General features: G+C 37.8%; 14 protein-coding genes across 27 annotated transcripts; 8 read left to right on the forward strand and 6 right to left on the reverse strand.

Moving 5' to 3' along the window:
* Positions 1 to 6208: 6208 nt before the first annotated feature.
* On the forward strand, positions 6209 to 39537 carry bahd1 (bromo adjacent homology domain containing 1). The gene is made up of 8 exons (XM_057343085.1): positions 6209 to 6380; positions 11984 to 13576; positions 19688 to 20061; positions 21450 to 21609; positions 21839 to 21918; positions 25602 to 25693; positions 25805 to 25992; positions 39518 to 39537. Exons 2-8 carry the CDS (start codon positions 12004 to 12006, stop codon positions 39535 to 39537), a joined length of 2487 nt encoding a protein of 828 aa, XP_057199068.1. The 5' UTR covers positions 6209 to 6380; positions 11984 to 12003.
* A 1625-nt stretch (positions 39538 to 41162) lies between these two features.
* On the reverse strand, positions 41163 to 48218 carry prlh2r (prolactin releasing hormone 2 receptor). Its single transcript, XM_057344369.1, has 2 exons — positions 48083 to 48218; positions 41163 to 43051 (listed from the first exon to the last, which is right to left on the reverse strand). Exon 2 carries the CDS (start codon positions 43045 to 43047, stop codon positions 41953 to 41955), a length of 1095 nt encoding a protein of 364 aa, XP_057200352.1. The 5' UTR covers positions 43048 to 43051; positions 48083 to 48218; the 3' UTR covers positions 41163 to 41952.
* An 864-nt stretch (positions 48219 to 49082) lies between these two features.
* Positions 49083 to 51107, reverse strand: ccdc32 (coiled-coil domain containing 32). The gene is made up of 4 exons (XM_057344752.1): positions 50973 to 51107; positions 50508 to 50731; positions 50263 to 50416; positions 49083 to 49828 (listed from the first exon to the last, which is right to left on the reverse strand). Exons 2-4 carry the CDS (start codon positions 50722 to 50724, stop codon positions 49663 to 49665), a joined length of 537 nt encoding a protein of 178 aa, XP_057200735.1. The 5' UTR covers positions 50725 to 50731; positions 50973 to 51107; the 3' UTR covers positions 49083 to 49662.
* An 84-nt stretch (positions 51108 to 51191) lies between these two features.
* pcmtl (l-isoaspartyl protein carboxyl methyltransferase, like) lies at positions 51192 to 55560 on the forward strand. Its single transcript, XM_057344751.1, has 10 exons — positions 51192 to 51252; positions 51470 to 51547; positions 51684 to 51818; positions 51906 to 52010; positions 52117 to 52148; positions 52289 to 52393; positions 54100 to 54220; positions 54414 to 54499; positions 54608 to 54777; positions 54867 to 55560. Exons 3-10 carry the CDS (start codon positions 51701 to 51703, stop codon positions 54877 to 54879), a joined length of 750 nt encoding a protein of 249 aa, XP_057200734.1. The 5' UTR covers positions 51192 to 51252; positions 51470 to 51547; positions 51684 to 51700; the 3' UTR covers positions 54880 to 55560.
* A 780-nt stretch (positions 55561 to 56340) lies between these two features.
* On the forward strand, positions 56341 to 60333 carry rpusd2 (RNA pseudouridine synthase domain containing 2). Of its 2 annotated transcripts, XM_057344609.1 has the most exons (4): positions 56341 to 56779; positions 56904 to 57059; positions 57155 to 57451; positions 58655 to 60331. In XM_057344609.1, exons 2-4 carry the CDS (start codon positions 56976 to 56978, stop codon positions 59462 to 59464), a joined length of 1191 nt encoding a protein of 396 aa, XP_057200592.1. In that variant the 5' UTR covers positions 56341 to 56779; positions 56904 to 56975; the 3' UTR covers positions 59465 to 60331. The 2 variants fall into 2 exon arrangements, with proteins under 2 accessions (XP_057200592.1, XP_057200591.1); XM_057344608.1 differs by having other exon boundaries at positions 56341 to 57059; positions 58655 to 60333.
* A 108-nt stretch (positions 60334 to 60441) lies between these two features.
* On the reverse strand, positions 60442 to 72353 carry disp2 (dispatched homolog 2 (Drosophila)). Its single transcript, XM_057344607.1, has 8 exons — positions 72116 to 72353; positions 67630 to 68031; positions 67506 to 67535; positions 67057 to 67180; positions 65221 to 65348; positions 65025 to 65116; positions 64814 to 64911; positions 60442 to 64628 (listed from the first exon to the last, which is right to left on the reverse strand). The coding sequence occupies exons 1-8, from the start codon at positions 72205 to 72207 to the stop codon at positions 61167 to 61169; spliced, it is 4428 nt and encodes a 1475-aa protein (XP_057200590.1). The 5' UTR covers positions 72208 to 72353; the 3' UTR covers positions 60442 to 61166.
* A 2022-nt stretch (positions 72354 to 74375) lies between these two features.
* Positions 74376 to 79650, forward strand: pkdccb (protein kinase domain containing, cytoplasmic b). Its single transcript, XM_057344344.1, has 7 exons — positions 74376 to 74989; positions 75149 to 75265; positions 76536 to 76807; positions 77060 to 77139; positions 77247 to 77354; positions 78106 to 78282; positions 78801 to 79650. The coding sequence occupies exons 1-7, from the start codon at positions 74444 to 74446 to the stop codon at positions 78902 to 78904; spliced, it is 1404 nt and encodes a 467-aa protein (XP_057200327.1). The 5' UTR covers positions 74376 to 74443; the 3' UTR covers positions 78905 to 79650.
* An 8888-nt stretch (positions 79651 to 88538) lies between these two features.
* On the forward strand, positions 88539 to 132873 carry eml1 (EMAP like 1). Of its 9 annotated transcripts, none has more exons than XM_057343779.1 (25): positions 88539 to 88699; positions 113723 to 113905; positions 115187 to 115240; positions 117128 to 117257; positions 118011 to 118052; positions 119065 to 119196; positions 120160 to 120188; positions 121517 to 121543; positions 125193 to 125322; positions 125907 to 126056; positions 126326 to 126395; positions 126584 to 126694; positions 127658 to 127753; positions 127834 to 127968; positions 128564 to 128663; positions 128957 to 129108; positions 129215 to 129340; positions 129429 to 129560; positions 129739 to 129806; positions 130090 to 130178; positions 130276 to 130373; positions 130583 to 130670; positions 131055 to 131150; positions 131562 to 131692; positions 131777 to 132873. In XM_057343779.1, the coding sequence occupies exons 1-25, from the start codon at positions 88672 to 88674 to the stop codon at positions 131900 to 131902; spliced, it is 2523 nt and encodes an 840-aa protein (XP_057199762.1). In that variant the 5' UTR covers positions 88539 to 88671; the 3' UTR covers positions 131903 to 132873. The 9 variants fall into 9 exon arrangements, with proteins under 9 accessions (XP_057199762.1, XP_057199765.1, XP_057199758.1 ...); XM_057343782.1 differs by lacking the exon at positions 88539 to 88699 and adding an exon at positions 89177 to 89247; XM_057343775.1 differs by lacking the exon at positions 88539 to 88699 and adding an exon at positions 97732 to 98161.
* Positions 132874 to 133293: 420 nt separating this feature from the next.
* Positions 133294 to 166797, forward strand: evla (Enah/Vasp-like a). Of its 4 annotated transcripts, none has more exons than XM_057344135.1 (14): positions 133294 to 133705; positions 151383 to 151551; positions 153039 to 153216; positions 158663 to 158720; positions 159402 to 159463; positions 161039 to 161812; positions 163338 to 163615; positions 163828 to 163931; positions 164229 to 164265; positions 164355 to 164415; positions 165072 to 165132; positions 165665 to 165725; positions 165846 to 165903; positions 165979 to 166793. In XM_057344135.1, exons 1-14 carry the CDS (start codon positions 133701 to 133703, stop codon positions 166014 to 166016), a joined length of 1944 nt encoding a protein of 647 aa, XP_057200118.1. In that variant the 5' UTR covers positions 133294 to 133700; the 3' UTR covers positions 166017 to 166793. The 4 variants fall into 4 exon arrangements, with proteins under 4 accessions (XP_057200118.1, XP_057200117.1, XP_057200121.1 ...); XM_057344134.1 differs by lacking the exon at positions 133294 to 133705 and adding an exon at positions 136229 to 136572 and having other exon boundaries at positions 165979 to 166794; XM_057344138.1 differs by lacking the exons at positions 133294 to 133705; positions 161039 to 161812 and adding an exon at positions 136380 to 136572 and having other exon boundaries at positions 165979 to 166782.
* A 96-nt stretch (positions 166798 to 166893) lies between these two features.
* On the reverse strand, positions 166894 to 174858 carry degs2 (delta(4)-desaturase, sphingolipid 2). The gene is made up of 3 exons (XM_057344139.1): positions 174623 to 174858; positions 169884 to 170626; positions 166894 to 167776 (listed from the first exon to the last, which is right to left on the reverse strand). Exons 1-3 carry the CDS (start codon positions 174702 to 174704, stop codon positions 167633 to 167635), a joined length of 969 nt encoding a protein of 322 aa, XP_057200122.1. The 5' UTR covers positions 174705 to 174858; the 3' UTR covers positions 166894 to 167632.
* A 616-nt stretch (positions 174859 to 175474) lies between these two features.
* On the forward strand, positions 175475 to 179305 carry yy1a (YY1 transcription factor a). Its single transcript, XM_057343858.1, has 5 exons — positions 175475 to 176123; positions 177175 to 177337; positions 177778 to 177838; positions 177930 to 178088; positions 178239 to 179305. Exons 1-5 carry the CDS (start codon positions 175616 to 175618, stop codon positions 178419 to 178421), a joined length of 1074 nt encoding a protein of 357 aa, XP_057199841.1. The 5' UTR covers positions 175475 to 175615; the 3' UTR covers positions 178422 to 179305.
* A 905-nt stretch (positions 179306 to 180210) lies between these two features.
* Positions 180211 to 184876, reverse strand: tpp1 (tripeptidyl peptidase I). Its single transcript, XM_057343894.1, has 13 exons — positions 184773 to 184876; positions 184387 to 184455; positions 184121 to 184260; positions 183898 to 184048; positions 183633 to 183754; positions 183315 to 183493; positions 183036 to 183234; positions 182737 to 182925; positions 182530 to 182602; positions 182309 to 182429; positions 181583 to 181741; positions 181360 to 181485; positions 180211 to 181135 (listed from the first exon to the last, which is right to left on the reverse strand). Exons 1-13 carry the CDS (start codon positions 184775 to 184777, stop codon positions 180998 to 181000), a joined length of 1671 nt encoding a protein of 556 aa, XP_057199877.1. The 5' UTR covers positions 184778 to 184876; the 3' UTR covers positions 180211 to 180997.
* A 2663-nt stretch (positions 184877 to 187539) lies between these two features.
* Positions 187540 to 193220, forward strand: gdf7 (growth differentiation factor 7). Its single transcript, XM_057344685.1, has 2 exons — positions 187540 to 187892; positions 191208 to 193220. Exons 1-2 carry the CDS (start codon positions 187574 to 187576, stop codon positions 192176 to 192178), a joined length of 1290 nt encoding a protein of 429 aa, XP_057200668.1. The 5' UTR covers positions 187540 to 187573; the 3' UTR covers positions 192179 to 193220.
* A 4597-nt stretch (positions 193221 to 197817) lies between these two features.
* Positions 197818 to 235871, reverse strand: ldah (lipid droplet associated hydrolase). 2 transcript variants are annotated; one of them, XM_057344687.1, is made up of 7 exons: positions 235804 to 235871; positions 234669 to 234857; positions 226664 to 226798; positions 218469 to 218638; positions 211848 to 212088; positions 201971 to 202053; positions 197818 to 199635 (listed from the first exon to the last, which is right to left on the reverse strand). In XM_057344687.1, the coding sequence occupies exons 2-7, from the start codon at positions 234826 to 234828 to the stop codon at positions 199444 to 199446; spliced, it is 981 nt and encodes a 326-aa protein (XP_057200670.1). In that variant the 5' UTR covers positions 234829 to 234857; positions 235804 to 235871; the 3' UTR covers positions 197818 to 199443. The 2 variants fall into 2 exon arrangements, with proteins under 2 accessions (XP_057200670.1, XP_057200669.1); XM_057344686.1 differs by having other exon boundaries at positions 197820 to 199635; positions 235734 to 235860.
* Positions 235872 to 245453: the final 9582 nt, after the last annotated feature.

Consider the following 245453-nt stretch of genomic DNA (forward strand, 5'->3'; position numbering starts at 1 on the left):
GTTTTTATCATTTGTGGAGCCTTTTTTCCACTACAATAAACAACACAAATGCGCAACAGAAAGTTTCTGTGAATGTTAAATGTTGTTTATTAAAGGAATACTCTACCTAAAAATGAAAATTCTGTCATCCTTTACTCACCCTCAAGTTGAATTCCAAACCTATATGAAATTACTTTGTTCTGCTGATCACAAAGAAAGATATTTGGAAAAATGTTAGCAACTGATATTTCTGGGACATTAAATTATTGTATCTTTTTTTTTGTTCTGTCTATCACAAAATAAGATATTTTGAAGAATTTAGGGGGAAAAAATTTCTAGGGCACCTCTGACTACCATTTGAATTTTTCCTACTTTGGTAGTCAATGATATTTCAGAAATGTCAGTTGCTAACATTTTCCCAATTATCTATCTTTGTGTTCAACAGAACAAAGAAATTTAGACAGGTTTGGAACAACTTTCATTTTTGGGAGGAGTATCCCTTTAACCATAAACCCCAACAAGAACTTTTTAGGAACCTTTATTTTTTAGAAGTGTACAATCTCAGCAAAGGTACAGTATACAGGACATAGTATTCATTTGAGAAACAACATATTTTAAAGCTTGCTTATTACATTAATAATAGGGAGGGAAGTTGGACAATATGCCATAGCTTTATCACAACCCTTCTTTAGGGAGGTTTAATAGCTTTACGCACCATACATGAACATCTATTTACATAGTTTTTGCTCAGAATTGTCTAGAGGAAAATCTGTTTTCAGTCTTATTCAGTCTTACTACATTAGTTACAATACACTTACAATTACAATGGTTTACTTCAGAGATTTCTGGCTGCACCCTGGACTTCTTAATTGGTAACTCCGTATCTCACTAAAAAAAGGAAAGACTCATCATTTTTTGAAAATGCGACCAGTGTGTGCTTGTGAGATGCTTGGTTGAATGTTTTGTTGGTTTTTGATTTATAATCTTTTTTTAAACTCTATGGAAATTTGCTGCGGTGAACAATATTATGGAGTTATCAGTTGGTAATTATTTTGTTATCAATGTGAGAACCAATGGAGGCTATTTACCGACCACTGGTAGTAAAGATCGAAAGTGTCTTAATAGTGAACAATGTTCAGTTTGCTTTACTCAGTAGATTAATGTATTAATCTGCAATTGACTTTTACTGGCCCTAATTATTGTTATCAGCAAAATGATGATTGCTCATTCTCCAGTTGATACAATCTTGATTAAATATATTACTACCAGTGCTTCACTTGAATTTTGATATACAAGCATTTTAATTCATACATTTTGTGTGCTTTTAAAAGAGTTTTTGTTGTAGAACGCCAGCATGAAACCAAAATATAGATATTTAAAGTCGCCATGAAATGGAAGTAGCAATGGTCTTTTTTTAACATAATTATAACGTAAATCCGAGTGAAACAACTTCTGAAATGAGAAAAGATTTAAGGCGGGACTTGATTTCGTTCATCGAGTACTGATTGGATCGTTGAAAGTTGGGCGTTGCCAACAAAATGGAGTCAGATTTATAAGCCATTTTCAGTCAGTCATTGAAGCCCCACCCTTGCGCCATTCCTGGTGACCAGAAGTGAAGAGAGGTCGTTTCGAGGGGGGGGGAGGTTAACGTTTTGATTAAAGATTACAAGTGCAAATTATTAAAAACACAGATAAATAATTTATAAATTATGCAACAATACTAACTGATAAATACTGCAACACTGTGTTAAACAATTAGACTTATCATTTTTTATTTCATGCCGACTTTAACAAAGTCACTGTCTTTGTAAAATACAAAATAAAAACATTTGTGTCCTCATGCTGAAGTCTAACAAAAAACCATGACAGTCAAATTTCTACTGTGGGTGCCACTACACACTATATACTGTATAGTCATTATATACTCACCACAAATCCTCAGTGATGGGAAAATGTTAGAGAAGAGTAGCCAGGACACTTTCAGGGAACGTCAGAAAGCTTCACTTTAGTTCACTAAAGTGATTATTGTGAGTGGCTAAACTGACAGAAGGTTGCACAGTGAACTCATGTGTTAGTGTCAGTATCAGACCGTTCTGCTGCACTCTGGGTGCGATGACTCAGTAGGTTCACATTAGTGCTTTTTCAGCCTGCAAATGAACAGAATGGTTTAACCAGTATGATCATTACCACCTGATTCTTCAATACAGGAGAATTTATTTTCTCATAAAATATGCTCAACATACTGACAGTCTGACATACTGTGAGGTATTGTTCAATATCATCTAGAGTTGAAAAACCATGGTAATGACATCTTTAGAAAATGTTGAATGTTGAATAAACGATGAGCATTGCTCATCCATCAGCATAAAGATTGCCAAACTCTAGCTGTATATACAGTATATCCAGTGGTGTAGTCTACATGATACGCAGGTATACGCCATATACCCACTAGAAAAGATCAAGGATTTCCGTAAAAAAGCACGAGAATAGATAACAACAATTTTGTGTCAGAAAAGTGTGAAACACTGACTTTTGGACCATTGGTGCAACCAGGAGATATGAAACAAAAGGAGATCATGAAAGGCAAGCATTTAAATGACACTATTTCAGTGTTTTCGCAAGCCTGCCCCTGAAGCTACTGCCGCTTCGGGTGACGCTGCAGCAGGTGTTACAGAAAATGAGCCCGACGAGGCTCATGCTACGCTGTACACCGGGTCCCCCTCCGCCGCGATAGCATCCCGGGGTCGCAATCGCGTTTCTCTGTTAGCCGGTGTATTATACTTTCTTCTGATAACTCAGCCCCACTTTTAAAACCACTGCGTATTCTTTAATACAGTGGTCACCAACCCTGCTCCTGGAGATCGACCGTCCTGCAGACTGCAGCTCCAACCCTGCTTCAGCACTCCTGTCTGTAATTATCAAGCAAACCTGAACACCTTGATTAGATAGTTCAGGTGTGTTTGATTGGGGTTAGAGCTGAAATCTTCAGGACGGTCGATCTCCAGGAGCAGGGTTGGTGACCACTGCTTTAATAAAATGAGCATATTTGTTTTCATTAACATAATTGTAAGGGGATTCTTGGCATATTAAATTGTATCTACCTAGCCAACTTCACAGAGCTTAGTTTGTGTGGTGAATCAATAAATGAGGGAGAAAGGGAGAGAAAACTTATACTACGATGTTCATAATTGTTTTAGATGATAAGAGATGAGAACTCCTGGCCAGCCTTGTGAGAGTCAGGCTAGAGACACTGCCAGCAATCTATTAGTGCATCGGGTGCTTGATAAAACTGCACAAATGTTCATTGTTAATTATTATAGTTAACTATCAATGTCAATAATAGGCGCAACTTGCACTCATAAGTGTGACCCAATGTGTGAAAACTATAGGCTAAAAATCTAGTTATTAGTGACAAGCATCAGAGTTTGATTTTAACCATTTATTTCAATATAATTTAGTCTTTTACATGGCCTTAGTCGGTCAAAATCATTAATGCCCAAGACATTTTTTTAAATTTTGTAATAGAAAAATATGTGGTTCATAATGGTATTTTAATGGAAACCACTATAATTTATGTAATGGTTTATATTTTTTAGCTGGGTGGGTTTATGTAGAAATAGTATATCACAAATATATGACTTTATAGCGGGGGTTTCATATAGATCACAAATGTGCATTGAAAATTGCCAGCTGATAAAACCTGTGCTTTAAGGATTGTATACATATACCACCTAAGGCTAAATGTAGCTCTTAACTGGCTGAGTTAGACAGTGATTAACAAAACCAGCAAGTCCCCCCAGCTGTTATTGGCTATTGAAATCTCAAAAAATCTTTCAGAATGCTCTTGATTACATAGAAAGGCATACTCTATGCATTCTTGAGTGTGATGGTGCTCATGGGTTGTTGATCTGGGACGGGTGAGTAGGCTGGGAGAGAAAAATCAGAGTATACTCACTACAAAATAGTATATCCCCTTGGTCTGATTTATCAAAAGCAATGAGACTATGTGAAATTAGACTGAATTATATACATGAAATAGACTGTTTAAAAAGTCTTATGTCTTTTATGTCTTAAGTCTTATTACTTTAAAAGTATTCATGAAAGAGACAATTTTAAGGTTATTCTAAGCTATTAACAAGTGTAAAAAAAAGGTGTCGCTCAAGTGCTAATTCTTACCTACGTTCATTTGTTTTTTAGTTGTTATAGTGTTTCCACTTGTTCAGAAGTAAGATGGATATTTGAGCTGACTGGGTACACATTCATTTGCCTAGCATTTTACATGATTCATTCATAAAGGAGAAAATCACTGTTTCATTTTCTAAAGATTTTGTCCACTCAGGACACTAATGGACTCTCATATAAGGGCCTTATATTTCCGCCCACTTTGTTGCTATGTTGATACTGTAGCTCGGCTGTTTGCCTTCCTGTCAGAAACATGTTTTAAAGGCTCCCTCGTTATTTCGTAAGACTGACTGTATAATCCATAGGATGTGCAGTCATGCACTGTTCATTTAAATTAAACGAATCACTATTTGATACTTCCTTTACAGTATTTGATTCATTGCGAGCTCTGAGAATGTTTGAGTATGATCCTCTTTAAAATCCTTTTATGTATGATTTGGCATCAAACAAGTTTTGTGATAATTTGTAAGAGCTTATCCATTTGATCAAAAGAGCAGCTTATTGGTCTAAATGTGGTGTGTTTGTGGTTTTTTTTATTAAATTGAACGTGTCATATTTAGAAATGGCAATTAATGTGCAAAATGAAGTTTTTGAATATTTTCTAATGAACAGGTTTGACCTTAGTCTTTTCCATGAGCTCAAATCTTGGTGCTACAGCATATAATGCATATTCTAAACAATTGTGTGCTTTTAATTTTATAGCAACTGTTTGGGCAGGGCCCTTTTCTATTCCAAGATGACAATGTCGCTGTGTACAAAGCAAGGTTCAAAGAGAAATTATTGATTTAATCTAGTGCGGCAGAACTTGACTGGTCTGAATAAAGCCCTGACCAGAAACCCAGCTGAACCCCTTCGAGCCAAACACTCATCACCCATACCGATCCATGGCTTTTACACAGAGGTACAGTCATTTCCTAAGTACCTTCCAAAAAAAGCCCTTCCAAAGGTGTTCTTTAATATGGAATTGTGTGGTATAGCATTAATATTTGTTTTGATTGGAATTACTGGAATTGATTAAAAAAAATGATTAACAGGGGAAGTCCCAATACTTTTGTCCGTATACAGTATATCCGGTTCAAATCTAGGGTGTATTGTCTGGACATTTGATCTCGTCACACCCTATTTTTGTGACATCTCTCATCTCTTCATCACAGGTCACATGTTGCGTTTTTAAGCATGAATGCGTCATCCCTCATTTTCAATTATGACTAACATTTAGTTTGAGGAGAAAATCAGGCTTGATGTAAAACATGATATTATTTTCTCAAAATTTGTATCTGTTTTTTATTGTCTTCATCTATGTTTCTTGTATTTACTGCATGTTCGAAAGCTGTATATGTTTTCACACAGCAACGTTTATGTAGCCTTACATTACCTTAACTAGCAGTGTTTTTAAATTGTAAAACTTCATAGGAACAAATCAGGAAAATATAACACAGTAGTTAAACATAATTTTACACATCGCATATGCTTCCATCCGTTTCACTTTACTTCAATATAACTAGAATGCAATATTGAACATATTTTGGTATGTTCTTCAACAGACATTGGTGAGTGTAAGAATACTGCAGACATTTTGCTGTTTGTTTTGATGATTTTTAAACCGTTGTCGTTTTCAAAATTGTAACTTCATCTGTTTTTTCAACCTTTACTGTTATAGTTATCACCCTTGGTGTTATCGGTCCTAATCTTGACCACCATCCTTTAATGTAAGGTCAAAAATAAACTATTATATTATATTATATTATATTATATTATATGCACTGTTCTTATTGTTGACTCTTAAGGCTAAATGTTGAATTCACCCTCATTTGTAAATCACTTTGGATAATCTACTAAATGAATAAATGCAATTCTAGTTCTTGAGAATAATTACAAGTAAAATATTGCCTCGGTTAACCTCATGCAAACTTTTCCACCAGTCATTTATTTTATTATTCAGCTTCTGAATGTCGATGATGGTGAGATAGTCCAAGGCTGTCAATTATGTAATAGCTGTTGATTCAAGCCACTTGCTCATGGCATGAAAAAAGCCCTGACAAGCAGTGAGTGTAAACGAGCTGTACCTTAATCCGCACTTTATTCACTGTAGGTCATTTATATACGTTTATCATCACCCAACTACACGAGTGATGCCAACGAGACCTCGTCCCAGCGCAACAGCGGCTTTCACGAATGCAGCGCATGAATATTATCTCGAGCAGCACGCTACTTCGGAAGTAGGTCACCGATTAAACGTGTCTTGTCAGCTGTGTGTTCTCCCCTCGTTTCGTTTCACTGTTGAACATCGATATTATTGTAATAGCCCAACAACAGGAATCTCGTCGGTCGCGGTATGTGATTATTGGAATACAGCGGAGTGAGTGGATGACGAGGTAAATGAAGGATTACTAATCTGTTTTATCTTTGGTTATGCGCTTCTCTCGCGCTCTCTTTCCGTCTCACTCTCTCTCCGGTGGGGAAATAGCCCAAAACATTGCATGATCCGCCAGCATTGCTTTATTAATTCGGTTCGGGAATCGCTTTTTAGTTAGACTTCTAGTTAGACGGTTCTTTCATCGTGCTCATGACACAATCGCGAGGCTGGGAAATTTGGCAGTTCGGTAGGGACCGACCGAACGCGCTCCGCTTCGGCGTTTGATTTTCACGGTCGGTCGTTTAGTGTCATTTTCAGCACTGACGTTAATGAGTCGTGTTTGAGTTGACCGTGCTGGTTCAGCTGGGTCGAGATATGCGGTGGCATATATCGTAGGATGTAAGGCAAAGAGCGCTGCTTTGAGGTGGATTTTTAGCGTGTGATACGCCCTATGAGCTGCGCGAGCTCCTCTCATCATCATACACCTCCAGCACGCGATTGTCGCGTTTATCCAGGATTACTTTAATCGCGCTGCAAAAGACCGTCTGCGCTGTATATTTTTCTTAGTCGTGTTTCTTTCTTTCAAGTCTGTTGAATACACCACCCGTTTCCCGTATCTGCAGTGGAGAACAACGTGTATTTGTTCTTTACAGTGAGTGAGTTGGGGGTGAATTTCGATGTACACGGAGATCAGAGAAACTTCTTTCTTCTCTTCTTGTGCCAGGTAACGCGTTAAAGCGCAGACGGAAACGCTGAAACGTCCATTTCTTTATAACGTTTTCATTTTACGCTCGAAACGCCAGATGGCAATCCGGTTAGTTGCCAGAAAGTCATGGGCTGATACCTCACCTCAAGAAACGACGTTGTGGTAAATCATGGGCAGCAGTCCATATGCTTTCTCCCTAAACTAGAAAGGAAACCTTTAATTTTCCACAAAGTCTTGAACCCGAAGCCAACTATTCATCCTCCAGCCACATCACACTGTGGAGTTTGGGTTTTGTCACTCAATTGAATGTGCAGCAGTTTGTATATTATTTTATGAGACCCACGTGCCTCCAGATCAAGTCATTCGTGATGTAAACATAATTATGCAGTTGATTTAGTGTTGGGGGGGGCTTTCAAATGTTAGGCTATTTAAAAAGTTTCTCATTTATAAATACACATCATGTTTAAGTTGTAACTGTTTTGCTTAGAAACTAAAAGGGACGATATTGACCTTTCAAGCAAAAAGAAAAGAGTAAACTTTTAATCACGACTTTCTGGGTGAATGTTGACCTTCTGTGAACGTTGATGATTGGTTATTTACATTTGAATGTGGGTCAGTCAGTGCAGAATATATAAAAAGTCCCTTTAGTGGCTTGTTTAACCGCAGAATAGATCGCTCTCTTCATCTGACATGGCTGAATGATTTTAAATAGTAAGGAGCAGTAGGACAGCTAAAGAGGATTGTTAGAGAAATGAGAGAATGCTACAGCTGTCATTTAAAATGCTTCTCTGTGTCCATATTATAAAATTTGGTTTTGGGAATCTGGCATAAACTCTTTCTTTCACGGGTGCTGAACTCGCTCAGTTGGGTGTAAAGGAGAGCTCTGCCTCTGAGTTTGACGGATGGTGATGATGACCCCTTTTATTTGACAGATGGAGTTTCAAATACAGCAGCTGTCAAACTTAATAACTGAGCCCATGAATAAATGAATCTATTCACACAATCCTAGCATGCCCATTTATTCAGATTTTTTTCTAAGATCTGAGTAATATGGACAAACAATGTGATAGTAATAATGATACAGAACATAAAATGAAAAATCATGGTTAAAAATAGCACTGCCTTGATCAGAAATAATACCTGCTAGGTCAAAATGCATCAAGCGGAAAGACTCAAGGACTTTGGGTCCGTTAATAGGAAGAGGTAGCGATCTCTAAAACAAGTCGATAGGTCAAACCAGTGAGAGTTAAGTTTCATACGGAGCCCAATTAATACAGTATGTGTCTGTGTGTGTCTCCTGACCTGCCTCTGTTTAATCAATAGGTTCAGGGCAAATGTTGGACATGTGTTGAAAGTGTGATTGAATGTGATTCAAAATGTCATCTTATCTTGAGGAAATATCTTTTTTGATCCTTGTCTCATCGGACTGATGTCTGAGCATGACAGACATACACACTGGAATGCAAACGTACTTTTTTCAATTTAGAAGTGTGCTTATGGCACAAAAATTGCATGAAACAAATACTTATTTGTTCGGAGCGCAACCATGTAAGACACTGTTGCAACCCGGTGTCACACCAAGGCGTGTAATAGACACGCTGGTCCACTCGAAAATGCATGTCAGTGTCACACTTTGCCTCCTTTAGGCGTGAACTTGACACACTCAGTTATTTGCACTTACAAACTGAAACGATTTTATAAATAGGTATTATTTGTACTTATATATAAAATAATAGATATTTTAGAGCACTTAACCCCACTCCTACCCTAAACCTACCCACCTCCCGACGATTATAAAACACGCAACAAGCAAATAGAAGTCTTAAAGAAGCATTGTTACTTCCCCTTAAATAATTCGGGACGTCATTGTAAACAGGAAACATGTTTGACTCAGGCTTAAGACACTTTGGCACTTAATCATCAATCGCATTAATACACAGTGTAATAATATTATGTTTTGTTTCTCTGTTTATAATTATGTATAAGCCATTACATCCTCATACATTTGAATTATAGACACAATTATGGTAGTGTACAAGATCTTGTAAAGAAAACATAATTCATTCTTGCGCTTCTAATGTACATATGTGCTAAATGAATTATTACGTTGTAATGAATATTTGGTCAGTGTGATGGTGTTTATTAAAGATGAGTGAGATAACAAGTCGAAATCTCAAAAGTGTTTTTAGCCTGTTAAGATAAAATATTAAAAGCGTTTTTAAGAAAGAATGAACTTTTCTTAAAGGAAAAGTTCATCTCAAAATCAAAATTGTGTTATTTTACTCACCCACATGAAGTTCAACATGTTTTAATTAGTGTTGTCAAAAATATCGATATTTCGATAAGTATCGATACTGAAGAATCTGAAACGGTTCCAATACCCATGTCCCACGTATCGATATCAGCTGCGCGTTCCCGCTCTCTTTCTCTTTTCCGACAGTAAGTTAACACACACTGCACGTGAACGCATAACAACAGAGCCCCGCCTCCGCTCACAGACTTGACTCGTTTGTGTCAGTTAAATCGTGTTTATGTTAGAGAAAAGATGGCCAGTCTCAGTAACACATCTGGCGTGGTGCACGCTCGTTACGCTTCTCGTGTTTACCGTAGCGATCCATGTATGTGAGCTGATCAATAATTTTATCCACTCGTTTCATTCGCCCTGGTTATATGTTGTTTATGTTAGTACAGAGTCTCCGCAACAGTTCTCATGTTTAATGCACGCGTTTCTGTCTTTATGTGCGCTCATCAATGATTTCATCCACTGGTCTCGTTCGCTCCGGTTAATTTGATGTTTGAAATAATGCTGGTGCGAGTAAAGTCTCCGCAACAGTTCTCGCGTGTGATACACGTTTGCACTTCCGTGTTTACCATAGCGCTCTATGTATGTGCGCTGTTCAATGATTTCATCCACTCGTCTCATTCGCTCCGGTTAAAAGTTGTTAATGTTAGAAAGATGTCCTGTGCGGAGTCTCTGCAACAGTTCTTGCGTTTAAGTTTGCGTTTCTGTCTATATGTGCGCTGATCAATGATTACAGTATGGGCCTATGTGAATAAAAGCCAATTTAGCCAAATAAAAATGTAGGCTATTAACTAACATTAACGAACAATGAATGAGCAATACATTTGTTCAAGTATTTATTAATCTCTTTTAAATGTTAGTTAAAAAATACAACTATTTATGTAAGCTCCCCTGTTGAAAAATCCAGTATATGCTGGGTAAGGTATGTTTTGATCGATGCTGGTTTGATCTTAAACCAGCTAAGAACCATCTTAAATCAGCATATGACCATCTTAAACCAGCACATGAACAGTTTAAACCTGCACAAACCAGCAAACCAGCATCAAAACATACCAAACCAGCATAGGCTGGTTTTTTCAACAGGGTCTGGTCCATTAATACTGACAAATACAACTTTGATTTTAAATAGTAAATGTATTCGTAAAATTAACATTAGATTAACAATTAATAAATAATGTAAAAATATATACCTCATTGTCTAGTCTTGTTCAATTTAACTTCAAATAAAAATTAAAAAGGCCTATATTGCTATTGCTTATAAGGGCCTTATTGCTATGGCAGTTTATTCCCTGTGGTATCGAAAATGGTATCGAATATCAATATTTTTTTAGGTATTGAATCGAAGTTAGAAATTCCAGTATCGTGACAACACTAGTTTTAATAACTCCCGGCGTCTTCGGAACACAAATAAAGATATTTTAGGTGACATCGAGAGATTTCCAGGCCTCCTCATAGAGATCATGGTTATAGTTGTTGTCAAGGTCCAGAAAAGTACTAAAGAAAAGTACTCGTTAAATTGGTCCATCCACTCCTAGAGGCTCAATTGAATTTTTTTAAGCAACAACAATACTTTATGTGCGAAAATCAAACCAAAATAATGACTTTAATCGATATATTCTCCTCTGTCGTGTCAGTTTATGGTGCTTGTTCACGAGAGCACTTCGACGCATGCGCATTCGGTTTGCACGGTTGGGCAAAAAAGTCTGCTTGTAAACACACAGTTGTGCTTCCGGGTTGTCAGTCAGAAAGCCGGCGTCTGCCCCCACCGAATGTGCATGCGTCGAAGTGCTCTCGTGAACGCGCACCATAGACTGACGAAACAGAGGAGAATATATCGATTGAAGTCGTTATTTTGTTTTGTTTTTCGCACATAAAGTATTGTCGTCGCTTCAAAAAAATTCAATTGAGCCACTATGAGCGGATGGACCAATTCAACAATGTCTTTAGTACTTTTCTGGACCTTGACAACAACTGTAACCATGATGTCTATGAGGAGGCCTGGAAATCTTTCGGATGTCACCTAAAATATCTTTATTTGTGTTCCGAAGACGCCGAGAGATCTTAAAACATATTGAACGTCATGTGGGCGATTTAGATTTTGAGATGAACCATTCCTTTAAGTGATATATGCAGTTTGTTTATTCAGGTTGAAAGATATTTGTTGCAAAAGACCAAGACAACAGATGCTCATTAAAAATGTAAATGTTTATTTCATCTTCGCCGTTTAGTAACTGCTTTATTCCCTGCCCAATTAAAATTCCTTAAAATGTTACCAGCCCAGCAACCCAATTAGAGTCGTATTATGCTGATTACTCAACATTATTTCACATAGCCAGACACATTCATATGAATTTGCAAAGGCTATGGAAGTCATAATAGTTCCTGTACACACTATGTATTTTATGGTTATGGTTACAGCTTCAGTGGAAATTGAACATGTTTTATATTTGCTTTATAGGTTTTGCATGGCACAGTGTGATGACCCATGCGCGACAGAGGAACTGTGGATATAAGAGTGAATCTGTGGACCAGGTGAGCTGTCAGACACATGCTGAAACTATGGACAGAACTTGGCCAGAGCGCCCAATGCAAAAGAAGGCTAAAACATGCCCTTCCAAAAGAGGAAAAGGTAAGGAGATAAAAGGGAAGAACACAAAGAGAGACCGGAAGCTGTACCCCCTCAGAGGAAGACATGGATTGGGTGAAGTAGGCACGCTTAACTGTTGTGTCGTACTAACACGTTTGGACGAAAGTGACACTTGTAAGAACAGCATGAAGGCTCTGCGTAAGACTGAAGGAAAGCAGGCGAGGAAATTGCAAGGAAAGGCAAAAATCTGCAAGTGTCGCAAAAAAGCCTGTAAATCTTGCCGGTCAGCACCTGAACCAAAAAGCAAAGTGAAACCAGATAAATTTGCCTTATACACAGAATTTATCCCAGAACCTCGCCAGAGGCGACTGGCCTCTCTGAATGCAGAAGCTGTTAACAGTCTGCTGTTGGACAGAGAAGACCCCCAACAGAAATCAAAACCTTCAAAGAAGCAACAACTGACAAAACGTGACGGCTCTCACACTAAAGATTCACCGAAAGATAATGATTCTACTAGAAAAGGGAAAGACAACCGAAAGCGCTCGAACGCTGGAGAATCAGTGCCGTGTAGAAACCCAAAGAAAAAAGCGAAGACTGAGGGTATTGATTTACAAACTCTCAACGCTCCCACTCCAAAACGGCTCGCGGGTTTAAACGCGGCCGCCTTGCTAAAGCTGACCAGCATGTCCGCGGGAGTAAAACGCAGAGGTAAAACAGACAACAAACCGAGCGGCGGAGGAGTGCGAGGAAAACAACTTCAGGCTAAGTCACGTAAACAGCAGCACAACTTGCCCTGTCAGTCCAAGCTGAAAGTATCGCACCAGTGCTGCAGCCTTTGTGAGAAGCAAGCCCTCCACTGGGAGGGGAATACAGGAAGCCATGGCTTCATTAGCCCCGGATATCAGTGCAGATCAATGCTCGGATACCCCCTGAAGCCCATGAAGGAAGAAAAAACAGAGACTGAAGTAAAACCATATTACTGCTGTTCCCAGGAGAGATCAGTCGAGTACTGCCACAGACTAGCCCTGTTCCTTGGTCAGAAAACCTACCCTGAAACAGACGAACATTCTCTAAAGGGATTTCTTCCTGCTCCTCATACCCTCACACATCCAGGAATGCCCATTGGTGCCCATCCTTATCCCTGTTACCCGGGTTACTATGTCCACATCGCTCATCACGGGACTCCGACACTTCCTGTTAGTTCCAATCCGGGAACCCACGCACCCTCTTCTGTGACCCCGCTGACAATGTGCCCTAGTGGGGTCCAGAGACCCAAACTGATTCCCTCTTCAGTATCCCATCCTACAGGGATCCCTCATCCGGCATATTGTAATTCTGTGGGGACCTGCTATGGAGAACCCTGCAGGCTCAGCGGCTATGCTTACAGACCCGCACAACCCATCGCTAACAGAGCCTGCTCGTACAATGCAGGATGCTCGGGCTGCATGCACAAAATGGAAACAGGTAGGAAGGAAAATAAAATGAAAGTTTTTTTCACGTTGTCATGCTGCCATGAAAATAACTTTGCAAGGAGTTTGAACGGTTGAATTGGAGAAAAGATTACTTGCTTTTCAACTCAGATTTTTGTTTCTTGTGATTGCGTTTGAAGCATGGGGGTGAGATGGGCTAGGCTGTGCCAGTTTTTAACTCGAGACTATGTCCACACTAATCCGGATACATTTAAAAGATGAGTTTTTGTTTAAAAACGTTCTTCGTCCACACGACAAGTGTTTTTCAAATGGTGCTCATCCACACAAAAACATCTGAAAATGCTCACATCCGTGTACTGCGCATTAGTAAAACGTAAAACACTTCAGCATGTTTATTTGTGACAGACATGTATTTACTTTTTGCCTCTAAAATGATGCAGCAATGTAGAGGAAAAACCAGGACATACAGGTGTACACGACATACAGATCATTTAAATGTAAGAAAAATATAAAAATGAATAAACATTTTATGAATGCAAAATTATTTATACAGTACACAGACATATATTACGTAAACACAAATTTTATTCTGGATGTGATTCATCGCGATTAATCGTTTGACAGCCCTAATGAAAAACTAAAAAAAAAATTTGTCAAATGATCACGCTAAAACAAGACACTATTGTCCGTTAATTGTCCAAATTTCATATTTTTAACTGAAAAATCCATGCATGCTCAAGCGCGCCACACGGTGTTCAATGAAGACATGTACAGAGATGTTGCACCGAGACACTGGCCGCGTGCGGATCCTCTCATATCGAAAGTATTTATCTCAAAACTCAACAGTCACTTTCATTTTGATATGCAAGTCTTTCTTTATGTACGATGTTATCTCACATTGTCAAAACAAATGCAACGCGGAGACTAAAAGAAGCAACTAAAGAGACATACACGTGGTGGAAAAAGTAGGAAAGGGAGCGAAAATATTTTACATGCACTTCCCAAGAACATCGTGTTCCTTTGCAAAACTTTTGCGTTTCTCCAAGAATATTTTTCTTTCCCTCAGAAAACTTTTGCATTCCCCATAGATTATTTTGGGCTCCCTTCTGCAAACATGAGCTCCGACTTTGACGAGAAGGCCACCCTTCTGCTTTTGCCCAAACGAATGACATTAGTATTTCTTATTCTGCATTGGTTCATATACTGTACATTATTTTCATATAATTGATCAACATTATCAGTTGATCGCGCAAAGGATTTTTTTATTAATATTCCAAAAAAAGAACAGCACTGCATTACAATAATATAAAGAACGAAGGACAAGAAAATAAATAAATAAAAAAGGAAAATAAAAGGAATGGAAAATCTCAAATAGTAAGAAAAATGTCATCATACATTTTTCTTATTGATATCAACGAGTTTAAGAGATTTTACTAAAAGCGAAATCTCGAAAGACATCAAACCTAGGCAAAATCGTAAGACATTTTTTGTGTGAATAAAAAACGTACAATGCAAAATAAAAAATAAAACAGCAAGATCGATAGCACAGTCACTGCAAAAAAATAAAGAAATATATCTTTCAATCTCTCCCTCATCTTTTAATGGATTATCAACATTTTAGGGACATTTATGCGTGTAATGTGGTCAAAACTGTGATCCAAACTATTGATGCTTGTACTGGCAGCTCCGTCTATTTTTTTTTAGGGCTGGTTAGGGGACCCCCCAAGAGCTTTAAAACAAATTCGAACACTGTAGAGGAAACATACTGATAAATATACAATAAATGCACTCTTAAGTTGCTTTGGATAAACGTTTCTGCCAAACGCATAAATGTCAATATGATTCTTGAATATATATTGAATATAATCTTGAAAAATGCGGTGACACAAAGCTATGCATTGTCAGTGGGTGGGAGTATGTGAACAATTTACTTTTTTCAAGACAAAAAACTGTTTATGCATTATCCCTTTCTAAAGCTTTTTTTGCTACTGAAGATATCCACAAATCACGACAACTGGCACTAGAGCTGAAAATCTTTGCCCGAACCCGACAGACCCAACGTGACCCGACGGTTTCGGTCGGGTTCGGGTTTAATTTCTATCATTTTACACGGGCTCGGGCCGGGCTCGGGCTTGCGCGGTAAATGAGCGGTCATGTGATGCGTTCCGATTAGCGCGAGAAAGATGCGAAAATGGATGCTGAGGTGAAACGGAGGCTTGCCTCTGGCGATTACGTTTTGGTTGCACCAGCAACTAAAGCAAAGTCTGAGGTGAGGAAAAGTTTTGACCATGTGCGTAATGAGAATAATGAGCCAGTGGGATATGTGAGATGTTACGATGTTACAGAGGACTTATTTTACTTCTTTGTTCCAACTTCCAAGTGGCCTATAGCCTACATTAGTCATTAATAAATTATGTTAAAACATATATAAATGACGCATTCTTGACAAAAGCTGTGTGCGTGCGTACATTTGAATAGCCTAATGTCGGGCTGTAAACGGGTTCGGGCTTTTAAAAAGCTGTCAATCAAAATGTACTTGTCGGGCTCGGGCCGAATTCTGTCGGGCTCGGACCCTGTCGGGCCTAACATTTAAGGCCGATTACAGCTCTAACTGGCACATCTTTCTTCACTCTCCTCACCGATTTCAGAGTTTTTGTTATGCATAACATCAATCTGAATGTTTGAACAAATTTATTTCTGAAATGAATGAAATGACTTCCACATCCATCAATCCACGTCAATGTTGGTATCCTCAGATATGACCAGTCTTTGTAAATGAACTCATACAGACTCCAATGCAACTTATCTAATAGTGTAAAACACAACAAGTTCAATGTGACATGACGAGATGTGAAAAAACCCTTTGTGTTTGTGTCAGCGGTTTGAATGTGAGAGAAACCTACCGAAATTCTCTTCCCCAGCCACATCATTGTGGCTACATGTTCCCTGCAGTCTGTTCACCACTGGTATAAATGTGAGTAATTGTCACAGGTGGGGAGGGTGCTGGTTATTTTCATTGGCAGGGGACTTGAACTGTCTGTTCATTGTGAGGTGGCAGCTGTGGTTTCGCAGCCGCCTGTGAACCTCGGCACAGGCAAAAAGCTCTGCAGACATGCTCCCATGTTGGTTTTTAACCGTATGGCTGCGTTACGCACTGTAATTGTTTTACCCACCGTAATTCCAGTTAATCAGATGGTAATCTGACATTCTGTGAGCTTTTCGTAGGTAGGGCATTACTTTATCGTGACAAGACAAACAAGGCGAAGGCATTTCAGTATTACCTTAAGGCTGCTGCATTTGCTTTGGTATTACATTAGGGGTGAAAATTGCATAATGCTGGAAACTGTAAGGCATCTGTTGAAAAAGCAGTATATTATCACAAACATTATCCACTATGTATTAAACAGTGACTAAATGAGAATAAGGGGAATTCAAATTGATTAAAGCGAGCTCTTTCTGCAGTAACACAACACGCATGAGTGAATCTACAATGACTGCAGTTTTCTCAAATGCTTACCCTACTCGCCAGAGAGGCTGAGAAGTGTGAACAGTGTTATCTTAAGTATTGTTATTCTTTATTTGAGTTGACAGAATGCGATTACAGCGTAAACTCGTGTTATTGTGTGCTCTTTGTCTGGGGGCTTTTTGAGTTGCTCGCAATTGGTGTTCAAATTAAGCAGGAATGTAGGAAGGATTTGAAAAGTGGAGGGGACACGTTATAAACCAACCAACCAACAAATCAGCTTGGCTTATGAATATTAAACAGTTGATGTAACATTCACATACTGTAGTAGTTCTGACTGATTTGCTGAAATCAATGTGAGAGAACACTAGTCACTGAGGATTACATGTTTCTGACGCAGGTTTCATGACTGTTGAAATTAAAAAAGTCATTTCTAAAAGTGTAAAACTGACTGCGTTTACATGTGCACCAATAATGTGATTATTCACAATAATCAGAGTTTACATGACGTAATGTGATCAAACCTCTTCCATTTCACTGAAATGTATATTATTTGAACCGCAGAAAACATAAACTCAGATATAGTTGGCGTGTTCCTGGCCACTGCTTTAATATATTTCAATTCGAAACCTTTATACGGACATATTTCACAGTTATTTAGTGCCACGTTGAATAAAGAAACATAATGAAAATGCCTTTGAAACAGTTGCAGGGCTCCAGAATGTGCCTAAAACGGTCGCATTTGCGATCAAAAAATATAAATTTGCAAGTGATATTTTTGCAGAGATCGCCACTGGCAAACCATCTGAATGTATTCATTTTTCAAATGTTTCTAACGGAAGCGCCGCACTTTTTTCACGCACGCTCAGCGCTAGCGCTCTGCTCTCTATTTTTGCCATGATTGTTGTAATGCTTATGAGGCTGCACGGAATAAGTGCCCGCTTATCTCCACAAAAAAACTCTGTGAAATTCCAAAGTATATTATTTTTACTTTAAATTATATACCATATATATATGTATATATATACCATAACAATTTGCAATAATACCATAACATGCAAATAGACATATACATTATATGTTAAAGTTAAATGGGCAAGTTAAATGCAAGATGTTTATGTTTTTGGAACATAAACCCAAAGAAGCAATATCAGCAGTGAATTAAGCCAGTGGTGATAGTGGCAAAAAAAAACTCCACTAAAAATGTATATACTATGAGCTTAAATGCATTATTTAGACTGAAGAATTGCATTTACATGAGATCAGGTTTAATTACAATATTGCCAAAATCTCATTATAGTCGTATTATGAAGGTGCATGTAAACGTACTCACTGCTAGTTTGTAAAATCCTCACGTCCAGATTGGTTAGCATAACTATTTCACTAGGGGGTAATTTCGTGTCAATTCGTGCAATTGGAATCGTACAAAAACAAACAATTATTTTTCAAATGCAATACTAAAGCCTAACCCCACGTCACTAGCTTGAAAACACGTCGTACTAAAATGTACGAATGAGATTGTACGATTTCATACACATTAGCCACCTCGTAAAATTGTTACATTGGACTGTCACAAAATGTGTGCACGGATGGATGGGTTGATAGCCGTTGATAGTAGTCGCACAAGAGCCTTTTTGCTGTTAAAGACAATTTGTCTAATCATTTTTCCTCCCTTACTAAATTACCACAGTAAAGTGGGCAATAACACGGTAATTACAAGGACATTAGTAAATGAAATAACATGACTTGTCAGATGAGTCAGTAAGTGCCATCATTCACTGACCTGTGACCCTGTGCTCTTTTGACCTCTGATATCTAAATGACTGAAAATGAAACTTTTCACTAGTCTTTATATGGGATTTTCAGTTCATTCAAAATAGAGTCTGTGTTAAATATTAGATGCAGTCTTTGCAGACCTTTGCAGCAAGAGGTTGACGAATAGAAATGTCTGTTCTTGAATCACAATGTTTGTGATAAAAAGAAAGTTCTTCGTTTTAAAAGTCAATTTCTGAATCATTCAAAAGCTATTGTATTTCTTTTGATTTTGACAGCTGTCATATTGATACACTTTAATTTGTCACTCCACTTTTGCCACAACTAGTTAAACATTTTGGATTTTTAACTTAACCCTGACTTAAGTTAAAAAAATTCACCAGTCCAAAATTGCACTCTTGTTGTCATTTTTATAAGTTAACAGAATAATGCAATGCATCACATAAACACACACTATTCACCTCATATTTTCGTGACTCCCACTGTTTCCACATCACTATGGGAACCACAATTGACAGGAGGTTTCCTGAGATTGGCTCATCTTCCTTGAAATTTGGCGATCTTTGTTTTAAAATACCCAAACAAACACTGCATGGATCGCCACAGTTGGATGTTTCTGTCTTTGTGTGATATAGCAAATTTTGGATACATGTTAACAATAAAGTTTCTTTCTAAATTGATTTGTAATTTCCATCCTAAAATGTAATACCCTCAAGGCTGAATATAATTGTGGTTACATGCACTTAGCTCTGTGTCTGACCACAGCATGTGGCACATCTCTCCATTAGCCTGCAGTGTTGTGTTGTATTCAATATGGTGCATTACATGTTTGTTTATGGTTATAAATACATGTTCAGACATTAGCCATTTCAAAAATCAATCGTTTTTTCCTCCCTTCACCCCCTGCAGAAGACTACTCTTACCCACTGGATGACCACAGCTCATCTATCAGCATCCCTCCCACCCTGCCTCTCTCCATCTGCCCCATCTCTAATGTGCCTCCTCCCACCCCGCCAGTACCCCACCTGCAGACACCTCTTCCTGATGCCGGTCGGCCACAGGTGCAGATTAGAGTGGGTCGGGAGTGCCCTCAGAGGGCCAAACCGCCCAGCGGCTCACGGTCTGGGGTGCGGGACTCTGCTGTTTGCCCCCACATTAAGGATGGCCAGCTGGGAACAGTCCATGGCAGCACAGCTGCCAAGCAGTCTAAGATCAACCGTCGCCGGGCAACAAACGGCTGGCTGCCAGTTGGTGTGGCAACAGAGAAGGAGGTGTTCATCGTGGTACGTACTCAAGTTCTTTCTGTCCTGGGATGTATCAATACAGAACAGCTATTCTTGCTGTATTAGAAGTTTCTTAAAGAAACAGTTCGCCCAAAAATGAAAATTCTTGGCCACCATTGACTACCATAGTAGGAAAAATTGCTTTATAAATGTATTTGTTCTGTTAAACACAAAAGAAGATATTTTGAAGAATGTAGGAAAGCAAACAGTTCTGATGCACTTTTGACCACCAAGAACTTTTTGGCTACAAGCATTCTTCCAAATATAATTCTCTGTGTTTATCAGAACAAAGAAATGTATACAGATTTGAAACAACTCGAGGGTGAGTAAATAATGACAGAATTTTTATTTTTGTGTGAACTGACCCTTTAATAATACATTTTGGTGTTGGGCGGCTTGAAGCGAGGTACTGAAAATCCTTCATCTTAAAGCAAATTTAAATACATTGTGTTTATTCCTGGCAAATGACAAAATGGTCCACACGGCAAATTCCCTGAAACAGCTGTTGCAAAATGGTAAATGTTAGTAGTAAACATTCTACTGCATTCATAGGAAAACACATTACTATTAAATTCCAGCAAGGTGCTTTAAACAAATAATTTCTTAAAGTCTTTCAAACACCCAGTGGGTAAACCTTTTGCAATACAAGGGAATGCCGCGATCCCTTTGTGTTTAATTACTTTCTTTAGTATTTTTAAAACAAGATTGAGTTTACATGCACTTCAAGAATCAGCAGAGATCTAGAGAGTTGGCTGCACTCCTGCATGGGTCATTTTTAAGTCTTAAGAGTAATGATTAAGGTATTTAAACAGTCCTTCCTTTTTCAAATACTAAACTTAAACAAGTCATTCTGTTAAATTAAAAACAGTAAAAAAAACATACTGTGCATACTGCAACATACTGTGTTTGGTGCCAGCTGCCAGACCGTTGCCAAGTCTGCATTTTTATATTTTTAAACTAGTTTTGAATGGCCATTGGGCTGATTTTATCACGCAGATCTGGCAACCCAGATGCATCTGTGCAGTGCCAAAGCGCAACACAGTTAAGGCAAACTCAACAAGTAACCAGCGAAATTAAGTTTCAAATAGAGATGGTGAAAGAGGCAAAAGTCACTGATTGCAGCTTTAAAGGAGTCGTTCACTTAAAAATTTGCCGCCATTGTATTGAATAAAAATTACCATTGAAAGTGAATGGGGGAAAATTTTGAAGTGTACTGCTCCTTTAATGAGATCAAATGAAATGTAGAAATGTTATAACATATAAAGCTACTACTGTATATACATACACTTTTGGAGTACTCTCTTATTTTTTTCCATGGCTATAGTTACATTACATGGGCTGTTGAAGGTCATTGTTTTCCATTATCTTTATTTTGAATTGTGTTAAAGGGTGAAGAATCAACATCCTTGCGTAGGTGCTACGAAGGAGTTCAGAGAGACGGGGAGGTGATCAGGGTCAGAGACACAGTGCTGCTGCGCTCAGGTCCCAGGAAGAAGTCCTTACCTTATGTGGCTAAAGTCTCTGCCTTCTGGGATGACCCTGAGTCAGGTAATCCCATTCTCAAATCACTGTTTTCTCCAACACTGTGCAATACGAATGAAATGGCATAATGAACACAACAGCACTCATTTAAAGTGGAGTCACAGTTCTTAATATTGAAGAGACACTAATGTCGATGGAGCATCGATTGCCAGATGACACATAGCACTTCTTCCACATTAATTGCTTCTAGTGACTGCTAACCACGAACCTATTTTCCATGTAAATACATTTTTAGGGGAGCTGATGATGAGCTTGTTTTGGTACTACCGTCCAGAACACACTCAGGGGGGTCGCAATCCCAGCATGCACTGTGAGGTGAGTCTGCAAATTGTCCATGGCACTGCATGGTCCTCCAGGGAATAGCAATGTCAACATTTGACTTCCTTTGATTATGAGTTTTGGGAGGAAGTACTGTAGGCAGAAGTTTCCTGTGTTCAGTAAAGCTCAGAAACAAGGCCGCTGCACAAACAAATGACTCACAACAATCTCAAACATGTTATGAAATCCATCACACATACAGCTGCAGAGAGACCATTCCAAAGTTTCATTTAATCAGCATTTCTAGATGTATTGTGGCCATTCCAGACCAGTATCTGTTGAATTTCAACAAAACCAAACCTCGGGAGTGACAAGACACAAAAACTGTGATATAAATCAAGGTTATTGCAAAAATATATATTTATGAACTTTTCCTAAATACAAATAGAAATATTACTGTTGTATTGCTTAAAAGTATAAGTATGAACTTGTTCCCTATCAAAAGCTACTCTCAATGGTTGTGAAGCTCGTGTGCCAAACACGCAAAAAATTGTCTTAAATAACCTCGGTGGGTGACGTAATTAATTACACACACTGGAGGTCTATAAATACGCGTGAAATAGACATGTCCTCAGGTTCTTTTGTCTTCAAGGACTGCTTTGTGTGTGTATCTGTTGTGGGAAGAAGTCTTCTCTTAGACTAGTTGTCTTTAGATTAAGCTCTAAAAATATATATACTGTATATTTACAACTACTCATGGCGGAGTCAGAGAAGAGATGTGTCCCTCCTTGCGACAGGCTCCTCTCTGACTATGACTCGCATTAGTTTTGTTTCGAGTGCTTGGGGGCTGAACACGCTGCTCTCGAGGGAGAGTGCGAACATTGCGAGGCTTTTGACATCAAAGGTCTTTGCGCTCGGCTCGTGTCTTTTAAACGGGACAGAGCCGCCTCTCCCTCGTTAGTCTCCTGGGGATTGCATCGCGATATGGCTGAAGCCATCGCGAGGTCCTAGAACCCGCCTCTGAAGCGTGCCCCGGCACTTCTTCGGATCAGGCGGAGGACCTGGCTTCTGCGGAGTTTGAGAGCACCTCCTCAGAGTGTCCCGCTTGCGATATCAAAGCGTACGAGGACGTACTGGGGGTGGTGACTCAGGCAATCGAAAGGCTAAATCTTGACTGGCCGCAGGAGCAAGAGGTCCCCAAGCACTCAAAACTGGATGTCAGTTTTAGTCAGGTGGCTTTTGGGGAGGGGCATTTTTGGTGACCTCCGTGACGAGTTAACTCGTTCATGGAGTAAACCCTACTCGTCCCGCGTCTTTGTGCCTGTATTAACGCTGTTAATACCATTGTCAGAAGATTCCGGGAGGCGAAACACCTTGAGGAGGCATTTGTGAGGTTTGTCGGGATTCATGCTCAGGTGTCGGGATTGCTGGCCACCCGGCTCCTTCCTGGCATCCTCAGGGGACCCCTACGCTATCTCCTCCACCAATGGCGTTTCGGGGGCCAGCGGTCCCTAACAAATTGTTACGTGTCCGGTTATCTCCTGCCACGATTTGGGACGCCGGACATCTAACACCCCCCCCCCGACAAGACGAAGTGTCAAAATGAATACCCCTTTCAGAGAAATTGGCAGCATGGAGACTACTGCCAGATATCTCCCCTTGGGTAGTATGGACTGTAGGCACAGGCTACAGGATTCAGTTCGCATATTGTCCTCCGCGTTTCAATGGCGTGATCTCCACTTCTGTGAAACCGGAACGAGCACATTTGTTGACACAGGAATTGCAAGCTCTGCTGGACAAAGGGGCCATAGAACGTGTTCCCCTGTCAGACAGAGATGCAGACTATTACAGTCGGTATTTTCTGGTTCCCAAAAAAGATGGGGGGTTGCGTCCGATTTTGAGCTTCGTGGGTTGAACCGCTACCTGACAACATACAAGTACAAAATGTTGACCATCAGGATGATCGTATCTGAGATTCGAGCAGGCGATTAGTTCTTCACAATCGATCTCAAGGACGCGTATTTTCACATAGAGATCTTGCCAGAACACCGGAAATTCCTGAGGTTCACTTTCGGGGGCGAAGCTTACCAGTATCGGTATCGACGTTGTGTCGAGCCGACAGATGGGGTTCCTATGGAAAACGCCACAACACTGTGCCCTGTCACAATCTCTAGCGAAGCGACGGTGACTGGCCTGGGCGTGTCAGCCGTGAGCGCTACCGCGAAATTGTAACCTACCAGCGGGTAGGTAGGGGGTCCCAGAGCTTTTCTTGAAAGGTGGGAAGGCCCCTGCCTTCGGCCTCACAGGCGGCGGCCTTGTTTCTCTAACAGCGAGAAGCCGCCCGGTACCGTAAGGCCACTGGGTAAGTGCTACTTCCTCAAATGGGGGATGCGCTACAGAGACCACTTCCTACTGCAGGGAGGAGTTTAGTGGAGATACCAACATGGTCTCACCGTTAGGGGAGAACTCATGGGAGGAAAGTGCGGACTGAAGGAGTTAACCGCAAGGTGGAGGTCCACCTAGGGAAGGTCATGGGTTACCAAGGTGGGAACCAATCATGAGGATACATCAGACGGAACCGCCCTGCTGGGGGGTTACAACGTCCGGTAGCACTAGGTCCGGTTAGAGCTATGTTGTGGATAACTCAGTTGGTACCCGGCCTAAGGGGCAAGGCTGCTCTGCCCAACCCGCCCGCCCTGTTCTTTGTGGACGTTGCTCGGTGGCTTTGGTCGGGGTCACTGAGTGCAGCTATGACACGTCAGAGGGCTGTAAAGCCCATTGAACATCTAGGCTAGAGGGACGAGCAAGATCACTTCTTCTCCAGAGGGGTGGCGACCTCGGCCCGAAACACGGGAGCATCCTTGCCTCTGACTGAGGTTGAGAGGATGCCCCAAAACTTGGGCGGGCGTCTGGGGAGTTGGACCGCGTAGTCGAGACAGATCGTATCCCGTAGTCACCGTGACAGTTTGGGAAGCCTTGTCAGGCTCCCAGGGACCGATCCAGGGAGGCTAGGGGTACGTTCTGCTTCATCGACCTCCCGGGGGGTGGTTCGATGGCCGGCAGTGCAGATCCCTCGCCGTGGGGGGGGGAGAGGAGATCGGCTCTGCTGTTTTACCTGCCTATTTATAGACCTCAGGTGTGTGTAATTGAGCCAGTTTTTGGCGTGTTTGGCACACGTGCTTCACAACCGGTCTAACAAAGAATGTTCCCATAGCGTTTTAAAACGCAACATCTCATTCCCGCTTTTTAAGGGAACAGGGTTACAGCCAAGTAACCCGAGACGTTTTCTTTGTAGTATTTGAGATCTGAAAAAATACAGAGAATTTTTTCTTTTATTTTGACTTGTTTCTCCAGTTTTCATTTTCTGCAAATAAATGCAAATAGAAACAATATTTTTATTTGACATTTAGGAGAAATATTGTTAGTAGTTCACAGAATGAAACTAAACACATACCTATAAATAGTAAATTCAGAAAACCTGAAAATGGTCTTTGTAATGGTCTTTTTTCTGCGGCTGTATATGGCCACCAGTGTTTGTATTATTGACATTTATTCCCAAAGGGAACATTAAAATTAAAAATTTAACATGTTTACATGCTCCAACTTCCATTTTTAGTTCATTATACATTAACTGAAGATTGTATTTATTTAATGCAATTTTTATTGCTTACATTTAGTGCATAGATTTCCTCTGGTTGTAATATATAGTATAAAGTATTAATTCAATGTGAATTTTTCAGAATGAGATTTTCGCCTCTCGGCATCAGGACGAAAACAGCGTGGCGTGTATCGAGGATAAGTGCTATGTATTAACATTAGCACAGTACTGTAGGTATGTTCTGGTTTTAAATATATTATTTCTAAGCATGTGTCAAATATATCATCTCCTGTATAATAAAGCATATGACATAGTTTTATACATTAGCTGATCTTAACATTTCAGATTTTGTGCCTTGGTGAAGTGTCGTGAGGAAGGATATCCCAGACATAGCCCTTTGGTCCCTCCCTCTAACTACAAAATTCCAGCTCATCGCTGTGTTCCCAGCGACGTAGACCCCGAACTTGTGTTTGTCTGCCGCCATGTTTACGACTTTCGCTATGGTCGCCTGCTGAAAAACCTGTGGGGTGGAGGTATTGGGGGGGTTGTAGGAGGGCCTAATCGACGGAGCCATACACTGAAAAACAGAACCCAAAACGTCATGACACAATCAAAGCCCTATCAACTGGATGCCGCAGGGAACCGGGATGTTGTTTTACATTTTCCCTTTAGGATAAATGCTTTCTGTGTAGAACTCTTGTAAAAGCTGCAAGTTTATATGCGTTTTCCCTTGTGACATCGTAAAATGGCATTCTGAGCACAACGACCTTGAGTTCAAAGGTACGCCAAAATGTGATTTTTCACTCCATGAGTTTGAGTATTTATTTTTCCAGTTATCTTTTATATTTGCTGTATAAGTGTAAAAAGAACAAAAAAATTATAATGCAGGTACATTAACAATTACCTTAAATAGTGGAATAGAGCTTAAATATTCTCTCTTTGGTAGTAAATGCACCCTTACTTAACCTAATTTGTAGAATTAAAGTTGAAAATATTTATTTTTAGATAAATTGAACACAAGCTGCTTCTTTTAGGAGGCATCACAAGTTTTTCTTCCTTCAATTTATAGGCCAATCATTCATGAAACTGCCATAAAAGGGTGTGGAGGATTTATTGTGGTGGACCAAGTATCCCACAATGCATTTGGCTACCAAATGTATGTGGTTAGCTTATCGCTCTGTTAATCGACCAATGAATAGGTTTGTGTAACAGGTCGTCGTCCTCTTGTTTCCCTCATGACTTGCCTTAGAGTTTCCCCTCGCCCGATTTTCTGCCTTCCCAGCAAACCAAAGGTTATCACGCCGCTCCTTAACATCCCGGGCCGCCACCTTAGCTTCTCCATTAATTTGCACTAACTATCATTTACAAAGTCAGCAGTTTGACTGTTTCAAATGTCACCTGCTACTGATCTCCAATGCAGGAAAATACTGTGTATTTGTTGTACGTGTACAAAGAGAAATGAGAGAACTCTAATCTTGGCGCAGGAGGTGTTCAGTAACTGTCGGTTACGAATGTGAACGGACAAATTTAATCTCATGCGCACAGGCCTGCTTTCAACGTGAGCCCTTTGCTTCTCGTCCTACATGATGATTTTGTTACAAGATCGCTAATTGAGAAATGAAAAGCTGTTTTGTATGGTCTGTTCGTGCCTTTAATAGTTAAAAGTCTGCTATGTGAAGACATCCTGGTGTCAGAAGTTTTTTTTTAATCAAGCTTCTTTACGTTTTAGGCCTGCTTGTTTTGCACCACATTGTTATCTGTGCTAAGAAGCATCGATAAGATTGTCTGATCGCACTATGCTGACCTTCACGCCTCTTTGAGCTGTTACAGTTTGTTCAAACATTATAAATCATCTTCGCAAAAGACAGAAAGGTTCATTAGGTTTGAGGTGATGATGTATTTACAGGGTCTCTAATAATGATAACCTTTTATGGATGGGGAGACCTGTTATATATATATATATATATATATATATAGTATAAAGAACGATTGTAGTAGGTTAACAACCTTTTTATGTTAAAATGTGTTTTGTCGATGTAACCTAGAATCCATTCCTTTTAAAATGATATGTTAATCAAAACAGATGTTATCATTGTACTCATTGTGCTAAGATATGATTTCAATAGTTAAATTCCCCATGCGTTATCATGCCCAACAACATACAGAAACAGAAATTGAAATAATCTTGTCACAGTATCTTCCTGATATTACTTCTGTTTTCTCAGTTACCACAGTAAAAATGTTGTCTACCTATGGCAAGCCGAACTAGCTTTTAATCATTTTCAGGATATGAATTTTTAATATCAACAATTCAATTTTTACTAGTAAAAAATATCATTTTTGATATCAAGAATCACGCCATCACTCGCAGAAATGTGTATTCTTGATATCAAAAATTTAATTTCAACTAGTAAAAAACTTAATTCTTGATATCTGTAATTGCATCTTTACTAGTTAAATATCAGAATAGGCTGCCATTCAAATTTAATTTCAGATATCAATAATTGATTTCTTACATGTCAAAAATCTTATTTCTGATATCAGAAATACAATTCTTGAAAACCATATTTTTTATATAAATAATTGTGTGCTTACTAGTGATATTGTCTATTCTTGATATCAACAATTGAATTACTAAATGTAAAAATTCCAATTTCTGATATCAATAATTAAATTTTCACTAGTGACAATGTTAATTCTTGATATCAATAATGTGATTGTTACTAGTAAGAACCCCATGTTAGATATCTACAATTACTCTCAGATTTATTGATATCTGAAATCTATTTCCTGATATCAGAAATACAAATTGCAACATGTTAAAATTCATTTACAGATATCAAGAATGAGCATTTCAACTAGTGAAAATTGAATTCTTGATATCAGGAATTTTACATTTTTACTAGTAAAAAGTTAATTGTTGATATAAAAAATTATGGTTTTTACTAGTAAGAATTGCATTTCTGATATCTGAAATTAGATTTTTAACATGTAAGACATGAATTATTGATATCTGAAATTGAATTTGAATGGCAGCCTATTGTGATATTTAACTAGTAAAAATGCAATTACAGATATCAAGAATTACGTTTTTTACTAGTTGAAATTCAATTTTTTGATATCAAGAATACACATTTCTGCGAGTGATGATGTCACTGTTGATATCAAGAATTCACATTTTTACTAGTGAAAATGTAATTACTGATATCAAAAATAGTAATTGTTACTAGTAGAAATTCTATTCTTGATATCAAGAATTATAATTTTTACTAGTAATAATTGAATTGTTGATATCAAAAATTCATATCCTGAGAATGATTAAAAGCTAATTCGGCTTGCCATAGTCTGCTAATGTCAGATATACCAGTTTAGACGTGGTAATGCCATAACGGTTTCGCGGATCATTTAAAGCAGAGCTCTTTTTCTTTCGCTTTGGTTTACAGTGCGGTCGAGTATTCTGGTCGCTGTTTGTGTGAAAATTAAGTATTTTGGAAATGTATGCTTCTCTAGCAGAACGTTCTGGAAATGAAATTTGTTCACGTGCACCAAAAGGGGGAGAGGATTAAGTTCATTCCTCTGTATACAAAACTGACCATGAAGTTCTTTGCTCCTTTGAAGTGCGGCTGTTTGTGTGTATGTGGGCGAGCGTGTCTATACGAATATATATATATATATTTCAGTGCAGCATGGAAGTACTGGGCATTCTTTGAAATGATAGATCTAGCACAGCGCATTTGTATTATTTAAGATAGAAATGTATATTATATGAGGAAAATATTTAAAAGGAATAAATAATATATGAGCATCACACTCTTTGTTTTGGTTGTTTTTCATGTCTTTTCCTATTTGAAATGAAGTGTATACAAACCACAGGCAACAACAAAACAGTTCGTGCAGGTTTGCTATTATTTATTTTCTTACGTATTTTACTCAAATCTACTGTTTTTATCCTCAAGGCCCTGACTCATTGTGCGTAACATAGCTTCTTAGATTTAGTCTGGAGGCATCTGTGTAAAAAATACAAAAATAAACTCTTACTTTCCTGGAGGCTCTGTTTGTACTCTTACCCACTTGAAATCAGTGTTCTAGTAATTTACGGAACATTAAAATAACGTATTAAAAACATTAAAATAGAAAAAAAGTATGTGGTTTATAATTGATAATATATAGTCAAACCCAAATTCATAAAACAAACAGAAGTTATTGTGGTTAATATTAAGTGATAGTTCACCCAAAAATAACCCATTTACTCATTTAATTTCATCTAGATTGTTATTTCAAACCTGTTCAAAACTTTTTCTTTTGCAGAACACAAAAGAAGATATTTTGAAGAATGTTGTTAACTGGACCCCATTCACTTGCATTGGTTTTGTGTCCATACAATGGAAGTGAATGGGTGTCGCTGCTGTTTGGTTACCAACTTTCTTTAAAATATCTTCTTATGTGTTCTGCAGAGTCATAAAGGTTTGAAATCACAAGAGGGTGAGTAAATGATTACACAATTTTCATTTTTTGGTGAACTATCACTTTAAGTGGCTCCCTTGGTTATGAATAATAGTTTTGAGAATATAAGGTGCACTAAAGCACAGTGACCACAGGGTGTCATACTGAACATGCCTTGACCCTCCTCTACCCAACAGCAACAAATGAATCTTATGAAAGAATCACACTAGCTGGCAAACACTTAAGATGACAGATGTTTGCTTCATATTTCTTTGCATGATGTATATTATCATGTTTATGTATGTTGATTGTACAAAGCCCATGTGCAAGTTTTTCTGTTAATCTTTCAGGTGAGCCTTTACTGATTCGTTTTGTGTTGGTTTTACCACTGTCTAACTTGGCTGTAGTAAACTTTTAAATTAGTTTTTCTAATTAAGCATGCTCAAGTTCTCAGTCATTTCTCTATATCATTTCATATGCTTTAAAGGCCCTTTATCTCATTTTAATGCTTCGTGCTTCTTTTCTGCACCTTAAAATCAGATACATGCACTTAATATGATGCCAAGAACACTTGACCAAATAGAATTACTAACAGCGGTGAAGTATTTCTGGATTATAGCTATTAGAAGGAATATAGAACCTTCTGCTCATTTACTACACCTGAGTGCCGGAGACAGAATGAATGACACGGTGGGCTAAATTAGATCCTGCTGAAATCTTTTGTTTGCATTATTAATGATCAGTGTGAAAAATGATGTTGTCTCGCAAGCAATAATGATTTTTTGTTCTTTGGTTATGCTAATGTTAGATAAGCACACTTTGATGTTGCTATCTACACACTGAACAAGTATTCATTTCATTACTGCTTGCCTAAATTTATGGCCGCTCAGCTGGATTCAGGCCAGAGTCAATACGGAATAATAGCTATTTAACCTAAATAGCAAACTGTTGCTCGATATGTCTATCATTTCAAAAAGTCTGTATCCCTATATGATTTGAGAGAACACAAACATGTCAGAGCCATGTACACTCAAGATACTGCTTTATAAATGCTTTATACATTGAGTGAAGATTTGTTCATAGATCGACTTACCTGGACAACTGATAATCAGCAGATAATCGTATGACAAAAATCAGGGTCACGTGGTCCGGTGTCTGAACACACACGTGTACACGTATTTTAACCGTTTTTATTAATGCATTAATTAATACGTTAATCATTTTCTATGGGGATTTCGGATTTTACACTTATGCAATTGAAGGACCCTTTTATTCATTTTTCAGTGCATGTAGGCTATTTGTGTTCTCTGAGACTTGAACCTGCAACCTTTGCGCTGCTTGTGCAATGTTTTACCAAGTCTGTCATGATTCTGCCCTCTCTTGTCATGCTTTTTGAGCCTTGAGGCAGAATCATGACAGACCCACATGTTATGTGTGGAGAGAAGCATATTATTGTCTGTCAAGACATAATATGCGTCCCGCCCCCTCGTTCCCTCGTTAACTTCCCCTTAGTGTTTAATCCCAGTCACCTGCCAGTCACCCTCCCTATGTAATCATCCCTCGTTAGTGGTCCCCTTTATGTAGTCCCAGTCATCTCTGTCCCTTGTTGGTTCATTGTTCCTCGTACCTCGTTCGTGCGAGTCCCCGTCTAGCTTGCCCTGCCCTGCCCTGCCCTGCCTTGCCCCTTATTGTGAGTTTTGTTTGTTTATTGCTTTAGTTCTTGTTTTGCCCCCCTAGAGGGAAGTTTTTGTTTGTCTTTTTGAGAAGTCTTTGTTATAGTGTTTGTTCCCCCATCGTGGGTTTTTGTTTTTTTATTTTAATAAATATCCGTGTTAACCCCTTAATTGCTGCCTGCGCTTGGGTTCTTCCCCCAAAACCGTGACAAAGTCCAACTGAACTAAAGAAACCGATTTTATCCCATGATTTGCTGTGGGCAAAACATATCTCCTGCCCATACAGCATTATTTATTATACCAAGTCTAATACGTAAACAAATCCACAACATATTCCCCAACAATTTCACCGCTGAAATCAAATCTGCAATAATACAAGCAAATAAAAGGGCATAAACCGAAATGAAATTTTGCGACTCGTCTCTTATCAAGCCAATGCACGCAGCTAGAGATTCAAAATGTTTCCATGGCATTTAAACCTGTAAGTTAATTGAGCGGGTAAAGATCATTATAAATATTCATGAGGCGTCTCTGGTTTATTCGCGTCGGTTGTTGTATTCCATCTCACGTATCACTGCGAGGGTCCCTGATGGTGGACCTTATGCTCAGTCCCACGAAATGAGATCAGTGACTTAAATAAAAGCTCTAGATATGAGAAGCAGAGAATATCCCCTTTGCTCACATCAGCGGTTGTCAGAATGAGAGGGCGAGTAAATGATCAAATCATCAAAAAAATCGTCATTTTATCTTTAAAGGTCTAACACTTTGATGAGACTCAAAGTATCAGTTCATGTGCATTTCTTTGTCAGCTTTGCAATTCAGCCAAACTTCAGCAAAGATTAAAGGGACAGTTCACCCAAAAATTTAAATTCTGTCTTCATTTACTCACCCTCAAATTGGTCCTAATCTGTTTACACTTCTTTGTTCTTTTGAACACAAAGGAAGATATTTTGAAGAATGTAGGAGAGCAAACAGTTCTAGGGCACTTTTGACTACGATTGTAATTTATTCTACTATGGTAGTCAATGGGAGCCAAAAACTGTTTGGTTACAAGCATTCTTCCAAATATAATTTTCTGTGTTCATCAGAACAAAGAAATTTATACAGATTTGGAACAACTTTAGGGTGAGTAAATGATGACAGAATTTTTATTTTTGGGTGAACTGTCCCTTTAAAGTCAGGCAAAATCATTTTTTCTTCATTGTGGTGGGAGAGAAATATCTTATTAGCCTACATAAGACTCTACTCCTGTTTTTGGCCATTGTGACATTTCTGTCTTGAAAAGATCTGTATTTAAAAAAAGCTCTGTATAATAAGCCCTTTTCACAATGACGTCACTTAACTTCCGCCTTTTCGCAAAGCAGTGTATCATAACATCCGTCTTGCAACAAACAAGAAGAAGAACTTCAGTTTTACCGTCGCGCTGGAATTTAACAACAGTGAGAAAAAAACTGACAGAACACGTATTCGAGTACTTATCCTAGCACCTTCGCTAACACAAAAAGAAAACAAAACACTTACCTTCATAATCAAACAGGTACCGTTCAACGAAGAATTTGTATCCTTTCTCTAGCGAAAATTTGTCTGCAAGACGTTGGACATCATCTAGCCGTATTGGTGGCAGATGTGCAAGGGACTTGGTAAACTCCATTCTGAGGCGCAAGCGGAAGACAACTTCTTCTTCTTGAGTTTTACTGGCGGTTGGCAAACCAGCTTATAGGTGCGTTACAGCCACCTTATAAACTGGAGTGCTAGCGGAAAAAACGGTACACTGCTTCGCGGCAGAATGGAAGATGCGTGAAGTCATGTGAAAAGGACGTATTATAATAGTTGAATTACATCCATCTTGAAAAGTTTTAATCCCTATTGGTTATTGTTTCTCAATTTTTCTTTATGTCAGTATGTGTTTCTTTGGACCAAAGTAAAGTACCCTTTCTATGTTTGTCTCCAGTGTGACGATTCCATTGCTGTATTTAGTTCTAATTAATTATATCTAAGAAAACAAGTGCCCCCAACTGTTTGTTAAAGAGCCCAAATCAGCAGTTAACCCACAAGATACTATATGAATGAAACTGTGAAGAATTTTAAACAGGGAGAAAAAATGTAAAATACCAAGAACAGAGTGATCTTTTGTAACCACAGGCTTTTGTATGATGTCTTAAAAATAAGACACATCATGTTCTTAGCATCCCTCAGAATATTACCATTTGTGTTCTTTTAATACATTACAACAAAAACATATGAGGCATGTGATGACGGTATTAAACAAACATAAAGTGGCCACATAGCAGTAAAGCTTTGACGTCTGCTGTTTTTAAACTACTATTTTTAAGCTATTTTGTTCAGACAATTTGAGTCTATAGAAGGAACTGGGATATCTTACCAAACAAATTCAGTATGCTGCTGATGGCTTCAAGAATGTCAGATAATAATATGATGGATGTTGCCAAGAAGGAATTGTCCTGCAGCTGTTGTACCCTAGACATACTGCACCTGTCTTAGTTTTGGAGTGTGCATGAAAGCCATACTAATGACCAGTATTGACATATTATTTAAACAGGCCCCTGTTCATCAAAACGCTTAAAATCAATACAAAAATGCAGTATAAATACAACACAATCAATAAAATAATTAATAATTGTAAATACTTAATACTTATTATTAAGTAACAGCATAACCGCGTCAACGTCTGCCAAATGAATAAATGTAAAGTAAAATGGATCCTTTTTGTTGTTTGTTATTAGGTGGCTTTGATTTATTTGATTTTATGTTTTTGGTGTAATTTGAATGTGTTCTCATTTTATTTTACTTGTGTAAGATTACGTGTTGTTTACATTATGCACGTACACTTACCACGTGCAGTTCCGACATGTTTTAGCACTGGGACCGCTCCATCTATCAGTTTCAAACGATCTGCAAATCCTGCGTTATATCCACCATTTATGTAACATCCATCATTGAAATGCCGTGAACAAACAAACACACCTCAACTTCTCTCACTATAGCAAGAGTAACGAGCTGCAGCTGCAGGCCCACAGCACAGCCAATCTTGACGCAGCGCAGGCAGTCTTGATAAGCGGGTCTTCCTATCGCTTGTCGATTGGCACATGGGTGGGCTATTTCTTTTGCCTTGTTGTGGGCGTGCTTTTCCAGGAGAGTTGCCCAATAAATGGAATAGGATCCCTGTTACGAAACAGGGATCCAGACTTATAAAAAACTTTCCGAAACAAGTTGGAGTGCTGGGGGTGTGTTTCAAGCACATTAATACTACGTCATACGTCCAACTCGTTTTTTGACAAGTTGACCATGTTAAGCATGAGAAGCCAGCACGTTCAACAGTGTAAAGAAGTCAGAATGCATGATATAGCATGTTATCCCACCTTTAATGTGTTTGTTTATTTGAAATAAGTTTACATCAAATTCATGTGGTTTTAGACTTTTGGACACTGTTGTGTATAATATACATTACTATATAAGAACATGTCAAGCACATACAGGTACATTATATGTGTATCGTGAAACCCAGGTCAATATTTTTTGTCACTCATTTCAGAAAGTGAAACCCATATATTATATAGATTCATTACACAGAGTGAAATATTTCAAGCCTTTATTTCTTGAAATTTTGATGATTATGGCTTACAGATAATGAAAACCCAAAATTCTGTGTCTCAGATATTTATATAATGTTTATATAATATTATTATATATAATATTACATAAGATCAATAAAAAAGGGATATTTTAAACAGAAATGTCAAGCTTCTGAAAAGTCTGTTCATTTCTATGCACTCAATATTTGGTTGGGCCTCCTTTTGCATGAATTACTGCATCAATGTGGCGTGGCATGGAGGCAATCAGCCTGTGGAAGCCCAGGTTGCTTTGATAGCGGCCTTCAGGTCATCTGCATTGTTGGGTCTGGTGTCTCTCATCTTCCTCTTGACAATACAAAGGTTAAGGTCAGGCGGGTTTGCTGGCCAAGCACAGTACCACCATGGTCATTGAACCAGCTTTTGGTACCTTTGGCAGTGTGGGCAGGTGCCAAGTCCTGCTGGAAAATGAAATCAGCATCTCCATAAAGCTTGTCAGCAGAAGGAAGCATGAAGTGCTCTAAAATTTCCTGGTAGATGGCTGCGTTGACTGTGGACTTCAGAAAACACAGTGGACCAACACCAGCAGATGACATGGCAGCCCAAACCATCACTGACTGTGGAAACTTCACACTGGACTTCAAGCAACATGGATTCTGTGCCTCTCCACTCTTCCTCCAGACTCTGGGACCTTGATTTCCAAATGAATATCAATGAAAATTTACTTTCACCTGAAAAGAGGAATTTGGTCCACTGTGTTTTCCGAAGTTCACAGTCGACGCAGCCATCTACCAGGAAATTTTAGAGCACTTCATGCTTCCTTCTGCTGGGCTTACGTTGTGAAGAGTAGATGAACCCGAAAGCAGAAATTCTAAGCTTTACATAGATACCAAACTTAACTGGGTAATTCTCAAAGAGCGGGCAGCAGCGAGCGATGTTTGTAGGCATTTCCAGGCATTTTTGTTAGCGATTTGGCTGCATCCATTCACAAAATAAAGGTTTGATATATTTACGGGAGGAAATTTAAAAATATTTGGATCATGGAACATGATCTTTACTTAATATCCAAATGATTTTTGGCATAAAAGAAAAATCGATCATTTTGACCCATAGCCTATAATGTTTTGTTGGCTTTTGCCACAAATATTCCTGTGCTACTTAAGACTGGTTTTGTGGTCCAGGGTCACATATTGTTGCCAGTTCATTCACCCAGGTTATTTCTTTTACCTTCCAAATAAAAAATGTTTTTTTCACATATGGACGAAACGAATGTTGGGTTATAAATTAACCCCTGCTGGGTTCTTTCACCCATGTCTGGGTAACAACCACTGCTCTGTCCATATTTTACCCAGCACTCGAGTGTATATATTCACTTATGATGTTTTCTCATATCATCTTTATTTGTATGTCATGCTGAAGACATACAGCCCAGAATCCTCTCTTTTCTGAGTAAAAAGAAAAATATGTATGAGGATACACTGCTGGCTTCCTTCTCCCTCATACAGAGAGTGGCTAAAAGTAACAGGAGTGTTTGTCAACCAGACACCGATATCTGGTGCTGAATAAAAATGAGACGTCCACCCAGTGAATTAAACATGCACCAAAGCTAGAGGTCCCTGAACTCATATGAGTCATGCATTTGCATGGTAATGAGAAAAACTAACAGGCCGGTTTCATTTCATATTACTTCATCCAGTAAGAGGGCATAATACTTTTGTATCCATGTTTCAGTGCTACTTAACAACCTCTGTGTAATAGCTGATCTGCTCTTGAGCTCCATTTGTGCATTTGAATACAATTTCAGTTAAGGCTTGTATAATAGCCTCGTGGCCTGCATGCATCAAGCTCTGCTTTGAAGTATAGCGGTTCAGTGGCATTGCATGCTTTAAAGTATCACTTCTGACGCTCTACTGGTGACTAATTCAAATAAGTGTAGATTGATAAGCTTTACCCCCTTCTGCCTTTGGTCTCGTTCACCCGCTCGCTCTGGGTTACTCATTACGGCCACCTCCAGCCGGCACAGATATAGTGAGTCAGGCTAAATGTGTTAGCCACTGGAGCTCAGGTGCACATTGGTTTTCTTAGAGAACCTAAGCCATTATGGAGACCTTCTCCTGAATCTCACGAAATAACGGCTAAGCAAAATCAGTTTAATTGGAATAGGAGGATCATCTACACCAAAGCACATGAAGCAAGATCAAAACAATGTGGCATGGTTAAGGTGGACGAGGACACAAGTTTCGGTTTCAAGCAGTCATTGCCTTGAATAAGCTTAAAATAAATGAAAAATAAATTAGATTACATTTAAATAATTAATAAATTCAAATGTTTGAAAACAATAAAGTAAATACAAATGATATGCTATTATAGGCCTATAGACCAATTCGTAAAACGTAAACAATGCTGGTCCAGAAGAACTTCTTGTTTCAGTTTTTTAATGCTGAACAAACGTTTGAACGAAATACAACCAACACAACATTTATAACCAAATCAAAATGTTAAACGAATATCTTTAGTATTTAATTTAATAAGTAAGATTTAAAAAGAAAAATTAAACCAGAAGAGTTTACATCTGGCGAAGTGGTCGCATAGGGCAAAGTGTAGGCTTCCATGTTCATCATTTTCATTTGAAGAAAAGTGAGAAAATATTTTTTACTTTGGCAAACAAAACATCCTAAAATTCTGTTGCTTCTTGAGCGAAATGAGTAGCAAGTTTAAGTTACGAAGAATGTCTGTTTCTACAGAACTTCTTACAGAAAATTCTTTCCTCAAAAGAGGAACAATGTGTTACACATTAGCAAAAATATTGGGATTAAATACAAATTATTTTAATGTTTTCACAGCCATAGTTTCTCATAATAAAAAGTTGAATGACTAACTAGCACCTTTGGATTTATTTCAGTAGAAGCACAAGAGGAAAAATGATAGCATATGCAAACATTGACAATTTGTGTTAACAAAGTTACCAAAATTAGGAAACACTGATTTAAAGCAAATGATGGTGACCAAACATGAAGTCTGATTTATGCCTGATGATTTTTTTTAATACAGATTTAAAATTATATTTATAATGTACTTGGCTCATACATGAGGCTTCTGCTGGGAGGGGTCTCTGTCTTTCAAGTAGACAGTAAATTCGGTCAACCACAAAAGAATGGCATGAATGCATTATGTCTAACAGAATGTAACATTTGACTGACGTGTGAATAAAACACTTCTAAAGTCATTTAATGGGCTAAATGCATGCGTGACTTCCATGTTTCACGTTCAGAACCCTCGGCAGTTTCCGGTTGGGGAGACTTAAAGCAGAGAGAAATGGAAAAATGAGAAAATAGTTCAATTTAGCAGATGCTACATTGCGGCACACAGCAGTGGTATAGAAGAGCTGTTCTACTGTATTTGAATGTTATAACGAAATGTTAATTTATGAAAGTATAATTTACAATACGGTAGAACAGCACTTCTATATACCAGGATTCTGAACGTGAAACATGGAAGTCAAGCATGCATAGAGCCCATAGCTTCTGATATGCATGTTGTTATGCACTTGTATCATCAGCACCAAATAGGAAAGTCTCCCGTTCTGTCCACATAAGCTGTATTATGTTCAGTGTAATGAAATAATTATATTACTCTTGTCTCCTCATATGCAAAGTCTTATTTAATCACATGAGATAAAAGCATAACATTTGATACGAATGAATAAACCCTTGCTGTGGTTTTAGTCTTTATTCTATTTCTGCATGGACAAACAAGCAAATAGCCATTCTGTCTACTAACTGATTAAATCATTTCCCATAAAACTTTGATTGCGCATCCGTCCATATGAAAATGAACATAAATGAATTGTAATTACCAGTCATTTATGTAATTACCCACATTTGACTAAATTCTGTTGAATCCAGCCTCATACTGTCAAATTTTGGTGACCAATAATAGTATATATATTTAACACACCTACTTGACAAAATGAATACTGTTTTGACAGTATCTTTTTGGAGTGCGTTAAATGACTTAATGAGGATAGGAGATTGTGCCACAACATAAGGCTTTAATTGTATTGTACAGGGTCAAATATGTAAGTGGAAAAACATTTGTATTTGTATTTAATGGAACAGTTGTGGGTCTCAAAGTTGTTTAACATAAGTGCACATAATGGGGAATCTTACAGTGTTATAGGAAAATAAAGGACGTGAATATGTTATTAGACACCTGGTTGATAGGGCTTTAATTCTCTCTTAATTACTGTCTGGTTTGGCAAACATCAAACATGCACTTGCCAGAAGGACTCTGAAATGATAACTCATCTTGTTAATGTGTTGTACTCATTATTATGCCTTATGTTCTTGTAGCTTTCTGGAACAAAACTTAAAATTTGATCATTTTAGTTTAGTTTAATACATAATGTAATGGGCTTGTTCATATAGTGTAAGTGACAATTGCATCTGCAAGCACCATTAATAAGAACTATGGTTACACAGCTGCTAATATAAAAAATATCATCTGTGTATAAAGAAGTACAAAGAATCGCCTACGGAATAAATCCCGTCCAAAATCGCAAACATTGTAAACGCGCACATAAATTAGGAGACAGGCATTTATTTTGGTACAAAATGAATGAGTGCAAGTTTGGTTGGCGTTATATGATTAATAGACGTTGAAAAGAGAAACTAAAAATATCACGCTGAAGCTCCTTAAAATATTATTTAAAAAAACATTGCAGGTCTAACATTTGTGCTTCATCTGTTTTCTGCTTTGTAACAATATGAAAGCAGCCAAAACAAAAAGGACAAATTTGAACAGAAGGTTCAGCAGATGAAAGTACCTTCATAATACAGTAGTAGATAGTCCAGAAGCTTTTTATGTAGCGCGGCGGTGGTTTGTGTTGTTCCTTTGAAGACAGTGAGCAATGATACTTAAATACTGAGCAGGACGCAAAATACAAATCACTCTCACATTCACTGTTCCTCCTGCTCTGTGTATATAAACCCCAACCTGATTTTTATTTGCGTGCCCTGGCTTTACTGGCGTCAGACACGAGGTTGCTTTAAATAGAAATGACTCTAATATAATCAGGTATTAATTTGAGTATGTTTTGAATTTGTAATGTAATGTAATGCTGTTACAGTAATGGGCATCATAAATGCTTTAAATACAGGATGTCTATTAGGTAATCTGCCTTTGGCTCATTTACTGTCTGCTGAACCAAATCCAGATTCTAACAATAATGAATATACAAGAGCTTTTTATGCATCAACTTAGATTAGACCGTTTTGTAAATGGCATATTTTAGTTTTCTTAACATACTCAGAATGCATCTTGTGTTTGGTAGACCTTTATTGAATACATATAGTATTTTAAAATAATAATGAGGACATAGAGGGGCACTTAACAACAGGCAACTAGACATACTCAAGCAATACATTTTTAATTATATTACGATGCCACTACAGTACATGAATACATAATCATAATGAGTGAATTATACAGCTTCTCGTTGATATCAAGTATGTGTCTGTAGGTGGATTTAAAGGGACAGTTCACCCACAAATTACATTTCTGTCATCATTTATTCACCATCATGTCATATATGACTCTTTCTTCTGTTGAACACAAAGAAGATATTTTGAGAAATGTGTCTTTGTGTCCATATAATTGAAGTCGATGGGAGCCAGTGTTGTTTGGTTGCCAGCATTCTTTAGAATATCTTCTTTTGCATTTTACAGAAGACAGGAAGGCCTACAGGTTCGGAATGACATGAGGGTGAGTACATGATGAAAGAATTGTTATTTTGGGGGTGAACTATCCGTTTAATCGTTGTATGATTATTTTAGACAAAACAGTGACAAATAGTAACAAAGGTTTAGAAAACAATCTTCTTAAAAGATGCAACAAAGTAAACATAAAGTAAAGATTTATTTACATTTACATTTATGCATTTGGCAGACGCTTTTATGCAAAGAGACTTAGATTGCATTATACTATACATTTGCTTGTAATAATGTTACATAATTTTATTATTTATAAAATAATCATGGCTGACTGTGTATTTCTACAATGCCATCAGTTTTGCTTTTACAAGATGTTAACACTGCTTGTCAAAATATGGCCAAGATAACTGCCATCAGCCAACCAGACATAAAATAAAGTGTATCATTAAAATTTTGACATTTAAAACAGATACATTAAAGGTCCAGTGTATGTAATTTAGCAGCATCTAACGGTGAGATTTCGAATTGCAACCAACGGCTCACTCCAGCCCTCCCTTTTGTAGCACTACGGTGGCTGACACAGGATTAAGATGTCGTCACGTTTTTGCTTCCGAAGGAGATGACATTTTTACGAAACACGCTCTGTAGAGCAGTTTGTCTGTTTAGGGCTAGAAACAACATTCCATTTAAAGGGACCCACGGTGTATGTAGATAGAAATAGCTCATTCTAAGGTAATCAAAACATAACGCTTCATTATGTAAGGTCTTTATACACCTCTGAACACATAGTTATGTATATTATATTGCATTTTTGTCAATATATCCTCTAAAAAATTACACACTGGACCTTTAATACATAAAGATATAGCTTTTCAAAAAATTTGACATTTATGGATTTGTTTTTCTTTCAAGCAACTTACAGCGCATTCAAGGTCCTATACATTTATTTAACTCATGTGTTTCTTGGAAATCCAACTCATGGCTTTGGGATTGTCATGTTCAACAAATTGAGCTGCAGGAACAGTGTCGAACAGATCTGTGACCAGCAGGGGTGACACCTGTAGGAGAGCGTGTGTTCAGTCTTGTGATATCTTGCTAATGGCCATGGGAATGTCAGTACAGGAAGTATGTACTCGGATCATTCGGCTGGAGGTTGTGAGGCTGCTCTGGGTATGATGAGGTCTTCTTCTTTGAAATATTTTCTGACACAAATACAGCAGGAACTTGTTGTGAAGGGAGGCGTAGATGAAGGGATTGTAGCAGGCTGAGCTCATGGCTATCAAGTGGCATGAAACCTGGATCACGTTGATGTGATTCTTGTTCAAGATGGCGAAGTCGGTATCGAGGTCACGGATGAGGTTCACCACCTGCAGGGGGAGCCAGGAGAAGGCGAACGAGAAAACGGACACCAACAGGAGTCGAAATGTCTTGCCCCTTCTCCGTCCCCACTTTTCCTGGTTGGAGGGCGTGGCGGCCATGAGCCGAGGTGTAGCTCTGTGCCGCAGGTGGCATGAAATGGCACAATAGGAAATGGATACCGCTGCTAGAGGAACGAAATAGGAAAGAAGAAGGAAAAAACACGAATATATAAGACGACTGAGCTCCTGCCCGGTCCAGAACTCCTCACAGATAACCATTTCGTGGCCCGCTGCACTAAGATCAAGGTACACAGTGTGTAGAGCAGTAGGGGTGGACATTGCCAAAGCACAGAGCCATATGCTGAACACCAGCCATGCACAGAAAGAACGTCCTCCGCGCCGTCTAATAGGGTAGGCAACCACTACGTAACGGTCCACTGCTATAGCAGTCAGAGATAAAACTGCAGCAAACACGGCCGCCGTCTGCATCAGGGTAACGAAATGGCACATGAACCGGCCAAACACCCAGCCGCGCTCATCAAAGGCGTAAAAGGCAGTCAAAGGAACGCAGAACAGGCACATCACCAGGTCAACCAGGGCCAGGTTTCCAATTAGGAAATTTGTGGTGCTGTGAAGTTTCTTATTCAGACCGATGAGGATGAGGAGGAGGAGGTTTCCAGAGAACGCTACAAGGACCAGCATGGCGTAAAGGGGGATGAAGAAAGGTTTCAGGTCCATCAGAAGCTGGAGTCCGGTGAATGATGAGGGTGATGCATCTATTGTTGTGTTGTTCCAGGATTCGTTGTAGTCCATGTTTCTGTTTCGAAATAAATGGACATAAGTTCTGTTATTTTCCAAATCATATTACTGATTTGGTTATAATGTGAACAGGTAATTTAGCAAAAAAATGGGGATCTGAGAAAAATGTGAGGTATTTTTAAGGGCTCTTAAGAGTTACTCAGATTTTAGTTGAAATATGTTCAACACATTTTTAATGTACAGTAGTCAGCATATTTAAAGTCAGAAGTCGCGATCGTCTTTATTTCCATATACTTATGCATTTCCGAGTGAAACAGAATATTGAATTTGAAAAATAAAGGCTGTGGCTTGTGTTTTACACTAGTAATTGACTGGATATTTCATTTCATTTTGAAATAGAACTCAAAACTGACTGACAGTTGAAGAGTTCAGATGCAAAACCCTCTAAAAGCCACCTTCGTCAAAAATGAGATTATGATGTTGAGTGAATGCTCTCCACACCTACAATACGCAAATTATTTGGTTCCAAAACTCGCTAAATACCACACTCTGTTCAGTCTGACATATCTGGAATTGCGGAAAAATAAATGTAAGAGCCTGATGAAAAATGCTCATGTAAACGAAAAGTTGTCTGATGGATTTAAAGGGTTTTGCATCTGAAATTTTCAGTTGGAGGGGAGGTGCCTAATATAATCTGCCTAAGAGTCCCAAAGACTCACATATATACAAAAAAGTGCTCACATGAGGTGTTTTTTCAGTTAATTCAACAAAGCTTTGCAAAACTGCAATGAAAATTTACAGTTACAGGTCAGGTGGCGTACAAAAAATGTCCCATAATCATTCTTTTAAGATATGGTTGGGCAAGATCAAGAAAAACATACATTTGAGCCGCATAACATTGTTTAATGGAAGTGCTGTCATTTCACAATATTTTTTATCGACACTGAGAAAATATTGCAACCTGAAATGGAAACCCTGCTATATGGATCGCCAATGGAGGGCGGAAGTGCATTTTCTGATTTTAATGAAATATTATAGGGGGACACATGAATTTTAAAAACAGAAATAACACGGATAAATAGTTTAAAATCACATTAAAGGTCATAGTCACACTAGACTTTTTGTTCCATTGACTTCCATTCAGACGCATTCGAATGCAAGCCCGTCCGAAGATATTTCGCTGCGTAGCAAAGTTCAAGTCTGTTGAACTCTGACCTGCGAATTCGACTCGCATGAATGCATGAGACCGATAGAAGATCAAAACGTGACCTCTCGGTACAGAAATAAAAAAAATGGAGGAATCGCTCCCACCCATTTACGCAGCACCGTCCGGACGAATTTCTCAAGTCTAGTGTGACCGTAGTTGGCTAAAAGTCTGATGCATTCACAAACGTTACTTTTGAAACGTTTGTTAATGGACACCGGTCTGTTACTGCAGGGACATTTCCACGCCTTGAAACATGACGCGGCACAAAACGAAACGTGATTGGTTGCTTTTACCTGTCAGTCAAATGGCCTCTTGGGCGGGCCTTGGCCAAAGAAAGCGGCGATAAGTTCCGAGACTAGTGTGACCGTGGCATTACAACTAGGTTGTGATTTCTATTTTTAAATGTACGGTAAATAGGTATAATATACACTGTAAATGTAATACAAAAGTACATTTTTCAACTACTACTCAAAAAATGTACATTTGTAACAGATAATGACAGATAATAAAGCTAGTTATGTAATTTATCAGGAATGCTTACTACTTTACCATACAGTATAAATGTGTCTTGCCTTTATATTTTAGATAGGGATCACTCGAAGATCATAAGTGCCTAGCTGATGTTGTTTATCTGAAATGAATTACAATGAATGTTTTGCAGGAGCAGCTATGCTGTTGCAAATTCAGTAACTCCTGGATCTAAACTGTGCCATTTCATTTGTGATACCAGCACAGATCATTTATCAACGCTACCCTGAACCTGATTAAATGTCCACTTAGATTACTAGTGTGTGTGAGTGGAGAGGTCATATGATCTACAGTGGGGCAAAAAAGTATTTAGTCAGCCACCAATTGTGCAAGTTCTCCCACTTAAAAAGATGACAGAGGCCTGCAATTTTCATCATAGGTACACTTCAACTATGAGAGACAGAATGAGAAAAAAAATCCAGAAAATCACATTGTCTGATTTTTAAAGAATTTATTTGCAAGTTATGGTGGAAAATAAGTATTTGGTCACCTACAAAAAAGCAAGATTTCTGGCTCTCACAGACCTGCAACTTCTTCTTTAAGACGCTCCTCTGTCCTCCACTGTTACCTGTATTAATGGTACCTGTTTGAACTCGTTATCAGTATAAAAGACACCTGTCCACAACCTCAAACAGTCAGACTCCAAACTCCACTATGGCCAAGACCAAAGAGCTGTCAAAGGACACCAGAAACAAAATTGTAGACCTGCACCAGGCTGGGAAGACTGAATCTGCAATAGGTAAGCAGCTTGGTGTGAAGAAATCAACTGTGGGAGAAATTATTAGAAAATGGAAGACATACAAGACCACTGATAATCTCCCTCGATCTGGGGCTCCAGGCAAGATCTCACCCCGTGGGGTCAAAATGATCACAAGAACGGTGAGCAAAAATCCCAGAACCACACGGGGGGACCTAGTGAATGACCTGCAGAGAGCTGGGACCAAAGTAACAAAGGCTACCATCAGTGACACACTACGTTGCCAGGGACTCAAATCCTGCAGTGCCAGACGTGTCCCCCTGCTTAAGCAAGTACATGTCCGGGCCCGTCTGAAGTTTGTTAGAGAGCATTTGGATGACCCAGAAGAGGATTGGGAGAATGTCATATGGTCAGATGAAACCAAAATAGAACTTTTTGGTAAAAACTCAACTTGTCGTGTTTGGAGGAGAAAGAATGCTGAGTTGCATCCAAAGAACACCATACCTACTGTGAAGCATGGGGGTGGAAACATCATGCTTTGGGGCTGTTTTTCTGCAAAGGGACCAGGACGACTGATCCGTGTAAAGGAAAGAATGAATGGGGCCGCCATGTATCGTGAGATTTTGAGTAAAAACCTCCTTCCATCAGCAAGGGCATTGAAGATGAAACGTGGCTGGGTCTTTCAGCATGACAATGATCCCAAACACACCACCCGGGCAACGAAGGAGTGGCTTCATAAGAAGCATTTCAAGGTCCTGGAGTGGCCTAGCCAGTCTCCAGATCTCAACCCCATAGAAAATCTTTGGAGGGAGTTGAAAATCCGTGTTACCCAGCGACAGCCCCAAAACATCACTGCTCTAGAGGAGATCTGCATGGAGGAATGGGCCAAACTACCAGCAACAGTGTGTAAAAACCTTGTGGCGACTTACAGAAAACGTTTGACCTCTGTCATTGCCAACAAAGGGTATATAACAAAGTATTGAGATGAACTTTTGTTATTGACCAAATACTTATTTTCCACCATAACTTGCAAATAAATTCTTTAAAAATCAGACAATGTGATTTTCAGGATTTTTTACCTCATTCTGTCTCTCATAGTTGAAGTGTACCTATGATGAAAATTACAGGCCTCTCTCATCTTTTTAAGTGGGAGAACTTGCACAATTGGTGGCTGACTAAATACTTTTTTGCCCCACTTGTATGTCTGCTTACCAGAAAGCCACCCCTAATCACCTAAAGAACAGACAAAAGAATCAGCACCATAAACTAATTAAATAAATAATGTAGAATGTGACACCTTGCAATTCGATTTTACTTACAATACTAATTCTTAATTTAAGCCAAACGATGCACCAAGACACCTTGATATAAATGTTAGCATGGGTGTTATTATTTTTAACCTTTCTAAGATCAATGCTGGATTTTACACCCCGAGATATGCCAAGAATAATCGGTCTTCATTTTTGAAAGCTACAGTCCATTACATATACCAAAGGAACCTTTCTGAGATGAAATTTCATGAGCAGCCACTTGCACTTACTGGTGAATTGGAAGTTTCTTTGAAAATGGCCACGACTGAAATGCCTCAGCAGACATTTTGGTTCTACCTAGGCTGCTGTTAGAGGACACTTTCATAAAAGTGAAAGTCATGATATGCTGTTTGCCACTCTCACAGTTAACAGTACTCACAGCAAATACTGAATTAACTAGGGAAAATTAAGCAAAATAAGAACCGTAAAGTTGAAATGATCTTTGACCTATTCATTTCCATCCATATGCCATCATCAAATGGAATTAATAATCCTCTAATGCATAATGTTAACACAATGTTGAGTGGATGGATATTTTAATACAGCTTTTGATCTTCGGGTGATCTAAAGCATGAGGTCTAATGTTAGCTTCACTTCTTGAAGAAGCAAATTATGACCTTACTTTTAGACACAGAAAGTGCAGATATAGTAAGATTAATTCTAATGGAATATCTGAATAAAGTTGCCTTTTCATTAAAAACAAAATGTGAAAAAATATACATTTTAAACTTCAATCCATATTAACTGTATCCAGTGATTCTCTCCTACATTGTTGTTCTAGTAATAATGGATATTCTGAACATGAAGGAATATTGTGAGACAAGCAAAACTGTTGGGAGAAAAACATGAAAATCAACAGCTAGATGTTGACTGGTAATGAAGATAATGTGAAGCTGTGAATCTTATCACTACATGAGATTATATTATATTATTCAGATATTTCTCTCTTCGGCAGTGAACGGTCATTGTTAATTTTTGGTAATCCCAAACCACAGATTCAGTACAATTCAATACAATATAACATCTAAATTTCGCGAAAATTAGATAACAGCCATCATAAGTAACTTTACCTCTAATGAAAATTAGATCGACCAAATATTTACTGTGTAACAAGTGTTACTGCATAACGAATAGCCTAGCATTTGCATTTTTACCACTATAAAACCAAACCCCTCTGCATTTTGGCATAACCATATTTATTACTTCTATTACATCAATTGCTAAACTAAAGTCTATACATTTTCTTGCACATTTTTACAGTATGTACAACCACTGATTGTTACTAATTTAAACATTATTACACGACATTATTTTAATTGAAGGAAATAAAAATGTTGTTTTGCTCACCTTTATTCTTTTTCACCGATGCATCATCCAAGAGCTCGCACTTTAAACAAAGATACAGAGTCTATTAAGATTGATGTCTTCATTAAATACGGCCCCAGTCATCTGATCAATTGCTTCTCGTGTTCCTTCAGCTCGCGCATCGCCACCAGAAACGCGCACAGACGACTAGAGATTTCAAGTGGAGTCCACGCGCGAGTATGAGGAACCTTCAATGACCAGCCAATGTAATATAAAGGAAAAGGTATTGAATTTTTTTTATCCATACCTCCCAACTTAATAATTGCTTATTAAAAATATACAAATACAAAACTCTTTTTTTAAGAAACTTTCATAGAATGCACACACATCATATCTTTTTGAAACGAAAACTAATAAGAAACGGTAGGCAACCACACGAATTTAAGAGACGTGTTCACAAAAAGATGTTAATTGATTAATAATATAAATAAATCGAGCACTCAAAAAAAACACAAATACAAAACACAAACATCTATTCAGTTGTGTAACGATGCAATCACGCTGCAACAGTTTAATGACAAGAATGCCCTGTAGTGCTACTTCATCCATATTCAACAATAGTGACATCTATTGGTTACTGCTGCGCAAAAACACAATAATGCGTCACTACAAAGGTCACACAAGAATCTCATTATCACAACTTTGTCATTTTATTATCATTTAGAATGATTCTTAATACAAGTGTAGAGTCACTAACATATTGAGGTCATCATTCTTTAACCAAGTGGTTATCTAGTCTATTGACCTATGTGTTGGTTTCTGTCTGAAACAATGTTGACATGGACAGAAATTACATTTATACATGAAACTTATGTAATGACATCACCAAAACAATGTTTGGGTTAATGTATAACAGTGTCGTTTTCAATTAAGCATGACAGGAGCAAGTAACAATGATTTTCATTTGAATTGAGTAGCAAATGATAAAATTACAAGATACATTTGTGGAATGTCACATGACGACACAGTAAAGATTTACTCATATAATCACAGAGTAATTTATTCCATTTGAATCCTCTTGCATTCAATCCTGTGAACACGTCTAGTAGCGATAGGATGATGTATGAAGAAAAGCATGCACTAATGCATAGACACGATTGAGAGATGTGCACAACCGAGTACACATTAATTTATTTTTGTAAAACAACTGGGTAACACTTACTATAGGGCCACAAATAACCCTTACTATTGCCTCATGTACATGAATTTACAGTTCATAAAGGCATAGACTAATCAGGAATTAAACCTAACTATACTAATACAAAGTATCAAGCCACAGAGTTTATAACAGCTATGCTAAAATATGCCGAAGGTGACGATGACTCCATTTGTTTGCATTTATTTGTTCCTGATTAGTCAATGCCTTTATTTACCATTACTTCACACTAAAGCATTTGTTAGTTTGGGTGATAGTAAATGAATACTTGTGCTCCTTATAGAATGTTCCCCTCGAATTGAATCACAGTATCAGGTTGCTTTCCACAGCAAGACCCCCCTTATGCGCATCCTCCCTAACACTGCTGAATAGTAAAGCAAAACTGCACATTATTTCTGTGATATGGTTATTTTTCTGGGCTAGGGCACTCTTCCTCCTCACATGGCTGAGCAGTTTGGGCTGAGTTGGCAGGAAGCTCGCCGTTCTGTGTGGGCAGGAGAAGGTACTCTAGCTCTTCTGCATTGATGGCCACCTTTTCAGGAGACAGCCAGCGTTTGAACTGCTCCAAAGCACTGCAAAAAAGACAATAATGAAAAACTATATGCATATTGAATAATAAGACTGGTGTCATTTACTCATAGAAATGAATGGCATTTATTCAACAGCTTTCAACAGAGAAATAATCATTTGTGTGAAAAAGTGATTCCTTTCAAATTATCACTCATTTCAGAGGATTCTGAAAGAAAATGATTTGTAAATATGGTGAAGTTGAAAAATGTAATATCATTGATACACACTCACTGATTTTGTTTGACAACACAATTAAACAACTTGCTGACTTTTATAAAAAGTCAAATCATATTTTAGTGAATGCAGATCATAATATTCATAAATATGTCTCACAATTATAACAGAGATGTAATTTAAGTAGGATTAATTTACAAATATGCTGATCTGAGTATGTTAAAGGTTCCTGATGCTTGACTGCAACATTTTACATCCTCACCTTTGATCAAAATTTCCTTCCTGAAACAGTTCTGAGGCTTGGGCATCATGGAGGAATCTATCCCAGCATTCCTTTTTTGCCTGGGACAATGAACGCAGCATTTGTCTTGGTGTTACCTCATTTGACTGTCCCTTGATTCTCCTCAACCGATTTTCTGAAAATAATCAATAACAGCTTTTTAAGAACACTCATAAACTCGTGCAATCAAGCAAAAGCAAAAGTATATTAAATGTCATTTTCTGTACCTAAACTGGCTATGTAAACTTCAGAGTCAGCCATTGGTTCCCAGGGGTTTAAAGAAGCTCTGGGCAAGTTTGGTTGAGGGGACTCTTGTGATGAGGGCTGAAATGAGTCTGTAAATTGTCCATCTTCAAGTTCCTGTGGCTGTGGCAGACTGGAGCAAACCTCAGACCATAGATCGCCACTGGATCGAACTACATGAGTTTCAAAGTCGCCAATCATCACGTCTCTGATAATAAAAGCATAAATGTACAGTGATCAGTATGTAAACACACGAGATGCACGTTAAAAAATACACGGGTCAGCATGTAAGTAGCATAAAAACAGCATGTCAGGTTTGTTGGAAAAATAAATAGACATTTGCTGGCTGTTTTGCTGTTGTTACCAACATGATGTTTACGTTACTAGCTCTCAAGCAAACCCATATAACAGGTCAAATGATTGTATAAAACTATAGTGGTCACGCTTACCTTAAACAGAGTACTTTTGAACCACCTCAGTTCTTAAAAGATTTATAAAAAAGACGAATAAATATAAGCATTAGCATGTAAAACACATTTTGCTATCTGACATAGCGCTGTGCAGCTGAGCTTAGATGCGCGTAACCGGCAAGGATTTCCCACCACATTTGATTGGCCAATACATCTGTCCGTCAACAATACCGTGAATGTGATTGGCAGAGGCGAGATCTTTAGAAAAGCTACTTCCGTTTACTCCCTCAGCACGTTGACATCGCATCTAAATTTGCGAGTAAGATTTTTTATTCTTTTTTTAGTTGTGAATAATATAGGCTTATCCAGTCTGTGCAAGTTTTAAATTGTAATGTGAAATGCTAGTTAACTTACTGTACGTCGTTCTTATTACTTACCAATTATTCGTGCGTGAGAACAACAACATAAACAAAGTTTGTGATCTAAATGTTAAGTGTATAATAATATTGTGATAATTCCACATGATGTCATGTTAGATTTAGGTCAGGTCAGATTGGTTTACCTGAATCAAGCACACATGTTGGACGCATCAGTGGTCTGGAGCTGCGACACAGGTACAGTAAATACAGTTGATGAACTAGTATGCATTAAAGTGGGCTTTCTGTATGCACAAGTGTATGTCGGGGTCATGTTAGAACTTTGCAATTATTTATGTGGACTGATCGAGAAATCAAATGTCACACGTTGCAGGCTTTGCTGGTTAGGAAATGCGGACTGTGCTCAGACTGGCAGCAGTAGCGGTCCCTATGGGTTTGCTGCTTTCAAGAACCATGGCATGGATATCCAGCGGCAAAACACACGTAGAACTCGTCACCCGTTTAAGAGGTATGATAGATTGATTGATAACAAACATTACAGAGCCTTCAAGGTCCTAATATGGTTTGTAACGTGTGCCTTTTCTAATTCCCTTAGATCATGGGGTCATCCGAAGCGATTGTGTGTTTAATGCCATGCTTGCCACTGACAGAGGAATTTATTCAAGAGACCACCCTTATGCTGATTCCCCTCAATCCATAGGTGAATTTTATATATCAACAGAATGTATGGTTTGAAAACCTGAACAAAACTGAAAAGAATGCATGCCAAAATTAAACCCGCACAATGTTTGTCTTTCTCTGTGAAGGTTACAAGGCTACCATCAGTGCACCACATATGGTAGGCCAGACAAACACTTGTTTCTAAAATGTGTTTTGTCTTGTAATACTACAATATGGGAAGCTGAAGAATGAGTGCTTTAAAATGTCATGTTATTTAAATATACATGTTATTTATTCATGGTATCGCTGCCTGTGTAGCACGCACATGCTCTTGAGATTCTCAGTGATAAGTTAACAGAAGGCGCCTCCGCCCTGGACGTGGGTTCAGGAAGTGGATATCTCACTGCATGCTTTGCCAGAATGGTAAGTGTAGTCATATTTCATCACTGATTTATGTTTTTAGACTAAAACAATTTGTAGTGTAGTTTAACCTTAAAAAAAGTATAGGACTACTTTTCAGCAAAGCCCCTTATCTACAATGCATCTGGGTAGTGTCGTGGCGAAAAGTCGATCAGCCAATGTAGAAAGAATTCACGGAGACCAGAGAGCCAGGTTTCAAGAGGTTTCAATCTTTATTTGCTCGAGCAATCAAAGAGAGACATACAGAGTTCATCTGTAGATGCCCAATGATGTCCAACGAATACATGTCTGACTCCATCTTTTATACATTGTTCTCAAGTTGTTATCACAGTTCAAACCAATCATGTTTTACCTGACATCATCTTCTACCAACCAGGTTTTACATGACATCACTTATTTTTATTAGTCCATCCCCTTATCACTCGCTACAGTTACATTTCACGTTACAGTTATATTTCCGGCCTACCATATTAGGATTTAATCGTAGGGAGCGCCTCTCAATCAACACATACGTATATCATGTGCTCTTTATCTTGACACCTTTCCGAGGGCTTTTCGGACGATACATGATTTAACATTGGTTTTGAAAATGAACTCATGCTTTAGTGATAATGAGCACCCCAGCGTCCTTGGCTGTATGCGATAAGTTAAACTCCTCTACAAAAAGTGTGTGGTTTTATTAAAAATGAGCTCATTGTTTAGCATAAGAATAAGCAACCCAGCGTTTTTAATTAAACTTCTCTACAAAAGTGTGTGTGGTGTACGTGCAGTTAGTGATAAGATATTTGGTGTGTACGCAGGTGTTCAAGTGCTCAAACTCATACATGAGTCCCGTAGCCCTTGTTAAGATCAGAGAAGTACATGAACTCTATAACTACCTTTAAATGTATTCTTTTATATAAGAATACTATTTTATATAAGAAAACTCAGTAATATATTTAGAATATAAGAAAAGTCAATAATATGTCTAGAAAAACCACCATAGTAGCAATTTCAGTCATAGGAAACTAAGGGCCTCATTTATAAAACTATGCGTAAATTGTTGCTGCGCACAAAATGACGATTTCAGATTTATAAAACCATGCGTACACCAGAACCTGTGCAAAATTCAATTTATAAAACCTAGTTAGTGGAAGACTGTGCATACATGTATCTCCTCCACAAAATAACCACATGTGGAGCAGATCATTTCCGTATGCATATTTCCATCCACGTGAAGGTTTCTATGCCTATTTCGTGCAAATACAACTTTATAAATGAGACCCCAAGTCTCCAAGATTGTATGAAGACCAACACTTAAACATTTACTTACTCAGGTCACAATAAAACAACATATTTCCATTCAGCAATAAATTCCTGACATCAACTGTACCATAAATTGTGTTCCCTATATTCTGATTTAGCTAAAAAAACAACACACTTTCCCAGATTAATTCAACAACTGTGCACGCTTAAAGGTTACCAAGTACTTCACACTCCCCGGAAACTTGTTAATCTTTAACTGTTGCCGATTGACTTTTTTTACTGGAAGTCAGGACTTCCTTCCTTCACTAGAGCAGCTGTATTGATTATTGCACTTTTCTCTATTCATAGTAATACCACTGCATCATCTTGTTAATATATAACTTGAAGTGAATTGTAATTATGGATTTCAATTAAATTTGCATTGCATTTTATGCATGTTTGTTATGTTCATTGTGTTCATGCAGGTAGGACCCTCTGGTAAAGTAGTGGGAATTGACCATATAGATGAGCTGGTGCAATCGTCCATTAAAAATGTCCAGGCGGATGATCCAGACCTGCTGGCTTCTGGACAGATTAAATTAGTGGGTAAGGGATCAACGCATATAACAGATTGAAGCTGGTTAAACTCTGTTAGAATAACTGTTACTAGTAGCCTAGTAAAATGATGTGCATTCATTTTGGACATTCAAACCTTATTGCTTTTGACAATGAATGTGTTAAAATTGACCTTTAAAGATTCATTTTTAAGTGGTAGTTGTAAATGTGTTTCTTTCGTTAGTGGGTGATGGACGGTTGGGTTTTCCAGATGAAGCCCCCTATGATGCCATTCATGTTGGAGCAGCTGCTCCCACACTTCCTAAAGCTGTATGTGTTTCGAGTTGTTTTGTAATTGTTTAAGATGGTTAACCATCAAAGCTTATCATTCAAAAAGTATTTGATTTAAAAGTCTTATTTAAATCTGTGTTTTGACAGCTGCTGGAGCAGTTGAAACCAGGTGGGAGACTAGTTTTGCCAGTAGGCCCGGAGGGTGGAAGCCAGGTTCTCGAGCAGTATGATCGTCAGAGCGATGGCACTTTCCTCAGGAAAGCACTGATGGGTGTCGTTTATGTCCCGCTAACAGACAAATACCGCCAGTGGCCAAGGTACATATCAGTCATATGGATTATTCAGAACTTTTTATGTGCTGCATATTTTCACAACTGTGTGGCTGATGGTTTGTTTCTCTTCCCAGTGATGAGCTCTGATTGCAAGTATGGTTGCCCCTGCAGATGGCGCTGGTGTTGTGGTTCAGGAAGCCCTTAGGCCTGAAAAGAAGGATTGTGTAACATTGCAACCTGCTGCTTAGCAACCCATTTGCTGGGATCATTCTGATTCTTGACTTGAAATTGAAATTCAATTGCAGCAATTGTTAGAGGACAGGAAGAAATGCTTTCAGGGCATTTCTGAGGTGATGTCCCATCTCATATCTAGACTGAGTGGTGAAGAACTTTTCTGAAAAAGTGATCTCAGTATGCATAGTATTCATAGGTGGTCTTATGTTCATCTTTAACATATACTGCAAGCAATGGAAATAGAGTACAGTTACAAGAAAATGTAACCCATGATACCTGTTTAGAGTGACAGCTTTTTGACTAGAAAGGTATATGCCAAGGCTTTAGTAAGGAAACAAAATGACTTTTATTTACTATTATTAAAATCAAAAGTATATAACATCTTTACAAAATTTCTTTATTTTATAGCTTTTTGCATGCATGAACTCTTTAGAAATGTAATCAGATGTTCATTTTAAGTGTTGATATCGTCTTTTCTGGTGTGTAATTTCAATATGTCTTATTTGACATAATCCTTTATGTACAGTATATTAATCTACTTGAATGTAAACAATGCCTTGCATGTATTTTTAAAATCAATAAAGCTGTCAAAATATTTCACATAGATCAACAATTATTGTGGAATAAATTATACAATATGTATAATATTGTATCAATATATGTATATATGTATAAGGGCAGTTGTGGTCTAATGGTTAGAGAGTCGGACTCATGACCAGAAGGTTGCCGGTTCGATTCCCAGGGCCGGCGGGTAACAACTGAGGTGCCCTTGAGCAAGGCACCTTACCCCTACTTGCTCCCCGGGCGCTGTAGTGATAGCTGCCCACTGCTCCGGGGGTACGTGTGTTCACTACTCTCTGGATGGGTTAAATGCAGAGGTCACATTTCGTTGCCTTGTACTTGTACATGTGCAATGACAATAAATTGAATCTAAATCTAAATCTAAAAATCTATATAATATTAACATGTTAATATTTATGTGTAATATGCATTATATGGGTAGTTGAAAACACCACACGTGTCCTATGGTGTGACAGAAAACAAACTGTTAATAACAATATATTATTAATATTTATAATATAAAATAGCATACGAAATATTTATTTTCATTGTCAGTTTTTCAAAGTTTTTGTTACACGATGAGAGAGATTTACGGTATATTTCAACTACCCATATAATAATGTTTCAAATATATGACAAGTATGAAGTGTTAAAATTGGGTACAAAACCAAAAAAATGTGTAAAAAAAACAAGCATCAAAGAACATTACAATTGACAAAGAGGCATGCAAACATAAAATATCTGACAGCAACGTGGTAAACCCCACCACGTAAACAAATGATGTCGCGTGACGTCATCAACACAAGACGGAAGGAATGTTGTCATTCAGCTAATGAATGGCATGGTTCACATGTGCGAAGGGTAAGGCTGCTGGTTTCGATGTATTACTTCGCTTTGGTAAAAAAGAAATCGGTGTTTCGCTGAGAAACTTTTATCTGAAAGAATACGGAGACACTAAAACTCTAGGAAGGCTACGAACGGAACAAAATGCAAAGAGAAGCAACGCAACAGTGATAGACTCAAACTTCAGATATTGGGAATTTACAAACCAGCCTTGTCGCTCTGAATTGCACGATATGACTACTAAAGAGAGCACGGTGGTAGAGAATTGCTCGCAGGAAGAAAGCTGTGTTGCAGACATCCCCGTTAGGACAAATTGTGGTAAACGTAAAAACGAAGAGACTGGAGAGCCAGCAACACAAGACAGCGCTAAAAAGCGAAAGAAACGCAGTAAACAGCGTTCTGGAGAACGGTACGTGCCACCTCCACAGAAACGCAACCCGGGTGTGAGTTTCAGCCAAGAACATTTCGAAGAAACCTCGTATTATTTTGAAAATGAACTGCGCAAAGTGTTTCCATATTACTATGATTTTCAGACGTATTGCAAAGGACGATGGGTCGGTAAATCTCTCCTTGAAGTTTTCAAAAGTGAATTTCGATCCGAATCTATGGACTACTATCACAAAGCAGTCAAAGCTGGCCGTATTAGGTTGAATCAAACACCCGTGGATGACCTAAACATAACACTAAAGGTAAGAGGTCACATGATAACACTCCCAAACTCACTGTCTATCTCTGTGCAAGTCTGTGTATGTATAATGGTTTTGTATCTCTCTTGCTTTTCCAGAACAATGACTTTATGAGGAACACAGTGCATCGCCATGAGCCTCCTGTGAGTGGGAAGCCATTGGAGGTTCTGGTAGATGATGGTGAAGTTGTGGTGGTAGATAAGCCTGCATCACTACCTGTGCATCCCTGTGGCCGCTACCGACACAATACAGTCATCTTCATTCTAGGGAAGGAAAAAGGTCTTAGTGGCCTCCACACAGTACACCGGCTGGACCGCCTCACTTCAGGTGTGTTGCTGTTTGCTCGTACGCTGGAGGTCTCCAAAAAGCTGGACGCGATGGTTCGAGAGAGACAGGTGAGACCCCACATTTTGAATGACACCAAAATTAGTGTACAGTCTTAGGACTGTCTCTAAAGAATTCGTTTGTAACTGTCAAACTAATAAAGCATTTCTGTTAAAGGGATAGTTCACCTTAAAAAAAATCAATTCTGTCATCATTTACTCACCCTCAAAGTTCTAAAGTGGCAAAAATATAGTTGTTCTGTTGAACACAACAGAAGATATTTTACAGAATGTAGGAAACCGAACGGTTCTGGGGCACCATTGACTACCATAATAGTTTAGTTTTTTCATACCATGGTAGTCAATAGTGCCCCAGAACTGATTGGATATAAAAAAGTCTAAATATCTTTCTTTGTGTTCAGCAGAACAATGACATTTATACAGGTTTGGAACAACTTGAGTAAATTTTTGGGTAAACTATTCCTTTAATAGAAAGCAAATAAAATATTGCCTTAAATATTATTGGAAAAACTTAAACTGAACATAGATTAATGAGGCAATAACATTAACTAAAAATAAAAAAAAACTAAACAAAAACTGAAAACTAAATTAAACTTATTTGCAATACAAAAAAATAAAGAGACAAATAAATAATACAACGACAAAATCGCATAAAGGAATTACTACTATTTAATAAAATAGACGGTTATTCAAAATTTCTATTTCACAAACAGATAACTCAGTTTTTTTTGTAATTTTCAAAAATCATGCTTTTTATAGAGATGTTTTAATTGTATTTTATTGTGTTAGTTAGCTGTATTTTTATTTTTGCTTAAACAAAACAACCCAACTGCAGTTTGATTGATATTACTTGGAATGCACAATTAAAAAAACATGAATTTTCATGTTTAAAAAATCTGTTTTTTGCAAATGAACTCTTCAAATATTAATAAAACTACAATAAACCTGAAAACTAAAGTAAAGTAACTCTCTTTTATATTATAAACTGAGGGACAAGAAATGTATTTGGTGAACAACATATCTGTAGCAGGAGCTTGTTTTTAGCATCAGAACATTATTTTACAGTCAAAAGTATATATCTACTACCTATTAACTTATATTCTACGGCTTTGTTTTCTATTCTGAACTTTAAATTACATTGAGATGGTATTTGTGTTTAAATAAATCTTCATATTGAAATATTGTTCATATCAAAACAATGTATGTGCATTCTGTGACGCTTAATTTAACCGTAGTTTGTGTGTATTTTCACAGTTGGAAAAAGAATATGTCTGTCGTGTGGAGGGAGAGTTTCCAGAGGGTGAAGTGGTCTGTGAGGAACCCATACTGGTGGTGTCTTTTAAAGTGGGTCTTTGCAGAGTGGATCCCAAAGGCAAAGAGTGCCGTACAGTCTTCCAGAGGCTGAACTATAACGGACACTCTAGTGTCGTGCGTTGCCTGCCACTTACAGGACGTACTCATCAGATTCGGGTCCATCTTCAGTATCTCGGCTTTCCAATTCTTAACGATCCCATCTATGGATCTTCTGCATGGGGACCGAACAGAGCCAAAGGAGGGCTGGTGGATATGAGCAATGAAGAGATTCTAGAAGCCCTTATAGATGAGCATCGTTCAAAGGAGAGTCTGCACTTGTTGGATTTACCTGATGAAAAGATGGAAAAAGGAAAGCAAGGACCAAAGACGGAGAGTAGTGATGGTGCACTTGATCAAAAGTGCCTGCTTAAAAGTGTAACCGAGTCAAGTGACGGCGCATGTGATGGCAGTTCTTGTGAGGTGCCGTTGGTTGAAGAAAAAGACGTTTGCAAAAGCGGACCTACGTGTGAAACCGAAGCGGAGAAGATTGATTCTAAAAAAGAGGACTGTGTTGTAGACGAACACCCTAAAACGACAAAATCGGATGCTTTTGTTAGAGATCATTTATGTGGTGAGTGCAAGATCGTGCGGCCTGATCCAGCAGAGAAAGATTTGGTAATGTTTCTACATGCATTGCGCTACAAAGGACCAGACTTTGAATACTCTACCCGACTGCCTGACTGGGCTAAGGAGGACTGGGTTCAGGATTAAACATGTTAGATTTATGCAACATTTTTCATTTAAAACCACAGTGAATGTAATGATGAGAAGCCACAATTCTTTTGCTGTATGTGTTCAGTGTGATTTGAAAGTGGCTTCGTTTTAATTTGCCAGATTTTGGTGTTTTAGTTTGAATAACTCAGTACTGTTGTGCCAGTCTTAGTTTATTTAACTTCTATACACTTTAAAAACATTTTGACCCCATTTTGACATTTTGAGCACACAATAAAATATTGAATTTGTGGTAATTGAACCTTGATTGATTTTTGACAATTTCATTTTCTATTGAAGTACTATAGTAAGTGCGGGTAGTTGCAATCAAAATATGTCATGCACGATGTCCTGTTACGCATAAAAAGCTTTTTAATCATCTCCAGTATCAAGTTGTTTTAATTAAAACCACCCCAGAAACTCACAGACAGACTTTAGTCTAACCCCAATTAAAAATACATCTTTATTGAACGGCTTTATCATAGTTATCTTCAGACACAACGTGAATTTGTTTTTTATGCACAGGCTATCAACAACAGAAGTACCACAGCAGCAAGATTTTTAACACAGCTGCATAATTTCAGATACATTTTGGCACAAATCATTCTTGCTTTTTACATTTTCATTTTGGCACTGTGTTTTATGATGCTTTGAAAAAATCTCTTGACCTTTATGAAATAAATGGGAATGAATTTCTAAGAGATAATGTAGTTATTTGCTATTTTCTCGTGTTTCCTTTGCAGTAAAATTGCATTTTTGCAGTAAAATTGCATTTTGCTTTCATAATAGATTTAACTGATTTCTGTTAAATGTACAAATTTTCCATTAAGGATTTACATATTTGTGCACATCACAAAACACTTGTTACATACAACCTTTTGTATTCTGAACAATGCAATCTTTCAAATATATATATACTTTATATATACAGTATATGTATATATATATATATATATGTATGTATATATACAGTATATCAGTATATATAGTGCACACACTGAAGCTTTTTTTGATAAAATCTTTAAAAAAAGTGGCCTTTATTTTGATGGGCATTGTATTTTTAAAGAGACACCTTTTATGGCTCTGGCAATAAGAAAATTATACAGCTTGTATAAAAATAACAATTTGAGTGTTGAAAATGTAAATTTGCTTTTAACATGCAATGATGTATAACCATGTAAAAAAAACAGTAGGAAGCACATCTATACCAAGTGTTTGTGAGTTTAGGGATGTGAATGTCATTTAGTAGTTTTTTTGTAATGCTTTTCTAATTTCTGACTAAGCCTGGTTGTCGAGGGTTTAAAAACATGAATGAAATTGATAATAAATGTAACTTTTTCAGTGCTCATGGCTTGGTTGTCAAAGATCAGGCACAGTTGTTTTATGAGTGTTAAGTTTTCCGTTTGCGGTTCAAGGTCCCTGAAGGCTATTTGTGGGTGCACATTCAGTGTGTATTTACATGACATGCAAGAAATCATGCTTTAAAAAAATCCGTCCTTGGGTCAAATCTCTTGTAAGCACTGTATACTTCATTTCCATTCCTTCATTATGTGATGATTGATGGGTTCAAAATATTGTCCAGTATGCATTTTCAGAACAATTCCAAAAATAAACCAAACTGATGTGTACCAAAGTTTAGCTCACCATATAAAGTACTGGCCATGCTGTGGTATGGATTTGCTCATTGTGTTGACAATATTCTTCAGCTTCCACCTTTCCCTTCCCTTTTGATCCAAACGTCAGGCATATCCGGTTTACTGTTGGGCAGTATCACTGGTACTCCACTTTGGGTGGTCCTCCCTCTTCCGGTCCCTGGAGAATCAAGGTCAAATACAGTCTCCTTCAAGGACAAACGCAAAGTGTCCCTCTTACCATTTAGGTGGCCAGGTTGAAACTCTTCTTCTTTTTTAACAGCTGGAGGAACACAGATGGCAGGCTCAACATCACTTAGGCAGGTTTCATTGGAATCTTCAAGTCCCTCCATGGAGCTTTGGGACTGACATGACAGGAGTTGTTTGTGACAGCTAGTAACCTCATCTATTGACAGTGATCTTTGATTGACAGTGTCTGTCGTCTGTGATGTCATGATTTCTTCCATACTAGAGGACGATGACAGAGACGTGTCCCAAAGTTTGAGGCCACCGCTTGACTGGCCTCGACATTTCTTGCACAAAATCTTCTCCTTGGATAGATCTTGCGGAGGAGCGACTACAGGACGCAACATGTTCTCTTTGTACGGTGACGACGTCTGGAGTGCCGGAGGAGGGTTGCAAGTTTTAAGGTGCCTGCTACACATTTCTTCACTGTCAGCTTCAATGCTGACGCGATCGTAATCTTGCCTGGGACTGTGTCCGCAGAACTGAATGTCATCAGAAAGGACAGAAGGTCTGTTGGACAGCTTGCTGGTGCAAGTGCTATTCTCAAAGCTGTCACTCAGCTGGCAAGCAAGGGGCTGCAGCTCGTACTGTTCTGGCTCCTTCCCTCCAACTGTTTGCCGTTTTCTATGGTGTTCCTGATTGGGGCAGAGAAAACCATCATTTTCTTTATTAAAATTTCTTCGAATTCGAGAACTTGTGCCGCAACCAAATGCCCCATTAGCTGATGGACTGGCAGTCCCAGTTTCTGCAGCTGGATTATTTTCAGTGGCTTGCTTTGTGACGCACGGTATTGTTATGTTCCCGCATTTCTTTTGAGGGCCAAAGAAGCAGCACAGTGACTGGAAGAAAAAAGTGGCGAAGCCGCATGCCACGCACTTCACGAGCAGGAGAAAGATCCCGAGCTTCCTGAAAAGCAATGCAGTTGCGGGTAGCATAAGGATGCCCACGCAAAAATACGCCCCAGCACCTGTAGCTACAGGGCAACCCATTCTCTTGAGAGAATGTGCAACCCTTCCCAATCTGTCATTGTGTGGGGCCAAGCTGTATGAAATGCAGTAATTGGCCACAAAGTCAACAGAGAGACCAGCAGCTGCTGAAATGAACAGCGCTTCCACACCATTTAACTGCCATTCTAAAAGCACAAGCAGTCCGACGGTAGCGAAAACACTTCCTCCCACAGCTAAGGACACGTAGATGCTTAATGGAATATTCCAGGTGGTCAGCAGGAGCAATGCAAATGTGAGAGCTACAGAAAAGCCAGCCACCTGTAACGTCTCTGAACTCAGACATCTCTGGAGGTCATACAAACCTAGCTGGCTTACAAACCATCCCTTCTGCAATCCCACTGGAGCTTTAGAGATTTCCGCATTAAACCACTTTAAGACCTCTTGATAGAATTGTGACATTTTGCTGTAGTTGAAGCTATAGCGTTGTATGCTTTTGAACAATATCACAAGGGCAGTGATTCGACCTTCTGAATCGAACCTTAAGGCTCCAGCATTGGGTAAGTGTCCTTCTGCATACAGCTCTGCTACCATCATGCTAAGGCACTGCTCAAAAACACTTGGCGGGTACGGAAAGGGAATATTATTGCAACAGAAACTAAACGCATCTTCACTTTCAGAACAGCGGCGTATAGAAACCCAGTGAATCAAGCTTTCGACAAAACACCCACTTTCCTCTGTTTCTTCTTGGTCAGCTGATAATTGAGAATAGAAGCTCTGGTTTTTAATTTTTCCACATAGGTCTCGCAACCAAACTTGGGCTTCGAGACTGCTCATATTGAACGCAGGATCAATAGCCAAAGAGGCATTACTTTTTGGATTAAAGTGATCGCCATTGTCTGAAGGAATGACACCCCAAATTAGAGTCAGTGTCATGGGCTCGTCTTCTCCTTGTTTCACTCGCTCAAACATGAACTGGTGGCGGTATTCTGCATCATATCTCTCAAAGGGATGACTGGAACGGAAGAGCTGAGTGGCTTTACTGTCTGAAGTCGTCAGTTTCATGCCAGGATCCACACATGATATGTATGTTCCTCCAGCTGCCAACACTGTAAACCAACAGATCCAAATATATCGAAACTTCACTACACCACACGGCAGGATTTTTAAAAAAAGCAAGTTTGATGTGTCGGTAAACCCTCGGCCTAAAGTCCGAAGTTTCTGTCTCAGGGTGAAAAGACAGCGCTTCCTTGAGCTCGTCTCCCAGAATCCACCAGCGTTTTTCGAGCAGCACGGGTTCCACGCTGTTTTTGTGACAGGGTTTGAAGATAGCACAGCATAGCGTTCTTGCAAAATAAGGGTGCACGGAAGCCAAACAAGAGCAAAGAAGGTGTTGATCAAAGAGGCACTGCCCAGATATACAGCATAGCATCTTATAGCTGTGATGCTGCTTATGTAGCCTGAGTAAAATGTGATGCTGGACGTCAGTCCTGACACTAATATCAAGTATCCCATTTCTTGTAAAACCCGGTTCATTCTTTTCTCAGGGATAGCTGGAGGGTTATGGCTTAGCTGTAGTTTCCAGAAATCCACAAAAGTAAGGGTGTGATTCAGGCAACTTCCTAAAAGAACGAGGACCGATGTGAGATTGAGGAGTGGGAAAAATGTCAACCGAAATGCAACCTTGTAGAAAAAATATGAGGTGCAAAGGGATAATATGACAGCAACCAGTGACATCGCTGCTATCAGTAGTGATCTGAGATACAGTCCCATTGTGAACAAAAGTCCAAGAGCTGCAAGAACAGGATAGATAGAGTCGCGTGCCAAGTAATACTTGAAGAGTTTTTGTTTAATTCCCAAATCCATTCCGGTAATAAAAGTGTTGTTATATGTGAGCTCATGGCCCTCAAGATGGTCCAAATAAATTTTCAGAAATTGATCCCCTTTGTCTACTGGTAGAAAAAGAGCACTGTATTTTAGGGATGGGACCTTGTATTCAACAGTCTGTGGTCCCAGGAAGTCCTTGTCCACGAGATAATGAAGAATCTGAAAGATACTTGACAGCTTACAGCGGTGTGGGACGGATGCACAGCGGCCAGATTTACTCCTCTCGGTACATGATGCAACCAGGCTTCCATCATGGTAGTAAGGGGCACAGAATCTGAGCAGACTTAGACTTTCGGACACGTGCAGCGTGGTCAAATGGAAGCATGAAGAAACGTTGTTGAGAGAAGCCAAGTAGTTCCCCAAAGACCAACTTGGACAGCACTCGTTATTTCCAATGGAGCCATCTAACCCAGATTGGACCTGGCAAAACTTATCAAATTCTGTCCCTGAACGGATCTGAAATAAAAAATAAAAACATTTTTTTTTACATAAAAGTTGCATCGCTTTGAAATGTGATATTGTAATATCTGAATATGCACACTGAATAGATGCTGTTATTTGTCCACCAAAACATTGCATTTAACTTCTTCCATTAAAGACTTAATAACATCCCCTATTGGGAAAATGTGTCCTTGGTTTACCTGTGTCTCTTCCATCTGGCACATAGAATAAATTGCCTTAAGACTCCAGAGACTGGCAGAGTTTCCAGAGCGGAAGACCAGCTGAGCATAGTGCTCACCTACAGAACCACAGAGGTGGTGATAAAAGAATGACATTTCATAAAACATCCTGTGTTTCATATATTGATTTATTAGTTTTCACAATTCCTGATATTGCACATTTGTCTCTCACCTGGGGCATTACAAAAAAAGTTGTGCTCAGCGTAATCTTGGTGTAACATTCTTCTTGAGCGTTGCTTTAATAGAGGCAGAGATCTGTCCTCTCTGTAAGCCAAATATTTTAATCCAACGATTATTGTATACAAACAGCAACAATCAGGTTTTGTGTTCGGTATGTTATACAGTATATTTGATCACCGAAAAAATACCTTGCTGTAGTTGCTTCTGTGAGTTGCCGTGGAACTGGAGAAAGTGATTTTCCAGGCCCAGTGTTTTCCTGTAACTTCATCCAGGTTGCTAGCCGGATGCTAATGTCTGTTCCACGTGGTTCAAATCCCTTTTTGGTTTGATAAAAGATAATCACCATCAGTGATATGTATCATTATAAAATGCATTAAAGGGACCAATTTACATTAGCAAATGTTGGTCAGTGTATTATGTGTTTAATGTATTCAAGCAAAAACAAACTTGTTAAGTGTGGTTCGAAAAACAAACCTCTCACTAATAATTAAGTGTTCTGAGGTGTTCTCAATTATTCACAGTTCACTTCTCTATGGCATCGTGAAGTACCTTAATTTTAAGAGTGTATAGTATAAACTAACAGTAATTTCTTTACTGAATGCACAATGTTCAAACAGAAGGATTTAGGAAGATCTGTTCACACTGTGAATGACAACAATACCCATAAACAACTATATTAGCGTCCACACCAATGGATGGTAACGATAACGTTAATTTACGGTTCACACTCTGCAGTGTCAAAGTCAAGAGAAGAAATGTCGATGAACTGATGTTTCTAGGGCTGTCACAATTATTCAATAATCGTCTCATCGCAATATTTGACATCATTGCAATTAATTCAGATAACCGCAATTATTGTGAAGCCTTAGAAAACAAGGGTGGATCTGCAGTAACTGCTGCATTTTACATCTACTGTCCTTGATCTGCACTCACTGTTACATTCAAATAACATTTCTCCATCATTTGAGTTGTATTAGCTTTGTATTTTTTTCTTGATTTGTGTTGTTTCCAGACTTGCTCCATCTACACATCTAGTTTTATATCATTTATATAAAGATATCATTCCCCTACACACAATGGGCCCTATTTTAACGATATAAGCGCATGGTCTAAAGCGCAAAAGGCGTAAGTGCACTTAGTCCAAATCCACTTTTGCTAGTTTAATGACGGGAGAAATGGTTGGCGCGCCAGGTGCATGGTCTAAAAGGGTTGTCCCTCTTGAGTCATGTGTGTGTTTTGGGCAAAACATGCAGTAAACCAATCAGAGTCTCATCTTCTATTCCCTTTAAGAGACAGTTGCGCTCGCGCCATGGCGGATTCGCAATTTACACGGCGGAATTCGGAAGAGCAAAGACTGGACGCTTCTCCAGAAGGGAAACGTGTCTGCACGTGCGAGAGGTTAAAACGCGCAAGCAGACCAGCTACAGGACAAGCTGGATTTTTATCTTTATGTCCACAATAATAATCTTTTACATTGTAATCCATTTATTTGTAATATTTGGCATTATTGTGTGCTGCTGCGCGTCCCTCTGTGTGTAATAAGCAGAGTGTGTGCACGCTGTGCACCCGCCTATAGACACATACTGTATTACTAACGCGCTCTTTAAATAACAAAAAAAATATTGCGCCATTGACTTTAGACTAGGTTTCAGTTGGTCAGTTGAGCAGGCTATTTCAGTTGCCTCAAAATGACAATACGCCAACAATGCGCCTTGGGCGCAAATGCATTTGCTATTTAAACAACGTGGCGCATGATGTGAAAATGATTGTGTCGGGCTGAAACTAGCAAAAAACACTTGAGTCGCACCTGGCACCGCATTGCGTCAAGTGTACGATAGGGCCCTATATCTTAATTGCTATAGTTGTGGTGTGGACTTCGCTATTTAATTTATGACAATTTAAAAACTTTATCTTTATAGTTAGTGATTGTTATCATCCACAGTGTGAACGGCCCTTCGAGCATAAAAAAGCAGTCAAGATGAATATATTTTTGTCTCGTGTTAAAATAGAGATAGGCTACTAACCGACAAAGGGTCAGAGAAGTCTGGCAGGGGACCGGACAAAATACCAGCAAGAGAGCAGGCAAACAGAAGTACTGTACATGAAATGAGTACGGCCAATGGGTATTCCACTATGACCTGCGAATAGCTAGGAAAATGTGAAAAATCAATGGTGTTCAAAATCAAATTGAATGAAATTGTTGTATGGTGTATAAACTGCTGTAACTCTCCATGCCTCATTTCTCCATTTCAGATTTACATTGCCATACAGCGTCCCACAAGTTACTTTGTCTAATTGTCTGAATGCTTCTTTCTAATACCTCAAAATGAAAACAAATCAGATTTAATCTAATATAGGTTGTTTTAATGTGCACTATTATATAACCATTATAATAATAATGCACAATTTACTCGGTCTGTAAATTTCGTATTCTGTTACAATCAAATAAAACTGTATCATTAAAGCATCTTACCTCCTTGGAATCCAATGTAGGCCGTCATTTCTATGGAATAGACAGACATGGTTATTAGGCTTTGACATGCTTTACTAAATGCATGTCCTGCAGAAAGATATTTAGAATAAGGAAAAGTCTGCACCTCACTGTCACCATGTGATGTTGCAAGGGCTTGTGGTTACTGCCATCGTGAGGTCCATGAAGCCAGTGGCACTGCATTTTATTGTGACATGAAGGCAGACGTGATGGACTGCAGCCATGGACAGTCTTAACAGGACTCGTTGAACAGTCTGCTTGATGGAAAGCATTTGTTTGACCTTTACAGACATTGCTTTGGAATGAGTGGTGGTGGCCACAGCTGGGACACCTATTGTGTTGCAGTGAATGATACCCTGAGCCCTGCAAAGTTTTCTGGTGGAGTTGAGTACAGGAGTGTGACTTAAATGGACTGTTGTCTTCTGGGTTCTCCTCTATTCTGACCGGACACATTTGAAGGTCAGTTGCATCACTTTCCGAGAGACAAACAGAAACCTCAGGGATCCCACTGCAAAGGAAACATTAGGATTTATTAAAAGTTTGCACTTATTGTTCAGCTTTTAAATCAAGTTTTAAGATAATATTGGGCAAAGAGCACAATTTGATTTTGTAATGTATAATTAACAAGCATAATTCTTCTGTCTGAATAATATGCCTTTAACTGTACTGTATATAGTTCCTTTCTTCATACTGCCAGCAAATATATCTGCCCAGAGAATTGTTTAAGTGCAGAGCTAGTAGCTGGCAACATATATTAGATTAGCAACGATGTCTTAAAAATGTATCTGTGAAACGCTCCAAGACCCAATTAGGCCAAGAGGGAGGAACTCTGTCAGCTTACCCTATCAAATGTCATAGAAAAGACTCACTACCTCTTACTTCACTGCATGGTAAGTGAATAAGTTATAAAACAACAGCCTGAAAAGTACTGCTGAATAATGTAAATCACCTTGACAAAGCAGGCCAGATTTTTGTTTAAGCATTGAAATATGGGAACTTTATACCATCAGATGTTACCATCGCCTGCTTTACATTATTAGTTGGACCAGTATCATTACATAAACACATTTTTAGTGCATTTGGAACAAAGATATACTTGAGTAAATGAAGACCCTCACAAGCTTCCTACCCCCCTTAATCCAGCATATATGTGTTCTTTGTTTATAGTTTTTGTTTGCAAGGTAACTAGTGTGTTGACATGCTTTTTATTTTGTATCTTATGGTAGTGTGTCAATTCCAGGTGTCCATGTTCCTTTGTTTTGTTTCTGTTTCTCTGCCCAGGTGTATACAGCCGTGGAAATATTGACAAAGTGACAGACTGACAGCATGACAAGACACATGAAAACTGTGATAAAAATCAAGGTTATCACATAAAACAATATTTTTTAAACTTTGCCCAAATACATGTACAAATATTGTTGTTGTATTGCTCAAAAGTGAATATAAACATGTTTTCTTTGCGGTATTTGAGGTCTGGAAAAATACAAAGTATCTTTTCGGTTGTTTTCACCTGTTTCTCAAATTTTCACTTTCTGCTAATGCAAATAGAAACAATATTTTTGTTTGAAATTTAGGAGAAATATTGTTAGTAGTTCACAGAATGAAAAAAAAACATAATCATTTTACCTGAACACATACCTTTAAATAGTATATCCAGAAAATCTGAAAAGAAACTGAATTGTTCTCTTAATCTTTTCTGCGGTTGTATACACTGTTTTATTTAGCAGTTGTTTGTCTGTTGTACATGCTATGTTCATGGATTGTTGTTCACAATAGGTCCCCACACAGTGATGAATACCAGTACACTTACACAAACACACATATATAGATATTTGTATTACTAACAAAAAGAACTGCCAAGCTACGACTTCTGTACTTAATCTGAAAACTTATAAACTACACGTGTGAATAAATATAACATATACTGGCTTTTAAATCTTGTTTTCAGTGGATAAATTCCAGTTCCCATTATTAAGCTTCTCGTTTGGTTTCAATTTATAAAACCACTCTTATCTAAATTAGCACATTACAACGCACTGGAGGCAAGATGACTCTTTTTAAACCAGTTGAACAGATTCAGAATTTATTTATTTATTGTGCTGCTCCAACACAATCTCACGAAGAAAACGTAAGTATTTTACGATGTAGCTACTGTAATTTTGGCTAATTGGTATGATTTGCTTTCGCATCAGTGACATTAGTGTAAGGGGCATGGTTAGGGGTGGGGCTTCAGTATTGCTTTTTTGTAGTAATCATTTTACTTTTTGTAGTTTTGTACAAATTTATACGAATAAGCCACCTCGTAAAATAGTTACGAATTCCCGTGAGATCAGGTTGGGTGCTTTGTTGAATTGGGTGAACTATAATAGGTTGCTGGCCTGTTTTTGCGGACAACTTGTGGTTTTGTGTTAAACTACAGCAGCAGGTGCAGAGACCTATTTCTTTCAATCGAGCTGAAGAACAACAGGGGTAAGCACTCTGCATTTTACAGACTGACAGCATATAATCAACCTGAGTAAAATACCATTTCATCTAGCCATTTCAGCTGTGCGTGTTAAAAACAGAGCTGCAAAAAATAGCATCAGAAAATACAATTACTCGATGTAATGTATGAAGCAATCACTATTCTTGAACAACTTTATTGCTATAATGGAGAGACAGTAGGGTATGAGACAGCTAAGTTACAATATATTATTCAAACAGTTACTCTGTTAAACAGTGAAAGTGCATATGTTCACAAAATGCTAACCAAAACAGACAAAATTTTACAGCAATAACCATTTGCATGTGATGGTGAGTTTATCTGTGAAATTTGGCTGTGCACATGCAGCAGATGTTTTGACGGTTTTCAGAAAGAGCAGCGGCTTAATTTAATTGGACAGCTCTGCAGCTGGTTACTCTACACTGCCAGGACTCAGAGGTGGTTGTTGTGTCTTGTCAGACTTTAAGGATGAAATCAATTCAGCCCCAGACAAGGAGAACAGAAAGCTTGTATTGCACATGTTTTTTCCGATGAGAATCAGTCCTTAATCCATAGAAATATCTTAAATCATTTCAAGGATGAGGAAAATTGACTTCAATGAATATAATTGTAATTCCCAGATTAAATTTGCTTGTATAATTGCCCATTTAACAACTGTAACCTAAACATTTACGAGATTTATTTACTAAATATTTAATTTACTCTTCAAACCATAGCGTATTAGGATATATACTGTGAATATAAAATATAATGAAATATAACACACCAAACAATGGCAGGACCCATTGACTTCAAATGTATAGAAACAAAAGCAATGCAAGTTGTTCGGTTACCAACTTTATTCAAAATATCTTCTTTTGTGTTCTGAAGAAAAAAGTCATTCAGGTTTGAAATTACAAGACGGTGAGTAAATGATGACAGAATTTTCATTTTTGCACGAACTATCCCTTTAAACTCTATCAAAATAGTTCTAACCAAAAGAAGCATATTATACTATAGACTATAACATCTCCCAGACTTTGCTTAGGGAGATAAGCCACTTGCTTTTGTGTGTAGGATATGTGCAGCCATTTTAAGAAACATAAACAACAGATAATAACACAGAGCAAAACCTTTAATTAACAAATCAAAGGCTGCTTACAAGGGCATATGTGTGTGATTCGCATTGGAAAATAAAGACAAGGCTTCTCCTGAGAAGGTCACACTCAAATATGAGTCACTACAGCTTCATCTGGAACTTCTCCACCATGGACAACGCATCTTGCCATCTGCTCAGCATTACTTTGAAAGATTACTGATGAAATCTGTCTCTTAACGGAGCAGAAGACCTGCACTCAGCCATGATAAAGCTAAATGTCTCACTCAGAGTAACAGATGACTCCTGTGCCTAACATTATAAACAGTCTAACACCTCAGTTTAGATCCCTGTAGTTTATTAATAGAATGGTTGCAGACAAAAAGAAACATGCATGAGTAAATTAAACCCCCAAAAAGTTGGTAGCCGAACAACAGCGGTATTCATTGACTTGCTTTGGTTTTGTGTCCATACAAGTGAATGAGTACCGCTGTTGTTTGGTTACAAACATTCTTCAAAATATCTTCTTCCATGTTCTGCGAAAGCAAAAAAGTCATACAGGTTTGAAATGACAAGAAGGTGAGTAAATGATGACAGAATTTTATTTTTTCGGTGAGCCATCCCTTTAAAGGAATACTTACTAGGTTATTTGTGGGTTATTAGAGCATGTAAACTAACATGCGTTTAAAGCTACATTAATTTACAGTTTCTACCCAAAACACCAAGTGTGTCATTAGACCAGAGGTCACGCAAGTACACGTACAGATCATAAATCCAATGAATCTTTTAATAAATCATAGTATTCAGTGCAAACGCGTGTACTTTCAACTCGCTCACCATTTCTTCTAAACCTAGCGAGTAGTCTCCATCGTAAACATAAAGCAAAGTGCGTTCGTGAGAGAGACATCTTGAAGAAGCCACACGTTTATTTATATTTCATATTTGCAAAGACGCCATTTAAATGTCACTTGGTCTTATAATTTGCCTTAAAAGCCGATTTGTACCCCTGCTGTACATACAGTAGCCTACACGTACCTCTGAGGTGCTTCACAAGAAGGTCCCTCTGTTGTGGATAAATCTGTGATTTCAGCATCATCGCGCTCTCTAGAAATAGACTCTGTATCCATGCTGACACTGATGCTTTAAATATCCAAATGGAATCCGTCTGTTACAGTAAAATCTCAAATAACGTGCACAATAGTATCGATTCAGACATGCAGTTTGTAGCCGTGGTGTTAAAGGCAAAGGCTACGTTTGCTTGAGTATGTGGGCTGGTCCGTCGTTTCTTATTGGATGTCGCTGTGGGATCGAAGGTGTTGACAGTCGCTGTTCACCCGAGGGTGGTGCTGGAGAACAGAAGTGATTCGCATCATTAGTCGCGTTAAGATTGCATGCGTGTAACAAAAGACAAACATGACGAAAATATATATTATATTGTGTTTTTCAAGCATTCTTATGACAGGCAATGGTTTCTGCATTCATAATGCAGCAGTCTTCGGTTCATTGTCTTTTTATATTGTAACGGACTATTTTATAATGAAATAGGTAGTGTGCTTATATATTTTAGATCCATTTCAGTGGGGCATTAAACTTCCGAAAATTAGCTATATGATTACATCAGGTACAAATGCAGTTAGTTGCTCATCAAATTCTAGCATTTGTAATAGGCTACAGCAACAAAAAAAGTATACAATAATACCCCTTTCAGATACAAATAAAATAGGCTATTCTATTAACAATATTATTTAGTTGTGAGTTGTTTGGGCAATTCCAATGTTATGGATGCCACATTTTAAGTCAAAACTTGAAATATAAATTCTCAGAGAATGTATACCAATATATTGAATCTTCTGTTTATATTTTACTGAATCCCTGATAATAGAGAGATAGATATTAGGAAAATATCAGTCTATGCACAAGTTTTCTATTTTAAAAGAGGGAATAATTGATGTGACAAAAAAGAACGCACGTTTTTGAGAGACAACATTTCTGTGATTAAAATATAACCAGAAGCAATAACACCCAACAAATGGAGAAGGGATGACTATTCATAGAACATAAAATAGTTACTATATTTTAATTTTCATGTGCCCATTTATGAGTAGTGTGGACCGTTATGGATGTGACTATTCTGTTATGGATATGAAAAACTATGCTTTAAAACACGAAAGAGAGACCTCACATGAATACTTTTTTCTTACCACCAAAAATTTACATCTGACCTATCAATATGGTGAAAACCTTTGGTAAAAACTTGATTTTTTCATCTTAAGGTTGACATTCGCATGGAAAGGTATTGGAAAGGTATCGAATGGTATGATTGAGACCTACTATTCTCAAACAAATGTGTTCTTTTTAAACATAACTTCATAAGGTTTGACATTTTGTATCAAGTTTATGATACAAAGTTAATTCACATCATGTGTGCAGATCACACATTTCTCGGTCATATATCGTGACATTACATAAATAAGTGTGTTTTTAGTTGTTTCTTGAAGGTTGTGGTGGAATCGGTAGCTTAGGTACATTGTGCGTTGTTTTCTTAGTCTATCTCAAGACGGAAAGATGGATCTCCTTAATAAAACAAAGAGAAAAGGCTCCCAGTGGCAAAAGATAAAGCCTATGTGTGAGATAATGTATTCACCTAAAATTTCAGTGCTAAAGTGTTTCAACTAGTGGTTTAAAACAAAGTATACACCACAAGGTTTGATTGTATGAATGAGTCTCTGTGTTACACCAGTTTAATTCTGTGCCTCTAATTATTATGTTACGAGCCCTATACAGTATATTTATAAATTATGCTGCAATTTAGGCTATATCATAAATATTACATAGTGTTTAGGCCTGTTTAGTGTTTACTCACATGTGGTGCATTTTCACCATCGGGGCAACATAAATATATAAAAATAGTAAAGTGGCATCATGATATAACATTTTATAACAATTAGACCAATACAGTTTATTTTGTTAAGAATACTCGATCTCTTGATTTCTCTGATATACCCCGCCTTTGCAACCCTCTACTGGCGTTATCCGGTAAGATCACGTTTCCCTTTCCACGCATTTGATTCACATTAAGTATCTGAACAAACATATATCTTTAACAGATTAATGATAAGGTAGAAGGATATAAACCCTCTTTTGTGTGTGTCAATCGCTAGGCGGTGATGTCGAGGTTTATGGGAGGTGATTATTGGCCATCAGCAGTAAGACACGCCCCCGGGGCGTTCCCGCGGCTTAAATTTACTACACTAAATTACAGCGCACCGCGCACGTACACTGCGTGGTTCTGAGAAGTATGACCGAAGGAGCCGCGGCTCAGTCTGACAGCGAAAATTCACAGCAGACTCACGTGAACTTGCCATGACTTTCTCAAAGAATCCCTTTTGCGCTTTCTTCTTTGTTGCATTGTTGTTTTTGACTTTAACGTTTGTTTTGAAGAAATGGCACTTTGGTCTGCCGGGGACTTTTGGTGATGCTGCTCGGCCAGATGGTTTGACTCCCGAGCGCGACAGATTGCATCAACAACTGAAGGAAAGACAACAAGAACTCGAGCTACTTTACATCACATCTGATAATGCGCTATCTTCAAAGGGATTTATCGATCCGCATCTGGCCGTAAATGAGAGCATACGTTCGGAGAACCCTGAAATGGATATTGGCTGCGAAGAACTTCGTGTCATGAAAGCTGTTGACTTTCTTGGTTCGGGTTACACAAAAACGGTGTTAAAAGCGGTGTTACCTCAAGGATCCTTCGTAGCGCTGAAATCTGTGAACCATCAAGGCACTGACATGAGACATTGCATGGAAGATTTTAAAGATCACCATAGCTGTCATGAGCTTGTTTCTTTCAAACTGAGGAAGGAGATTGTATTGTTGCAGGGATTGCAGCACCCCAATATTGTACAGGTAAGAAAAACGTTAATTTTGTTTGTGCGTCTAAATTATGCGTTTTTATTTTAAGCAATTGCGCACCACCTCTAAAAGTTGTTGCCATAATGCATAGTACATTGTGATTTTAGTGAATCTTCTAGTGAATTGTGACAAATTATGTATTTTCTATTCCAGTTGAAAGGTCAGTGTCAGGACAGCACAGTGGTTGGTGGCATCACAGCGGTTCTGGAACAGGGGATGCCACTTCAGATGATCCAGCTCCTGCAGAGCCCCTGGGAAGAGCGCTTTCGGGTAAGAGCAGCACCCCCAACCCTCCCATGGAGTGTTAATCAGAAACTCCCCACCCACTGTCCCCCACAGGGCATACCTGAGGTGGGGGTGGATGAAATTCTTCAGCCCGGCTGGATTAGCCGGAGCCCCATCTCCATACCAGCTGAGCGTGATCAAATGCTTTCATCAAATGCTTTGAGGGACAAATGTCCGTCTCAGATATCCATTAACTCTTCTTCGCCGGTGTGTCTAGTAGTAGTAGCAGATGATACTGTGTTTCGAGAGCAAGGAGGATATTTTCTTTCATGTTCGCTTTGGTATATAAGAAGCAGGTGCTGATACCCTATGCCTTTTGATTTTCGATGGGTTCTTATGACAAGTGCGTTTAAGCTAAAGGGCTGTAATCGAGTGACTACTCTTTATTTTCTTTGAAACATCTTTAATGCATGGTCGGGAGTTATTCAAAAGGTGTATGGTTTCATCCAGTTATATTTTTGAAGAACTGTGTTTTCAAAGGTATGTACGAGGGTGACTCAATACCTCTGCTATGCTCACTAGTGTTAGTGTTATGAAATACATGATAATGCTGTATGAAAAAATTGCATTGACGTGGTTAGAATTTTAGTAAAAACTCAATTATAAGGTTTATGGGTGGCTGTAGTGCGAATGGCTGGCGTACACTGTTGTCCACATGCATACTGTAGATCAGCTTTCTTTGTTGATCCTGAGGGGAAGTTCAGGTGTAAACAACACCTCAATAGTAGGGTGTATAAAAGAAGGAAAATCAGTTATTGCTACTCAAAATCTCTATCTTACACAGAAAAACATGGACGTATTTTGTACTTTCAGCGTGTTTTACCTTTTAAAAGAGTTTTTATCTCTTATCATTTCAAACCTGCATGACTTTCTTTATTCTGCAGAACACAAAAGAAGATATTTTGAAGAATGTTGGTAACCGAACAACAGCAGTACCCATTCACTTCTATTGTATGGACACAAAACCAATGCAAGACAATGGGTACCGCTGTGGCTCAATTACCAACATTCTTAAAAATATCTTCTTCTGTGTTCTGCAGAAGAAAGCAAGTCATACAGGTATGGAATGACAAGAGGGTGAGTAAATGATGACAGAATTTTCATTTTTGGGTGATCTATCCCTTTAAGGCTATTGCCCGAGTGACATATTTTGTCTGACTGAGTAAAAACTGAAAGACATTAATAATAAATGACCTGTATTTAGAACAAGCTGTTACTAAAACTTTTGCTTGCGGGTGAAACTTTTGTATCACAGGTCTGTCTTGGCTTAGTGAGACTTCTTCACTATCTCTCTTACTCACCGCTGGGTTCGGTGGCCCTGCTGGATTTCCAGCCTCGGCAGTTCATTACGGTGTCAGGAGAACTCAAGTTAACTGATTTGGATGATGCAAGTATTGAGGAGCCAGGCTGTGTGGAAGACTCAGACTGCCTATTGCAGTTTCCCCTTCGCAATTTCACCCTCAGATGCTCCCCTTCACGAATCTGTGAAGGCTTGAATGAGATGAGGAACCTCTACAACGCCTACAGGTGAGAACTTCCCACATTCCATCTTTATTGTTTAAGCCAGATAATAAAAAAGTTGTTTTAAAAGAGTCTCGCATGGTCGATGTCAGGAGTTGGAATCCTGATCCCTGCTCTGCTTGTTATGATTAATTATCCGCCCCGTCAAACATCTGAGCATCATTTGTAGCACGTTGATCTCACAGCTTGACTTGCCAACTCTGCCGTTGCCGGCAGAGTTTCAGATGAATTATATCAGGTCATTATTTTCCTTCCCAGGTATTTTTTCACCTACCTACTGCCTCATCAGGCTCCCCCGCTGCTGAAGCCTCTTCTTGAAAAAATAATGAACTCCACAGGTGAGGAATGGTACCTTATTTTTCTGTGAAAATCATTTGGTGGATTTTGGTTGCTTTTAACCAAAAGTGGTTGAATTATGAAAGCTTATTTTATATTCTTGTTACAGGGGACCTGAAACAAAGCATTAATGAAACACTGGTTGACTTCGAAGAGGTTTTGCGTATGTACAAGTCTGGCTTGCATCTGGAAAATCTGCCGCCGTTAATAATCAGAGGTAATGCTTTTATTTAAATGATGGATTATACTTCTTAAAGGGATAGATCACCCAAAAACTCGGTCATCATTTACTCACCCTCTTGTCAATTTAAACCTGTATGACTTACTTTTTTTCTGCAGAATATCAGAAGAAAGTCATACATGTTTGAAATGACAAGAGGGTTAGGAAATGATGACATTTTCACTTTGAAACACTCCTCAGCTCCCATTATGCGCTTATTTATCATAACTAGATATATGCTAAGATGTTAGCGTGACAAGTATGTTTTCAGCACCGTAAACCAAACGTACTTATGTCATAAAACGCGTGTAACTCAATCCATCTTCAAGGACTTTTATGCCTCTCTTTCTTTGACTCCCTTTCTGTGAGCTTTGACACCTATAAATCAATCACATGACCAGAGCGAAGCAGCACACATGCTTTAAATCGACCAAGCGTTGTTGAAGAATCCTCAACACAACATCTCCCTTAAAAAGGTTCAACACCTCAAGAAATATTTACTTCCCGGGTCTTTTCCTCCTTTCTTGAAATTTGGCAAAGCCATTGCTTCGGTATACATGTCTTTTGTCCCCATAAATGTGCACACACACACACACACATTTGGTAACCTGAGATTCTGCCACCTCTACTGTGAAGGAGAAAGCAGAAGTTCTCAGTTCTCTTAAACTCTCAGAGCATGCTAATATTTTGCAGATGGGTGTTGAGTCGATCTTGAAATGGTTTTGATGCATTTTTTCTCTTTGTGCAGATTATGCTGTCCTGAAAGGAATGAGGAGCGTTGGAAATATGGAATACAGATGCTGGCCGTCGTACAACCAGCAAGGCTGCGTGCTATCTGTTCACAGTACCAGAGAAGCGTCGCTCATCTGCAACTCTCACCCGCAGTGCACAAGCTTCTCTCTGAGCAAGGAAAGAACATGGACAGGTCAGTTTACACTACAACTTTGGATTTAGATTATTTTGCACATTGATCATAAGCAGCTTCAAGTAAACATTTAAGTTTAAGATGTACAGAATGACTTTTTAATGTCTTTTAGTTTATATATATATATATTCCAGCTTTTATGGAAGAGCCATAGTGCTATGTGTTCTCTCTAAAATCAAATATACTTATTTTTTCTATGAAAGTGTAAAGACAAATTAAATACCTCAAAACAGACATCCAAGCCATAAAACAGTCTTATAAATGTATATTATTTGCGAAGGAATGTGTTTATAAATTATATGGTAGCAATAAATCCCTCGTACGACCTAACTTTGGCATAATTCAACAGAAAAACTTCAAAAACCATCATATAAATATCTATCTGATGAATAGGCCTTCAATAAAACGCTGACTACCTCTATTCAGCGTTATAAATCATCTGAACATATGTCTGTTGTGTCTGTTTGGAACGTGCTGTGTCTAACCCAAGGGCTCGCCTTGCCTTTACTTGTCTGCAGGTCGACTTCTTGCCTCTTTCAGAAGTGGCTTCAGCCATCTGGTTCCAGATGTGAACTCGGCAGTGTATATGAGGAAAGTTAAAGCCTCGGGAGCCATGCTTTGAGAAAGAGAGGAACTGGGGGAAGGGGAAAAATTGTAGACAAATGAATGTGTTATATTTATAGGCGTCTTACTCAAAGGCGTTTGATCCCTCTGCCAATCCTACTCGCTGCCAAGGAGCATTTAAAAGGATTTCCCTTCAGGTATAATTAACCTGTGGATAAAAAAGGAGAAAGAAAAATACAGCCTTCCAACGTTTTTATTTTCCTTCTGTGTTGCGTTCACATGGCACGGTCCATTGGAAGGACATTGAGCCCATTTTGCTCTGGCTAATGCCTGCAGGAGGAAAAGAAAACAAGCTCTTTCACAGATTTACTTTGATGTTAATGAGGCCAGAAGTTTGCTGCGTTTTGTTGGATGCCAGTATGTGCCGAGAATCATGTCAATAGGCGGAAAACTGCTGAAACCACAAAAATGCAGGAATGTTTAGTGGGAACCATTGTTCCTCATGGATTACCCTATATAGGGTATACGGTATATATATGGTGGTGTCCATACCAAATTGAAATGAACAAAATGTTTGGATTATAATTAAAAGAATTCAAATAAAAGATATTCTTGGTATTTGCACATATAATACCTAAAAAAAGCTTTTTCTTGTTTTCTCAGATGTTTGGACTACACTATATGTATTGGGTATTTATACTTTCATCCTATGGGTGTGTCAGTTTTCTTGTTCTTTCAGAGAAAGAGATTTACATGTCATTTATTTGGTTATGTTAAGTTTGTATTTTGTCATGTTGTAATGCTTTCGTCTATAAACTAAGAAATAAAAAACTTGTTTGTTCATTGCGTGTTTTTGCTCTCATTACCAATGGCATTTTATTTAGATTAACAAACCAGCAAACAGACGAAACCAATGCAACTGGAATTTTTAGTGATTTCGATTAACTAAAACCTTGCATCTTGGCAATAACTACACAAAATAAATTACCATCTGAATGGTATCAGCGCCTTCCATGAATTCACTTCTCAGCCGTCAGTCTTTACCTTCTGCCATTCTCCTGCTTTTATTTAACAAACATTTCTGAGAAAACCTCCACAGCACACACAAAGTTTATACAAAACCCTTCAAGCGCATGCCAACAAATCACTTGTGGTGTCATTATAGTTTAATCGTTACATGTAAATGCAGCTTGTTTGGGTGGCCTTTCTTATGGAGAAGCAAAAAAACAATGGTGCATTAAGAACAATTAAAGTAAATCTGCTGTTAACACACGAATGGAGCGGCCATCTGCCCTAGTTAGGGGTTTCCATTCATGAGGACATAGATATGCACAGATAAGCCCAGGGTTAGTGTATGGATTCAGGGGCAGGAGATCTTTAGGTGGGAGTTATTGTCCTTTTTGAATTTCCCCTGAAGCTCCTGGGGTTTGGCCACTGATAAAATCTTATCCAATTATACTACATCACAGAAACACTTAAAGTGAAAATAAATTAAATGTATTTAAATGTATTAATGTAATTAAATGTAGTGAATCAGCAGTGATGGAATTTTCCAAAGGTTTACCCCCCCCCCAGGTACAATCCTGTTGTAGCGTCAGCAGATGTTGAGGTGATTTACAGCAATGCCACTACACTTATTTTTACACTGTTTTTAAAAGCACACAACACAACAGTCATCAAATGGGTTTGTAACCTTTCATACCACATTTAAATTGATGAAATCTGCTGTGTTTCTCTTGGCTTGTACTTTGATGTTGTAATGGCAGGCATGACTTGTAGTTGTTTTTGGCCAAACTCACAAAACCATGCATCACAGAACACATATGGAAACAATAACACACTCTGTTCTAAAGCAGAGCATAGGCATATCTATAAAATAAAAAGTTCTCTTTTTCTCTTTAAATGCCTGTTTGTCCAAAAACATATTGAAGCATAGTCACTTTAGAGTTTATTTTATCGTGGTCATCTCAGAGGGAGAATACAAAGAGAGCTTTTCCTTTCTTCTTTAGCAGTGTCTCCAATATAGTGGGACTATGTTGCTGTGGGTTTTAACTGACAGCTGGGCCGTTGTGTGGTGTTGGAGTAGATTGTTATTGCGCCCTGCTCTTTCCCTGCCATTTTGTTTCTTTAGTTTCCAGTTTCACTCAAGTTATTTCTATTACTCTTATTCATGACCCCCATCTGGAAATGATGCAGCCCAAAAGTAAGCCAGAGCTTGTGGTTTAGGAATATGTTGCATTTGTGTTTGTAAAGCTGTAAGGAACTTCAGGAGATTTCTGTGGACGATATAGTTCTCTACCTTGTGTAGATTGAATCTGTAAAAACAGGATTGGCAAAAGCAAAAGTCTTGGTATTGATGGACAATACAAAATGACTTTATAACAATGATGAAAGATCATTCATCATTTAAATTATTATTGATATTATTTATATATTTATAAACTATTATTTATATAAATTCCTCGATGTGATCAAATTAGCTTTCACTACTAAACATTTTATGTGCACCGTGCAAGATTCGTTCGAATGAATCATTTTCCATAAGCTACCAGGTCAAAAAAACGGTTCTATATCAGTTCAAATGATTCGCTTGAATGAATCGTGTTTTGGGACGTCGGGTGGAAGATTCTACACGGTTTTATAAACGATTTATTTCGTTTAAAACACTGCTTTCGCAATATTAGGAGAACCGCTAATTAGCGTTGTCGCGATACACCACCAACGTTACTTAAGTGAGCTAACGTTAGTTGGAAAAGTATGCTAGCCTATTATGTTGCGCATGCTACTGAAATCCTCGCAGATTTTTGTGAATTTAATGAAACAAATGTGCTTGCCGTATATGATTACTAGGAAGTTCCTAGTAGGAACTACGTCATTTTAAAATAGAAGAATAACAAATAACTTTGTTGGGATAAAACCTAAGCTGGATCCAAGTTTCTGGGCAAACGTTCACGGGCCTGCTGTCCATGACGTCATTAAAGCACGAGCGGCAATACGATTCGTGATACACACCCTTAACAGGTAACATCTTTCCTTCTTTATGTTTAGGATTCATGTGTTTTAAATGGAAATTCCAGAAGCAGTCTCAAGGTATGCGCATGCATGTGCTTTGTGATTGAAGCTCCGTGTGGTCCTCAGATGCGTTAAATCGTTCCGTGTCATCTATCATAGCAGATTCATCAGGGATCTATTTTCCACTTCTGTAGACTGACACAGATTCTGTAATTCGTTCTCGGTCTGGTTGGCTGGCCTTTCTCTGCCCGAGGCCTGAACACAGGGCTCGAGGAGGCTGTAGGCCTAGTTCTGGTGCAAGGCCAGCTGGTAGAAGAATCAAAGCTAAGCCTTTCGGAAGGTCTTCTAGCTATGCCTGCTTTACAGTTTCTCATGGGGCCTTAGAACATTCTTATTGAAGTTAGCGAAGTGTTTGACATGGCCTGAGCTTTGCTGGATAGAAGTGGTTGTTGTAGTTGTTAAATGTTTGGGTGAACCATCCCTTTAAAAATGAAAAGAGATTGTATTTAAACCACCAAATATTGACATTCTCACACCATATCACTATGGTGAAAACCTTAGGTAAAAACTTTTGGACGTTTGGACATGTGGAATTGCCCGTTTTTATGTACTGTATGCTAACTTATTCCAGATGTTTCATTTCTACATTATGACGTTGAGGCTGATTTACATCTAGCTGTCGAATCAACTGCTGTTCATTTTCTTGAACTGTGAGTTTCAGAGACCCAAATCCCAAGTCGTTTATTCAATAGTTTTACTCTTATCACAATCTCTCTCTAAAAAAAAAAAAACGCTAGGAACCTGCACACTGTGTTACGTCTCTGCTGTAATTAGCAGATTGCCCCAATATCCATAAAACAGTTAAGGGATCAGTCAGGAGACTGTTAAATTTGGTACCATTAGGAGTTCATTAGTCAGCATCATTACAATAGAGCCAGCCAATTTCTTTCAGGAATATTAATTAAATGCAAATCACGGCCAAATGGACTACTGAGTCATGAAACTGGCTTACTGTCAGTCTTGTTAGGGCAGTTCTGGAAGCGGTCGGCTGCACGACGCCCTCCAGCTTTAGGCTGGCTGAGGTGATTTGTCCAACTTCTTTTTAAATTACGTTTTCAGTAATATCTAAAGACGTAATCTGTGGTGTTGTAAATCCTGTCATGTGGACGAACAGGGAAAAAGGCCTCTTTTAAACAATTTAGCATGACTCGCCGACTATTTACGATCAATTTGTGATAATGGCCGCCAATTTTGTGTGTTTCGGGAGTACATTACATTTATATTTATGCATTTGGCAGACATTAGGGCAGTACAATAATTTTCGGTGATTAGCCTACTCTGAGAAAACACCTAAAATAGTGATCCAGATTCCATGGGGCTGGAGAGGTGGGGGTTTAAATTAACATTTGGAGGTTGCTTTTGACATGGGGGTGAAGTTACGTTTGGAGAAAGTGAAACCCCCAAAGAAAATGTGCAAATAAGGAATCAACCATGTGGAGGGTCTCAGAGGGTCTGTGGAAGCCCTGAAGAGCCAGGCGACAGAGCCAAACTGATTCAGAACCATGTGAATTACTTTCATGTCTGTGATGTACATCCACAGCCTAAACAATGCAGGCAGACTATAAAAGCACTATGACAACTGTAAATAAGACAAGTAGAACCCTACAAAGGTGTTGACGGGGACCTCAGATTGACCTTCAGTGTTTTCAGAGAGACTCCCCCAAAGCAAACAAGTTTCTCAAACAATAGCAGAACCTACATGCAAAAGCAGGTAAAAAAACCCGAACCCATCTATTAAAAGTTACAAATTGTAAAGTCTACAATTGCATTATGTTAATGAATTCAGTCATTCCCAACAAGGGGTCTGAATACCCACAGGGGTAGTAATGAGGGAAGTCTTGGGGAAAGATTTCTGTTTATTAAACCAATGAAACAGAGATATGAACATAACATCTTGGTTGCTTTTTTAAGGAAAGAAAACAAAATAATGTGTGCAAGTTGTAAAATTATTAAGATACAAACATGTGCTGCTTGGCGTGTTTTATTTTTACAGGGAGTATCACAGTGTTGGTTTTAGGTTACACGAATAATAAGAATAACAATCACCATGTTAATTAAACATCATCAAGTAAATAATGAGTTAAATGGAAAATATTGATAAAAGGGATTATTATTGTACTTTGGGAAAAACTATGTCATGTACTATAGACCATATATGGGATCTTAAGGCCTTTTCTTATAGACTGTTTCATTGGACGCGCACACGCCTGACCGCAGTTGACTTACGGTTTGTGTTTGGCTAATAATATAACAAATTAAATGAAATATAATTCATCTTAATATTCGTTTGTATTATAATTGTATTAAATAAACAATTATTTGAATTTTGTTGTATGTTCTTTTGATTAGATAAACAATTTGTTGAATGGGTCCTGAAGTTTTATCCCATTTAAAGAAACCGTTTGTTACATTGACATCTAGTGGTTGAGCTTGGTATAGCAGTCTAAATTCAAAATATTGTTTTTTAAGACCAGTTTAGCCAAGTAATTGTTCTTCTCGGTTTCTTTTGCTTGTTATCAGAAATAATCTACAGGCACTCTATTATTTGTGAATGTGTTCTGGAAATGAACTGTAGCCCACGAACGCGCACTCGCAGCAACGTTTGTTTCTATTGTCGCTTTGAAACCGTCTATATACGCTACTGTTCAAAAGTGTAGGGTCAGTTCTTTGTGACTATTTCTTTATGACTATTTTTCCATTTAAATGTATGCTACAGTAGTTTAAACAATACATAATTTATACACATTTGTAAAGCAACCTCATTTATGTTTTAGTTGGCTGTACAGCTATTATCTAGCCATATTCAATTCAATTTTATTTATATAGCACTTTTCACAATTTTCATTGTTGCAAAGCAGCATTAATTAATAAAAAATGTAATAAAAATAACACTGGGGGGGGATTAAAGAGAATATACGGTATTAAGATACATGGTATTATCGCACGTTTTTGCAAGTATTGTACACTGATGTCAGTGGATTGTCAAAAACAATAAATTATTCAATCGAAGTATATTTAATTTAGGTATATTATTAATTTAAATATTGTTATCAGGACTGGGAGCCTACAATTACAAAATACCAGAACAATTAGCAATAAAACCAAAACATGCTTAACTGGCATTCCACTTTCAAACACAAATCATAAATATTCAAAAATATATCAATAAGGTTTGCTATGATAGTGCCACCTGATGGTGATGGTGAACAAACTGTCAGAACACACCAGCTGTGAGAGTCCTTTGAGACTCTTAATCAACAACTGAATCTGAATCTGTCCTATAAATTCTCCAATATTTTAGTCTCATAATAATGGGACGAGGAAGTGTGTGAGACCAAACAATTCACTCAGAGGCTCCTTTTAAAAAATAATAGTGTCCATAGCTTGTTAATACTGTAAAACCATAATTAATATGAGATCTTTAAACAGTGTAAGAGACTTTCAGATTTTGCAGGCCCAGTCAGATTAAATGGATTCCCAGCAGGAAAAAGGAGGGAGGGTGTAAACATGTTTATTGGCCAAATTCCAATCGTAGCCGGCCCATGAGTGCTTGATTCTCTCTGCATCCCATAGTTCTCAGCTGGCCGACAAGGGCAGAGGCAGAGGGTGTACGCAATCTCAAAGAGCCATTCGTTCATCAGCCAAGATTTGTGTTGGAAACTTTTCATTTCGAAATCCATCTGAGCGTTTTCCATTTTACTTTCCATGACAGGGAATTTCTGGATTTATCCTGTTTTAACCTGACAAAACAGGACAGGACAAAGACAAAAAAGTCATAAAGGTCACATGTTCTTAAAGTTTTGACTACAGTCAGTTAATTATTTAAATTATATAATTACATAACATTTTATTGGTTTCCTGTCGTTTATTTTCCATTAGTTCTCTAAGGTTTATGAACCTTTATCAGAGAATATGTTTGTTTGAATGTAGGCTGTAAAAAAAATTTCAGGTGTAATGTGAATGAAATAAAAAAAATTATGCATCACAAATGTACTTTTTCATTTAACTAAATCTGCATGATTTAAAACATTTTAAGGAATAGATCATATACACAAGCTGAACTTTACATATCTACTTTTTAATTTAGCTAGGTCATTGTTATTTCAAGATTTCTCCATAAATTATCTAAACAAATTGTGCTTGCCGTTGATGCTTTTTTGTGCTTGCTGGGGATTGTAAGGAATTGGTCTGTATAGTTGTTTTTAAACACTTTATATTGTGAAAAGCTTTAAGCTAACAGTATTTTGGCTGTCCTCCATAATGGCTACATTTGGCAGGACATCAGCTCGAATGGATGCACATTGAATTTTGGATGCACGTGTGTGTTGTCACCACTGGGCGTCACTGTGCAGGCATTTATAAAACCTTTGGTCAGGTCCTCGTTTTCTTTTAATACATGGACCTTGACCACACCTTTATTTGGAACACTGACCACATCTAGGTCCCTGACACTCAACTCTAAAACACTGATCAATGAATTTAGGTCGATCAGAAAAAATGGAAAATAATCTAGTTTATATTATAATATCTAAGGCTTTACCTTTTTCATTGAGGGGTTGTTTCCACACACACACACACACACACCACACACAGATTTTGTGCTCCTCAATCTGTCGACACAAGAACCGCTGATTTTTATTTGTTAGTGGGCAGCTCTGACCTGACTCTAACTTGGCCTGTTTAATCCTCTGAATTTAAATGAAGTAAAAACTACCCATGGCTAGTAAACTTTTTAATAATGAGCATGCTTTGACTCATAGTTCTATCAAAAATAGCCCCTGTACATTCACTTTACATTTTTCATAAAGGATCACACTAAAGGTAAAAGTTATGTGGTTATCTTTTAACAATAAAAAATGGTAGTTTCACCAAGTTTCTTTTCAAAAACTAAAGCCCATGGCTCTCGAGCCGCATGTGGCACTTGTGCCCCCTGCTGCGGCTCCCTGCAGTCTTTAAAGGCCGTCTTTATGCCTGGTATTAAGATGCGTTTTGGTGGGTCGGATCACAAGTGGATGAAAGAGACACATACCCGTTGACACCTGCTGCTGTAATCCATCTATTTTGTATACCCCTTCTGTCCTGATTTCTTCAAGAAATATCTGAAAAAGCATACACATTTACCCAGCCATACACCCTTGCTTTTTCAGATATTTCATTCGTATAGACGAAATAAGTGCATGCAATGTACATATGAGCGCGACCGAAGATGACAGAAAAACATACAGAGAGCAGTGGTTTTATTTCTGCTTTGACAGACGTGAGACAGCGCCGAACACTGTATGCGTGTGTGTTAGAAATGGAATGGTGAGAAAACATTCTGCTTGGTACATTTTTCGTCTTTAAACCAAACTTTTAGGTCTTTAGCCGGCATAGTTTAAATCCTGTCTGGCTAGCGCGCTTCTCATAATGTTTAGAGTAGGCGGTCTCTTGTGACTGTTCATCAAACGCCGCAAAAACAAAAGTTCACAGAAAAATGCTGAAGTCTAAACTAAAGCAGCGCGTGCAACACTGCGACGCTACTCTCCTATTGCAACACTCCCACTTATTGCCAGGGACAAAAATGTATAAATTGACCATAATCTGTATTTATCTGTATCTTTTTTATATATTTTTATTCTGTGTTAGTGTTATTTGTTTGCAACAGGGGGCTGAGAGTAACGCGATTTCAATCCTTTATATGTATATACTGTACATGTGGCAGAATTGACAATAAAGCAGACTTTGACTTTTGATAATGTAGTCATATATAACAAGGCCCACCTAAATTCTCCTAAACTGTTTTAAGATGAAATTAATAGCTCCATGTCAACAGATTCAATTATGTAATGTCATATTTTCGGGGGGGTTTATGTAACCACTGGATGGCAGAGCGTACATGCACAGAGACTACAAACCTCAACATAAAATAAGGCTGATAAACTTATCATAGTTGCCACTATTTAGTCATGACTTGATACTTAGAAACTGAAGGATGTAGCATCATTATAGCAATAAATAAGCTCTTTATTTTATAATACAAGCAATAAATTAGATTCATATTTGGTTTACCTTTACACAAAGAAATTTTATTTTCCTATATATTAACTGTCAATTTTTTATATATTTACATGGGCAGTAAAAGTACTTTTTGGTGCTTACTCGGTGTTACACCATGTAAGTTGGTAGCGATAACGCCACCTGGTGGTGTTCTTACAAACTGTCCGAATACAACCACTGTGTAAGTATCAAAATTGGTCTAATGCAAGCAAATTAATCTGTCCAATAAGTTAACCAATTTTTTTACTCGCATTCATTGAACGAGGCAGCAGTGAGACCAAACAATTTACAGTCAGTGAGACCTGCACCTTTAAAAATAATAGTTTCTGTACCATATTATTTTTCAAACAATATGAGACTCTTCAAACAGTGTTAAAGCGTTTCTCTGGTTTTATTTTCGTAAGACAGTTGGAGTTTACTCAGTTTTCTAAATAGGAGCGACAGCATTTATATCCTGGAATGGAGCCTTTAGGCCCTGTCAGATTAAATGCATTCCCTCCAGAGAGAGGAGGGAGGGTGTAAACATATTTATCGTCCAATAGTGGCCGGCCCGTGAGTGCTTGATAGGCATTCTCTGCATCCCATAGTTCTCAGCTGGAAGGCAAGGGCAAAAGTAGAGGTCTGATGGTGTACGCAATCTCAAAGAGCCATTTGTTCCTGATCTGAGAGACTTTTCAATTCAAAATCCATCTGAGAAATTTTCCACTGTACTCCACGATGTCAGTCTGTGAGGAGCTTCCGATGGGTGAGTATCCACTAACAGGGAATTTTCTGGGTTTATCCTGTTTTTGGCCTGGCGCCATGGTGACAACTCATTCTGCAAATATGTTCTCATACTCTGCTTGATGAGAGTTTAAAGGGAGTTGGCCTTATATGGCTTCTCTCAGACGGTTCGTCTGTATCCCCTTAATAGAGAAGCTATCGCTTTACAAATGTTCTTGAGCTCTGCATGTGTGTCTGTCAGCGAAACGGGGGAGATGCTGTGTTAAACCCTTTACAAATTATTTACGTGGCTCATATAAAGTTTAGAACAGCTTGTATTTATAGTATCTGCTGTGTTGAAATGTGCTTCCTGCATTACAGTTGTGTACATTTATAAGTGTTCACGTAATGCACGCTTGAATCGACACACATAGAGTCCGGGAATATCTGAATGCTGGCTGCACAGCAAAAACAATCGGGTATAAATAGATCTTCTCCCTCCTGGTGTTGGGAACAGTGCTGTTTACCAGACGCTTTACCTGCTTGAGCATTGTACAAGCCCTGTAAACTGAAGTAACACTACAGTCTGAGGTAAAACTGATCGTATACGAGATTGTGTTTTTTCTTTAAATAAATATGTCCATAATTCATCATTATCATCATTGCTGTCTTATCGGTTATTAACCCTGTAAAACTCAATGATATGTTACATTCTTCTGTTTTGTCATTTCGAATGCCACTGGGTATGAAGGACAAAACTGTCATAAAGGAATGGTTAATATTTGAAGGTCTGTGATGAGATTGTAGTCTATGTGCTATCGTTGTGGGTCACATGAAGCTCATTGCTGTTATGTGTTTGCAGAGACAGTGTTATCATTAGTCAGGAATCTGGCATGTCATTGCTATTTGCATGCCGCTGCAATTAAAAATGCATGAAGCTTTAGAGCAAGTGTGTAGAGGCTTCCGGTTGTTTGACGTTTTTTACTGTTTACTGTAGGGTGGGTCTGTTTTTGAACAGCAATTTCTGTAAAGGTCCTGGAACATGCCTTCAAACAGCCTATTACTTTTTAAAATCGACTTCTGTCATCATTTATCCCCCTTATGTCATTACAAACCTGTATATGAATCTTTCTTCTGTGGAACACAAAAGATGATATTTTGAGAAATGTCCATAGAGGTCAGTAGGGGCCAATGTTGTTGGTGCCCAACATTCTTTAAAATAAATTCTGTCTTTTTTATTTTGGGTTAAAATAACTCTTTAAGAACATTCATATCAGGTTTTTGATATCAACTTGCACTTAAAACGTTGCTGTTGACTCACATCTACAGTCAGATAAACATCGTCGCTGTCCATCCGAAACCTTGGATGTCCAAATCCGCTGTTTTCAGGAAATGGTAAAAACAGTGTATTTTTTAAAACGGAATAAATACTGTGTTGACAAAGTTGACAAGCACTTTTTAATACTTTTTAATGGTATATTTTTGCAAAATCCAGTGAAAAACATAAAGGACATAATAGTATATAATAATAGGGTATAATAGTAATGATTTATGGCAAAAAATAAAATCGCAAAATATGGAGATGCAACATTTCAGAAGGACAGCAAAGATATAAAGATATGTACTCTATAAGTTCTGTGTGACAACTAGCCCCGGTCTCCCAGAGTATATTACTAAAATGTTGAAGACTGCCAGTAGTTTGTTACTGTCACTCACTAACATTCATGATTTGATGAGCATGGACCACTGGCCAATGTTTCCCAAATGTTGGAATTGTTGTCCACTATAAAGCAGTCTATGTCTCTGATTTGGTATTGTCATAAGAGAGCACGTAAACGTATAACCTTGAGCTGTTTACAGAACTACTTCATTAGTCTGGAATCCCTTTCAGAATTGTGAAGAACGTCTTTGTTTAATGAGGCTCAGGGTTTAATGAATCCACTTTGTGTAATTATTGGACTTCTGTATAAAAGAAGGTCATTTGTTTATCACAGACTCAGTATTACAATGTCCCAGATTAACCACAAACCCTGCAAGAAAAAAATCATGTGACTCACACATTCCTATAATATCAGAACACTTTGTTGAATCTACATTCAAAAACAGTGATAAAAGTGCAATTTTGCAATCATAAATAAAAACACAATTAAGCTTATTATTTTAAATGTAAAAATTACTTTAAACTTGATCTCACTAATGCATATTAGGAAAGGCAATGAATATGAATTTATAATTACTAATAACCTCATCAAAGTCTCACCCCTTAATCAGCATGTAATGAAACATGAAAGATGGAAATTTCTCTCATATTCCCTTAATACACCCCTCTTACAATAATAGAATACAATAATTATTCATTTCATTTGCTTCTAATTGGAATTTAGTTTAGTTTCAGGTCCGTTTCAATTCGTTTTCAAAAATCTATTAACTTCTGTCAGCAAATATTTTTGTATGCATGTAGGCTGTAAACATGTTGTCATGTTAAATGTAAAATTTATATATGCATATTAATATATAAAAATCAATATGATACAAGTAATTTTAAGTTCATTTAAGCTCACTTTACATAAACTGAGGTTTTTGCATAAACACCCTAGGGAATTTGCCATTGTCGCTTTTTTTACAAGCTGGGGATTGTAAGGTATTGGTCTGTATAGCTATTTTGGAACCTTTCATATTACGAAAAGCTATATACTAATGTCTTTGAGGCTGTTTTCAATAATTGCTGCATTTGACTGGACCTCAGATTGAAAGGAAATTTTGGGGCACAGGCCCATTGTAACCACAGGGTGTCGCTATTTCATCATTTTTATTAGCGAATAGTGAATGGTGCATTCGTTAAACCCAATACTCCCACCAACTTAAAGGTCGTCTAAAACAAGCGACAACTGTGTTATACCGTTTAGTTGTTTACTAAACATGTAACATTTGTCTGATTATATCAACAATATAAAAAATCTGATGTGGAGAAAGTGGGATATTGACAAAGCCTACATGGGACACACCTACTTATTGTGTGCCATACTACTGATCGAATTGATATTGATTATAAGGTTCTTTATGGAGAACAGTGTCTGTGGTCATCTGATCTCACATGGGTGGCTATAAAGCTTGTTACTTACATTTACACTATTTGTGATGTATACTATCCTCTGTGGAAGCTGACACTCCTGTAGGTGTGACAAATAGCCAACAGCCTTCATTTCTTTCTATTTTGGCAGGCAAGAGAACAAGTGTTTTTCTGTCTCCACCACTCTGTCGTAATGAACAATGAATAACAGAAATCAGCTTAGAGGTGGACCATCTTGAAGCACAAATCTGCAATGCATGTGCAGTTCAAGTATAAATTGCAAACATCTGTTATAGAAGTTATCTTTGCTGTAATAAATCCTGAACTCAGCATTAGAAGGTTTGATGGTTGTTTATCACATTAAACAGCATTCTGTGATTTTCATTTCAAGAGAAAGGAATATTTCTGTATAATGACCTCAGTTATCTGGTCTAGGGAGGAGCATTTCCATTTCTAATGCAATTCGATGGTTTCGTGTTGGCGGGCTTTGCTATTCAAGACTGTATATTGATCGATTGGAGTAACCCGATTGTTCGAGACCAGTAACGTAAAGTCCCAGTAAAAGCATGCTGTATGTTCACACTGTGGAGGAAAGCACTTCTGAGTCCATTACTTGTGTTATATCCCATTAAGATCCCATTAGAGGAATGTGATTTATGGGCCTGATGTTTTACTCGTGCAAGAGATCTGAACTGGCCTGTAATTGGTTTGACCAGTGAACTAGTCATGCGATTGAATGTAGATATTCTTTAAATCTTTGGACAGTTATTTACCGAAATGCACATTTGCTATACTTAAATTTGAAGATCTACTAATGGTATAAAAAAGAAAAGTTTCTCTATGTGTGCAGGTGTGAAGAGGAGGTATTTATTGTTGTATAGGTCTATATTCTAGACTAGAGCATCATGTACAGTATCTTTTTTATAAAGCAGGAAATGGGGGATGGGGGGTGTACATGTATTCAGCAGGCAAGTCAGATATGATTAATTTTATTTGGCTTTTCTAGTTAACTTGACCAATTAACCACACCTGCATAATGATGTCATTTTACTTACGGCAGTTCGTGGCATTGACATGAAATTTGGAATCTATTAATGCGTGCGTTCATGGACACGAATATCCCCATTTTTTTCGTGTCAGTGAGCACAACCTCTTTTTAATGTCACTCAGCACGACTTTCTTTTCGTGTCACTCAGCACGACTTTCAATACAGACTGCGTGTGTATTTACATTTATATATTTATAACATGATATCAAAAGAAGTCTTATATTTTAGGATGTGGCTAACTAACGCCTTACTTCACCCCAAACCCTGAAATCACAGCCGCAAAGGCTAATTTAGCTAAAAACGCGAGTTTCATGAGGTTGCAAAACAACTATAAATGGCTCCCCTAACCACGCCCCTAAACCTAACGTCACAGGGGAAAAGTCAAAACATACCAATGAGATCGTAGGAAATAGGAATTCACACGAATGAGCCACCTTGTAAAATAGGTATGAATTCCCATCAGATTGCGTTGATATATATTTATAAATATGAAAGATACCGTATTTTAAAATACATTCGAATGAAAGTCGTGATGGGTGACACGAAAAAAGGGGGAAATTCGTGTCAGTTAACACAAATTAATAGATTATGTGACAATGTCACGAATTCCCGTGAGACTGTGTTGCATTTGAATGTCAGCGAGAATGATATTGATATTGTGATTGATATTGTGAATATTGCATCTAAATTGACGTCCGGTACGTCGGTTAATTCTGGATTTGCAATAAATCCTTTTCACAGCTTAGAGGATCATGAGTGCTGCTATTTCAATCCGAAGAGCAGACAATCCCTGTTTTGGGGCTGATGACTGTAAGATGTAGCAAGAGGGTGACAGCGAGAGAATGTGTATAAAACAAATGACTGGAGAATTACATGTTTGATACGGCATTACATTATTTTGCTGTATATTTTATGGGATAATACATATACCAATAACAGTGATATATGTCTGCTAGATGTTTGACTGAATATCAGAAGTTTAGATGTTTACCTACAGCTTTAAAGGTCCAGTTTGTGAAATTTAGCGGCATCTAGCGGTGAGGTTATGCGCTCTGTAGAGAAATTTGTCCGTTTAGGGCTACTGTAGAAACAACATGGTGAATTCCATGTAAGGAGACCCGTGGTGTATGTAGATAGAAATAGCTCATTCTAAGGTAATAAAAACATAATGCTTCATTATGTAAGGTCTTTATAATATACACCTCTGAAGACATAGTTATTTATATTATATTGCATTTGTGTCAATAGATCCTCCTTAATATCACACATTGCACCTTTAAGTGATTTTTACTTCATCAGTCCATTTTCTCAAATTCCAAAAGTAATGTCAATTGCCACCGCATTCATAACTGGATGAACATGTTGGATGCACTTTCCTTTTTATGCGATATTTGAAAGTCATAACAAACTGTTAGTTTGTCTGCAATGATATTACCTGGTCTTCCAAAAGTAGCCGGCGTAGCTCAGGGCTGTGTTTCAAAATGACTAAGAATAGATATTTAAAAGTCCTTCTGAAAGCTTCAACGTTATTTAGCCAGCATTTTTATGTTTGACCTTTGCATTCAGGGATTAACGTTTCATCATTCTTTCACAATATGTATGATTATAAGTGGTTAAGTAATAATAATCTTGCTCATACATATGTAATATTCCTAAATGAGTTGATTAAATGTGCTTGGACAGGAGAGGAGAGAAGGTGCTGGCCCTGTAATAATCTGAACCTCCCACACTGACATGCTCTGTTGACCTTAGATCATCACCACAGCCTCCTGACTATATGAGATTCCATTAATACACATTTCAGATGGAGAAACATGTCAGTATTTTAACAAGAGACAGATTACTTTGCACAAAATGTATTCAATAAAAGCTTGAAATGATGATGAGCTTTATCTCAGTTTTGCATGACTATTGCATTGTCATAGTTCAAAGCCTTGCTTGTCATTTCCCACCATGCTCAAATAAATGTGCCTGAAATTGTTATTCTTGTCACTCCAACACAATTAAAATAGATACAATCTCTGCAGATGTCTGTAAGATTATTCCTTTTTAAAGACACTTTCTATTAATCTTGACCCACTAGTTAAATAATAAGAGAATATGTAGTGAATATGAAAGTTGCCTCATGGCATGGCGAAATTCTTTATATATTAGTGAGTTATTGGGTTGTAATACCATAAACCCTAATCCTTTGTTCTGTAGTGCATGTGATGGTTATATTACAGCAGATCCCCATTCAATTTCCTTTTGGGATAAGTTTGTGTGTCATATGTTTGTGTTTTGGGTATAAAAACAGTGTTTGCGATGTTTTTGTGATCAAGGTGCAGCCATATAATTGGGGAACAATAGGAGGGTGTAGCATTGTCCAGCTGCCACCCGAGGGTTCTCCATCCTTATATGAAGTATGGCCTCTGCTCCCCCCCAAACCCCCCCCTCGTCTATCTCTCTCTCTAGGGGGCCTTTGCATTCCCTAATCTCCCACCACTGCCACCAGTGTACAATATTTTCCTCTCTTTGCCATGAGATTCAATTTACACGCAGATGGCTGACACATTAAAATAATCATAAAGACCTTTTGCTGGTCTGTGGCTGAATTATAATGCAAGTAAAAGTCTAGATATGATTAGGAAACTACACAGGTTTCTTTAGTTTACTTTATTTCTAATGTTTTAACAATAACTTTGTAAATGTAATGTAGCGTAAATGTAAATGTAATGTAACAAAAAAATTATACGTAATTTTGACACAGATACTAGCCCGAAAGTTAGATATTAGCTAACTGTAGGGTTAAATATGTGTCAATATATTATAATATCTGTGCCCCAAGGGTAATAAATATAGGTTATACAGTGTCTTTATCCTCTTTATAGAGATATTATTATGCATTGCCACCCAATATTTCATTTAAAGGGGTCATATGGCGGAAGTACGTGTTTTTCTGTGTTTTTGGTGTGTTATAAGTTGCCCATGCATGTATTAGACACGTAAAATTGCAAAAATAAAAGTGTGGGAACAAAAGATGCATTCTATCTAAAAGCAAATGCTCAACCAGACTTGCCTGAAACGCCTCATGTAAACACACCCCGGCAAATCTACGTAATTACGTAACATGATTTGACTAAGACCGCCCAAATCTACACGTAGTTAAAGTGGGCGTAATTGTAAATCTCATTGTATCGTCTGTCAGTACAATTGCTTTGGAACCTGATGTTCCCAATATGGTAAGAGGCGTTACATTTCCGTGAAATGCTTGCAGTATTTGACCAATCACTACGCACTGGTGAACTGGCCAATCATAGCACACCTCGCTTTCAGAGCCATGAGCTTTGTAAAAAATCAGCACGTTTCAGAGAGGCGGGGCAAAGAGGAGATACAAACATGCACGGTATGTGGAAAATACAAGTTTTTTAAACTTTAAATGGTGTATACACATTGCGTTACATCTAAAACAAACAATAATATTCGTTTTAGTCGTGCAATATGACCCCTTTAATGAATATACTGTATATGTTATAAAATATTAAAAAATAAAAACTTTTTACTTCTTACATTAATCTTAACATTAACATAATATTCAACATTGTCTTAATCTTAACATTAACATATTATTCAACATTGTCTTAAAGTAATTACATGTATAACTAAAAAACAAATTGTGTTATTGATGTGAAACCAGCGTAATTATATTTCATTCAAATAATAAAAAACATGGGTCATTTTGTCCCACATACAGTATCTAATCTAAGGGTATTATGGCAAACTTTTAACATAAATAGCAAGAAGTAGCCTATTACTTCACACGAAGTGAAAATCCACCAGATCCATGAAAAATGAATGTCAAAATTAAACATCCACATAAGCACTTTCGAGGTTCACGCTGGATTTGAGGCTCTTTGATGTCAGACCGAAGTGGCACAGAGTTCTGGCCTCAGGAGATGACAAAGAAAGATAGAAACATGAGAATGTCTCATCTTCCACCTCAGATCATTTTATTTTTAGGGCTTCTGAGGTACAAGCCATGGTCAAATTGGACACAGACACCCCAGAAATCCAATTTAGCACAGAGCTTTTTTTCAACTCGCCATTATCTGGGACTGGGGGGTGGGGCCATGAGAATAATCCTTAAAGCGCTTTTCCAGCTTTTCTGTCCCATCATTTAACTGTTCTGAGACCTGTCGCCCGTGTGCATATGTGCGCCTGCCTCCTGAATAATTTAAAAAGGTTTTCCCTGGTGACAACCCACAGTCACAACTGGGATACATTTTTTTTTCTCCAGCCTCGGTTTCTCTTTGATGATATTCCAGACAGCTTTGTCTGTCTGAAGGCAGATAAGGTTTGAATAGTCGATGCTTAGCTCTAATTCTTTCTCTTGCGAGCTTGTTTGGATTATGGCATAAAGCGTGGAAAGTGTGACATCATGTTTGTGTCTCACATCTGGAAAAGTCCCCAAAAACCTTTACTGTGCACACGTTGAGTCTCTTGTACTCTTTTATATGGTCTATTTTTGCTGACTTTCTATAATACAATTGTCTGATTTTAATTTTCAGATTCTGTCCTCTTTCTGTAAATTCTTTCAAAGTAGTGAAAGCCCTTGAAATCTGTTTTCTGCCTTCATGTAAGGTGAAAGCTTAGATTTAGTCTCACCCACGTGCAACACGTTCATAATCCTCTTTGCTCCAGAGGACCCGTATGTTTTATATACATCTGCGTGTCTTAATCTGTGTTAAAACAAACAAAACACTTTAGTCAATACAGGCTCTTTACCAACGATAAATATTGAGGCAGCTTGTTTCTATGTTAGGTTCACTCTAAAGCAGCAAAGTCATCTTTTCTGCCTTTTCCTTAGCACTCTGTTTCTTACAGCATGAGAGCCTACTCTCTGTCAGCTGGAGGGGAGGAGTTTCGAAGGTTGCTCCACCTCCATTGTTCTGATTGGCTGGTTGTACTTGTCAGACCGGGGGAGAAGAGGACTCGCAGGCAGGCAGCTCAACATTACACAAACCCTTGCACGCACTTTGTAAGCAGCCTTCCATGCCCGGCACAGGCTTATTTTTGTTTTGGAGGTCTCATCCGGGAGGACATTAAGGAGAAAAAGACATACTAACATTTTCACTTTCTTTTTTGGGGACTCTCAGTTCTGTCCAGTTTTTCAAGGGAAGTTTGCGTGACCCAAGCCTTGAGTTAATGGGTTGTCATGGTGACTGACACTGGTAGGCTGACCCCCGAAGAAGACTGGATGTTGAATGAACAGAGAGCTGCCGCGGTCAGTCAACGCGAGTAACAAGGAGTTATCGGTGAACGAGGAGACGTGAGGAATAGGATGGAAGACGGCTTCTCCAGCTACAGCAGTCTGTATGACACCTCCTCACTGCTGCAGTTCTGCAATGGTAAACTAATCACACGTTTTCTTCTCTCTTTAAATTCAGATACCTAGAATGTGCATCTCCCCTGTCAAGTAAACACAGTCTGGACTGTGACACCTAGTGTGCTGCACTTAACATTTGTGACCTTTCTTCAATCCCTCAACTTTGGCACACAACAGAAAGTGCTGTGACAGTTCAGTTTGCGAGAACGAACAATGCTTGATGGTTTTTTTTCTGTCAGGCTCTTGTTTGATGTCTTGGTTTGATGTTCCAAAAAAGAAATTGTCAAAATATATTGTTTTTACAGGCCTCTAAAATATCAAAATATCTTTCTTTATCCTTCCTTAGAACTGAGATGGGTTTCTAATTTTGTCAAACAGAGACAGTGAGACAGGTTTTTTCTTAGTTTCATATTGAACAAAACAATACAGAGAAAAATCTGTTACCCCTTCTTACATCAGAACATCCTGTACCGATAATGACATGCTGGCTACATAAAGAACGAGGATGCTGTTTGTTCGTTTGCATGATTCGGTTTCATATAGATTTTTCCTCATGTCCTTGTTTTTTTTGTTTTGCCGATCATAATATTTGGTCACGTGTGCACATGCCGGTGCTTCATAGCTTGCTGGTAAGAGTAAGACCTGATAATAAAAGAGGAAGATCGAGTAGACGAGTGAATCAGAATGGGCATTCCTAGTTACAGGATGAATAAAAGTGTTTGTCACAGTGCAGTCAAACAACATTACTCACTAGCAACAAGGGACCTTAGATGACATCATAACACTAGGCCGTTTACACGAGACCGTTTTAAACGTTTTAAACCGTTTTTTGGCTGTTCACATGAAAACGGCGATTTGGGGGACTGAAAACGCAGACAAACGGACGTCCCCCTTAAAGGCGGGGTAACCGATTTCCGAATTACGCTTTAGACAACTGAGTCGGGCCGAGTACCAAAACAACCTTGTAGCCAATCAGCAGTAAGGTGCACAGTGCACAGGACGGACATTAGCCGAGCGCTGATGAAAGCGAAAGATGGGGGTAGGGGTGTGTTTGTTATGGTGATTTGAACATCAACAACAGCTAAGAGAAATTGGACACCCCGCCTTTAAAGTTTTCCTCTATATTTATCTATATAATTTGACTGTTGCTCAGCTCCCGTGGCATCATGGGATAGCTGAATGTCCATCCGATCCACACTCACGAATCTCGGCGGAAGTAGTAGACCATCCGGGTATTTCTCGCCTACTCTTTTTTTACATACTGAGGTTTCGGAAATACTATTCATGACTCATACTCATTTTCACCTACTATATAGTATGGAAGTAGGTGATTTCGGACGCAGCCATAGTATTTATATGCACACTACTATAAACACACATACATGTCGACAAAGTGTATTAAAAGCGCTTTTAGATTAAAACAGTGTATGCGGATGTGCGAAAGCACGTAGGGTTTCTTTTTGGATCAACAGCGCCATCCACTGGCCTGGCATGCATAATACATCGTTTTTCATACATCTTGTCTCTGAGCTCTGACAGCCACGTAGCTGTTTAATCTGCTGATTTATCATTTACCCTTCAAAATGTCATGTTTTACAAGCCCTAGGCTAGAAGGAAATAATATTTTTTTCTGTAGCATTCAAAGTCTGTCTGGCCGAATGAGAGCTTTGAGAGATGTTGTGATGTTTGGCTTGTATTTAGAGGTTTGTCAGTCTAGTTTAGGATTGTGGGTAATTGAGTGAGGGTGTGCTGGAGAGCGCTGCGATGAGGTCATCTGGCATTACACAGCCCAGCTGAAGCCCTGGATCTGGTATGAAGTCATCTGTACGTGACTGCTTCGTTTCTGATCGGCCAACTGCACTAATGTAGGGACAGTGGGCCAGTTTCCTCTGCAGTTAGTTCCAGTGATGAGGGAATCTGCGGTCTTATGGCATTAGGTTTAAAGTAATAGTTCACCCAATAATGGAAATTCTGTCATCATTTACTCACATTTTGTCATTTCTAACCTGTGTGACTTACTTTCCTCTGCAGAACACAAAAGAAGATATTTTGAAGAATGAGTGGCGGTACCCATTGACTTCTATTTTATGGAGACAAAACCAATGTAAATCTATGGGTACTGCCATAGTTCGGTTACCAACATTCTTTAAAATATCTGCTTTTGTGTTCTGCAGAATAAAGTCATACAGTTTTGAAATGACAAGAGGGTGAGTAAATGATGACAGAATCCTGTAACCTTCTTTAATGGTGCACCCTTTTTCAGGCAGTTTTCTTAAAGGGATAGTTCACCCCAAAATATACATTCTGTCATCATTTACTCACTATATGATTTTTAACTTGGACGACTTTCTCTTGTTGAAATACAAACAGAGAAATTCATTAGACTGCACAATGCACATGGGTCGCGTTTTCCCAGCAGTAACTGTACAATGACTTGCGTAGCTTTCAGGCTTTAAAAAGAACACAAAAGCACCACAAAACATCATAAAAGTCTTTCCAAGTGCTTGTGTTTCCCAGAAGAAAGAAAGTCGTTCAGTTTTGAAACAACATGAGGGTTAGTAAACAATGACAGACCTTTGGATGAACTAATCCTTAAAGGAGCACTCTTCATCTGATTTTCATTCAGCCAAAACATGACCATCATTGTTTTTTCCTGCAGGATACCGAAGGGAAAATAAACTCATCTCCTTACTCGGATTAAACATTGGCACTGTGATCTGCCAAGCGAGTAACTAGATGGCTGGTGTTCTGGCTTCTAAGCTTTTGCCAGACTTCCTCGTGTTTTTGACAGCTCTCATTCGGTCCACGCTGCCAATTCTCTTTTCTCATTCGCTCTCAGTTGAGCCACTAACGGTTGCACAAGCAACAGGATTAGGATTAAAGACCTGCTCACATTACAGACCAAACCACGGGGATTCTCAGGGAGGGTTTGAGAGAAAGTGAACGTCGTGAAGATAAACTTCCACTTCTGCATCTAAACTTGAACTCTCTTAAAGGTGGAATTCCTTGAGCTTTCTAATAAATCCCAATTTTATTTTTGTATGTCTCCACGTAAAATCTGCAGGCAAATTATTCGGAAATTATTCTTCTTGTTTTGTTGATTTGTCACTCAAATGTAAGGGTAAATATTGATAAGGAGAAAATAACGCTGACTCATTCAGAGCTAGCCATCGATTTGCTGCAGTGTTGTGGCACTCGTGCTGTTATTTATGGTGTTGTGCTCTTGTAAAAAGATCACACAGAGTCGTCCCTCCTAAACAAGTGATATTGATGTGGCTGTTTATTTCTGTTATATGGCAGAATGACTTGCATTTCCCCTTTATCTGCTGCTCTGTCCCATTACACTACTGATAACAATACTGAAACCATTTTCTGCACCGGCCAAAGACCAAAGTCATTAGTGCCTCTCTGTCTCTCTATCTCTCTCTTGTTCTCTCTCATTCACACTTTCCCTTTTTTCCTGTTTCTCTGGAAGTATCATGTGTATATCAGTCTTGCTACTTTATAGGTTTGTTTCATTTGCTATCAAATGATGTTGTTTTTCTAGTTTTTTTTAGATATATTAAAAATTGGTTATTTCATTTGGAGACATGACAGACGATGCGAACATGTGTCCTATGGTCTCTACATCTCCTGAGCTATGGAGGAGCAACGAAATATTCCTCCAGGCACTGTTTTGAGGGACACATTTTATTGGGCCATATATTCACATTCTGCATCAGCAGCGCAAGGTGTCAGTGACCTTTTTAAAGCATACATGTCCCTTTGAAAGCTAGTATTGTGCTATTTTTGTACATTAAGAAGGTTCTTCCTAAAGCTGTTTGGAATATTCCACTGCCTCATTTCGCCTCAAGGGCTTCCAAAACAAAGACTCTTTTGTGGGGGTGTCAAGCAGACAGGATTATTCAAATTTTGTTTCAAAATATGCTAATGCTTTTTACCAAAACATCTTTCATTTTGCCACCGTCGTCTAAAATTGCTGCGTTTTGTGGGCCAGAATAACTCAAAAAAAGGGGCTTTTTATGATTACATACTCTTTTTTTTTTGTATTTGTTGTTTGAGCATCTATTCTTCATTGCAAAGGTATAAAGGTTAAGCGCACCGCTGGGTAATCACAACTGAGAATTATAGCGAGTGTTCCTTCGTGTACCTTTGTTCAGAAAAGATTATAAGCGGCAGCAGGCGCTCATAAATATCTAGTAAATACTTTCTCTTCCGTGCTTCTCCGGGGCTTGACATATGATTTCCCTCAAACATCGTCCAGTCTCAATGTTGCACGCCGTGTGCATCTACCCTTAGAACAACACTTTGGTTTATTTAAACCACACACCCACCCTCTGTTCTGAGCCGTCTGTTATGTGCGCACAATGCCCTGGGTTCTGCGCCCGGGCTTTCACGCATACTGAGAAAGCATTGTGTCAGAAGAAGGAAAGCGGGGCCAGCCATGAGTTAATGCTGCCCTACTTTTCTCTCTCTCTGTGAGTCAGACCCTCTACGACTCCTCCACAAGCTCTAATTCCATCTCCTCCTTCCCTGGCTCGTCGGCCACCAGAACTCCCCGCTGTTCGTACCATTTCCCAGGAGAGCATGAGTCAGCATGGCTCACCGTCACTGCTCTACTCCAGCATGCCTTTTCCAGGTTGGTTGGTCTTTGTTTTGACTCTTATGTGTTTTTAGGGACCGCCTTAGGGCGGGGTACCATAAACACAGACCTCGGCCTGGACTGGTTTAAACGGAGTAAAATAATTATTTGGAGTGTCCCGTCCGCTGCTGCGGTCCCCTGTGAGCAACTGAGTGAGCTTTTCTTCATTGGTTGGTCAGTTGGTAGAATGTGGGTGGTGTAAAGGACGTGATGTGTAGCAACACTTTCAAGAGCAAGTTTCAACACTTGCTTTTTATAGTTTTGGTTTTGTTTAAAGAGCTGTTTTGTATGCTGTTTTAAGTGTAGCAATACAGTACTTAAGAGCATAATTTATCATTTTATAAAAAAATATGAAATTGCTAAATATCTTAACACTTGATTTATGTTATACTTTGACTTACTGAAGATCTTACTTTTATTTAATCATTACTGTTGGTTACCCTTCATTTTTTCTGAGGGTTTTGGCAAATATTTAACCAATGAAAAGTATTAAAACGGTCTTGTGGACTTTGACCACACCGTGTTTAATCATTTAAAAGATACTCCACCCAAAAATGAAAATTCTGTCATGATTTATTCACCCTCAAGTTGTTCCATGCATGTATACTTTTCTTTGTTCTGACGAACACAACGAAAGATATTTGGAAACATGTCAGCAGTTGATATTTCATATCCCTAAACGAACAAAGCGTGTTTCATAAATGCATTGTCTCCTTCAGCAAAGAAGCGAAAACGTGATGACATCTTTGTCCTACTGTCTATCTATCTGTCTGCCACTCTGGTTAGTGTTGTGTTACATTAGATTTGATTTATTTACATTACCATCTTTGACATTTAATGCTTGTTGTGTTTACATTAATTATTCATCAGCTAAGTAAAAGAAATACTAGGAATTGTATTTATGCAAGTGTGCACGAATCATATCATGACACAACTCAGGCGGGATTCAAACCTACATTTCATGCTTAAGCACCAAGGCTCAGTATCTAGCTTGTGGGCTAACCGCTAGGCCACGGTTCCAACCAATGCCTCATTTTCAAGACTCAAGTGTCCGCTGTCTTAATCCCAGGACAACACAAAAGCTCTATTTTCATTAGTGTCAGGCATACAGAAATCAGAGCGCGTTAAGCCTGTACATTTTCTCACAGAGCACAGGAATATCCACCGATCAGGATCAGCTCAGTATCTCTTTAATCCTCTCTCAGCCCCACCGCTTCCTGCGTACAAATATCGAGGCTTGTTGCTTGCTTGAGAGCCCTTACTTGGTTTCAAGCCACTGAGCTGAGTGGTGGTGGGGGGCTTCACATGTAGCTGTCCTCCCCACTGTCTGCCAAGAGGAGATTAACAAGGAACAACACTGAGAGCATCTTCACACCACTTGTCACTGCTTCGGCCCTGTCTGGAGTCTCTCTGTGGGGCTGGAGGCTGGTGAGATTAATGAACATGCATGTAAACTCACATCTAGCCTCTGCTGTCGGTCTCATGGCAGCACTTTAACAGCTTCTAAGGGATGATTTTTAGGGAGCGGCGCGTGAGATGGGGGAAATGAGTAAATATACTTGTTTTTCAGGAAAGACATTTGGCAATAACTTAAAGGTCCAGTGTATGAAAATTAGCGGCAGGTTAAGAATTGCAACCAATAGCTCACTCCACCCCTCCCTTTTGAAGCAGTACGGAGGCTGACACAGAACTAAGATGAAGTCGCGTTTTTGCTTCTTTGCTGAAGGAGATAACATATTTACGAAATTTACGAGCTTTCCTGTGGCTTAGTGGTAAGAGCATGGCGCTAACAACGCCAAGGTCATGGGTTCGATCCAAGGGGATTGCACATAGTCAGAAACAGATGTATACTTCAATGCAGTGTAAGTCTGTTTGGATGAAAGCGTTTGCCAAATGCGTAAATGTAAATATAGAGCAGTTTGGCCATTTAGGGCTACTGTACAAAAAAACTAAATGGCGAATTCAGAGGACCTGCGGTGTATGTAGATGGAAATAGCTCATTCTAAGGTAATAAAAACACAACGCTTCATTATGTAAGGTCTTTATACACCTCTGAAGACATAGTTATGTATATTATGTAGCATTTTTGTCAATCCAAAAAATTACACACAGCACCTTTAAAAATTCGGCACCACATTGAGTTGATTTAACTTAAATTTAAAGCGGTGATTCAACATTAATTTCCAACTGTATTGACTTAAAATTTCTGCAGTGAGAGTTTATTTATAGAAAACCAGTTGATTAAAGCTTCACCCAAAGAAAGATGTTGCTGATGTCAGGAAGATTCTTGCAACTCTTGCTCTCTCATGGGGACAATTTGGCTGCTCTAATCACCTCTTCTCTGCTTTCTCCTATTCTTTTCAAAGCAGAGGTCATGAATGAGGTCTCTGAGAGGATCTCCAACATCTATTTTTAACTCCTTAGTCCTATTTACTAAAGGATGGCTTTTTTCTTGTTACGCACCTGTAATCTGGAAAATTGCTTGCCGGCACAGCATTGAGCACAGCATCTGCTGGATTTTATAATCGTTTCGCACAGTCACCACCTCTGAATCACTGATCACCACAAGACAACACACTTTCAGACGATCTCACTCTTCCAGATGCGTCCTTCATGAACTGACCTTGGATCTGTAACCTCAGGTTGACAAAAACAAAGTGATTGGAAAAGCAGGCGGTTGTAATCCCCTTTAAAGTACATAGTGACCTTGTGCTCGCTGTCTCTGGCAGATCCTGCCTGTGTCTCACAGCGTGAACTCTTTATGTAAGACTCAAAGGCCAATTCACTGATGAGGATTGTTTTTGAAAAGCTCAGGATGGATTCACTTTGATCCTCCCTGAGGCCAGATGCATTTGTGTACACTGTGTGCTTGGGGACGTGAACGTATGAGGCTGCTCTGAACGGTTGGATAACATGAACTTGTACAGCCTTTACTAATCTTGTTTAATGTTTATTTCTATTATACATATTTCTTAGCAAAATTAAGAGAAAGTTAAATTAGTTCATGCAAGCTGGACATGAAACAAGAATGTACAATTTAAATTAAAGGGATGGTTCACCCACAATATATTTACACCACTGAAGAGTTCTTTTTAGAGTTTAAAAACACCGTAAGGGCAAGTTATGGTCGTGCGTAGGACCTACGGCGTAGGCAATGCGGCAGTTTTCCTTTATACTTTTGCGTCGTTGTCCGCGTTGACAGGCAGTCGACAGTGTTCCGCGTTGAGTTGACCGCGTCATTACAATTTTGGAGAGGTGCACGTCAGGCTACTGTGCACAGCCTATGGTGTAGTTACGCTATGGTCCTACGCACGACCATAAATTACGCTTTAGTCCTTAATTTATAATTTTATAATATTAGTTTGAAACCACATGAAGGTAAGGTAATGATAGAGTTTTCATCTTTGCGTAAACGGATTACTTAAAGAGTACATAACTAGGGATTTTTAAGGTCTTACTTTTGTTTATGGAGTGTCCAACAACAAGTTTATGTACATAGAATTATTTCGTAATAATAGGTAGTTATTCTTACCTTACTTCTTTTTTTTAAAGATTTATTTTTGGCGTTTTTGCCTTTATTTGACAGTGGTTGTAGAGAGGACAGGAAGCGAAGTGGATGAGAGAGGGGGTAGGGTCAGGGGAAAGGACCACAAGGCGGGATTCGAACTCGGGTCGCCCGGGACGCATCGGCACCATATGACGGCGCACGAACCACTCGACCACCTGCTGTGATTGGTCTACCGCGAATGAGGCTCAAGAGCTACAGTGTTTGGGGGAGAAGAGTGAAGTTTTCGTGGGCAGTCCTAGCAAAACGTAGGCGGGGACTATATGTAGTGATGTAAATCCGCGGCGGTTCGCGAATCGGACTAGAGACGACTCGTTTGTGTGATTCAGAGTCGACTCCCTTTTTTCCAAGCCAATAACTTTGTTATTCATTCACCTTCGGATTTACTACTTAGCAGACTGCTTACTTTCAAACACGGCAACATTACACACTGCATGAAATGTAATTTTCATGATCTCATGTTATTTACTCTTTAACATTACCACAAATGCATGCTTATACATGCTTGGATCTAATGATACATATTGACGTATAGAATATTATTGTAACTTGTTTTACTATTTCTTTTCTCTAAAAGTCTTAATATTATCTGCACTGTACTGATCCTTTATTAACCAAGATATGGTATAGTCAGCGTTTTCCCTTGTTTGGATATAACCCTCAAGAGTGCAGAAAAGTGGTGACATTCACATTGGGTGTCTTTGCACCCTGCTGCTGCTGAGACTCATTTCTGGAGATATCAGTGTTCGAATGAGTCAGCTGGTAGCTTCAAAGACTAAAGATGCATTATTAATCAGGCTTCGGTGCTTTGAGACATTAAAGAGAGTTCATTTTGCTTTGATCCACCATCACTTTTTGCTCTGTGTTTCTATCTTCATTTACTCTCATCATTCAAAAATTCACATACAGAGTTCATTGATTCATTGTATCAACTCTATAATTATTTCAATGATCTGTATTGCCTTTTTATGGCTTTATTATGATACGACAGGAAAGCGTTGGGTAGAGATAGGGGATTGGGATAGGCAAAGGACCCTCTGAGACAGGAATCAAACTCAGGTCACTGCGAGCGCACTAGTGCTATATGATGGCGCCGACAGCATCGTGGTCAGTGCACAGTAATATAGTGCCAGTGTGCTCGCGGAGACATATTAAAGCCACAATATGGAATATTTGGACTGCTAGATGGCGCACTTTCGAAACAACAACAAAAGGCGAAGCTAAATGACGTTATGTAGGAGAGTGGAATTAAGGGACATGTTGTTTTCACCATCCAGAGGCGTATGGAGATCGGCCATCATGTTCACGGACGAGGTAATGAATTAATTTTATTTTATGTGATCGTAATGAATTAGCTTGTAAGAAACGTGGAATGTAATGCTACGTTAGCCCGTGACTGATATTGGACTTTGTCCATTGATTTGGTAGCGTAATGCTACACAGTTTTACCTGTTTAAAACAGTCATACAGTCGTCGTTTAAAAAGAACATTTGAATGAACCCACAGCATTTACAAGTAACGTTATTGGCTACATATTTTTGTGCGACATATACCATATTTCATAGGGTAACTGCATTCATAACTATTCAAATAATCTGTGCATGAGTATTTTGTGTACAATAAAAAAATGTGCTTGTCTATTAAAACACATACGAGAGCGGAGTCTCTGTCGAGTCCAAGTTGGTCGCGAAGCTCTCTCCATTTAGAAAACGCCACGCCGATATTTGTTTGTCCATAAGCCTGCTTGCCTCATTTGGCCTCCCGTTTACACTTTTTTGGGTCCCCTTTACTCGCCAAAGAGTAATCGTGATCCATAATAACAGAACAACAGAACATTTGGGATAATGTAAGTACGCAACTGTATGAAATATATCATGCTGTGCAAGTGATTTTTGGATATTTCATAACAAAATTCTTCCATATTGTGGCTTTAATTCAAATTCAGAATGTGCACAACGTTCACCTACAGTACACTATAAAACTTTGCTGTAGTTTTGCAGCAGGTTTGCCAGTAACTTACTGCAAATTTAATTTGCAATTTTGTTTTAAATATAAACTTACCTAGTTCTTATATTTTCTTTCATAAAATAAGAATAAAAAACTTAGGTCACTTTTCTTGTTAAGTAAATGTATCGCAATTTAAGAAGTTATAAATAGTTTTACTAGAAAACTAGACAAAAATGCTTGGGAAGAATGTCTTTTTTGCAGTGTTGCTGTGCTAATGTCTGTAATGAGACCAGTCTCTTGCTCATTTTGAATCTTAAGTCAAAGTTTTTTTATTTTGATCAGAGTAAGTGAAAACAGTACTAATAGGAAAGTAGTATTAAGTAGTAGTTAAATCTACAGTAAGTTACTGGCAAACCTGCTGCAAAACTACAGCAAAGTTTTACAGTGTAGTGAATTTGGGCAACGTAGGAAAATTCATGTTGATCTAAACTTATCCTGGTCCTAAGATTAAAACTCTCTTTTAGACTGTTTTCTTTCATGCTCGTGTATCCATAGTTCAGTGTAGTAAACAGACGGTTAGTAGTAGGGGCACCAATCTAGAGCTCTAGCCAGCGAAGTCATCATAACCTTTTCAGTGAAACGTGAAGCCACAGATGGGTGGATGTCCAACACAATCAATGTGAAATAGAAAGAGATTGAATTCAGGGAAGATGGGCGAGAAACACACAGATAAAGAGACAATGAACAGGAAGTGAATCCTCAGTCTCAGGAGTTCATTCGATTTCTGAAATGCATTGGAGATATGGACGCCCACCAGTTCTGCTCTCTTTAGAAAATGAACAAGAACAATAATTCCAATTTGTGTCCATTCATGCTGCACTGATATATTCCTGCTAATGCTTTTTAATATGGTCATGGGACACGCTCCCTAAAGCTCATATGCGCTCATGCAAAGCTGAGAAGTACAGTGAACATTAGCGTTTTAGTAATACCATTAAATATGTGTTTAATTGTGCGTTTGCATAATCTGTGTTCATGTGTTATTTTGTATAGTGCGGTACATTTCGGTTCACATTGAAGCGTGTCATTTCTGCACCAGTAGCGTCAACAAACGGAACTGGAAAATGATTATTTTCAAACTGGTTTAAACCTCATTTGCCATTGGTCAGGCGAACACCCAGCTGAAGTCTTTTTTTTGCGATTTTCTATATTCTGCATAAAATCATCCTACATGAAGTAAAGAACATTCTATGGAAAATAATCTTAATATCTTTAAAATTGACTGAGTAAGGTCAAAGATTGAAATCATAGTGAAATTAATACTTGAAATCAAACTTTGATTCTCATTATCTCACAATTAGACTCCGAGCCTTTAGCCATGTTTTTATAGGCGTGGTCACAAATGTTTACAAATCTGCCCAAGAATGGCATACTAATACTGTAGTTGTCTATGCATATTTAGAACTATTTTAACATAAACAATTACACATTTCAATTAACTTGAATTTGAAAATGGGAAGCAGTTATTGAGCAGATGTGACCGTCATTTATTGTGCTGGTTATTAGCGCTTGAAAAGATGAGAAAGATCGAAAACTGGTTTTCCATTTGGAGACGAGACAGAACAATCTCCCCGCGGAGCCATTGAAAGGAGGAATTGAGCCGTAGCCATGGGAAGCCTTCAATCAATGATTCATTTCGTCTATCAAAGAGGCAATTTCTTAGCAAACAGTGTGAATTGTAATTATTAGCAATATTTCACAAGGAAGACGGTTTTGCATTGAAGTTGCTTTGTGCGTCATTTTTACACACATGTAAGAACTCGCTTTTTTGTTTTCCCTTGTTCATAATGACAGAGTTTTATTTATTTATGATACTTTCCAAAAAACTTGAATGCGACTGATTCAAAAGTGATTTTACTGTGATTTTGGCATTTTGAAGACTTCATTTTTTTCCACAGGTGAAAAGTGAGAGCGAGTACTGTACGTATGTTCAGGTAGGTCTTTATCTGAGAGTTATCAGACAGTCCTGACGGGGTAAAATAGTGCTGAATAAAGAGGCTTATCTTTAGGAGACGATTAATCACCACTGAACATTAATGACTATGATCGTTTATGCAGAAGGAGCAACTGAATTTTAAGTGAATGGCTGGAGGCCATTAAAAGTGCTGAGCAGGTGTGTGTGTGTGTAATTATACAGCTCAGCTGGGGTATGGAAACATTGGGTGAATGAATGTTTGCAATGGAAGGTACTTATCTAAATTTCTTTTTCAGAACTCCATTTATTATATTGCCTGAAGGTTCCCACCTGCCAGTTATTCAAGCTGATGTGACTCACAGGCCTTTTTGTAATTCAGGTCACATAGGCAAGGAATTCATATTTTAAATGCCATATTACTAAATGTCAATTTGTTATTTTGTAAATTATAATTAATTAAATGCTTTTGGCAGGACTAATATCGCTGTTGTCCTTCTAAAACCTCGAATCTCCATATTTTGTGAGTTTTATTTTTGCCATAAATCATTATTATTACTCACCCTTTACGTTTTTCAATGGGTTTTGCAAAAATCTAACCAAGAAAAAGTTGAAAAAGTGCTTGTCAACTTTGACAACACAGTATTTAATCATTTAAAAAGTAGGCCTACAGTGTTTTTTCCACTTTCTGAAAAACTGCGAAATTGGACATACAAGGTTTCGGAAAGACAGTGACGATATACGAAAATTGACCATGGTTTTACTACAGTTAAAATTGAAAAACCATGGTTTTACTACAGTTAAAACCATAAAAACATGGTTACTGTAGTAAAACGATGGTTATCACAAAATAACCATGGTTTTGAAAACCATGTTTTTTGTAAAAACCATAGTAAACGATGGTTACTGTAGTAAAACCATGGTTTTGCCCTAAGTAATCAATGCACCAAAAAACCGTGGTTACTACACTTGTACCACAAAAAAAACATGGTTCATTTTCATAAGAGTAGTGGTCAACCAATATGTTTTTTAATGGCCGATACTGATGTTAAAAAAGCACTATGGCCGATAAGAGGCTGATATCGCACAAATGCAGTTATAGTAAATAAGAGAAATGCAGAAAATTGGTGGAACTAAATGAACAGTTATTGTGTATTACGTGGCTAGTCAATAGCATGTAGCTTAGCATTAAAACATGACTTGCAACCATGAAAAAGGTTGCACACATGCCATTACGTTAACCTCGGACAACTAAATGTGGCTAAATATTCTGTGACAATTATTGACATTATGTGATGTTTTTTTACGTTGTGTACATTTTTTTTTTAGACTACGAAAGGTTTACCTACAAAGTCAAATTTAATGCAAAAACTTTGAAGCTTATCTCAGAACTGCTCAGAATGCAGAATAAACCTTATAATTCCAAGGCGACGATTTTATTTTATGCCAATTGCTGGCTTTACATTCAAGTGGACCTTTTTGACAGCGTTTTAACGGTGTTTTCCAACATATTCACTCTGGATCGCAATCCATTAACGTTGTCTTCGGCATCGGAAATGCGTTGCTCTGCTTGTGTTATACGCCCTGTGCATTCCTGTATCTCCCTCTTTATCTCTGTAGTTGTTGTTTGTACTCCATCTATTTTCTTATAAAGTCCGCTTTTCAAGGACTCTATAGCTTTCATAATATCCTGATTATTCCCACCCGACGTTTCTACTTCCTCGTCACCTTCTTCGTCGAGGCCGTCCTCTGCCATGGCGTCGCTAATTTCCTCACTCTCGGAATATTCATCTTCATTTCTTGCCTTTTTCTTGTTTTTTTTTCCCACTTTTGCGTGACATTGTACTTCACTATACTCTTATATGCATGGTGCTTGGCTTTTAATACAATTCTAATTGGTATTGTAGGATTAATTACGAACTAGCAGCAGAGCTAAAAAGTTGCGACCTCTTAGCACCTCACCATAGCCGGAACCAAGTGGACCTTTTTAAGAACAAAGTGCTAGTGCGCTATATAGCATTTAAACAGAAAAAAATGTATTAGCCAATTGACCCAGTTGGCCCCCGTGACTGACCGCCATTTTGTCCGACAAACAAACCAGTCCCGACAAGCTGGCCTAGTAGAGCTTTGGTGATTAATATGAAAAAATAGCTTTTTGATTATTGTAATTGTAAACAAAGAGATGTATACCAAGCTTTAATGGACGATCACACTATAACGATAAACGATAACCAAGTTATAACATATAAAAATATGGCTGATACCAAAAGCTTGTCGGACATAGCAACAGTAACGATGGGGGGCGGGCTTTTGTGAAGGGTAAATTTTAATGAAAAATTCCAAATATCAACCCAGTATATTAGCCACAATGATATATCTGTCTATCACGAAACCACTCATACAATAAGGTCTAATAGCTATGATAATAAGAAGCTATAATAATTGAATACCTTTTTATGCCTGAATATAGTAGTACTGTATATAGTATAAACACTAATATGTGTGCTTTTTACTGCAATACTGAGCCATCGATATTACAATCTGTATAATAAAAAAAGAATGTAGTCTTCTATAAACCATATTATTGATAGCATTAGGAAGTTGTTATACCTAAATGTAGCCTTTCAAACCCTTTTGCCGTTTCCCCAGCCTTAAGAGAAAGCGGACTCTCCCTGTGAGTTTTCATAACACCCATCTGAACTAAAATAAAGTTAAACAATGTGCCATGAAGAGATCCAAGAGATGAAAGCTCTTTATTGTCACTCAGCTAATTGCATTGCTCCTCATAAATCTGTTTAAAACACTGAACCATTTTTATTGCTTTAATTACCAACTGCTTCCTGTCTTGTTTTTATAATTAATGAAGATGTTATTGTTGGTTTCTTGGGGATGGGTTAAAAGGAATAGTTTTCATCAATGTTTCATACCACTGATTTTACAACACCGCCTAATCACCTGGCAGACTGTTAACTGGCCTTTTTACAGTGTGTATGTGCGTGCGCGCGTGTGTGTTTCTCTGGGTCAGCAGCAGTTAGGGAAGGCCTTAGCAAACCATCAGCTTGTTTTATGTAATGAAGAGGGACATGTTAGGCCGTCCCTGAGTGACTCTTTCAAAGCACCCTGCTGGATGAGATGTTTGGCTTAAAATGCTGCTCACCTCAGGTGTTTTTCAACTGGAATGAACTGGATTAATAACAAACTGTGATGTGTGATGTTGATAGTTTTAGTCTCCTTGCCTTTCAGACTTATAAATAAAGGTTCCTGTTAGGACAAAACATCTTTAGCCTAATGCCTTCGGCGGAAATTATATTCTGTACTTCTTTGAAACTGTGTTTTATTTTTTGGATTCACGGATGACCACCAAAATACAAAGTTTGCCTAAAGGTTTACATGTTGCAGCATTATATCATAATACTTTGTTTTTCTTGTTGTTTACATTTGTTTGTTTGTGTTGCAGATGACAGTGCCTCAGCATCAAGCAGTATGGAGGTGTCGGACCGGCTCGCCTCCTTGGAGCAGCGGGTTCAGATGCAGGAGGATGAAATTCAGCTGCTCAAATCAGCTCTGGCTGATGTGGTGAGGAGACTGAACACCTCAGAGGAGCAACAGGCCATGCTTAGCAGGAAAGGACCAACCAAAGGTACTACACACACGGTGTACAAGTATTATACAGATACATCATTTAAAAAAAATGAAGCTCCTAGTCATCCTTATGTTGTTTTACTTGTATAACTTTGTTTCCTGGGCCTCAAACGGCAGAACATTAGAGGCTGATAGCCTTGGTCACCATTCACTTTCATTGCATATGTTTCCATGGTGACTGGGGCTCTTGTTCTCCAACTAGAGCTGGGTAGATTACTTGTAATCTGTAATCAGTAAATGATTACAATTCATATGACAAAATTTGTAGTTGGTAACGTAATCTCTTAGATTACACATTTTGGCAATGTAATCGGACTACTTTTGGATTACATTTAGATTACTTTTGACTTCAATCTTATTTGATGCTACATATATTGAAGCAGGATCATTTTGTAGTATTTTAACATATAAAACGAGGAAAAATATCTCATTCTTTATCACCAATAAGAGCCTCAACATCTTTTTAAAGTACAGTACTGACAAAATACTAACATTCATATAACTTGTTGTAAGTGTTTACTGATAGTAATCGTTTTACCATGAGTTTCCCTAAAAATGAAAGGGTATCTATCAGGGGTGTGACAAGATCTTGTGCCACAAGATCTCGCAAGATTAAAATGTGACAAGATTTCTTGTCAAGGTCAAGGAGTTTGATGGTGAAATTAGTATTGAAGATGCCCTGCCACTTTTAAATCATATTATAATTCATAAAAATAGGCGTAAAAATACATTAATTTAAGATGCATTTTCAAAATGCACCTATTTTGTAAAATTTCAGTTGAATAAAAGACAATTTTTTCATACATTTCATCATTGAGGATTACTTAAAATAGTGTAAAAATCTTGTCTTGTTCTCATGAACCCAATCCTGTGTCTCGTCTCATCTCGTGGGATAAGGGTCTCGTTTTACTGCCATTCTGTGAATAATATGTAATCATGTAATTCATAAAAAAGTAACTGTAGTCTGATTACGAGTATTTTAAAATGTAGTTTACTCTAATTACAAGTACTTGATTTTTGGAATCTGATTACGTAATCCAGATTACATGTAATCCGTTACTACCCAGAAATTATTACAGGTATGGAATACATTTGGTATGGTAAATTATGACTTTTAGTCATGTAGGTTTTTTTGTTTTTTACCAATCCTGTCCCTCTTTTTTATGCTTCAGCTGCGTTTTACTCTTCTCTTAATCATCCCTTCGGTTTCCTTTGGTTTTCTCTGCTTCTTTTACCTCTTCCAACCCGTTCTTGTCCCCTCATACTGTGAGCTGTGTAGAACCAGCAGTGAGGAGAGACTCCCTCTACTCTGACAGCAGTGTTGGCAAACCAGGTAGGCTTTTAGGAGGGGCTTTTAGCCTCCCTTGCCTGAAATGATTAACTAATACAGCCATCAATATAAACAGAATAAAGCCATAACCAGAACTGTGCTCTGCACTCATCTACAAAAAACGTGTGAACAATTCTGATAATAATTGATTAACTTTCTTTTTTTTGCCAGCACAATCCGCCGAAGTTGAGTTTATTTCACACCACCACATTCACACCCAAAACAGACAGATGTAGTAGTATGAATATATAGAGTGTATCTCTAATTTTTATGTATTTTATTTTTGTAATAACATTTTATGTATTAAAATATACCCTTGATCCACATGAGTTCTTGTGAATTTTAGTAGGTTAACACTAAAATACTTTTGTGTTTTACTAGAATTCAGACAGTGAATTTTAAAAGCTCACCCACAGATACAATTTTATTATGTCTGTTAAAGGGACAGTTCACCCGGAATGCAAATTCTTTCATCATTTACTCACCCTCGAGTTGTTCCAAATCTGTATCAATTTCTTCGTTCTGATGAACACAGAGAAAAATATATGGAAGAATGCTTGTAACCAAACAGTTCTTGGCTACCATAGTAGGAAAAATGACAATGGTAGTCAAAAGTGCCCCAGAACTGTTTGCTTTCCTCCATTCTTCAAAATATCTTCTTTTGTGTTCAACGGAACAAAGAAATTTTTTCTACTACGGTAGTCAATGGTAGCCAAAAACAGTTTGGTTACAAGCATTCCTCTGAATATCTTTCTTTTTTCATTAGAACAAAGAAATGTATACAGATTTGGAAAAACTCGAGGCTGAGTAAATGAAGACAGAATTGTCTTGGCCTAACATGCATGGAAAGTGATTTTCCATCTTTGCTTTCTGTAATTATTTAACAAAGCTTTGCTCATACTACATAATCCTGTAAGACAGATAATTACGGTCACATTTCTTTAGCATCTGCAGAGTTGAATTTTAACTAACACACTTTCGTTTTTTGATGCCAGACACCAATTTGCCAGACTGCATGGATTTAAGCTACTCAATGTCAAGATGGGGTCCAAACTTTCCTTTTAAACCCTTAAAGAGTTAGTTTTGACTCGGATAGCACCTCATCTGTTCTTGTGAGTGTGAGATGACTCATGCTTTGCTTCTCCAAAATGTGTGATGCTCCATGCGAGCTGATCTGGCTGAGAATAACTTTTGCTTTCTCTCGCCTCATTCTTTCTTTATTCTTTTTCTACTTTGTCTCTGTGTTGCTGCCTACACATCCATCTGTGGAACCTAAAAAAGCCCAAGCAACTCCGAGTGATGAATAATAGTACTCACAGGTTAAACAAAGGCACTACAGTTACACTGCCGGTGGTGATGCACTTTAATAATACTTCAATGACACAAAAGGTTCATCTCTATCTCAGGCATCTGTGAACCACAAGTGCATAATAAGAGAGTCTAACTTTGGAAGTTTGATCAATTCCAGTTGTTTATCAAGAAATAAAGAAGTAATATAAAGGAAACGTGAAGCCTTCTTGTGAATGAAACCCAGTGATAATAATGTATTTCCTATTAGAACCATTAGTTTTGGTTGGACTTTTTTTTTTTTTTAGGGAGCATTTGTTGAATGAAAGTCGAATTTGTGCAAGATGAGTCATCAATAATTGGATCCCCTTTTCGAAGAGAATACTGTAAAATTTGAGGATCTGCTAAACGTGATTGTGTCAAGATTTCGAAGTAGCATATACCTGGCTTTAATGGAAATTTATTATAGGCCACACAACTCCTCAAGATTTCAATTAACTTTAAACATTTGATAAAACTTGGGGTCTAGTCAACCAAAAATAATGGAAACATTGGACTATAAACTTTGCTCTTTGTAATTTTGTCCGTGTGTATATTTTCTAGCCAGACCCATGATCGCAGCTCTGCCCCTCAGACCCACAGTCAATAATGGCACCGTTCTGCCTAGAAAAGGTGGCATACTGCCATCCCCCTCCAGCTCCAAAAAGGGCAACAGCTCACCAGCGACCAAAAGGTAGGAATTAAAACTTTCTCTCTATTTTCAAAAGAATAATTCAGAAAGACTTCAAAGTAGAAAAACACCACCAAACACATGAACGCATTCTCTGTATGTGTAGAGGAAGTTGTCTTTATTGTTTGCTGGATCTTGTGTCAGGACAAAAGATATTCATCCGGTGCATGCAAATACCTGTGAGATAACTGCAGTCTTTTGTCTTGCAAAGGTTGACTGACATCATTATCAGTCCACGATAAGCAACGCTGATACTGAAAGAGTTTTACCCAGGTTGTGATATAGAAAGCAATGCATTGTTACTGGGTTTTATATAACAAAGCATATATGCCACATGAATAGGGTTAAACTGTCTTCAAAAGCCTTAATAGAATACAAGTATGCTTCTTTTAGATTTCTATTTGTGAATACCAGGTTTAATGGTTTAAGTTTCTGGGTTTTAATGTAATTGACTTACTACAATTCAATTGACCTGGAATGGCATTTACATTACAATAATGTAGAAAATAAAATTGCATTAAACAGTATTACCTTTTATCAGCTTATCTTTCAAATCTCTTAGCGTATCTTGTGTCTTTGGTTTATAAAAGCCCACTCCTGAAATGTGGATTAATAAATAAACAGAATCATAAGACAAAAACCCAGCTAGTCAAGCCCCCCTCCCCAAAGTGTTTGTTTGTGAGTGTCATCTGTCTGTCATGTGTGTTGGTCATCCTTTGTCGTCCCTCCCCTTCTTCCTGTCTGTACATGTTCCAGTATGTCCAATCTGCCCAGGTTTCTTCTAAGGCTGCCACACAGGTGAGGGTCTGTTATCTCTGAAGAGTCTTCCTTTAAGCGACGGTTTTTATTTTGTTCGTACACTATGAGTTCTGTCAGCATTTCCTCACATGCTTTATGGATCAGTTGTTTTATTGTGTTTTTGCTATTCTTAATTGTCTTCCAGAAGAAAAAAGTCACGGTTTGCAAAGACATGTAAGCGATTAAATGATGACAGAACTTGTTTTTTGGTGTACTGGCCCTTTAAGGTTCTCAAACCATTCTACAGCAGCCTTTGAAACTTGTCATTATTTGCCTTGGATGTTTTTCTTTAACAGCTTCCTTATAATGCCTTGAGCTTTGTGCAGTCTATAAGCGAACTCTTTACCTGCTTTTTGCTTCTATGCTATAAAGTGCCGTTATTGACCAAGAGCCTTAAAAAGCACGAAGATCCCGCTGCCTATTTTAGACTGGATAACATCCTCCACCAATGGATTAGACTGGATTGCTGATGGGGCCTTTTCTTTTGTTGTGAAGTTTTAAAGGGTTCCCACTCTGAATTCAACCCCATCCTGACTGACAAGCCACAGCAAATCAGGCCATGAACAAGTCAACAAATAAAAACACATTTCTCTGGCAGATATAACAGCTTTTTGTCTTGTATGTGCTTTCTGTTTCTGTTGAGGAAGGCTGGTGCTAGGTGTCTGTTATAATTGGCTGGTCATAAGCAATGATACCGATATTATCTCTACATTGCCATTTCCTGCTCTCTGTGTTACTGTTTATATTTATGATGTGATTCGGTTCCTGTTTGAGGTACAGGCTATTGTAGGGAAAATAGGTTTCAGGGAAGATCTTTTGTTTTTACAAATACATCAGATGTACTCAAAAACTTCTTTATAATCACTTTATACTAAAGTTTTGTTGAAACAATTAAACGTTTTCTAACGCGTATAGAAACTATAAAAGATAAAGAATGTAAAAAATACTAGCACTAGTTTTATGTGTTTTCTTGGCTGAAGTAAATATTGCTTTCTGTCCTCCGTACTCACAGCACTGTGAAGAGAACGAGTTCATCAGAGCATGTGGGTCCTAACAGCAGGAAAGACAGTGTGGACTCCAAAACCAATCGAACTCATGCTGGTTCCACAGAGAGCAACTCCAGTGGCAAGAAAGCCACAGAAAAGTATGTAAAAGAATATATATTTACTCTTTATACATTTATGATTAAAAAAAACATGGTGAATCACAAAAAAATAAATCTTTTAAGAATAGAAATGGACCACAAAATTAGAGACTCTCATTAGCAATACATTTGTGGAAATATAAATACATGCATACAGGGTTCAAACTGAGCGTTTTGCCAGACCTGCCAATAGCCAGTCAATCGAGAACATTTTAGACATTACTCTGTATCAGCATTATTATAGTTTTGTGTTTAGTTTTATTGTACTTTTATTCATATTTAAAATTAACTTAATTTTATTTTAAATTTTGTCATTTTGTCAGTGACAATTTTGTCATTTTATTTTTCATTTGTTTATTATTATGTTGCTATTTAAGATTAATTTAGTTTTATTTTAGTTTTTGTTTACTGTGTTATTATCATTTTAGTGCCTCAAACTTATTTTAGTTTATTCTGCAACATTTAAAATTTTCATGTACTTTAATTTTTTCCTATAATTTTTGGGCCAAAATGTTATTTGATTTCAATAAACAGAAACGTTTTCAATGTGTGAATTTTAGTAAACTATAATAACCATGGTGTTTTTGGATTATTTGGCATTATTAATTGTCATTGGCAGTATCAAAATGATCTATTTTAGTATAATATCGAAAATATATTTGTGGGCCTAAATCTTTTTTTTTTAATTTCTTATATATCACTGCTTAAATCTGGAAAAAAAACTTAGCCTATAGTTCTTTATTTGAAATCCATGCATTTTTGTTGCAATTCTTGCCATAAGTAGGTTAGTTTAATATTATTTACTCAGCAAAGCCAAATTTTACTTAAATTACACACTTGCCGATTGTTATTTTTGAACCCTTTGTGCACGTATCAGAGACATGCATGCATTCATGCGCACATGCTTACACGCACGCACAGAAACACATTTAGATGACTTGCTTCCTCTCTTACCCCTTGCAGCAAACAGAGAGAGCCTGTGTTCAGTGCAGGTAAGAGTCATGTGACCCATTCCTATGTCATTTCAAATGTGCCTCTGAGCCAAGACTGGATCCCAAACAAATCTCAAACAACATAATGTCACAAACAACATTGGAAATTTGTTTTCTCGTTGCTCTTTTTGACTTCACCCAAGCGAGAAATTAAAACAAGGTAGAATTAACCACTCTTGCCAAGTACATGCCCCCAAAATAAATGGCCTACTACCCAGCATTCCTTTTGTTTAGCTGTAATGCAGTTTGCTTAGACAGAGTACAGATGTTACCACAAAATCAGATTACTTCTTTAATCAAGAGAAATAAATCCAGATCTTGCTGAATGTGTGCTCTCCAGTCATGGCTCATAGAGGATCAATTTCAATTGCATTGCTGTACAGTTCAACCCAACATCCAATAACACGTTTATCCATTACCAGTGACACATCATCCATCCAACAACATTTCATGGTTTTCATTTTCTCTGTATTTTTTCTTGTTCAATTTTCCTTGTTTTATTATTATTTTTTGTACCAAAAGGGCTACAAAGACACCTGGAGTTCATATTGAAATATATATACTGAAGTGTAGTTGGAAGATGAGGCTGTATTATTTCAATCATGATTAAACAGTTCCTGTATCCTTCGCTTATGATTGATGACATGAGACAAGATTCTTCCCATTCAGGAATTAACTCATTATTTGAATGCAGTACAAACAAAACGACTTTAATGAGAAAATTATGAAAGTATAATTACCCTGAACTGCACTATAAGCGTTAATAATTCTGCACAGACAGCAAAATTTCAAAGTCTTGGGAACAAAATATGAAATTCACATGAGGGTTCAACAGGCCTTTATAGTCCCAATTTATCTATTATACATCAGTACTGGGCAAAAGCGCTGCAGGCTTCTTTGAAAGCAATCCACAACTCTGCAGTGTTTCTTTGAATGTCAAAGCGAACTTGATTTGCCGTCTGTGTAAAAAACAAAACGTTTCGAGTGTATAGCCATACAGTATGAGGCAGAATAAACCAAGCTGATCTGCCAGAGGACAATATTAAACATTGCTTATATTTGACAGAGTTGCAGTAATTACCCATGCTAAAAAAACTAATTGAAGTCATAAAGACAGCTAGTCTATATGTTAAAAATACCAAACGCCAAATAAACCCTACACCAGTTGAGATTAGTTAAATAGAGCTCCAAGCTAAAGAAATGAGTCTCCTGGTGGGGCTTGTAAAGTAATTATCTAGACATGGAGATCTAGGATCTGATTATGAAGGAACTCGTGAGGTCTCTCTGCAATCTTACATGACTGTCTCTGTCTCTATACATGTATGAAGGGATGCGACGTGTGACGCACTGCAAAGGTAGGCACTGGTATCAACAGTTCCTTTTGTGGGTGGCTCTGTGGATGTCACTTGATTTTTAAGCCAGAGCAAAGTCGTTGTAATCACTTAAAAAAAACCCAGAAATTGTAAACAATTTAAATATGAAAAAAGAGATTTTTGTAACCTGCTTACAAATGCAATGGTTTTAAATAGTATTTATCATCTGCCAGTATGAGCTTTATCTCCTATACTGTTTCTCTTTATAAGACCTCATGAAATGGCTCAAGTGTAGTTTTCATTCCTATATAAACAGGAAGTTGTTATGGGGCCGTGTAGGTTACATCACAGCCCTGAACCTTGATTTGCTACCATTGTATTGGACAAAGCTTTGAATGTGTCCCTCAGTGCAAGATGACACATCTGTTTTTTCTCCGTTTGGTTCAGAAATGCCGCGGTCACTAGACTTTTAAAATGCACATTTTTAAGCAGACCCCTGCGTATATATGGACCAGATATCATTCCGACACCAAGGGTTTTTAATCCGTGCATTCTGATGTATCTATACCCTATGTCCGAAATCGCATAAAATCAGTATGCGAGGCGAATAGTATGTCTGAATTCATAGTATTCGAAAAACAGTAGGCGAAAAGTTGCAAGATAATCTATTACTTCCGGCTAGATTTGTACATTCGATGGACACTTTACTATCCCGTGATCCTGCAGGAGAGGAGTCGTCATATTCGAAAATGGTGAAAAGCGGCGACGCATGACATGTGATGTGTGAACATGGATATAGTACCCATATTCGTGCTATATAGTACGTACTTTTGCAACAGTTGGGAAGTACGGTTAAATTTAAATGTAATACCTACTTAGACAGTATGCGATTTCGGATGCAGCTATACTATTACTGCTGTTTTTGTTACTTTAAAGCTGCATTGCTAAAAAATATGATTGTGTAATACCTCCAACTGAAAATGTCACTGTGATGTGTCAATCTTCTTTTGGACGCCCATGTTTTTTTTTTGCGTAAGCTTGCATTTCTGGTCTGCCTCATTTGCATGCGTATGAATAGAAGTCAATGGTACAAAAAGTCTAATGTGACAAAGACTGCAAAATTATTTTTAAATCTCAAATTTTCTTTTTTTCAATTTCATTTTCAAATCAAATTCAGTGTCAAATTTAGTAGTATGCTAGCATACCGATGGAATAAAGGCACAAAGCAAGACGACAAATTAGCCACAAAACTGCACTTTTGATTTCATGGGGTCTAGCTGACGGTTTGAGAGCTCCGGCTTTATTAGTGACAGAATCGACTTCCACAGAGTCATCCTTCACAAGGGTCTGGTTTGACTTGATAGAACCTCCCCACTTCCTCCAGAAATGTACCCCTTTCCAGTGAACTAATGCTCACTGTCTTTAACACCCTTCTGAGCAATGCCAACCTACGGTTGATTGTGTTGATTTGCAGTGGTGCTAAAACACAAGCTAAGTGACACTGCGCTGACAACTCCTGGATGTTTTGCTCACTGCTCATGGCATTTCGTTCACATGCACCCTGGGAAACCGACGTTCTCCCACAGTCACACAGCAGTGTATTGAAAAGCTTTTATACCATTAGTATAGTGCTGCTTTTTGCTCCAAGCACACGTTTGTTCTTTCAACAATTAAATGTCACATTGTTCTGTGTGTTCTGTGTCACAGTGAGTGGAATTTATTTTCCCCAAACAAGACTATTTCTCATTTACAACACCCACTGCATTGTTTAGGCATAAAACTCAAAATACATAAAAAAAATTCAGAAGACCGAAGGCCTGCACATAGAATACAAAAAAATCCAGAATGGATCAGTTTGTTCTCAGTATTTCTTGTTTTTCCTAGAGGATAGCAGTTAGATTTCCAATCATAATCCCTACCTCTTAGTCTATGTTCTGCACTGCAAAAAGCAAAAATGTAATCAGTATTTTTATATTTTTGTATACTGTATTTTATATAATGTACTATACATCTTTAAATATCCTTATAAACAATTATTTTATTTATTTGAGAAGTAAAAGTGGGATAATATGTAATAATATTAAATATGTATTACTATTTGTAATAGATATATTGGAAGTTTATTTTTCTTACTCGTTGGCAAATTGTTGGAAGTATAAAGCCATCTTAGATTAATGCTTAAAGACACCCACAAATAAAAATTCTGTCATCATTTATTCACCCTCATGATGTTCAAAACCTGTGTATGACTCTTTCTTCTGTGAAACACAAAAGAAGATATTTTGAGAAATGTCTTGACTATGGAAGTCAATGGGGCCAATGTTGTCTGGTTACCAACATTCTTCAAAATATCTTCAAAAAAAAAGAAAGTCATACAGGTTTGAAATTACATGAGGGTGAGAAAATAATGAAAGACATCTCATTTTGGGTGAACCATCACTTTACAGTAAAGCAAGAAGAATAAACTGAAGAATACAAATATTATCTGACATACAGTCTCTTGCAATTTTGCATTTTACTGAAAAACAAGACTCTATATATACTGGATAGATAGATAGATAGATAGATAGATAGATAGATAGATAGATAGATAGATAGATAGATAGATAGATAAAAAAATACTAATAGGTAGAAAACTAATATTACATTAGTTTTTTTGCAGTGTGGTAGCTTGGTCTTGTGGCAAAACCCTGTCCTGTGTTTAGTGAGAGTATCTAAAACTGTTGATCCATGTCTGATCATGATTTTATTATACTTTACCCCCACCTCTCCATTTTCTCCCGCACTGGCCCTGTCCTGTTTTACCACTTTAACCAGTAACTGTGCAGATCTACCTGCACCAACCGTCAAAACGGGCTGGATCCACAGAACCCCCAAAATCCACGTCAGCTGTGCCCTCGCAGCCGCCCAACAGCCCATCAGAGCCCAAGACTCTGTCTGACAGAGCGACTCGGCCCGGAGCCAGAAAGGTCCCTCTGTTTACTCTTCCTCTGAGGAAGTGTAACGCTCAATCAAGCTACTCCCCCTTAGACACGCCCTGTTACAGAAGTCCAGTCAAGTCCCCCAGCCACTACTTTCAAATCTGTTACTGATATAGATGTACCAGGTGTTTAAAAGAATCTGTAAATCTGTGTCTTTTGTTCTGTTTTTGTTGTCTTTGTTTAAATTCAAAATTGAAATGTTACTCATTTATTGACATTTGTGTTAGTTTGATGTTGGTTTTATTGCATTTTTACACATTTGACTTGTCTTTTTGCATTTGATTAGTTTTTTTTTTGCATTCCATCTCTTTTCTTTTCAATCGTCATTGCATGGTTTTGCAGTTTTTTTGTATTACTAATTAATCAAACAAAAACATTTGCATGCTTGTGCATTTCATTGTTGTCTATCCCTACATTTAAATTAAATGTACTGTATTTAAACGCATATAATAAAGTAGGCTACATTAAAGTGCCTAAAGCTTTTCCTTTTCCTCACTAAGCTTTTTAATTTAATCATTGTTTACACAACATGGAGTATATTGTTTTTCAATCATGATAATCCAATTCATTCTTATTCTTGTTTTAATCCGAAGTATCTTTTTTATATCTGCAACATTCAAGATTATAATCTTGTGACATTTACCCCACAAAGGATGGCTATCCTGACCAATGAATGTTCTTATTCTAAAAAACGATGTTGCTTTTTCTAGATGAAGGGTATGTCAAAATGTATTTAAAGGGACGACCCATCACCATGTACATGCCTAAAGACCTGGTGGACACCTACTGCCTAGAAGCAAAGACTGATTTGTCTCCTAAGAAACTGAAGCTAGACTGGGTGTATCCTTTTGCTGTTGCCTGCGTAATGGAAATGGAATAGTATTTTGATTGATCCTCGTATTGAATAGCATTGCTTTAAGATTGACTGAGCCATTGAGTTATTGCACAGAAAATTATCAAATTATGTCAATCAGAAAAGGATTTTCTAGCTAGTAATGGTTTCTACAGTAGGTCCAAAATGTGGTTTTGAGTAATGGTTGTTGTTTATTGTGAACATTTTTGTGACCTCACTGTGACCTCAAGACGGGGCAAAATGTATCGTGTCATTCTAGAGGCTGTTCACCCATTCTGTATTGAAATATCAGGCTCTGATGCATGTAGAAACTGAAAAAATGGGAGCTGTTTTTTCTTGAGCAGTGCAGCCTGTCCTTTACCTATAATGCACTTGGCACATCCTCTAAACAGAGCTGTGTTACTGACAACTGAACAATCTGTTGGACCTAAAGCATATATCTTTGGTATATGCGGAAGTGGTTATCTGCTACTTAAATTTTCAAGAGATAAAGAGAGATGATCCACTAGACCGAAGAAACCTGAGGTTTTCTGCTAGAAAAGAGAGTAATAATTTCTCTTGACTGCCCAAGTTATGGTTATCGGGGCCGTGACTGTCGATCAAACCTCTACTTGCTCCCAACGGGGGAAACGGTTTACTTTATCGCCTCTGTGGTTGTGCTGTATAATGTGGATGAGCAACTTCAAAGACACTACACTGGACATACTGATGATATCAAGTGGTAAGAATCATAATATTGTGCGTGTAAAGATAATCGTCAATATTACAGAAATATGAAAATGTTGCAGGTTGTAATATTACACATAGATCATCCATACAATAACCTACACGAATATTTATACAAGTATATTGGTCGTCTGGAGTGCATGAGACTACAATTTTGACTCGCTGAGACATAAATGTGTGATGTCCTCTCACTGCTGTGTCATCGCTGCTTCAGCGGTCACAGCTGCCCACTTCTGTCACTTGTGTTTTATCTTCCCCTAAAAGCCTAGCTGTCCATCCTGATAAAATCACCATAGCAACAGGACAAGTGGCTGGCACGTCCTCTGATGGAAAAGTAAGATGCTGTTATTCAGGATATATATTTTAAACTGCCATCAGTCATCTGCACTAATTCCAAAACTCATTGCCATTATTCCTGATTTATGGCCAAAATGCCAGTCTCGAATGCATTTGCTTAAAATAGAAGTTAAATTGGTCTTTTAGGTCACTGATGGCAATTGTAATATTGTGTGTTCTTGGCAGCAGCTGGCCCCTCATGTGCGAGTGTGGGACTCTGTGAGTTTGAACACGTTGCACGTTCTTGGAACCGGTTTCTTTGATAGAGCTCTAGTGTGCCTCTCTTTTTCAAAGTCGGTAAGTGCTGATCGCTAGATGTTATGTTAGCAAGCTAAAGTTCCCATGTGTCTAAACAAAGAGATATAACGCTGTACAAATACGGTTACACTTTACAATAAGGTTGTATTTGTTAACAATCAGTTAATGCACTAGCTAACAACTAACAATGAAAAAATACTATAACTAATAATCTAATCGGCTATGTCAATTTCAGCATTTACTAATACATTATTAAAATCAAACATTGTCATTGTTAACATTAGTTCATGCACCATGAACTAACATGAATAATTGTATTGACATTAACTAACATGATAAATGCTGAAAAACTATATTTGACATGGTTCATTTAAATGCATTTGCTAGTGTTAACAAATACAACCTGATTGTAAACTTTTAATATTCTGTCAGCTGGTGTGTCAGGAAAAAATGTAAAATAATTAGGCCTACATGTTTTTTTAGGGTATTTTACACTCAACTTGTAAATTTGAAGTCTATTACTGTAATTTAACATTTTTACCGAAATTTAAAAATGTGAATTCTGCAAAATAAAACGGTAATATTCTGTCAATTACATCATCTTCATGTTGTTCCAAATCTGTGCCACTTTCTTTCTATAACACTAAAGTGACAGCAGCCTCAGTCGCCATTTGCTTTTATTATATGAAACAAAGAGCAGTGTCAACCTTTGTCATCATTTTTCTTTTTGTGTTTCACAGAAGTTTACACAGATTTGAAATATATTAAAAGATTTTGTGTGCGTATTGTCTAGTTGTACTTGGAGTGCAAAATGAAGCTCATCTTAAAATGAAGCTCATCTTTGGAAAGAATTTAAAGAGACTTGACTTGTGCAATTGAGTCAAGACCTAGGAGAATGACTGCTGTCATGAAAAATAAGAGACGCTGAACAATATGTTAAAGAGTAATATAAAACAAATGCGTTTCACAAAGAAAAAAAAGTGTAACATGCTTCTCGTTTAGAACGGTGGAAGCTGGTTGTGTGTCGTGGATGATTCCAACGACCACATGCTCTCCGTATGGGACTGGCAGAGACAGGAAAGATTTGCTGAAGTAAAGGTAAGAATACAGATAAGAAAAAACGTTTTCATTGTTCTTGAAGCCACATGTTCATGGCTGTTCTTCTGATGTTCCTGCAGTGCTCCAATGAGTCTGTGTTTGCTGCTGATTTCCAACCGACAGATGCTAATATAGTAGTCACCTGTGGGAAGTCACACCTTTGCTTCTGGTCATTAGAGAAAGGGACTCTTGTGAAGAAACAGGGTCTATTTGAGGTATGTGTCTCAGTATTTTTGTTCATGAGTGCATATTTCACATACGGATGACTCATGTCGATGGTGTCCCAACGTCTGCAAAAATACTTCCATTTTCCTTTTTGAGAAATTAATGTGAATAGCTGCATTACAAGTTGTATTATTTTCATTTCTGCATTTGTCTTTATTTTGCCTTAATGGCACCCAGGCTTGTATAGTTTCAAAGATGCATAGTTTGAATTGTAGGGTATTTTTGTGCTTCATGAGAAACAAGAAAATCTACCAAAAGAATTAAAGGGATAGTTTAACCAAAAATCAATTGCTTTGTGTCTAGACAAAAGTCAGTGGGTACCATTTTTTAACTATCCCTTTAAAATGATCAATGCCACAAATCCCAATTTTAAGGTAGTCTTAGACTTTTGGACCCCACTGTATAGCAGGATTACAGTGTCCAGTTTATAATATATTGTAGAAATTATATTGTAACACTGAACTTTTGGTGCGTTGTTTTACGTAGTTTTGCCATTTTGCTTTGAAATGCATGTAGTATCTGTTGTGTGCCAAGTATATTGCATTTCTGCCTTAAAAATTAAAGCCATGTTTATGTTTCTTGCAGAAACAAGAGAAGCCCAAGTTTGTATTGTGTGTGACTTTTTCAGAAAATGGCGATGCCATCACAGGAGATTCAAGTGGAAATATACTAGTGTGGGGAAAAGGTAAAAGAACCAATTATTGAGTCATTGGTTTAAAGTGATAGTTCACCCCTAAAAACACATTTCAGTCATAATTCACACACACTCTTGTCATTGTAAACCTGTATGACTTTCTTCTGCAGAACACAAAAAATATTTTTTTAAGAATGCTTGTAACCAAAAGCCTTTGGTCCCTATTGACTTGCATAGGATTTGTGTCTTTACAATAGAGTCAATGGTGACCAACTGTTTTCTGTTACCGACATTCTTCAAAATATCTTGTTTTTATAATGCCGGTTCTATCTCATGGTTCACAGGCTCTAATCGTATAAGCTTGGCCATTCAGGGTGCACATGAGTCAAGCGTCTTTGCACTTTGCATGTTGAGAAATGGGACGCTGGTCTCAGGTGGAAAGGACCGTAAACTCATCTCCTGGGATGAAAATCACCAAAAGATTCAAACGGTAGAGGTACGTCATCTGCATATATATCATTTCGATTACATCTACAAGCTGCCAGCATTTTTGAGTTGCATAACCTATATTTACCCTCAATTTGTGTTATTTTTCCTCTCAGGTGCCAGAAATATATGGCCCTATTCGAACCATTGCTGAAGGAAAAGGAGAGATGGTTATTATTGGTACTACTAAAAACTATGTCCTGCAAGGCAGTCTGGATGGGGAATTCATACCCATTACACAGGTACATAAACTGGTGTTATGCTTCTGTTCTCAAATGGTTTTACACTTTTTGCGCTTGCCAAAGTGACTCAAGCCGGGTTGATTCTCAGGGCCACATCGATGAATTATGGGGCCTGACTGTACATCCACAAAAGCACCAGTTCCTCACCTGCGGTCATGACAAACATGTGTGCCTGTGGGACTCGGACTCCCATCAGCCCATCTGGACCAAAACAATGGAGGTGAGCAACCTGCATTACAGCACTGTCGCTTCTTCGTGGGTGTTACAACTCATGCGTTCGTTTCCTGTTTTTGAATACCTTTAGCTACTGTGTCTATAATGATAAGCTAGCTGGGTTGAGTTGTGTTGACAGGATGTCTGATTGGGCACGTGTGTGTGTGTGTTTTCCTTACGGACAGGATGCCGCCCAATCGGCCGGATTCCACCCTACTGGGGCGACGGTTGCCATAGGAACGCTGAAGGGCAGGTAAGAGAAGCCATTTCTTTTCATCAAACAGGACCTCTGACACATCATTTAAATCCTGGAAAGGTTTAATAGAGTGTCGCACAGAAGCCCCAAACACTTATTATTATGCTAATGCCACACGGTAACACAGTTGTATCCCAGCAGCAACGTTCAGGTTTTTTTCTCAACAAATCATGATAATGGCACGTCATGAAGGCCTCATCTAACAGTCTTTCATTTAGTTTCAGGTGTTTTGGAACAGTATGGATAATAATGCACTTTTCTTTCTAATAAATCTGCACAGGTGGCTCGTGCTCGATAGCGAAACGAAGGATCTAGTGACTGTGCACACAGATGGAAACGAACAGCTGTCGGTTATGCGCTTTTCTCCAGGTTCGAGTTTTTAATTTGAGCGCTTTTGGGAAATGATTAGGGCGTTTTTAAGATGAAAGTCTATGCAGTTTATTAAGTTCTCTGTTGCTCCTTCCAGATGGCAATTTCCTGGCAATCGGGTCACATGACAACTACATCTACATTTATGCCGTGGGGGAAAACGGCAAGAAATACAGCAGAGTTGGAAAATGCTCAGTAAGCATGTGTATTTATGAACAATATGCCGATTCCGTGAAGTTAATGCGTATTAAAGATTACTTCACTATTCAGCTGTCATATACCATCTGTCTGTACCACATGATGATCATTAAGATATTTTTCCTGCTCACTTGCAGACTCTTCTGACTCTTCGAATGAATTCGGTTTTTAATGCTTGTACCCATGTGTGTTACTGTTGCTCACAGGGTCATTCTAGCTTCATTACTCATCTGGACTGGTCTGTGGATTCTCAGTACTTGGTATCAAACTCAGGAGATTATGAGATCCTTTACTGTAAGTATTAAAGGTCTATGGTTCACAAAAGCACTAAATATTTTCACATTGATCCTCCTCGTGATTTAAAAAAAGCATCACCATGTTTTAAAACAAGTTGCTAAATGCAACTACAAACATTGTCGGGGACATTATTTGTGAGATTTTATGCGTGATGACATTTAATGCACAAATCTCAAAAACTTGGATGATTTATTCACATATAATATTATTAATAAAGTTTGTATTTAGGCTTCAAAATTCATAAATGTTTGTTAATTTATAAAGAGTATTTTAAATGTGTATTTGCATAGAATCACAGACCCAACATGACATTTTTGTATGAAATCTGTTTATTTACGGGTTGTTTTAACTTCAGATGTTAATTTACACTGTTGATTTTAGGGATCCCCTCTGTGTGCAAGCAAGTTGTGAGTGTTGAGACCACACGAGACGTAGAATGGGCCACTTTCACCTGTACTCTGGGATTCCTTGTTTTCGGTAAATATAATTTTTATGAATGGCTGTCAGCCTTGAATGTATACATTACAGCACAACTTCATCAACCTTTATGCTTTTACTAAACATTTTCTCATAATAAAAATATTGAGGATGTAAATGTTTTTAAAGGTTATTTTTTAAGTAACGTTATTTACATATACAGTAGATGGAACTTTGCTGTGAAACAATACAGAATAAACCACAGCTATCGACCAACCAGCATTCATTTGATATATACTGTATATCTTGTCTAAAGATAGATTTTTTTTTAACACAAATGCCAACTAACAGTAAATATTCCTAAGTAAAATAATATAGCGATGTTGTTTCCTGTTTGTCCTGCTCGAACGGTGTTTATATCAAGAGTCCATGTGGAAAATTTGTCTGTGTTGTGTTTGTATAACTGTTCAGGTCTGTGGCCAGATGGCTCAGATGGAACCGACATAAACGCTGTGTGCAGTTCTAATGAGAAGAGACTACTCATTACAGGAGACGACTTCGGAAAAGTTCACCTTTTCTCATTTCCATGCTCTCAATCCAGAGTAAGAAACGGATTTGTCATCGCTCAAAGTTTGGCACAGTATAATGGTAATACTCTTAATATATTCTCTCTCATATCTCTCTAGGCTCCCAGTCATGTCTATGGTGGACACAGTAGCCATGTTACCAACGTTACCTTCCTGTTTGATGACAGTCATGTAGTGTCCACAGGAGGGAAGGACATGAGCATCATGCAGTGGCGTGTGGTGTAAAGCAGCTCCTGTCACACTGTGTCATGTGACGACATAAGAACTTTCTCTTTATGGGATCAAGTGGCTTGTGAAAATAAAAGCGGGGCCATATACTACAGTGGTGTTGCGGGGAGGAAGGAGGTCTCCGTTTTATTTGCCTTTAATTGTTATCTCAGGTCACCAATTTCTGTCTGTTGACTGTCTCGCAAGCTTCCTAGGATACGAAAGAGATATCTTGGGATGAAAACCCATTTCTTTAGTTTTTGAAAAACAAACTAAAGAATGTTCTCCATTTGACAAAGTTTGATATGATGCCAGAGCACATGAAGGAACATTGGTCATGAACAGTTTTGTCCAGTAAGCCTAGGGTTTGTCCATTTCTAACACTGTAAAAGTGTTTTTGTTATTTTGGTAGAAGTCTTAAAAATGGGAAAGTAAAACAAAATTACAAGAATTAAATTCTGTCACATCAACTGTGTTATAGAAACTGCACGTCGACCATCGTTTATCATATGTTTAGTAATCTTTTGCATCCCCCATGTGGCGCATTGAGGTACTGCAGCCACTCCTGTGGTGGATATCATCATATTTACCCTCTGCTGTTTTTAAAACCTCATGGAGTATTTGAAAGTTTGAGATTGTCAGCCTTCAGATTCCTCTCAAAAAGATAAACGCACGTGTCTGTTTAGCAAACACAGTCAAATTCTATCAAGGCCAATTTTTTAAAGATCTTGCTCAGCCACAGCCATCAAACTCTGTTTTAATTTTATTCTCAGATTAACATTACATCTGTTATGTGAATCAACTATCTTAACGGAAAGTCATAATGTAATGCACATTTACATTATAGTTAATTACAGTTGTTACAGTCAAATGACTGTAGTTTTAATAATAAAGCATGCACAAGCTTGTTTTTTACTGTAACTGTCTAACCCATTTTCCATACTCATTGTCAGCTGTATGGCATAGCCATCAAAATAAAGAAAAAAACAAGCAGAAATATGACGTGTGTTCTTGTGAAATCGAGACAAAGGTGACATTTTGAAGGGTTTTGTAAGCTTTATCAGAATTCGTATTTTACAAGCACACAAAAGGACAAAGACTAAATTACTGTTTATAAATGTAAACAAAATCAAATTCAAACAAACAACCACCTTTATGAACAAGCCCCTCGCTCTCCTTATACACAGCAATGCCCTGACCAAGCACATAGCATCACATACATTCATATAAATGATCTATCATTAAACAAACGCCATTTGCTTATGAGTGTATAAACATCCGAGACAAAATTAGCGTGAATGATTTGAACAGATTAAATGACTGTACTGGTCCAGCCCACTAAGGCTGGGCTCACAAGGGACTGCAGTACGGCATATTCGCCAGCAGCAGCCACTGTTGTGCGCGTTTGTTTGACGCCTTTCCTATAAGCCTCTTTCTCATTGTCATGACACGGAGGAAAATGGCAACTCCAGTGCGCGTTTGCAGTCCGCAATTCAGATCGATGTAATAGGCGCGACCATGAGCTGAACATGGAATATGTTTTATTCTGCTGTGATGACATAGCGCGATATGCTGTAGACATTTAGAGGCATCTGCGTTGCTTCTTATCCGCGGACCTCCTGTGCATCGCTGGATGAGCAGCGTAAACGTTCAAGCTGACCATTGTTATACGGAATACTACACGTGTAGCGTTATATACACGCAAAAAATAGATATTTATGCGCAGATAGCTTTACATAAAGCGGTGGCTTTCTTCATTTTCTTCTTTTTAAAATTATTTATTACGTTTGTGTATTCGTGAGGACATCATCGGAAAATGAGGTAAGCGGCAGAATGTGTGGTATTTAACACATAAATAAACACAAATGCATTCGTATACATGTATATTTACAGCTAGATACATATATTCATTACCTAGCACTTGACAGCCTTGAGCACAGACATCGGACGTGTCTCGAAACCTACCGAGCTCCACAGACAGCATATCTGGGTGTCATAGGCATCCCTTGAACGCGCCCATTAATCCAGCCACAAAAATGCCTTCTATGTAGGCAGCTCTTTTGAGATTTGAGACACAGCCCGTGTAAGGGCCCTTATGAGTGAGCAGAATCTTCACCTGTTTTCGTATGTGCTGACATCAGTGAACGCTGGCTGTATTGGGGCGTGTAAGCGATTATCACGGAGATGCTGAGCATCGTCGACGCCGACGGCTATGACAACTTTAATTAAATTGTCTGTGGGATTTAACGCGACCACACACGTTTTATTAGATTCATAACGGGAAGAGTGCGTTAGACAGGCGCGTCTCCGCCCGTGCGGTGAATATTCTTCGCTGGGTGTGTTTGGAGCAAATTAGATTTAACAGTTGCCTTAGAGCAAGGACTTAAATATGGACGTGTATTGATGTCTTGTGATTTGACAACAGCTTTATGTATTTCGAATGCACGTATCATTTTGCTATGTTAAATTATAAACAAATCGCACATTGGAAAATCTAGACAATTATCTTTAAATTAGTTTTGATTTAGATTTAGTCGTAAGGGCATCACATTGTGGTAACTGAACAGCCGATTCATTTAGCAAAATAAATGAAACGATTTGTATATCTCTAAGCGAATCATCATTTAAAATAAGCGATTAATAGGAATGTGTGATTTAAAGGAATTGTTCACCCAAAAACGAAATATCTTTCTTCGTTTACTCTCCTTTCTTCATTTAAACCTTTATGGCTTTCTTTTTCAGAGCACAAAAGAAGATATTTTGCTGAACAACGGCGGTACCCATTCACGTCTATTGCGGACACAAAACCAATGTCATTGGGTACCGCCAAGATTCTTCAAAATATCTTCTTTTGTGTTCTACAGAAGAAAGAAAATCATACAGGAAACATATTGACGTTGAATGTATGTGACAATACACAGTACAACTTAAGTTTATCATTACCATCAAATGAGTGCATTTATTTTAAAACATCTCCAACTCAGTGAAGTCTACTTCATGCGTCCGCTTTCAATTCTTCTCTTTCTGTCTGGGCTAGAAGGAAGTCTTAAATTGTGTAGGACCAGGAGACGTTTTGCTGAAGGGAAACTGAGGAAGTGCTTGAGTGGAATGATTTATTCAACCCTTGACTGCCCAAGCAAAAGTCTTTACTTCACACTGTGAGCTATTTTTAGCCTTAGTGCTTCATTATGATGAGGTTAAGGCATTCCCCCGTTGGCCATTAAGCAGCGTGTGTATGAAATCAAAGAGCTTTTACATGCTCTGAGTTTTGGGAGCTGTAGATTAAAGATGGACAGATTGTTTTTGCGGTCATAGAATGACAATGTTAACAGAATAAGTGCCTATATTGGTTTCTAGAAGTCTCTACAGTGTAGATTTAAAGGCCCTTCTTTTTTGTAAATATGCAGAACATATTTTTTTCCACGGATTAATTTGCAAGATACATTTTTGTTAATAATTCTTGTTATTTACCATCTTTTTTTTTTTTTACTTAAAATCGAAACATACAGCTGCGGAAAAAATTAAGAGACCATTTCAAAATGATTTTCACTTTTTCTGAATGTACTATTTATGTGTTTAGGTAAAATGATCGTTTTTGTTTCATTCTGTGAACTTCTAACAATATTTCTCCTTTCATTTATTTACACAAAATGAAAACTGGAGAAACAAGTGAAAATAACAGAAAAGATGCTCTGTATTTTTTCAGACCTCAAATACTGCAAAGAAAACAAGTTCATATTCACTTTTAATCAATACAGTAATATTTGTAGATGTATGTAGACATTTTTGTTTTACGTGACAGCAGTTTTCATGTGTCTTGTCATGCTGTCAGTCTTTCACATTGCTGTTAGATGACTTAATGTCACTCCTGAGGTTTGATTTTGTTGAAATTCAACAGACACTGAAATGGAATGGCCACAAAACATCTAGAAATGCTGGTCAAATGAAAATATGGAATGGTCTTTTATATTTTTTCGAATCTGTACTTTCAAAATGTATTTCTGGTAGTTTCCTGTTTATAATACAACATAGAATCTGAAGATGTATAAAGTCCAGTTACCAGGATTCATTTGGCACCTTTAGGTTTGCTAATCTGTTAGCAAACATGTGACATTTTTACCAAATTATTACCGCAACGTGACACAGTACTTTATTGAGCTGCACTTAACTGTGATTTAAGTTCATCAGGACAAAAAGAAACAAAACTTAAAAATCAATAACAATTCTTTAAATAGATGCAGACAACCTTCTCAGTTCTTCTCGTGAGTTGCAGGAATGAATAAGTGTGTGTTTAAGGATCATGTGGCCGGTTTCTTCAGCTGGAATTATTTCTGTGGTTGAGACTGCTTTAAGACACAGACCGCCTTCCAATCCTTTGAGTGGATAAGAATGGATGTTAAGACAGGACAAGGTGACTGGTCCGTGTCTGTCACATGTTTCACTGTATCTCTCTTTCTTTTTCACCCTCTCTCACACACTCTTCTTTTCCTGCATTGTTCTGTCCCTGTGAGAGATGAGTGCTGATGTGACACGATGAGGAATAAACTACTCCATTCGCTCTTCGATCCCTTCCTATTTTTCTTGTTTTCTTTTTATGTCACCCGCCTGTAAGGAATCCGTTTTTTCTCTTTTTCCGTGGTGTCTTGGGAATTTCAACTTCCCGATATGTATTCTTCTGATGACTATGGGTAAGAGTCTGTTCTCTGTGAGTTTTTGCTGTCCTGTTTTGAAGTTCTGGTTTGGATTACTCATAGAAAAAACGCTTGTGTTTACTTCTTCATGGTTTAGTATACAGCCTGAGTGTATTTTACCGTGTGAATTCTTTCACCAGCTGTTTTCTCTGGGGAAAAGCTAAAAACACGCTTAAATTCTATAGCTACAGTGCAGGAGTCTCCAACCCACTTAATGTTTCACTGTTGAGTCATTTAGCATATTGGAAAAACATGGATTTAAATAAGAAAACAGGGCTTTGGATTGGAATTTTCAGGCTGTGCTTTTATAGCATTGTGATCTCTGGAGTGTATATAGTTTTTTTGCAACTGCAGACAGGAAGATGTATACTGTACAGAATATGTAGTCTATGTTTTAATCCAACAGCGCATTTGAAGATTTCTTCCCGTCACATGGTCGTAAAGTGGAAAAGCAGTGAGTTAGCCAGCATAGTTTGCAGGAAATGAAAATATGATTCCCCATGACTGGGAAGAGCTCCAGGCAGTCAATACCAGCTGCATCTGTGTGCCAGGACTGTACAGAAACAACAGTGTGGTTGAGCCAGTTTGAGATCTCATGCATTTGACCCAGAGCCGAGCCAAACTTATGGCACAACTGTTTGACTAAAGCGTATTTGTTTAGTTTGTGAGACACCCAAATGGAACAAACTGACTGATGGTTCAGTCTTGCAGGAAGATGGATGGCATAATTGGCTACACACATGGTACACTGTATTAGTGCAAAGCAATCCCTGTCTTTGAAGATTTGTTATAACTATCCTTACTTAAAGTGATAGTTCACCCAAAAATGAAAATTCTGTCATCATTTACTCATCCTCTTGTCATTTCAAACCTGTGTGACTTTCTTCTTCAGAACACAAAAGAAGATATTTCGAAATGTTGTGAACTGGACCCCATTCACTTGCATTGGTTTTTTGTCCATGCAATAGAAGTGAATGGGGTCCAGTGCTGTTCGGTTACCAACTTTCTTCAAAATATTTACTTTTGTGTTCTGCGTAAGAAAAAATGTCATAAAGGTTTGAAATGACAAGAGGGTGAGTAAATGATGACAGGATTTTCATTTTTGGGTGAAATATCACTTTAATTCAGCTCTTTTCTCTATCTGCTCTTTCTGGTATTATTTACATCTTATATTTTTGTCTTAAAAATTGAGCTGTATATACCTGCATGATGCTATTTTTGCTTCAGACTGCTAGCACATTAATAGTTAAGGGTATTTCTTTAAGGACAAGGATTAGTCAATGTGTGCTTGGCACCTGCTATACTATGACCAGCAGGTGGGTGAGGGGAGCTGGCTATTGGTCTGCTTTTCTCATCGCCAAGAAAACCGATTCCTAGATTAATGTTCAGGTCTGATGTCTGCGATGTGATAAAAGGCAGATGTTTTCCCGGAGACGTCTAGTAAGGATTGAAGGTGTGTAACCGAGCTGATAAGAGTCCTGGTCATGTAAACAAGTGCCACAGGTTTAACCATTCACAGGGCCAATCTTTGTTCTCTGGCACACAGTACTTAACCCCAGGTTAAATGCCTAGAGCTTTTTACACCCCACTTAACCCTAGATTACATATTTTTTGACCCTGGGTTAAGGTTGGACACGGTTTTGTGTACTGATTGGTCAATACAGCCATGTTAAAGGTCCGGTTGAACGTGCAGCTTCTGACAATCTCACATTAATCTTGAGTACCTATACAGTAGTATTGCATACTTTGTATCTTTGAAGAGTATTTAGTTTGATGACATTTATTAAAGATATATACAACTGTACGATTATTTCGGAAAACAGACGACCTCCTGGGGTGTGCGGGGGGAGGAACTAAATCACGAGCACACAAAACATCATCGCATTATCCCTGCGTAACTGTTGATTGAGTTCGTGTTGTTTACATTATGCACGTACGCGCCGATTGCCAACAAAACACAAACATATGACTTAGTTTAACTTACCGTGTGCGGATTATGTCCAGCATCTTTTAGCGCTAGGACCGCTCCATCTATCAGTTTCAAACAATCTGCAAATCCAGCGTTATATCCACCGTTTATAAAACATCCATCACTGAAATGCCGTGAAAAAACAAACACCTCAACTTCTCTCACTATCACATGAGTAACGAGCTGCAGCTGCAGGTCCCCAGCGAAGCCAATCTTGATGGTAAGCGGGTCTTCGTATCGTTCGTCGGTTGACGCGTGGGCGGGCTATTTCTTTTGCCTTGCCGTGGGTGTGCTTTTCCAGGAGAATTGCCCAATAAGGGACTAAGAAAAGTTATTACGTAACGGTTTTTCATGTTCAAAAAAATTTCCGAAACCTGTACGAACCTTGTACGAACCTGTACGAGTGTATCGAGCACAGAAATACTACGTAATACGTCCAACTCGTTTTTTGACAAGTTGACCATGTTAAGCATGAGAAGCCAGCACTCTTAACATTATGAAGAAGTCAGAATGCATGAAACAGCGTTAAATCACCCCTTTAAAATAATATTATAGTAACAATTGTCACTGAGCAATACTCACAACAGGTGCTTATTTCTTGTTACGTTAAAACATCCGTTTTTTTCGAGTTAATGAGTGAAAAAGTGGCAGAAAATGAATTTGCATCGTAACAATGAATATGACTTTAATGAAAATGAATAAACAAGTTCATTTTGATTATGTAGTAATCATTTTTGCATTAAAGGCACTCACATTACCCCTAACAACACCCTCATCACATTATTGCCTGACTAAGTGTGTGTAAAGTGTTGCTTAATATGAAAAGAAATGACAATTGAAAAAATAACTTAACAGTGTTAGGGTCAATCTAATTTCACAGCCCTTGCTCATGTGACAATAAAATAAATAATAAAGATTCTATAAATAAGTGATGGCTTTGCTCACCTTTGTTAATACAGAATGGCACTTTTTCATACCTCATATGCAGATTAGAAGCATAATAGCTGCCAGCATTAGGTAGAAGATGTGAGAGTTTATTTGTACGGATAGTTTCCTGTGAACTCTCACATTTGAGTTATATAGTACTCAAAAAGTGTGATGAAATGATTGTATGTCTGATGCCTTCTGTGCAAATGTGTGTCAGTGATAACACACACATGACATTTCCAAAGGAAATAAATGTAAAGCTGTCGTGTCTCTTACATCATATTTGTTTGCTTTTTGTGTAACCGTACTGCTGGGGGAGTTCATTTTTTACCTCATTTCATTCAGAACCTGTAAATGACTTAATCTTCTGTGTAACACAAAAGAAGATATTTAGAAAAATGTCTTAGTGGTTTAGTATCCAAGCAATGGAAGTCAATCGGGGACAATTTTGTTTGGTTATCAATATTCTTCAAAAAAATTTCTTTTGTGTTCTGCAGAGGAAAGAAAGTCATACAGGTATGAAATGAAGAGGGTAAATAAATTAGGAAAGAATTACAATTTTTGGGTGAACTATCCCTTTAACAATGCATCATTTGCACATAACCCAGTGCATTTTTAAAACCACTTTTCAGGGCAAAAATGTCTCTATATGAATGTAGTTATTTAATAACTAATACAAAAATGATGCAAATGCAATCTAACTGCAGCTTGGATTTTTGGCATCCAACACAGTTTTGTGGCATTGTGCCATTACTTGATTTACTCAATTCCTTTAGTAAACCGCCCTCCAAAGTCGTAAACTTCTCCCTCAAAGTGCTAATATGCTGATGGATGCCAGTAACATCACAATCGATATGTGAGCGTGTGGTTTTTAGTACTATAGTATATTGAATGTGTTTGCCGGCAGCAATTGCATTAGGAAACACTTTCTAGTTTTCTGTTCTCCTGTCACAGCTGGCTTGGGGGTTGGGTAACATGAAGTAATCCCTCTCAGAGTTAGACAAAAACACACATCCACTGTCAAACCGTCCCCTCACAGCCGAAACCCGATCCAGTAACACCCGGGTGTTAGTTAGCTGAACCCCGCTGTCGACCGCTCGCTCGCTCTTCTCATCACATCACCGACTGCTGTATCTTTCCAGCTTTTACTTTCTAAGATCTCAACGTAACGGACGGTCATTTGCATGTGATGGATATGTGAGGTTATGAGGGGATTATGATGTTGGAAAATATTTATTTAATCTTGGAGATGAACCAAAGCTTGGTTGGTTAGACACATCTGTTGTGGTGTGGTACAGGACTGTGGACATGAATTCTTGGAGATGAATTAAAACGGGTTTGGTTGGAGGCGCACATCTACCCCTGTGCATTACAAGGAATTTTCGTGGGTGTGTTTGAAAAATGAATGCTCATTCGGTCCAGTTCAATCTACCAGTGAGTCACAGCGACCCTGGTCTCCATATGAGTGCACTGAAAACCAGGTCAGTGGGATTTCCTTTTCATGTCAGGGAATGGAAAACAGTAAATGTTTCTCATGAAAGGAAACGTCAGGTTTGGATATGCAATTGCGTATATGCTCTGTGAGGCTCCGCTAGAGCCCATGTTTAATTGATGCTCTTATTAAAGAAAGTGATGCTGTAGGCTCGATGTTCAGTTTCGACCGAATGGCTCTTTTGAAAGATGTGATGAGTGTTTCTACGGTTCCTCCAGCAGTGGAAAGCAGGACATGCTCTTCATCTTACACTACAGCATCATTATTCAACTTCAAGAGAAACATAATAATAAAGAAAGGCAACTTTCTTTATTCTTTAAAAAAAAGCCATATGTTACATTTGAAAGGTTATGCTGATGTATCTTTGAGAAAGACCTTTTTGGAAAGTGCTCATATTATTGTATGACAGATGATACTATAGTAAATGTTCAGAATAAAACAAGCGTTATAAAGCTACCAGCCCTTCTTTGTGGCTCAGACGTTTAGCCGAACACATAAGCACATTAATTCAGAGGCAAAAAAGGCTGTTAGGCCATCATCGCTGCTTTATGTCATTGTAGCTTTATTTGGAAGCGATTTGTTTTATTGATGCCAAATTTGGGGAAAGGGAAAGATGTATGTATATATACATTATGTATATATGTATATAATTGATAGTTAAGGGTCCAGTGTGTAATTTTTTTGGAGGATCTATTGACAGAAATGCAATAATATACATAACTATGTCTACAGAGGTGTATAAAGACCTTACATAATGAAGCGTTATGTTTTTATTACCTTGCTTAGAATGAGCTATTTCTATCTACATACACCGCAGGTCCCCTTACATGGAATTCACCATGTTGTTTGTACAGTAGTAGGACTATCTCCTTCGGCAAAGAAGCAAAAACGTGTCAACATCTTAGTCCTGTGTCAGCCACCGTAGTGCTTAGAAAGGGAGGGATGGAGTGAGCCGTTGGTTGTAATTCGCGACCTCACCACTAGATGCCGCAAAGTTTTATACACTGGAACTGACACATTGCATTTAATATAGTCACAAAATGTATAATGTAATGATTGGTAAAAAGGACACTAATTTCCCACTGAGCACCACCTTTTTCGTGTCACTCGGCACTACGTTTTTTCGTGTCACTAGCAGGGTTATCAATATACCACTTGTATACATACAATATACAGTATACGTATGTTACTTTCTATTGAGATTAGATTGAAAGTCATGCTGAGTGACACGAAAAAAGGAAACATTTGTGTCCGTGAACAAGAATCAACAGATTATAAATGTTGAGCTGTCACGAGTTTCACGTGAGTTTATGCTGTAAATTATTATCATTATGGCATAGCAGCAATGTTCATAAAAGATTTATTTAATTATTAAAATTAGATTTATTCATTTTTTGCAGTAATTTATGTCTTAAAATTAATAAATATAAATTACTGTAGTATTTACATTAAATTATATAAATCAAGTTGTGGCTTTAGTTATAGACATTAATTGTGGCAAACTAGGGCTGTGTCTTTGAGATAGACAGCATTCTTTCAGTCAGCATGTAGGTGGGACCGTGGGACACACATGCCCGAGATAACATCAGATGATACCTGTATGTAAATACTTGATATCATTATTGCATACCATAATACAGCTAAATTAAAAAGTCTTCAACCATCACAATTGGTTTGTTACAATAATTATGTAATAAACTTCACTGAATCATTTTGATAGTACTCGGTGCTCTGTGGCTCTATGTTTAGATTGCTTTGTTGCAGAAATTGTAAAATCCNAATATAGTCACAAAATGTATAATGTAATGATTGGTAAAAAGGACACTAATTTCCCACTGAGCACCACCTTTTTCGTGTCACTCGGCACTACGTTTTTTCGTGTCACTAGCAGGGTTATCAATATACCACTTGTATACATACAATATATACAAGTGGTATTAGTTACTTTCTATTGAGATTAGACTGAAAGTCATGCTGAGTGACACGAAAAAAGGAAACATTTGTGTCCGTGAACAAGAATCAACAGATTATAAATGTTGTGCTGTCACGAGTTTCACGTGAGTTTATGCTGTAAATTATTATCATTATGGCATAGCAGCAATGTTCATAAAAGATTTATTTAATTATTAAAATTAGATTTATTCATTTTTTGCAGTAATTTATGTCTTAAAATTAATAAATATAAATTACTGTAGTATTTACATTAAATTATATAAATCAAGTTGTGGCTTTAGTTATAGACATTAATTGTGGCAAACTAGGGCTGTGTCTTTGAGATAGACAGCATTCTTTCAGTCAGCATGTAGGTGGGACCGTGGGACACACATGCCCGAGATAACATCAGATGATACCTGTATGTAAATACTTGATATCATTATTGCATACCATAATACAGCTAAATTAAAAAGTCTTCAACCATCACAGTTGTTTTGTTACAATAATTATGTAATAAACTTCACTGAATCATTTTGATAGTACTCGGTGCTCTGTGGCTCTATGTTTAGATTGCTTTGTTGCAGAAATTGTAAAATCCTAGATTGCAGCTTGCCCTAGAATGTAAAGATCTTGCTTGTTGTCAGGCTGTGATTCTGAGCAGATCCTGTAAGTGCGATGTGTCCCTCATAGCCAGAGATTCAGTTCGGTTCCCACCCTTCCCATAATGATTACTGGGTAACAAGCTTCAAAAAATGCCTCCCCAATTCCTAAAAACTCTCATTTCATTCAGTTCCATCCTCCCACACTCTAATAACAGGGGACGTCCATATTTTACTTGCTTCAGAGACGTTTACAGAGCTCACTTTGTGAAGCATTTTTGCTCAAAGCCAAAAATAACTTGAGCTGTAATTGTGAGTGAGCTCCTGTTGAGTCAGAGCGTAGCATTTTTCTTCATCTGTAAAAATCACACAGTGAGTTTTAAAATGCAGTGAATTTGCTCAAAATCTCAACCAGTTTTATCCAAATGGATTGCAAGGTACAGTATGGAATCCATAACATTTGCGCTGCCAATGCAATGCTTTACCAGTTGAGTTATTTGTAGTTTGTGTAGTTACAAGAGACTGAATCAGAGGCACCTGAATTCCCAGTGGCGTATGTCAGCTCGTGGTAGTCTCTAGGAATTAACCCAAAAGAACTTTGAGAACAGAGATTTTGTGGCCACGTTTGCACTGTTATTTGATGTGCATAAATCTTTCGCTGAGCCAGGCTTTAAAACAATGCAGACAGCAGGAGTGTTTGGATGACTGCACTGCTGTTTGTTTGTATTAAAGATTTCCTGATGAGATTAACCGGTTTGCAGCCGTTGATGTCCAACAGAACGTCACACATTCTGGTAACGTTCAATGAAACTGAAGATCGAGTAACCAGATGTAAGTCGGGCAAGACCTTGTGTTTGGCACTGAGGGAGTTTAGATAAGTATAAATGGAGACTAGCAGCTAAACATGTGTCTCTGTTATAAGGAGTTTGAATGTGTGGACCGAGTTCACTCTGAGTGCAGTAAGGACGGGAGCCAAATGGGAAATGCCAGACTTTTATTAGCAGTTTTGATTAATTACGACTGCTGCTTATCAAGTGTGACTCGGATAACTTCTCTCTACGCAAGATCTGGCTTTTTAATCACTTACATTTATGCATTTGACAGATGCTTTTTTGGACATACAGTGCTATAGAATTTGTCATTTGAGTATTCCATGGGAACCTGTGACCTTGTAGTCAATTGTATGTTTATGTTTTAGGTTTCCTGTGAACAGTATTTTATGGATGTTTTGTCCATGTAAGATTTTTCGTTTTTAATTAATAAACTGATTTGGTAGGATTTGGAAAATTCCAGCATTGTGGATGTGGCATTTCCAGTCAAAACTTGAAATATAAATTCTCAGAGAATGTTTTTATTACCAATATATATTGAGCTGATCTGTTTATATTTTACTAAACCCCTGATGAAAAATAACAGTCTATGCACAAGTTTTCTATTTTAAAAGAGAGAAAAATTAATGTGTTATGGATGTGACAAAAAGGACACACGTTTTTGAGAGACAACATACTCGTAGGATTTCTGTAAATTAAAATGATCAAACGAGTAGCAATAACACCCAAAAAATGGAGGAGGAATGGCTCTTCATAGAACACAAAGTAGTTTAATTTAGTAGTTTTTAATTGTAATGTGCTCATTTATGAGGAATATGGAGTGTTATGGATGTGACAATTTACTTACCTGACTTTGGAAAAATATGCATTAAAAACTTTGAGGCTTCACGTGGGAGTTTAAACCAGCAAATATCGACATCTGCCCCAGGGTCGGCCCAAGCCTTTACGGGGCCCTAAGCAGATTTTTATTTGGGGACCCCCTGTGCCCCCAATACAATCGACTATTGTCAATGTTTGATTATTTTCACGCACACTTTAAACCTACCAAACCCAATTCTATTATTTTTAGCTGTGTTTGGGATGTGGGAATGTCATTAAAACAAAAACACATAAACCTTGCATTACAAGTGTATTGTGATTGTCAAAACATTTGATAATTTCAAGACTTCCAATTTTAGGTGAAATGTCCCTTTAAATTTCGAGCACAGACCATACAGAGCTTGTGGAATTTATTGTTCAATACATCTAACTATTTGCAAAGATTTTATTTAAAAAATCATTTTCATCTTTATTTCATTTTAACCACAACCTATAAATCACCCTTTAAAGCCAAACAGCCCTTGATGATGATTTAATCTTTAAAAAAATGTATTTAGTGTATTTACTTGATAACCATTACATAAATTTACAATATGCAAACATTATTCTTAAACTTATCCCAAATAAAACGCTGAATTAACAGATAATTATAAATTACATGACTCACGTAAATTACATATTTTTCAACTAAATCAGCATTTTGGCGTTTGCATCAATGAATACTGTCAGATGTTCAACATTTCTATCGTTAAACACTAAACAGTTGTCAGTTATTGAATGTTTTTAGTCACTTACAGTATGTCATGTGTTGCACAGCGTCTTGCTGAAAACCTAAAGACTTGACAGTAGCCGTCTTCTTTGATTTGATTGGTCACTGCTCGGCTTTGTAACCAGTAATTCCCGCCTCCTTTCATTTGATTGACCACCTCACTTATTTTGATATTGCAGACAGTGTTGCGTACTTGCGTTTAGTCAGTAATTTCACAAATTTTGACACACACCACAGCAAAATAGTGGGTACGGCCCTACGTGAGAAAATGGATGTGTGTCGTGAATATATAACAAAAAACTGTAATTTCATGTGCTCTTGGGGGCCCCCTAGTGGCGGCGAGGACCTAAGCAGGCTCTGATCTTGACCTATCAGTAAAAAATTGCCCATTTGCAACTTTTGCATCATTTGTCGTTTACGTTGCACAAGTGGGCACTGTAGTCTAGTGCCAAAAAAGCATTTTCGTTTTTTAAAGAACTAAGCCTTTGACATATAATTCCCATATTGATAATGTATTGTCCTTACAAGGTCAGCCCCTCCGTCACACACAGATGTACACATTTACACGCACTCTTGCACATCAGAGAGAAGCTAATGGGGTCATAGCTGGAAGGCCCAGGAATCCCTGTCCAATAGTGGTGCTTTTACAGTAAAAGCATTTGTGTAGAGGAGCACAGATCTGTATTTCAGAAATGTACCGGCTGCTGGCGGTCTACAAAATAAAAACATTATAAGATATTTGAAATATTGAAAATAATATCACATGAGATGATGGCTACTAAATATAGACTTTTAGTGTAAATAGGTACAGTTACATGTTATGTTTTGTATACCTGTAAAGATACAAAAATGAATCTTTATCACCCCAGCGATGGTAAATGGTACAGTTTTGAACTTTTTTCTGACAGTGTGTAGTCAACCTTTAAACTATGCAGATGACTTAAAGGTCCAGTGTGTGATACTTAGCGACATCTAGTGGTGAGGTTGCGAATTGCAACCAACGGCTCACTCCACCCCTCCCTTTCGAAGCACTACAGTGGCTGACACATGTCTAAGATGTCGTCACGTTTTCGCTTGTTTGCCGAAGGAGATAGCATATTAGCGAAACGCGCTCTGTAGAGCAGTTTGTCCGTTTAGGGCTACTGTAGAAACAACATGGTGAATTCCATGTAAGGGGACCTGCAGTGTATGTAGATAGAAATAGCTCATTCTAAGGTAATAAAAACTAGAGATGCACCGATTGCAATTTTCTTTGCCGATTCCGATTTCCGATTTTATAACAAGTGAAACCTGCCGATTCCGATTTTTGCCGATTCCGATTTTCTATCCACAAACTATAATTGACAGTATACTGTATATAAAACCATATTAACTTTTCTTCAATACACATTTTTTTTATTTTCATTGAATAAATGATTGAACATTACAATTCCCCAAATTTCCCTAAATGCAGTTCTCCAAGCTGCATTAAATTACAGAATCTTCTCTTTCCCAAACAACTCTTAAATTGAATAACTCTGTGACTGAAAAGAAGTACAAATAATAAAATATAACAGTCAGCAGAGACTCGCGGTCCGGTGGACCCACATGCGAGTATAAACGAGCCGTGAAAGACAGGCTGTGCGCGCGCCCGTTTACATGTTTACTTGCGGCTTTGAGTGTACTGACGGCTGTGACGGGCAACAGAAGATCGGCTTGGAATCGGCGAGACGTGAGACTGACCAGCCGGTCACCGGTCGGGCCGATCATACGAAAAACCGGCCGATTCCGGTCTCTGGCCGGTCAATCGGTGCACCTCTAATAAAAACATAACGCTTCATTATGTAAAGTCTTATAATATACACCTCTGAAGACATAGTTATATGTCAATAGACCCTCCAAAAAATACACACTGGACCTTTAAATAAGGTAAATGTGAATACTGTTCTAAACATACTAAAAAGCCATTATAAGTAAATCCTTTATGTAATCTACACACAAATTATCAATACTAATATACTTTTAGTTCTGGTATAGACTATAAAACATTCAAAGTTTTTAATGTTCCTCCATGATATTTATACCACGCTATTAAAAGCATCTTATTATCATTTCATCGTGTTGTCTCTTTAGAAGTGCAGGATATGCTGAAAAATCTTAGAGCACTGATTTTTTTTGACAGTGACTTTTCTTTGTACATTTCACAACAAACAATATTAAGACAGAATCACTTTTCCTGTGATTTTACGCATAAATAGAGAGCGAAACGCTGTGATGTGTTTTTGGCAAAAGTAAACTGAGATAACCGTGTTGGCTTGGGGTCTAAAAATACGGGATGTTTATGGAAGCAAAGAGCTGTCAGTATGTAGTTTATGATGGCCAGGCATAATAGGTGGGGGCTGTATACTTTTATTTCAGACTTGCTCTAGGGGGTAAAAACGAAACCAGAAAGACTGTTAAGCTGCCGTCCTGCCCTCTAACCCCAGATGGGTTTCAGAAATAGGTTCTGCCGTAAGGCAGGCGTGAAACACAAGAAAACAGAACTGAGAGTAGTGAAAGACAGAAAAGCCTTGTTTCTTTTATAATGATGGGTTCACTTTTTTCTGTAATTCCCCACTTTCAGTGTTCAACATATGGTCCTTTTTTGCATTTTTGAGATCAGAGACAATTTCTGCATGTCACAAAAATGGTGAGTTTATATCTTCTCATCCACTGATTTATGGGCACGTTATTTGAATCAGTGGCAAGGACAAACAATTGGTGTTTTTGTGATAGAATGTCTGTATTTAAGGCATTGAAAGCTGTTCTTCCAGTTCTATCAGTGGTTGTAAGGAGCTGGTGTGGCTGGATTGGGTGGTTCTGTGGGAAACGGGTGTGGTGGTTTCAGGGCCGGCCCAAGCATTCAGGGGGCCCTAAGCAGAATTTTATTTGGGGGCCCCTCTTTGCCTTGATTATTCACACACTATAAATCAAAAACACCCATTATCAATTTTATTTGTTGTAGCTGTGTTGCTTACATCATACCAATGTTTTTTACCCTTCTATGGATTTTAATTGTAACAGTAGCAAACCCACAGGAGTGGTCAGGTGTTAATTTGCACTTTAACATTCAAAGTCTTGCAGTACCAATTGGCATACTTAATGTGGTGTACTGAAAATTAGCTAAATAAACCAGTAGACAATGCATTTACTGTAAACATGTTAACCACTTTAATTACATTTGGTTAGAAAAATTAGCAACATGCAAAAAGGGCAATACAATCAACAAATAAAATTACTTAAGATAAATAGTATCTTTTTATAAAAAAAATGGACAAAATGGACAATATTAAACTAAATAATAAAATAATAACAAAATGAACATATCAGATGGATCAGTAACAAGGTGGTTCAAGAATAAAATATAAAACTAAATTCCAATCAACTACAAATAAAATCAAATACAAACAGGATCTTCTTATATGAAAAATAAATACAATTGTAATGAAAAAAAAAGAAAATAGGTTTCTAAAATAAACACTTTTTTAAACACATCACTGTCCTTTTTTGTGACATTATTGAGTTGAAATTCTTCAATCAACTTCAATTACGTCAATCAGTCATACTCTAGCTGTGCATGCATCCTGCTGCAGCAGCCTGTTAACATAATATTGCCTTGTGTTTTTTTTTCATTGAATAATGCATTTTGTATCATTACCCATATCCATTGAAATATTATATAAAAAAAAAACACACCCAAGAGTACATGAAATGATATCGTTTTTTTTTTTTTTAGAGTCTTGGGGGCCCCCTGGTGGCCATGGGGGCCCTAAGCAGCCGCTTAGTTCGCTTATGCCTTGGGCCGGCTCTGGGTGGTTTTGAGGTATACGGGTATAGCTTAAGTTAGACTGCGGACAGGAATCTGATCTTTTACGTTTACGTGAGTGGGGTGGCCATCGAATAACATGGATTTACTTTATTCAGTAAACATCTGAATCACAACTCGCGCTTGTGAGATGTTGGAAGGGTGAAAACATCAGATCTGCACATGCTTGGCACTGATGACAAAGTTTGAAAAACATTGTGTGTGTACATGCAGCGCCTTTCAAGCATCTTGCCATGAGCACCACCTCAAGTTAAAAATAATTCTCTCTTTGAAGTGAGTACAGATCAATGTCAGTTTTAAAAGTGATGCACCAGTCAGACGAATGCGAGTGTGGGTTTTGTATGAAAAGATATATTAAGTACAGTTGGGTTAATGTACTGTAGAACAGAAGCCTGCAATGTAGATTGATTCAGGTGATACAGTAGTAGACACCTCCTAGTCCCTTAATGTTAATTGCATGGCCTGTCAACAAATTATTTTTATTTAAAGAAGAAGACAAGCCAACATCTTTAATGAAACCATGCCCTCATATCAAGTAGTCAACACGGCTGCATTTCTGCTGCACTATATAATTAGTACAGACAACAAACCCACCCAAACCTCTTAAAATAAATCAGAGGGGCAATTACTCAGCAGTATTACCACAGTAAAGGCAAAATACATTTTTGGAGTGTTTGTCATATTGTGGGGGTTTCCGGGCCCCTTGGGCCTCTGTTTTTAAGGACTGTACTATATTTCTTATTTATAACGCAACTAGATGTGTCAGGATATCAGATTTTCACTATGGGGTTAAAAGAATTCACAATTATGATGTTATCACAATATCTATTGAATACTATTAAAGAAATCATCTTAATTTTGTTTATTTTATGTTTTCTCTTTTTTGTTGGCCAATGAATCATAAACAAAATAAGAGTGTATGAAGGCAAAGGGAAACCGTATTGTGTAACCGTTGTGGCTCTTAAGGGAAAGTTCACCCAAAAATAAAAATTCTGTCATCATTTACTCACCCTCAACTTGAGCCAAACCTGTGTAAATGTAGTAGTTCTGCTGAACACAAAAAAAGATATTTGGAAGAATGTTTGTAAACAAATAATTCTGGAGCACTATTGACTACTATAGTAGGAAACAAATTTACTATGGTAGTCAGTGGTGCCCCAAAACTTTATAGTTTCACAAATTCTGTAAATATTTCTTTTGTGTTATGCATAACAAAGAAATGTATACCGATTTGGAACACCTTGATGGAAATTAAATGATGACAGAATTTTCATTTTTGGGCAACCTATCCCTTTATGACAAAGGGGCAATGAATTATGTACGATATTACAATATGTGTAGAATCGATCATGTTTTTTGATATAACTGTCAACACCCTATAGTCTAGAAGACAGGGTTTATATCCAATGTCATGGACTGCTGGCCAGTTTCTTTCATGAAAAAGCAAAATGTTGAGGAGAAAATACAATATACCAGAACGCACTGTCAAGATAGGCTTGCGTTTTCTTATTTCTTATTTCTCTTTAGATTTTGGCTTCATTTTAGATCATTTTAGAACTTATCATTATTGTTGTTGACCTTAGTAAACTTTTTTCCAATCTCTTTCTTGATTTTTTTTCGCAGCGAACAGAGTATTTGTCAAGCCCGAGCCTCGGTGATGATCTATGATGACACCAGCAAAAAATGGGTGCCAGTCAAACCGGGCCAGCAAGGCTTCAGCCGCATCAACATCTACCACAACACTGTCAACAACAGCTTCCGAGTTGTGGGAGTCAAACTACAGGACCAGCAGGTGGGACTTGAACACGCTCCGTATGAGGGCACAACACAGCCTGAAGAAAAAGCATGATAAGATCTAACATACAATACACAGCAGAAGCAAAAATATGTTTAGCATCTTAAAGACTAAGTTCAATTATCATATACTCACCCTTGCGTCATTTATTAACCATGTCAAAAGCTGTCTTCGATCTTCCGACCCAAAACACAGATATTTTTAAAAAGTGGTGTTTTGGGTTTTTTGCTTACAGTAGGAAAGACTTTTGACTGCCTTCTTAAGATTCAACAGAACACAGAAGCATTAATTCATAACTACAAGAAAAAGTGGCATGAAGGCATAAGTACCATATTTCTGAAAGTAAATAAAATATCATCTATTATTTGATAAAGTTTTTGACCTGTGCCATTTCTTTGCGGGCGCATTAACAAGAGTGCAGGAAAACTGTACCTCACGCATCTAAGGATGAACATGGTCAAGTCTGTTTGTTGCCATAACAACCGAGATGCTTCAGCAAGATATACACAGCAGGAGAAAAGCCATTTATGGCTAATAGTGCTACATCTGGACACCAGACATTTTTATTTGTTTAGTTTTCATTTCTACGCAGATGAATTGTGTATACGAGGGCGAGTAAATACTGAGAAAATTATATTTTTAGCATGAACTAACCCACATAAGGTCACATTTAAGGAGTTCCCCCAGATCCATGCATATTTTCTCCAGGTTTACTGTCAAAAATGCAACATAACATAAACACAACATAAATTATTTTGCATGGTTTCGTGTCCATACAATAGAAGTGAATGGGGGCCATTGCAGTTCGGTTACCAACTTTCTTCAAAATATCTTCTTTTGTGTTCTGTGGAAGAAAGAAAGTCATAAAGGTTTGAAATAAAAAGAGGGCGAGTAAATGATGACATAATTTTCATTTTGGGGTGAACTATCATTTTAACTTTTTTTACTTTTTAAATGTGCTCTGTGTAATTTTACATAACTATGCCTTTGGAGGTGTATAAAGACCTTACATAATAAAGCGTTATGTTTTTATTACCTTAGAATGAGCTATTTTTATCTACATACACCGCGGGTCCCCTTGCATGGAATTCGCCATGTTGTTTCTACAGTAGCCCTAAGCGGACAAACTGCTCTCATAGCGCGATTCGTAAATACGTTATCTCCTTCAGCAAAGAAGCGAAAACGTGACAACATCTTAGTTCTGTGTCAGCCACCGTAAGTGCTTTGGGACGGGTGGAATGACCCGTTGATTGCAATTCACAACCTCACCGCTAGATGCCGCTAAATTTCATACACTGGACCTTTAACTTGTCAAATTTGGTTTCAATAATTTTTTTTCAGATTTGCAAAATACATGTTATTGTGAATTATGTTATTATTGACAAAACAGGTCTTTACCTGAAGAACATTTTGAATAATGTTTATGCAATGAAAATGACACAGATGCAGTGAATACATGGGGTAACACCACTGGCTTTTTCCAGGTTGTTATAAACTACTCCATTGTGAAAGGTCTGAAGTATAATCAGGCCACGCCAACTTTTCACCAGTGGCGTGATGCACGGCAGGTTTATGGGCTGAACTTCGCCAGCAAAGAAGAAGCCACCACCTTCTCAACAGCCATGCTCTTTGCTCTCAATATACTGAGCTCTCAGGATGCAGGTAAGAGAATTGCCATTATCTCTCCAAATGTGAAAGAAATATATTAAAGGAATATTCCACCATAAAATAGACATTTTGTTATTACTTACTTAAAGTATTGTTATGGTGATTAATGTTCTGTCCCACTCCACACTAGACAAACATGAATGGACATGATGGATGTTTCTTAGATTAGATCTGTGATTTATAGTTTAAATACTATTTATTTATTAAGTCATGATATTTTCTTCATCCTTTACTCGTTCCTGTGTCATCTGTGTTGGATTTTGGAGCTTTCTGGACTTCTAATTCTTTAAATATAATTCAAAATAAATATAAACAAATTCAGTGTTTGTTAACCTACAAAAAGTTTTGCCTTCTAATATTCTTACTCTAAATAGTGCTTGTTCTCTATCTTTTTTTATATTTTGTCGATTTTAAAATGAACATCATCTATTTAGTATACATTATCTCTATAGAATAAAAAACTATCCACCCTCACCCCAAACTATTTCAGATATATTTTCTTCAGCGTTTACGTGGGACCTTTAAGTGTAGTGTAGCTCTTATTTTACATGGGCTTCTCTTGTTTCAGCCTGCTGCTACTTATAAGATGCATGTGGGGGGATCTTCAGCCATTGGTGCTCAGCCCTGGTTAAAATATCCATGGAGCCGATCTGTCTCAGGACACGGGTGTCGCATATTTGCCGCGTTTTGGGGTGGGGAGGTTTTGAAAGCTTCTTAGAAGTGCATTTCACACCTCAACACGCACAGAAGATAAGAGCTGGTGCTCACCTGCCTGAGCTCACCTGTCCGGACTGTTATTACCAGTTCCCACATGTTAGTGGAGCTACAACAGCACGATTCTAAAAAGCAGAGTAAGAGATCAAAGACACATCAGAGGACTGTGGTGTTATGCTCGGGCCGGAGTTTTCCCCGGGGCCGATCCGACGGGTCAGCTCCACAATAATAAGGCTCAGTAGTGAGTATTGTTAAGGGGATTTACTTGCATGTATCGATAATGGCATGTAATGCCTCGGTTGGGCTATCTGTGAGCTGTCCTTGTTGAAGGATGATGTGGTTGTGGAAGCTGCTTAATGTTTCTGGCGCTTCGCCTGCTAGAGGCTCGTGGTGCGAACCATGTGCTGGTCTGAGAGCGAGGGAATGTGTGAGGTTTAATGTACGAGGAGGGTGTGATGTGTGTGCGCGTGTTATTTTTGAAGGGATATCATTAGAGCTCAACTGAAGTAGCTATGCGGAATTCAAAACAGGTTTTGATTTTGAAATAAATAAGTGAAAATTCACTTATGAATGTAAATCTCTTTATTAATCAAAAACGAAGCATTTTTTATTTGATTATATTTTAAAGCTACTGCAAACACCCAAAGCTTGAACAAGGACATTTCTTAAAAGCACATGTATGTAAAACAAATGTATGCGCCTGTGGCCTGACTGTGCAAACAGTCTATTTGTGTGCATTGAATTCAGCCTCAATTGAGTGCTTTTTTGCTATAAAATATAAAACATTCTAATATATTCATCGTCAGTCTCAGTTTTTTTATTTACAGTATTGTTAGTTGAAGTGTATAATAGCTTTGTTAATCATCATAGTTTAAGTGGGTCTCCAATCAGATTCTTTTTTGTCTATTCATCCAGTCTAGTCCATTCCCTGAAAATGATTAACATACTGAACATACTAAATAAACATACTAAATGATGCAAGAACCAACCCTATAGTTTGGGGACAAATGTACCCAAAAGTGAGCAAATCTTGACAAATCTGAGCTTCCCTTTGTGGATGTCTTCATTTATAAAAAGACTAAAACTATATATTTTTTTCAAAATTGTAAAAATGACAAAAAATATATAAGCGTTAGGGTTGGGATAGTATTTATAACCAGCTGTGTCTAAAAACAATAGAAGTCGATGGAATGTCCTCATTTAGAGAGACGTTTTGACATTGTAGGGACATTTTTTGGTCCCCATGAGGAAAACAGCTTATAAATAAAACTAAAATTATATTTATTTAAAAAATGTAAAAAGGCAGGTTTGTGTGATGGTTCGGTATAGTGATAGGGTGTGGTAAAAACATGGTGAAAACTGTTGCTGTTTCATGCAACCACCACATGATTCATTAATCAAATATTGATTAGACACGAATTCAAAAAGCAATCAAATCATAACAAAATATTGGATAAATTGTTCATTAAAGGCTTTGTTTATTAGGCACCCATTGAAAAATGTGCCAAGATATTGGTAAATGACATTTAAGGATTTTCGACATATACATTTTAAAATACAAATAAATAATAATATCTACTGCAGCTATTCAAACATTAAGAACGTGGTGTACACATACATTTTAAATTAAGTGATTTTAAGTTTTGAATTGGCCATAGCCTTAAAATGTCATGTGGTGCGACCGTGGTTTATCTTTAAATTAATTAATTTCCTTGAACTGCTTAACATTTTTTTTACAAATAGAGTGTTGAAAGTATTTGCATTTCTTTGAGTTTTGGTAAGTATTTTTATTCTATAATTTTGTCTTCTTAAATTAACAAAATTAACCAAACTCATATCTTCTAAAATCGCATACAACTGATATAAATGTTTTAAAATATTATTCACTTAAGCAAACTGTATCAGAGATTCATATATCAGCCACAATTTTTTATTTTTAATCTAATACAATTATTGATATTATTGGTCGCACCACAGGATAACGTATTTACAAAGTATTTACCCGTACCCCACAATACCATCCCAATGTCCAGATTTCACTTAAGGGGCACTTAAAAACAAAGAGCCCATTATCCATTGTGACTCCTCCTTACAGTGTAGAATACTCAAGCTGCAGCCATTTATTAGCACGTGAGAGTAACGCAGAAAGAGATCTGATCGTCGCTATGAAATAACACTGCAGTGAAGATGAATATTTGTTCAGGAGTAATTTTACTGCTTAAATACACCTCAATACCACAGTGCACAAGGGATAAAATTCATATCAGCCATAAAACTTTTTATTACGCCTGAACACATAAAATAATATTTTGTTAGAGAAGCATCCATAAAAATATATTCTGTATGAGCCAGCTAGTGGAGAGATCAGAGCCGAATAACTTTTTACTCATTGAGTGTTTACAGGCATGATCTTAAAAAGATTATGTTTCTTTTATTTTGAAAAGATATATTTATATTTAAATATGTCAGTGTATTGTTGTACATGTGCTGTAAATGTTCTCAATGAAACTTTAATAGCCCTCACAGGGCAGTGTATTTTACTGGCTGAAAATACCTTATATCACTGTTGGAGCAAATAGAGCTCTTGCATTACCCAGCATGCTCAGCAGGGAGTGGAAGCGTGTTGTTATAGTCTGAAAATTGATGAGTATAAATGATCGCTTCACATGGGTTCTGTAAAATTTAGTATATTGGAAATTTCCCCAGCAAGTGTTTAAATTTTTAACCAGGTCATAAGTGTGACACATCTCACGGTACTGAGTTTCATTCAGAAAAGCTGTACTCTATGTAAAACTTAATTTGCTTTTCTCTTTAATACTAATAGTTAATACATAATACTGTTATTATATTTATGTCACATTATAAAGTTATATACTGTCTGTTATAATGCTCATAAGTAATTTTGGAGCAGATGATGTGGGACCATCTGCTCCAGGCAGGACCTCGGGTGGATTTCATGTTTTGGACAGTGTGTGAAATGTTGCCTTCACATGCTGTATGTACTTTTACCCATTCCTGTTGCTGAGGGATGTGTTTTTAGTTTTGCTGCAGAATGGCAGACAGATTTTTGTTATGGTAATGAGTTAAATCTGTACCCCTTCTCGACTCCATGACCACATAATTATTCTGTTTTGTAAATTATCGTAATTTTATTAAATCAGGAGTCCTGCCAGAGAGATATTTGTGCTCTCTCATTAAAATGATACTCTTGTATTGCATTCAGTGATTTTTTGGACTGACTGAAAAGCTGTTTGGTGAACAAGAAATGATTTTATTCAGAATATGAAACAGCATAATGACATTGTTGTGCTTTAAGGATACAGATCATTTAAATAATACATTTAAATTTGAAGGCAGATTCTCAACCATGATCTTCATGATGAGGCAGTGTGTCTGCTAGATCCAACCTGCAAATTCTGATCAAAACGTCTTAAGGTTACCTCAGTTATAGCTTTTTCACTCAGTAATTGTTTAAATATAAACAGCATTTTTGTTGACTTCATATTTGATACACAAACTTTGGTCAGTGCTTATGTATTGTATCAGAATATCCACTGTGACTCTTTTTTGTAAGTTGTTTTTATATATTTTTAGTAGTTTTTTATCATGTTGACAGGTGAGCAAATCATGGAATAATTACAAATGACAAATACATGATCTGCAAACTCATTTATTTAAAGGGACAGTTCACCCAAAAATGAAAATTCTGTCACCATTTATTCACCCTCAAGTTGATCCAAACCTGTATAAATTGCAATCTTCAGTTCTGGGACATCGTCCACTACTATAGTAGGAAAAAATATTGTAATTTTTTTGTTCTGTTGAACACAAAATCAGATATTTTGAAGAATTTAGAAAAAAAACAGTTCTGGGGCACCTTTGACTACCATTTCATTTTTCCTACTATGGTAGTCAACGATGTCCCGGAACTGAAAATTACTATCATTCTTCCAAATATTTTTCTCTGTGTTAATCAGAACAAATAATACAGGTTTGGAATTACATGAGGGTGAGTTGAATTTTTGGGTGAACTGTCCCTTTAATTAGTAATAAAGTCAAATAAAAAGATCTCAGCCTTTCAGTTATTTGTCTCTTCTCTAAACCATTGACTAAATTAGAAATGAGTTATCCGTGAAATGACATGTCTATAAGAAACCCTTGTTATAAAAATGTTTAATAAAAATAAAATGCATACATTGAATTGAATGTTTGAATTGACTGGAAATCGTCAGCGATTTTCGACATTACATTATAAGCGAAATAAAATGTACATTTTTTCCCATTCCTGTCTGTAACCTGGGGTGATGATCACTGCCATAGACAGATGTTGACACGGGCTAAACTCAATTATGTCTGATGATGCCAGGCAACCAGAGATGATTAAAATGTGTTCACGTTCGGTATGGTCTTTCACTTTCCTCCCTTGAGCTTTCATGCCCCATACAGAGTGCCTGAATGTCATATGACGTAAATAGTCATCATCTTAGTAACCCGAGAGCCTTGTTTATAGAGCTCCTTCACACCCACTAACAGGTTTAACAGAAAGATTATGAGGGTCTTATAATGATTCTGCTTAGTCTACCAGTAATGAGGTGTTGAGGCCGATTGTGATCGGTTGTGTTTTGCATAATTTTGTACATTTGTCTCATGATGTAAATATTTAACTACAAGAAATCCGATTCATATTAAGGTTAAGATGTATTTGTTATCTACCGTCTGTCTTTAGGTCCAGCACCACATCGTCAGAATGGACCGGTGACAGATGATGCTGAGGCTCAGAGGAGGTGTGGACCGTCTAATGATCTTTACCATCTCTTATTATATTAAATGAATCATGTTCCTCGTGGTTTTTAGCATTGAACACTTTTTTTGAATTACAAAATAAAAAATCTACTCCACAAGTGTGAAGAATAAAGTAACACAGAACACAGAAGAAGATATTTTGAAGAATGTTGTTAACCGGCACCCATTCACTTGCACTAGTTTTGTGTCCATACAATAGAAGTGAACGGGTGCCGTCGCTGTTCGGATACCAACTTTCTTCAAAATATCATCTTTTGTGTTCTGAGGAAGAAAGAAAGTCATACAGGTTTGAAATGACAAGACTGTGAGTTAATGATGGCAGAATTTTAATTTTGGGGTGAACTATCCCTTTAAGGCAATGTGACATCTCTGTTTGAGCATCCCAGCATATTTATATTACAGGCCAATATTCTATCTGTATCAGTCAGTAAATGTTTAGTAGCCTGTAACTGTTTCAGAAATGACTCATCAAATCATTGGTCAACATCCTTTAATCACTTCACATATTTACTGTCATGAGGATTAGGAACACATGCTGTGGATGGGTTTGTGCCCTCTAGTGGTCAGATGAAAAGCTGCAGTAACTGATTTGTTTAACAGATTGTTGTTGTTTAATGTTGTTTGTTAAACCTTTTTTGATACAAGTAATCATTTGCCTCAAGGCAAATGATGGACCAGCATCAGATGCAGATGGAAAGAGAACGAAGAACTTCTGGCTCTGCAGGTAGATACCACACCTCAGGAATATGGTCTGAGATTACATACTGGACAGTTAGCACGCTCGCACATACCCAAAAAAGCACACGCTAATGTACTCTGCAGACATCATTGTCTGCTTGGAGAAGTTTTAATACTGAGAAATATCAAATTCCCTGAAACGGCTCCCTGCAGTACACAACGTAAAGCTGCTGCCAACTCGCTCATACACACATTCTCTCTCTCTCTTCTGAACACTTCTGAAGCATTCGTTGGTTCAGTCAAGACAAATATTGTTCACACTGCCATATACTGCATTTTTGTTCTGTTTTGGTGAATCTCACGAAACCTGTCACAAAGTTGGTCATATTTTACTTCAAAAGAATGTAATGTTTATATATTTTGGTTAAAGATAGTGAAGTCCACTTTTAGGACCCCTGTACAATTCTCATTACTGAAGTAAAATTATTTAAATTGCAATGGTAGTTGTTGTCCAGACTCGAATACTGTTTGCTGTAGTTCTCATAGAAAAATCCTATACCTAAATATATGAAACCTGTGACATGTAACCTAGACATCCCTGATAAAAAAACAATAGAAACCATCACAGAAATTATAATTGTTTCTATTAAAATACCATAATAAACCATTAGCTTTGTTCTATTAAAACCATTACAAAATTCCTTTTTGTAGTGTGTTTTGGGCATTATTTCAATAGGTTTAATAGTGATTTATTGGTTGCCATCTGCCAGCTAGATAACACCCCACCTATAGAAACGTCTTGGTTACGGATGTAACCTCAGTTCCCTGATGGAGGGAACGAGACGTCGATCAGTGTGAAGGCTCCGAAGAACAAAAGGTGAATGAATGCAGCACGCCGTCTCCCTTTTATACCCAGATATCCGGGGGCGGAGTCTGGCATGCAAATTTCATTCGCCAATTTCATTGGCCTTTTCTAAACTAGTCAGAAGTTGATAGGTTCTCAAGAGCGAACCCCATCTGTCGGCTCGACACAACGTCGAGAGACCGACAGAAAGGGAACCATCATATACCCATAGACACCATTATAGTTTCCATCACCAATACAATTCGCATTATAACCATTAAATCCATAAACATTTCTGTTGTGTTTTGGGCAGGGATGTTTTTGTGAGATTCATCCGATTGTGAGTTAAAGGAACAGTTCACCCAAAAATAAAAATTCTGTCATTATTTACTCACCCTCAAGTTGTTCCAAATCTGTATAAATTTCTTTGTTCTGATGAACACAGAGAAAGATATTTGGAAGAATGTTTGTAAACAAACAATTCTTGGCCACCATTGACTACCATAGTAGGAAAAACGTCTTTGTAAATTTCTTTGTTCGGTTGAACACAAATGAAGATATTCAGATTTGGAACAACTCGAGGGCGAGTAAATGAAGACAGAATTCTTATTTTTGGGTGAACTGTCCCTTTAATATTCTTATAACATGCTGAAAATGCACGTTGTGCGTTTTGTCCATGTCATCTTTTTCAGTTTCCTTATACTTTGATGCTTAATTTTGCTCACGTTTCTCTCTTTTCATTTGTCATTTGTGTTTGTCACTTCCTCTCTTTCTTAGTCTCCACCCTTCAGTTTAAAGTGTCACCATCTGCATCTCACGCCGAAAGCCTACCGCATGACCCCAGACAATATCGGGCTAACACTCTCCCCCCTTCCTACGCTCACGCTATCCCTGCCACACCTGCCTCGTACACCTCCCCTTCCTCCTCTCAGGAACGGGAGAGTGGCTATCGCACAATGGACTCCCCTCATAAAAAGGCCCAGCTTACCACTTCTCTGGCTTCTGCCTTCTCTCCCGTGCAGCCGGGAGTGACTCCTCCACCACGCAACGTCAAGCAAATTCCTCTTTCCCCTCCGTCTGCCTCCCACCACCAGGATTCTGCTCCCAAACATGCCACATGGTCCTCCGCCCACATGTATGCCCCTTTGCCTTCCGCCTCGCCCCCTGTTATAATGGCGGTGCCCTTTAAGCAGCCGGTTCTTCCTGTCGCCCTGCCCCTGCAGACCCTCAACAACGGTCCTAAAGCACTCACTAACACATCCCACTTGGAACCTGTGACACACCATCAGCCGTCCAATGGCCAGCCAGAGGAATACTACCCTTACCAAACCCCTCCCACGCAGGTCATCTCAGGAGTTCCACAGCACCCACACTATTCCATACAAGAGTCGTCCTGCCCCCTACCCTCTCTCATTGGCCACACCTCCTCCCTCCACCCACAACATGTACACCAGGCCACGCCCTCATTTGACACCACACCCGTTTTGTCTGAAGGGGCCACGCCCAAGATGTCTCCTTCACCTGTTTATCAGAATACCACAGCACCCGTCAGTAAGTATTTCAGACACATTGGTGACCCCCCTCAGCAGCACAGAACAGATTTTACAAACCTGTCCTGCAGAACTAGGATGATGACATGCTTGTGAAACAGTACTAGCATTGTACTGAGGCCGGTTGCAATTACAGGATCATCAGCTTTGTCAATAATGCTGCTGACTTTTGTGTGTGCCGTCAGCTAGTTTCAGAGAAAAGCAGCTGTCTCACTTTCTTTGTTATGAATACAAAGATAAATATCATATTTTTAAAGGAAAACATTCATCCACATCTCATTAATGTGTATGTGTGTTTGCACAAAGGTGATTTGTCAAATTTCTTTTGTCTGTTTCTTAAATTGGTGCGTCACACTTTAAACTAATCTTAAATTCCAGATTTTTTTCTCTTCGTACATTTTCCTTGCTGAACTTAAAGGTGATATGTGTCTTTTTTTGTAAAGCACTGTTTGTTTGACCATTCAGACCATCTAATACAGTTACATTGGCACAGCTAGAGGTGTAAAGTACTTGAGTAATTTTACTCACAAGGATCAAGTATCTGTACCTTATCAGTGTTTTCACTAAGAAAAATGACTTCCCTACATTATAAAGCATAGCCTATTTCATACTTTTTACCCAACTACTTTTGATAAATACATGTCAGTTTTTTCATTTAAAAAGTACAAATTTACTTTAAAATGGTTTTACTTGAGTAAAAGTAAAAGAGACCATAGGCTAAATAAAAGTAGGCTTCACTATGCTGCATAAACAGGTTTTGTGAGGAAATAGCATATCATTTAATGATTTATCACCCTGTTCGCTTATCCTCAATATGTTTTACACTAAACAATACTTTTTGGGAACTGAATATAGGTTTTTCTGGGAATCAAAATGCTGTTTTATAAGAGAAGGCAGTAGGGTAGTAGTCAAGGGTAGGATTTATTTACGACATTACTACTAGTATTCATATTTAAAAGCAGATAAATAAATATTGATGTTTACTTTCTTTAGCTTTCAGGTTTCACCCTTTAAAACAAGACTTTAATTGAAATAACTATTTTAAAGGAATAGTTCACCCCAAAAATTGTCCCCGTTGACTTTCCATGGTCCTACTATGGAAAGTCAATGGGGACCATTTTTGGGTGTACTATTCCTTTAACTGCCATATGTGCCTATAATGATGATATGAATCGTAATAATTAAAAGGAAATAAATAAAAATATTATACAATCTTGTAGATTGTTTAATGAAATAAAAACAGTTGTGTTTTTTCTATTCATTCTACGTTAACTATGACTGTGGTAAAACTCTGAGCGCCTGCCACTGATTAGCTGATGTTCCTCACATGATCCAAGTTAGCCATCACGCTTTTTCCAATGGTAGAGCAGCAGTGTTTGCTATCTCTGTTATGGTGTAGAAAGTACACACTTCACTTTTAAGTCAGCAGCACAAGTGTTTACCATTACAGTGTGTTCGTGTTCAAAACATTTGTGTTTTAGCCCAACAGCAAAGGTTATATAATGAAGCAGCATCTCTTCTTTCAGGCGGTCCTCCTCTTCCACCCGGCCATCCTTCAATGCTATCATCCACCCCTCCCATTCACCCCCCTACCCCAGCATCCATGGCAGGTCCCCCAGCCCCTCCGCCACCTCCTGGGCCTCCACCTCCTGGTCCTCCACCACCTGGGCCACCACTACCCGGGCCTCCGCCACCTGCCACAGTACCCCCGCCCGCCCCACCTCCACTGCCGGCTGGTGGAGGTCCTGCTCCATCAGGACTGGCTGCAGCTCTCGCTGGAGCCAAGCTGCGCAGAGTGCAACGAGTGAGTGCCGTGTCATTGGTATAGTGTTTCAACAATGGATAAACAACTTCTAATGTTTCTTTTTATTGAATGTTTTTGTTTAAATGGTTTTCATTTAATGATTAATTCATTAAAGCAATCAAAAAACTACAACTCGACAATGATAAAATCAATAATTAATGTATTTGAATGAAACCTACATCACTGATTGTTCTATGTTTTATCTTCCCCAGCCTGAGGAGAGCAGCAGCAAAAACGATGCTAACCGCTCCAGTGGGGGCAGTGGAGGAGGGGGTGAGGGTCTCATGCAGGAGATGCATGCCCTTTTAGCACGGAGGTCAGACCAAATTCCTTTTCAGTTTTGTTTTTTGCATTTGGTGAAAACAGTTCATTTGCAAAAACAGATAACTCATGTTTTTTATGTGCATTCCAAGTGTAATAACTAAAACATTAGTAATAATTATTTTACGTGAGTAATAATAACAACAAAAAATACAACTAACACAATAAAAACATACCAACACGATAAAAACATGATTTCAGAAAATATCTGTTTTGCAAATTAACTCTTTATTTACTACAAATAATTTGTTGTTGCAAACTTTGATTGAATAAGCATGGTGTCTTTTCATAGGAGGAAGGCCTCAGAGAAACCAGAAGAGAGTCAAAACGTATGTCTATAAACACATGACTGTGTATTTTGAACGTGTCGTTCTAAGCAACATTCAACTAACAGTGGTTCAACTTGTATTTCTTGCAGGAAGAATCCAGTGGTTCCCCTTCATCTGCCTCACGTGGTTCAGGCCCACAAAATTCAGCAGGTGTTTGTTTGTTTACTATGACTTGAGTTTACCTTGTTTACCACAAAAAGACTGCTACTAGTAATATGCCACTTAAAGGGACAGTTCACCCAAAAATAAAAAAACTCTGTCATCATTTACGAGTTGTTCCAAATGTCTTTGTTCTGATGAACACAGAGAAAGATATTTGGAAGAATGCTTATAACCAAACAGTTCTTTGACTACCATATTCGGAAAAATTACAATGGTAGTCAAAAGTGCCCCAGAACTGTTTGCTTTCCTACATTCTTCAAAATATCTTCTTTTTTGTTCAACAGAACAAAGTCATTCATAAAGCTATTTTCCTACTATGGTAGTCAATGGTGGCCCAGAACTATTTGGTTACAAGCGTTCTTCCAAATATCTTTCTCGGTGTTCATCAGAACAAATACATTTATACAGATTTGGAACAACTCGAGGGTGAGTTTTCATTTTTGGAGGAACTGTTCCTGTAATGCAGTCAAATAAGTTACATTTTTTAAGCTGATTAAGCTTTATAGCTAGAATTTTTGCAGTGGTACCAGCTACATATTTTTGTGCATTTCATAACCCACAATTTATATATTTTAAAAGCACACATATCTGATTTAGTGAGCCAAAAAATGCAAAGAATTTACTGAATGAAACGTTCCTCTCAGATCCCGTAAAGAAGCCCTGGGAGCGAGCAAACTCTTCAGAGAAGTCCTCAGCTGTGTCAAGGTACATTTTCGACAGGTTTACAGCGCGGTAAACATTCACTGTTTATTCAATTCCTCATCTCCCGACTCTGATGTTTAATGCTTCTTGTTATTTTACAACTCTTGGTACTTTTGAAAACTGAAGTTCGGTCTCGGGTGAGGCATTCCTTGATGGATTGTATCAGAGAAGGGTTTGAAATAGCTGATTTTATCAAGCGTTATGGTTCGCGGGTACGATTACATGACTCGGTTGTCAATACCATTGGTGACGATAAGGAAGTAAATCCCATGGCAACATAAGCACGTGGTTACCTGAATCCAAACAAAGCAGGTTTTTCTTGCTCTTTGACAACTAAGATATGTAGGCTGTATGTTTTGTGTAAGCTCACGTTGAGTGTTTGTGTAAACACACCAAATGGCCTCAAAGCCGAACTTTCTTTGAAAATAGAGAAAACATCATAAAACCATGTTGATGTTAAAAATATCTAGAAACGTTTAGATTTCTCATTATTTTGACTTGATTTATTGCATGTAAAATGTTTGTGATTGTACAGGGCGAAACCAGCCGGAAGCACCAGTGACGGGGAGTCGTTGGACTTTGACAGAATGAAACAGGCATGTTCAGAATATCTTTCAGATGGCTTATTATTACAGTTATCTTGGTATTGTGTTGCACAAAAGAAAAAGGGGGCGAACCGGTTTCCTCATGATTATAAAATCTGTTTAATTCCAAAGGAAATCTTGGAGGAGGTTGTTCGAGAACTGCAGAAAGTAAAAGAAGAAATAATTGATGGTAGGTTCAGAAGAGGATAAATTCAATAAAAACTCGATATCTTTGACGTTTCTGATTATGTTTATTTTTGTCTAGCCATTAGAAGGGAACTGCTAAGAATCGGTTCCACATAAGTCTTCTGAAATGTCAATTGCGACGGCTGACGACGACTGAAGGATCGAGGAAGTACAGAAAAGCGCACAAGAAGATTTCTCGCATCATGTCTGCAACAGAAAAGTTGCCATTCGGTTGCAGAAATGCTGTGCAGAAACGAGGCATTACTGAGGAAGGGGGAAACAGAAGCGTAAGGGGTTCGAGTGAGTGAACGAGCAGACCTTCACTGAATTTTCTATTTTCTTCGGAATGAACGTTACGAGACTGTCCACTGTGCAGCTTGCTGCTCTCGCTCTTTCAAGTCTTAAAGTCAACAAGTTGGAAATTAATGGAAATATTTTTGTTTTATAAGTTTATACTGTTTTATTGTTTTCTTGGTCATTGTTATTATGGTTAAGAATTGTATTATATTAAATGAGAGAGGTACAAAGTTGCACGACAGTTATTGTCAGCCTTTTATATTTTATATTACTGTTCTTATTCTTTGGTTTTAACAAGTACGGATTCGTGCTAAACTTTCAGCAAACTACTGCACAATTAAACCAGTTTCTGATTTGTTTTATGGCCAATGCAGAAATTCAGTGGACATTTTAACTTAATTTGAAGGTGAAATGAGATGGAGACGACACAAAAAGTTAAAGTATTTGGTAAATCTTACAATGTATCCTGATTTTAAAAGCTGACAGATGTTGACATGATTAACTCAGTAATGGATTAAACTGTGAACACTGAATCTGTCCTATGAGTGTGAAACTGATGATGGAATTAAAAAGAACAATCGTCACATGTTTTTCCCCTACAAGTCCCTAAAAAGGTCTCGAGTATTTGTCCATTCAAATTGATCACTCAAGCATATTTTCTCTAAAACCACTGCGAGAGAATAACATTTATTAATATACAGATTCTAAAACATCTCACAGGAGGTGCTTAAAAGAGTTGTCAGTGCAAACGACAGAATATGAAACAACATTTTTTTTAATAATAATAAAGGTATTTCTAATTAGGCAACAAGCAAAAGAACAATTAAATAATTAGTTCTCAAAAACACATTGCTAACAAAATCACATTGCAAGTCAGCTTAAACAAAGATTTCACCAGCGCCTCCATCCTCGTCTTAAGCCGCCAGATGAAACTTCTCAGTCATTAGATGTTGAATATACACCAAAATGTTACTGGACTCAAGAGAGGTTAAAGACAAGATGATACACAAACAACTGTATTCAGGTCACGTGCACTTCCCATTTCATTGAACATGTTAACCATGGGAAGAGTATCAGGTCATGTTTTAATCAGAGGTGAAATAATGGAAATATCTTTGAGAAGAGCTTTCATACACACAACAGATTTTCATGAACCGTGTAATAATCAGAATTCCAGGAAATATACTTAAATGAACTAGAGTCAATTAACCCCTTATCCTCCGAGGATAATTCTGTATAAGGAAATTGTTGTTTGTAAAATAGTGTTTGCAGGTGCATCTAGCTGTTATGGTTCACCATGTGACGGTTTTGTTCTCAAGCAACCGCTAAAGGTCTGCAAGTGCCTATTATGTTTCAATTGCAGGTTTCTGTTTTAGTCTAGCACTTTGTACAAATACTTCCGTGTCATGTTCGGTTACATATGTAATCTACCGGTTTTATTCCTTTTTGCCAAGTTTGTATTGTCTCTTGATTCTGGCATAGGGCCCGATGCTATCATCAAACACAAAGTCCCAAAGCACTCGTATCCAGGAAGTGTGTTGAGGCAGTGAGTCGTAATACTCTGCTGCGATTCTCTTGACCTGTGAAATGAGAAAAGACAATAAGAATACTCTGTAACATCATTTGATACTGTTAGGTAAGTACAGTCGTGGCCAAAAGTTTTTGAGAATGACACAAATATAAATTTTCACAAAGTCTGCTGCCTCAGTTTTTATGGAGGCGAATTGCATATACTCCAGAATGTTATGAAGAGTGATCAGATGAATTGAAATTTATTGTGAAGTACCTCTTTGCCATGAAAATGAACTTAGTCCAAAAAAAAACATGTACATTCCATTTCAACCCTGCCACAAAAAAGACCAGCTGTCGTCATGTCAGTGATTCTCCGGTTAACACAGGTGAGAGTGTTGACGAGGACAAGGCTGGAGATCACTCTGTAATGCTGATTGAATTAGAATAACAGACTGGAAGCTTTAAAAGGAGGGTGGTGCTGGAAATCATTGTTCTTCCTCTGTTAACCATGCTTACCTGCAAGGAAACACGGGCAGTCATCATTGCTTTGCACAAAAAGGATTCACAGACAAGGCTATTGCTGCTTGTAAGATTGCACCTAAATCAACCATTTATCGGATCATCAGAAACTTCAAGGAGAGAGGTTCAATTGTTGTGAAAAAGGCTTCAGGGCGCCCAAAAAAGTCCAGCAAGCGCCAGGATGGTCTTCTACAGTTGATTCAGCTGCGAGATCGGGGCACCACCAGTGCAGAGCTTGCTCAGGAATGGCAGCAGGCAGGTGTGAGTGCATCTGCACGCACAGTGAGGAAAAGACTTTTTGAGGATGGCCTGGTGTCAAGAAGGGCAGCAAAGAAGCCACTTCTCTCAAGGAAAAACATCAAGGACAGACTGATAGTCCGCAAAAGGTACAGGGATTGGACTGCTGAGGACTAGGGTAAAGTCATTTTCTCTGATGAATCCCCTTTCCGATTGTTTGGGGCATCTGGAAAAAAGATTGTCCGGAGGAGAAAAGGTGAGCGCTACAATCAGTCCTGTGTCATGCCAACAGTAAAGCATCCGGAGACCATTCTTGTGTGGGGTTGCTTCTCAGCCAAGGGAGTGGGCTCACTCGCAATTTTTTCTAAGAACACAGCCATGAACAAAGAATGGTACAAAAACATCATCAGAGAGCAACTTCTCCCAACCATCCAAGAACAGTTTGTGATGAACAATGCCTTTTCCAGCATAATGGAGCACCTTGCCATAAGGCAAAAGTAATAACTAAGTGGCTCGGGGACCAAAACATCAACATTTTGGGTCCATGGCCAGGAAACTCCCCAGAACTTTATCCCATTGAGAACTTGTTGTCAATCCTCAAGCAAAACAAAAACCTACAAATTCTGGCAAACTCCAAGCATTGATTACACAAGAATGGGCTGCCATCAGTGAGGATGTGGCCCAGAAGTTGATTGACGGCATGCCTGGGCGAATTGCAGAGGTCTTGAAAAAGAAGGGTCTACACTGCAAATATTGAATCTTTGCGTAAACTTAATGTAATTGTCAATAAAAGCCTTTGACACTTATGAAATGCTTGTAATTATACTTCAGCATACCACAGTAACATCTGACAAAAACATAAAAAACACCGAAGCAGTAGACTTGGTGAAAATTAATATTTGTGTCATTCTCAAAACTTTTGGCCATGACTGTACATTATTTGAACAATATAATACATGTACTAAGTAAAACTAGGTGAGGCAGTTGTCCATTTGTCATCTGTAGTTATACTTAACTGTTTAAATATTAACAGACATCACGTAATGCTTAATTTAGTTTGCTGACATGCCCTAGGGGCTCATTTACACTGAAGGTGTAGAGATCTATAAGACATTGCCCTGGGCCATGCCTTTAATGCCATTATTTTTTGCCATGCCTTCCTAAATTCATCTTGAAGTTGAGCTTCAGTTTACACTCCAAACACTCCAACAACATGCATACAACATTTTTAATGCATCTTTAAAAAATATTTAAATGGAGTGAAGATGTCCAACTTTCAACAATTGGCATCACTTTTGGCTATTTCAGTGTGCGCTTTTAACCAGCCGATCAACTGTGTATAGCAGGTTAAATGCCTCATGGAAACTCCAGCGAACTCAAATCCCAAAACAACATCTCAGCAGGGAAATAACATCTTACCTCAGGTAATTTGCTGCCAGGAATGCTGGGGAAGTCATGGTGCTCCATATGGTATCCCACATTGAAGGTGATGTAGTTGAGAGGGCCGTAGTAAGAGTAGGTTTCGTGACCTTTGAAGAACATGTAGTGCTCGGCAATGAAGTGTCCAGAGATGGGGTGTAGGCCCATGCACAGTATAGAACCAGCGATGAGATACACGATAGGCTTCAGACCCCAGAAATAGTAGATGATAATGTCCACCACAAACTGCACGAGCGCATTCATCATCTCCAGCTTGGTCACAGGTTTGGGGTTCACGATCAAGGGGCGGAGCGCATAAAACAGAGGCTGAAGAAAGAGCCACACCACCTTCCTTACTGGGGTGCAGAAGAACCAGCCCTCGATGTCGGTGGCAATGTCGACGTCCAAGCCATCTCCTCCGAGATAGCGGTGGTGATCGATGTGGTACTTCTTGAAGGAAGCGGAGTAAGGCAGGCCGATGGGCAGATTGGCGAACATGGCAAACCAGCGGTTACAGCGTGCCTGTTTGTTACCAAAAGCCACGTTGTGTGAAATGTCATGGATGGCTAGAGTCAGAGAGTGATTGATGCAGCCACCGAACGCGTACGCCCAAAACAGCACCCACTTCCAGGAGAGGTCATGGACCATGTAACATGCCAGGAGCTGGGTGAATACCATTCCTGACACGACCCATTTCAGCTGGGGGTCGTGACCCATCAAAGACTTGATTTCTGGATACTTTGCTTAAGAGAAAGAAAATGAGGAGAACACACAAATATATCATTTAATAGTGGACTAGAGAATATGTATTAAGGTCGGATAGATTATTTTGCTATAATTGGTTCTAAATCATTGGCAGTAATAAAGTGATCCATTAAAAGATCTTTTAAATGCATTTCTATTGTTGAAAGTCATGAGGCTTAAAGTGCTGTCTGTACTTTTGTTCAAGCGATTATCATAGAAGCTTGTGATAGGATTGTTCAAGGATTTGCTGATGTACTCTCATTAAAGCAACAGACTGCACTTGAAGCATTAACATCCCAATTAAAAACTGAGCGACACTCGACGTAATGATGCTGGCATCACTAAAAGCAGATTTTCATCATTCTTGTATTCACACTTTTAACATGATTTAAAAGATGTAATCGTAAGGAATAAAGTATGGTAGTACTTAAACTAAAAAAAAAAAAAGATTGAAGCCCATATTTCTCTTACAGTTGTTACTGGTGACCTAACAGGTTAAGTCAAGATGTTGCATAGGAAGCCAACCAATTACTAATTGCTCCCACTAGGGATAGCCTCCCCGGCCTCGACGATGTGTTTTTTAATTAGTAGATACGTTTGCTCTGCAGATTTTTTTGTGTAGACGTCATTCAGTGGAACATCTAAAAAGAGAGTCGGCAGGAAAGCTTTGATTCGTGGATGCCACTTTCACTTGCATCATTTCAGTCATGTGGAAAAAACAGTACTTCAGTTCAAAAACTGCTGGCTTATTTGATGTATTTGGGCTTGTATTTAATCCTCTGTGAAATGGTTAAGACTCAAGTCTTACACTTAAATGAAAACCACAAGGAAATTGAATTACTGTATTTAAATAAACTGAGATATAATTACCCTAGATGCTAGATACAATTTCCTTCTATAGAAAAAGTATGGTTATCCTTGTCCAGAGCACATTGCTCCAAAAAACCCGGGTTCTTTGAAATTTCTTTTTGCACCAAGTGGTTCGAGCTGAATTTAATGGGACGGCTATAGACGGTTTCAACGGATGCAAGGGCCTGGCCCGATGTTAACTTCCGATCTGTGTTTCTTTATCAGTCTGGCTAGCAGCTAATAATTTATCAATTTATTTTTAATTGAATTTATATTCATATTTTATTGCATATGAATTGTCTTAAATTAAAACAACTCAACAGTTATTGATTCTTTGCGGAGGTCTACTGGAAGTTACATTTGGGCCACAGAACGTATGTTTATGGAACGTCTATAAATGTACTTATATTAGGTGTACCTACTTTCGCCACGTGGCTAACTATTTTTGTTGTTGTTCTTTCAAATAGTGAAATGTCAATTTTATGTATCCTTTTTGATAAAACACAAGCACTTGCTTGTGCAGATATGTGAAAAAGGCCATTTCTATGGGGTGTACGGTCTGTTTATTTCTGTACATGTGACACACACATGTTTGACATAACACTTTTTCATGCAGTTTGCATAATGTCTGAATGCAAATTGTACACACTGCTGGTGTTTTGGCTACACAAATGGTTGCTTCTTAAAATATTTGTATAATATGTGTTATTCACCAAAGGCTAATGTAGTAAAAATCAATTAGTTACTGTTGATCCAAGTGACACATGGCCACGCCTGGTCTACCTTTATCACGGAAATGTTCCATATTTCAAATCGTGTGTGTTTTGTTTGGACTTTACATTTTACATACTGGTCAAACGAGTGAGTTTCACATAAACACAGCTGTGCCCGTGACAACAACGTTGGGCCTTTACATGCAGTGATGTACACATAGATTATTGCGTGCATCCTTTCTTGCCCCCATGAGTCTGTTATCTCCAGAACACAAATCACACCTGTAATAGGCCTCATTGTGTCACGGAAACACACAAACAGGTTTGTTTTGAAGGTGGTGTTTGTTTTAGGTTCCACTTAAAGATTCTGAGGGTAAGGAATATTGATTAGGCAGAGCTATGACACAGCGTTTCTGAACATTGTCCAAGTTCGTCTGTGTAATGAGTAACCAGATTCTATAAAGTGTGTAAATGAAGCTACCTCAACTGCACTCAAATGCTTAAACAAACTGAGGTGATGCTTTGCCATTAAAACCAGTCTATGAAGTTAGAAAACTCTACTTGGTTGACACATAATGAAAAAAAATATTTGCCTAACACAAACAAGAATTCAAAATCAGCACTGGTTGCAACAAATCTCTTATGAATGACTTACTAACCTCTTTACAATTGTTGAAAGAAACCCCAAAATTGAAGTATTTTATTACAGTATGCAGTTTATTACAGTTGTGTGTGGTAGAATTTTATTTATGAAAATTCTTTGAAGAGATAAAATAAATTAAAATCCCTAAATAAAATATATCATCATTGACCCTCATACTCACCATTACATCATACTCTTATGCATGATATGTAAGGGTTATGTCTAACCCTTATGTAATTTCAAACCTGTATGACTTCTTCTTCGCCCAAACACAAAACATACAGACATATCTTTAAAATATCTATTATATATAATTATATATACTAAAATATATTAGCATATATTAGTTTATATATTGAAGATATATTAAAAGAATTTTGGTAACCAAACAACTCTAGCCTTCATTGACTTCCATTGTATGGACACAAAACCACAGAGACATCTCTCCAAAATATCTTCTTTTGTGTTCCTCAGAAGAAAGAAAGTCATACAGGTTTTGAACGACAGTTATTTTGGGGTAAACTAACTATCCCTTTAATGGGTTTGTTGATGTTTATTTTACACAAGAACACCCACGCCAACAAAAACCTTCCTTGTCTGAAGATGATAAAAGAAAACATGATTCATATTGTAAGAGCTTGAGGTGTAAAACTACATGAGCTAGTTTACTATTTCATAAGAGGGATTTTGTACCACATGACGATAAAGATGAACATATCACACAGAAGAATGCATAACACACCCTGAAGAAATATTGAAATCGGACACTACCTGCTAGGCTTGTATAGTTTAAAGTGGTCTGTAAAAAAAGGTAAATTCTTGAGTTCATATGTAGTTTGTTGTGAAGTAATAAAGTTTGAGAAATCTTCAAGATGCTACTGTAAATGTGTTAATGGGGAAACTGAACTTGTGACAGCTTTGAGAGCGTGACATGGTATAAGTCATAAGACTAGAATGTGTCCTCCTGTAACTAAGCAAGCCCCAATGCAATTGTTAAAACAGCCTGGCATCCGTTTACACAAAATTATAATCCACTCAAGCCATTGTGTGATAGATGTGCATACTCCTGGCAAAACGTGTTTTTTTTATCTCAATTACATGTAGAAGTGAATAATGAGGGATTACCCAGCTCACTTAGAATGTAGGTAAATAACAAATAAAACTAAAATGCTGCACGCTCCCTTTTCACACTACTGTCGTTTACACAACATAATAAGTTACATGAAGCATAGAGCATATGGGTGTTAAGTGAAGGGCATATATAGATAGATAGAAACAGGGCATGTAAAACATTGTTAAACTAAAAACACCGATTCTGTATTTCCAATTTTTACTTACATCCACCCAAACAAACACCTTGCGGGAGAAACAGGCATGTTACTCCGACTTTGGTACTTTTCACATTTTAATTATAGTCCTGTAAAATCTGACATTTAAACGTCATCCAAATTGTCCGTATTGCTATGTAACCACTGACTAACAGTGTACTGTCACATCATACGTATACTACTTTAATGTGACATCGACAAAACCACAAAAGATTATATTAACGTTAAGTGCTTATTTTTTTAGTTTAAATACATTTGCCAACACGAGCTGTAAATCCAGATAACAAGAAGCAATTTTCCAAAAAATGATGTAAGTTAATGGGATCAGTCCCTTTTTTTCAGCTGAACCCAATAAACCGCCGCCTTGCTAAACCACTTCACTTCAGAAGCTAAGTTTTCGCGCAAACTCCTCATCATATTCTGCCGTCGTACAGGTCTTGTTATGAATTTATTCAATCTTACCTAAAATTTCTTTTCTTCTCCATGTGTGCGGCTGCTCATTGTAGACCCATTCAAAGTCCCAGCGTCCACCTGCTTTGCCCATTTTACACCTCTGTGCTGCTTGTAATGATCTGAGGTGAGTCTGCCTTACTAGACTCGTTTCGGACACGCCCTCTTAGATAAGAGAAGCTGAAGGTGTGCCGGACCGGTGAGTGAATGTATGGCAATAGTAGTCAACTTCAACCGAAACCTAACGAACTATAGTTTGTCAGAGTTGCCCCAATAAGCCCTAGTTAACAGACCATGCAATCTGCTTCTTACTATTAAAATGTTGCTTGCCACAGATGGGAGAAAACTGTCGTCTGTGTTTTGCAATGTGTTTTAAATGATACGAGTGGTAATATTTAATGAAGAGAATAGATTGTCTGTTAACAAGCTATTCAAAAATCCCTTCAGCTGTTTTTAGTTTCACAGCCTTCTTTTATTCTAGTCGCAACATTTACTTCAGTTAACCACAAGGTAGCGCTGTTTAATAACCGATACAGAATTATAAATGAAAGTGATTAAAATTAGAAACAGTAATCAAGGATTACACTAACATTAACAGTCTTTCTAGCAGACTCAAACACTACAGTCACTCGATGTTTATTTATAAACCACGTCTAAAAACAGCCGAAGAAGACCGACGTACCGACGTAAACATACTATAACCAATCAGCAATAACAAAGAAATATTAGAATAACGATCACTGTCTTTTTTAGATGAGTCAACATTAAACCACAAACATTTAATGGAAAGTCTTACAAAAATGTCAACTGGTTAGAATCAGGTCAAATGAAGAACCCGATCTCGCGAGATTTCGTGTGCCTGGTTCTCAGGCAGTCCGTGAACGGGAGTCAGTCACTGTGGGACGGAGTTTTGCCTGTTTGTTAATAGAGAAGGCGGGGGAGAGTGGGTCGTTGACTTGACACAAGGGTTACATTAATATAGTTTTGAGAGCAAGAAAGCCAAGTATGGCGTCGGGTGAGACACTGTATATCGAAGCCGACGGCTCTGAAATGCCGGCCGAAATAGTGGAGTTGCATGAAATCGAAGTTGAGACCATCGAGACTACAGTGGTTGGCGGAGACGACGACGAGCACCAGCCGATGATCGCGCTGCAGCCTCTGGTTACAGACGATCCCAATCATGTCAACCATCAGGAGGTTATTTTGGTGCAAACTCGAGAAGAGGTCGTGGGCTGCGACGATTCAGATCTCCACGGAGATGATAGTTACGAGGATCAAATTCTCATCCCTGTCCCCGTCCCGGTGGCAGAAGAGGACTATATCGAACAGACTTTAGTTACTGTGTCTGGCAAGAACCCGTCTGGTAGGATGAAGAAAGGTGGAGGCGGCGGCAAAAGAGTGATCAAAAAGAGCTTCTTAAACTCCGCAGAAGCGAGCGGACGCAAATGGGAACAGAAGCAAGTGCAGATAAAAACATTGGAGGGGGAGTTTTCCGTCACTATGTGGGCATCGGGTAAGTTTTGACAGAGTGAAAGATTCATATCAAGTGCTTTGTTCTCGCGTACACTAACAGGGCCTCGTGTGGGCCTCTTGTCCTCGATCCCGTATTAAGTTGCCCGATCGCCTGGTGCCAGGAGCGATTTTCCTGACATAAAGTCAGTTATTATGGTGGCCCCGGTCTAAATGTTTTTGTTTTGATGGAAGCCATGTTTTAAGTGTGGATGGGCGCCGCCATATTCCTCCAGACCATTATGGCGGCGGCCCCGAAAGATGGCGCGTGTCTGAGCGGGGAAAGATGGCGGAGAGAGGCGCTGTGAGTGCGCTTCGCTACTGCAGGCCTCAATGGCGCAGCTCCCTTTGAAGAAGGGGAGGGACTGACGTCGAGACACACGATCTGCTTGCCTGCAAACTAGCAGCCTTACAACGTGTCTACCCTCAATAAACAAACGTTACCGCGTATTTAAATGTTATAACTGAGGAGTCTAGTCGCATGTAATGTCTAGAGATTATTTTCTGTTTAGTTTCAGGTAGGCTAAGTTAGTGGGGTAGATCTCACGCAAACATCCAAATCTGTCAACACGTACATCATGTAAATGTAGTTCAAAATATTACGACGATTTTAGAATAGGCTTTATTAAATCATTTTGTGTATTTATTTAATGAACTATCACACTTGGTTTTATCAGGTGTCGCGATATTCTACGGATTTTAATAGCTCGTCGACAAACGCACATTTTATATTAAACATGCACATTGCGTTTACGTAGGTAAAATATTTCACTCATATTCTAATCATACCAATCCCTACAGAGATGATGAAATAATTATTGATTACACAGTAATTTGCTTGCTTTCAGCGGATGTAGCGTTAACAGACTGGATGTGTGAAGAAAAATCATGTGCTTTGTGTGGACTATTCTCGGTTGATTTAGTTTTTGTTTGCTGTCCTTGATGTTGTTTAACTTGAATGAATGGATAAATAAATGCACCCACAGTGTTTGATTAGATTATGAGGTTTACGTTTTCATACTATTGCTAAGCGTCTGATGTTGTGTTTCGCACAGATGATAAAAAGGATGTTGATGATGAGACTGTGGTGGAGGAGCAGATTATTGGAGAAAACTCTCCTCCAGACTACTCGGAATACATGACTGGGAAGAAACTGCCCCCTGGTGGCATACCCGGCATTGACCTATCAGACCCCAAACAGCTGGCAGAATTTGCAAGGTGGGTAATTTAGCCAATTAAATTAAACTGCAGTTGTTGTGTATTTTAGCTTTTACGAGTTATGTAGTAGGCACATAAGCACAAGACAAATTAATATACCCTGTATAAACAATATTCCCTAAATGCATAGTATATAAATTGTTGTAGGGTCACAAAGTGTATATCGACACCGTTGGGCAGAAACCTTGAAGATATCTTCATGTTTTTATTTTTTCACAAATCATTAATATTGGTTACCCTTCATGTTTGTTTGTGGGTTTTGCAAAAACATAACTAATGAAAGTGTTAAAAAGAGCTTGGCAGTGACGGTGTTTAATAAAAAAAAGTGTTTTTATTTCTTGGAAAGTTGCGTTTTTGGAGATACAAGATTTCTGCCTGACAGCGACAATATGGCTGATGACGTGCACGGAGTTTTACATAAATGTTTTTTTATAATGCAGAATGAAGCCAAGGAAGATAAAGGAGGATGACTCTCCAAGAACGATAGCATGCCCCCACAAAGTGAGTCATTTTTTGTATCACCCTTGTTTAGAATGGGAAATGTTTGTTAACTTGAGTGCATTTCAGTTCTTAATCATCTCTTGTGACATAGGGTTGCTCGAAGATGTTAAGAGACAACTCTGCAATGAGGAAGCACCTGCACACTCACGGGCCACGGGTTCATGTCTGCGCTGAATGCGGAAAAGCGTTTGTGGAAAGTTCCAAGCTTAAACGACATCAGTTGGTTCACACTGGTGAAAAACCTTTCCAGGTACGATATATTTGTCCATATTTACTATAGAATTTGTACATTTGGTTAGATTGCGTAAAATAGGACAAATTGTATTGGGAAATATGAATTAATACAGTTTGTCTGATTGTTTTTTGATGTGTTCATGCTTTATCACCTTCTCTTTTACAGTGCACATTTGAAGGCTGCGGTAAACGCTTCTCACTGGACTTTAACTTGCGGACTCACGTGCGGATTCACACTGGAGACAGGCCCTACGTTTGCCCATTTGACGGCTGTAACAAGAAGTTTGCACAGTCCACCAACCTGAAGTCTCATATTTTGACACATGCAAAAGCTAAAAACAATCAGTGAGTACAGTTTGCTAAGGACCCGATCTGATAGCAGCTTCCCGAGCTCCAAAACCCAATTTTTATGTCGTTTCTAAAAGCATTTTTTTCTAAGAGAATCTAAGTGCACATTTTGATGGGAATTAAAATGTGAATGAGGACCTGACACCAAACTATCCCATCACGACCTGAAATAATTTGCCGAAGCTCCCAGCTATGAAAGTTTCTTCTTTTGAAGATGTGATTGTTGATTTGGGACCCTCGTTCGCATACCCAAAGAATCTGCGTGTCTATTTCTACCAGTTTGCAAAGACAAGGACTGCTTTTTAGATGTCTTCAAAGTGTGCATATTGTACACTTTTTAGAGCATAGAGCTGTCACAATGTGTGCGTGTGTTGTCCCTGAGACTTAAAACCTGTGAATGCTTTCTTCAAGGAGAATGAAATGCAGTTCAACTTTTTTCAGTGTAAATAGAGCTTTTCTTTGCGAGAGGTATCCTGCAGGTATCTCGTTTTGTATACCTGTTCTGTACAAATGTTTTGAAATCATGTAGATAATAGAGATGTTGATTAGAATGTGTTTAACCAATTAAAACTGTTTTATCCAGCTTCAGGAAGTACTACTATACACATGCCTTCTTTTGTAATACAATAACAATCTTCTCAGTATGTGAAAAGATGCTTTCCCTTATAATTCCTTTAATTTATTTAATGATATGGAATAAAGCTAAACACCCCTCTATTGTTGCAAAGAGCCTGACATTTTATCATAATGTGTTTTTTTTTAATTGACTCTTCAAATTCTGTTAAACATGATGTTGTACCAAGTCTCGTTGACTGGAATAGACAAATGTAACCGCAATTAAACTAAAATTGGATGTAAATATATATCTTTACTGTATGCCTAATATGCAATGCCTATTTATTCACCCCATTGATTTTACAACATTGAATCAGCTACTTAATGTGGCATTTTCTAATGTCAAAGTGAAAACAGAACTCCATGTAGAGACTGAAATATTCAGGAATATGAATTTCAGTTCAACATAAACCTGACACCTTGAATATAGAACACCGTTCCAAACGTACAGTAACGTGCGTAGGTTATGTGCCCTAATAAAATTGTTTCTAAGTTAACTCATGCCAAAATTAAGCTTGTCTTATGGACTAGTACACCCAGAAATTGAATTTACCACATAATATACTCGCCCTCATGCCATCCTATGTATACATGTTTTCCTTTCTTCAGCCGAACACAATCTTGAGTAATAAATAAAATCCTGGCCCTGGTTTGTAATGCCATTTAATTGTGCCCCATTTTTGAAGTTTTGAAAGTGCATATTTCCATCACGAAAGTTATTAATACTTTAAAACGTATCTTCTGAAGCAAAACCATACCTTTGTAAATTAAAACGATTCATATATTGGGATTAATTTAGCCATAATAGGTCACGTAATAATTTGACCGTGTATAGACAAGAGAATATTTGTTGAAGAAAGGAAGACATACACCCGGATGGCCTGAGGTTAAATTTCATTTTTGGGGGATTATTCATTTAAAGAATTGTCACCCAAGAAGGATAACTATTTTCTGCTTAGTGCCAAGTGTAACTCTTGTGTAGAACACAAAAGTTGGTTTGAAGAATGCCATAGGTTTCAGATAAGATGAACATGAGTAAAAGATTTCACTTTTGGGAGAACTATTCCACTCACTACAAGTTCCAAGGTAATTCTCTTAAATTATTTCAACTTTTTTTAGGAGGCGGATATCTGCCTGTCACCTCCGTTACCAGAAACACACAGCTGTAGTTTTATTTTAAAATAAAACTTTATTTCTTCCTTCATAGAAAAGAAACATCATTGATCTTAAAAACATTCATGTACCTTTTCGAGAGAATCCTTGAGACAATGCATCTTTTAACAAAATCAACATTCAGTGCACTTCAGTAGAAAACATTTTGTCACACCAACCATCTAGTTATCTATCTATAGCACATTCCATTCAACATTAAATCCCTGAGGATCTCTTTACAAAGAAACCCAATAAAGAGTACAAATTGGTTTAGGCAGCTCTCATATTCAATAATTTGTCTGACTTTATTACAAGCTTCAACGTTTAAACTCAAGTTTATGATGAAGGCATCTGTTATCATGGATTTTAAAGCTAAAATTAGAAAATATTGCACTTCAGAGTTTAATTGATCTGTTTAGTCCTTTGACAAATGGGAAGTCTATGGGCACTGAAGCTAAGATTTATAAATATTTGACAGTATTTGTGATATTATCTTTTATGTTCTTGAACGTGGTATGCACCAACAATCACTAAAACTTGTTCTGAGCCAATCAAACTCCTCTCAAAGAATTAAAGTTATATGTCCTGTTTAACAGGAAGAGGGACTGTGTGGGATGAACTAATGAAAGGTTCCCTTTACATGGTAAGAATGTTGTTTTGTGAAAGACTTCACAACTGTTCGCAACAGTTTATGAAATCTCAGTGATATAATATAGTATAAATGCTTCTGCAAAGTAACAAAAACAAATCTGCCAAAAGTTTTCCTTAAAGTTGGTGGAATTTATGCAATTTCATTTAACAGGCAGTGGCTCAATCCATCAGAGCTGCGAGAAGAACAGGGTAGTTGGGTGTTCCCCATCCTGTTACTGGATCCCATGAAGGAGAGGCACAGAAACCCTTTCCTTCAACTTTATCATCCATACAACTCAGGTGACATCCCTCGGTTACCTAAAAACAGGTAAATCAACTATTTGCTTGGAGGAAACTTACTAATACAATAGTAATGAAGGGATGTCACAAGATTGACATCACTGACAGCTTCTTACCGAAGGTCCATTTATTTTCCGTAAGAACAGTACAGATATAATTTTGGTTTTATTAAAAAAAGTTGAGGAGCCCGAATGGAAAAAGCAATTGAATGTAATGCATGATAAAATCTTATTAACACTTACATCATAAAGGCCTTTACCCTGCAATTTGTAAAGGCGAGGGTTGAGAAATCCTAAAGAAGGTAGACCCTTCAGGAAGCGATGGTCATTTATGAGAGAAAGAATTCCTCCTACTACTGGAGTTGAAGCCTTGGAAAAACATCCAGATTAGAAAATCATACCAAGTCTATCTCATAAGTAAATAACCTATATCAGAATGAAACATGTTCTCTGTATATTTACTCACTGAAGTTCCGGAAACCCATGGGATGGGCAAACGGTTGGTAACAACCCAGTAATTGTCAGAGAGCGCTGCTAGGTCTGGATAGGCTCGGCCACTAGTGTTGAAATACGTCTGTGGTGGTAGAGGCTGAACACTCTTCAGATATTTTCCAACCGCACCAGTCTATAATGAAAAACACAAACAACAACCTTAAAGGAACAGTTCGCCCAAAGAAATTCTTTCAAATCTGTAGAAATGTATTTGTTCTGATGAACACAGAGAAAGATATTTGGAAGAATGCTTGTAACCAAATAGTTCTTCGCCACCATTAACTACCACAGTAGGAAAAATGTCTCAATTTCTTTGTTCCGTTAAACAAAAGAAGATACTTTGAAAACTGTAGGGAAACAAACAGCTCTGGGGCACTTTTGACTACCATTGTCATTTTTCCTACTATGGTAGTCAATAGTGGCCAAGAACTATTTGGTTACAATCATTCTTCCAAATATCTTTCTCTGTGTTTATCAGAACAGAAGAAATGGATACAGATTTGGACTCAACTCGAGCTCGAGTAAATGATGACAGAATTTTTATCTTTGGGTCAACTGTCCCTTTAACTGTCTTCCAAATAAAGATTGTCATACCAAAAAAAGCCTATAAAAATTCATATTTTTATCATTGTGGGGGTGTTTAAGACCTGGTTTGCCGTTCACACCACAAATAATTCACAGTTACATACAGAAATCTAACCTGATAATCTGGCATTGAAAACACGTTACTGAAGCCACCCCCACTGATGTAATCAGTAACCTCATACGTGACTTTAAACGGATTCTGGAAAGAAGTCCCGCCCACTGTGGTCACATATGGACTTGCATGAAGAGAAGGACGAGATTATTTTTAACACATTATCAACAATATTTGATCATGCATTTTTTGATCAGTTATACAGATTGCAATTAATTGAACACCTGGATGCAGGAAAACTAGGCCTAAAGGTATTTCTTTCTTTGGTTAGATGTCTACACCCAGCTCCACTGTCACCTGCATAAAACAAAGAGATCCAGTTGAGCATGTGTGGGTTTTTACATCCAGATAAAAAGTAATATTTTTATATGATTTGGAACGGATCAAAATATGGTGATGAAATAGAGTCCCACAAAGGCACTTCTTCTTACCAGAGGCGAAGAGCATAGAGATCCCTCTGAGTCCCACTTTCATGAACTCAATGTTGATGCGGTTCATATAAGCAACAGAAAGGCTGTCTTCATCATCCCCATAGCTGATGGTGTGGACCCAAGGCACAGCAGACATGTTGCTGAGCATTAGCATCCACTGAAGGAATGGCTCCTGGGACTCATGACGGCCTATGACAGAGACAACAGTGATGCTGCTTACTACTACAAATCCACACTGAACATATCAGACCAGTCTTGAACAGCAGGTAAAAATCTATTTTACGTCCTGGGTGAAATACCTGGATTGGTGAAGACCCATGTGGAAATGTTTGCTCCACTGCTCATGATGTACTCCACGTCCAAGCTAGCTTCAATGCCGGCCTTCCCGCCACCCTGAGTGCCCACGACCCGCTCTACGGCTGACATGTGCGTGAATCCTCTACCAAACAGACTCATAAACTCAGCCAGGTCTGCGGGGTGGTAATACTGCTCCAAGAACTAACCAGTATACAGTCTTAAGTTAGTGGAGACATTTAGCACAACCACATAGTACATTCCAGAATTTTGTTCGAGCATACCTGTGCCACAGCCTGACTGTTGTTTGAAGCAGTGCCCACATCTTTAGCTGTAAGGTTGTAGCGACTCCTGATGACGGATGGTGTAACGCCCAAGTGATACCATAACGCCGATTGCTGCGTTCCTTTGAAGCCTTTACCGACAACCCTTCCGAGTGGTGGAAAGCGGTGAACACCACCCACTTTAAAAGACAGCAAATTACAAAAAACAGGCATTACGAAATAGATCGGTACTGACACCACGTCATTTTTAATGCTATGCTCATGTTATTTAGTATAAAATACTACATGACCGAATGATGCGAGGACTACGCTGCTCACCAAAGTCTAGATGCTGAAACACATCTTCATGAACGGAGTATAGAGAGGTCGACCTCAACAAAGACTGCCCGTCTTTATTATAGCGGCGAAATTTTGTGCCAGGGAGTAATGCTTCTGCAACCCTGAGATGAACAAATAAGAGGGAAATGTCTGTCATATGTCATAGAAGATTCCAGAAAATTGCTTTAAAGCTCTTGGAGCACTAATAAAGTACTTTAAGTATTTATAATTCATAGTTACATGAATAAAGTTAAATTGTCCTTACTGAGCAGTCATGGCACACTGAAGAAAGTCACGGGTTACAACCGTGTAACAGTTTTTGACCCCATGACTCTGAAGCCAATTCTGCACTGCTTTCTCGGTCAGTTGCGAAGGCTGTACAAGAGCAGCTACTTCTGCCAAGCTTAAATACTTCCCTAAAATAAAAGAATTAAAAGTGAGTGAGAACTGCGTGGTTTCTGTTTTTTATGACGATCGAAGCTCATTACCGTATTGCGGTGAATCTGGGTCTGACACTTGTTTCAGTAACTCTTTCAAATGATCCACATTTTGCTGCTTCAGCGCAAACGTGAGCTCCAATTCTTCCAAAGGTTTGACCCGTTCGACGAGGATCCAGTCCTCGGGAACACTGAAACGGGGAAGTAAATGATTAACAGCACGATGCAATGCGAATAAATCTGTGTTTACGTTTTAATGATCAAATAAACATCATAGTTCGGGATTAATGACTATTAAAAAGTGGCAGGTGTCTTACGAAGCATCTTGATCTGGCTCCAGCAGCTCCCCACAGACCAGCCAAATGCAGCTCAGAAACAAAACAAGCCTGAAAGGAAAGAAACAATAACGTTACACTGTCACTTTAAGAACCCATACGCCTCTGTTGGTTTGATGCAAATGTATTTAAACTGCCTTGCTGCCTTAAACTCCAGCAGTCAACTATATAATAAATCGTCTAGAAAAACAGACGAGGTCACGGAGAACATTAACAATGCACAGCACGTTCACAGCTGGTTTGGACGGAACGTATGACCTCGTCAGCTAAATTGTAGACTAAAAGCTTTAAATACACGGAGTTTCAACAAAAATTACTATGAAACTATAACTACTGCAGCATAACAGCCAGTAAAGCACATTACGTACCGCATTATTCTTGTATTCACGTAAGATGATCTGGAAAACACCACCAATGTCAGGCGTGAATGCGTTAATCATGTGACAGTCACGTGAGCATCAGCTGATCATTTATTGCGCTTTGCAGGAAGAGTCCGCAAGAGATGAGCATTCGTTTCATAAATCGAGTATTCAAAGATGTTATATTACATCCGCAAATACAAATATCGCAAAAGCTTTACTTTAACGTTTCAATGGAGGAACTCCATTACATTGACATAATGCCATTGCCGAGTGTTATATGTTAGAAATTAAATTAAAGCAAAAAAGCAGCGAAGACATATTTGTACAGTTTGGAGATAGACCCTATACTGTTACAACATGGCAAATTGAATTAGGCTTACTAAAATAATTTAAATAACAAAGTTAAAATATATATATTTTCAAAGTAGCCTACGTCTTTAAATTTTAATAGTTTCACTCAAGAAAATTAATTATTGATTTGTTATAATTAAAGTAACCGTTTTGGTACTTTTGTTCGGATTAATTTGTATGAAACAAATTAGGGCTGTCAAACGATTAATCGCGATTAATCACATCCAGAATAAAGGTTTGTGTTTACATAATATATATCTTTGTACTCTGCATATTAATTTTGTATTTATAAAGACAAAACATACACATACTTGTCTATAAATTTTTAAATGTATTAATTTATATTTACCAATAATTGAAATTGTAAATAAAAGTTTATTAATAGTTATATTTTATATTTTCCTTAAATATATGCATTTATGTGTATGTGTTTATAAATACAAAATTAATATGCACAGAACACCAGCATGTAAACACAAACTTTTATTCTGGATGCGATTAATCACGATTAATCATTTGACAGCCCTAGAAAAAATATGTTTTGAAGAAAAAAACTGTATTGAAACCTTTGTTAATTTTAGTACAGTGTTTTTGATATGAGAGATATTTAGGCTACTTAAATAGATAGACTAGCAGTACGACAATAGAAATAATTTTCATTGCAAAAGATAACTCGCTTGTCGTTTCACAGCATCATGTATTTCCTTACTGATGGATGATGTGTTCTTTTAAAATATAGAATTATTGCAAAAAAAGGAATGGTTGGTAATATCACAGCTCACAAATTAAAACACAATTGACTTTAAATTGATATAGATGTGCTATTTCAGGCCCTGTATAGTGGTATAAATTCAAATAACGAGTTTAGGTGGTGGGATTGGAAATACCTTCTACCTCAATGTGATCCAAGGTTAAATATCCCTGGGACTCTTTTTCTATGCCAGACAACTTAAGAAACAATTTTCTGTTTGAGAACTTGAGCATTTTGCATGGATATAGTGTACCTGTAATGAAATAATAATAGATTATGTTATATTTTCTCTTTGATTCCAGTAACCGACACATGAAAAGAAGCGTATGCTGGATTTAGGATCATGCACATGTTTGTCTTTATTTTTCATATATGACAAGGTGAAAATTGGGAGAAAAATGAACGGTATTAAGGAAGAAAATATCTAAATCCCACCTATTAATCTACATAAACCCACTAATGGGATGCACAGCTGATGGAATATCACATAACCTGGTAAATACTTTTAGTAACTTTATATTGCTCTTGTCTTAAGTTGTGTCATACTGAAGATGATACTTGACTCAAGAGTCCCAATATTCTAAGTCTGGTGCAGCCTGGCCAAAGAATGAGTAGAAAATTGAAAGCATTAATCACAAGATTAGTAAATGACTAGTAAATTAGTTGACTCATGAACAGATAACTTGTTGTGATGGAACATTTAATTAGTGTTAGTTAACAATAAAGTTATTCAAGTTAATAAAAACCCTAATATAACGTATACTTTTTTATATATTGTATAGGCTAACATTAATTTGTGTTTGGAATTCCTTCTTGTGTTGGAGAAAAAACACAAGTTAGCAGACAATGACTTTATGTCATTATACATAATATAAACGATTGTAAAAAGTGTTATAAAGTTAATTTTGAAATGAAGGTCTCTAAAACGAATATGCAATTACTACGTTTTTTTTAAAATTAAATTAAAGGCTACATAGTGTAAGTGTAAGAAACATACTTGGCTTCTTCGTGTAAAAAGGTACTGCATCGTATTTGCCTTTTACAAATGAAATTGCTTTACGCTTAGGGTAAAAGTGGCCTAGGATCTGTTTTCTATTATAGGGCTTTTGTTATGTGAACTGTGCGTCATCTTAGCTGTAGATGGCAGTGCAGGAACGTTAAAAAGTGAGGAATTTGCGCAAATGATGTACAGCACAAAAAGCAACACTTTCAAATAGAAATTGTAACTTTAACGCGCTTCTGTGAGGTATTTAGAAAATGATCCCTCTGACAAGAAAATCATTTGTCACGATGACAATTAAAATTAATGTTTAATTAATTATTAGTTTTAATATGAATAATTATTAATTTAATTAATAGAATATCTATTATTGTAGCTTATTATCTTATTTGAAATACAAACTCGCGACAGCCTTTTTAGCACAATTTATGATATAGACATGTCTGTCTAATAACCAATGTAAGTTCTGCCTACTGTCACTGCTGTTCCACATTGGTAACAAATGAGCGTCAAATGCTACACATTTGAGCGTGTTTTTCTTGTTGCCGTTGGGGGCGCAGTTTGCACACCGTGCAACAGGCTTTCATTCCCACGAGCCAGTGTTACTCACATTCAAGATATTAACACTATCTAAAGAGCAAAGGGGAGTTTCCAAAGTCATCAAATCCATCCAACTTTGCCATTTTCGGCCAGAGACCACTGAAAATGACTCCCAAGAAGACTGCCGCTCCCTTCCTATGGTTTTCTTTTTGCTTTGGGAATGTTCTTGAGGCAGTGGTACTGGGATCGGTGCAGTACCCCTCCGGCGCGCCTGATAACGGGCTCCACTCACATCTGGATGCGCGCGGTACAGGGGAAAGCAGCGCGATCTTCCGGAACGACTCAACATCTGTTCATGTCCCATCTTACATGATCTCTCTGTACAGGACTCTGTCAGAGCTGGACAGACGGGGAACGAACAGCAGTCTATTGCGCTCCAGAAGATATGCCAATACAGTGACCAGCTTCGTTGACCAGGGGCAAGGTGGGTTATAATGATGGGTTGTGTGATGTCTAATGCCTTATTGACCAATGGTACGGATTTTTATACCTTTAAATTGACTTCGATCACATGGAATTCTGATACTGGCACCTAAAATAATACATTATAATGAATGGCACAATGCGTATTTTGCTGTAATAGATAGTAATAGAACTTTATACAGCTGACAGTTTAAAATGAATAATCTCGGTATGACTTATTACTGATCCTTGTTATATTATTAAAGCTTATGTTTTTTAAATAATTCATATAAATGTCAATTTATTGCGACTACACGGGCGCTCTAATGATCGTAATTTGCTATGTGCATAACCGTAAACATTTAAAAAAGTAAATGTCCGCTCCAATTCTGTCCACTTATACGCAAGAACAAGTTATCCTAAAAACACGAATAATTTAGAGATTATTGAATAGGCCTAGCCTATATGATGCATACTATACAGTCTTGTTTGTTTGGACTCATGGACTCCCGATAATGTACAATATTTGAACTTTGTTTTTCAAAATGCGTAAAATAGAGCATGTGAAATATGAAGTCAAATGTCTCAAATTCCCAACATCTGTGACAAATAAACCTCACCAGCACCTAAAGCTAAAGTCTCTAAAACAGAGCACGCGCTCCCCCGACCAGGTGTTGCTGATAAAGATAGAGAAACATTTTAATGTAAAACTCATGTTCAAATAAAGATTGTCACGTAAAATACAGAATTTGCGAAATGCACCGTGTCAGTTCACCACCCAACCAAAACTATGAATGAAAGATATGCGTAAAACACCTTTGTGAGTTTTTTTATGTTTCTGAATAAATCGTTCAACTGAGAAGAGTCGATGTGACATTGATGCACTGAAAGGCCAGTTACATGTGAGGGCACATCCTTAGAATAATAATAAGAAACCTAAGGGTATATTTCAAAGATTTGCATTATATGGAGTTTATGGGCTCACCTTACCTTATTGACTTGCTCATCTGAAGATGGAGATTTTTTTCATGTGAAGAGTGCAGGGATTTGATCCTGTGAGTGCTTTATATGAAATAAATCTAAGTCACTCTAAAAAGTACAAGCACAAAATGTTCAATTACACTGTCTGATACCAAAAAAGTTTGAGCGCAAACTCAGTCGGAAGCCCTGGTACTTGAACCTGAATCCTTGACTGCTGTAGCTCAATTTTAAGGTTAGACCTATGTCATTGTATTGGTGGCTGGCATGGAAGATGCTTCACTCCAAAACTTCTTTCATTTGATCATTTACAACATCCTTTTTGTTATGAAAAAATGATCTGTGTTTAAAGCATTCATTTTGTATGTTTCTTTCATGCATTCGGGTTGGCAGGTAAAGCCATCGTATGGTCGGTTCGCAAATTTTGGAAAATTGGTAGATTTCAAACTGTTTGCAATTACTATTATACATAAAGTATAAAACTTGTCAAAGTACACAGTCAACATGATATGTTCCGATCTGGCCTTGGGATTTTAAGAAGCCAGCTCATATTGGAAGAATCCTCTTCATGTTTAACCCATGAAACTGCGGTCTGTGTATCAGGTTGCATGGTACTCCGAGTTCCATTTTTAGCAGGATGTCAAGATGTCAGCATGGAAGCTTGTTTTACTCCAAGTTCAAAGTCTGGTCTCTCTTAAAAAAGATTTCTTCTGCATCATCTCAGTCACGGATAGGACCACGTATTGGCTGTGTGCTTTGGGCCAATTTCTTTCTTTAGACAAAGGAAAGGAAACGGCATTCAAACCTCAAATGTTATGTGAGATTTGGCTCTCTGGAGAAGAAAAGGCCAAATCAAGTGCATGGTGGCCACAGAATGCTGAGGTTCACAACCCCTTGAATAATACCTAACATTTATGTTTATAAGCCACCCACATTTAGAATTTACTACCTTTTCTCGAGGACAAGCTTAGCATGGGGGTCCAGGGGGGTTCTCAAGCATTTCCAATGTCCTGCCAAACCTTCTTCTCACTCAATCAGTGTAATTAGCAGATGCTGCCAAGGGCTGAGGCGGTCCAACAAGTCAGCCAAATGCTCTCCACCTGGTCTCCATGAGAGTGCTGCGCCTCGCGTTTGGAGAAATCATTCAGGGCTCAGAATGTTATTCTCATCGAGTGGATGGACTGACAATTTGTATATGGCATTTTTAACAAAAAGCCATTAGAACATGATGTAACCAAATATTCAGGACTGGGGGACACCAAATATGCGGTTTTAAGGATCATCCACAAACCTGAATATTGTGTGTGTGTTTCATAATTAATTTGGTCATTTTGAGATAAACAGAAGTGATCGTTATAAATCTAGCATCTACCATCTTGTTAGTGGAAAAAGCACATTTTATACAGTAGTGGCCAAAAGTTATGTCTGGGTAGACATATTGGTACAATATTTTCTTTTAATGCCCCCTCGGGTTAAATTAAACCATCAAAATATAAGGTGTAAAAAATGGAGAAAACATCAAATGCCTAATATATAGCTGCGGAAAAAATTAAGAGACCATTCCAAATTTTAATTTAATCAGCATTTCTAGATGTATTGTGGCAAAATCAAACCTCAGGAGTGACATGAAGTCATCCAACAGCAATGTGAAAGACTGACAGCATGACAGGACGCATGAAAACTGTGATAAAAATCGAGGGTATCACATAAAAAAATATGTTTTAACACATAGTACTATTGTGTTGCTCAAAGGTGAATATAAACTTGTTTTCTTTGCACTTTGCCTATTTGAAAATACAGAGCATCTGTAAAACAATATATTTTTTTTAGTTTGAGTTCACAAAATGAAACAAAATTTATAATTTTACCTAAACACATATACCTATAAATAATAAATTCAGAAAAACAAAAATTATTTTGAAATGGTCTCTTCATTTTTATGCGGCTGTATAAATATTATGTTTTGTGTGTTACTTTTTACCAAGCCTCCTTAAATTCTCAACGCTGAGCTTCAGTTTACACTCTAAGCACAACTACTGTATGCAACATGCATGTAAAAAATATAATGCATCTTTTACAATATAATTGAATAATAAGCGAAGATGTTAATTGTACTTGAAAAATAAAACGTAAAGTTAGACATTTTTAGTCTAACTTTACATTTACATTAGTAAATAGTTTCATTTTAGCAAACATGTTTGCATTGCATTGCTTTACACACCAGTTTTGGAACCTGTCATTTTATAAAAACAGTATCAGTTGACTACTACTAACAGCGCTGTGTTCCTAGTAAGGGGCCCACCCAAATGTCTATATATTGATCCATATTTGATCCACTTGTATTTTTATTTCCTTTTAGATGACCCAACTCTGAAGTTCCAGCAGCAGTACACATTTGACCTGTCTGGCCTGTCCCGAGCAGATGAACTGATGGAGGTGGAGTTGCGGGTTCTGAGGAGACCACCACCTGACATCTTAAATTTACTCTCCAATGGTGGGAACGTGTACCGATTGCTACTTCACACCTGCTCCCTCTTCCGATCTTCTCAGCAGCCTGTGCTCCTTACCTCCAGGACCATTGATCTCCTGGATACCACTTCAGCCACGTGGGATGTGTTTGACATTGGTGCGAGCGTGAAGAAGCACTTCAGGTTGCACAAGAAAACAAAAGACAGCAGGCTCTTGTGCTTTAGCATAACAGCTGTTTCAGACTCAAATAACGCAGCGGTGCGGCCAGCTCTGCTCGGTCTCGGCCACAAGGATCCGCAGACTAACGAAAGAGCCCTGCTGGTTGCCTTTTCCCGGGCGCGAAGGAAGGAGAACCTCTTTAGGGAGATTCGTGAAAAGATCAGGGTCATGAAAAGTCATCAGTTTTCTAACCCTTCACCCGTCCATAGTATGAAAGAGGGTCACCCCAGACATCGGAGGAGGAGGAGGACGGTGCTGTCAGGACGTTTTAGCGGAGCAGGTGGCGGAGGTCCAAGCATTGGCGGAAAAGGAGGTGGCAGGAGGAGAACGCGTTGCAGCAGGAAACCGCTTCACGTGAACTTCAAAGAACTGGGGTGGGATGACTGGATTATCGCACCGCTGGATTACGACGCGTATCACTGTGAGGGCTTGTGCGACTTTCCTCTGCGCTCACACTTGGAGCCGACCAACCACGCTATTATCCAGACGCTTATGAACTCCATGGACCCGGAGTCCACTCCTCCCAGCTGTTGCGTTCCTTCCAAACTCAGCCCGATTAGCATCCTGTACATCGACTCTGGAAATAACGTTGTTTATAAACAGTATGAGGACATGGTGGTGGAGAGCTGTGGGTGCAGGTAGCAGTGTGAGTGAGGGGTGGACTACCCCTGGACTTTATCGGAGAGCTGACTCGCTTGAAGTGGCCGAGCGCAGCATTGTGGGCAAGACGGACTTAGTCAGAGTGCCTATTTTGTGAGAGGGACAGTGTGTAAATGTGTTGACAAGTGTGTAAATGTTTAAAGGGTGATAAGTGTGTGAACAGAAAACAGCGTTTCAGAAGCGAACCAGAGCATGTGTCGAATGGCTGTTTACTGGAGCCCAAACACCAAATAAACAACAAGAAATTTGACAAAAGACAGAACTCTATGGCCCAGTTTAGACTTGAAAAGTCTCAAAATCTGTCAGCAATGGCACACAACTTTAATGCGTAACATAAAATATATAACCTTAATGGTACTTCGCATGACAGCATTCAAAATGAAAAAGCTTGAATGAAAATTTTCTCTGAGGAGCCAAAAATATCTTGTTGCATTAATCAAATGTGACTTTGACTGAGTGAAATTCCGCTCTTAAAACCATTCTAAATTTCTAAATACACAACGTGGTTTTCCTTTCAGAGTTTTAGGTGTTTATAGAATGAAGAGAGAGTAGTGCTGATTTATTACACGTGACAGATCTGAATTTAATATCAAGATAAGATAACCCACCAACACCTGATGCTCTCTAGAGTTCAAATCTGGCCGTGTTTTGACAGGACCAGAGGAAAATCAAATAAATCTTTACACATTATTTTATAAAACAACTGAAATTAATCTGGTTTATGGGGACGGGAAAAATAAATGTACACAAACATGTCTTGATAACACCAAATTTCGGATTAGTGTGCAGTAGCACGTGCATTGTGTGAAAGATGAATGACATCATTTCATGGCGTGACCTCTGACCTTATTCTGTGAGAGGTGTATTGGAGCCCAAATCACAATGATTGTTTCATTTTTGACACCAGATTTGGCTTCATGAAGACCTTTGTTCACCTACAAGGGTTTATTATTTCAGCTGGTTTATTATTTTTTTAAATCTCGCTTTCCTTCCTTAAAGGGAGCGTTCACACAAAAATGAAAATACTGTCATCGTTTACTCACCCTTTTGTCATTTCAAACCAGTGTGACTTTCTTTCTTATGCAGAACACAAAAGAAGATAATTTGAAGAAAGTTGGAAAGTGAACAGTGCCGGCACCCATTCACATCTTAATGGTATGGACACAAAACCAATAGAAGTGAATGGGTGCCGTCGTTGTTCGGTTACCAACATTCTTCAAAATATCTACTTTTGTGTTTCACAGAAGAAAGAAAGTCATACAGGTTTGACTTTGAAATGACAAGAGGGTGAGTAAATGATAACAGAATTTTCATTTTTGTGTGGACTATTACTTTAAGTAAGGCGTACTATCAGTGTCACGGCAGAATATTTTCCTGCTTACTGTTACTGTTACTGCAGAGCTGATCTTTAATTCATAACAGCAATTGTTTTTTACTATTTTGACATTTCTCCATGGTAATTCCATTTAAACCAAATTGGGTCTCGGACTACGAGAATTATGATTAACCATATTGTCTATGGCGGCATTATGAAAGTTACATTCCTAAATCAACGGACCACAGCTAAACGAACCAGAACGAAGTATCTGTGCCGTAGAAAAAACGTGATGGCTCAAAATCTTCTCATCACTGGACAAAATGTACCACGCGGTTTTGTGGTACGCAATTGGCGTGATTGTCGATTTGCATGCATTTCATACTTCTGCTGAAATTAGTTACATATTTGTAGAAAGCTCATAGTTGTGTAAAAAAACAGTTCATGCATCCCTTACAATGTTTCTGCATTCGCCATTCAATTCATGCATATAATGTTTGTTTTTCTATATCCAACACAGACCATTTCTGTTTGTACAGTAAAAATGAAATAATTGCATTTTGCAAGCAATGCACAACTTCATTGTAACATTGTTGACACATGCTTGCTAAAGCAGCTGTTTCCTTTCGTTCTGAGACGAAAATGTCTTCGGCAGTCTGCGTTGGACTGTTTGAAAAGATGTAGCCAAAGTAAGATAAAGCGCAATGAAATGCGACTGTCTATTTCAAACCTTCGGAAACAAATGAGTTTCATTTGGCCGGGCAAAAACAGTTCAAGCAATATCTCACTCAAGCTCTCTATGTACTTTCTTTGTAAATGGTTTCAACCTTATGTGCCTGCTCTTCTAATCGAATTCCTCTGAAGGCAGTTTCTCCAAACAATCTGATTGATTTCAAAAGCAGCCTTTTAGAATTTCTTATATCGACTTTTAATACGATCATATATGTATCCACAGCTAACCACGGGAGGGAATAACATTTCAGGACGCCATCGTTGTACATTTTACACTTCATTCAGGGGATGAAGAGGTTTCAATAGTACCGTCAACCCTTTTGTTGTTTGGAGGTCTGGAGGTTATCAGTTTAAGCGCTGCTTGAGTTACCACGGTTGTGTCTCACTGTTTGACTAAAGTAAAGAGCCTTAGGAGACATTTAGTAAAGGTTTCAATTCAGCGTGCCAAGTGTGGTCAGAAAAATGAATAAAAAACCTGCAGGATTGTCATGGTTCAGTAGAGGGCTTTGGCACCCCTTGAATGCTGATCAGTGCTAAGCAATGTTAAGTTCATACATACATCTGTTATTCTTTATTTTATAAAAGATGGTCAATATAAAATGTTGCTAAAAAAATCCCTAAGGGAAACAGGTAGGATGGAACAATAAGCAGTGACTGTTTTTTTATTAGAGCAAAGGACTTGAAAATGTGTAAAATATTCGTACACATGCCCAAGTGCTCTTGTTAATTTAATCGAATTCGTTTTTTATATTTATCGTGCTGTGTAAACGAAGGAACAGAAAATAAGGGCTTTGCAAAACCGAAGGAAATGTTTTGTTATGGATGTTTTTTGTAAATGCACTGTGTATGTATGTGTTAGATAAGGAAATGTACATAATTAAATTGTAAATTATATGTAAACAGCAATATATTGCTTTCTTGTTTTGGACATATTGTTTATTAGTATATGTTAAAATATAAAAACAAAAATATAAATTTGAAGTAAACACACGTTGCATCTTTATTTTTTGTAAAATGTATTTTATTAAAGAAAAAAAGTGTTGCTGAAAAAAGCACTCCAGCAAATCATCTTTCCCAGACGTTCACATGAAAGTGAACCCTCGGTGACTGTCTGACTCACCCACGGTTCCAGAATCATTATTGGGTTTGTATTTTGTCTCATTTTTTTGCCAGCAAGTATTTAGCAAGATTCCAGGTGATTCTACATTCCACACAACAGAGTGGGGTAAGGTATTGTCCGGTGCTGGCGGGGGTCCCGTGTGGCATTGTGCGCTGACCTCCGGGAAACACATAATTTGTGTTCAGGGTCCCTGTGGAGGGTTTTCAAAACGAAAGACTTTGAGCTATTATGCACATGTCCAGGGAAGGTTATGATGCAAGACCAAGTGGATGAGCTGGATCATCAGTCACTTTTATTACAATTCCTCCAATATTTAAAAAGGCGTAAGAGAAATAACTTATTCAAAGATGTTTATGCTGTCTGTTAATCTAGCTTTGATGGATAGGATGACTCTTCTGAAGTTACTAATATTTCCTTTGTTGAGTCTACTACAGATACCATGGTAATACACACTATATCAAACAATTAGGGACAGTTGGTGGCCCCTCACCAAGTACATTTTTTCAAGGGTGATTTTAAATCAGCACTGACCCCCAAATATTTGAACAACTGCCTGGAGTCCGTGACAAGAGGGGATATGATTTTTCTTTAAGAAAGGAAAGATCTTTCTAAACAGCGCGTTTCTTTTTTATTAAATCATGTTGCAGATTTTGACATTTGTCCAAGTGTCTTTTCCTGAGAGCCATAGTGGCCCAAATAAAACCTAATTTAGGACTAGGATCTTAATAGAGAGATGAGCATGAAATGAGTCCAGTGCTGTCATCTAAATATTTTCTTGGACTTTTTTGGAAATAGTAGTGTTAAAGGAATAGTTCACCCAAAAATGAAAATTATGTCATTTACTCACCCTCGAGTTGTTCCAAACCTGTATACATTTCTATGTTCTGATGAACGCAGATAAAGATATTTGGAAGAATTTGAGCAATTTTCAGTTCTGGAACATTATTGACTACCATTGAAATTTTTCCAATGGTAGTCAATGACGTTCCAGAACTGAAAATTGTTCTTCCAAATATCTTTCTCAAAGAAATTCATATAGGTTTGGAACAACTAGAGGGTGAGTAAATGACGACAGAATTTTCATTTTAGGGTGAACTATAAACTTTAATTTCTGATATACTATCAAGATACAATAAAAAAGATTTTTAATTTTTAATTGACAATCTTTTTCCAAATGTCAATGCAATACACAGTCTCAGTAATCTATTATTAAACAAACTTGAATACTTTATTTTATTCACATTTGTCTTTTTGTATTTACTGAACTGATAATGTTATTTCAATTTAATTTACTGTATCATACAGCATACGACTACTGTTTAATTTTCACAGTATCAAGTCGATATCTTTTCTAAACATTTGGCCATTTTCTGTTTAACAAAGAACTAGAAGTCAGCCAAGGTTTGTTAGAACTGACATAATTTATAACTATTACACACAAAAGACTAGCCGCTAGTCAATACATTGCACTCTGATTTTAATGTAAATACTGCGTAAACACATCTGATTCACTTAAACAGAATCAATAGCAAAGATGGGCCAGTACGGGGGACAATTCTATCTCTCTGTGAGTTACACAACCTGCAAAACATATTCAATACCCCCCTGAGAGCAGCTAGTGGGATGGGATGCAGCACTGTTAGCTTTTCTTACACTCACAGTTTTGTGTCATTGAATGGGAATGTAGGTCCCTGTATATGGTTCGGAAATTGGTACTCGTGTTACTATAATAGAACAATGTGCTTTAAAAGAAGTTAAAACTACTTTTGCATATCTCACAACAGCACCAATAAGTCTAAATATGGTTGAAACAACTTATTTCTATTCGAATCTGAATTCCAGATCGGTTTAATAACAGGTTGGTACAAATCTGTGGAGGGAACGGGAAACAGAACAACTTTTGCAACGTCAAAACATAAAGACCAGGGGAAAAAAGAACATGATCTATTGCAGATGATATTTGGCAGGAAAATAGCAGAATATCTCTGGAATGATTCTATATCACCACAAGAGAACCCAAACCACTCTGGAGACGTAAAACAGTAAAGCTTGTTTGCTTTGCCACAATTCAATCCACCCGGGCAGGATTACTCCATTTCCTCCTATGAACTAGCCCAGCCTCCTGATTTAAATCAAGGATAAGCAAATTAAGGGGCTTTGTCATTCTTTTTGAGAAGTCTGGAAAGAAAGATTAAAGAGACCCGGGCTTACATGGAGAGTCCCAGCTCCGACAGGGAAAGGCGAACCGGATCAGCTGGAAATATTTACAGAGCCACTCTGGAACAAGATGCGTCAATCACCGCCGGAGCGTTCCACCTACAGGCCATCTCGGTGATGAGACTTCAAATCACCCAAACGAAGTTGGTGTGGAGGATCCGTGTCGTGTCTTAGCACTGTCTTAAGTTCAACTTAAGTTCTGGAAAATACAGTGCTGAAGTAAAAGTGTTATGACAGATTGTATAAATGCTGTTGTTAAAACCAGACACTTTGAGTATCAAAGAGCACAAATTGAGAGTTTCGATGTTTAATTATATTGAGGGAGCTTGTCTGAGAACTGAATAATATAATAGACACATTTTTTCGCTTGGTAACCCCAGGAAACCATGCAAGGAGAGAATAAGCCCATGGCCGGGTTTTCCGGGTCCTGCTTTGGCTCCTTCATTTACCATTTAACAAACTCTTGGGATGCGTCTACAGCCAAGTTGGGGCCTAAAGAATCTGAATGGATCTCAAGCTAAGAGAATAGCAGCTTGAGACTATATTCCAGAGTCCCTGTGATGCCGTCTGGAAAATTAAAACGATCCGTTCACGAGTGACAGATTTAATGTTCAGGTTCATTCATACGGAGACAGCTGCAAATATACATAACGTCCATGCCTTAAACCAGGGTACAGAGTGAGATGCATTAAAATTCATCATTTTGGGGTTCTTGAAGGTTCCAGGTCGCTGCCTTGCTAGTACAGGCATTTCCTGGTTTCCTGTAACATTAACACATTTTTTATAGATAGAAATCAAATGACATGTTAGACTTTGTTACACATTTTACTGAAAGGCAAACATGTCTTGCAAGGGCAATGTAAAATGATACAGCAATAAACATCAGAAGCCCTTTCCTTTAAGCTGTATATTAACAATATTTTATATATCCATCCATCGTCCATACCACTTTTCCTTTATAATGAAATTACCTTTATTGTTGTATCAACAAATGAATGTAACAACAAATATCAAAGTAAATTTCTTATTCTGAGTAATGTATGTTTTTTTTACCTGCTGACCTGGAATGGATTGCATTCATTTTTTTATTTATCCCCGTTTTATTTATTCCTTCCCCTGTTCATGTATTCGTATTGCACGTTATACATTTACAATTATGGCTATTGTCGTAAATAAGAATCTTAAATCTTAAACATACTGTACAGCTGTGGAGAAAATTAAGAGACCATCTCAAAAGGATTTGCTGTGTTTCTGAATTCACTGTTGTGTTTAGGTAAAATGATCATTTTTATTTCATTCTGTGAACTACTAACAATATTCATCACAAATTTCAAATACAAATATTGTTTCTATTTGCATTTATTTGCAGAAATTTAAATCTGGAGAAACAGGCCAAATGACCTGAAATACGGCAAAGAAAACTAATTTCATATTCACTTTTAAGCAACACAACAGTAATATCTGTACATTTGGAATAAATTTGGAATGGTCTCTTTTTTTTCTATGGCTGTATAACTACAATATTTCAAAAATTATAACATGCGTGTCCTGTTCCACTATAACCTCTTCAGGCTTGAAACCAACACAAATAAATAATTACAATGTCCACTGGACAGACAACTGAAACTGCGATTTAAAATTCTCTAAAATGACAAAGAATTTTTTTCAAAAGTAAAAGTAATACACAACATGGTTGTGCAATAACATTTTTACATTTGACCATACAAATTAACTGTACCAAAATGAGTCCAATTTATATTTTGACAGTAAATCGAAACACCCAATTAACAGCCTTTGTATGATCTATGGTCGTCTCCTTTCTGCCAGCCATAAAACTGCATTGGAAAGATGTTAATCTGCTAGTCAAAGCGTCCTGAGATCGCCACAGATCCATTCTGCGGTCATGTTGGCCACCTCTTCTCCTGCATCCAGCACAAATGCGTGACGGATGCCCCTCTCACACAGAAGAATGTCACCTCCGGGGAACTCCCTACTGATATCATGGTAGTACTGCACAGGGCACCAGTGGTCCGTAGCTCCATAGTAAAAAATAAGCTGACGGAGAAAAAAAACAAGTTAGTAGAACATCCCTGAGATGTAGATGCATTTGATGTCAAACTAAGCGACTTCTTCAGGTTTAACCTCTTTTGGGTTTTTCTAACATTGTGTGCTTAAGTGTCACTGACGAAAAATCCATCAATCATTTTAAAGACAGTTTGGTAAGGCACACTTCATATCGCTAAGCAGGTCAGAAGCAACAGTTTGTTATCGTCTGTCAACGAAAAGCTCTAAAATGATTATTTTCTTTGCGAAAGAGAATTACCAGGCCTGTCAATCAGTTTATAAAATAAAACTGAATTAGCTGTAAATAAATGCTTTTTTACAAACAAATAAATAAAAAGTAAAGATACGCCATAATCTATAAAGCAGAATATGTCAAATTACAACACAAAGACATACCAACTTCAAACCCAAAACCCAAGTGGGAAAACCATCAAGATTCTTTTTGAATAAAACAAAATGTAAGAACGGCTGACATCAACACTTCCATGTCCATCATCTCCCCTCGGACACCATTGTGGACACTTGAAGGGTATTTCCTACAGTTCGGCAGCCGTAACCTCCGCTGAACGAAGCCAACAACATCAAGACGAATAGAAAAACCCACCGTGTCGATGTCTAAGGGCTATTAATCGGCTAGACCTCTAAAGCTGTACACAATAGAAAGATCATATTCTCTTGTCAACTGCTTTGCATGATTTCTCTGACAAACTGCATAATGCTTGGCCTTTGCAGACTGTGCCAGTTAATCGTGATGGGTTCTACATCTGTCGGCCTGATCGATTTCACCACAGCCCATAAATCTAAGAGAGGAGTCAGATGCACGCGGTTTAATGTGGAGAGGGGTATAAACGTGTGACCTCCTGTCTTCACCTTCAGCTCTTTCTGAAGAAAATGATTCTAGCGTCGCTATTGGCAGGAGAATCGGACCGCGTGGATACGAAAGAAGAGAGCAAAATCTGACGCGGTTGTCAGAAACCCACAAATAAAAGAGTTTCCTTCCTTTCCTAAATTTTGGGTGGGATGCTAAGATTTGAGAAGCAAATCTGCGGAAAACATTTCAAGTGACGTTTCTAGAAACTTCTAGCAGCACGTCGAAGTACGTAATCTGAGACTTAAAGACTTTAAATAAGTGATTCCTTAAAGTAACAGAGGATTTCACCTTTTTAACTGATGACAGACACAGTCCATCAGCTATCAGCAATCCAGCCCTCCACCCTCTGCATGGAGACGCAGTCTCTGGTTTGCATCACACCAGGGTATTGAAAAGGACACATGCACTCAGGGTGGATTCTTCTAAGCATGCTTTCATTGTGAAAAAGGAAGGGTGGTTTGGAGGGCATCAATATAGTAAAGACTTGTACTATGTGGTCAGTTTTCTAGGGGTATTATTTCAGTATTTCGGGGAAAATTAGCAGCATAAAAACACATCCAGCAAGTTTTTTTTACTTTTCTTCCTCTTTTTTTAATATAATATATACAGTAATTAATCTGCGGGCTCTCAGATGAACATAACAGAGCATAGATTTATACATTATGTTCATTATGTTCATTATTCATTACTATGAATGTTATGTTTCCTCTGCACACAATTACAGTACATCATTTTTTATGCCCTCCGGTTTAATGGTCGATTCTGTCAGACAGAAGAAAAAACTTATGGAAGATCATATAATTATAACAGAAAGAAAGGTTTTGAAGGTTTCTTACAAACCCAAATAATATACAGTATAATTCTAGTGAACTATGTACTGTAAGAGGCATAAATCCTTCCAATCCTGCCTATAGACCACATCAGTAATACTGTATTTGCATTTCGGAAAAGTTCAAATATAATTTTTGTTATGTGATAACCTCGATTTTTCTCACAGTTTTCATGCGTCTTGTCATGCTGTCAGTCTTCCACGTTGCTGTTGGATGACTTCATGTCACTCCTGAGGTTTGATTTGATTAAAACACAGCAAACGCTGGACCGTGGCCCCACAGATGCGGGGTTTCACACCCATGCCCTAAACTAATGCACTTACGCACTCACCAAAGTTGTGTGTGCAGCAGTTAATGGAGCAATTCACATACAGACATCAATTACTGACTGAATCAGTGTGCGTCTCATCTGCTTTAAACATGTTTAGAGGTCTCTTTGATTCGCCGCTTTAGCACGTAGGGAATTAAGAAAAAGTGCGTCATTTGGTAGCATGGTTCTTTTCAACGAAAACAAACAAGCCTCTAGCCATCCGTCCGAAACAAAAGATGCTGTTTCCCAAAAAACCTACTTTTGCAATTTGTTACGGTTATTCTCGCAATTCAAATTTTGTGATGCAAGCATTACCTTGTTGAGGTGTTGACGTATGGTAGAGTTGTCTCTCTCTACAACAAGTCTCATTTCTTGGCTTCCCATATACATAGCGTTAGCTAAAAAGACAGAGAGAGAAAAAGGGCATGTGAAGGGGTTTACATATGTAAAACTTAAATCAATGAAGTAGTCCAAACAAAACTTTGCAAACATTTACACATCACGCATAACACGGCAGCCACCGCGGCTTGACTAAACATACAACGGTATCGAAATAAAATACCCATCAAAACGCAAGCTCTATGGCCGGCGCTCGTACAAACAGCAACCAGATCTGGAGGATTACATCTGTTCTCGTTCCCATTTACTATGGATGTACAATCCGGCTAACAACTTAATGATGCAAAATGATGTCACTGTTTTCAGACACAGCCTCTGAGCGTTGAAATAAGGTGTGTCATTTGAATTTCATGTGGCCTCTCTCTGGTTCTTCAAATGCTTGGACAGTCTTTCCAAAAAATGACAAAGCCAAATATATGAGGAGAGAGACGTGGACCGGAAAGTAAAAAGTAACTTTGATCTTACATGCCATAACAGGTTTTTTATTAAAACCATTTGGTGAGGTATACACATTAGACATTACAATTTGTCGTTTTATCTTTCAAAACATCTTAAAATGACTTTGTAGTGATGACAGCAGAATAAAAAAATGGATTATACAATACTTAAATACCAAATAAACCAACACAATCCTACAGCAATTCGTATTTTACAAATTTGTATCATTTCACAAACTTTAATTTAGTACGTTTTACTATCATTTCCTTTCATGCCAGTGATGGTTAGGTTTAGGGGTGGGCAACAGTGTTGCTTTCATCTCATTATTGTACAATTTTGTATGATTTACATTGTGCAAATACATACAAATTAGCCTCCTCGTAAAATGGTTGTGAATTTCTGTAAGAATATTACATTTACTGTACATTACATTTACACCCGTTTTTATCCAAAACGACTGCATTTAAGTCAAACATTTTATTAACATGTTTTGTTTCCGGCAACTGAACCCGCGATCTTCCAGTTCAGCATATCAATGTAACACTTGGATTAAATGGATGGATTAAAGTGAAATCTGGCTAGAAGACAAATGCAAAATAAATAATCTGGCAAGTTAAACATTTAAACTCAAATGTAATTAAAATAATATTTGATTAAAATGATATTTTATTAAAGTATTTTATCTTTAAATGGTTCAAAGTGATGTATTTTAGTTACCCCCCAAAAATGAACGCGCACCCAACTTCGCACACAAACTCAAGAGATTCATAGGATTGACTCAATGACGCCGGAAACTATTCAGAAAGACTGATCTGGATCCTGCCAGGGCCGTACTGTACATTCAGCCAGGAGATATGTTAATACCGTTCTCATCTGGACCGTCGGACTGTGAAGGAAGTGTGTGTGTGTGTGTGTGGGACTACACATAGGACTTGCTTCTACTGAGTGAAGAGGAAGTGAGGTCTGATCAAACATCCGTCACCCTGACTCGACCATATTAATCTTCAGCTCTGTGTACTTCATCATTCAGAACTCTAAACACATTTCACAAGATATAGAGTTTGATATTAAAATGTGAAAAATGAGTAATATATTTTGTCCCTTTTCCAAAAAGGAAAAGGCATGGAAAGAAAATATTGCGGTAAAGTACATCATGTTTCATTAGTAAGTTCATTTGTAATGTTTATGTATTACAGAAGGGGTATTCCCCGACTTTGTGATTCTTGCTAAGGAAAGCATCACTACTGCTCATACATGCATTTCATGCTCATATATTGTTCATACTTCATTTAAGGGATTAGAGCAAAGTATAAAACTTTGGGCGTTACTTTTTCCACAACATGAATAGAGGTTGTTGGAAAGAGGGTTTGGTACGACTAACATTTAACCTTCCTAAACGCAAGGCTTTACAAATACTCAACCTTGGTATATTACAATCGTACAGAAATGTTTCATATAGCAAGAGGAACACATGTCTCCATCATGCCCAACATACAAATGGTTTCAAAGTGACTCAAATGTTTGAGTTGGCTGATGTTGGGCTCTAAATTAATGCAAAGTTACTGTATATGCAAGCAAAAACAAATTCTTCTTCCTTTACGTTTTGATGTGTACTGGGGTGCGGAAGGGGTCATATATCTTGAAATGAGGTACAAATATTTACCAAAGAACGCATACTGTAGAAGACACACCAAGCCATCTAATTTTAATACACCAAACAAATCGCAAATACCATCTCCACCCATTGAGGTAAACTTAGGAGGATGTTGAAACCAGAGGGTTTAACAGAAGAGTTAAGTTCTGTGTAGGGTCATATCATTTAAATGCAGGGTCATTTATAGCCATCTCCAATGGACCTTTATCACGTTTCCGGGGTTTCTCAGCAGCGGAAGTCGTCATAGTTGGGTAAACTTTTATAGCGGTAAATGGGAGATATTTTTTGCAATTTTTTAGGCTACAATTTTATTATTTACTCGGTAACACTTTACAATAAGGTGCTATTTATTAACAATTAGTTAATGCATTAGCTAAAAGGAACTAACATTGAACAATACTAATACAGCATTTATTAATATTAATTCATGTTAATTTCAGCATTTACTAATACATGTTTAAAATCAAACTTTGTCACTGTTAACATTAGTTAATGCATCATGAATTAACATGAATAACTGTATTGACATGAACTAATATTAACAAGGATTAATAAATGCTGAAAAACTATACTGTTCATTTTTATTTAATGTTAGCTAATGCATTTAATAATGTTAAATAATAGCACCTTATTGTAAAGTGTTACCATTTACTCATTCGTTTGCTCAAATAGAAAAACGTTTTTTCACTACTTTCAACAAAATAAAAAAATTCAGAGAGTCTGATGACGGCAGTCAAAAGAGAGAATGATGTCAAATTTACTTTGACTTCCATAGACGCTGTATAAGAAAAACCCTCGCATTAGCGTTAACTACTTTTTGTAATTCGATGCAAAGGTAATATAATACAAAGTATAGTGTAATAAACGTACATACATTTAAAAGAAAATATAAAATACTTATGAGGATTTACGATGCTGATGACTGTTGAACACGTCATCACAGGCTTGTGAAAAAGGTCCATTGATTCAAATACCTATTTTTTTTGTACATGATCTGAAAAAAAAAATATTGAAACAAGCATCACATTATTATCAATACATATTTTTTCAATTTACAAATGGTTATTTATTGATTATTCTTATCATGGATATTTATATTAATTTTAAAGTAAATTACACTAGTTTCAAGTTAACTATATAAGTGCATATCGATTTAAATAAATTAAATTAAATAAAAAAATACTAGAAATACTTGAATTTAAAGCAGTAGTTCACGCAAAATTGAAAATTCTCATTTATTCACCCTCATGTGATTGCAAACCTGCATGACTTTCTTTGACGATATTTTGAAAAAAGTTGGTAACCAAGCAACACAACAATGGCCCCTATTGACCTCCATTACATTGACCACTGAGACATTTCTCAAAATATCTTCTTTTGTGTTTGACAGAAGAAATAAAGTCATACAAGTTTTGAATGACACGAGGGTGAATAAATAATGTAAAAATTTTCACTTTGGGGTGAACAAGCAGAGTTATTCCAGAGCAGCAACGTTAAATGTCAATGGTAAACTGTATATTGTTTAATTCAAATACACGTTCCCAAACAATATTATCCGTGCAGGTAACACAAATCTGAGAGATGGATTTACAGTTCACCAGAAGATAATGCTGTGAGGAGAAAGAAGAGGGAAAGAGATGAGAGTTTGGACAGGGAGACGGGTGTGCCAGTCCTGAGGCAGATATCTGCGAGACATCCCCTGCTCAATCTCACTTATCTCCAGGGGGTGTCAGGCTGGGGGTTTGGCAGGGCACAACATTCCAGTCAATTTTACACATCCTCACACATGCAGCTAGTTAACAATTGACCGGAGAGATAGAAACGGGGTTACCGTGCGCAAACAAGACGCAAACAGACAAACACATGCAGATATTTCAAGGTCTTAAGGGGGCACTTTAGATGCATCAACAGCACAGAAAAGAACAAGCACAATAACAAAACAAAACAAACAAAACAAATACACAAGAAAGTAACGTCTAATCTAATATTCTTAGTATTTTAGCCTTGTTCTCCAGTAAAAAATGAATACCTGCATAAGTGATATTTCTAAGTAATAACGAACTTACTTATTCACTAATAACTTCAAATTAAAATAACCTGTTTTCAAAGACATAAGAAAAAAGTAGGGTTTCCGTAGAAAACGCGAAAAATATGCAAACTGTTAAAATAAATAAACAGGAAAGTCAAATGAACAAAAAAATACTAAAGATGTTTTTGTTTGTTTTTTGTTATGTGGTAATACAAACAGATGAAGCCCTCACAAACAAAAGCTTTTAAATGTTTCATTCTGTTCTGTTCAAGCTGCAAGAGGAAAACAAATCTTTGAATGTCTTCCACTTTGAATGTCTGCCTTATTTGCCTCTTTAATCTTTTAATTCACTTGTTTTTCCAACTGCCACAATTTTGGGAAAATATTGTGTATACAACAACATGCACCATTGGTTAATAAACAGAAAAGTTACTTTCAAAATTATTGGTCACACTTAGGTGGCCTTAACTACCATTTACTTGACCATTTGATACATTTTACTTATGATGTAAAAACCGAACCCCTAATCCCAACACTAATCATCCCCTTGCTCCTATACCTAACCTCAAACACATTAGCAGTAAATGTGGGAAATTTCCAGAAACAACACGTAGTTACACAGTTAATATATAGTCGTTTAAATTAGTACTGTACATAGTAGTATATAAGTAGTCATCTATACCTCATGTACAGTAGCTACTTTGCATTAGCATCACCAAAAATGTCCAGTTCACAGATCCACAGATAAAGACACAGAAAGCACAACATACAGTTCTCAATCGAAGGAACCACAGACTCAATGTGCTTCTCTTTATACTTTTCTATGATAAAGTCCTAAACGAATGTGACAGCTATTTATCCCTTTCCAATTCAATAACAAATGTCGTAAGAGAAAAGCCACATCAACTGAAATACAATACAGTATTTTTCCTCGGTTAAACGGCGCACTAGGTGGGTGGCCGTGGTTCACTGCACCTCACTTGCCAGTTTGGAGTGCAGAATTTTTGGGGAGCTGCATGATAAACAAACTTTGTATTATCACCTGTCATCACAGTTTAATTTATGAAAATGCTTCTAATGAGCTGGATGTTTGAGATTTTGAGTGGCTTGTGCTTTCGTTTCTGTGCACGAGGAATGACACCTGTGCCACCGTTGCCATGAATTATGACATGAATTATGAGTAAATACAGTTATAACTATAAATCCAGAAACTAATTCCATTTTTAAAAGAACAAAATATTTTTTAAAGATGATAAAACTACAATGTTTAAAATAGTAGCTGCAAAACAATTTTGCTATTTTACAGCCCTGTGGGCTAACACAAGAGTTGTAGAGAATGTGTGCCTTTGATCAAATAAAAACAACAATAAAATAATATAAAAGATTTGCCCATAGGCACAGAGTCATAAAATGAAACTTTCAATATCAGGCAGCTTTCCTCTCTAGAAAGTGTGGAAAATCTGGAATCTGAGATGTCATGTTTGACATGATCAAACCCCTGCACTCTATTCGTTTATGTAATCGTTTTCAAATAGAGATTTACAAGCAAATTAAACATGACAATATAATGAAACTAATGAAAACCACACATAATCTAATTTTCATGATTCGACAATCAGAACAGTCACTACAAAGCATAACTGTCAAAGTTAACCGACATTCCACCCCACCTCTAAAAAACAAGGACAACAGCTTACATAAGTGTATTAACAAAATGGATATTGTGTTCAGAATTTGTTCCAAGGGGCTTCATCACATCTTGTGAAAGCTTTCCAGATTTCGTTTGCATATCTGCTCCAGTAACACCTCTCCAGAGCACAGCTGATGACATCACATATATCGTATCCTGCTCCATCTTATGGTGGCATGATGACAAATATGCGCTGCTTCTGTGATTGGTGACTAAATGCCTTCCTAATATAGTGATCTACCTCCTCCTGGTTGCATAAAAATAAGCTGATGGATGATTGTTCTATTTTAGTTTGTCTGTTTAAGAAATGCTTCACGATCTTGAAAGATAACATCTGCAAGCAAAACCGATGGACCTATCAAAAACCTTTTCGAGAATCAAGGCTATCACACTCATTCTCATAAATATCTGATCGACAATGCCAAGACCATGTTTTTCAAGACAAATAAATGTCCCAAATAAGAATCCCATGGATGATCCCATTGTGTTTTTAACAACTACACTCTAAAAAATCATTTATATGGCTTAGTAAATATCACAAAAATAAACAGTTATATTAACTTAATAAAATCTTTTAAAATGATTTAACTGATTTTTCAGTGGGACATATTCAAAAAATGTATTAAAATCCAACAGTTAATTTCTCTAAAATGTACATATATTATTTAAGTTTATTTCATGAAAAAATAGATATTAAATTAGCAATTATATTTTTAATATACACTTAATATTTTTGCTGAATTCTAGAAATATTTACAGTAAGTTACTCAGATTTACTTTAATTTTTTTACTTACATTTACACAATTTAAACGGTATATTTAATTGATTTCCCAGATTTAAAATTTACTCCATTTTTTAAGAGTAAATGTTTCATGTAAAATAACCGTACATTTTTTAGTGTATGATGAGGAAAAACTATAGGAAACCACAACAACTGATCAATATGATGTGTTGCTCGATGCCAAATTTACCAATACAAAAGTTCTTTATTCCAGACAAGCCCCAAAGTACTCAAATAAATAAATAAAAGTACTCCTAAAAAGGTAATATGTTTATGAGTTTAGCCTTAAGGTTCCAGAATCAGGTCGAAGTTAACTTTGTTCCGCTCCAACAGGAAAGGGAACCACTTTCCGCCGGTGAAGCTGAACACTCTCACAGGTGAACCAAATGATTGGACCAGCAAAGACGGAGAAGTCAACAAGTCAAACTGCATCTCCAAAGATGGTGCGTCAGATCTCCTGATTCTCATAAATTAGGCCAACAGAAGCCCCGGTTGAAAAGCAAAGTTTCTTCGATCATAAAAACAGCCGTGAGAACTGGCATAAGCAGTCAGGTTAGTAAAAACAGAAGCTGTGTGAAGTGGACTGTTGCAGTCCACTGAAAGGATAAAACACATTAAGCACTGTTACATAGCAGTTTTTCCAACGGGTCCGCGAGCGGGCATGCCTCATTGACGTTTATGCTCTTAGATGCTCAAACATTGATCTCTGCATGACAGACATTGTGAGCATGCTCCATATGCAGTTCACAACAAAATATCAACATTCTCAGTTTCAAGGAAAAGGATTTCTGAGCAAATAAATCCTTAAATGTGCCCAGGAAGTTCCAGCTAATAGCAGCATGTTTTCTTAATTAAGTCTGTCAACTCGCCATTAATTATGTATGTAATGCAAGACAGAAAGTCTGAGCAACTTTTTGTATGGAGTCACGGGCCAGCACTCAATGGTACAAAACGCACGCATGCACGTGCGCTAGTGTACATACGGGACCACCTGGCCTTTCTGATGAATAACAAGAGATTTTGTCTTGAAACTTCCTCATTGTAAAGTATTACAAAATTTGTTGGCATTTCCAAAAAAATGACAGAACCAAAATCCACAACTGACATGAGATGAGAAGTGCTAATGATTAAGAGAATGTTTAGAAGTCTTTCAGGAGTAAACCTTTAGAAAGAAGGGCAGGTGGTGGTGTGCAGGCAAACACTAAAACGGCTTCCTCTGATTGTATCAGTTTTCTAAAGGATGAGACAAAGTTGATGGATGATGTTACTATATTTATTTGTCTTATTTGTTAAAAATAGCACCCAAAAAAACAAAAAAATAATTCCCAAGGTTGTTAAAGGTCCAGTGTATGACATTTAGCGGCATCTAGAGGTGAGGATACGAATTGCAACCAACGCTCACTCCACCCCTCCCATTACGGTGGCTGACACAGAACTAAGATGTCGTCACGTTTTCACTTCTTTGCCAAAGAAGAGTATTTACAAAACGCACTCTGTAGAGCAGTTTGTCCGTTTAGGGCTACTGTAGAAACAACATGGCGAATTCCATGTAAGGGGACCCGCGGTGTATGTAGATAGAAATAGTTCATTCTAAGGTAATAAAAACAACATGGGGAGTTTTGGGGACTGCGACTGTCAGTCAAATATTTTTCACAAAAAAAATATTTGTATTACTTTGTTCTTTGGAAGATGAAAGAGAGTAGATTGTATGTGCTTGGAATGACATTAAAAATATGTCAAGTACATAAAAACAGAATTTGACTTTTGGGTGTATTCCTTTAAATACATTTAACCAGGTGTTCCGATTGTGCATTTAACATATAAGAGAAAAAGAAACTACAGTATATAGAAACCAGACAGAGACAGACAAAAAGAGAAAAAGGCAGAACTGATGGTATAAAAAGAAAAGGAGAAAGAAAGGGCAAACGAGAGAACTGGTTCTTCACAAAGTGAATGGAGACTGGAGCTCACACTAATGCCTCTGGGCTCTACTGAGGCCTCTTTGGCAGAGACTCTCCGGCCATCACAACATCCATCACTCTCTTCCCAGGACGGACAGGGAAAACACTCAGCCTTTCACCTAGAGAGAAACTCAGTGTTACTGGTCCTAGAGAGGCCTCTTAATTACTCCTACTCACAACACTTCATCTGCACCATTAGTCTGTGTTCTGAAAGCCCCCGAGATTATATATGACTTATGATAAATAACACTTTATTCAAAACACTGGGAGACACTGCTCTCTTGGCTGCCACTCAAATATGATTTGCTTTTTTATCTCTTTGACCTCGACTTTTTATATCTGAACTAAATCACCCGAATTACCTTTGAAGTGGTGACATACTTCTTATCGGACGATAAAAAATGGAGAAAGAACACACATCTGAAACGTTAAAGATTGGAGGGATGCCAGTATGTGAACTTTTTTTTTTAATGTATCCGCACCTCATTGAAATGAGAATTAGGTCTTTGGAACCGAATCCAGAGAGATGGGAACAAAGAAGGAACATCACAGAGGGTAACTGAGCTGAAGGTGGTTGCACAAGACCCAAGTGACATAGACATGCAACTGACTCATACCTATAGTTCTTCAAGAAAATAAAAACTTATTCTAAATATTGTGACAGCATTTTACAAAAGGAAATTACCCAGTAGCATATACAGTAGAAAACTATTACAAAAAGAGATCTGACATCTCACTTGAATTTCTATGAGACATGAGACTTGACTTGAACAAGCATATGGAGTTACTGTATTCAATCAAAAACACAGTGTTTGAGAGCAAAATAGTTATACTCTAATTAAAAATAAATAGGATTGCATATAAAAAGTTCTATATGGGCTGTTTTACATTTCAAAACGAGGTAATACGGCAACAGATTTATTTGAAATGCACCTTTGCCTTAAAGCAGCTCTCATACTTGTTATCACATACTCTCCGTCTCCGCTGTCTTTGTTTGTGGATTTTTTTGCGGAAAAGTTTTGCTTGCAAGTGAGGCCGCATCTCAGTGGGTGGGTTCTGCCCACCTGAATGAAAGACGTCTATCTATTGGCCATTTGCAATCCGTAAAGATTTTGACTATCCAATTATCAGAGAGAATCCCATAATCCAGATGCATCTCTTAGCTATTTCTTCACTAGATTACCCCACCTGATACATGTAAAATTAGACTGTAAAGCTCAGAACACAAGGAAAACTTACCAGCACAGTCTACATTGATGAGACTGACGGTGGCTGGGACGATGTAGGTGTCCAATGAGTATAAATTCCTCAAGGCCAGACGGGCCATTCCAGCCTTCAGCCTCTCGGGCAGCAGGGACAGCAGGAAGATGGGCAGATAGACTGCGTACCGCAGTCGACAGAGCACAGGGGTCAGGACCTTGCCCTGAGGGCTACATGCCATGCGCTCGATGGTGGGAAAGAGCATCACGGCCTTCAAAACCTAACAATGACAAATAGAAATGGAGGGATTGGTCATAGACTTGTCTGATATGAGAATGGACAATGACCACAATGAACAATTATCATCCGTTTTCTCAAATCACTCGCCATTTTGGACACTACTTTTTGCTTTTTTGGTGCGACAGTATGAGACTTCCACAGGCAATAAAAACAAGAAAAGCAGAACATAGCACAAAATTTATGACAGCACTGAGAGCGATTCTAATCATAAAAAAATGACATATCTTAATATCAGAGTTATCAAGCTGTGAAAAATGACATGAGTGCGGTCCCGCCATATTATGAAATCGATAGGAGACCAGCAAAGAGGGAGAAAAGGGAGGAGAGAGAGAGAGAGAGAGAGAGAGAGAGACTTCAAGAAACAGGAAACACCTGCCTCTGTTTGGCCATTGAGCAGAAGGCAGCTAGACTCATTCAGTGAGTATGACAGAGTAGATGTGCTTCATCTGTCTCAGCAATGCTTTGCAGTCCCAGCCAAGTATTTTTCAATGAAACTAAACAGTGCAATATCTTCAATTCTCTCGTGTAATATATGTGATGGCCAGCACAATTCTTTGTCAGCGGTGCCAAATGTAATCTATTCAGTCTCAAACCGCTAAACTTCAAACTCGGCTAGTGCTGGAATCCTGAAGGAGCGTCGGTTATATCACGCCCCGGCAACAGGCGAACAGGCAAAGTTCTGCTGCCGCTGAATTTATCATCTGAACAGGCCTTGAGCACGAAAATAAAAAAATCTAGGGCTGTCAATGGAAAAGAAATCAAAATCTAAACGGATGAACAATCCAAAACTCAGACTCCCAGAGTGCTGGAAGAAAAGATATGCGAGTTTCAGAACGGAGATGAAATTAGAATGTGCTCTGTTGGGTGTTTAAAGAAAAAATCTGTTACTATAAACTAGATTTATAGGCTTGCAAAAAGCAAAAAAAAAAATGCTAGTGTTGTGGGTGGTTGTGAGGACGCTACCGTGCGGTTGTTAGCACGTTTAGTGTATGTGGTTGGTTGATTACAAGTCAAATAAACAAAAAAAGGTTGAAAGCGAAAACTTCAAGTGCAATCGCTTGGCTTGTTCAGAACAGGTTTGCTTTGACGTTTTTTGCTTTACAAGACACATTCCATGTTAAATCTGACCAACAGAAATGAGAAGTGATGCTATTATACAACAAAAATCACCAAAAATACCGAATTAGTGCTAGTTTAATTTTAAAAACGACGCTAAAACTCAACACAACGCAGTGCCAAATTGAAACAGCTGTAAAAAAAAGTGAGTATGACAAGAGTGGATTTCATAAATACGTTATCTCCTTCGGCAAATAAGCAAAAAACGTGACGACATCTTAGTTCTGTACCGTAGTGCTTCGAAAGGAAGGGGTGGCGTGAGCCGTTGGTTGCAATTCGCAACCTCACCACTAGAAGCCGCTAAAATCTCCACATTGCTCCTTTAATATCTACAGGTAACACAATCCCGCCTCTTTAATATATTTTTTATTTTTTTAAAGAAAAAAAAAACAGATTTTTGCTTTTGAACCCAGTGTCAAACAGACACATAATGGTTTTGAGAGTGTGTGCAGAACAGGTGATCTTTGATGTTAACCCTTGTATGGTGTTCGGGTCTGTGGGACCCGTTTTCATTTTTTATAAAAAGAAAAATGATACAATTCATTATTTTTTCAAATTCAAACTCATTGGCCTTGGCTTATTTTGTGCGAAGAACATCAGGACCAATTTTCAATGACCGCACACTATAAACCCCCTACACATTTATATTACATACAGGATGTTCGGGTCAACTGGACCCAGTGCTTATAAAATTGTGGAAACTGTAGGTTCTGTGTACCTTCATTGTGTCCTCTTCATGTCTGGGCCTCTTTTTAGTTTGTTTGTGTGCGTTTCTGTGTCCGTGTGTGTGAGAGAGTGTTTGAGAGTGTGTTTAAGTGTGAGTTTTCTGTTTCTGCCCCTGCCGTTCCCGCAAAAAGACGTGGAGCACTTCAATTCATAAATGTGATCGAACAAAGGTACAGGGCAAATATTAACCATAAATGCTGTTTAGATTGCTTGTAATTGGGATGAAGTAACCATCTTTTAATTATTTTCACATAAAGTGTTTGATTGTGTTGAATTAAAAACCCAAAACTGCAGCGGGTCCACTAGACCCACAAACACCGACTGAGTAACAAAAATATGAACACCACACAAGGGTTAAGTAATACTTTTGACATGAAGCAGTTCCACTTCCTGGAGGTTACAAGAATGTTCAAGAGCACACAGAAGAATCTGTCTCTGGGAGTGGCTCTTTAATCAGAGAGACAGTCACACACACATGCACGCTTTCACATCTACAAGCTTCCTTTGCCCGTACTGCTACAGCCAGGAAGGGGGAAGGACTCCCTTAAATCTGGTGAAGGAGTGAGGAGAGTTTAAACGTCACAATCTGACTTCAGCGGATCTGAGAGTGAGGGTGGGTTGTGATAGCGGAGGAATGTTAATGACGCGCAGATCTACTGGAGATTCAGACGGCATGACATTTCCTACAGCGGCCCAGACCACTCAGAGCAACTAGAACATCAGTCAAGACATTACTTAGCATTTAAAGAGCAAACATATTAGTAAAGGATACTAGTAAAGGGTACTTCATGCTTATTATATGAAATATGATATTATATGAAATAACTAAATTGACATAAAATTGGATTTATGCCACGAGAAATAGAGATATGAAAACTACACAGTTATGTAGAAAATTGGTCGCAACGGACAATAGTCGAATCAGCGATCGATACACAAAAATATCAGCATGCAGCAGAATGCAGCAAAAAATCTAACCAATCAGAATCAAGCATTCCAGAGAGCCGTGTAATAATAACAGATAAGAAAATAAATCGTGTGACTGCATATCCAATGGGCTGGACAGGACACGGCCCGTTCTGGGAGCTTTAAAATCTAGTGGTGTTGTGCGGGTAATCTAAGCCAGCGCTGTGTGCTGTAATGTTGAAGTTCTTGTTTGGCTCACGTTGTGACTATAATGAATTTTTACTCGAGTAAATGAAATAAAGCCAATAACTTTACGACTGGCAGGCCGACCTTCGCCGCCGAACGACGGCCCACCCAGGATACCGTGACACAAGCACACCCACACACATAAGTGCTCACTCCCAGGAAGAGACAAAACCAATATTGTGTCAGAAGAACATATTATCACTCTGCTGAGGGGTAGTTCACCCAAAAATGAAAAGTCTGTCATCATTTACTCACCCTCTTGTCATTTCAAACCTGCATGACTGACTTTCTTCTGCAGAATACACAATGGGCAGCGGTGCCCATTTAGTTTATAGTATGGACACAAAACCAATGCAAGCCTCCGTTTTTATGTTACCAACCTTCTTCAAAATATCTTCTTTTCTGTTCTGCAGAAGAAAGAAAGCCATACAGGTTTGGAACGACAAGAGGATGAGTAAATGACAGAATTTTTATTTTGAGTGAACTGTCCCTTAAAAGAATCTCTATAGGGTTTCCGATTGTCGGCCATAAACTTCTTCTAGACTGTATTTTCTGAAGATGGCACATGCAGTCTACGGAGTCGCTTCATTGCAGCCAGTAAGTAATTCAAAAGGGAAAAGAGACAAACAATTAAGCCCCTCCAGGTGTAGTAGATCTCTAAACTCCAAACTTGGCAATGTGTTAGGAAGGTTTCCCACCCACCTCATACAGCACCTGGTCTGATGTTAAAATCTGCAGCCATTCTTCACCAGAAGCACAGTGGAGAAACCCCCAACATCATTTCTACCGACTTTACTGGTCCTCTTCCACTCCAAAATAAATATCTAGAGCCCTTAGTACCAGTTTGTGATTATCACACATCATATGTTACCAGGCAAGATCGCCAGGTTGGCTTCCTGGCAGCCGGCAATCTGCAGCGAGACAGGAAATATTTTTCTACGCTCGTGCATGTTTTGGTCTTTGACCCACGACGTATCTGAATACATCATAGATTTAACTAGGCATTCTGAAGTCTGAAAGAGACAAAATAACATTTTAATGACCTGAAAAAAGTATTTTTCATAGTTTAATGTAAGGGGATTTCTAAAATGATGTTTTAAGTATGTGTGAAAATGCAACCTGATGTCCGGAATGGGATGGAAAGTCACAGAGAAAGAATAAAACAAGCCCAGCTTTGTAGCTTGTTTTAAAATGACAATTTAAAATTTCGACTAAATGTTTTCCACAAGAGTGGACGAGGATTGTTTCCAGAAGTATCAGAACATATTTTTATCACCATAATAATGATATAGATCTTTAGCACTGCGAGGAAAGCAGTGCATAACTGCGCCGGACCCATTAACGGAGCTTAAACTCATTTCCCTTTGCCAGAAGGAAAACACACCTCTTTAGTGAGGGGAATTACACAAAAAACTGGACTGGTTGAGAGAGGGAGAAAGATCTGTGGGTAGAGAGAATAGCTGAAAATAAAAATGATAAAGAGCACATTCTAAGAGCAGGAAAGTCCCAGAGTGAAAAAGAAAACCAGGGTTCTTTTCCGTGAGGAAGTGTCATACTGATTGGCGTTGTCTCATTGCGCTCTCAGGTATTGCATGCAGTGACCGTTTTTGGCAGCATGTCCTGCGATGCCAAACTTGCAAATCACAGAGGTGGTCTTTGGAAGTTCTGCAGAAGGTGGTAGCCATTACTTGTACCGTTTAATGCGGTAAACCAGAAAGAATCAGCAGATGGGCATTAAAACAGAGAATGGGTGAATAGTCTGGAGCCTATTTTAATTCACTTGTTTAAAATAAGACGTTTAAAGGAGCAATTCTGACACAACTGTAAAGCACATCCACCATAGTTCACAGTACCAAGAATTATTCTTGTGCACTGGCAGCTTTCATAAACGTATAGATCTTGAACACTACTTGAATACTTTATACTCAAACAAAATTCTTGAATATTTTCACAAGATTCTATATTATGAACCTCATACACTGGCAAAGTGACATTGCAGGCAAATGTATAGACGGTTTCAGCGACGACAACAACAAACTAACTTTATGTGGCCCAAACTTTACTTCCGGAAGACCACTGCAAAGAGTCAATAACTGCTAAGTAGCTTTAAATTAGTTTAATACAATTAATAATCAATCAAATATTAATATGAAGTATTATGAATATAAATTAAATATAAAATAAATTATTACAACTAAACACAGACCAGAAGTTAACGTCAGGCCAGCGTGAGTCCCATGAAACAGTCTATAATTAGTAACTCATTAAATAGTCTGTTATCATCGATTATTAATTAATTAAAATCAAAATTTGTAATTTGTTAAATAATCTCTATCTTTTCTAAATTAACACAATAATCTCAAATGTTCTAATTCTAAATGCAATTTTTTACCTGCAAAATAAACGAATTTTTTATCTATTTAATTCAATATTTTTATATTTATTAATTTCAAATTATTTACATATTATACTGTATGTATACATGAAGAGTTTGTTTCCAAAACGCTATAAATCCATATTAATTAATTTGAGTAAAAATGTGTTTTCTTTACAAAGAAAGTGGCAAGATGAAAACCACTATTTTCTGTTTCAAAGTTTCACATAGCATCTTTAGGTTCTAGTAACATAAAAATTTTAAATCCAGATTATGATTTTAAAAGATTTATTATAAAAACTGATCATTTTCCCCCAAAATGCAATAAATCCATAGCAAAAAAAATTTCAAAATGCAATAAATCCATAGCAAAAAAATTTTCAAAATGCAATAAATCCATTGAATCAATATAAAAGTTATTTTTCAAAATACACAACAAAGTGAGTTGATCCACATATGACAGCCTCTGAACTCAATACAATACTAATCTTACATACAGGCACTGGACTAAAAATACATTCAATCAGTCATCGCTCCTAAAATGAATTCAACAGGTCATCTTTTTAATGCTATAAATTAGTGCTTCATCTTCTTAATCTCCTCACGTAAATGATTAGATTTCGATGGCTTACGTTTCTTCCCCACCGCAGAAACCAGCACAGGTTCATCAGTGCCGTCAAAATTATTCATTTTTTGTTTGTTTGTTGAACACAAAGTAGACGAGGGAAACTAGGAGCCGACCGTATTCAGAGCGCCGCCATTACTGTTTACAATGCGTGGAATGGTGTGCTGTGATTGGTTGAGCGGATACATCGCATTCTGCAGAGAAGTGAGACTGGCGTATAGTAAGGTTTGGAAAAAATGGGAGAAAACATGACAGAATAACACGGCGGATATTTGCACTATTGATGAAAATGTATATACTTCAAAACAATGCGTTCTTGAAGCAAAAATGTATTAGTTCAATGGATTTGCTTTCCTCATTAAAATACCTTCAGCTCTGGGTCTCTTTTCATCATCTCCAGGATGATGTAGCAGCCGATGGAGTGACCAATCAGCAGCAGAAGTGTCTCTTGAGGTACATGCTTCCGAAGGAAGGCCAGCTTGTGTTCAATCTGTCCATCGAGCCCGAAAACATCCTCCTTCTCAGCAACAGATGCATCTTTAAAACAAGAACAAACATCAAACATTACGAGATGGCAAAGATAATTGCCAAAACGTGCATAATCAATCAACAATCACGAACGAGGACAAATAAATATAACAACAATACAATTATGCAAATGTGCCTCATTTCATTAATTGGAAACCTCAGAATGCAGCTCACACGTATAAATTGCAGAGACCCCAGAAGGCACTTTAAACTGGTAAGCGCTCCATGTGAGAAGTTCACTTTTAACATCTTGATCTTGTTCTTCATTATTTCTTTGGAAAGGAGTAAAATTACGCTCTATTGAACAATTCCGGTAACTGGAGATCCTGATAGCGCTTGGCAGACTTTATTAACCGCAATTCAACACTGTTAACCTAAGAAAAGAGAAAGAGTTACAGAGAGAGGGTGCAGAGACAAAAGAGAAAAGGAAGCTAAACTTGGTTGGGTGAGACTAAGGCGGTTATCGCAGTGATGAGTTATGAGAGCAGAATTGTTGATGATGAGACACTGGGAGATGGGAGTACCAGAAGGGAGAGAGAAATAATTCATATTAGCTTCAAGACGTAAATAGACAAAGCGCTCCTTCATGAGACATTTCACAATATATGGTTTCTGGAGTGCACCGCAACATCTTCTCTTACTAAAATAATAGAGATATCCCAGCTGACATGGTTGCACATGGCTAATTACTTATACCCGTTTTATAATGAAACCTGCTGTGAGCGTGAAACAAATCCTGAGGGTCTCTTAAATTTTCTGGAATTGGATTACTGTTGAAAGACTAATGAACATATTCTGAACCAGTGACAACTGTCTTTCTGTGCATTTTGGTCTGAATTAAAGCAACAGTTTACTCAAAAATTTAAATCTGTCAGCATTTATTTACCCTCGCGTCGTTCCAATTTTTTTTGGACCTGTATTCATGGAAGAAAGTCCAAAACTTTATTTCATACAATGAAAGTTCAATTTCAATCTTTTCCCGACAAAGAGCTTACGCGTGAACTCATTGTTTAAGCCATCCAAACTCCAAAAGTGGAACTGTCTACCGTGAATGGAAAGGAAAGAGAAGCAGGAGGGAGACCAATAAGACCAAAGGAGCGCATGTGACCTCAAGGAACATAGGCACATGAAGGAGACATAAAAAGGAAGGGGAAGAAAGGAGGTACCAATGAAAACCATTTAAAAAGTTTTAAACCCTAAATCACTTTTATTGCATAAAATACCAGTGCATGTGAAAGGATGATAAGATAAGAAAGGCTAAAAAAAAGGACCGCTCAAGATCTGAGAAACTGCAAAATTCCAAATTCTGTTTCATGAGCAACATAGCTCAAATATTCAGAATTGTATAGGGAAGCGCAAGGGAATCTTTAAAGCAACATGTATCACCTATCGTCAACAAACAGTAACAAGGTATTGTTTTTTATTCTGACACTGCAGGTCACATGCACTTGAATTAAAAGAGGAAAAAGTGCAGCTACGAAAAGTATGGAAGTATTTCTAAAATTAAGTCTTTGGATTGCACAAATCAGATTTTTTGTGATTAGAAATTGCACAAATAGAGCGTGAATTTTCAAGAAATGTGTAAAATTGCATTCGGTCCATTTAAAATAGTATTCCATATCAACGTAATGGTCCAATGTGAAATTCTTTGGAGTATCTATTGACAGAAATGCAATATAATATACCTAACTGTCTTCAGAGGTGCATAAAGACCTTACATAATGAAGCGTTATGTTTTTACTACCTTAGAATGAGCTATTTCTATCTATATACACCGCGGGTCCCCTTAGGTGGAGTTCTCCATGTTGTTTCTACAGTAGCCCTAAACGGACAAACTGCTCTACAGAGCGTGTTTTGTAAATACATTATCTCCTTCGGCAGAGAAGCGAAATGACATCTTAGTGCTGTGTCAGCCACTGTAGCGCTTCGAAAGGGAGGGGGGGTTGGAGTGAGCCGTTAGTTGCAATTCGCAACCTCACCGCTAGATGCCGCTAAATTTCATATACTGGACCTTTAACTTGTTTATGGGAATATCTCCATTTAAATCTAGTTCTAAAATCTGATCACTGCCTTTAAATACTGTAATAATATTCCTTGCATACATATAGTTTTTATAAACTGTGACAGTCAATCACTTTCTAGGGTCTATGATTTTTGTATTGAACTCAAATCAATATTACATTTATATTAGACTCTCAATTTATTCAGTAGGCAGCTGTGCAGTAAGCCAGATAAAATACAATGTCCTAAGTTTTATTATCCAATCTTCACTGTACAAACATTATCCTGTATTTAATTGTTAGCAATGTGTGGAAAATCGTTTTTAATCACCGTTACACCTGAAAACTGCTAATACAGCAACCAGATTTTACAGTATATCAATAGGACTCTAACCTTGTTAAAGTTGTGTGTGTATATATTGCTTGTTATGAAAAGTACTGTGGTTTAATATCAAGATATCATTTTTAGTAGGTCCTTCTCTGAAAATCTACTTTGCACACTTAAAAACAACTATTCAACCTATATTTGCTTTAAAGCCAAGTACACCGAAAGGCCCTCAATCCAGGTCTATTCATGTTTCTGAGTGAGATCAGGCACTGTGCTGTGAAGGCACTGACCTGTGAATGCACACATATTTAGCTCTCCCTAACCACTTCTTACCCCTCATTTCCCATTTTCCAAATCTGATCTTGATATTTTTCTGAAGGTTCCCACTCCGGTTTGCCTACAAAGGGGCCGTGCATGTTTATCTACCAGCACAGAGGGGCACTGTGAGCTCAGAGCCCAAACACAAAAACGACTGAAGTCCACACGCCAAGTGCCCCCTCAGGATTACCTCATGAACATTTAAGACTATGCTACATGTTAAATACACATCCAAGTACTTTGTATTTCTGAAGAGATTAAAGAACTACATTTTACAAGAGTTTGTGGGCATAATGTTGAAAATGCATTATAGCACATATTATAAGTACAAGTGTCCTAATGCACGTTAAAACAAAGACTATATTTAACACTATAGATCACACAGAAAAGCATTTCTTTTGTTTTTAAATAACGTGAAGTGATTTATCATGTACAAAGCTAGGATTGTGCCCATTTTGATTTCAAATTTACTTTAATATGACAATCTTGGGCCATGATCTGCGTTACGATTTATGACTAACCCAACGGAAGGCCATTAGCATATGCAACAAGATCAAAATATAAACAACTTTTGATGAAAAGGCCCAAAAAGCAACATATGGAAAACACAAATACAACTCAAGTGTCCAATACAAAATAATATTTTGACCAGATAATAGACATATAGGGAGCGAGCTGTTAAGCGATTACCTTCCTTCTCAAAAATGTGCAATGTGTGGTGCATGTTTCATCCACGGATCAGATTTCTGAATATCAACCACAACAATGGTGTTACTGATTAAAAATGGGTGGACGCAGAGGGCTTTTCACTCTGCTCTTGCGCTGTAAGCTTAGGGGATCAAATATTTGATGTATTCGGAATACAAGAACATGCTGTTCACATTTAAAGCATGTATGTTTATAAAAGCGTGATGTACCTCAGCAAATGAGATGATGAAGAAACCGCACCAGTAGTCTCTAGGGTCAAAGGTTGCCAAAACTGAACTAATTACACATAAAAATCTTTCATTTAGACACTGGAAAACAGATGTTGTTAGATCAGACAGAACATCTGGCACCAAGCAAACAATTGTTACGAGGATAAATGTAATTAAGCGGTTACGTTTCACGGTATTTGGCAAATCATGGCGATGTTAGGCTACCTTTGCTTGAAACGTTTGCTTCGGTCTTCCCTTTTTTAATTATAAAGAGAAATGTAATGCCAACCTGTTTATAACCGGTGAAAGGGGCACATCAACCAAACCATTTACAGCGAACGGTTTTCCTTGTACTATCTCACAAAAATGAAGGAATTTCCATTGTAAGCCTATTTAAACAGTCTGGTCATAAAAAGTGGGTTATTACATCATATCAGAGAGGAAAACGTAGGTTTTGAATAGTAGCTCTCTTAAAGAAGCAATGTGGAGATTTGTAGCGACATCTAGCAGTGAGATTGCGAATTGCAGCCAACGGCTCACTCCACCCCTCCCTTTCGAAGCACTACGGCGGTTTTCACAGGACAAAGATATCGTCGCGTTTTCACGATAAACATATTTACGAAACACGCTCTGTAGAGCAGTTTGTTCGTTCAGGGCTACAGTAGAAACACCATGGCGAATTACATGCAAGGTGGATAGAAATAGCTGTACCTCTGAAGACATAGTTATGTATATTATATTGCATTTCTGTCAACAGATCCCCCCTAAAAAAATTACACACAGCACCTTTAACTCGCCTGACAAAATGAATGAGATGTGTAAGTTTGGAAGACAGCTTGACACAGAACAGGCTTATGGACATTGGCAGTCTCCAAAACGTTGCCGATGTATGTATTAAAGAGATATTTTTACTGTAATCAAAGAGCATCAATCACAAATTGCCAACCACAGGAACAGTTCCTCCACAGAGAAATGTGTCATGTTTACCCCACCACCTTCACCCCTGCTTTGTTTATGTTTCCGACACACAAGGATGTAATATCACTTAATATATGCTGGTAAATACAACCAGCCTTAAAATGCCAACGGAACTCAAGTGTTTGGGACTTTAAGATCTTATCAAAGAAGTCTCTCTGTGGCTGTGTTAGATGGGATGTTTCCCCAGACGAAACAAGTTTTTTGTGGGTTCAGAATTACCCTGACCCCTGGCTGACCAGGTGCTCTTTGAACAGTAGTAAATCAATGGGCGGCATTCACAGTGCACTCGGGCAACAGTGACTTTAGAGGAGGTTGGATTCGAAAACCTGGAGTTGTTTGAAGGCTCGTCCAAAGGAGAAACTGTAAACTACATTTGATGGCCCAGTTGGTGATGTCATGGTGTTATGGAAAGCATCACGAGGAAGACCACCAATTAGCGAGCTCTTTGAAAAATTCAACCTAAAGCAAAACGTGTTGACGGATTAAACTGCACAATTTCAACATGATTAAATATTGATTTCCTGTAGAATGTATTTATTTGAACTTTAATTGGCAGGTTATTCTAAATAATGAGTTACACAGCTGAAACATTTTGGTTTAACGAGTTATATAAATTCCCTAGATTTAACTTGCCAACATTTGAACAAAGATGAAATCCCCATTATTTATTCATTCAAAACCTGTACATGACTTGTAAGGCTGGAGAACACAAAAGAAGGTATTTTAAGAAATGTCTAGTTTTTTGTCCATACAATAGAAGTCAATGGGGTCTAATATTTTTTGGTTATTAACATTCTTCAAAATATCTTCTTTTGTGTTCTGCTGAAGAAAGAAAGTCATACAGGTTTGGAATAAAATGAGGGTGACTAAATGATGAAACAATTTTCATTTCTGGGCAAACTATCACTTTAATGTACTTTTCAAGTAATAAACATTGGATCTTTGCATCAAACTAAACATTGCAACCTATTACAGTACAGCAGTGGTTCTCAAACTTTTCAGATCAAGTACCACCTTTAATTAAATTTGTTGTTCCAAGTACCAATGACTGTCATAGAAATCCATAAGTCAAATCCTCCAATTCTAATGTATTATTAATAATACAAACACTTTTGTGTTTACCAAAACACATTATGTACCAGCTGTTTTCAAACTAAAGAACATGTTTTTTTCTCCACGTTTTTAGTCAGCAAGTTAGTCAGCAGTAATAGTGTACACAACACCCTTTTCTGTAGTGCACTGTAAACAGGGCTCTGTAAATGACTTTTATGGGGGATTTATTAACTTTGTGGGGACTCGTGGAAAGAATACAAACCTATATTAAAGACATACAATGTGGAAAGAATTTTTAACAGAAGATAAATAAACACACATATACTTAAACATCAAGAGAACAGCTGTATATAACAAACCGAGACTTACACTTTACAGACACGGCTCTTATCAAAGCAGCACATCAAAACTAAATCACAACGAGCGCTTCATTGATTTAACCTTGAATAGATGCAGACGCGTGTTGAATTAGCGCTTGCGCATGCGCACTTCAATACCGCATAATTTTTGCCATGCTGAACAACAGTTAATTACTATTTTTTATTATTGTAAGGTTTGGTTGGGGTAGGTGTAGGTGTAGGCGTTAGCTAATGTAATTTATTGTAATTTTACGGTGAGATTTCACATCACTTCCGGCCATAGCTGTATCCCTTCTAGCCACAACCATGCACAAGCAGTCTTTAGTTAGTTCTGGTCTCATACACAACATCCTGTGCAACGGGCAGTAACGCAACCAGCTATTTCCTTGCAAAGGGGCATCTGTGAACCAAATGGTAGAACATGATGAGGGACGGATCATTGAGAAGAACAAGACAATGGGCCGGGAAATAAAAGCCCCGCACATTCGATACCGCCCTGCTCGAGACATCCGTTGACGCTAATCGAGGATGTCACTCAAATAGAGAGTTTAGAGAACTTTTAATTGCGGCTTCTCTTTCATCTGCCTTGCTTGGCAAAACCCTCCTGCTTGTCATCTTTTGGCACGTTTGATTCGAATGTCGGGTTTTGACTTTTAATCATCCGGTTCGTGATTGTGCGACATAATGTAACCAGCATCGTCTGTTGCGTTACCCGGAGATCAGCTGTGTGTCACTGAATGTTTTGCGACTGTAATTCGGTTAAAGCATTCCATGTGTTTACAATAAAAAAGCAGTTGTCTGACGCTTTTACATTAATGCCTTCTGGATGAGCCTCGAGACTGTAGGGACTACAGGTATTGAATCACAAATCATCAAGCTTAAGAAGTTTTTTGAAACATATCTTCTGGAAGATTTAGCGATATGGTTCATAACATCATTTCTGGTGGTCAATAGCTCCAACATACTGACAATTTCAAGGTCCCCACAGCTTGTTGGTCCTGACAGCACACCTGACGGGAGCAATGTCCACCTGGACCATCCCATCCATCACGCGAGCCTGCGGAGGTGCTGTTTTTGGACATCTCAGCCATCTGCATGTGGTTTGTCTTATTACAGGTGAGGGCTTGGTAATGTCTTTCCCACGTAGCAAGCTCAATAAAAACGTCCACACTGCTTTATGGATGAAGATACCGGACTTTCATATACTGCTTCAGGAAGAGGAGGAAGAGGCCAGTTGGCACGGTTCATCGGTCCTGAACGCATTCCACCTTACTGTGCGCTCTATATAAAGATTCCAGGAACCCCATCCAGGACTACCTGACAACCCAAAATATCAGTAAGGCCCAGATTATGACCTAAATATGTGTCCAAAACCTGAGATAGGTCTCTCCTTGTTGCTTCCCGTTTCTGTACATCGATACTTGAGAGTAAGTAAAGGGCTTTAAATCTTTAAAAACGGAGCATCTGAAAAGACACATGGTATAGGAAACACATAATAGATTAACATCCTAGCAAAACTGAAGTCACTTCATTGTCTGCTGCCATCTACTGACTTCATGGGAACAGTGGTGATGACATCACGCCGAGTCACAAAGGCCAGAAACATACTGCGGGGCTTCTTGACAATGCCAAGAGATGCTATGCATTACAAGTGTTTTATCTCAGATATACAGTCAGTAGTATTCCCCTGGTCATATATGATCTTAATATGAGGCGACCTGCTAAACACACAATTAAATGGCTTTAACTTTGCTGTATACACAGGGGTGGAAATGGAGGGAACGCGGGGGTGCGGAGTCCATGGAGTGAATTACAAGGGGGAACGGAGTTTAACTTCAAAATGTAGAGGACTTTTATGTAGCAAATTTCACACATAAATATAATGGGATTTCCTCCATGTGTTGTTTGAAAATGTAATATGTCCCCAACTAGTGTCCCCCCAGTGAATATTGGCCACCACTAGTTAAACATAATTTGAAACATCCAAAAGTATCATTTCTTTATGTGCTTATACGTTTATTTATGTATTAATAAAGAAACAAGTCCAGCTTCAATAAATGTGGATATAGAAAATTGCCCACCTTCAATCATATCAAAGGTGTCTGGAGGCATACAGTGTCCAGCGTGGCTCACAGCCCACACTGGATATCTTCTGAGGAACGTCTGATACAGCGTCCACATGTATGTCTTATAGAAGCCCACTACACCTGGGTTACCTGTGGAAAAGTGAAAGTAATGTTCAGACAAACATTTATATTTAATACTTTGTTCTAAGGATAGTCAGACCCTGTACCAAGAGACAGAACATCAAAGTTTGCATTATTAATACATTATCCTGCTTATTACAGTACATGGCTACCTACCTTATAAGTAAGTTGTTGAACATGAAATATTGATTTGAAATATTTTATTAGCAAATTTTTAAACGAATGTAGACCTTCCATGATGAAAACCTGTTTACTTTCGGTTGTAAGGTAAGACACAAGAACAGGCAATTTGGTTCATTCATTTGTAAATATAATGTTATACATGTTATAAAAATTAGGGCTGTCAAACGATTAATCGTGATTAATCGCATCCAGAATAAAAGTTTGTGTTTACATAATATTTGTCTGTGCACATTTTTGTTTTTTTATAAACACATACACATACATGTATACATATTTAGGAAATATTTACGTATTTATATGCATTTATTTATATTTACCAATAATTAAAATTATATATGTTTATACATTTGTATATTTTATATTTTTCTTAAATATATGCATGTATGTGTGTGTGTGTGTTATAATACAAAATGAATATGTACATTGCACAGAGATATATTATGTAAACACAAACTTTTATTCTGGATGCGATTAATCGTTTGACAGCCCTAATTAAAATATATATTTTTGGGGGCAATTTTAAACCGTGCCTGTCAGAATGATTTGCAGCATCCAGTTTACCATGTGTTATTAGTGTTGAGCAGTTGTTATCTGGGAATATCAGACCTTGGAATATCGCCATTGGACAATCAGAATCAAGTATTCCAGAGCGCAGTGTAATACATGTTTATATCGTATAACTTAAAGTTCTGTAATGGTACCCGAGTATTCCAACAACACAGTCACAATATTTGAAACACAATAAAACTTTCCAAGTCCGGAATTTTTACCTGGTCAACTATACAAAAAATCTATTCCTATAAGCGCCCCATCAAATGTTTCAGACGTTCAAACCAATATCGTGACGTAACTAACTATGTAAACCAAAACCTTTGTTAACTGCTCAAAATGACAGAATCAGCCTCAGGTACAGAGCACTGCATTTTCTTTAATCCTGCTTTAAAGAAAAAGCAGAGGTCTGCTGACGTAGCTCTGTTGCTTTTCAAAGATGAGGTTAACTGCAAGTGAGGGGAGATAAGGAGATAAATGGCGTCTCTGATACCCAGCTGCCTCCACAGCGGAACAATGGACACTCTGTGTGGTCAAAGCCAACTCACCCTCTCATTTCAAGAGAGTATCGACAGGTCACAGCCTCACGTAGTGATGAGTTTACCGTGATGCTGTGTGTCCTTATGAGGTGACGTAATATAAAAGTATAACACAGACCTTTTACAAATGTTGTTTTCACAGAGAAGGTGAATGATAAAGAGTTCAGTAGTCACTGACAGCATACGGATGATAATGTCTACTTTGAATGCACTGTAAGTTGCTTTGGCTAAAAGCGTCTGCCAAATGCATACATGCAAATTTATTAGACAGTTACGTTGAAAGTTGTGTGACTGAAATTATACGATTTTTTAAAAGTTGTGTAGTGAATTTCAGCCATGACATGCAAAATACAATTTGTGCACCTTGTTGCATTGTGTTGTCTAATATTCTGCTACTAAGACAATTCAATCGCAGATGACAAGAAACTTGTGAGTACCACAGTGATTCAGATAGTCTTGCAGTCCTGTAGTGTGAGCTTGTCTTAACACATCCAGCAGCGAAGCACCGTTCTAGCCAGATCTCACAGCTGGGGCAGCGTACGCCGAGATATCGTGCACCGATAGGCCTGTGCAAGGCAGGCACGAGGGCCAACAGCAGCCCTTCCGAGCTCCCTTCAGACTGATTAAATCCATTTGTATGTTTTCATTCATGCTGAGAGTTTCCAAATCTCTTTCAGATGGGACTTGACGTGCTCAAAGGCCGAACTGCTTTGAGCCACTATTATTGGAAATGGCAGGTTTTTCCCGACCAGCTGCCACAATAAAGCCACCGGCTGCCTTGCACTAAACGCAGAGATGGAATCAAAGATTTCAGTGTCACACATGGGCCCACAGACATGGGGCTGGGAAGGTGGAAGAGGCGACAAGTGCTCAACAGCTTGAACGCTGCTCTGCCAAGTTAAAGGGATAGTTTACCCAAAAATGAAAATTCTGTCATCATTTACAACATCCGTACCCACTGACTTCTATTGTACGGACACAAAACCAATGCAATTCAATGGGTACCCCCGTTGTTCGGTTACTAACATTCTTCAAAATATCTACTTTTGTGTTGTCAAAATCAATGATGTCAAATCATTTACTGTGGCTCAGTGGTTAGAGCATGGCGTTACCAACGCCAAGGTCATGGGTTCGATCCCAGGGATTGCACATACATAGAAACAAATGTATAGTATAATGCAATGTATGTCGCTTTGGATAAAGGCGTCTGCCAAATGCATAAATGTAAATTCTGTATTTTGAAAAAAAAAAACAGCATATGGGTTTAGAACTTACAGGTGAGCAAATAATGCATTTTCATACTTTTTGTTTTTGGGTGAACTACATTTACATTTAGTCATGAAGCAGACTCTTTTATCCAAAGAGACTTACAAAGTAGGGGAAAACAATATAAGCAATATGTGCAACCAAAGAACAACAATACATTGGTGCAGTAAAACTGGTCTCAGTTAGCCTACAGTATACGATGCTAAGAATATCCTTAATTTTTTCACTAATACAACATGAAAGAAACAGAATTTATCCAGACACAATGTAATGCAAATGAGACACTGAATGTCCAGCTATATGTCTATTGTATATTTGTGGGTTTAGTACATCAGGAGCAGAAGCATCTTCCCTCTGTTCTCTGTTTTTAATCCACTTCCATTTAATTTAATGCACATCACCCACCTAACAGATATTCAGAAGCGCTAGCCTCCGTGCGTGGAGAAAGAATGTAAAGCAGGCGTTCCTACCGGGGAAAAAGGACAGAGGCATGAGCTATCCACTCCTCTCCCACACATTATCATTTCCCCCTCTCCCTAAGTTCATAAATCCAGGGCTGCTCACCGGGACATTTAACAGATACCCTGCCTGCCGTCTCTGACCCCAAGACTGCCTGGACTACCACACCACTGACGTAGCCCTGCAGGTGCAGGACATTCTCCCTATGTTACACACACACACACACACACACACACACACACGCACGCACACACGCACGCACGCACGCACGCACGCACACACACACACACACGCGCACAAACCTGACTGTTCACCTACCACCCCTAACTCACAAACACACACAGGAGGGAAGCCACTAAATCAATGGATAAACCCCAGCCGTGATGTGGAACCCAAGTGGATTCCATAGAATGAAATATCTCTTCAAATCTGGCATGTGAATAAAGAATGGCTTTTGATAGCAGTACTGTACATTATGGCTAAACAGTTTATAGTCTGCGAACACTGCATTAAACCACCCATCTTGGCATTTGATATTTCATAAACAATGTCTACAAATGGATATACTATAAGCAATAAAAGAGACGTAAAGAAGCAAGTTACACTTGAAGTTGTGTCAAAATTATGCAGCTACACTTTTTGAGTCATATTATTTTTAAAAAGTAATAAACTATTCTAAAAACTTTGCCCTGGTTTGAACATTACTTCAAGTTTTTAAGTACTTTTATTAAGCTTTTCTCCTTTTTAATAATTCTTATGTTTGTCAGTACAGGGGAAGATCTTAACATGTCAACACTGTAACCATGATTTTACAGTAAAGTAAGCAACTTACAACTGAAAAGAAATGTAATTATATTTCATGTCTATTTCTAAGTAATGTGTATAAAAGTCAACCCTGTTATTCCGGAGGCCTATTTTCTAAAAAAAAAAAAAAACATTAAATGTATCATAAGAAGGGGCATTGTAATTTAAACCCATTATATGTCTGACACGATGTTTAAAATCTCACAATTTTTATGCTTGTCAGTAGGGAAAGATCTTAACATGTCAACCATGTAACCATGATTATACAAAGTAAGCAAGTTATAACTAAAAAGAAATGTATAGAAATTTATAGTAATATTAGCTTGGAAATTTACAGAAATATTAGCTTTAATTATATTTAAAGTCTATTTCTAAGTAATGTGTATAACAGTCAACCCTGTTATTGGGTTATTGATTGATTTTCTGAGAAACATTCAAACTTATTATTTCATCTTAAGAAGGCCCACTGTAAGATAAACCCATTTGTTTGACACAAAGTTGAATATTTTACTTTTTTAAACAATCAAATTGGAAAAGGTACAAGTTTCATAGCATAACCCTCTCATTAAGGAATGCATTAGCATCTGGTGGAATTCGTTCATGCAGCCAGTGTGTGAAGTCTTTAACTTATTAGCTCTTAACATGCCATAAAGCTGATCCAGTCTGCAGAGGGAGATGAACAAGTGAAAATGCTTATTGACTCTGGCAAACCAGCAGACAGGGGTGACTATAGCCAGATCACCTGACAGATGACTCTCCCGGGGTTAGTTCAATCTATTCAAGAGCTATTGTAATCCCAGATAAAAGGCAATAGGGAAATCGTCTACCTCAGGAGCTGGAAGAGCCTGATCATGGCAAAAGAACAACTTACGAATCAAAAGAGAATATGACATCATGTATTTTTAATATAACAGTCAGTTTAAAATGAATTGACCGCGTCGATATACCTTAGCATATTGTTTAAGATTATAAAGACTGCAATTTATACAATGCCACATTGCAAAAACGTTTGTATATTCACTCTTAGCAACAACAACAAAAACAGCTCAGTGACATTACATTAACGTCAATTAAACATTAAACTGCTGCTCCACCTTTGAAATCTGTGTTGAGATTCAGAAAACACAAATATTTATTTCTATTTGCGCCAAAATAATTGTATTGAATCAAATTCGTTAATTTACAAACCTTTCATCATGCTAACTAGAAATCTTGGATCTAACCAGTCATGAAACATTTTAAGATAGGGAAACATCCGTTTTTCCTTACAAAATTGAACAGTCTTTACAAATGTTTAATCTTAACTCAACTACCCAACAATCATTGAATCATTTCGTCCCGCAGTTGAAGGGTGGTAAAAGGTCAGCGGTTTACAGCACTGGACCAGTAATCAAATACAACCTCCTAACACTCCTAAAAGCATCACGCCTCAATCTCAGCAATGCACGAAAAAGCAAAAATAATACCCTCTCTTGGCAAGCCCTTCGTGCCCCCTGATCCACCTGCTCATCGAATGCTAGCAAGAGAATCATAATTGTAGAACTTCCATCGAATTTCATGAAAGGTGGTCAGTAAAGCTGGGTGGAGTGAGACTGTTACTTGCATGAACTATTAAATCTGACATATTAATATTAGTTTCCATACTGAAAAAAGACCCCGTGGAAACATTTGGAGTTGATAAAAAGACCAGAGATACTTGTTATTAAGCACATCATTTAAGAGAAACTGCCTCAACAGTTGGTAAAACAGTTTGGCTAAATTGTCTAAAGATGGCAAAGGCAAAAGAAATCTTTGCAAGATTATTATGAATTATCAAACAATGTGATACTGTGGGCTATTGGATGCAGCTGCCGGGACAAGCGGAGTGCTTTGCACAGCAGGTTCCTATAAATCAGAACCATCTGGAGATCTATCCCTGACCCACTGAACATCTCTGCACTGTATACTATGAGAGATCTTAACTTACATTTTTACTTTAAAACCAGAAAGAGCTTAGCAGCTTTTTCAAAACTGCATACCATTTAAATTGGATAAACATATACCGTATAAACTGGATAAACATTCGAAGTTTAACACTTCATATTAAAACACATCCAAAAGTTTTGAGTTCCTTTGAAGGGGGAAGCAAACTATTAGTTAAACTATTTATTGACAATCATAGTGACTGTTTTCAGTGTTGGCCTACAGAAAGCTTGATGTCCTTTGATACAGAACCCAACAAGACACTGTGCCCAGCAGGGGACATTCAAAACCAACTAAAGAATAACACAACAAACCTGCTGCCATCCAGTGGTCCACATAGTTAACACAGATGGTGTCCTTTGTGAAGTGAGATGATCTTGCATTTACATACGTTAGCACACATTAATGCCAATGTGCCCGTTTCTAACCTGATGTTGCAAAAACAACATAAAAAAAAACAAGAAACAGTTGGCATTTTAAGTGATAAGACTGAGGGAAAAAAACAAATCCTAAACAACCTCATGAAAGGCTAATACAGTAAGACTACATAGTGTTGTAAATATCCACCATATTGCATAAGTTGTTCTCCTTCGAACATGCTCAGTCATAACATGCTTGTCTTTACACTACACCATTCCTCATCCTTACAAAAAAGGCCATTTAAACAGTAGCACCTGTGCTAGACCTCGTGGATATGAGAGCCAAGGGAGCCTCTGGCCAGACTGTAGAGATTATTGCCGTTATCTCTAGAGAAAAGGGCACAAGCTCTACAATAACAGCCCCGCCGTACAAGCTCTGTGTTGCTCATAAAGAGTCTATTGAGCACAATGCTCAGTGACATTCAGAGCCTGGTGAAAAGAGACCACTAAGAGAAAAACTTCTATAAGGTCACCAGCCCGACCACACTTTCTCTCCTGGACACCTGCGGTTGAGGCTCTATTTTTCCCCCCGATTTTACAAGTACTCAAAATACATTATAAAGTGTGTAAAAGTCACTGTTCAGGACAAGTTAATATCGTTAATAGTACCATACACTACATGAGCTACAGGAACTCTTGACATGACGTTTTTAGACATAAAGCCTTCCTACATAATAAGTCTAATATACAGTAAATAATGTTTTTTACCAATCAAGTTATATCCGCTCTATTATCGCAACGAAAGATTTTGTTAGATTTCCCAGACATGATATAGTGTATTTACATGAAGTAATATTTGCTCTGTTTTGGTAGATATGCAGGCCATAACATACCAGTTAAATCAAATACCTTAACATATAGATTTCTCACTGGTTATTAAAACAACTTCACCTGAAAACTATTTATTCATGTAAACAATGACAGATCTTTATTTCAGGACCCAAAGTGCCTGAGCCACAGTCTCTGAAAAACTGTTTAATATCTGTTTCTGAGCTACTCAGCTTTTATAAGGTCAGTCCGCTAGAAGCATCTGTCAGGGACACATACAATCATTTTCCAGTGGGGTTTCTTCCTGGCCCAAGGCCAAGCATAAAAAGGTTTGTTTGTTTTATTCATTTTTAACGCCATTCCAGCATCTCAAGCTATATTCATGGCGAGAACCAATCCATACACAAGTCTTTTCTATACACAAGTCGATCCAGCATAAGAAGGTGAGTCCTAATTCCATATTGAACTTTATGCTCCCTACATCTGTTGGATTGTGTTATGTTCAATGTATCATGTGCAGTGCATCATATTACCCATAACTACAACAGGTACTCTTGCTCATTTCTTGGCAACCAAAACTGAAAAGCTTGCACTAAGAATATGAGTCACATCTCAAGACTAGTGTATTTAGTGCTTCATATTAATTATAGAAGAAAGGTCATGATTTACAGCTGAGCAAAGACCGAAACGGTTCAAAGGTCATGCAGGTGTTGCCTGCTATCAAAAATTCTTCTCTTAAAGCAGAGACTTAATGTGATATGTAGCAGACAAAAATGATTTGAAATCTAAATATACTAGTCCTTTATCCTTAGAGTTGTCTTTGAAACATAAGGTGATTCAAAACAATCTTTATATATTGGAATATTCACATTTTAATGTACTAAATGAAAAACTTTTATTTTTGCCACACAAAGACTTCATCCATCTTACCTGGAATGATAAGGATGAGCACTTTGGGAGGGTTTGGGCCTTTGCTGGCAGAGTGCAGGTCTGTTGATCCATACTTGAGCACTTCAGTGACTGCACCTCTGCAGTAAAAATACTCCCCAGACGCATCCTCTTCGTGCCCCTCAGATCCCGGGCTACACATCACATCAACCGGATCAGCCTCACGTAGTTCTGGATCCAAGTAAACAGATCAGATACACGGGTCAGTTTGACAAAGATGACACATGGCTGAGCTAGAATCCAAACTGATAAATGAGTGCTACAAGCCAAAAGGGAGAGAAGTAACCACAGTGTATGGGAATCTCATTCATTATTTTAATGACAAATAAAAATCATAATTGAGGAGGATTTATGTTTCTTCCTTTTTCTTCTCCATCAAACAACAATCTTACATTTAACCTACTTGATAATAATTTCCAATCAAAACGATAACATATTATAAACAAATACATCGCTTAAAATTGGATTTCACCTTCCAAGCATTTTATATTTAATCGGAAACTATATGTTTTTATAAAATATACTTACATATTCTCTGTTATGTTCTCATTCCTTAAAAGATCCATTTTATAACTGCAGTATATCAAATCAAAAAAGCCAACTGGCTTTAAATTGTTCATGTGTCTCTCTAAACCTTTACCTATTATCAACAAGGCATTTTTGTAATACTCAGCAAAATAAAAGGTATTTGGAACAAAAGTCACAGACACAACAAGAAGCAGCAGTTCTAACATTTCTATTAAGAGTCAACCTTTCATTTTTATTGACAGCACAAACATTTTGGATCAGTTATCTTGCTCTGTGTGTCTCTTCTGGACAATTATCTATATATACATAGGACTCTACATTGAAAAGATAAAATAGAGTTGACAACTATGTATAGAAATCAATGACAACTATCAACTGTATCGCCTACTCTGAAACCATTACTCTGAAATCTTTTAATAATAATATTGCATATTCATTCAGTTAACTTGCGACTTCATTCAAAGTAAAAATGGTTAGACAAGTTACGTGGCATGGAAAATACTTCGTTGCTTTTCTTACCTACAGAGGCTTTTCTTGTGCGCTTTTGTGAGTGGAAAGGGTTTGTGAAAAGAGATTTAATGGCATTTACCGGTAATCTTGTGACAGCAGGTACCATTAAAACCAGTGGAGAGATGACTTCCTACTGTGTCTCTTCTTCTCCTCTCAAGGCTGCGAACAAACGGAACGCTATCGCCCCCTGCTGTAGCATGTGCAAAATGTCCCAAGTGGTGCTCGCTGCACTCTTTTATTAAGCAGGTAAGTGGAAATTAACCAAAATATGTTCTACATTTTTAACTGGTCTTGTATTAATGTAAACGTATAATAAGTGTATGCTAAATAAGTGTACAACAACATAAGTGTAGCTTACATTTTTTCGCAACAAAATATTTGTGTTATTATTAGCAGATGTTGAATCCTAAAGCCTTGGCTCACTCGTTTATCAAAGAAAACGTTTCCCCACTTAACATTGGTTTAGTTCACGTGTGATATTGCATTGATTCTTGTGTTGATCAAACAGATTGTGTTGTCAGGTCCACTTTGCACATTCAATTGCATCACTGGTCCAAACATGCTGGAGATTACCTTATCCCATATTATGTCATTTGTGTGTGTGCTGTATGTTTTTACAATGGGTGGGGGGTGATGAGACAACACAGAAATTCAGTTTTGCTTGAAATTTTGGGCTGCGGGCCATAGGGAAACAAAACGTAAGGTATTTACAGAGATAATGGCATACATTAACATTAAAGAGATGTATTATAAGAGAAGAAAGCAGCATTTGGTTCATTCAGACATTTGAACTCAAATCCTTGACCAATAGCATAATAAGCATATAAAGTGACAGCCCATCAAGTGTAATGTTCCCACACAGCATGTCGGACTGTATCCAGTCTCAGGGAGTGATCTGTGTTTGCAACTATCAATGTACATTTCTGAAGTGACTGCACACCACTGTTCACCTCGCTTTGACCTCCCACCTCTCAGAGGGAAGCTCCAGAACTGATCGACTTCAGCAGATGTCCTGGACCGCTGCTCCGGTGTGCAGATCTCATCCCAAGTAAGGCCCAAACCTGAGGCTCGTAATGGCCACACACGCAGTGGCGCTTTACAGTAACAGCAGTTTTAGCTTTGGATATCAAATGGCACGTTTGTCTAGTCACATGCTGTGAGTTTTCATAAAGACAAACTAATTTTCCCCCGTTGCATATGCGTAAGACGTCCCAAATGTTGCACTTTTTTTTTTAAATATCCGTCTGAACCATCGTGAGTTTCACGATATGATATCTGGATGCAATCCACTCTTGTACAGAAATATGTTGAATCTGATTTTCTGCTTTTGCTGTAACAGCCAGTAAAGTGTCAGCTCTAAATCCAAGCAAAGCACAAAAGTCTCCAGCACTGGCTTAAGCAGTAGGCTAATATCAGTATTCTTTCAACGCACTATCACAAAATTATGAGTCAATTATTGAAAGTAAACAAAGTGATCAGAACAAAGATAAAAAGAAATTAAATCACTTTCTATCACTTAAGTTCCAGGTGTCCTGTGAGTACTTATTTCACGTTGACCCACAAGCAAACCTACTAAACCGAATAAATGTTGTCAGTTTAAAACAGCAGGGTCACATGTAAGACTGAGAAATTGTATTCTGTCAATGTAAATAAAATTATTCATAGAATATCTGGAAAGTCACATAGTCACTTGATTAAGCTTTCACTGTGTCAAAGATACGTTTGAGATTACTGAAGTCTGTTTTTGTGGTATTAATGTCTAAAATAATGTCCATTTATGATAAACGTGACAACAAAAATGTTTGCAGACAGAAACATTTAGTGAAAACAAATAGTTTCTCATTTCGCTGTTTTGCCTTGCTCAAATATAATGTGACATGTAGGTCTGTGTAATAGCTGAAAATAATTGACGTTTAACACTTGGCCAGAGTTATAGTCTACAATTTACTTTTTCCATGGAGCGAGCCAAACGTAAATTGAAAAATTATTTGATTTGGCTATTACAGCGGGCAAATTGTTCCAGCTTTCTATAGTTCTTCCAAGTATGCACTAATTCCATTGTCATTCATTCTCAGTGAGAGCCAGGTATGCTTGGCTTGCGTAAATTCTTGCGATGAATAAATGAATAAATTATTATTTTTATACATACAGTATGTGTTAAAAAAGAATGTAAGGGATTTTTTTAAGAAGCAGAAAATATGTTTTAAACCGTGAGGGAAGAGATTGACACATCACCCCTGACCCCATCTATTGTATTTGGTCCTGCCCAAATTCATGCATGTCCCTAGGGTAGGGCATATAAGCAACGGTTGCTTATATGAATACTATTTACGCATCTGTCGGGAATTCCAAGAATTCCACGCTTGTGATCTGGCATTCTCACATATCTGTCTAATCAATAATAATATTATTTTATTATTTCTTTTATTTTACTGGAAACACATGTAACATCTAACCACACACAGTCAAACACATTTTCACCAAGCCGCTTGAGGACAACGGGGAATACTAAGCGCACCTGCAAAAACACAGAATCAAAATATTGTACGAAAAATCTGTTCAAAAATTAAAAAGAGAGATTATAATGCTAAGTATTTCCTGAATATATCATGATGCATGATGATGTGAATATTTCGTATTCGTTAATAAATACACAGCTGTTTCTCTTGGTATTTTCCCTCGTTTTTCTTTTCAACTAAGAAAATTAATCACACGCTTTATTGTTTTTCTTTCACTAGACGTAATAATGGCACAATGTCACGACTTCTCCTGATTATGAATTTTATATGTGAAACAACTTACTAGGATATCAGATACACTTAGAAAGATGTGATTAAGTGAAAACATTAGCAGTGCGGTTTTGTTAAATAATTTTTATTGCCATTGTTCTGACCTTTATAAAAACTTGATTTTAGAGCTACATTAACAAATTAAATACGTCATGAATTGAGATGTTGTAAATTTGATATGATTTTTAATGTGATTACGTTTAGAGTCCAAATCTGTCAGAGTTGCCTGTGTTTTAAGTAATAGTGTAGACGGTTTCATCGGACACGTGCAGTTAACTTCCGGTCTGTGTTTGGTTATAACATAACAATTTATTTGATATTTAATTCCAAATAAATCTGCAAGTAAACTGAAGTGAGGTAAAGTGAACTGGTCTGGTCTTGAACTTGAGCAAGGTTTCAATACAGCTTCCCACATGTGTGACACACTCTTGGAAATGTTTCAAAGTTCCAACTGCACACATGTAAAGATTCACTCAGTGCTCATAAGTGTGCCATATCTGTAATCTCTTGCGCAGTCAGTGACCGGCTGTTGTTTTATGCTCTAGTTTTGTCATAAATCATCACAAGATTTAGAGAGAGACTTTGAAACCTGCTGCCGTGATTTACACATATTATAGACCTAACAGGTTGAGATACATTATCTTTGCTCTCAAAGGAGGGGAGGACGCTGTCCATTAGAATCACTAAGCAACCCCCACATGGGTTGGAAAATGATGCATCCAACGTGCCCTGTGTGGTTAAAAGGCCATATTAGTGTCTTGCTCCTGTGGGGCCCTGAGTTCTGCACACGGTGTGTGTGTGTGTGTGTGTGTGTGTGTGTGTGTGTGTGTGTGTGTGCATGTGTGTATTTGTGAAGGGATGTGATTTATACATGCAGAGGTCAGAAGGAAGAGAGGTTGCCTGGTGTTCAGTATAACACCTGGCCCGTCATATCTGATCACATCAATTCTCTTTTCTCTCCTTTTCTCAAAGACATTTATCAAACACGTTCCATAGCACTACAAGCTCTAAATCCTTTTCATACATTTGAGGGAAAAAACATTTCCCGTCCGACCACATGTACATCTGTTCTACTAAGAATAAAACAGTTACAGTATTATACAGTTTCTCGCTTTATGTTACAACAAACTTATTTTCAATGCTAAAAATGTAATTCAAAAATATTATTTCAAAAGTTTTTTTGAATTAAGAATTAACTATTATATTTTTATCACGATGCCATCAATATGAACTTTTTCTGAACACTTTGGTTTTACACTGGAACAGAAGAAATTATTTCAATGACACAACAATATCTGGTTCAATGTTGTCAATACCACATTCTAATCTGTTTTGTTTATGATGGCCAGCAATTAGACCATTTCCTGCCAAATTCATCCATGTAGATTTCATTACTGTAGACATTTCAGATAGAAACCATTGGCAACAGTTATTGTCTGGCATGGGCTGCCCAGCAGCAGGTCTCTTTTATGAGGGTGTCCGGGTGAACTGGTTTAGGTTCACATTCAGCTGCCATTAATTAAACACAGCTGCAAGATGGCTGAGAGACTGCCACAACTGCCAGCATGAGTCGTCCAACTTTTGCATATGTTATAATATTGCATACTTATTGCATATTTGTACCTATATGCATTGAACAGTGATTTGAACATTTATTTTACTGAATTGCATATAGAGGGGGTCTGTGGCCCCTTGGGTCTCCGCAACAGTACTGCAAAAAGTCTGCCAAATATTGTTTGATCAATGACAAATCTTTTTGGAAATACGAAACCATGTGGCTCACAAAAATACAACTATTAACATATTTTTTATCCTAATAAAGAATTGTTCCTCTGACAATTAATATAACTCTTCAAATGAATAAAAAATGGTTGAATGGTTTTTCAATAATATGTTTTCTAGGCCATGTTAAAAAACAAGCAGTCGTCTTTTTTATACAATATGAAATGCAAGGGACACTGCTTAATCTTCTTTTTCAACAAGGCTTCATTGGCCCCTGATTAAATGTAATATTACTGTACTCAGTTTAGTTTAGTTTAAAGGTCATTTCAAAGTTGCATGACTTGTTCCCCATTGACTTTGCATGTGACCCCATTGACTTATGGAGACATTTTTCAAAAGAGTCATATAAAAAGTTATATACAGGCAGGGTTGCCAGATCTGCCTGACAAAACAAGCCCAATGGCCAATCAAAAATAGCCCGATTATCCCACCCATAATATCAAAACTCCAAAATATGTCACTACTATACCTAAAATAAACATTTTATAGATTTTGTTATGCAATACACACAATTATTTTTCTTTAAAATCAGTAGTGATCATAAACACAGTTTGTTTAAATAAATAACTTTATCTTACCAAAATCCTGCCACCTTTATCCTGCAGAACAAAAACCAACCCATGGCAGCAGGTTAAATGTAGCCCAATTCTGTGGCGAAAACACAGACTTGGCAACCCTGTATACAAGTTTTAAACAACACGAGGATAAATTAAGAATGGCAGAATTTTTATTATTAGGTAAACTATCTCTTATTTTTTTAATAATAATTTTAAAGACTCATCATGATTTTTTACTTTCTTTCTTCTGCAGAACACAAAAGAAGATATTAAAGAATTTTGGCAACCGAACAACGGCGGTACCCATTGACTTGCATTGGTTTTGTGTCCAGTTCTTTTGTGTTCTGCAGAAGAAAGAAAGTCATACAGGTTTGAAATGACAAGAGGGTGAGTAAATGATGACAGGATTTTCATTTTTGGGTAAACAACCCCTTTAATATAACATGTTTGATTAAATAAATGCAAAGGTATGCAGACACTGAGAGAGGTGACAGGAATAGACTTTAGAACATTTTGAAGCTACACTGCTGTGTCAGCTGTTTCACTTCTCAAGAGTTTTGCCAAATCCTGTCAAAAATGAATTAATTTTACAGTTGAACATCTACAGAATTTTGAAGGCAATAATTTCCTACGCAGATTTATTAGCATTAGCATAACAGAACAGATGGAAAATTTGTAATTGTAAATCCACTGAATTTTAAAGATAATTTAGTCCTCTAAAAATAAGAGAGCAAGAGAGATCTTTGCCATCGCTGTTGTTTTTCAACTCCCTAGTGGAAGCATGCAAATTGGAAAATGCGTAAATCCGAAGGAGTCACTGAGGTCACATTAATAAATTCATTGTTTCTTCATTACAACGTTTCAACTTTTAAGCATCTTGATTGGCTGAAACAAGAGGTTTAGGTCTTTAAGCATGCAGTCAATCGGTCTGAACTTCGTCACTCTAGAGGTAAAGTTTGCTAAGGGGCGGGGAAAACAGGTGACCTTTCTATTAATATGATTCTGGTGTGAGAGGCTGATGATACCCAAATGCCAGCAAGTCAGCATTTGATCTGTAAGAAGGTCAAGTGAGAAGCAGAAAAAATAAGAGGCATGAAATCATCCATCCATGTGATTTTTATCAGTGTGTATAGCCAGCTGCAGCAGGTCTGGATGATGGGGCGAGGTTTGGTGTAGAGCAGCAAGTGTTTTATTGCCTTTTACACACTCTTTAAATCACTGACATTTTGCTTTCGCTTGTTACTCCTCGGTAGAAATGAAATTACTTAGCGCTGGCATCAGGTCAGGGCTATTCGACAGTCAGAGATGTTGTTGTGAAACATGATTTTTTACTGTAACATCTGCGCTTGAAGCCACCTCACAAATCTCCTGTTTTATTCAACCTAATAACATTGCATATCTGTCACTGCTCTTCAAGTTTCCTTGAAAAATGAAAAAAAAAATCAAAGCAAGATTCGTGGGAAGCAGAATTGCGTAAGCTAAAACCTGTTTTTGAATAATATATCTTGAATTGTTTGGTTTTTGTTTCCTATTGACATGTAACTAAATCTGACCATTTGCAGTTCTGTTTAAAGGGATACTTCACCCATCCAAATCTGTATAAATCTCTTTGTTCTGATGAACACAGAGAAAGATATTTGGAAGAATGCTTATAACCAAACAGATCTCCCCCCCATTGACTCCCATAGTGGGAAAAATTACTTCATCATTTTTTTTGTTCTGCTGAGCACAAAAGAAGATATTTTGAAGAATGTAGGACAGCAAACAGTTCTGGGGCACTTTTGACTACCATTGTATTTTTTCCTACTATGGTAGTCAATGGGGGGCAAAATCTGTCTGGTTATAAGCATTCGTCAAAATATCTTTAGAATTTATACAGATTTGGAACAACTCCAAGGTGAGTAAATGATGACAGAATTTTCATTTTTGGGTGAAGGATCCCTTCAAAACAAGAAAAACCTGTTTTTCAGTGGGGTATGAAAACAAATGTTTACTCAAGAATAAAGATGTCATCTTAAAGTCTGAAAGAACCGAAACATTGCAGCATTAACATTTATTTTCTATTTTTATGGGGTGAATTTATTCTCAGAAAATGATTCAATTCCATTATAATTTTGTTCATTTATATTATATTAATGTACAGTATATTTATATTAAGTTTGGATATTTCATTATCTTTTGCGGTAAAAGCAAAATAAAAAACGAACTAAAATAATAATCACCCAATAATAAGGCGCAGTCCAGATTTCACCTCAAAAGAAAACTAGTCATGTTGTACAGCTCAGCCTCCTGCATGCCCAACAGGTCAGTTTCAAGTATCTCTCTATTGCTCTTGGCACATCTTCAGCTCTTAACTGAACAGGTATGTCAGTACAATATTTGTTTTTCGTACGTATCACCAATTAATTATGGCATGTGGCTGTTCTTTAAAAAGACATTTTGTACACCATCCCCAGAACAGCAGACCTGTTTATTGGTGCTGTGATACATTCTTGTGTGAAATCTGGTTTATCTTGAGCAAGGGTCAAATTCATGGACAAGCATTCAAAGAATGAATCTTCACTGAACTTTCCAACAACCCATGTACGGACACTGTCTGTTAGGAAAAAGCAATATGTTATGTCTGGGTGATCACACACTAAAAAAATGTCGGGGTCACAACTGGGAGGCGGATTCTCTACATCCTCAAGCTCATCTTGATCACATGCTGAGGGTGTGCAACCACCAACAAGATTCAAAGCAAAAAAAATATTTGGGGAAAAATATTATATAAGAATTTGGGGATTAAGAGAATGTACCTGTCAAAAAATAGAAATCTATTTATCATCGGTTTATTACAAAAAACTCATTTAAAGAGTCGTTTGGAAACAACACAGCTTCTCTTCTCTACTCAGCTACTTATAAAACATCTTCTTGGCTGTTTTGCCAAGTATCGATGGCTGAATAATAACTGGCATACTGTTTGGAGTGTTATGTTAAACTTCTGACAGGTGAATGAATGAACGCCAAGAATAATGGAATGGAATGGATTTTCTTAAGTAAGCACAGTGAATAGTCTGATCTGGAAATGTAATATGTTGATACAACAAACAAACTAGTTGCTTTCATTATACAGTAACAGAGACAACAAATAAATATCAATGGTGGACAAAAAAGGGAAAGAGACAGGCAGAGAGTGAGAAGAGACAGGCAGAATGGAATTTCTGCATCAGTGATCAAAACCAGATATGTTATCCATCTGTTGCATGAGATTTAGATTGAGAAATTGATGTTTGCATGTATCTGGGTCAAGGGAACATAGATCATCCAGTGACATAAAGTGCACTGCAGGCTTATTGGCAGTATTGACAGTACTGTAGAAACAACACAGATGTTGATGTGCGATGAGATATTTAAGTGTCAGAACATGACAACGAATTTGGGCTATGCTTATTTTTGAGTGAGTCCTGATTTGTGCCACTCAGAATTTAAGGACAAAAGATAGAGATCAGATTATAGGGGAGCTTGTGTAGTGCACAGTGTTTAAATTTACACCTGAAAAAAAATATTAAGCAAGCATGTAAAATGGCGATTATTCAGTCGAAACTTGCAATATAAATATTGGAATGTAATTACCGATATATTGAATCATCTGTCATCAGGGGTTTAGTCAAATATAAACAGAGTCCAGACATATAATATAATAGACACACAAATATCAGTCTAAGCATGAGTTTTCTATTTTAAAAGAGAGAAACATTTGTTTGTTATGGATGTGACAAAAAAGGATGCAGGTTTTAGAGAGACAACATATTTTTATGTGAATTAAAATGTTAAAACCAGAAGCAATAATACCCAACAAATGGAGAAGGGATTACTCTTTATAGAACATAAAATAGTGATTTTATTTTTCATGTGCACGTTTATAAGGAACATGGACCATTATAGATTTGACAGTTCTGTTAGGGATGTGACAATTCACTTACCTGACCTGACTATGGACTTTGAGACTCCACATGGGTATTAGACCACAAAATATTGACATCTGACTTATTAGTATGCTGAAAACCTTTGGTAAAAACATGATTTTGTTCATCTTAAGGTTGACATTTGCATGGATCTGCCCTTATCAAATTGAGAAAAACAGCATACGAAACAGTAACAGACATTGCAACAAACTCTTACAACACTCCCTGCACTTCCCTCTCGGCTCTTAATGTCGTTAGAGTTCATCCAGGTACCCAAATGGATAGAATAACTGCCATTTTTGCAGCATCAGAAGTGCCAGACAAGGCCAACAGCCTCGCCTCAGCCCCCTATGATGCTGATGACCTCTGACCTCCACAGAAAAGAGTGCGGTGGGAAAAACAGCGTTCACTTGAACACAGCACAGTCCCAGATTCCAAACAGGTGGCAGTCTCTCTGCTTAGCAACATTTGTTATGGAGGTCTTTTGATGAGGTTATATGAAATAACGGCAGGAGGGAACTGTTCCCCACCAGGTAACCATGGGCAGTATATGGTGGGAATGTAGGCTGCTATATTAGATTGGTGTTCTCTGTGCGTGGAGTGGAGAGAAACAGCATGGCGGGTTAACCATTTGAGATCTTATGAGGAGCTGAG

The sequence above is a fragment of the Triplophysa rosa genome, linkage group LG10, assembly GCF_024868665.1.
Source record: "Triplophysa rosa linkage group LG10, Trosa_1v2, whole genome shotgun sequence".
NCBI classification, from domain to species: Eukaryota; Metazoa; Chordata; class Actinopteri; order Cypriniformes; family Nemacheilidae; genus Triplophysa; species Triplophysa rosa.

Coding starts and splice junctions, on each gene's coding strand:
- disp2 (XM_057344607.1), bottom strand. CDS start 72,207: ATGGATACAGAGTCTATTTCTAGAGAGCGCGATGATGCTGAAATCACA. Junction 65,117..65,220: donor ACAGAAGCAACTACAGCAAG/GTATTTTTTCGG, acceptor TTTGGCTTACAG/AGAGGACAGATCTCTGCCTC. Junction 64,629..64,813: donor GCCAGATGGAAGAGACACAG/GTAAACCAAGGA, acceptor TTTTTATTTCAG/ATCCGTTCAGGGACAGAATT.
- pkdccb (XM_057344344.1), top strand. CDS start 74,444: ATGACTTTCTCAAAGAATCCCTTTTGCGCTTTCTTCTTTGTTGCATTG. Junction 74,990..75,148: donor AGCACCCCAATATTGTACAG/GTAAGAAAAACG, acceptor TTTCTATTCCAG/TTGAAAGGTCAGTGTCAGGA. Junction 77,355..78,105: donor GCCGCCGTTAATAATCAGAG/GTAATGCTTTTA, acceptor CTCTTTGTGCAG/ATTATGCTGTCCTGAAAGGA.
- ldah (XM_057344686.1), bottom strand. CDS start 235,830: ATGGTACCTGCTGTCACAAGATTACCGGTAAATGCCATTAAATCTCTT. Junction 218,639..226,663: donor CACCTTTGATATGATTGAAG/GTGGGCAATTTT, acceptor CTTGTTTTAAAG/ATGCATCTGTTGCTGAGAAG. Junction 212,089..218,468: donor AAAGAGACCCAGAGCTGAAG/GTATTTTAATGA, acceptor TGTCATTGTTAG/GTTTTGAAGGCCGTGATGCT.
- evla (XM_057344134.1), top strand. CDS start 136,550: ATGTATTCTTCTGATGACTATGG. Junction 159,464..161,038: donor AAGAACTTCTGGCTCTGCAG/GTAGATACCACA, acceptor TCTCTTTCTTAG/TCTCCACCCTTCAGTTTAAA. Junction 165,726..165,845: donor ACTTTGACAGAATGAAACAG/GCATGTTCAGAA, acceptor TTAATTCCAAAG/GAAATCTTGGAGGAGGTTGT.
- gdf7 (XM_057344685.1), top strand. CDS start 187,574: ATGACTCCCAAGAAGACTGCCGCTCCCTTCCTATGGTTTTCTTTTTGC. Junction 187,893..191,207: donor CTTCGTTGACCAGGGGCAAG/GTGGGTTATAAT, acceptor ATTTCCTTTTAG/ATGACCCAACTCTGAAGTTC.
- prlh2r (XM_057344369.1), bottom strand. CDS start 43,047: ATGGACTACAACGAATCCTGGAACAACACAACAATAGATGCATCACCC.
- rpusd2 (XM_057344608.1), top strand. CDS start 56,364: ATGGCATGGTTCACATGTGCGAAGGGTAAGGCTGCTGGTTTCGATGTA. Junction 57,060..57,154: donor ACCTAAACATAACACTAAAG/GTAAGAGGTCAC, acceptor TTGCTTTTCCAG/AACAATGACTTTATGAGGAA. Junction 57,452..58,654: donor CGATGGTTCGAGAGAGACAG/GTGAGACCCCAC, acceptor GTATTTTCACAG/TTGGAAAAAGAATATGTCTG.
- yy1a (XM_057343858.1), top strand. CDS start 175,616: ATGGCGTCGGGTGAGACACTGTATATCGAAGCCGACGGCTCTGAAATG. Junction 177,839..177,929: donor CGATAGCATGCCCCCACAAA/GTGAGTCATTTT, acceptor CTTGTGACATAG/GGTTGCTCGAAGATGTTAAG. Junction 178,089..178,238: donor CTGGTGAAAAACCTTTCCAG/GTACGATATATT, acceptor TCTCTTTTACAG/TGCACATTTGAAGGCTGCGG.
- tpp1 (XM_057343894.1), bottom strand. Junction 183,755..183,897: donor CAGTGTGCCATGACTGCTCA/GTAAGGACAATT, acceptor TGTTCATCTCAG/GGTTGCAGAAGCATTACTCC. Junction 181,742..182,308: donor TTTCAATGCCAGATTATCAG/GTTAGATTTCTG, acceptor TTTTCATTATAG/ACTGGTGCGGTTGGAAAATA.
- pcmtl (XM_057344751.1), top strand. CDS start 51,701: ATGCGGACTGTGCTCAGACTGGCAGCAGTAGCGGTCCCTATGGGTTTG. Junction 52,149..52,288: donor CCATCAGTGCACCACATATG/GTAGGCCAGACA, acceptor CTGCCTGTGTAG/CACGCACATGCTCTTGAGAT. Junction 54,500..54,607: donor CTCCCACACTTCCTAAAGCT/GTATGTGTTTCG, acceptor GTGTTTTGACAG/CTGCTGGAGCAGTTGAAACC.
- degs2 (XM_057344139.1), bottom strand. CDS start 174,704: ATGGGCAAAGCAGGTGGACGCTGGGACTTTGAATGGGTCTACAATGAG. Junction 170,627..174,622: donor GAGAAGAAAAGAAATTTTAG/GTAAGATTGAAT, acceptor CTTTCTCTTAAG/CAAAGTATCCAGAAATCAAG. Junction 167,777..169,883: donor CTGGCAGCAAATTACCTGAG/GTAAGATGTTAT, acceptor CTCATTTCACAG/GTCAAGAGAATCGCAGCAGA.
- ccdc32 (XM_057344752.1), bottom strand. CDS start 50,724: ATGATTGGCGACTTTGAAACTCATGTAGTTCGATCCAGTGGCGATCTA. Junction 50,417..50,507: donor AGTTTACATAGCCAGTTTAG/GTACAGAAAATG, acceptor GATTATTTTCAG/AAAATCGGTTGAGGAGAATC. Junction 49,829..50,262: donor GAAGGAAATTTTGATCAAAG/GTGAGGATGTAA, acceptor TCTTTTTTGCAG/TGCTTTGGAGCAGTTCAAAC.
- bahd1 (XM_057343085.1), top strand. CDS start 12,004: ATGACCCATGCGCGACAGAGGAACTGTGGATATAAGAGTGAATCTGTG. Junction 20,062..21,449: donor AGAAGGAGGTGTTCATCGTG/GTACGTACTCAA, acceptor ATTGTGTTAAAG/GGTGAAGAATCAACATCCTT. Junction 25,694..25,804: donor ACATTAGCACAGTACTGTAG/GTATGTTCTGGT, acceptor TTAACATTTCAG/ATTTTGTGCCTTGGTGAAGT.
- eml1 (XM_057343775.1), top strand. CDS start 98,095: ATGGAAGACGGCTTCTCCAGCTACAGCAGTCTGTATGACACCTCCTCA. Junction 113,906..115,186: donor CAGGAAAGGACCAACCAAAG/GTACTACACACA, acceptor TGAGCTGTGTAG/AACCAGCAGTGAGGAGAGAC. Junction 128,664..128,956: donor TATACTAGTGTGGGGAAAAG/GTAAAAGAACCA, acceptor CATGGTTCACAG/GCTCTAATCGTATAAGCTTG.